The 255,000-nt window shown below is 44.3% G+C and overlaps 2 protein-coding genes and 1 long non-coding RNA gene across 5 annotated transcripts in view; all 3 read left to right on the top strand.

Moving 5' to 3' along the window:
• LOC137435215 (uncharacterized) overlaps positions 1 to 58,741 on the top strand; it is a 146,057-nt gene extending 87,316 nt beyond the window's left edge. For both annotated transcript variants that reach the window (XM_068128796.2, XM_068128795.2), the window contains 11 exons: positions 8,617 to 8,734; positions 10,582 to 10,624; positions 27,694 to 27,830; positions 28,019 to 28,177; positions 28,306 to 28,564; positions 28,683 to 28,825; positions 33,698 to 33,805; positions 38,112 to 38,219; positions 54,836 to 55,283; positions 55,484 to 55,584; positions 57,480 to 58,741. In XM_068128796.2, coding sequence (XP_067984897.2) covers positions 8,617 to 8,734; positions 10,582 to 10,624; positions 27,694 to 27,830; positions 28,019 to 28,177; positions 28,306 to 28,564; positions 28,683 to 28,825; positions 33,698 to 33,805; positions 38,112 to 38,219; positions 54,836 to 55,283; positions 55,484 to 55,584; positions 57,480 to 57,812 — 1,957 coding nt within the window. In that variant the 3' untranslated portion in view covers positions 57,813 to 58,741. The remainder of the gene's footprint in view (positions 1 to 8,616; positions 8,735 to 10,581; positions 10,625 to 27,693; positions 27,831 to 28,018; positions 28,178 to 28,305; positions 28,565 to 28,682; positions 28,826 to 33,697; positions 33,806 to 38,111; positions 38,220 to 54,835; positions 55,284 to 55,483; positions 55,585 to 57,479) is intronic.
• Positions 58,742 to 68,127: 9,386 nt separating this feature from the next.
• On the top strand, positions 68,128 to 177,707 carry LOC137435216 (FACT complex subunit SPT16). 2 transcript variants are annotated; one of them, XM_068128798.2, is made up of 26 exons: positions 68,128 to 68,502; positions 72,463 to 72,555; positions 93,158 to 93,328; positions 93,701 to 93,853; positions 102,258 to 102,404; positions 102,607 to 102,758; positions 102,881 to 103,053; positions 132,184 to 132,274; positions 134,611 to 134,684; positions 134,864 to 134,976; positions 135,221 to 135,286; positions 135,824 to 135,928; positions 136,046 to 136,161; positions 136,502 to 136,655; positions 138,286 to 138,413; positions 152,048 to 152,183; positions 153,839 to 153,965; positions 154,112 to 154,230; positions 155,373 to 155,498; positions 155,643 to 155,755; positions 159,843 to 159,918; positions 161,993 to 162,162; positions 163,097 to 163,226; positions 163,963 to 164,104; positions 172,278 to 172,352; positions 176,850 to 177,707. In XM_068128798.2, the coding sequence occupies exons 1-26, from the start codon at positions 68,320 to 68,322 to the stop codon at positions 176,963 to 176,965; spliced, it is 3,249 nt and encodes a 1,082-aa protein (XP_067984899.2). In that variant the 5' UTR covers positions 68,128 to 68,319; the 3' UTR covers positions 176,966 to 177,707. The 2 variants fall into 2 exon arrangements, with proteins under 2 accessions (XP_067984899.2, XP_067984898.2); XM_068128797.2 differs by lacking the exon at positions 176,850 to 177,707 and adding an exon at positions 176,070 to 176,244 and having other exon boundaries at positions 68,380 to 68,502; positions 172,278 to 172,415.
• A 45,023-nt stretch (positions 177,708 to 222,730) lies between these two features.
• LOC137434663 (uncharacterized) lies at positions 222,731 to 253,250 on the top strand. Its single transcript, XR_010985901.2, has 3 exons — positions 222,731 to 222,744; positions 247,711 to 247,770; positions 252,788 to 253,250. It is a non-coding gene; the product is annotated as an uncharacterized LOC137434663 (long non-coding RNA).
• The last annotated feature ends 1,750 nt before the right edge of the window (positions 253,251 to 255,000 follow it).

Genomic DNA, 255,000 nt, shown 5'->3' with positions numbered 1-255,000 from the left:
TATAGTGCCAAGAGTCCAAGCTGGAGGTGGTGGGGTGACCGTTTGGGCTGCTTTTCATGCAGGGGGCAAAACTGACCTGGTTGTTCTGAATGGAAACCTGAACCAGTTCAAGTACAGGGTCATTCTGGAAGAAACATTGCTTCCATTTGCTCGTGCAGCCTTTCGAGGAAACTTTGTCTTCCAAGATGACATTGCACGGCCTCATCGTGCTCGCATGATCCAACACTTTCTTGCTGACCGTGGTGTAGAGCATATGGAGTAGCCTGCCATGTCCCCGGATATGAATCCGATAGAGAACTTGTGGGCAGAATTAACGCGTCAAATCGACAACTTGGACCAGCAGCCTACCTCTGTGCGTGAATTGCAGCAGACAATTATTGTCACTGCATGGCAAGCGATAACCTGTCTAAACCTTGGCAAATCTCGTGAACAGCATGCCTCGACGTGTACGTGCTCTCTTGAATGCTCGTGGGGGTTACACGAAGTACTGAACTGTAATTTTACTGTCCGTAATCCCAGTCATAATTTAGCTTTTGTTTTTGTTGAAAAAAAATTTGGCTAATGTGCAAAATAAAGAGATACTTCTGGAAAACGTACAGAAGTTTAACAGTACTGTCCGTGAATTGAGTTCGATATCAGTTTACATCACTTTCAAGGATCAATTTATTTGGTTTGAAATGTCAAATGTGGTTTTTGTTTCTTTTAAAGGTCACATTAACAAAATCTAGAATAATTTCAACATACTTCCAATGAACTTTTGGTTCTAAGTCATCTTGAAAAGTAAGTTCACCCCCACAAAAAATATATTCCATATTAAATGCCAAGTCTGTATGTTCAAAACACACCTGGTCACAAGTGTGCCGCACTGACCGGGTCCTCAGTCGAGGTCCTCAGCATCGTCCCATTTCGGCCCTTCAACCTCGATACGGTCAGCTAAGGTGGGCCAGCAGGGGCACATACACATCCACATGCAGCAACTACACCTGGATGCATACATATCCCCACCCCCAGCCAGTGTGAACGCAGACTACAACAACAACACCTCCACATCCAGAATCCACAACACCAAACAAACATGGTGGAACACTCAAACACCCACCTTTATACCCTTCACCACCTGGTGTTGGCTTAGCGGTTAGGATGCCGGCTTGGGATCCGAGGATCCTGAGTTCGAATCCTAGTCGATCGTTGAATTAATGCCATGGGGGTTGACTCAGCGTGTCATCCTTCCGAGGTCGGCAAATTGAGTACCAGCTTGCTGGGATGAATGATCACGGTGTGAACCCAGATTTAGAATAGGTACACCGTATCCCTGCGCATCGTAAAAGGCGACCAAGGGTTGGCGTCAGGAAGGGCATCCGGCCATAAAAACATTGCCACAAACAGGGAACCATGAGCTCATGGGGCCCGCAAGGCTAACCCCCGCTCTAGCAGGGAAAATGGCCTTAAAACGATCATTCATTCATTTTTCATTCACTCACCAACAAAACACATCAGATCATTCATACACACACATACACACACACACATACACACACAACACCAACCAACCTCCTACCCTTACAACATACAACACTCGACATACAAAAACGCACACTCGTGCAAAAATTAATTCATGCAAAAACACACACCCCCACCCACTCACTCATTCACATACACAAAATAAGAAATAATAATAGTAACAAAAAAAACAAAAAAACAAACAACCAGCCTACACCGTTTGACATGCCTCCATAAACTTCCTCCATATCCAAAATGAGCCTTTCAAGGCAACCTGGGCCACCTTGTCACATCCTCCTTCTTTCTGTCCCACACACTCCAAGCCGAGCAAGAAATGCAGAAAAGGAATTGCCAATATACCCTCTACACCCCACCTCAAATGGCTGACACGAAACTCGCCAACCCTTCTCCCGGCACTCTGCCTCCAGCTCACTGGACTTTCCTCTCTTCCTCTCGTGCACCTCCTCCATGTTCTCTTCCCACGGTACAGACAATTCCCCTAAGATGACCTGTCTTGTTTCACCTGACAAAATGACAGTCAGGCCGCAACCTTGTCACACAGATCTCCTCTGGGAATACCAATTGTAGCTTTAGGTCTGCCACCACCTGCCAATCACAAGCATCTGACAGCCCTCTTGCTTTCCACCTCCTCCTCTTTCCACCTCTTACCACTTGGCCCTCTTTGACAAACCACACCTCTCCCCCATCAGTCTCCTTCTCCACTCTTCTCTCTCTCGACCTCAGCACCTCTTGTTGCACCATCTGCACTACCACCGCCAGCACCTGATCATGTCGCCACCTATATTGTCCTGCTCCAATGCTACTGAATATGCACTCAGTGCATGCTGCACCGTTCCCACACCTCCACACAAATAACATCTCTCCTCCTGCAACAACCCCCACAATCTCAAGTTTACTGGTGACGGAAGCACATCATACATTGCCCGCAACAGGAAATTCAACAATATTGGCTCCATCCTCCAAATCTCTGGCCACGTCAATATCCTCACCCACACACCTTCCCACCTCGTCCAAGCACCTTGCTGTGCCTGACCGACTGCTTTCACATATCTCCCCTCCTCTTCCTTTCTTCTCACCTCCCTCTCAACCATCTTCCTCCTCTCTTTCACACATGCCTTTCCCCATCGCTCATGCTTCATCCACCCCAAGCCATGCTTCCCGTGCTGTACCATCCCCATGACCTCCTCCTGTTGCAACCGCTCCGCCATCTCGTCCACCTCTGCTCTTGCATTCCACTTTCGACTTCTAGTACATGGTGTTATGTAGAATTATTATATGTAAGTGCAAAATTTGCTACACTAGTGGAACCAATGTTTTTTTGCATCTATATACCCTTGGCAACAAGACCTGAGTTGGTTCCATTTTTTTCAATGGCGTCTTCGTCCCTAACCCCAAGCCAAGTAGAAGTCCACGCTATGAAAACTTTCAACTTGGTCAGTATCAAGATAAAGTTGTTAATGCAACACAGCAAGACTTTGCATGGCTACTTTCACGGTATTCACAGAGGCACCATGAAGAGACATCAGACGGTATACCAGTTTGGTCAGCATACAATTCTCGTGTGTGCACTCCAGAGGAGAACAAGACACCCAACCTTGATCAAGATCACACAATGCCTATCATTAAGGCACCAACTCATGAGTGGACAACACTGGTGACAGTTCTTGAGAAGCTTTCGTACCTCAATAGTGTTGTGTGTCCAGAAAACACTGGAACGATCTTAGTTACATTTGACATGGATCTTTAAAAGAGGGCCCTAAAGTTAGAATATCTTCATGACCAATATGCTGGGAAATGGATGGTATGCCCTGGTGGTTTCCACACTGTCTTGTGTGCACTAAGGTGCCTTGGGAGGACTGTTGAGCACAGCGGGCTTGATGAAGCTTGGAGCAAGGATCTGTACAGCACTGTGACAGTAAATCAGATACTCAATGGGAATCACCACAATCGTGCTGTTCAAGCTCATGAGCTCACATTAGAGGTATTCTTTGATCTCTGGCTTTCAGAATTTCTGAAAGAGAAGCCTGCAGTTGTAGAAGCTCTATCTGCCTGTATGGATAACTTGATAGAAGCAAACAAGAAAGAGGTAGGCATTCAGGAAGCCCATCACCAACTTCTAATGGAGATTGAACATCTAAACTTGGAAAAGCAGCTGAGTGATTTTGACAGGAGCCACAGTAAATTCCCAATGTATCAATGGGCACGAAGGTACATGAGGCAAGTGTTGGCGCTGATTAACTTCACACGTTCACTGAAGCAGCCAGATTTCTTCCTGTACTTGGCGTCTCTAGAAAATTTGTGCATATACTTCTTCAGCTACAACCCACTAGATTATGCTCAAAACAAGTTGTTAGCCAAAGATATTTCTCAAAAAACGTCTGTTAACTGGATATAAGTGTTCTGGTGGAATTTCTGTACAAGGAATGACAAAAATGCCAGAAAAAATGGTTAATCAAAGTGTTTTATGTGAAAAGATACATACAAAATTGCAAAAAATGGCGGCCATTTTGGCCAAAGACGCCATTGAAAAAAATGGAACCAACTCAGGTCTTGTTGCCTGGGGTATAAGGATTCCAAAAAACATTGGTTCCACTAGTGTAGCAAATTTTGCACTACAATGACACAACACCATGTACTATTCCCTTCTTCTCTGGGAGAGCATTCTTTACCACTGCATCACTTGAATCACGCAATATCATGAACTCCCGCACCCTCACCACCTTAAACTCCTCGGTTAATGATGTCAAGGGAAACTGGAGTTTTCCACCCTGACCATAAAAGGCAATGTTCGTCAACCAGCGTGGCACTCCCAAACACCCCCTCACAAACCCGCTCACCACAACCTCCATCCTCTCTGCATGCCCAGTCGCAATATCATATGTCATCAATGGCCACAATACTCGTGGCATCAATCCAAACTTCAAACACCATACCTTCAACTTACCTGGCAAAGCACATCCATCAATCCTCTTCAAACCTCTCAAACACTTGTTTCTGACCTCCTCCACTCTTCCCACATCATTCAACTCCACTGTATACCATCTTCCCAAACTCTTCACAGGGGCCTCCACCAATGATGGAAACACCTCCCCTCCCAGGTCAAACCTGTGCATGTTATCCACCACTCCTCGTCTCACCACCACACTCCTCGACTTTCTTGCTTTAAATCCCATTTTTGCCCACCGCATCAACCTTTCCTGTCGTCCCCAGTACCCCTACTGCTGCATCAGCGGACTGTTGGACAACTGTCAGGTCATCCATGAATGCAAACATTGCTGGCAACCTCTGACCAGGGGCTAGCTCCACTTCTTTCCCATGTCCACTCACCGCACGTATCAACAACTCCATAACCAGCACAAACAAAATAGGGGAGATGGTACATCCCATCGGGATCCCCACTTCCAACTTCTGCCACTCTGTTACATAGGACTGTGTCGCAAACCGCATCCAAAACTGATATGCCATATGATATGTCACTGATATAATATGCCATCAAAAAAACCCTAAATAGTCAGGCAGATAGGTGTATCCATCATAAGAATTGTGGGTTTAGACGTACAAGCATGAAATTTGGCACAGTCATAGATAATAATCTAATGAATAATTCCAGATATGGACCCACCACGAAAACGTCCTATGGTAGCCATGGCGGCCATTTTACAAAATGGCCGTTTTGACCGCGATTATTTTTTACCGGACGACACAAATGCTTCTTTATGTTCTAATGAAATGACTCTAGATACACATATATGCCATAATTGTATTCTTCAAATGACCACAATTTGCATTTGTGTTGCCAGCAATGTCAATTAACCCACCAAGCACTGTAACGGTAACTTATATTACTAGATAGTTCCAGTTTGATCTTGTTTATACGTCACAATTTTGTCCACCACACTGGCACAAAGCGGTACATTTCAAACTAGCTTGTTTGCACTTGCATCGTCCCTTGCAACCCTTTTTGCATTTACAACAAATCAGCTCCCTTGATGAAATGCTGGCTTCAGCAAGCATGGACCACAGGGGTTTCCAGTTGTGGGGATCGATCCATCCCCAATCCCCAGGTGAGGGCAGATCCATAACAACCTTGAGCATGTTTCCCCAGCAGTGGCCACCCGTGTACACAGCCCTCTTGATTTGTTGTACCAGGGCTCCTCTGGTAGGGGGAATAGCTTGCATGGCTCGTCCTTTCTTCGTGAAGAGTGCCTGTCGAGCTTCGTCTATGTTGACGAGATTGCTGGTGCGATCGTAGAGAAGAATGGTGAACCGCTCGAGCACTGCCACAACGTCATCAGAGATGTCTGCTGTCCCCGTGGAGAGATGAACTAACGCTGGCGTCAATTCGTCGAATACTTTCCAGGTATCCCAGGCTGTATTCTTGCCCCGTGTATTAAATGACGAGACTGTGTCACACCCTGTGTATGCATGGAACATCGGGAGGGCCTGTGACTTATCTGGTCCGAGGAATGCTGCAATTTCATGTGCTGGAATATACCTGAAGTGCTGGCCTGTCCCAAAGGCCACCCAAAGCTCCTGGATTTTGAGTTTGGTTGTTGCTGCCACAGCCAATACCACTATATCTGTATCCACCGTACGCAGAAGAATTTTCTGAAATCCATCACGGACTGCATCCGCGACATTTTTTCCTATCTATAGACACCAATGAGAAGTATATTTCGGGGGGGGGGGGGGGGTGCACGAGACCCCTATCTAGCCACTTGACTAAAAGCGGCCATTTTGTAAAATGCCCCCCACGGCTACCATAGGACGTTTTCGCGGTGGTTCCATATCTGGAATTATTCATTAGACTATTATCTATGACTGTGCCAAATTTCATGCTTGTACGTATAAACCCACAATTGTTACACCTATCTGCCTGACTAAAATCTTTGTGGCACCCAAAAGAAATCCATGGCATACCTGATCAAGGCATGCGGCACTGACCCATATGCATTCTCCAAATCCAGCCATACCACCACCACATCCTTCCTTTGCCTCTTTGCCTCCTGTAACAGTTGCCAGACCATTGCCGAGTGTGTATATATATATATATATATATATATATATATATATATATATATATATATATATATATATATATATATATATATATATATATATATATGACGCCACCGAGATTCAAACTCAAGACTTGAATATCCGCAGGCGTGCGAGTTAACCACTGAGCGTGAAGACAAAGTATATTCACCAAATGTGTATTGTGTAATCTTGTCTGCATGAATACTGCCCGTAAGGGGCAGAATAGAATGTGTTTTTATTTTTCTGCTTGAAAAAAAACATCCCCTAAACGTAGACTTTCAAAGTCAGACTAATACCTACTGCAAATGACTAACACGCAAGGGTGCGTCGCCGGTAGGAGAAGCAGCATGGACAAAGCTGTCCCGTAGCCTATTCATATATTATTAATTATAATAATAACAAGTACAGATACATTCAAAGTATACCGCCCCCATGCCAAAAAATTAATATCCTCCAGCGCGGTATTGCCGGGGCGCCGTGCAGCACATTGAGATGGTATTGGGAGGGAGAGGTGTACAATAATTTATTGATTGATAGCGTAATTAAAATCAATAAATAATAGTCGGAAAATAATTTCTTAATCAATTGGCTCATAGTGTTTCATGAACCACCAGCGTTTCATCCGAAGCTGTAACTTTTTGAAAATTAATTAAATTAATTAATCAAAAAATAATTAATTAATTGATTAATCAATAAATCAAAAATATCCTTTATAGCTACATCACTTGGTCATTGTCGTGTCTGATTATCAGCTTCCCAGCTCAAAAGGTGCCTGAGATATTGCCCAGATGAGAAAGAAAATAAATAAATGATTAATAATGAAATTAAATAAATGATAATCGTAAAATAATTAAATTAATTATTAATCAATTGGCTAATAGAATACCGAAACCACCACCATTTCATCTGAATCTGTATTTAATTTTTTTTTTAAACTAATCAAGTCGTTAATCAAATAATTAATCGATTAATTGATTAAACAATAAATCAAAATATTCTTTATAGCCAAATCACATGGTCATTGTCCTGTCCAAATATCAGCTTCCCAACTCAAAAGGTCCTGAGATAATGGCCAGATGAGAAAGGAAATAAATCAGTACTTAATTAATCGATAATAATTAAGTAACTCATTAATTAATTGATTAATCAAAAAGCCAAAAAATACTGTTTTTGCCAAGGCACTTGCTCACTATTGCGCCAAAATTTCAGCTTCCTAGCTCAAAGGATGGCTGAGATATCGCCCGGACAAACAAAAAACCAAACAAACAACCGGAGTGAAAACTGAATACTCCCATCCCTTTCAGTGCCCGGCAATGACGGCATGTAGCGACTGGAGATGGCATAAGGAAAGGAGCGGTGTACAATAATAAAAAACTGACATGAGACCTCTCTTGTGGTTCATTCCTGAGTTATCATCCTTCATGTAGAGGCCTGTTTACAGTACAGGAACCTCTGAATAGGCCCTCTTTGTAGTCCACAATGCACTGGGTCACACTGCTCTGATTTGATAACGATTAATACATCCAGTTGGTTTTCCTGCCTCCAAATACATCACTCTTGATTCAACTTGTGAATCAGTGTGTCTTTACACAAAATCAGCTCTGTATCAGTTGCTTTCTGGCATGGATGGCAAGGACCTCTGTTGTGAATTATTTCTGGAAACGTGGCATGGAAGAATCTCTGGCCTGAAGTGGTGAATGACCTCTGAGTTTCTCTGAATTTATCAGGTTTGACAGGATGTCTGACAAATTGTTTAATTGTGATGATCAACACAAGTTTGATTTCAAACCCCTCCCCCCACTCCCCTGGTTTGCTGCCTTGTAATTCTGTAGTTTGACAGAATAATTTTCAACCAATGTATTTCATACCCTATTTCATTGTCAAAGTATCATATCGAGTGCCGCACACCCCAAACCCTCCTCGAAAAAGCATCTTCAAATTGATTGATCAGGCATCCATGTGGTATTGTTTATAGCTAAACCTTTGCAGCCCTTGACAAACTGCATTACAGACTTGAGCCATATTCATCACCCACCCGCTCTTCATTTTTCCCAGCGAGGACAAGGGAGAAGTAGTTGTAGACATGGAGCGGCGAGCAGAGCGAGAGGATAGTGAGGGTGGAGAGACGCTGGAAGAGCCGATACCTGGAGCCGATGAGGAAAAGAAGAATGAGGTGGGGCGGCTGTGTCGTGTGCGTTTACTGCAGTGGCCTTTTTGTGTTTGAAGATAGGTCAAACTAATGTGAGCGAGTGCTGATAATTGCTGTAGATCCTCATTTTTTTTTTGGTCTTCCTACACAAGATGTATAACGCTGTCATGGAGTCTATCCTTTCACACTTTTTAGGTTTCTGTGAAAACTTTAAACCAAAAATTAAAGGAGCTTTGCAAAAAAAAGAAAAACTTTATTTTGGTTGTTAAATATTTTGCTCTGTAAATGTTGAAAGCATTTAATTTTTTTTTTCTTCTCTGCTGAACAGTCAGGAGTTTCCCGTATGAAATAATGAGCATCTCATTTTACAAAATTGGTTGCGTTCAAGGACATCTGATTGACTTTTCATAATCCATATTTGACGCTGGCTCCTGTGCTGTTTATGCTTTTGATGTGTCAGCCCGACCTAAATACCACCACCATCGTCGATGCAGCCCCAGGTGTCCAGGACCGGGGCAGGGTGTGCACTAGACACCTGCTGGGGGGGTCCTTCATTGCTGTTTGCTGATTGGCTGAAATCTTCATTGGCTCCAGGAAGGTGCTGCATCAACCTTCTCGAGATGTCCACATGTAAAAACAACTTGCTGCTTGTCCAAAAGGCTACCACAGAACCCGACTGAGAAAGCACCCCCTACCCAACCATTCTCCTGGAAGATGCCAAATTATGTTGGCAATGATGACCATATACTTGTGAGGTTCTCTGGCTCTGAAGTTGTTGCGCCCAATGGGACTTGCTGCAAATAAAAGGCCCGTGTGGCACCTTTGCTACATTTGGCCACAATGCAACCTTTCTTGTGAAGACTGCGTGTGGACAAAGCAAAACATGACAAAAAGTGAAGCAGATGACCAAACCTTGGTTCTTGTTGGTTACCTTTGTCTGACCTGTTCAAGCTGAAAAACCAGGACTCACCTTCATCATAACCAAGAAGAGGGAGGCTCTGAAGTTTTGTGGGTTATGCTGTAAAACCTGGGATAAGATGACCCAAACTCCAAGGACTTTGGTCCCGCTAATGCACGAGCTTTCATTCAATAGTGCAGCTTTTGTTCCGCTGCATATGCAGATCTTTATGGTTCAAGACTGATGAGCGGAAATTGAGGCGAAACAATTTTCCCATAGTATGAAGAGACGAGCAGTGGGGGTGCTTCTGAAGACGAGTGGAAGATGTTTATTTTGTTTTTTTTTCGATCACCTTCTGTGGTTACGTCAAAGCCGGACAGCAAGCAAGCCCAAGTCAATGAAGAATCGCCTACCTGCCGTGCTTCAAAAGGACATTTGTTTTCTCAGAATTGCTGCTGTGTTCATCCATCTCAGTCCAGCCCCGAACCGAAGGCCCTTCGGTTCAGACTCTGCTAGTGTCCTAGAGTGAGCGTCCCCGAGCGTGTGCTGTGCCAGTCCCGCGCTTCCCAACGACGTGTTGTGTGCGGGTACTTGGAAAGTTTGATATTTCGTTTTGATTGTGTCTGTACAGGCAGTTGAAGAATTGTTGACATTTTCGATTTTATGATTCCTTTTTGTATGCTGTTTTCCATTTCAATTAACATAATTATTGATATGCTTTCTTTTTTTTTAAACCTGTAAATGCGAAGTGTATGCTTTTTAATTGGCTGCACATTTTGAATTGTATACATTTTCTAATCGACAGCGTTCATTCTTTAAAATGTCAAAACCCAAGGACTTGAATGTGTTAAGGCTGTAATAATGCTGATAGTTTGCTTGCGACAGTTCGATTATTTGAATTATATATATTAATATTTTGGATGTTGTTGTTTGATGCCGGTGTTTATTGTGTGGAAAATCCCTGTGTTTGCAGAATACACCACCTAAGACTTTCAAGAGGAAGTTGGCGATTGTCTGTAAGCATTCGTTTAATCATACTGAGATACTGCACACAATTTGGTGTCTGTATTTTTGACCATGATACCTTTGGTCATTACCTGTTCAATCTCAAACAAATTTGACAGGTTGACTAAGGGTGTTGCCACCTTGGGCAAAATCAGTTGACATAGCTAGCTAGTCATGGTGTTTTTGCAAGGCAGCTTCTAATACTAAAAGTAATAACAACACAAATAATAGCATACTATTAATGTTATTACAAAGCAATATTGATACTAATGATATCCCCCATCCAATGATATCCCCATTGGGACATGGAATGTAGGGACAATGACAGGGATATCAGGAGAAGTGGTGGAAGTATTGGTCAGAAGAAGAGTGGACATATGTTGTGTGCAGGAGATGAGATGGAAGGGAAGTGGTGCGAGAATGGTGAAGGGTAGGCAGGGACAGAAATACAAGTTGGTGTGGCAAGGGTGCCTGGAGGGCGTGAATGGTGTTGGTGTCCTGTTTTCTGAGGAGTTTGTAGACAGTGTGGTGAGTGTAACGACAGTGAGTGAAAGGTTGATGATGGTGAAAATCATGATTGGAAAGCTCTTGGTGAACGTCATCTCGGGATATGCTCCGCAGGTTGGTCGGAGCGATGAAGAGAAGGACAAGTTCTGGTGTGCGATAGAGAAGCTGATGGAAAACGTGAAAGATGAGGAAGTTGTTGTGGTAGGAGGAGACATAAATGGACATGTGGGAAGGAGTATGGACGGTTTTGAGGGAGTTCATGGGGGTTGTGGATATGGTGTGAGAAATGGAGAAGGTGAAAGGATTTTGGAGTTTGCTGATGTAGCTGGTTTATTGACTTGTAATACTCAGTTCCAGAAAGAGGATAATAAGCTTGTTACATACACGTCAGGTGGGTCGCCGACAACCGTTGACTACCTGATGGTGCGTAGGCGAGATAGGGGGCACCTCCGGGACACAAAGGTGATCCCGGGGGAGGAGGCTGTTTCACAGCACCACTTGGTTGTCTACGACATAAGGGTGAAAGGTGCAAGGAGAGCTCGGCGGGTGAAGTACCAACCGAGAATGAAGGCGTGGAGGTTGAAACAGGTGACAGTGAGGGAGGCATTAAAAGAGAGGCTGAGTATGGTAGAGGATGATGTGGTTGAGCTTGAAAGTGGTTGGATGTCAATGAAAGTAGTTGGATGTCTGTTGGGAGCCGTTGGTGAGGTATATGGATGGACACAAGGACCACCGAGGCCCTTGGAAACATGGTGGTGCGATGATGAAGTTGGAAAGAGGATTGACGAGAAGAGGAAGAAGTTCAAGGAGTGGCAGAAGGCAAAGGGTACGGGGGCAGAAGAGGCAGGGCATGAAAGTTATAAGGCAGACAAGAAGGATGCAAAGAAAGAGGTAGGAAAGGCGCAGGAGGCATGCAGGAAAATGTTCGGAGAAGGCTTGGATTCGGAAGAGGGTCAGAGAGCGGTATTCAGGATTGCAAAGCAGATAGCGAAAGAGAGGTGCAATGTGATGGGGGTGAGTTGCTTGAAGGATGAAGTGGTACCAATCGTTGTGGACCCACATGGAATTAAAGGAAGATGGAAGAGATATATGGAAATGCTGTTGCATGCAGAGAATGAATGGGATGGCAACACAGAGAGTAACCCAGTCTTCGGACCAGCAGAGAAGATAACTGAGAAGGAAGTTGAGGAAGCGATAAAAGCAATGAAGAGTAGAAAAGCAGGAGGGCCGACGGGAGTTGTGGGAGATATGTTGAAGGCAGCAGGAAGTTGGGGTGTGAAGAGAATGACAGATCTGTAATCTGGTGGTGAAAGAAGGCCGCATTCCAGTGGATTGGGAACTGAGTACCCTCGTCCCTCTATACAAGGGGAAAGGTGACCCTCTGGAGTGTGGCTCGTACCGAGCGATAAAGTTATTGGAGCATGGAATGAAGATATTGGAAAGGGTGTTGGAGAGGAGGATGAGGAAGAAGGTGAAGATCGACGAAATGCAGTTTGGATTTATGCCAGGAAGAGGAACGACAGACGCGCTTTTTATTGTAAGGCAGTTGCGGGAGCAGTACATGGAGAAGAGGAAGAAGTTGTTTCTTGGGTTTGTTGATCTGGAGAAAGCATTTGATAGGGTTCCACGTGAAGTGACATGGGCATTGAGGAAGTTAGGAGTGGAGGAATGGTTGAACAGAGCAGTGATGGCAATGTACGAGAGAGCGCGCACAGCTGTAAGGACGAAGGAGGGGAACAGTGGTGTGTTTGAGGTGAAGGTGGGAGTGCATCAGGGGTCGGTACTAAGTCCACTACTATTTGTAGCTGTGACGGAGGTGCCGTGGGAGTTGTTGAGGGTTTAGGAAAGGAGGGTTTACCGTGGGAGTTGTTGTATGCAGATGATCTGGTGTTGATTGCAGAAAGTATGGATGGACTGAAGGAGAAGATGAACAAGTGGAAGGAATGTATGGAGACAAAAGGTCTGAAGGTGAATATCAGAAAGACGAAGGTGATGGCAGGTGGTAAAGCATGTGGTGAGGTGGAAAGAACTGGGAAGTGGCCATGTGCTGTGTGCAGGAAGGATGTCAGAGTGAACTCCATTCAATGTACAATGTGTGCAGAGTGGGTTCATCAAAAATGTGGTGATCTGAGAGGGTCATTAACCAGTGTGGCAGCTACATTCAAGTGTAAGGTATGCACAGAGGGAGCTGCTGATGGAGGAAATGTTGAGTTGAATCTTGGAGACGACGTGAAGGTGGAAGGTGTGAAAACATTTTGTTACCTAGGAGACATGCTGAATGAAGAAGGTGGATCAGACTCAGCAATGGTTGCTGGAGTGAGATGTGCATGGAAGAAGTTTCGGGAACTGAGTGGTGTGCTGCCGAGGAGGGGAGTGTCGTTGAAACTGAAGGGAAAAGTGTATGCTGCATGTGTGAGAAGTGTTATGATTTATGGGAGCGAGACATGGGTAATGAACGTAGAGCAGCAACGAAGGGTGGAAATGCGAATGGTTCGGTGGATGTGTGGAGTATCGTTGAGAGAGAGGAAGACAAACGATGAATTGAGAAAGATGATGGGAATGGAGCCTGTGATGGATGCTGTGAAGAGAAACAGGTTGAGATAGTTTGGTCATGTGTTGAGGAAGGATGAAAGTGACTGGTTGAGAAGAGTGATGGAAATGAATGTAGAAGGAAGTGGAGGACGGGGAAGACCGAGAAAGACTTGGCTAAAGATTGTGGAAGAAGAAATGCGGGCAAGGGGGTTAACAAGGGGAGATGCAGAAAATGGTGAAGATTGTCATGGGGACTGCAAGGCTAACCCCCTCTCACAGGGAAAATGGCCTTAAAATGCCTGTTGATATCCCCCATCCACAAGGGGTTTTTCCTCTTTCGACAAACACTGTGTTAACGTGTATAAATAGCTTGTTGTGGTATTTTGTTGGGCAACCTTACTGGAAGTAATTTTTATATAAACCACAAACACGTATGGTTTCCTTTGTAAACAGTCGCCACTGCTGTTTAAAAAAAAACTAAACCGAAAGGGTGGAAATATGACATTCTTGACGCATGAACCTAGATCTACTGTAATCTATATACTCCAAAAAGGATAACATGGCCCTTCCTGCTGCTCCCATTGGGATTGGGTGTACTGGTTATTTAATAGTTTCATCTTCATTTCATATGCACTCGGTGGATCTTGTAAATAATTTTCACGTGTTTGTATGTTACTCTTTTATGGCCGAACCGTAGCACATAGGGGCCTCAATTTCTGGTTGTCGGTACTTTCGCATCTTGATAAAAGTTTTTAAGCTACCACACGTTAGCTTTGAAGGCTATTTTGAGGCCACCAAAGACCGCTATAAAGTGTACATTGAGATCTGGGGTCAGGCAGTGCTGCCACTGTCAACAGGCAAAGGTAACCACAAGAGGCCAATAACTCCATAGCTTTTCAATTTCCAACACCGGTGTGGCGTTTGTAATTCACAAATGTGTTGTCGGAAATGATTATGGATAAAAATGTAGTGCAAAAGGAAAGTATCTGGGGGACTCCTACCCTCTTTATAACGTGACAATCACCCGATCAGATTTGCATGTAGATAGCTTATGGTGCAATGATTCATTGTCATCTTCAACTAAAGTTTGCCTCACCAGTCTAAGGCTAACAAAAGTACAGGAGATGTAAATGTGCCTTGTATGCGATGGTAGTCATATCCAATGATGGCTGCAATACTGCATGGCAAGAGTGCATCAATCGGTTTTGGATTGTGTACGAATAGCTTGTTCAATCGAATCAAGAGTACTTGATGATTGGAAAAATAAAATTATGCCAAGATCGTGATTCATCAGAGCTGAATGCTTATTTGCAAAGGGTACAGGGAACTGACGCTTAATAATACCATTTTAGTATGAAGGTTGCAACACAGTATTACTGCGGATCTCCGTGATTGTTATTTATCATATATGATAATCAAGTACATGTCTTGCATACGGCTTTGCTGTGCAAGTAAAGTTCTGAATATATCACCTTGAAGGTGTCTCAGTGGATATGTCTGCTTTAAAATGACTGTTTAGATGAGGTAACCAAACCTGGAACTTGGAATAACTGTCGTCACAAACGGTGGTGGGGTCAAATGTGGTGGGGTCAAAATGTCAAATGGCAAAAAATACAATTACGGGCACATTTTAAAATATGTATTTAATGAAATTTTGTATATGCCATCAACATTGGTTGTGGGGGGATGGAAGGGGAATGAGGATTACTTTTTTGAAAAGACATAAGAAAAGTGAGATGTCGGAGAAGCACATGATATGTGACGTTTCGGGCCAAAGACTCGCGCATGTGAGCCCAGCTGAAGCGTAGACAAATGTAATCTGAAAATCGACACAAATGGTTCCATCTTCGTATGGATAAGAAGATGAGAATGGATTTGCAATGCAATTAACTACACTGGGACAACAACAGATCTGATCCGGTATTCTTTGAAGAAGTTTTCATGTAGCTGGGGCGACCATGTTTACTCGACGAAAATGCTGGCACCAGAAATCGACCCCAATCTCAAACACGAGTTCAGGATAATCTCTTTGGATGTATCTTCGGCATTCAATAGTCTGGTATCCTCTGCTTGCATGCAATGTCACATTCATAATTGGATTTTTGGCTTCTTCCTCTTTCCCACATAGCTATCAATTGAATCCTTTCCCCTCCAAAGCAATTTTTGGGCCCAGTCTTGTTCGTCATCTACACTGACGAAGTCTCTGGGGCTCTGGAATATAATCTGTTCCTTTTTTTCTGATGTCTACATTGTGTCGTTCAATATCCCCATCCCACTGATAGGAAGACAGCAGCTGTGTCTCACTCTGCTGATCAGGAATTGACTACACGCTGGTTTTCCAGTCGAGCTTTATTTTCAATCATCAAATCTTGTCTTCTGGAAGGATCGTCAAACAAACCCATCTATTTCCTTGGTCGGCGACTGAAATAAGTGGTCTCTTGAATTTTCCAACCTCACCGTCGATCACAAACGTCGTGGGCTGACCATATGGCATAGCTGACCTCCAATGCCAGCCACAAATTGGGCATCCTCCATAATTTGGTAATCTCTTGAAATATTGGAACTACTCAGTCGACAAGGCCTTTGTTCATAGTTCAATGGAGTACTGCTCTCCCTGATTGGATGACACCCCAGCATCAAGTCTGCCTCTCGTGGCTTCTGTGGAATCACTCTCAACCTTATTTGTTATATGCCACGAGGCTTCTCGGTTCTGTCAGCTGTCACAAGAAGGGGGTTATTGTCCCCCGTCGCACCGCGGAGCGAAAGGGGGACTATGGTTTTCCCCTCCGTCCATGTGTCCGTCCGTCCGTGCGTGCGTAAGTGAAGGACCACATTTGAATTTGGTGTGTGGGTACAACCCACGTCAAAATCTAAGATGGCCGCCGCCATGTATGTCTGATGCCATGTATGTCTGAACCTTGTGAGCGGAATATCTTGAAAAATAAGCGAAATACCAACTTCTAATCTGGTGTGTGGGTGTATCTAGGCATAAGGAAGAGCCGTATGGAAAATTGGGTCGCCACGTCAAAATCCAAGATGGCCGCCGCCATGTTTGTCTGATGCCATGTATGTCTGAACCTTATGAGCGGAATATCTTGAAAAATAAGCGAAGTACCAACTTCTAATCTGGTGTGTGGGTGTATCTAGGCATAAGGAAGAACGCTATTGAAAAGTGGGTCGCCACGTCAAAATCTAAGATGGCCGCCACCATATATATGTCAACCTTGTGAGCGAAATATCTTTCTTTTCTTTTTTCTTTTTTTTTTGTATACTGAATCGAGGCTCGTGAAAGAGCTGACAACCGCGAGGGAAAGACAGTACAGGGGGACCACGAGGGAAAGACAGTACAGGGGGACCACGAGGGAAAGACAGTACGGGGGACCACGAGGGAAAGACAGCACAGGGGGACCACGAGGGAAAGACAGCACAGGGTGACCACGAGGGAAAGACAGCACAGGGGGACCACGAGGGAAAGACAGTACAGGGGGACCACGAGGGAAAGACAGCACAGGGGGACCACGAGGGAAAGACAGCACAGGGTGACCACGAGGGAAAGACAGCACGGGGGACCACGAGGGAAAGACAGTACAGGGGGACCACGAGGGAAAGACAGTACAGGGGGACCACGAGGGAAAGACAGCACAGGGGGACCACGAGGGAAAGACAGGTTCAGGAAAGACTTTCAAAATAAACGAACTACTAACTTCTAATCTGGTGTGTGGGTGTATCTACGCATACGGAAGAACGCTATTGAAAATTGGGTCGCCACGTCAAAATCCAAAATGGCCGCTGCCATATGTATGTCTGAACCTTGTGAGCGAAATATCTTGAAAAATAAGCGAAGTACCAACTTCTAATCTGGTGTGTTGGTGTATCTAGGCATAAGGAAGAACCCTATTGAAAATTGGGTCGCCACGTCAAAATCCAAGATGGCGGCCGCCATGTATGTCTGAACCTTGTGAGCAGAATATCTTGAAAAATAAGCGAAGTACCAACTTCTAATCTGGTGTGTGGGTGTATCTACGCATAAGGAAGAACGCTATTGAAAATTGGGTCGCCACGTCAAAATCCAAGATGGCCACCACCATGTATGTCTGAACCTTGTGAGCGAAATATCATATCATAGCATGTTTTCTGCGTCTTCCACTTTGTCAACTCACATCACTTCCCCGATGGGGGACCTAGGCGTAACACTTGTACATACTAGCAACGGTACCCGCCCTATGGGCGTGGCTTCATTGAATGAATGTAATGAATAATGCCATGCGTCGCGTTGGCAGCAGCGGCAATATAAAAATGTTTGCCAAGAACTTCAAAGAGAAAAAAGGAACTTTTATCAGCAATGTCGTCTATCCTGAAGTTCGAAGCTGAAGAAGAGGTACAAATTCATTCAATTGTTTTCCCCTAAAGAAAAGCGTCCAGTTGATATCACGATTTTGAAACACGATGGAATAATATTGTCGCGCGACCGCCTTTGATTAATATCAGGCGGTCACGGATGCCGATCGCGAAGGCTTTAGCCCCTGAGGCGAAAACCCAATGGCGGATTCCAAAACCAAAAGCTACACCAAGCGCGTGGGATGGAGGGGAGCGGCAAGAGCCCTGCAGCCTTACCTATCAAATCAATCACCCGGAAACTACGTTCAAGTATGTACAGAAAATAATAGAAGGGTTTATTAAAGGAAAAAGGCATGGACAGGAAAAAGCACGCGCCGGTAACAAATATCCTAATCGGGACGTCCCCACACAACAGATTTCGGATACGAGACGAGGGAGATGAATTGATAAAGAAACACATTCGTTGTGTAAAATGTAATCGCGGATGCGGCCTTATCTCGTCTTTGTTGTCCTGTTCTTGACTGCCGTCCAACACGGCTCCGTTCGGCCCCGATGTACCCACGAGGCCTCGCTCCAAGCTCCACAAGACCCGATCGCACACCACGAGGTCCCTCGCTCCAAGTGCCACGCTTCCAACGCAGGCCAGCGGCTCCCCACGAGGTCAATCTCCACACGAAGCACAAAAAGACAGGAATGGAGAGAACGGAGGTGCGACTGCATGCTACCAGCCAAGCAAAAGGACGTCCAAGCGACACAAAGGAACGTGTCAGAAGCAGCGAACTCCACTCGGGCTAGGCAAGACAAAGAAGACCGAGCGCCGCTAGAGACTGCCAGAGCCAGGAATCTAACTTGGCCAACTCACTCACTCTCGTCCTTCCAACTCGCTTCTCAAAACCCAACTGCTCAAACGAACTCTCCTGCACTCGAACCAAAGTGCGTCTCACGTCTGTCTCTCCAAGCAACTCAACTCAACTCGAACCAAGTCCTGCCGCGTCTCAACCCAACTGCAATCTGCACGCAGGGTTCCGCGTGCTCTTTTTATATCCTTGGGCCGTGACGTCAGCCTCGGCGCGGCACCCAACCAGAGACTCGTACTTCCCGCCCTTTGTTGACCCGCTTCGCGCCTTCTGCGTCCATTCGCGCCAAACGATCACAGCCCTCCTGGGCGTGGTACTCAAGGTGGATAGGCCTGTCGGAGGTGTAAATGGCGGCGGCCATTCGGCGGTGTCCTGGCCTGGTTTCTTCCGAAGTCATGTCAGGGGGGAAGGGCGTTATTTAGTGTTGCGCTAAGGATCCGTCGGAATGTCTATGTTGGTCTGCAGTGCCAAAAGGGACAAAGGTTTGGCTAACCAGGTGAGGACACACATGGGCGCTACTCCTTAATCCCTACACTACTTATCACTCGAACCTCCTGGTAGATTCACAAGTATACATCTTAACCCGACAAACGCCTACACATGAACTTATTACATGTAGTTTTCCTTACCGTGACACCTCGAAGCATGTTACTTACTCAGATCTATCTGCTCTACATATCACTACCCGCCAGACATAACAATATTTACAGATATGAACAGTGATTTTTTTTTTTTTTTTTTTTTTTTTTTTTTTTTTGTATACAAGATCGAGGCTCGTGAAAGAGCGAACATTAATCACACAGAAAGACAAACAGACACATAAAACAAATAACATCGGGAGCGGTAGACAAGATGGGGAGAGAGGGGGAAGGACACAAAACAACATTTGAGAGCAGGGACCGAGAGACATGGAGACATCGAGAGATCTGTGGGAGGGAGAGGGCTTTGGGGGGGAGGCATGTGAAGGGGGGGAGGCATGTGAAGGGGGGGAGGCATGTGAAGGGGGGGGGGGGGTGGGAGAGGTATAAACATATGGACACTGCCAGGATTTCCAGGAAATAAGTTGGAATTTCAAACAAGGTGGATCTGGGGTGAATTAGTGGGGGTAGAAAAGCTCAAGGTTATGGATGGGGGAAGATAAGAGATGGTGGTGAACAGCTGTTTTAAAGACCTGGAGGGAGGAGAGGGATTGAAGGGAGTGTGGGAGTTTGTTCCACAGGCGGGAGAAAAGAGGAATGAAAGAGTGAAGGTGAGCAGAGAGCCGAGATTTCGGCAGTTTAACCATCAGAGGGTTGCTGGCAGATCTTGTGCGACCTGTAGGAATATTTGGGGGACAGAGCACAGAGAGAGCTGGGGGAGCAAGGCCGGAGAGGAGTCGGTAGAAGACAGAAAGACCACCTACCTGCCTGCGGTGAGTGAGTGAAAGGCCCTCAGAGATAGCTTCATCGCGGGAGATTCCAATGATTTTGAAAGCTTTGGATTCAACAGCGTGAAGCCGAGCCAGGTGTGAGGCAGGAGCACCAGCCCATAGGGGAGAACAGTATTCCATTGAGCTGCGGATGAAAGCCTTGTATGTGGTGAGGAGCTCAGGTGTGCCGAGGAAGGACTTCGCACGACGGAGGATGCCCAGTCGGCGACTGGCTTTGGAGGCCAGCTTGGAAATGTGGTTTTTCCCAAGAAAGATCATGGCAGATAGTGAGACCCAAAAGCTTGAGTGACAGAACAGTGATGTGGCTTTTATTGAAATTCTAAAAATACTGTTTATATTTTGACGATTTGCGTGTGATATGATTAAACGGATGTTTATATAAATCGTTTAAATAATCATTTGCGCCTTGCAATTGAAGCCCCGCCCTTAGGGCGGGTACCGTTGCCAGTAATATATAATGGCGATACAATAGATTTTACCGCTTTGCTTTGAAGAACGGGAATGAAGGGGGAGGAGCGTGTTAATATGACTGTTTGAAGGCTTTGGGTGGTGAGGGGGCCTGAAGCCAGATTTTAATCTTACAGCCGCCATGTTGGTGCTCGCCGTCACTGCAATGCGAAAGACGCCTCAGAGCTGTCACATTCACAATCGCTATGTAGTATATGTGTATGTAAAACCGATACGTGTGTCCTTCATTGTAAAAACTACCAAGTCAACAGTTAAAAGGATTTTGAGCCGATAAGTGTTACGGCCTTGGCAAGATCGATGGAGACAGTGATCTGTTAGCTTATACACCGCCCAAATAGCTATGTGGAATTCTCTCATGTAGAAATTAAACCCATGTTGTTTGAACTTTGGCCAAGGTCATTATTTACTCTTAATGATGTTTATATACGAATCAAAAAGAAGATACAGTGAAACCTTGACTTACGAGTTTAATTCGTTCTGTGACCGAGCTCGTAACTCAATTTGCTCGTTTCTCAAATTAAATTTCCCCATTAAAATGCATTGAAATGCTATTAATCCGTTCCAGCCCCCAAAAAACCACACCAATTTTTTTTGTTACGTGTTTTTAAATAAGAAAAATGTACTTTATAAATAACAAATAATGTATAAACAAGCACGACCTCGTATATACTGTACATAATAAGCGGCGTTACGCGCGCTGCTTGTAAACAAGGAGGAAGCGGACAACGCGGTAATTTGTAAGAGTCTTTATTCAAGAGCTCACTGTAACACTGGCGCGCTCCAGGCTGCGCGCCCGGTGTATATCCTGAGGCCACGCCTACCCCTCGGCGTGACCGCCGCCCACTCGGTGCGCGGAATGATGTCACCACGCCAGTGAGCTTCCGTGTCCGCCACAATGTAAAGAAATAAACTGGTTTTATTAAGTGTATTTACCTTGAAGATCAGACGAAGATGCTGGCGGAGGTGGAGGAGATGACTTTTGCCTTTTTCGCCACACTTTCCTCGCTTTCACTTGCAGGGCGTTTCAATAAAAACCTGTCCAACGAGGTTTGTTTCTTCCTCCCTTTCAAAATGTTTCGATCGTACTGCTACGATCGTACTGCCTCGCCAAGTCGACAACACGCACACCTCGCTCATGTTTTTCGACGATTGCGTGTTTTATATCCAAGCACATCATCCTCTTCTTCTTCTCAGTACTGCCCTTGGCACTCAATTTCTTAGGACCCATGGTTAAAACTAAGAAATTTTCCAAAATAACCAACATGCGAAAACAAAGCAGCAGCGATATACGGCAGAGATGCTTGCACGGCAAGATAACCACGTGACCAGAACCCACTTGGTGGCGGGTGGCGTAAGCTCGTAACTCAGATCTCGGCTCGCATCTCAAAGCAATAAACCGCCCGAGCGACGGCTCGTATCTCGGAAAACTCGTAAGTTGGTGCACTCGTAAGTCAAGGTTTCACTGTAATTGGTTTTGGGTCGTCCTTTCCGAATATCTCGTGGGATTGTGAGTTGGAGAGATGACCGTGATGGCGGGGAGGGGTTTGGCATTCTCTCAAGCAGGGATTCCACCCATGTCCTTATAAAAGGTCTTTGTCCGAGGTCACCGAGTCCGATTGGTGCAGCGATCGGTGCAGCCGTTTGTGCGGTACCCGGGAAAATAACGTTATGCGGGAGTCCAAACCTGAAAATGCTGGAGGCCAAAGCTGAAATTGGAAAGACAATATACCCTATTTTTACTCCAGGAGATCCCAGGATTACCCACCCAAAATATCGTTGCGATCGGTTCAGCCGTTTTTGAGGTACCTTGGAACGGACGGATGGACGGACATTTGGTGAATTGTAGTAAGATTGGTTGGCACACAATTTGAAAATGTAATTATGTTTGAAATAATGTTAACATTCATAGTACACTACTTAAAGTGAGATTGTATAGATATTCGATGTACAAAGATGAAGATATTGCTATAAGGGCTGTTTCTGTGGTAACCTTTTCATGCCTCTGCCGCCGAAGGTGGCCCTTGCGATGTTTTGCTCTTCTCAGGTTCTTTAGGAGTCCATAAGGCATTGTTATGTCCAAAAGACAATATGCACAGATCATGCCGTGGTTGCAAGTACTGTATTCATTTGGCCTCTTGTCCGTAGAGATATAAATGGTCTCATACTTTCTGCAGACTCATTGTAATTGCCATATAAAGATGAATCCAGCTTCGTTAACAAGGAAATGCCTTCATTGGTTAACATGCCTGTCCACACGGAAACATCAAAACCAATAATTGAGATGCAGCTTTAAACTTTAAGACAAATATTGCACATCAACAATAATTACATTTTACTCCTTGACCCTGCCGTAACCTTAAGTTCTGCGACCCATTGCCGCAACTTACCTTCCTAATATAAGGCATTATGTTTTTTGGTTGTCTGTCCGTCCGTACAGGCTAAACCACATGTCCGATTGAGACTAAACTTTCAGGGAAGGAGTGACACCCATGCAGAATGTTTTTTTTAATCATAATTGTGATATCACAGGTCACGTGGTATGGCAGCTACCTTGGAATAAACGCAAATAACAAAAAAATTATTTATTGGAAACCACTGAATGGAAAAATTTGAAACTTGGCACATTGTCAAGTCCTCCCAATGAGGAACAAAAGCATGATAATAATGACATCATAGCTGAAGTGGTATACTAGCCCAAAATGTTGAAATCGAATTCCTTATCCTAAAAATCTGAAATCGCATGCACATGATCTGTGACCCATTTGTATTGAAATATTGAATTTATTACATCATAGATCACATGGTTTGGCAGTCATATTGATTGGATTTAACCTAAAACCTTTAAAAAAAAAACATCTTCTCCCAAACCACCAAATCGATTGTCAAAACTGTACATGTGTGATTGACTAAGCATGTTGATTAAAAGATGATCACGAAAACATCATTGGTCACATGGTGTGGCAACCATATTGTATTTAAGGAAACTATGAAATAATTGTATCTCTGAAACCGCTTACCGTATTGATGCGAAATTTTACAAATATCATTTAACACCATTGTTGCATATCGTTTGAAAATGATGACATCGTAGGTCATGTGGTTTGACAGCCATCTTGGATGGAAAAACTAACCTTATCCGATCAACATGAAACTTGACAAACGTGATCCCCTACCCATACATGTGCAGAGTGTACATTTTTAAGGTCATATGTCACGTGGTGTGGCAGCCATATTAGCTTGAAAGCTGATATTTTAAAAAAAATCCCTTCTGAAACCGCTTCACTGATCGATGTGAAACCCGTCATGGCTGGTAAAAATGTGATACTTGAAAACAGTTGAAGGGATTTAAATCAAACTTGTTTATTTTTAGGACTGTGAACGAGGGCATCTACCCGTTGTGGGACTATGCGGACTGCGGAGGCATATTGGCGACAATCGTATTGCTATAGTTCTACACGGGTTTAGGCCCATGGAGGGGCTGAACAACAAAAGGCAGCAGGTTTACAAACTATACCAAAGGGCATGGGAGGTGTGAGGTACAAAAGGATGAAGGGAAGATTAGAACAAAAAGGAGTAACCATGGCCTTTAGAGGAACAGAATGGAAAATAATCCATGTGTGGAAGAGATCATGGATGTGTTTGGGTGAGCTCTACAGTTAGTGCGGTGCAGCTCATTTGAAAGATTGAAGTGATGAAAATGAGAGCAGATGCAGGGAAGGGAGACTCTTGTACAATGTGGTGAATAAGGGGACATATGAATGTAGGTTGGCGACCAATCTGGACTTTGAGAGGATGAGTAGATGGTTGTTTCTAAAGGAATGCGTGTGACCTGGGTTGGCTTGGGAAGGACAGGAGGAGCAAAGCCAGATGTAAATTTGTATAAAATAGCTCATCAACCTGTTGGTGAACTGACAGTTATTTCCCCATGGTTTCTGAGAAGATTAAAAAAATAAATTACTGAAATTTGAGGCGAAACCCCCTCTTTCAGCCTCTGATAGGGGGCGGATCTGGATGTGGAGCACTACGCCATAAGATCTTGCTGTGCTGATGCATCATACAAAGTTTGGTCCATATTGGCCGGGTAGTTGAGATGTTGTCAAGAATATAAAGGATATGGGGAAGGAGCCCGTAGCCCCTTTCCAAGGAAGATACGGCCATGGGGAGCACAACTTAAGGTTAGGCCATGGTCTTGATGCCACATGACTAGTTTCTGAGAAGATTTTTGAACGATGAAATACCCAAATTAAGGGCAACACCCCACTTTTATCCACTTTATACGGGCGAATCTGAATGGGGAGCACAACCCCTCAAGACTTTACTTTCCTGATGCATTGTACCAAATTTGCTCTGCATGTGGCTGGGTAGTTGTGGGAAAGATTGTTTAGTAAAAATTAGGGATTCGGGAAGGGGGCCCGTGGCTGCTGTCCGGGGAGGTTGTGGCAATGGGTTGCAGAACTTAAGGTTACGGGATGGTCGAGGAGGAAAATGTAATTATTGTTGATGTGCAATATTTGTAGCTTTGGAGCTGTATCTCAACCATGTGTTTTGATGTTTCCACATGGACAGGCATGTTAACCAATGAAGGCATTTCCTTGTTAACGGAGCTGGATTCATCTTTATATGGCAATTACCCTGAGTCTGCAGAAATTATGAGAACATTTATATTGTTATGTCGGTGGGGTAGCAATATGTAGAGCCAGATAGATCTGTGTAGGTAGGTATTCGTCTGTCGCAGTAAGGAATCTGACTTGTAATAAGTTCTGTGTGTTTAGGCGTTTTGTCGGTTAAGAGTATACCTGTGAACATACCAGGATGTTCAAGTGATAAGTAGAGTAGGGATTAAAGAATAACGCCCCTGTGTGTCACACCTAACCCCCGCTCCACCCGCTCTTGCAGGGAAAATGGCCTTTAAAATGCCTGTTGTTGTTGTTGTTGTTGTTGTTGTTGTGTCACACTTGATTGCCAAACCTTTGTCCCGTATGGCAATGCACACCTGTAGACATGTAGTTAGGTCCCTAGCGCAACATTAAATGATTCCCTTCCCTGACATGACTTTGGAAGACAGACAGGCAAGGGGGTGGGGGGGGGGGGCTCGGGGCGCCGCCGCATGGACCGCGGCTAGCTGCACCTACGAGCTATGATCACGCTATGTGCTATACCACACCCAGGAAAACTGTGATCGGTTGGCGCGAATGGACGCGGAAGGCACGAAGCGGGTCGACAAAAGGCGGGAAGTTACGAGGCTCTGGTTGGGTGCCGCGCCGAGGCTGACGTCACCGCCAGAGGTTATAAAAGGAGCGCACAAAACTCTGCGCGCAGATTCCTGGCCCTGGCAGTCCCGGTGCGATCTCGAGTGGAGAGAGTCCTGTCCCTGGTTGCGTTGGCTCGCAGTCTTGGCCCTGGTTGAGTTGGCTTATTGATCGTGTGTGAAGATCGACCTCGTGGTGCTTGGAGCGGTGCTTGTGTGGGAGCGAGGCTCGGTACTGTGAACAGGTCTAGCGACGTGTGCGAGGCGGGCGGAGGATTCCTCCACGCCGGAGATTAAAGACGACAAGACAGATAAGACCGAGCTCCGTGTTCCCAATTACATAACGGAAGTGTTATTTTGGTTGTTCACTCCCCCGTCTGTATTTGACGTCAGTGTGTGGGATCCCAATCTGGGAACTTTATATAATATCGTGTTTTCCTGTCCCTACGTTTCTTTTTTTTTCTTTTTTTTCTTTTTTTTATATACAGAGTCGAGGCTTGTGAAAGAGCTAACATTTATCAAACAAACAAGCAAACAAAGTATATAAAAAGGGGAGCGGTCGACAAGATGGGGAGAGAAGGGGAGGAAGCACACAAACACAACATTTGAGAGCAGGGACATCGGGAGATGTTTTTGGAGGGAGAGGGCCTGGGGGGAGGCAGGATAGGTATAAAACGCAAGGACACCAAAGACTTCCAGGAAAGAAGTCAAAAGTCACCTCAAAAAAGTGGATTTGGGGTGAAATTAGCGGGGGTAGAAAAGATCAAGGTTTTGGATTGGGGAAGATAAGAGATGGTGGTGAACAGCCGTTTTAAAGACCTGGAGGGAGGAGTGGGATTGAAGAGAGTGAGGGAGTTTGTTCCAGAGGCGGGAGAAAAGAGGAATGAAGGAGTGAAGGTGAGCAGAGAGTCTTGATTTTGGCAGTTAAACCATAAGAGGGTTGCAGGCAGATCTTGTGCGACCTGCAGGAATATTTGGGGGACAGAGCACAGAAAGAGCTGGGGGAGCAAGGCCGGAGAGGAGTCTGTAGAAGACAGAAAGACCACCAACCTGCCTGTGGTGAGTGAGTGAAAGGCCCGGAGTTAGCTTCATCGCGGGAGATTCCAATGATTCTGAAAACTTTCATTTTCAACAGCGTGAAGCCGAGCTTTGGACATAACAATGCTGTATGGAATCATAAAGAACCCGAGAAGAAGAAAACCTCGCAATTGTGGAAAGTAATTACTAACTAATTTAAGCTGAGGTCCCCAGCATGAACTGAAAAACGTTTGCAGCACGGATCAAATGGCTTTGCGATCGTCTCGCCAGAGTTTATTGGGAAATGCTCTGAAAATTGTTCGTAAATGACACCGAAAACTGATAGCATTTAATGATGTTTTGCATCATCTTTCAGACGTGTGCAATAAGAGTGTAAGAATTGGACAATTTTTCAGGCGGAGGTAAATTATTGTGTGTTCTTTAAATTTGGTGAAAAGTAAATCACCTAATTTTGCACCTCCTTTTTCTGAAGTGGCAGGACACTAATGGCGACGTGTGTGTGTGTGTGTGTGTGTGTGTGTGTGTGTGTGTGTGTGTGTGTGTGTGTGTGTGTGTGTGTGTGTGTGTGTGTGTGTGTGTGTGTGTGTGTGTGTGTGTGTGTGTGTGTGTGTGTGTGTGTGTGTGTGCGCGCGCGCGCGTGTTTCTGCATGTGTGTGTGTGTAGCATCAGCCAAAGTGTCTGGCAGTGTCATCGAGCCTGAAAATGGGCAACCTATCCGCAAGCGCCGATGGGGAGCTCGTGCGAGCAGTACTGGGAGTAATAAGAAGCCTTCATTCAACATCAGTACGGAATCGCTCAAGGTTGACCCCTTTGACGTATTTCACTTGGCCAGAATCAAGTGGCACTCATGTTATCCAACTGTTGTACATTTTTAATTGCTTGCTTTTTAAATTTTGTATTTTTTTCCTCTGCAATTATTTGAAGTGTTTATCTCAATTTTCACCTTTCAAATCACACCACTGAAGGGTGTTTCAATTCTTTCCAACAGAGCCTCATTCCAGATATAAAACCCCTTCAAGAAGCGGTGGTAGACCTCCTTGCGGATGATACCCACATTTCTGAGGATGAGAAGGAAGACAGAGATGAAGAAAAAGTGGAAGACGATGAGGGTGATAAGGAGTTGAGGATAATGCGCACAGTTACTCAGGTACGGAGGGTACGGCCTCTTCCACGTCACTTTGTTGCCAAGATCTGTGGTATTGGAGTGTACATTTAATGTGCTTCGATCGATCTTTTGTGTTGAACTTGAATGGCACTCATTCTGTCTTGCCACAGATGGTCCCCTTTGAAGGGCAAGAAAATGGAGAGAATGCAGATATGTCACAAAAACAAGAACAGAGACCTCCTCCTGTCTATGAAGAAGAGGAAAACATGAATGAAACTGACGGTGAGGAAGAGGACCAGGGAAAGGAGGAAGAGAAGAAGAATAAAACTGAGTGTGGAACAGTTATGAAAGGCAAGGATGAGGATTCAACCAGCATGGAAGTTGAATCCCCAGTGATGACCAAGTCAAATGATGATGACAAAGCCAAAGGTTGGTATTTGAGATGAGGCTTATAACTTCTCAGGTTTATTATTGTTTTGGAGAGAACACATGAAGACGCCCGATGGATAAGCTTTTGACCGGTTATTGTTTATTTTTTCTTTTGCAGCACATGGTGAAACTTTGGTGCGTCGAGCTATCAACCCACAGAAGACCGGCGTCGCAGTCGCCTTGGAAGATCCAATACGGGCGATACAACGCATCTCTCCACCCCGACATAAACCTACTTGCATACTTCATGTCTATAATCTGGTGGGTCCTGCTTTTAGACGAACCATTATTTTGACTCTACTCAATAAGTTGACAAAGTGAATTGTTGAAAAGGTTGGTGTGTGTGTGTGTGCGTGCGTGCGATTTTGAGATTATTACCCTCGCCAGAGGAGAGGGGATTGCATTTGAGTCCGATTGTTTGTTTGTCTGTCTGTCTGTCTGTCTGTTTGTCCGCACAGAATAAATGATTTTCTTTGCAACCGTTGGTCCGATTGACAGGAAAATTTCACCACAGGTGCAACTCCACCTGTATAATTTTTTTATGATAATTATGACGTCATAGGTCACGTGGTTTGGCCGCCATCTTGGAAAAACCGAAAAACTTTGCACCTCAATATCAGCAAAAGCGCTGAATAGAAAACATTGAGACATGGCTCATTGTAAAGAACTCTCGATGGGGAATAAAATATGTTAATGATGACGTCATCAATCACGTGGTTCTGCCGCCATCTTGGAAAAACCGAAAAAATTTGCACCTCAATATCTCCGAAAGCGCTGAATACAAAACATTGAGACATGGCTCTTTGTAAAGAACTCTCGATGGGGAATAAAATATGTTAATGATGACGTCATCAATGACGTGGTTCGGCCGTCATCTTGGAAAAACCGAAAAAGTTTGCACCTCCATATCTCTGAAAGTGCTGAATAGAAAAAATTGAGACATAGTGGGGCAGCTTAGCACCGAATTTCAAAGGGATGGGGACATGCCGGATACAACAACAACAACAACATGCATTTTAAAGGCCATTTTCCCTGCTAGAGCGGGGGTTAACCTTGCGGTCCCCATGACAATCTTCTCCATTTTGCCCTATTTTCTGCATCTCTCCTTGTTAACCCCCTTGCCCGCATTTCTTCTTCCACCATCTTTAGCCAAGTCTTTCTCGGTCTTCCCCGTCTTCTACTTCCTTCTACATTCATTTCCATCACTCTTCTCAACCAGTCACTTTCATCCTTCCTCAACACATGACCAAACCATCTCAACCTGTTCCTCTTCACAGCATCAATCACAGGCTCTATTCCCATCATCTTTCGCAATTCATCATTTGTCTTCCTCTCTCAACGATACTCCGCACATCCGTCGAACCATTCGCATTTCCACCCTTTCCAACCTTCGTTGCTGCTCTCAGCAACGAAGGCAACATGCCAGATAAAAGCACCAAAATTTTATCAGGCAATCTTCAGGGTCCCAGCTATGATTCTATAACCGGCGCCAAGCGATACGACCACTCTTATTTGAAATTTTTTATGATTTGTGAATTTTTTTTTTGAAAATTTTGGGAAATTTTTTTTTGGGGGTTTTTGGAAAAGAAATGTTTTTATTGCAGAAATGAGAATCTTTTCCGAACATTTTGGTGTAATTGTTTTTAAAATTGAACATCTAGAAGTATTTTAAAACAATAGTTGAAAATTAGGTGTCTCAGGTGCATTTCCTCAATTTGGAAAATTTCTTGGAAAATTCTTGGAAATTTCTTTTAAATTTTCTTTTTTTGGTTTTTGGAAAAAATGTTTTTATTGCAGAAATGAGAATCTTTTCCGAACATTTTGGTGTAATTGTTTTTAAAATCTAACATCTAGAAGTATTTTAAAACAATATTTGAAAATTAGGTGTCTCAGGTGCCTTTCCCTCAGCATCTAAGCTTCAATTCTAGAACCGGCGCCAAACGATCCGAACAGCAAGATGCATGCACAATAGACATATTTTTATTTTTATTTAATTACATGCATATTATATTAAATCTGCTATATGTTAAAATTATATCTGCTATATGTTGCTACATGTTGCATGGCAAAAGAAGAGGTGGTCAAGGGAGATTGTATAGCCTGGTCCGCCGACCATGCCTCGTTTCAAAACAGTCCTGCTCAAGAAGTAGAAACTGCCATCACTCAACTTCTGCCTCTCTTCAATGAGAAGGCAGCCACACCTGCAATGATCAAGCATGGAATGGATGTCATCCGTGAATCTACACAGTTCCTGAACCCTGGACAGATTCCAATAATAGCAATGGATGCTCCGCTGTATGCGCTTGCCAAGTTCATTCAGTGGCACTGGCCTACCACACATGGTGAAGACCAGTATGTTGTCATGTTCGGCGGACTCCACCTGGAGATGGCGGTGTCGAAGACACTTGGAGACTACCTAGATGGATCTGGATGGGCGACAGCAATAAACCAGGCAGGCATAGCCTCTGCTGGCACAGCTGAATCCTTCCTGAAGGCATCACACCTGACGAGAACCAGGCATGCCCACCAAGTCAGCGCTCTGGCACTCTCCAAGCTGCAAAATGATGCCTACCTGAAGGGAGCTGCTGGTGCAGCAACTGAAGATAGGACAGAAGAGGACTGGAAACAAAGCATGATCACGAAAAGTCCAACCTTTCAGTACTGGGACACCATCCTGAGGATTGAGCTCCTGGGACTCACCTTCAATCGCGCTCACAGAGAAAGAGACTTTCCCCTGTATGTCGAGTCTCTGAAAGCCCTGGCACCATGGTTCTTCGCACTTGACCACCATAATTATGCCAGATGGGTCCCGATCCACATCCGTGACATGGAGAGCCTCCCTCCAACAATCGAAGAGGAATTCATTGTCAGAGGCAACTGGGTTGTTCAGAAAACAGCCAGAAGGTTCTCCAGCATTCCGATCGACCAAGCCCATGAACAAAATAATGAGCTTGTGAAGGGCCCTGGAGGAGCAGTCGGCCTGACTGAAAACCCACCAGCCTTCAAGAAGTGGATGATCGCCGGACCTGAGCAGGCACGCATTCTCACTGAGTTTGAGCGGGAGTACACTGCCATCTCAGAAGATGAATGCCAGCACCACGAAGAAGGTCTGTCTGCGCAGAAGACATTTCACGAGCAAACACTGGGCCTTATTCAAGTTATCAACGAGATGAGCAACCCGTTCCTAGATGAAGGAAGCGAGCTGATTGCACTCGACACGCGGCATGTGATTGAAGAATCTGTGGCCAACACTGTGCATACCATAGAAGAAGTGGGAAAGGCTCAGTACGACAGCTACAACAAGGCTATCATCACTGAACGAAGGCAGTCCATCCATGAACCTGTGAAGAGGAACTCATTGCCTCTCTTCAGGTCACCATCCAAGGGGAAGAGGAAGCAGTCAGAGGATGTTTCCCTGTTGAAAGATGATGTGTCCCTCTTCTCTCGTCTGCACATAGTTGCTCAGAACAGGGATACAGATATGGGAACCTTCTTCCAGCATGAAAATCATCCGCACCCCCCTTCTCTATCTGAAAGAGGAAAACTGCGCCAAGGAAAGAAGTCAGACCTCATTGGTATCCTTGTGCAAGAACGACAAAACTCTGCAAGAACCATTTCCAAATTGAGGAAATGCACCCGAGACACCTAATTTTCAAATATTGTTTTAAAATACTTCTAGATGTTCGATTTTAAAAACAATTACACCAAAATGTTCGGAAAAGATTCTCATTTCTGCAATCAAAACATTTATTTTCCAAAAACCAAAAAAAAAAAAATTTCCAAGAAATTTTCCAAATTGAGGAAATGCGCCCGAGACACCTAATTTTCAAATATTGTTTTAAAATACTTCTAGATGTTCGATTTTAAAAACAATTACACCAAAATGTTCGGAAAAGATTCTCATTTCTGCAATAAAAACATTTCTTTTCCAAAAAACCCCAAAAAAAATTTTCCCCCAAAATTAAAAAAAATAAATTTCACAAATAAAAAAATATTTCAAATAAGAGTAGTCGTATCGCTTGGCGCCGGTTATAGAATCATAGCTGGGACCCTGAAGATTGCCTGATAAAATTTTGGTGCTTTTATCCGGCATGTCCCCATCCACTACCTAAGCTGCCCCACTAACATGGCTCATTGCAAAGAACTCTCCATGGGGAATAAAATACGTTAATCATGACGTCATCAGTCACGTGGTTCGGCCGCCATCTTGGAAAAACCGAAAAACTATGCACCTCCATATCTCCGAAAGTGCTGAATAGAAAAAAATTGAGACATGGCTCATTGTAAAGAACTCTCCATGGGGAATAAAATATGTTAATGATGGTGTCATCAGTCACGTGGTTCGGCCGCCATCTTGGAAAAACCAAAAAACGTTGCACCTCCATATCTCCGAAAGTGCTGAATAGAAAAAATTGAGACATGGCTCATTGTAAAGAACTCTCCATGGGGAATAAAATATGTTAATGATGACGTCATCGGTCACGTGGTTCGGACGCCATATTTGTCCTAAATGGCCGATAAAAAAGTACATTCCGGCAAGTCCTTGGTTTCCGACCGATTTTTCATCTGTTTGTTTGTTTGTCTGTTTGTTCGCACAGAATAAATATGATTTTCTCTGCAACCGTTGGTCCGATTGACAGGTAATTTTCACCATAGGTGCAACTCCACCCGTAGAAATTTATTTCATGATAATTATGATGTCATAGGTCACGTGGTTTTGCCGCCATCTTGGAAAAATCGAAAAACTTTGCACCTCTATAGCTCGGAAAGCGCTGAATAGAAAAAAATGAGACCTGGCTCATTGTAAAGAACCCTCTCTGGGGAATAAAATATGTTAATGATGATGTCATAGGTGCCTCCATTATGACGTCATAATTCGACAAGTACAAAACTTCATCCTATCAAGATGAAATTTCTTTAGCGTCATGTAGGCATAAATTAGTGGAGAAAAAATGATGACGTCATCGATCACGTGGTTCGGCCGCCATATTTGTTTTCACACAAAAGCCTTCAAAACCACTGAAAATACATCCTGGTGAGGTGAATTCTCTGTTTCTTGTTTATATTTGCTTTTTTCCAACAGCCAAAAGCCTTTGAGGCCTCAGAGTTTAATTGGTGCTCTTGTCCTCCCAGGTACGTCCATTCACTCTCTTTCAGTTGAAGGAATTGTTGAACCAAACAGGGATCCTAAATGAAGAGGTGTTCTGGATTGACAAGATCAAGTCTCATTGTTATGCCACGGTAAAAAAAAATTTTTTGTTACGTTTCGCTTGAGGTATTGTTTGTACATATGTTTTGGCTCTGCAGATTGTCATGTTGTGACTTTGCTGTGCTTGTACATGTTGTTTTGCCATTTTGAACTGCGATTTGTCGCAGGTCTTCAAGGGCTCCGCGTGGTTGTTGTTGGTGGTGTTGTGGTTCTTGTTGGACGTCTATTTTTGAAATGTGCAGCCATTTGTCGGACAGCTGTTATGTGGCCAGGACAGCATTGGGAGTCCACCCACATTTGTCGCTTCACTCCACCTACCATGGCCATGGCACCCAGACAAAATAATATGGCCAACATCTTGGTTTTATTTCGGGCCTAAGACATCAGGACTCTGCTGATTATACACTGCCCGGGTTTGTTGCCTCAGATTTCCATTGGCTTTGTTTGGGTCGAGTGTTACTCACGATGAGGGACCCTGAAAAATCTAATAGATGTCGAATAAAAATTATGAGCAAGGTTTAATAAACCCATCAGCACGCGTACGGTACATGGCTCCCTAAAAAAATAGCATTATGTAATTTTTGAACAGCGAATATTGGGGTTAAACAATCTGTGACCATGTGACAAATGAGTTCGTTCTGATATAACTGTGGCAGATATGGAAAAGAGTTGTCGAGTTAATTTTTTTAATATTGCATGAAATGTGCGTTTCCCAATCGGCCCGTTACCAGATTTTGTCGTAGGTTGTGACCACAGTGTGGTCATTATTGTTGTAATATGTTGATATGTCTCCTTATGTGATTCACTTTGTTTTGAAAATATAAATGGGCTTCGAGGGAAGAAGCTGCTTGCTAACTCTTCGGTCAATTTGACCACCAAGGCCTGTTAAACAGGAGCATATGACAATTTTCTTTTGGATATTTTGAAACGTTAGAGAAACGATTCCTGGCTGGCTCAGTTACCATATTTGTGGTATACGTTTGATTTGTTTATTCGATGTGGTGAAACTGCTTTATTTGCAGCACTCTGGCATTTTCTTTCATGATGTTCTTTGATTGTTGCATACATAACATGGAATTAGTGTACAAATGTACCGTTTTGGGCCATTCCACATTAACCTACACATCATACTCGATTTTTCACATACATATTGTCACGTCCATAGCCGATGAACACCACCCTTGGACAGATAGCCAGCCGGTCTTTAATTTCTGAGGCGCATAGCCGAAATTGGCGGTTGGTCCGTCGGGCGCGGGTGAAGGAAACAAAGTGCTTACCTAATCGGAAACCACACAGGTTGAATCCGAAACCCTGAATCTGAATCCAACGTTGGTAGAGTTCACACAACAGCTCCTAAAAGTTCTCACAAACGCACAAGAGCCAGAAGCTGCCTAGACAGAGACAAAAGCGACCCAGAGAGCGACTTTTCTTCCTCCTCTCTGCTCGAACCTTCTCGCTTTCTGAAGTCACGCCGACCAATGGCCGAGAGCTCTCAAAATACCCCATGTCCTCTCGACCAACAACGAAACTCGGGGCGTGGCCTACCGGCTCTGCTCTTCTGGAGACGGCATTTAGTTTGGGAGCCTGTTTGCTTGGTGTGAGCGTCATTAAGTCGTGGCTTACTCGCTGATCGGCAATGTCCGGGCATGGTCGGCGGTTCCGGTGTTTTAATAAAAGTTTTGCATGGCCAGCCTTATTGTAATTGTAAAAACACAGGGAAAACCCACCAAGGGCAATCGCACACTGGGGGGAAACTAATCTTAACCCCTATCTAATTACCCCATAGCTTCACCCCTCACATGTAAGCAACTTAAGCTCGGGTTTCCCTACTTAATACATCGAGATGTCTCCTACTCGTCCACGGTCCATGCTATACCTATACGATCCTATCTGTACTATGGTATTTCATCATCTACCCCCACAAATGTAATAGTATTCACACCACTTGAGTTTTTCACATTTTGTTGTTTCAGGCTGAATTTAAAATGGATTAAATTGAGGCTTTTTGTCACTGATCTACACATGAATGAATGATCGTTTTAAGGCCGTTTTCCCCGCTAGAGCGGGGGTTAGCCTTGCGGGCCCCATGACAATCATGGTTCCCTGTTTGAGGCAATGTTTTTTTTTATCACTGATCTGCACATAATACCCCATAATGTCAAAGTATAATTTTTTTTTGGAAAGTTTTATAAATAAATTAAAAATAAAAAGCTGAAACATCTTGAGTCGATACGTATTCAACCCCTTTGCTCTGACACTCCAAATTGATATCAGGTGCATCCAATTTCCTTTGATCATCCTTGAGATGTCTCCAGCCTGGTGTTGGCTTAGCGGTTAGGGTGCAGGCTTGGGATCTTAGGATACTGGGTTCGAAATCCTGGTCGATCGCTGAATTAATGCCAGGGGGGTTGACTCAGCCTGTCACCCTTCCAAGGTCAGCAAGTTGAGTTCCAGTTCAATGGTAATTCCCTGTGTGTTGCAAAAGGCTAACCCCCGCTCTAGCAGGGAACATGGCCTTAAAATGCATGTTGTTGTTGTTGTTGTTGCAAAAGGCGACTAACAGGGTTGGCGGCAGGAAGGGCATCCGGCTGTAAAACATTGCTTCAAAAAGGGGACCAAGGTTCCCGAAAAAGGGCCTCGAAAGGTGGTCATCCTTGAGATGTTTCTACAACTTGATTGGAGTCCACCTGTGGCCAATTCAATTTATTGGACATGATTTATAAAGAAACACACCTTTCCATACAAGGTCCCCCAGTTGACAGTGCATGTCAGAGCAGAAATTCTACCATGAAGTCCAAGTAACTGTCCGTAGAACTCCGACATAGAATTGTGAGGAGGCATAGATCTGCGGAAGGGTATAATACAATTTCTGGAGTGTTGAAAGTTCCGAAGAGCACAGTGAGCTTTATCTTTAGGAAATGGAAAGAATATAGAATGACCCATACTCTTACCAGAGCTGGCTGTCTGGCCAAACTGAACAACCAGTCAAGAAGGACCTTCACTGACAGAACTACAAAGTTCCTTGACAGAGATGGGAGAACCTGCCAGAAGGACAATAGTCTCTGCAGCACTTCACAAATCTAGGCTTCATGGGAGAGCAGCCAGCTCGAAGTCACTCCTGAGAAAAAGGCACATGAAAGCATGACTGTAGTTTGCAAGAAGGCATGTGAAAGACTGAGAGCATGAGGCAAAATATTCTGTGGTCTGATGAGATGAAAATCAAACTCTTTTGTGTGAATGCAAAGCGCTACATCTGACGGAACCCGAGCACAGCTCATCACCCATCTAACACCATCTCTACCCTGAAGCATGGCGGTGGCAGCATCATGCTGTAGGTGTGCTTTTCAGCAGCAGTGTTTCGGAGACTTGTAAGGATAGTGGGAATAATGAATGGAGCCAAATACAGGCAACTCCTTGAGGAAAACCTGCTTCAGAGTGCAAAAGACCTGAGACTACAGCGAAGATTTACGTTCCAACAGGACAATGACCCCAACCATACAGCCAAAGCAACACTGGAATGGCTTCAGACCAATAACGTGAAAGTCCTCGAGTGGCCCAACCAAAACCCAGACTTGAATCCCATTGAGAATCTGTGGAAGACTTAAAGATTGCTGTTCACCGATGCTCAACATTCCAATTTGACAGCTTGAGCAAATATGCAAGGAAGAATGGGAGAAACACCTCAAATCCAGTTGTGCAAAGCCAAGAAGACTCGAAGCTGCAATCACTGCCAAAGGTGCTTCAACGGAGTATTGATTCTGCGGGCTGAATACTCATGTAAATTAGATATTTCTGTATTTCATTTTCAGCAAATTTGTCAAAATTTCTTCTGAATTTAATCTATTTTAAATTCAGGCTGTAACACAACAGAATGTTTGGAAAAAAAATCAGGGGTGTGAATACTTTCTGAAGGCACTGTAGCTCTTCCCTTTTTCTTTGCCATAAAAATGAGGTGTGGTTGCTCATTTACATAATACAGTACATATATGTGTGCTGATGTATGTACATACATGTGTAATGCTGGATAAGTACATTGAGTTTTGATAACTTTTGCATGATCCAATGTTTATTTACAACCCAAGCTTTTTTTTCTTTTTTTCTTGTTTTTTTCTTTTTCAACTGTTTTATCCTGAAATCCGCACGTGAATTTTGTGCTCGAATGTTTAATGTGAAACAGGTGAACAGAACAGTGCATTCATACATACCAAAGATCGGTCACATTTTTGGAGTATCCATTTACTCATTAGGAGTGACATAAAGCAAAGTTTCCCATTGGATCGTTACTCGATAATATAAATCTGTTGTGTTACAAACATTGGCTGTATTCTGTTTGTGCAGTATACCTCTGTTGAAGAGGCTGTAGCCACAAGGAATGCTCTTCATGGTGTCAAGTGGCCATTGTCAAACCCAAAGGTGTTGGGGGCTGAGTTTGCTGACCAAGAAGAGGTGAGCAGGCTGTTATTTATATATGCTGCATTTTTCAAGATATTGAAATATTGTAATGGGCTCTGTGTCAGTGTCTCTCTATCTCTATCTCTATCTCTATCTCTATCTCTATCTCTCTCTCGCTATCTCTCTCTCGCTATCTCTCTCTCGCTATCTCTCTCTCGCTATCTCTCTCTCGCTATCTCTCTCTCGCTGTCTCTCTCTCGCTGTCTCTCTCTCTCGCTGTCTCTCTCTCGCTGTCTCTCTCTCGCTGTCTCTCTCTCTCGCTGTCTCTCTCTCGCTGTCTCTCTCGCTGTCTCTCTCTCGCTGTCTCTCTCTCGCTGTCTCTCTCTCGCTGTCTCTCTCTCGCTATCTCTCTCTCTCGCTATCTCTCTCTCGCTATCTCTCTCTCGCTATCTCTCTCTCGCTATCTCTCTCTCGCTATCTCTCTCTCGCTATCTCTCTCTCGCTATCTCTCTCTCGCTATCTCTCTCTCGCTATCTCTCTCTCGCTATCTCTCTCTCGCTATCTCTCTCTCGCTATCTCTCTCTCGCTATCTCTCTCTCGCTATCTCTCTCTCGCTATCTCTCTCTCGCTATCTCTCTCTCGCTATCTCTCTCTCGCTATCTCTCTCTCGCTATCTCTCTCTCGCTATCTCTCTCTCGCTATCTCTCTCTCGCTATCTCTCTCTCGCTATCTCTCTCTCGCTATCTCTCTCTCGCTATCTCTCTCTCGCTATCTCTCTCTCTCTCTCTCTCTCTTGCTATCTCTCTCTCTCGCTATCTCTCTCTCTCGCTATCTCTCTCTCGCTATCTCTCTCTCTCGCTATCTCTCTCTCTCGCTATCTCTCTCTCTCTCTCTCTCTCTCGCTATCTCTCTCTCTCTCGCTATCTCTCTCTCTCTCTCTCGCTATCTCTCTGTCTCTCTCGCTATCTCTCTCTATCTCGCTCTCTCTCGCTATCTCTCTCTCTCTCTCGCTATCTCTCTCTCTCTCTCTCTCTCGCTATCTCTCTCTCTCTCTCTCGCTATCTCTCTCTCTCTCTCTCTCGCTATCTCTCTCTCTCACGCTATCTCTCTCTCTCTCTCGCTATCTCTCTCTCTCTCTCTCTCTCTCTCTCGCTATCTCTCTCTCTCTCTCTCTCGCTATCCCTCTCTCTCTCTCTCTCTCGCTATCTCTCTCTCTCTATCTCTCTCTCTCGCTATCTCTCTCTCTCTCGCTATCTCTCTCTCTCTCTCTCTCGCTATGTCTCTCTCTCTCTCTCGCTATGTCTCTCTCTCTCTCTCGCTATGTCTCTCTCTCTCTCTCGCTATCTCTCTCTCTCTCTCTCGCTATCTCTCTCTCTCTCGCTATCTCTCTCTATCTCTCGCTATCTCTCTCTCTCTCTCTCTCTCTCTCTCGCTATCTATCTCTCTCTCTCTCTCTCTCTCTCTCTCTCTCTCTCTCTCTCGCCCCCTTCTGGATGGTTGTGAGTCGTGCGTGGGTGTGGTAATCATGGCGGCTGTGGGTGTTGAGCTGTGAGTACGGTGCTGTGTTGGTGGTTTTTCCTATCCTCCTTTCACTCCATTTGTGTCCTTTGTACGAGTTTGTGAAGTTTTCTCCGTGTTTCCCTTCTGCTCTTGAGACAAGAGAGGGAGAGAGAGACAGCACGGTAACGGTTAGCCACCTGTATTAATTTATAACGTGGGTTGGTTATATCGTGCCGATTATTTATTTATTTACTTATTTAACGAATTTTGATTTGTTTGGTTAGTTTATTGCATTGTTACTGTTTAGTTTGTTTAGTTTGTTTAGTTTATTGCCGATAAATGGCTAATAGGAATAGTCAAAGGACTGCTGATCGTGTTAGTGATGAGTGCACATCGGATTTTTATGTGAAAAAATAAAAAATATTTTTTCACCTAAAACGGCTTTTTTGCGCGCAAAAAAATTATTTTGCTGTTTTCGGAGAAAAAAGAATTTCGCCCTTTTTCGGGAAAAATAAAATAAAATGCCCTTTTTGGTCGAAAATGTCTGTCAGCGCTAAAAAAAATTAGGGAATCTTTCGAAATTTTAAACTGCAATCGAAATTTTTAACTGCGATCGAAATTTTTAACTGCGATCGATCTCAAAAACAAAACGTTGCGTCCACTTGCGTGCGTTGCGTCCCCAGCGTGTACAGCAGTGAGGCGGTGTACTACAGTGAGAGAGTGTACACAAAGTGTGAACAAGTCTCCTATCAAGATGAGTGCTGCTCTTCGTGACAAGTGGCTGAAGGAATTCAACGCTGGCGGCGATGGGGCCACCTTCAAGTACGTGTCGAGTGACACGGCTTTCTGTCGAGCTTGTGAAAAGACTTTCCGGGCAAAGCAGAAGTCTGAGCTGGCCCAACATGTCCGAGGAGACCGCCACAAGAGCAACTTGGCCTTGAAGAATAAGAGGACGGTCACGCAAGCCACCATGGAGGACTTTGGTGGCGGAAAGAGGCACAAGTGCGACGTCGTGGCTCAGGAGCTGTGCCAGGCCATGCTGGCCGCTGGCATCCCATGGTCGAAATTGGAAAACCCTGCCCTCCGGTCGTTCCTGGAGAAGCACATCACTCTCCAGATCCCCGATGAAAGCTGGATTCGAAAGCACTACCTCGACAAGTGCTACGACGAGGCCTTGGCGGGGATCTGTGCCGACCTCGGACAGCAGCCCATCTGGCTGTCCGTCGACGAGACGACCGATTCGGCAGGTCGATATGTGGCCAACATCATCGCGGGACGCTTGTCCAAGGAGGGGTACTTTCGTCCCCACCTCGTCCAGTGCATGTTTCTGGAGAAGACCAACTCCGGGGAGATCGTGCGTGCAGTCAATGACACGCTGCGCTATCTTTGGCCTGATTTCAAGCCGGAGTGCCTCAAGGTCCTCGTCAGCGACGCCGCGGCCTATATGATCAAGGCCGGCCATGCCCTGAAGGAACTCTTCCCGGACTTGCTGCATGTGACTGGCGTTGCCCACGCGCTCCACCGTGTCTGCGAGACAGTCCGAGAAATGTTCAAGGACGTCAACGACCTGATTGCCATGACGAAGAAGGTGTTCGTCAAAGCCCCGTCGCGTGTTGTCTTTTGGAAGGAGCAGCAGCCCAATCTTTCTCTCCCCCCGGAGCCCATTCTGACTCGGTGGGGGACGTGGATCGACGCCGCGGTGTTTTACGCCGAGCACTTCGAGGCCGTCAAGGACATTGTGGACCAGCTGAACGATGACGACGCGATGGCAATCCGGAGTGCCAAGGACCTGTTCGGAAAGGCGGACATCAAGCTCAGTTTGGTCTTCTTAAATGCCCACGTGTCGTTCATCCCGAAGATCCTTAAGTAGCTGGAGGAGGCCGGCATGGAGCTGGCCAAGGCCTTCCAGCTTCTTGATCAGGCCAAGGAGGAGCTCGAAAAGATCCGAGGCTGCCGTAAGGAGATCCTGCTCACCAAGTTCAAGGCGGTGCTGCAGCGCAATCCCGACATTGGTGTGCTGAGGACAGTGGCTTTGATCCTGGATGGAGATCAGCACGGATCTGAGGTTGGTGTGCCGGCTGGAGTCAAGCTTGCCGACATCCCCCTCTTGAGGTACTGCCCCATCGTCAGCGTCGACGTGGAAAGGTCCTTCTCCGTCTACAGAAACGTCCTCACCGACCGCCGACACCGCCTCACCAAGGAGAACATTACCAAGATAATGATTTCAAACACCTACTTTAACCGTTCCTAAAAGGGTCTTGTCAATTTCTTCTAGTCCTCTACTTATCAAACAATGCGGTTGCAATAAAGGTACCTGAACGTCATTTTTTACCTGTTTACTAGCCCAGAATGCTTAATGTTGTGCAGGAAAAAGCTTACCATTTTTTGTTCTTTTTTTGACTGATTTCTGAAAAACTTGGTAATAATAAAAAATGAATAAAACGGGGGAAAAAAATATTTCTAGATTTTTTCACATTAAAAAAAAAAATTTCCACTTTTCAAAACATAAAAGGCCTATTTTCTTAACATAAAAATCCGTAGTCTACTGATGGGGTATCGCGTAAGCACGGGCTGTGCCTTGTTCCGCCGGAAGACGTGCAAATGGACGATGTTCTACTTGCAATCGGGGATTTGATCGGGGTAAATAACATTCGTGCTGCGTCTCGAATGAACCACAAAGTGGTGGTTTTCGTGTCACAAGTTAGCTTTGCAGACATCGTGGTGCAGAACGGGTTAACGTTGGGGAACGACCAATTTGTTCCGGTATCATCCATGGACACGCCGGCGGTTAAAGTTATTTTAAGTAACGTTCCGCCCTTTCTGAGGAATGAAGAAATCCTACGTAAATTAGGGGAGCATGGGACTGTCGTCTCACGAATTATCACGGTCCCCCTGCGAACCAGGAATGGAAGGCTGAAGCATGTAGAGTCGTTTAGACGTTTTTGTTTCGTCGTACTAAAGGATGAGGCAAAACAGCTGAACATATCTATAAATTTTAAAATAGGAGATCATGATTACCGGATCTTTGCAGCTACTGAGACCTTGATTTGCTATACATGTGGGGCATACGGACACACTCGGCAGTATTGTCCTGATGTGAGGAAGAGTTATGCCACAGCAGCTGGGGCAGCCCCCCCTCCCCCTGTAAATGACTTGAACGACCCTGTAGATGAGCCAGGTGTCGAAAAAAGGTCAACACCGGAATACGAGGGTGCGGGTGACAGTGGTGCTGGTGGAGAAGCCCATACGGTAGTGGAGCAACCATATGTGGAGGAGAGGCTGCAACCTCAAGAACAAAGGGACTTCGAGGAGGTGAAGCTGATGGAGACCGAGTCGAGGAGAAACTTGAAACGCTCTCTTGCGAGCGATGAGAATGGAGGAAAAGGAAACAAAATGGTTCTCGTGCAGGCAGATGGTAATACAGACCAACCTGATGACCATGAGCAAAATGGTAATGCAATAGGTAGAGATGGGAATCTGCCCATTTCACAGGATGAAGAGAATCGAAGCATTACCGAGCGTGTCACCGTGTGTGATGGTGGACACCCTGCACCATGCGACGAGCAGTTAAGGACCCTCATCTGAACGGAAGATGATGAGAAAGAGATTGATAAGTCGGTGGCAGACAACAACGATGGGGTAGTTGGTGCCATGCAGACGCAACAAAAATACCATGGTGACAATGACACAGATGAGGTGCCAGTGCCTGACACACCACTGGGTGAGAGTGGGGTCGAGGCTGATGAGGAAGGATGCAGTCTTGCTGCCCTGAGTGAGTCTCAGAAGGAGCAGGTGAGGCAAGCAGAGGTGACAAAAGGGAAGGTCATTGATTTCTTAAACGAAACGTTTAGACAACGTCATGTTGTAATTAGAGATCATTTCCCTGATGTTCAAGCTTTCATTAAGGTTTCGAAACCTCTTTTACAGAAAAATGACCCCATGCTCTTGGAGCCTCAATTTCAACGTCTTCGTAAAGCAGTAACAAAGGCGAATAAGGAATTGCAGGCGGACGGTGAGCTACCACCTTAGAATGACACCGCGAGAAATACATATTGCCTCCCTGAACATCAATGGGGGATGTGCCCCCTTACGAAAAATTCAAGCAATCCAGGCAATGGAGAGGGTAAAAGCAGATGTCATTCTATTGCAAGAGACCCATGCCACAAACAATTTGGCAGCTGAATGGTGTAAACTCTTTAAAGGGCAATGGTGGCTGAGTGGGGTTTCCACACCCAAGGCGGGTGTTGCCATCGCCTTAAGTCCCAGGCTTCCCACTCAGAGTGTTAATTATAGGGAGGTCCATAAGGCACATTTGATAGCGGTGGAGTTCTACTGCAATACACAAAAGCTTATTATAGTAAATGTGTATGCACCAAGTGAACCTATAGAAAGAAGAACATTCTTTTCCACATTGCGGGACTTTGTAGAGGGGCTGGATCCAGCTGCTCTCACCTGTATCGCAGGGGACTTTAACTGTACAATTGATCCTTCAGTTGACAGGAATGGACATGAACCCCACGGCGCTTCTGCAAAGGTGTTAGCGAGCCTCATCAAGAACTATTGTTTTGAGGATGTGTGGAGGTTGCAGCATCCAACTTCACGGGCCTACAGATGGTGCAGATGTCATGATGGCGTCATATCAAGGGCAAGGCTGGACAGGATCTATATCAATAAGCCAATGCTGAATGTGGTGTCCACTACCCAAATACTCCCAACAGGGTTTTCAGATCATAATTTAGTGGCAATGTCCTTTAAATTACCCCTGACATCAGGAGGTAGCGCGTACTGGTCACTCAATACTCGGTTGTTAAGTGATAAGAAATTTGAAGATGCCTTCCAAACAGTGTGGGGGAAAATCCGGTCCTCTAAGCTTGAGCATGCCAACCTTCGCATATGGTGGGACCTTGCAAAGTGTCAAGTTAAAACGTTTTGTCAACAGTATAGTCTGTTTACTACTAAAATGCAAAGTCTCTCAGTTGACTCATTAAAGGCTGAAATTGCAGAATTGGAACAGAATCGTAATGGGGCTGGGAAAGATTTGGGATATGATCAGTTACTATGGACAAAAAGGTCGTTACTGACCGAAATGGTGAGGCAGCGGGCAATGGGTACCTTGGTGCGTATGAGGATGAGTTACTTGACTTTGGATATGCCAAATAAGGACTTCTTTAGTTTGGAGAACTCTGTCAAAAAAGCACAACAGATTCACGGGCTACGTGCTGCAAATGGGTCAATAGTGACCTCCCAACAGGAGATTAAGTCTGTTTTGAAGGGTTTTTATACAAACTTGTACTCCCCCCAGAGCATAAGTAATGAGATCTTGCAGGAGCTGACTACTGGGCTTCCAAGACTTGAGGAGGACCAGCAACGCACATTGAACATGTCAGTTTCGGCTGCTGAACTTGAAACTGCTATGCGGAGCTTGAAGGATGGTAAAGCCTCTGGGATTGATGGTTTGCCTGGAGAGTTCTATAAGACTTTTTGGAAACTTGTGGGACCTGACCTGCTTGAGGTATTTGATGAATGCCTTCATGTTGGAGAGCTTCCCCTGTCCTGCAGAAGAGCAGTCATGTGCCTGTTGCCAAAGGCTGGGGACACTCAACTAGTCGAGAACTGGCGGCCTGTCTCATTGCTGTGTGTGGATTACAAGCTTTTGTCCAAAGGCTGGGGACACTCAACTAGTCGAGAACTGGCGGCCTGTCTCATTGCTGTGTGTGGATTACAAGCTTTTGTCAAAGGCTTTAGCAAACCGTTTGGGAACTGTGATCAGCTCTATTGTGCACCCTGACCAGACCTACTGTGTACCAGGAAGGTCAATTTATGACAATATTTTTTTGATAAGGGATATTATTTCTTGTAATAAGTACTTGCGTGCCAGTTTTGGGTTGTTGTTTCTTGACCAAACAAAGGCTTTTGATCGTGTTGATCATACATATTTGTTTTCTGTTCTGGAGCGGATGGGTTTTGGTGAAACTTTCATTTCCTATGTTAAGCTGTTATACACTAACACCTTCTGCATGATGAAAGTAAACAATAGTTTATGTCCCCCTTTTCCTTTCCGACGGGGTATCCGTCAAGGTTGTCCCCTTTCTGGACTTCTGTATATAATTGCCCTTGAACCACTCTTAGCATCCATCAGGCAGCGAATAACTCAGGATGTGGGAGCCGTTTTTAGTTCAAGATTTGTGGTCACAGCTTATGCTGATGATGTATGTGTTCTGATTAAAGGCCCAAGTAGTGTTGCTGCGGTGCAGCATTGCCTTAAAGACTACTCTGCGGCCTCCTCTGCCAAAGTAAATTGGGGCAAGAGTGTAGCCTTATGGTGCGGTTCAGATAACCTTTCTTTAACACTGCCACCGTCACTCCCACATAATTTAGAGTGGAAAACAGATGGGGTCAAATATCTTGGTGTCTATCTCGGCAACCAGGAAATAGAAATGAAGAACTGGGAAGGAATGATTGAACAAATTACACACCGGTTGAAACGATGGGAAGGACTGCTGCAATCTCTTTCTTACAAAGGCCGCACTCTTGTTATAAATAACTTGATAGCAGCAAGATTATGGCATAAACTAATTGCCTTGCAGCCACCCAAGGAGTTGATACCAGCCATCCAGCGGGTCTTGGTCAATTTCTTTTGGAATGGATACCACTGGCTTCGGCCGCAAATACTGTACCATCCTCGGAAGGAGGGTGGACATGGAATTGTGGATGTGTCCACCCGGCTTATGGCTTTTCGCCTACAGTCTGTGCAACGTCTGTTGTATGCTGAAGAGCTGCCCTGGCGCTCATTTACGTTTTGCTTGTTGCAACAAGCGGGAGGCCTGTGTTATGATAGGCACTTGTTCCTGGTGAACCTTGACCGTGTCAGCTTAGTTTCAATCCCAATTTTTTATCAGGGTTTGCTGAGAGTTTGGAAAGGTTTTGGGGTTCATCGTTGCCTTGAGGCTTATAATTGCCGGATGTTTATCCAAGAGCCTATTTTCTATAACGGTTTTTTTCCATGCATTCCTCATAGTCCGACTTTGATTAGGAAATTTACTCAAGGAGGAATTGGCAAAGTTTGTGACCTGAGGGATACATCTGGGACAAAATGGATGTCTGCTGGCAGGGTGGTGGCCATTCTTGGTTTAAGATCCGTGCGTATTGTCAGCCAAATTATACGCATCGTCAAGAGGAAGTTTAAGGAGTTAAATATTGGCTGGGAAGGTATAAACAATGTCGAGGATTTTCGGCTGTCTTTCCCTGAAATTAAGGTGCTCCCAGCTCTCCAGTCAAATGGTGAACTTGTATCTCCTTTTCATTTGGTAAAAAAGGCGGGTATTCACAAGCTCCTTCGAGAAAACCAAGCATCACCCTTCTCCGGAGTGGCGCGAGTGGCCTTGTGGTCAGAAAGGTTAGGGCCAGGGTCTCCTGCCACGCCACTGTGGCCTAATATGTACAAACTACCTATTTACGGGTTCCTCACAGATATCCAGTGGAGACTAGCACATTGGGCTCTCCCTACGAACACCTTTGTTCATCACCTTGACAGCTCAGTGCCAGTAGCATGCCCCTTCTGTGTCCAGAAGGAGGATCTCTTTCATGCCTATGTGAAATGCGAAAGACTAATACCTCTTTTCTTGATTCTCACACACCTTTTTGAGCAGTTGTCTTTTCCTTTTACTTCACACTTATTTTTGGTGTATCTTTCAGACCCTTCTGCAAGGACTCTGGTGTTCTCCTAAACTTCTTAGTTGCTGTAGAAAATATTCAATATATAAATCAAGGAAAATTAAAATTGATAATGGGCATGGGTTTGATGTTGTTCCTATGTTTAAAGGGCTGGTGTCTGCAAGAATAAGGTTAGAGTTTGATTATTATGTGGTGAATGAAAATGTCAAACTCTTTGAGTGCAAATTGTGTATTAATGAAGCATTATGTGTTGGAAATGAATCGAATTTGTACTTTTCTTTTTAACATTAAGAACTGTTGTTTTTATTTTTATTTTTCTCTCCTGTAAAAATGTAACTTGACCTGGTGTATTTTTTGTGAAATAAATGGTGTTGCAAATTCAATTCTCTCTCTCTCTCTCGCTATCTCTCTCTCGCTATCTCTCTCTCTCTCTCGCTATCTCTCTCTCGCTATCTCTCTCTCGCTATCTCTCTCTCTCTCTCTCTCTCTCTCTCTCTCTCTCTCTCGCTATCTCTCTCTCTCTCTCTCTCTCGCAATCTCTCTCTCTCTCTCGCTATCTCTCTCTCTCTCTCTCTCTCTCGCTCTCTCTCTCTCTCGCTATCTCTCTCTCTCTCTCGCTATCTCTCTCTCTCTCGCTATCTCTCTCTCTCTCGCTATCTCTCTCTCTCTCTCTCTCGCTATCTCTCTCTCTCGCTATCTCTCTCTCTCTCTCTCTCTCGCTATCTCTCTCTCTCGCTATCTCTCTCTCTCGCTATCTCTCTCTCTCGCTATCTCTCTCTCTCGCTATCTCTCTCTCTCGCTATCTCTCTCTCTCGCTATCTCTCTCTCTCGCTATCTCTCTCTCTCGCTATCTCTCTCTCTCGCTATCTCTCTCTCTCGCTATCTCTCTCTCGCTATCTCTCTCTCGCTATCTCTCTCTCGCTATCGCTCTCTCGCTATCTCTCTCTCGCTATCTCTCTCTCGCTATCTCTCTCTCGCTATCGCTCTCTCGCTATCTCTCTCTCGCTATCTCTCTCTCGCTATCTCTCTCTCGCTATCTCTCTCTCTCTCTCGCTATCTCTCTCTCTCTCGCTATCTCTCTCTCTCTCGCTATCTCTCTCTCTATCTCTCTCTCTCTCTCTCTCTCGCTATCTCTCTCTCTCTCGCTATCTCTCTCTCTCTCTCTCTCGCTATCTCTCTCTCTCGCTATCTCTCTCTCTCGCTATCTCTCTCTCTCTCTCGCTATCTCTCTCTCTCGCTATCTCTCTCTCTCTCTCGCTATCTCTCTCTCTCTCGCTATCTCTCTCTCTCTCTCTCTCGCTATCTCTCTCTCTCGCTATCTCTCTCTCTCGCTATCTCTCTCTCTCTCTCGCTATCTCTCTCTCTCTCGCTATCTCTCTCTCTCTCGCTATCTCTCTCTCTCTCGCTATCTCTCTCTCTCGCTATCTCTCTCTCTCGCTATCTCTCTCTCTCTCTCTTGCTATCTCTCTCTCTCTCGCTATCTCTCTCTCTCTCTCTCGCTATCTCTCTCTCTCTCTCTCGCTATCTCTCTCTCTCTCTCTCGCTATCTCTCTCTCTCTCGCTATCTCTCTCTCTCTCTCTCGCTATCTCTCTCTCTCTCTCGCTATCTCTCTCTCTCTCTCGCTATCTCTCTCTCTCTCGCTATCTCTCTCTCTCTCGCTATCTCTCTCTCTCTCACGCTATCTCTCTCTCTCTCTCGCTATCTCTCTCTCTCTCTCGCTATCTCTCTCTCTCTCTCAATCTCTCTCGCTATCTCTCTCTCTCTCTCTCTCTCTCGCTATCTCTCTCTCTCTCTCTCTCGCTATCTCTCTCTCTCTCTCGCTATCTCTCTCTCTCGCTATCTCTCTCTCTCGCTATCTCTCTCTCTCTCGCTATCTCTCTCTCTCTCGCTATCTCTCTCTCTCTCTCTCTCGCTATCTCTCTCTCTCTCTCTCTCGCTATCTCTCTCTCTCTCTCTCTCGCTATGTCTCTCTCTCTCTCTCGCTATCTCTCTCTCTCTCTCGCTATCTCTCTCTCTCTCGCTATCGCTCTCTCTCTCGCTATCTCTCTCTCTCTCTCGCTGTCTCTCTCTCTCTCGCTGTCTCTCTCTCTCTCGCTATCTCTCTCTATCTCTCGCTATCTCTCTCTCTCTCTCTCGCTCGCTATCTATCTCTCTCTCTCTATCTCTCTCTCGCTATCTCTCTCTCTCTCTCTCTCTCTCTCTCTCTCTCTCGCTATCTCTCTCTCTCTCTCTCGCTATCTCTCTCTCTCTCGCTATCTCTCTCTCTCGCTATCTCTCTCTCTCGCTATCTCTCTCTCTCTCTCGCTATCTCTCTCTCTCTCGCTATCTCTCTCTCTCTCGCTATCTCTCTCTCTCTCGCTATCTCTCTCTCTCGCTATCTCTCTCTCTCGCTATCTCTCTCTCTCTCTCTTGCTATCTCTCTCTCTCTCGCTATCTCTCTCTCTCTCTCTCTCGCTATCTCTCTCTCTCTCTCTCTCTCTCTCTCGCTATCTCTCTCTCTCTCTCGCTATCTCTCTCTCTCGCTATCTCTCTCTCGCTATCTCTCTCTCGCTATCTCTCTCTCGCTATCTCTCTCTCGCTATCTCTCTCTCGCTATCTCTCTCTCGCTATCGCTCTCTCGCTATCTCTCTCTCTCTCGCTATCTCTCTCTCTCTCGCTATCTCTCTCTCTCGCTATCTCTCTCTCTCTCGCTATCTCTCTCTCTCTCGCTATCTCTCTCTCTCTCTCGCTATCTCTCTCTCTCTCGCTATCTCTCTCTCTCTCTCGCTATCTCTCTCTCTCTCTCGCTATCTCTCTCTCTCTCGCTATCTCTCTCTCTCTCTCTCGCTATCTCTCGCTATCTCTCGCTATCTCTCGCTATCTCTCGCTATCTCTCTCTATCTCTCTCTCTCTCTCTCGCTATCTCTCTCTCTCGCTATCTCTCTCTCTCTCTCTCGCTATCTCTCTCTCTCTCTCGCTATCTCTCTCTCTCGCTATCTCTCTCTCTCGCTATCTCTCTCTCTCGCTATCTCTCTCTCTCGCTATCTCTCTCTCTCTCGCTATCTCTCTCTCTCTCTCTCTCGCTATCTCTCTCTCTCTCTCTCTCGCTATGTCTCTCTCTCTCTCGCTATCTCTCTCTCTCTCGCTATCTCTCTCTCTCTCGCTATCGCTCTCTCTCTCGCTATCTCTCTCTCTCTCTCGCTGTCTCTCTCTCTCTCGCTATCTCTCTCTATCTCTCGCTATCTCTCTCTCTCTCTCTCGCTCGCTATCTATCTCTCTCTCTCTATCTCTCTCTCGCTCTCGCTATCTCTCTCTCTCTCTCTCGCTATCTCTCTCTCTCTCTCGCTATCTCTCTCTCTCTCTCGCTCTCTCTCTCTCTCTCGCTCTCTCTCTCTCTCTCTCGCTATCTCTCTCTCTCTCGCTATCTCTCTCTCTCGCTATCTCTCTCTCGCTATCTCTCTCTCTCTCGCTATCTCTCTCTCTCTCTCGCTATCTCTCTCTCTCTCGCTATCTCTCTCTCTCTCGCTATCTCTCTCTCTCTCTCTCTCTCTCTCTCGCTATCTCTCTCTCTCTCTCGCTATCTCTCTCTCTCTCTCTCTCTCGCTATCTCTCTCTCTCGCTATCTCTCTCTCGCTATCTCTCTCTCGCTATCTCTCTCTCGCTATCTCTCTCTCGCTATCTCTCTCTCGCTATCTCTCTCTCGCTATCTCTCTCTCTCGCTATCTCTCTCTCGCTATCGCTCTCTCGCTATCTCTCTCTCTCTCGCTATCTCTCTCTCTCTCGCTATCTCTCTCTCTCTCGCTATCTCTCTCTCTCTCTCGCTATCTCTCTCTCTCTCTCGCTATCTCTCTCTCTCTCGCTATCTCTCTCTCTCTCTCTCGCTATCTCTCGCTATCTCTCGCTATCTCTCGCTATCTCTCTCTATCTCTCTCTCTCTCTCTCGCTATCTCTCTCTCTCGCTACCTCTCTCTCTCTCTCTCTCTCGCTATCTCTCTCTCTCTCTCTCTCTCTCGCTATCTCTCTCTCTCGCTATCTCTCTCTCTCGCTATCTCTCTCTCGCTATCTCTCTCTCGCTATCTCTCTCTCGCTATCTCTCTCTCGCTATCTCTCTCTCGCTATCTCTCTCTCGCTATCTCTCTCTCGCTATCTCTCTCTCGCTATCTCTCTCTCGCTATCGCTCTCTCGCTATCTCTCTCTCGCTATCGCTCTCTCGCTATCTCTCTCTCGCTATCTCTCTCTCTCTCGCTATCTCTCTCTCTCTCTCTCGCTATCTCTCTCTCTCTCTCGCTATCTCTCTCTCTCTCGCTATCTCTCTCTCTCTCGCTATCTCTCTCTCTCGCTATCTCTCTCTCTCGCTATCTCTCTCTCTCTCTCGCTATCTCTCTCTCTCGCTATCTCTCTCTCTCTCTCTCTCTCGCTATCTCTCTCTCTCTCTCGCTATCTCTCTCTCTCTCGCTATCTCTCTCTCTCTCTCGCTATCTCTCTCTCTCTCTCTCGCTATCTCTCGCTATCTCTCGCTATCTCTCTCTCGCTATAATTTTGTTGCGACTTGGTGTGTTGGAGGGATTTGTGAGGTCCAGGAAAACAATTTGTTAATCTCCGTATAATACAGTGCGGGTGTTTCTTATCGTGTGCTGTTTTTTTCTGGCATTTGCACCTTTCTGTTGCTGGGTTTGCAGTGCACCGTTTGTTTTTTTCCTTTCGGGATTGCTATGATTTTACTGATTGCCCTGATTGATTGCTTTTGGTGGTATTCTTGTTTTATACTTTTATAATAAAAAGAGCTTAAAAGTCAAGTCTCTCTCTCTCTCGCTATCTCTCTCTCTCTCTCGCTATCTCTCTCTCTCTCTCGCTATCTCTCTCTCTCTCGCTATCTCTCTCTCTCTCTCGCTATCTCTCGCTATCTCTCTCTCTCTCTCTCATGCTATCTCTCTCTCTCTCTCATGCTATCTCTCTCTCTCTCATGCTATCTCGCTATCTCTCTCTCTCTCGCTATCTCTCTCTCTCTCGCTATCTCTCGCTATCTCTCGCTATCTCTCTCTCTCTCTCTCTCTCTCTCATGCTATCTCTCTCTCTCTCTCATGCTATCTCTCTCTCTCTCATGCTATCTCGCTATCTCTCTCTCTCTCGCTATCTCTCTCTCTCTCTCTCGCTATCTCTCTCTCTCTCTCGCTATCTCTCTCTCTCTCGCTATCTCTCTCTCTCTCGCTATCTCTCTCTCTCGCTATCTCTCTCTCTCGCTATCTCTCTCTCTCTCTCGCTATCTCTCTCTCTCTCTCTCCCTCTCTCTCTCTCTCTCATGCTATCTCTCTCTCTCTCTCTCTCTCTCTCATGCTATCGCTATCTCTCTGTCATGCTATATCTCTCTCTCTCTCTCTCTCTCTCTCTCTGTCATGCTATCTATCTCTCTCTCTCTCTGTCTGTCATGCTATCTCTCTCTCTCTCTCTCTCTGATCTCATTCTACTAAAGTCTAAACGGTTGTGCAGAAATTCACCATACGTAGTAGTTATTATCACCAAATGGCAAGAAGATAGATGTGAGCGGTCATTTTTTTTTTTGCCTTGGACAATGGGACAGGGTGAAAAGGTCAAATACTAAAAAATTAAATCACAGGCACATTTTAATGAAACTTTGTATTTGCAATGAAGATTGTGGGGCACACACAACATGCAACGATTTTTTTGGGATATGACTCCAGGTTCATGCCCCTGGGGTAGGGTCTTGGGATCACGGGTCAAAACATAATTTTTTTTTTAACTCGAAATTTGATATTGGGTCATTCCTGGTGGAACTTTTTACCATCTTTCAACAATTATTATTTTAAATGATGTTTTGGCTAGGAAGTACATTTTTAATGAAGGAAAAAACTTCTTTTTTTTTTAAATGTTTTTTATTTGGTCCCATTTTGATATATACACAAAGAATTAAGTTAAGCACCCCCCCCCCCCCGTTTTATTACAACCTCGCACATTACAAGTTTGTTGTCGTCAAAACAGTGTAATATACCCATGATATTGCTATATTTTCTGGAGAAGTGATATTATGGTCACATAAAAACATAACAATCATGCTGTTTTCAATATTTTATTCTGAATAATTTAAGGTGAAATTTTTTGGGAATTTTAGGCATATTTTCACCTCAATTTAAGTATGGAGCTATAGGTCCATCACGGACAGTGTGGATGACGTTTATGTTTTCTAACGTACAGTCATTGTTCTGAGAAGACCTCTAGCGATCTTTGCGTCAATAACGTGTGTAGGACCCACGTGATCGGATCACTGACTCAACCAATCACTTTTTTTCACTTTGATCACTCAATTTCATCAATGGATAATTGCTAATGTCATACCAATCATTATTTGATCTCACATACCTTAGAATATATGCCAATGTATACATATACACAAAGAATATATATTAGGGGGTGCTTACCTTAATTCGTTGTGTAGGGGTGCTTAACTTAATTCTTTGTGTATAGATAGCGATTTGGTCCCAATGTCCCATTTTGTAAGTGCTTGCACTGCAGAAATGCATGTTTCTATTCAAAATACTTTGCAAAGAAAGCATACTCAAAAATCAGTTGCTTTCCCACCTGCTCCCTGGGTCCACGAAGAGTTCACCAGTCCCTGGGCGGCTTCTTCTCGGAGCCTGAAGGGGTCCATGGACGACGTCCCATCTATTTTCCGGGTCACCTTTTAAAGTTTAAACCAATCTGGTGGTTACCTGTCATTCAGTTTATCAATCGATGCAAGACGTCAAACAGATTTGGCCCCTTTGCTAACTTTAGGCCTTAATGCACCATGCATGCTGAGAATGTATTGATTTTTTTGGGTGGTGATTTATTATCGGTAACCAGTTGGTATCGGCATGTCCTTTGAACACTATTAATAGCAGTGTGAAATTAATGAAGATAGTGACAACGTGTTTTTCTTTATAGCTTGTTGTGGTTAAAAATTTTTAAAGAAAAACAATCACAATGTGCTGTGGTGTCAGCACAAAAATCAATTTGAAAGTTTGAAAAAGCTCTTAGATATCTATAGGTTGGAAAAGCCTTCAAATAACAGGTGTCTGCAGCTCATGACCTGGTTTGGAATGTTCTTATTCTGTCTTGAGTGAAAGTTATGCTTGGTCGTTAATTTTATTAGTCCCCTCCCGGTTTCATCGGAGGAGACTATAGGTTTGTTCTCCCTCTGTCTATCCATCCCACCTGTGGTTTTCCCACACCCTTTAACATATTGAACTGAAACTTGGTACATGGCTTTATTTTGATAAGTTACTGAAATTGCAACTTCTTCTGTAGCTTTGCATACCCAAAACAACCTGTCCTCCTGTACACGGCTCACAATTGATGATTGGAACAAGAACATTCATTTGGACCAGCGGAGTACATTTTTGCCAAGCAATTGTCCCTCTTGTTTGAAATATTATTTTGATTCTTTGTTCTTCTTGTAGCTGTTGACATTGCCATTATAACTCTCTTCCTTCCCCACCTACCACCCACATCCTCTCTCCAGCGCGATTTTCACCGAGGGCTACTCACACATTGCCCTGTGTCAGCAGTGCCGGTTGAACCAGTCAATCAAGAAGTCCCGCAACCACAAAAGCAAGAATGTGTCAGTGAGAATGAGCCTAACCAAGAGCATAACAGAGATGTATCCCGCAAGGTGGAGGCCCAGCGTGTTGTTCATGACCTGCGAGCGGAACGTGAGCGTGAGATGGCACGGCGAGAGCGAGCGCGAGGGGAACGCGAATGGGATCGTGGGAAAGTGCATGACTTTGACCAGGTGCAACCAGCGCGGTCACGTTCAAGGTCCCAACACAGGGAGAGAGAGAGAGAGCGAGAGAGAGATCGTGATCGGGATCGGGACCGAGAGCGAGAGCGTGAAAAGGACAGAGACCATGATCGGCATCGACGAGACCGAGAAAGACCTCGCTCTCGAGAGAAAAACGCTGAAAAGAAAGGTACATCCGTTTGAGTGATGTTTGTTTGGTTTTTATTTTTGCAACCAACAATTTGCTCGATATTTGAAGGTTTTTGGTTTGTTAAGCAATTAATTTATACATTTCAACGTTTTGGCGTGGTTGCTGCTCAATAACATTGAAATCGTACTTTGAACAATTTTATCTGCTGCTTAATGTAATGCTCTTTAATTTTCTTTCAGAAAAGGTAAAGGAAGAACCACCAGCCAAACTGTTGGATGACCTCTTCAAAAAGACCAAGGCTACACCTTGCATTTATTGGCTTCCACTGACAGAAGAACAGGTTTGTGTCTGAATAAATAATCATAAACTAGGTTTGTCATAAGGGAACATAGTTGCTTTCAAAAGATTATGACAGCTTTAATCAGCCTGAGAATGAATTCACCCGATGCCCTGTCAGGATATGATCATTCATTTTTTTTCTTAAAAATTGCCATTGATGGTATTTTATATTAATGTGCCCTTTCTTCACCCAATTGCAGTCTAACTGGAGTATTTTCCTGTAAAACAAGTGTTTTGCTTTCTTCTTTGCTTTTTCGGACATTGGACCTTTGAATAACGTGGAATTAATTATGTTTGATATTTCAAATACTTGTTTTACAGGAAAGCAACTTGTATGCTGTTGTTTGTGGATTGTTGGCATCAGTACATCCTAAGGGCATCCGGCCATAAAAACATTGCCTCAAAACAGGGAACCATGATTGTCATGGGGCCCGCAAGGCTAACCCCCGCTCTAGCAGGGAAAATTGCCTTAAAACAATCATTCAGTACATCCTCCGATTGCTGAAGAATTGTTTGCAAAAAAAACGAATTGGTTCCGTTATCTCCGAAAACGTGTTATTGTTTGGTACGAGTACTATTCGCGGGTGATAAAATGCAACCTGTTTTGATATTCGTGGAAAAGTGTCCCACGAATTCGCGGTTTTTTTTCTATTCGCGGCCGTGTTCCACAAATTTGCGGTTTTTCAGGGGCCCCAATTTTTTTTTTTCACAAGCCGATAGCTTCACATATGGTATTTATAAAACCTTCGCAGATTATCGTCGACATTCGCGGGATTTGCCTCACTATTCGTAGATTTAGCCTCTCCATTCGTGGTTTGTTCCTCTCTATTTGTGGATTTTCGTGACTCGGGAACCTATCCCCCCCTTTTCCATTGAAACAATGCCTCGCTATTCGTGGATTTTCCAGGAACGAATCCCCCGTGAATAGCAGGGTCCGAGGGTATTTGCAACTTTTTCCTGCATTTTCTGCCTTTCAGTGTTATTGCACATACTGGACTCGTTTTGGCAACATAATATCGAATAACTCCAGATATAGTTAAGATAGATTTAACAAATGAAAGACCGTTTTAAATCAGGTTTCGTGCTGTAAATGGTGAAACGATGCAATAATTTTGCAACCAATATTGCAATGCGAGCAATTCAAAAATTGCAAATAACTTGTCATCAAAAATCTTCAGGCATTTTTATGTTTCAGCCAATGAACCCTGTAAGGCATTATATTTTTGGATTGTTCGTCCGTCCGCCCGTGAAAGGTTTTCATTTCCGTGATAACTTGAGAACAGCTAAAGGGATCCAAGTCATACTTGGTACAGGTATGTATTATTATGTGAAGATTAACTGATTCGATGTTGGGGTCATGAAGTCAAAGGTCATTTGAGATAAAAATCCTGTTATTGCAATAACTTGTGAACCAGTAATGGGATTTTGACCAAATTTGGTACAAGTATGTATTATGATGTGAAGATTAGCTGATTTGATTTTGTGGGTGAGCGGTCAAAGGTCGGAGTCTGTAATTTGTTTTTACTACAGCAATAACTTACGATGCCTGAAGGGAACTGTCAAACTTGGTACAAGTTTGTACAATGATGTAAAGGTAAAAGGATTAGATTATGGGGTCAAGAGGTCAGAGGTCCCGTTGGGTAAAATTATGTTACTGTGCTAAGTTGTGAACCAGTGATAAGGTGTTGACCAAAATTGGTCAAAGTATATATTGTAATGAACTGATGAGGTTTCAGCATTGAAGGTCAGAGGTCATGTCAGGTAAAAATGGGATACTTGAGAATGGCTGAAGGCATTTACGTCAAACTTGGTACAAGTATGTATAATGATGTAATAATGTGGGTGGAGGCATATAATCTCAAAGAGTGCCAGTCTAGTTTTTTGTTGTTGTTACAGGCTGTGCAGCATGCAGAAAAGGCAGCAGAGCGTGAAGCTGAGCGCGAGAAGCGTCGCAAAGAGCTCAAGGAGGTGGACCAAAAGAAGCAGGAAGAGAGGAGAGCGCTGCGGGAAAAGGAGCAAGCGGAGCGGGAGAAAGAGCGGGAGAAGGAAAAGGAAGAGCGTGGCAGGGCAAGAGAGGAGCGAGAGCGAGAAAGAGAGGAACGTGGAAGAGCGAGAGAAGAGCGAGAGGGTGACCGACGGCGTGAGCAGGGAGGTAGCCGCAACAGCGATCGAGATCGGGAACGCAAGGAACGAGACCGAGATAAGGACCGGGAAAGACGCAGGCATTGATAAAGCAAACTCTTAGTTCTTGTGTGGAAGTACTACATACAAACGCATTTCGAAACCTTTCTCGCATTGGTTTCTGTTCATATATCTGTGATGTATTTGCTCATGCTGACTACCATTGAGCTTAGTCTGCAGGCCGATCGGTGTTTGTTTGGTTATACAGCATACGTTTTCTGCTTCTTTTCCTTCCAAAGACCCAAGTGACATGAACCAATTCGCCGTTGAAAAGGTAATATAATGATGAAGTCCCATCGATTTGGTTTGCTCACTTGCCGAAGGCCTCTTGCATGTGCATTAAGGTTTTCATTTTTCATGTATCCTTTGGACATAAATACCAGCAATGCTTGTCAGTGAAGTTTTAACTTTATTTTCTTTTTTCCTTTTTTGTACCAGTGTTTGTTTCATTTTGGTAGAGTGCAATTAAAGTTTTAGAACTTTTTATAAAATCAACTTTTTGTCGCTTGCACCCCCATTTTTGTTGAAAAAATATTAATTTTTTTTTTTTTGGCTTTGTGTAAACATTGTGGCAAGTTGCTGTACTCAACATGTAATGTATGTATGACAGACTATTCGACAAAAGGGGCTCGTTTCATTTTGTGGTTGTGATTGTTCCACACAACACTTTTGGCCATTGTCATGTCCTCTGCAGTTTAGTAAATGTAGTGGGGATGGAGGGTTGGGAGAAGGGGAGAGGGAGGGGTGTTACTTGTCCAAACCTTGTGCTTGGCACTGTTTTCTTTTTTATCTTTTTTTTTTTTTCTTCCCCCCACCCCATTGACAAGACGCTGCTTCCTGACCAACTAAACTTCTACTGTTGTCTTTAATTTTTTTGTATAGCATTGTTTTAAAATCCCTTTAACTTGGATCATTTTTGATACCAACTTCTTAATTGTCCAACAAGAATGTCGGTGTAATAAAGAAATCAAAGGTTACGAGTAGTTTGTGGTTTTGCCTGATATAGTGTTTTCTCCCTTGAGATCCAGCACTAATACAGCATCCTCACAGCACAGTAGAAACCCACTTTGGTTTGGTAGTTTTTGGTTGGGAAGAGTGGGGGTCAGGAGGTGCACAATCCAGTGTCCAGAGGGGAAATCTCACATGAAAAATCTGCCTAAATTAATAATAATATTGTTACGGATCCGGGGGACGGCACTCCCGTTAGCAAGGGGGGGTTAATCCCCTTGTCCTGTTAAGCTGGCCTTCCAACTGGTCCTGGAACTATCTCGCCACTTCCGGTCAGCGCTGAATAGGGTAGTAGGCCAATTCTTCCTATGACCTAAGTACCAGCGCCTTCCGGTAAGCGAGGAAATGAGCCCCGCCCGAGCCGCGACTGTAATGGACACGCCGAGCGAAGCGAGCCGCGACTCAGGCCGTTAACAAAAGACTTAACCCGATTATAAAGCAGTTTGGCCAAAATCGCGCCAGAGGTACTCAATCGGAAGAAGGGACTAAAGCGATCGGATGAGAATGAAACCAAAGGTAAAAAAAACAAAAAAAAAAACACCTTTAGAGGCCATTTTTCCCTGCAAAGCAGGGGTTGGCCTTTTTCGGGAACCGTGGTTGTTGTTGTTTTTCGGTCCCCTTTTTGAAGCAATGTTTTACGGCCGGATGCCCTTCCTGACGCCAACCCTTTTTGCCGCCTTTAACGACAAACAGGGAATTACCAGTGAACTGGTACTCAATTAGCTGACCTCGGAAGGATGACAGGCTGAGTCAACCCCCCTGGCGTTAATTCAGCAATCGACCGGGATTCGAACCCAGGATCCTTGGATCCTAAGCCGGCACCCTAGCCGCTAGCCCAACACCAGGGTCTCCAATGAAACCAAAGGTAAGGAGGAACAAATATGATTTATTATACACCATTAATTAAAGAGGAAAGGAAAGGAAGAGAATATACAGGTAGAGGAAATAAAAGGACATAGGGCAGCCTTAAAACAGTCTTATATTATTGAGCCCCAGACAACACACAGGACAGACCATGGACTTACACGACAAAGGGAAATTGCAGGCAGGAAATGGCTGGAAGAGGGACACGGTCCAAGGAGCCGGCAGGCAGGAAGGTCCGGGGCCGGCGGCACGATGTCGAGGTCCCGCTCGAGCGTCCACGCTCCGGCTCAGCAGCGAAAAGCGGCTGGCAGCTTTGCGTCTTGTTCACACGGAGGGGATCATGCAATCACTCGTCTGCTTCTCGTGCCTTCTCACCGACTCTCCTTCCAACTCCAACTCCAACTGGTAAAAAGGCTTCGCTTTGCGCCTATATTGGTGTCGGCCGTGTCAAGCCGCGGGCTGCGAGGGCACGCCTACCGGTTCGCTCACCGCGGTGCTGGTTGGTGGTTAGGGCTGGCTGACTCCACCTTGGATGATGACGACGTGCCATGCCCGCGATCTGGCGGCTCCTCCCCCCTTCTCCGAGATAGAGCACATGGGCAATGGCGTCTTGTGGGATAGAAAACCATTCGCACCGCTTTTGAAGGGAGCTTTGGAGAGCGGAGATGATTGGGGAAATTGAAAGGGGACCTATCTTATTTGATTAATGCAACGTAGAGTCAAACTATTGAAAACACAGCCTTACCTAAAACACAGAATAACGAAATAACTACGAAGAGGGCCTATGGTTCGCTACGTGTTGCGATGTGGACTAACTAGGGGACGAACTTTGACCTTTACAATGAATGGAGGTATTTACAAAAAGAATTATTTACAAAGGGGTATATTTACAACAATTTACAAAGTGCAGGGTTCTCAAAACCCCAACAATATATATGCATGTGAGAGCTCCCCAAGTTATCTACTTATCAAACATTTTCATTACACACAACACATTTCTATATACTGGACGACTGTTTACAGGGGTGTGATGGAACTAAACTTTTCAAGCTCGGTGAACTTGCTGGCATCTACTGATGCAAATCATGGCAGCCATGCAAGTAGCAATGGGAAGATGCCTTGCTTGTCCTCTTGATGGTGATAGGCTACCAGATGGTCTGAGGTGAGGTTGCTTTGGCATTGGAGTGTGGACCCTTCTGGGACAACAATCCTAATAATCGTATCAGGTTTGTTGCGTGCCAATGAGGCAATGCTGCAGGAGTTAACTACTCTGCCACCATTGAACCCCTCCATCCCTCTTTTTCTCACTCAACACGTACTATTCACGTTGTGGCCTTCCCACTCATCTTTATTGGATTTCCCAAACTGGCGGTTACTAGTTAATTGATCTGGTGGTTACTATTTAATCTAGTACTTCTACTGTCTCTGACTGCTACCTCCTCTCCTTCACAGTTGTCTACCCTTACCTCGACCTACTCTTGTCCTTCACAATACAAGGACATTGAACAAAGATGTCGGTCATTTGGCCCATCGTGCCTGTGCTTCATTCATACTCAATTCATTCAGTCTGTGTGGTCATCACTTTAAAAAAATACTCTTATCTGGATCTTCACCACAATCGAATCAATTTTTCCTTGTCACACACCCAAACTGTTCACCAAGTTTTGTTCAAATTAGTCCATAACTTTTTGACATATCCTGCAAAGCTAAACAAACGGGTGAAATCATAGCATCCATCCACCTTTGGTGATGGAGGTAACTTGTCTTCAGAAATAAAGGAGGATCCTTCAAACACAGCAATTTTTGGTTGGTTCCTTCAAACGACCTTATTAACCATCCACTGATACATTGTACACCCTCCCTTCATATTTCCTCCAAACAAGAACACTGCTTTGTAGCTATTTAATTTGATACAGAACATTTAAGAACAAGTGTTTAATCACTATGGTTTAACATTCCACTCAATAACAATACAATGAAAAAGAAGAAGAGCAATCAGAGATTGCAAACCCTTGCCAGGATGTATTTTCAGTGGTTTTTTAAGGCTTCTGTGTTAAAACAAATATGGCGGCCGAACCACGTGACCGATGAAGTCATAATTATTATTTTTTTCTCCATCAATTGATCCTGAGATGACTCTCAATAAATTTCATCTTGATCGAATGAGGTTTTGTACTTGTCTAATTATGACGTCATGATGGAGGCACCTATGACATCATATTTTATTCCCCATGGAGAGTTCTTTACAATGAGCCATGTCTCAATTTTGTCTATTCAGCCTGTTTGGAGATATAGAGGTGCAATGTTTTTCGTGTTTTCCAAGATGGCGGCCGAACCACGTGACCGATGAAGTCATAATTATTATTTTTTTCTCCATCAATTGATCCTGAGATGACTCAATAAATTTCATCTTGATCGAATGAGGTTTTGTACTTGTCTAATTATGACGTCATGATGGAGGCACCTATGACATCATATTTTATTCCCCATGGAGAGTTCTTTACAATGAGCCATGTCTCAATTTTGTCTATTCAGCCTGTTTGGAGATATAGAGGTGCAATGTTTTTCGTGTTTTCCAAGATGGCGGCCGAACCACGTGACCGATGACGTCACCATTATTTTTTTCCCGCACCAGTTTATGCCGACATGGCGCTCAAGAAATTTCATCTTGATTGGATGAAGTTTTGTACTTGTCGAATTATGACGTCATAATGGAGGCACCTATGACATCATCATTAACATATGTTATTCCCCATTGAGAGTTCTTTACAATGAGCCATGTCTCAATTTTTTCTATTCAGTGCTTTTGGAGATATGGAGGTGCAAATTTTTTCGGGTTTTCCAAGGTGGCGGCCGAATCACGTGAACTATAACGTCATTATCATTAAAAAATTATTCAGGTGGAGTTACACCTATGGTGAAAATTTCCTGCCAATTGGACCAACGGTTGCAGAGAAAATCCTTTTTATTCTGTGCGGACAAATAGACAGACAAACAAACGGACTCAAATGCAATACCCTCTCATCTGGCAAGGGTAACTAGAAAGCATATGAAAATGCAAAGCCCGTCCACATCCGCTTTGTGGTCAGACGTCTTCTCCTGCATGGTAAACATGACAAACAGCCATAAAAAAATGGAAATTGACCATTTAATGCAACCTTGACCTTTGACCTAAAAAAAATCGGCATTTCGCTTTTGATTGGTGCACCATCAGTGAGCCAATATGCAAATTCTTAAAATTTCAGGCCAATTGGATGAAAATTGACGATTTTACATGATTTTGACCTTTTGACCAAATTATTAGTTTGTCTTCATATTGTCATAATAAAGCTTTGTTGAAAATTTGATGACAAAACTCAAATGGTGAATTTAAATTTCAGGTCAATTGGATGAGAAATTGATGATTTCATGTGACGCTGACCTTTGACCTTTTGACAAAATGATCAATTTGTCTTTTTTATATTGTCATAATACTTCGTTGAAAGCTCAAATGGTTTAAAAAAAAAGTTACGATCTCGGGCACACGTGTAGAGGTCAATCCCCCAACGGGAATGATCACCTGAACAACTCGGACAATTCACAGGAAGATTTATTAAGGATATTTACGTGTACATGGGAGACAGCAGCAGCGTGTAGGCTCAAGGCGATGCAAACAAATCCGCCCTGATGTCTGCACACAATTTGTAGGCACCCTGCTCCACATCTGCACTGCTATCTGGCCTAATATAATCTCTAGTGTAAGCATGGTAACACGTTTTGTGGGAGAAGTGAGCTTTAGTGGCTACAAACTCGCCAGATGCAATGGCCAATACTTTCTCATCCTTCTTCAGTGTAGCCACTTGTCGGATATTATAATCTAAACAAAGTTCTTGGGACTGGGTAAGAGGCTCCTGGGTATGTGACTTTCTGATGTACTTGCTACTCTTATCACAAAAAATACAGACATCCTCATACACCTGAGAACTACTCGCAACTGGATCATTTGAAGACTTTCTTTGCTCCTGACTGATCAAATCATGTGGGTCTAATACAGTTGAGTACTTTTTTGTGCGTAAATGAGTTCCAACAGTCCCTGCGATAGGATATCTTAGGAAGAGTATCATCAGATGATGACAATTTCAAGATAGTTTCAAAGGCATGTATCCGGGCAGCTTCACGCAATGTGTCCCATGACAACAGGTCTCTTGGACTTACTAGTTCTGCAATGGGAGCTTCAGATGAACATATTATGCATGCCTTCCATTCAGCAGAGGGAGTACGAGGTCTCTTGCATGGAACTTCTTCTTCAGAATCCATGCCTGACATCTATTGAAACAGAGATGGGGTGGGTTGTTCGACATCCATTCATCGACACATTCATGACTGGTCAAGTGCATATCGAGCTGATTCTGTTTCAAACTTGAAAGAACAAGGTCACCTGACATTGTGGGTCTTTCTCTCGTTTAGCTGAGTAATCCGACAAATTTTATGTTGATCAGTTAAAACGTAAACCAACAATCTGCTTGGAGGCTTTCTATGATAGTTTCGATACGGTCTGGCACCCCGCCCTGCCCACCAAACTCTCCTCGTATGGTATCCATGGAAACCTCCACGCATGGCTTGCAGACTTCCTTTCTGGTCACAGTCAACGTGTGGCCATGAATGGAATTCTTTCTTCTCCCCTTCCTGTTCAGGCTGGAGTTCCTCAAGGCAGTGTTCCAGGCCCTGTGCTTTTTCTGGTCTTCATTAATGATCTCTCCGACTCTCTGGAAAATCCTCTCCATGTCTTTGCTGATGACGCCACTCTCTGCCGCTACATATCCCAACCCTCAGTTCGGCAGGCAGCAGCCTCTTCACTCTCTGCAGACCTGGACAATATCACAAACTGGTCAAACAAGTGGAACATGTCTTTCAATCCTGACAAATCTCACACTCTCACTTTGTCTCTCTGAAAAGACCATCTGGACAACCCTCCCATCTACTTTCTGAACAATCCTCTTGAAGAAGTTCTGTCGTTCAAGCTTTTGGGTCTCACTATCTGCCATGATCTTTCCTGGGAAAACCACATTGCCAAGCTGGCCTCCAAAGCCAGTCGCTAATTGGGCATCGTCCGTCGTGCGAAGTCCTTCCTTGGCACACCTGAGCTCCTCACCAAATACAAGGCTTTCATCCGCAGCTCAATGGAATACTGCTCTCCCCTCTGGGCTGGTGCTCCTGCCTCACACCTAGCTCGGCTTCACGCGGTTGAAACCAAAGCATTCAGAATCATTGGAATCTCCCGTGATGAAGCTGATTCTGAGGGCCTTTCTCTCTCTCTCACCGTCGGCAGGTAGGTGGTCTTTCTGTCTTCTACCGACTTCTCTCCGGCCAACCCCCCCACCCCCACCCCCCCCCCCCCTGCTCTGTCTGTGCTCTGTCCCACCAAATATTCCTGCAGGACACACAAGATCTGCCAGCAAGTGTCTTCTGGTGAAACTGCCAAAATCAAAACTCTCTGCTCACATTCACTCCTTCATTCATCTTTTCTCCCGCCTCTGGAACAAACTCCCACACTCTCTTCAATCCCTCTCCTCCCTCCAGGTCTTTAAAACAGCTGTTCACCACCATCTCTTATCTTCCCCCATCCAAAACCTTGATCTTTTCTACCCCCAGTAAAGCGCCCCAAATCCGCCTCTTTGAATCCCCAGCTTCTTTCCTGAAATTCCTAGAAGTGTTCATTTGCTTTGTACCGTGTACCCCTCCCTCCCCCAGCCCTCCCCCTTCCACAGTTCTACCAGCATCCCTGTTCTCTTCTGTTGTTGTGCTTGTGTGCCTCCCTCTAGTTTGTCACTTGCTGGTTTGAGATGCTGGTTTGTCACTTGTGCAGGCATAAACATAACGAAGTTGGTCGAGTGTGTGACTTGACTTTGAACCATACAATGACAGAGCATATTTTGTGGCAGTGCTGACGACATTGGTTGTATCTCTGGTTTGGCCTAACCGTGACAGTGGTGCCAAGTGTGCAATGTTTTGCTTGAGTTTCGAATATGCAGTGCGTTTCCCGACTTTGAACAGCGAGGAGGTTGTGTCACAGCCACTTATAGCATGTGATGCTGGCAAGCAACTTGACGTATCCTGACCGATGTCGTCCGTTATTCTGTTGACAGGAATGAATCTCTGACGATTCGTTGTTTTTGTACAGTGACCTGCATTCATGTACACTTTGGTGTCCCCAAAGACATGCCTTTCCCACAGTAATAGATGAGTAGGACCAACACGTCAGTGTCATCACATCGTACAATGACCCTTGAGTGTGCTCTGGCGAGATGGATAGCATGTAGCAGGAGCCGTGTGTCAGCCTCCTCATGTGTGCTGAACAATTCAGGTAGTTCCCGGATGCCTCTATGATCCACAACTTTAACTAGCAGGCCATCGTTAAAGCCTCCTGCCAGTGTGACAGATTGGTTTTCCTCAAGCTGCAATTGGGCGGCTACTGTCAAGTAACTGCAGAGGAAATTGGCAAGCGCTGATTTGTTTGTGGTGTTCTTCAGGAACTTCCTGTAGTTTGGAACTGTGCGTTGTCCATCGATGACATATCTGGGTGTTGACTCTCCACCAGTGCGACGTTCTCTTTCCAGCTGCTTGATAGAGAGTGGTACATCATACCTGTCAAAAACCAATGTAACTGATGTCACACCTTGGTTACTAGCAAGCAGTGACTGAATCTTCTGCATTATGGTACGTCCGAGATCGTCAAATGTGTCAAACTGGGCTTCATCAAGTGCCTGAAGTAGTGCCATCCCATCAATGACATAAGCAGTATCATGTTGGTCAGAGGGTTCGAGCACCTGGACTTCCTCGCAATTAGCTTCTAACTTCTTTGCCAGATCCGCCTTGTTGGTTTTTCGCATTGTCCCATCATTGTTGAAGAGGGACGGTGGCACAGGAGCCAGTTCATGTGTCAGGACTTGTTCCAGACTGACATCGCGTTTCTTTGAGACAGCAAGCAGCCGCCGGAAAAGTACTTCTGAATCCACCATCAATTTATCTCGTTTGTTGGTTTTCATGGGTTTTGACATGTCCGCAAACGTTGGTGTCTTTGTTCGTGAGTCTGTTTCCCAGAAACTCTTGGTCTGGTCAGCAAGAAGTCGCTTTTCGATAAAACTTTTGTTGCATTTCTGGGCGTCTGTTAAGAAATGTCCAAGTCCGTTTGATACTTCTTGTGAAGCAACCTGGCCTGTGGCGATGTTGACCAATTCGTCAGGTACAGTACGTAGGTCAAACGGATTTTGTGCGTTTGATACAAATTCCGTGATCTTGGTAACATCTTGTTCATCCCTTACCATCCTTGTCTTTCCATGCTCAGCGTGGTTTGTGGAAGCTACTTCAGTGTCCCCATCACAGAGTTCTTTAAAAGCCTCTGTATATTGTGCTGTGACATGTCGAGTGACCATCCATCTGGTAAGGGCACCTTTCCTCAAGGTAAACCCGATGACACCTCCCTGGCTCTTCCCCTCACGGTTAATTGTTTGTTCAAGTGCTTGGTCACTAGCAACAGCATTGAACCGGCGCAAAGACCTACGGACCACAAATCCACCTTCCTGCAGATATTGATAGGATTTTGGGTGCAATTCCCGAAGTGATAGCATATCATTCAAATATCCTGGCAAATATTTGGCATAATTTCCTCTGTCTGCAGCTCGGCACCAGGGTATAGTCTCACAGACGGCGTTGAGATGGAGTTCGAACAGTCCCTCGCGCTCTGCTCTCAGAAGTCGCCGCAAGATGTTTACTCCCTGCATAAATGTATCCCAGTTGGCAAATGTTGCAGACTGCGTCCTACCTGCATTTGTGAACTCTTGTTGTAGTGCTTGCAAAGGTGCTATGTGCTCTGATTCAAGTTGTTTCGTCAGTGTTATTGCGGATTCCCTGTCTCCTGCATTGAAAGCATTCTGGATCTCTCTCACAAGCCTGTACATGTCGTCTTTGGGCAACATGGTGTGTTCCTGTTGTTGCAACCATGTCCAAAATGCTTCCTGATAGAGGCGGTATAAAGCCTCCAACACCAGCTTCATTGCTCTGTTTCCTCTGGATACTTGCTTTCCTTGGAGCACCAGCTTTGCAGTTGCGGGTGCATAGACGTCTGAGTCCACCAGCATTGAAAGGAGACCACCATCGCCATACAGTTTTCCAATACTTGCTACAAATGACATTGTTAAATGCATGCCACCCAGTCGCATTGTAAGCTTTCCATCTAGAGCTGCAGGCTTATTCCACATGATCTGCTGAGCCTTGCTGTAGATCGCACAGTCAGCTGTTACTAGGATATGTGGTTGTCCGAGTTTAGCAGCGATCTGGACCAACCTCAGGAGGATGGTGTATATGGTGTTGTTCGTACCGTACGTGTTCGTACGGCGTGGCGTCAACCGGAAACCCTTGTACTACAAGTTTTATCAACTTTATGACGGGCCTTCCAAATCCAAAGTTCTCCAACGCTCCGATAAGACCGTCTCCGTCTATTTCATCCCTCTTTACTGTTCCTTTTTTATATTATATTGTGTTCTCATCCGTTATGTGTTCTTGTTCTTGGACTTTGTATACAAAAGAAGCTCATAGTTTGTGGTGTATAGATCACATATTTTAGCCAGGCTGGTTTCCGTTTATAATTGCAATAACTTATAATGTAAATCGTTTATAATGTAGCGACGAGAATATTTTGACCGAGATGATATCTAAATATTCGCATATCTTGATAACCAAACAACGAAAAACAAAGCTAGTTGTTGAGGTGTCCGGTTTGTCGCGCTACGCGCTATCACTCTCCGCAGTCGAATTAGCTGCCATGGCGCTTTCTTTGGACAAAGAAGCTTTCTACCGGCGCGTGAGGCGTTTGTACAACAATTGGCAGGTGAGTTTCAGTCAGATAAATGCATTTTGTAATGACTTTGAAGGGCTTTTATGCTTGATATCCGACTTCTTCACTTTGGCTTTCTTAAATTAATTGCTTGAAGAATTAAATTTAACTTTTCTCAATGTCGCCCGAAACACTTTTATTCGATGCAATATTTATGCAGAGATGTGTGAAAGCATAAACATTTCTTCACGAATTGGGGGTGATTTATTTATTGTTTCGTCTTTGTGTGTTGCTTTAAAACACTCCGGGAGACCGGGACCGAGTGACTCGTGTTCGATTTCCCGCCAAATGGCGTATCGAACAATTATTTAATTAATCCTTACGTTTTCTACTCTTTGACTTATTATTTCCATCAAAATGAGTACTTCTGGGTTGGTTGACTATAATCTTGAGTTTCTTAAAAAAAAAATGCTCATTCGAAATGTTCTTTGTAGGCTATAGAAATGATGAAAGAGGCTGTGTACATACTCGCGAAGCAAAGGTGGAAGTAGTTGTACTTGTAGTGAACGAGTTTTTGAATAATCAAACAAATCAAATCGACATTTCGTTTGAATGATTCAGGTTTTTGAGTGCGTGTGATCATCTTTCTCCCTTGAATGTTCTGTGTTGATTATTTGTTCTTCCTCGTTTGCCCAAATACACTGATATGTACATGTGCCGGTGGTAGCTCAATAAAGTAGAAACGATGAGTGTGTACGGGGGAGAGATACACGTGCTTTTCAAGTTGTGGGGAACCCTGTCTCACTCGTTCAAAGGTGTGGGGAACCCTGTCTCACTCGTTCCAAGTTGTGGGGAACCCTGTCTCACTCGTTCAAAGATGTGGGGAACCCTGTCTCACTCGTTCAAAGGTGTGGGGAACCCTGTCTCACTCGTTCAAAGGTGTGGGGAACCCTGTCTCACTCGTTCCAAGTTGTGGGGAACCCTGTCTCACTCGTTCAAAGGTGTGGGGAACCCTGTCTCACTCGTTCCAAGGTGTGGGGAACCCTGTCTCACTCGTTCCAAGGTGTGGGGAACCCTGTCTCACTCGTTCCAAGGTGTGGGGAACCCTGTCTCACTCGTTCAAAGGTGTGGGGAACCCTGTCTCACTCGTTCCAAGTTGTGGGGAACCCTGTCTCACTCGTTCCAAGGTGTGGGGAACCCTGTCTCACTCGTTCCACGTTGTGGGGAACCCTGTCTCACTCGTTCCAAGGTGTGGGGAACCCTGTCTCACTCGTTCAAAGGTGTGGGGAACCCTGTCTCACTCGTTCCAAGGTGTGGGGAACCCTGTCTCACTCGTTCCAAGTTATGGGGAACCCTGTCTCACTCGTTCCAAGGTGTGGGGAACCCTGTCTCACTCGTTCCAAGGTGTGGGGAACCCTGTCTCACTCGTTCCAAGGTGTGGGGAACCCTGTCTCACTCGTTCCAAGTTGTGGGAAACCCTGTCTCACTCGTTCCAAGGTGTGGGGAACCCTGTCTCACTCGTTCCAAGGTGTGGGGAACCCTGTCTCACTCGTTCCAAGTTGTGGGGAACCCTGTCTCACTCGTTCCAAGGTGTGGGGAACCCTGTCTCACTCGTTCCAAAGTGTGGGGAACCCTGTCTCACTCGTTCCAAGGTGTGGGGAACCCTGTCTCACTCGTTCAAAGGTGTGGGGAACCCTGTCTCACTCGTTCCAAAGTGTGGGGAACCCTGTCTCACTCGTTCCAAGGTGTGGGGAACCCTGTCTCACTCGTTCAAAGGTGTGGGGAACCCTGTCTCACTCGTTCAAAGGTGTGGGGAACCCTGTCTCACTCGTTCAAAGGTGTAGGGAACCCTGTCTCACTCGTTCCAAGGTGTGGGGAACCCTGTCTCACTCGTTCCAAGGTGTGGGGAACCCTGTCTCGTGTTTCACTCGTTCCTAGGTGTGGGGAACCCTGTCTCACTCGTTCCAAGGTGTGGGGAACTCTGTCTCACTCGTTCTAAGGTGTGGGGAACCCTGTCTCACTCGTTCCAAGGTGTGGGGAACCCTGTCTCACTCGTTCCAAGTTGTGGGGAACCCTGTCTCACTCGTTCCAAGGTATGGGGAACCCTGTCTCACTCGTTCCAAGGTGTGGGGAACCCTGTCTCACTCGTTCCAAGGTGTGGGGAACCCTGTCTCACTCGTTCCAAGTTGTGGGGAACCCTGTCTCACTCGTTCCAAGGTGTGGGGAACCCTGTCTCGTGTCTCACTCGTTCCTAGGTGTGGGGAACCCTGTCTCACTCGTTATAAGGTATGGGGAACCCTGTCTCACTCGTTCCAAGTTGTGGGGAACCCTGTCTCACTCGTTCAAAGGTGTGGGGAACCCTGTCTCACTCGTTCCAAGGTGTGGGGAACCCTGTCTCACTCGTTCCAAGGTGTGGGGAACCCTGTCTCACTCGTTACAAGGTGTGGGGAACCCTGTCTCACTCGTTCCAAGGTGTGGGGAACCCTGTCTCACTCGTTCCAAGGTGTGGGGAACCCTGTCTCACTCGTTCCAAGGTGTGGGGAACCCTGTCTCACTCGTTCCAAGGTGTGGGGAACCCTGTCTCACTCGTTCCAAGGTGTGGGGAACCCTGTCTCGTGTTTCACTCGTTCCTAGGTGTGGGGAACCCTGTCTCACTCGTTCTAAGGTGTGGGGAACCCTGTCTCACTCGTTCCAAGGTGTGGGGAACCCTGTCTCACTCGTTCCAAGGTGTGGGGAACCCTGTCTCACTCGTTCCAAGTTGTGGGGAACCCTGTCTCACTCGTTCCAAGGTATGGGGAACCCTGTCTCACTCGTTCCAAGGTGTGGGGAACCCTGTCTCGTGTCTCACTCGTTCCTAGGTGTGGGGAACCCTGTCTCACTCGTTCTAAGGTATGGGGAACCCTGTCTCACTCGTTCCAAGTTGTGGGGAACCCTGTCTCACTCGTTCAAAGGTGTGGGGAACCCTGTCTCACTCGTTCCAAGGTGTGGGGAACCCTGTCTCACTCGTTACAAGGTGTGGGGAACCCTGTCTCACTCGTTCCAAGGTGTGGGGAACCCTGTCTCACTCGTTCCAAGGTGTGGGGAACCCTGTCTCACTTGTTACAAGGTGTGGGGAACCCTGTCTCACTCGTTCCAAGGTGTGGGGAACCCTGTCTCACCCGTTACAAGGTGTGGGGAACCCTGTCTCACTCGTTCCAAGGTGTGGGGAACCCTGTCTCACTCGTTCCAAGGTGTGGGGAACCCTGTCTCACTCGTTCCAAGGTGTGGGGAACTCTGTCTCACTCGTTCCAAGGTGTGGGGAACCCTGTCTCACTCGTTGTGACCTTGCTCAACATGAGGGTGTTTACTTTAAAACTGAACTTTGCTTTGTATAAATTTTTATTTTAAAATCATTTAAATATATTTGATTGTTGTGGTTTTTATTATTCGTCCTCTCCTTAGTTTTAATGCCATTTATTCAAATCAAAGTACAGTTTATAAATTTGTGGCTGAATGGATGGCCTAGCTCGTGGCATGCACACTCGCCTCTAAGCTGTCTAGCCTGGATTTGAATCCGACCCAGCTCTTAACGGTCGACCCGGTGTTTCACAGGCAGGGAATTCATCAACGTGCTTTACCTTGATGGACGTTAAACGGGTGTCCCATCTGTCAGCATGCGTTGGTTGGCGTTAGAGATCCCTACGGTGTCCACGAAGAGCGGGCGAGCTGTGCAAGGGAATGTTTTCCAAGTTTTAAGAAAATAATGGTCACAGGGTTTCAGCATGGGGAGAGCACCCAATTCTCTCTTTCTAAATATGTATGTTATAGCTCCCAGTGGGTTTGGGGGGGGAGCAGGTTAGGGGCTGGGTAGGGGGGTTGGAGGGGGTGGGGAGTAAGGATTACAAGCCACACTAAAATACACTGGTCGGTCTGATGGAATTAACCCATCTGGAAGGATGGGTTCTTCACGTGTAAAATAGAATGAGAGAAGTCTGATGACATTTGTTATTTTGTGCATTTCTGATTGGCCCACAGAAGGGAGATTATGAACTGAAGACGGTCGACGCGTTTGTAGTTTCGGTCGGAGAGAATGAAGGAACAGTGTACTCAAAATCTACGGCTTTGCAGGTCAGTGTGCTCACAACCAGCGATATTGATCATTTTGTTTTGTTGCTATTGTTCCTTTTTAACAACGACCAATTTACTCCACCAAAGACTGTGATGGGATGGCCATATAACAACAATTCGTTGTTGTGACCTCCATTTATTCCGTTCACCAACAATCATGTGATGGTTGGGTTTTCAGTGCCACCCACCAGAATGCCGTGACGTCGATAGCTTTGACAAAAGTCTGTTCTTTTTTTAAAAATTATTATTATTATTATTTTTTTTGTATACCAAGTTGAGGCTCGTGTAAGAGCTAACACATAGAACATATAATAAAAGGAGCGGGAGACAGACAAGAGGGGGAGAGAGGAAAGCACAACTGTCAGGGATTTCATATAACCTGAGAAAAGTAATAAAACCGGGCAGCAGTGGTCCGTCCATTGCTAGGGAACTGATGGGACATCTGGGAAAAGTGATAAAACAAAGGGCAGCTGTGATACCTGTCCTTTGCCTGACCTCGGTAAACAACTCCTGTTATTGCATTATCTCTTGGCCTTCCAGAAGGGTGCATGGGTAAGGGACATAGTTTTCTCCTGACCGAAAAGCCAGGTGCCTTATCTGGTTTCTTTCACAGCCTTTGAGCATACTATATAAGATGCTGGCAAGCTTAGTTTGAGAGAGCTGTGTTGGATAAGCTGAGTGTTACTTGCTTACATGCCAGCTCATCTTCCATGTACATGTCTTATTTTAATAAATTTTCCTGTGAATGTTCTGACGCTGCTGAGTGTTACCTGACAAGTTTGTCAGGTGATCATTCCTGTTTGGGGGGTGACCCTTGACACAACAACAGCAGATAACAGGGGCATTGGGAGATCTGTGGAAGGGAGAGGGCTGGGGTGGGGTGCATGGGATAAACAAGATGAACACTATAGGGGATTTCAGGAAAGAAAACAGATTTTGAAGGAGGTGGATTTAGGGTGGATCAACGGGGGTAGAAAGGATCAAGGTTTTGGATGGGGGAAGACAAGAGATGGTGGTGAACAGCTATTTTGAAGACCTGGAGGGAGGAGTGGGAGTTTGTTCCAGAGGTGGGAGAAAAGAGGAATGAAAGCTGTATAACTAGAGTTAGAAGCATCTGATGTCTCTCTTATACTTTTGTCTTTTCTCTCTGTCTCTAAGTCTCTCTGTCTCTGTCTCTGTCTCTGTCTCTATCTCTCTTTCTATGTCTCTCTCTCTCTCTCTCTCTCTCTCTCTCTCTGTCTCTGTCTCTGTCTCTGTCTCTGTCTCTGTCTCTCTGTCTCCTCTCTCTCTGTCTCCTCTCTCTCTCCTCTCTCTCTCTCTCTCTCTCTTCTCTCTCTCTCTCTCTCTCTTCTCTCTCTCTCTCTCTCTCTCTCTCTCTCTCTCTCTCTCTCTGCCTCTCTGTCTCTCTGTCTCTCTGTCTGTCTCTCTGTCTCTCTCTCTGTCTCTCTGTCTCTCTCTCTCTCTCTCTCTCTCTCTCTCTCTCTCTCGCCATCTCGCCATCTCGCCATCTCACCATCTGCTGGCTGGTGCGTTGGGTGTGGTGTCATGGCGGCTTCTCGCTTCGTGTCGTGAGTGCTCTGTTTTGGCTGTTTGTCCTCCCGCCCCCCCACCCCCCCAATTCCCCCCTTCGTGTCCTTGTTTCTATTTGTAAAGCTTCCCTGTGTTTCCCCTTCTATGTTGAGACGAGAGAGAGAGCCATAGAGCACACTTATCGTGCAGGTTAAGTTAATCGTCGTTTTTGGGTGGTTCCCTGTTGTTTTTTTCCCCGACTTATTTTCTTCACTTCAAACCTTTTTTTCTCGCTTATATTTCCTTAGTTTGTTTTTTTAACGCTCGCTTTCCCTAAGCTGGGAAAGTCGGCGTGCATTACTAACCTCCTCTTCCCGAGCTGGGAGGACGAGGTCGAGCCTCGTGTGTTCAAACATGGTGGCGGCTCATTCGCAGCGATATGCAGCGTTTGAGCAATTATCACGTGAGCATGGCATTGCGTGTTCTCCACCCGAGGGTGTTTCAGCAGAAGCCATTGTTCTCGCGATCGGGAACATGATCGGGTTTGATAAGGTACGTGCCGCATCGCGTATGAACAAGCGGGTTATCGTGTTTGTGTCCGATGTGGAGCACGTTGCTCTCATCGTACAACAAGGATTGTCCCTCGACTCCGGACACTTTGTTATGGTTTATCCCTTGGATACTCCTGCTCAGAAAGTGGTTATTTCAAACGTACCACCATTCCTCAATACCGATACAATCCTTGCAGCACTGCAGCGATATGGTCAATGTGTGTCCCCATTAATAATGCTCCCTTTGGGCTGCAAGGATGAACGTGTCAGTCACGTGATGAGTTTCCGTCGACAGGTTTTTATGGTTCTCAAAAAGGAATATCCCTCCTTGAATGTTGCCTTAAAATGCACTACAAATGGTCGCGATTACCAAGTATATATCACCACCGACACTCTAAAGTGCTTTGGTTGTGGTGCAGTGGGACACATGAAACGGTTTTGCCGCCATCAGAAGGAACAGCCAAACATGGTTGAAACGGGAAACAATGACTCACAGATTAATGTTGACGTTTCCTGCTCGACAAATGTGCAGGATAAACCAGGTAAACAAGTGGACACGCCCCCTCCCGTTGAACCAATGGACAGCGCAAATGAGGGGTTTGTTACCGTTTCCAAAGTTAAAAAACCTAAATTGGCTGTAAGAAGTGCGTCACCTTCTGGGAAAAGGCAAATCAGTGGAAACTCCATCGCTGGAATTCAATGTGATAACAGGTTTGCCTTATTAAAGGAAAAGGATACCTCCACTAGTACAAACATTATCAAGGAAAAAGTGGATTCTAATTTTCCAATCCCGTGAGTGTTCCTGATCCCTCAGACAGTGTCATCTCACACGAGGATGTTCATTGGGCAGCTTCCTCCTGTCAATCGCAAGAGGAGGAAAAGCACTTAAAATCTCTCCCTAAAAAAGGAATAAATGAGGAAAATAAGGGCACAGAGAGAATAAAACCACCGCTTAGAGGCCATTTTCCCCCGCAAAGCGGGGGTTGGCCTTTTCGGGGACCGTGGTTGTTGTTGTTTTCTGGTCCCCTTTTTTTGAAGCAATGTTTTACGGCCGGATGCCCTTCCTGCCGCCAACCCTGTTTGTCGCCTTTTTACGATAAACAGGGAATTACCAGTGTACTGGTACTCAATTTGCCAACCTCGGAAGGATGACAGGCTGAGTCAACCCCCCTGGCGTTAATTCAGCGATCGACCGGGATTCAAACCCAGGATCCTTGGATCCTAAGCTGGCACCCTAGCCGCTAGCCCAACACCAGGGACTCTGGACCCAACACCAGGGACAGAGAGAATAAAAGAGGATAATTTAAATCCACTGAAGGAGAGTGACATCCATGAACCGAGCATCGTGGTCATGTCACAAACATGCTTGGAGTCCCCCACCTCACATCCCGAAGAAGATTCAAATGTGATTCCGGCACAAAACGTTCCTGAAGAAGTTTCTTTTATTGAAACTGAGCAATCATGTGATGTGCGCCAGGAAGCTGAAACACCAATTGATTCCCCAAATGAGGAATCTGATGGTGAGGGTCAAGAGGAGTCGTCCCAGATTCTAAAGGCTGTAAATAGCCCTTCGGATGACGAGCTTCGGGACTTTTTGAGAGATTCCTATCGGAAAAGGAACATTGAACTGAAAGATCATTTCCCCGATCTTCAGGTGTTGATTTTTAAATTGAAGGAAATTGTGCGTAGCCCTGACACTCCAAATTTCACTGATGCTCAGAAGCATCGGCTAAGAAAAATGATCCAGAAAGCTCGGCAGGAGCTTCGGAAATGAGGTCCCTATGGGTTTTTTGATCGATCCATTTAGTTATTTATCTTCTTTCTTTTTCTGAAAGAATGAGTGTTAGTTTTGGCAGTCTAAACATTAACGGTGGTGTTAGTTTAGAACGCAAAGTTTAGGTAAAAGATCTGACCCGGCGTTTGCACCTGGATGTCTTGTTACTGCAAGAAAGGCATGGAGATCTGAATGGCCAAGCCCAGTGGAGAAGGCTAATGAAGGGCCAGTGGTTCTTCAGTGATATCAATTGTCTCCTCCTCATTAACAATCTCACAAGTTAAATATAATGAAATAATTCCCGGGCATCTGGCTTGTCTTCAATTCACTGCCAATAATCAAATCTTTGTTTTTGTAAACATATATGCTCCCTGTAAGAATGCTGAAAGGCACAACTTCTTTCTAAAGCTAGAGGATTTTCCGAGTACAATTGACTTAAATTGCTCTTTTATAATGAGTGGCGACTTCAACTGCACTCGTGACCCTGCATTAGATAGAAACAGTGCGGCGCCACATCCTAGATCTGCCAAACCCTTGGAGAAAATCATCAAGACGACGGGATTAATAGATGTCTGGCGTATTCAACACCCTATGCAGCGGCAGTTTACTTGGTCTAGATGTACGTCTCAGATACACACTCTAGCCAGGTTAGACAGAATTTATGTCAATACTGTAATGCTTGACAAGATATTGAAATCTGATATCGTGCCTTCTCTTTTCTCTGATCACCTGGCTGTAACTTTGTCCTTTAAGCTTGCTCTGCAGCAACATGGCAGTCCATATTGGAAGTTCAATGTCATGTTGCTGGAAAATGCTGCTTTTTGTGAAGCTTTCAAAGTGTTTTTGTTTAGCCTCAAAGAAAGAAGGAATAATTTTTATAACCCGATATTATGGTGGGACGACGCGAAGGCACAGATCGCTGTCTTTTGCCAACAGTTTAACTATTTCTCTTCTTTTAGTGTAAAAAGGGAGAGGTTCACACTAGAAAAGGAAATAATGAAGTTGCAAACTGATGTGGCAAATAGCCCCAATATAACAAATTAATCATTTGCTTATAGAAAAGAAGACTCTACTAAACAACCTAGTCGAATACCAAGCAAAAGGTACAATGGTCCGTCTACGGATGGATCAGCTATATAATTTAGATGCACCGACCAAATTTTTTTTCCATTTTGATAAAAAGACTACCAATCAAAGGCAAATTGAAACCTTAAAGCTCTCAACTGGTAACACTGTGACGTCACATATAAAGAGGGAGGTTTATAATTTCTTTTCAGGCTTGTTTATGGCAAATGATGTTGACGATGGCTCAATAAGTTATTCCACATCTGACCTACCTATGCTAAGTGCTGCTCAAAGGGATCAGCTTGGCTCCTTACTTTCCTTGGAAGAGCTCTTCCTTGGAAGAGCTTACACTTTCCCTTGCTTCTTTACCTACGGGTAAATCTCCTGGATTGGACGGCCTCCCAAAAGAGTTTTATAAATCCTTTTGGCCCTTATTAGGCCCAGAACTATTGGAGGTCTTTAATAGTTCATTACGTTGTGGTGACTTGCCGATGAGCTGCCGAAGAGCAGTAATTAGTTTATTACCTAAGAAAGTAGACCCTCAGCTCATTGATAATTGGCGTCCAATCTCTCTTCTAACTTCAGATTATAAAATATTTTCTAAAGTTCTAGCTCGACGCATCGCCCCACTTCTAGAGTCGTTGATTCAAAGTGATCAGTCTTTTTGTATCCCTAACCGACAAATACGCGATAACATTTTTTTATTAAGAGATCTTTGGGATGTGTGTGAAATAAAAAAAATGACAATCTTGGTTTGATTGTGCTTGACCAAGAGAAAGCTTTTGACCGTGTAAGTCATGTATATCTTTTCAAGGTCCTAGAGTGTTTTGGACTTGGTCCTCCTTTCCTCTCCATGGTAAAACTGCTCTATAATGGCATCTACTAAATACTCAGAGTAAACTCTGAACTGACTTCACCTGTAAAGGTTGGGAGGGGTATCCGTCAGGGATGTCCTTTATCTGGTATTCTGTACTGTTTTAACCATTGAGCCTCTTTTAATCAAAGTCCGCAGCATCTTAACCGGATGCAGAAATTTGCTCACAAGACCTGTGAAAGTCTCTGCATATGCTGACGATATTTGTGTCATCGTACATAATAGCGATGAGATCAAGAAACTGGTGGACTGCTTGGACTGTTATGGTTTAGCTTCTTCAGCTTTGGTAAACTGGAACAAGTGCCAGGCAATGTGGATGGGCCCATGCCAGCTGCCTATGCCTGTCCTTCCGAAACACCTCACCTGCTCTCTCAACGGAATGAAGTACCTTGGTGTTTTCATCGGTGATGCAGCAACACAAGCGAAAAATTGGGAGGGTCTCGCTGACTCTCTCGAACAAAAGCTGCGGAAATGGAAAGGGTTGCTGGCTTTGCTTTCATACCGGGGACGAGTCCTGGTCATCAACAATCTAGCAGCATCTATACTGTGGCACAGAATCAAAGCCATTCCACCTGAACACTTTCTGCTGAATATACAGAAGACAATAATAAACTTCTTCTGGAGTGGAAAACATTGGCTTCGTCCAGAGATCTTGAATCTTCCCTTAGAGGAAGGTGGGCATGGTCTTGTGGACATCGTATGCAAGGCAATGGCCTTTGGCATCGCCTCAATCTGGCGGCTTCTCTATGGTCCATCAGACCTAGCCTGGAGGTCCACTGCTCTCCTCCTCCTCTGTCAAGCCGGCATGCTGGACTATTCATCTGGTCTATTCCTAATGAACATGAAATGTATTGATCTGTCCTTGCTTCCACCATTTTACAATATAATTTTAAATGCTTGGCGTGTTTTCATGGTCGACCGTGATTATGTTTCCTACACCAAAGAGATGTTTATGTTTTTCAATGAGCCTCTTTTCTACAACTCTCTTTTCAAAAGAATAAGAACGGAACGCTCCTTTGTTGATTATTTTGTTCAGAATGGTGTCCACAGCGTTGCTGATCTAATGATTGACAGCAAGAGATGGTTAAGTGCTGCAGCACTTGCGAATAAAGTTGGCATGTGGTCTAACCGCATAATATCTGCTGTACTATGTGAAATACTTAACGTATACCGCAGAGTTAAGGTGCACTGGGAGCAATCTGCTCGCACTGGTGATGGCCCAATTGTTTGTGAACCAAGCCTCTGTTTCCCAAATTTAGAACTCACCCCCACTGTAATGAATTCTGGTACAATAATAAAATATTTACCAAAAATACGTTTTGGATCTGCAGGGCTAGAAAATCCTGTTATATACCAGGCCTGCGTCAAAGCAATCCGGCCCTCCTTCGGAACGTGGCAGTTGAGGAAGTGGCACAATTGCTTGCCGACAGAATACCCATTCCAACCTAACTGGAAAGCCTATTATCATGTACTTATTCCCAAAAAAATCTGCCGACCTGTCGTGGAGGTTGGCACATTGGATATTACCCATTAATAAGCTCTTACATGTTTTTTCTCCTGAAATATTATCTGACCATTGTCCCTTCTGTGGTGCTCTTGAGACCGTGTCACATGCTTATATTGAATGTGCAAGCTTGATTCCTTTATTTGTTTTGCTTCATGAAATGTGCACAAAGCTTTCTTTAAACTTTACCTTGAATTCTTTTATTTTTGGCTTTGTCTCTAACACACACCCAATAGAAGTGGTTCTAGCGAACTTTCTCGTTGCCATGGCAAAGAAATCAATATATCGCACGAGAAAAATGCAAATTGAAAATCCTTTAAGATGTGCAGATAACCTCCCGGCCCGTTTTAAAGGACTTGTATTTGCCCGTATTAAAATGGAATTTTGTTTCTATACATCTATGGATAAAGTACTGATCTTTAAAAGCATATGGGCATTGAATAATGCGCTTTGCTCTGTGCAAAATGGTGTGTTGATCACAGATTGATCACTCCTCGAACATAATATGAATTTTTGTGAGGAACAAAACACTATTATTTTCTTTTCTTTTCTTGATGTATTAATGGTCTTCATGTAAATGTTCCCTTTAAAATGGTTTTGCTTGTTTTTTACATTTGATTTGTGAAATGGTTTTATTTATACTTTTACAAAATATACTTTTTGATATTTTTGTAATAAAAGGATGTAAAAGTCAAGTCTCTCCCTCTCTCTCTCTCTCTCTCTCTCTCTCTCTCTCGCTCTCTCTCTCGCTCTCTCTCTCTCTCTCTCTCTCTCTCTCTCTCCGTCTCTGTCTCCGTCTCCGTGTCTCTCTCCGTCTCCGTCTCCGTGTCTCTCTCCGTCTCCGTCTCCGTGTCTCTCTCCGTCTCCGTCTCCGTGTCTCTCTCTGTCTCTGTGTCTCTCTCTGTCTCTGTCTCTGTGTCTCTCTCTGTCTCTGTGTCTCTCTCTGTCTCTGTCTCTGTGTCTCTCTCTGTCTCTGTCTCTGTGTCTCTCTCTGTCTCTGTCTCTGTGTCTCTCTCTCTGTCTCTGTCTCTGTGTCTCTCTCTGTCTCTGTCTCTGTGTCTCTCTCTGTCTCTGTCTCTGTGTCTCTCTGTCTCTGTGTCTCTCTCTGTCTCTGTCTCTGTGTCTCTCTCTGTCTCTGTCTCTGTGTCTCTCTCTGTCTCTGTCTCTGTGTCTCTCTGTCTCTGTCTCTGTGTCTCTCTCTGTCTCTCTCTCTCTGTCTCTGTCTCTGTCTCTGTCTCTCTCTGTCTCTCTCTGTCTCTGTCTCTGTGTCTCTCTCTGTCTCTGTCTCTGTCTCTCTCTGTCTCTGTCTCTGTCTCTCTCTGTCTCTGTCTCTGTCTCTCTCTGTCTCTGTCTCTCTCTGTCTCTGTCTCTCTCTGTCTCTCTCTGTCTCTGTCTCTCTCTGTCTCTGTCTCTCTCTGTCTCTGTCTGTCTCTGTCTCTCTCTGTCTCTGTCTCTCTCTGTCTCTCTCTGTCTCTGTCTCTGTCTCTCTCTGTCTCTGTCTCTCTCTGTCTCTGTCTCTCTCTGTCTCTGTCTCTGTCTCTCTCTGTCTCTGTCTCTCTCTGTCTCTGTCTCTCTCTGTCTCTGTCTCTCTCTGTCTCTGTCTCTGTCTCTCTCTGTCTCTCTCTGTCTCTGTCTCTGTCTCTGTCTCTCTCTGTCTCTGTCTCTGTCTCTCTCTGTCTCTGTCTCGGTCTCTCTCTCTCTCTGTCTGTCTCTCTCTCTCTGTCTGTCTCTCTCTCTCTCTCTGTCTGTCTCTCTCTCTGTCTGTCTCTCTCTCTGTCTGTCTCTCTCTCTGTCTGTCTCTCTCTCTGTCTCTCTCTGTCTCTTTCTCTCTCTCGTTTGTGTGTGTTGGGCGTGGCAAGATGGCGTGTACTCGTGTTCGGGTGTTGTAGCTCCGTGCTCGTTTTGGTCTTTTCCTCTCCCTCCCCCCCCCCCCTCCTTTTTCCATTGTGCCTTTGTCGTGTCTGTTTAGCCTCCTTTTCGTTGCCGCCTGTCCCTCATTTCCCTCCCTTGAGACAGAAAGAGTGTGAGAGAGAAGAGCCCAAAGGTAAGAGCATGCCCGTTTGGTGCAGTTTACCTGCTCCGTTTTAAACCTTACTCGCTTGTAAAGCACTTTATTATTTACTATTTTATTTAGGTCTTTTTACCCTCGCCAGAGAAGAGGGTATTGCATTTGAGTCCGTTTGTTTGTCTGTTTGTTTGTCTGTCTGTCTGTTTGTCCGTACAGAATAAATTGATTTTCTCTGTAACCGTTGGTCCGATTGACTGGAAATTTTCACCATAGGTGTGCAACTTCACCTGCAGAATTTTTTTATGATAATTATGATGTCATAGGTCACGTGTTTAGGCCGCCATCCTGGAAAAACCGTAAAACTTTGCACCTCTATATCTCCGAAAGCGCTGACTTGAAAAAATTGAGACATGGCTCATTGTAAAAGAACTCTCCATGGGGAATAAAATATGTTAATGATGATGTGATAGGTGCCTCCATTATAACGTCATAATTCGACAAGTACCAAACTTCATCCAATCAAGATGAAATTTCTTGAGCGTCATGTCAGCATGAACTGGTGGAGAAAAAAAATTAATGATGACGTCATCGGTCACGTGTTTCGGCCTGCCATCTTGGAAAAACCGAAAAACGTTGCACCTCTATATCTCTGAAAGCGCTGAATAGAAAAGATTGAGACATGGCTCATTGTAAAGAACTCTCCATGAGGAATAAAATATGTTAATGATGATGTCATAGGTGCCTCCATTATGACGTCTTAATTCGACAAGTACAAAACTTCATCCGATGAAGATGAAATTTATTGAGCATAATCTAGCAATAAATTAGTTTAGAAAAAAAATAATGACGTCATCGATCACGTGGTTCGGCCGCCATATTTGTTTTTACACAGCCTTAAAAACAACTGAAAATGCATCCTGGTGAGGGTTTGCAATCTCTGATTGCTCTTTTTCTTGCCTAATTTGTGTCCTTTCCACCTGGTTAAGGTGGAAAGGTGCGACATCGCCGTTATGGCGAATGTTCGCGTGCGGCAGGAAGTTTTTGAAACTCGAACAAGAAAACACGCCTTTGTGTGTATTCCGCCTGAAGGTGTTCCTACCAAGGACATTATCCTCACTGCAGGAGACATTATCCGCGATCAAAATGTCCGTGCTGCGTCGCGGATGAACCAGAAGTTTGTTGTGTTTGTGTCGGACTAAAGTTTCGTACACGATGTTGTTTGTGCTGGTCTATCATTGAAAGGTGGGCATTTCATCACGGTATCCCCGATGGACACACCGGCGATGAAAATAATTATTTCGAATGTCGCTCCATTTATTGTCCCCCATCGCACAGCGAAGCAAAAGGGGGACTATGGTTTTCCCCTCCGTCTGTGTGTCCGTCCGTCCGTCCGTGTGTGCGTGCGGGCGTGCGCGTTTGTGTGCGGGCGTGCGTGCGGGCATAAGCGAAGGACCGCATTCGAATTTGGTGTGTGGGTGCAACCCACGTCAAAATCCAAGATGGCCGCCGCCATGTATGTCTGATGCCATGTATGTCTGAACCTTGTGAGATGAATATCTTGGAAAATAAGTGAAGTACCAACTTCTAATATGGTGTGTGGGTGTATCTAGGCATCAGGAAGAACGCTATTGAAAATTGTGTCGCCACGTCGAAATCCAAGATGGCCACCGCCATGTATGTCTGAACCTTGTGAGATGGATATCTTGAAAAATAAGCGAAGTACCAAGTTCTAATTTGGTGTGTGGGTGTATCTCGGCATACGGAAGAACGCTATTGAAAATTGGGTCGCCACGTCAAAATCCAAGATGGCCGCCACCATATATATATGTCTGAAACTTGTGAGCGAAATATCTCGAAAGATAAGCCAAGTACCAACTTCTAATCTGGTGTGTGGGTGTATCTAGGCACAAGGAAGAAAGTTGTTTAAAATTGGGTCGCCACGTCAAAATCTAAGATGGCCGCCGCCATGTATGTCTGAACCTTGTGAGATGAATATCTTGAAAAATAAGCGAAGTACCAACTTCTAATCTGGTGTGTGGGTGTATCTCGGCATAAGGAAGAACGCTATTGAAAATTAGGGTGCCGCGTCAAAATCCAAGATGGCCGCCACCATATATATGTCTCAACCTTGTGAGTGGAATATCTTGAAAAATAAGCGAAGTACCAACTTCTAATCTGGTGTGTGGGTGTATCTAGGCATAAGGAAGAACGCTATTGAAAATTGGGTCATCACGTCAAAATCCAAGATGGCCACCTCCATGTATGTCTGAACCTTGTGAGCGAAATATCATATCATAGCATGTTTTCTGCGTCTTCCACATTGTCAACTCACATCACTTCACCGACGGGGGACCTAGGCGTAACGCTTGTTTCTCATGATAAGCTAATGGTTGTTCTGTCCCGGTACGGAACGGTTGTTTCAAGAATCTTGATGATTCCTCTCGGGTGCCGTGGTGATCGTGTGTAGCACGTGATGAGTTGTCGCAGACAGGTACACATGGTGCTTCCGGATCGCGGCAACGAAACAGGTTTAAACATAACCTTTAAAATATCGGTAGACAACCACGAGTACCAAATGTACGCTTCGTCAGGTACCTTAACGTGCTTCCTTTGTGGAGCCTTCGGACACGTCAAAATGTTTTGTTCCAAAGCCTCTTGCACGAAGTGCGGCAAATTTGTACACACTGATGCAGGCTTTGAAAAAAGAAAAGAAAACGCCCCGACCGTGCTTCCGCACGGCCCGACCATGCTTCCTCACGCCCCGACCGTGCTACCCCACGACCCGACCGTGCTTCCGCACTCCCCGACCGGGCTTCCTCACGTCCCGACCTTGCTTCCCCGGCGCACCGACCGTGCTTCCCCGGCGCCCCGACCGTGCTTCCACGGCGCCCCGACCGTGCTTCCCCGGCGCCCCGACCGTGCTCCCCCGATGACCCGACCGTGCTCCCCCGACGACCCGACCGTGCTTCCCCGGCGCCCCGACCGTGCTTCCCGATGCCTCCTCCGTGCTTCCTGATGCCCCAGCTGTGCCTTCTATCACTTCGGTGTTTTTGGAACCCGGTGAGATGGCACTTCTTGACGTCAACCGTGCTGAAGAACCTATGAATGAAGAACTTGTTGTACAAAAAAACAAAAAGGAAGAGCACCATTAACAATTAACCTTGCCAGTTCGGTGACGAAGGTTGTCTTGGACAGAGACACTGTCTTTGAAAAAGAGAACAAAACGGTAGCAACAAATGACGAGTCAGGAGACGACGATGGTTCACGAGCGAGCGGTATTCAATGACATAGGACGGACTATAACCGAAACAGGCCCGGACAGGCCAGGCCCAGAAATGTCAAAACGAAGGTTACTGACCTTGAAATGAGATAGAAAATAATGTATAATCAGTTATGACGTTAGTTAGCTACACAATACCGAAAATTCGGTGAAAAATGAAAATAAAAAAATGGATTTTTTTTTTAAATTGAGCTCCGTGGGGCTAGACACATGACATTGGCCTAACCAAATATCGAAACCCCTGTCAGATTCCACCAAACCCTTCGGAGAAGATGTAACTTGAACTTGATTACCCCCTAAAAAGACATCTTTTTCGGGCGTGGCTCCGCCCACAATTGGCGCAATACGCCCACTCTAGGCAGGACACAACTAGATCATGATATCAACCTCCCACCCAAGTTTCATCAAGATCGGATGATATCATCGGGTAGTTATGCTGCGGACAGACAGACACACACACAGACAGACGCACACACATGACGAATATAGTGGTCACTTGATAACTCGTGAACCAATAATGAACCCCAAAGGGGAAAACAAACCATTACCGATCCTTCAGGTTCTGAAAATGAAAGCTGCAACAGTTCAAAGACTGCGCCCATTTTTGATCCTGACAACGAGGCTCTGCTGGTCCCTCCTTCAGTAACTGAGCCAACTGGAGACCAAACCAATCGCTCGAACTCACAAATTGAGATCATAAGCCCAGCCGTATAGCGATCTAGAACCATTTCTCAAAACGCAAACATAGAGAATATACACCAGTGTGCTGGTGAGTGTGGATCACAGCACCCAATAAAATCCCTGAAGGTGCCTCCAGATAAGTTTGCGACAGCCTCGAGTAATGCCCAATACCCTGGTGGGGCATTATCTGACCTATCAGAGTTTGAAGACAAGGTAGAAGTGACTGAGCTGTCGCAATCATCAACACCTCGGTCTCAAATATCCCCTCAACTCATTGTGTCATTTCTAAATGAAACATACAGACAGCAGAACAGTCATTAAAGGACCAATTCTCTGATTTGGTGTCATTCATACACACCACAAAAGCCATAATTAAAACACCTGATGATTTTGACATGACTAAATCACAATATCACAGGCTTCGGAAATTCATCACACGTGCATATACGGAGTTTTCCCTTGCACAGGCTAACTTCACCATCAAAGAATGAAAACGATAACGCTCACAACTTTAAATATGAACTGTGGTGGTGCTATAGCCACCTCCGCGCCAGGTTCAAGTAAAGAATTTATTTCAATGTAAAAAGGTAGTTGTGATCTTACTACAAGAAACTCACATCACACTTAACGTAGAACATGATTGGTATCAACTTCTTAAAGGCCAATGCTATTTCAGCAATTTGACAGCTTCATCTGCTGGAGTTGGTTTCTTACTGAAATCAGGCCTGGTATGCCAGTCATGCCATTTTCAGGGAATAATAAAAGGCCGGGTTAGTTCTCTTGAACTAGTCAGTCGTAACTTTCATTGCACCATTTTCAATGTGTATGCACCGTGGGATAGCGTAGAACGCAAGTCCTTTTTCACCTCTATGATCAATCACTTGAGATTGGTCGATTTTGATCATTGTGTGTGTGTGTCGGGGGTGATTTTAATTGCACCTTCGAGCCATCGATAGATAGAAATTCTAATGAACCCCACCCCGAGTCCCATGTAGACTTATCCCATTTATTTGGCACTGTATGTCTACTCGATGTTTGGCGGTCGCACCACCCTAATGTATCCCAATACACATGGTGTCGATGCGCCAATAATCGGGTATCCTTGGCAAGGCTCGACCGATGCTACATTAACACCCCCTTTAAGAATACTGTTGTTTCTTCAAACCTTTTCCCTTCCTTGTTTTCGGACCATCATGTGGTAGCCTTTCCTTTCCTTTCCTCAACCCACCAATCGGAGCACTTATTGGAAGTTTAACGTTAGACTTCTAGAAGACAGTGTATTTAAAGAAGCCTTTTGTGTTTTCTGGGCAAGTCTAGTATCAAAACAATCCTCCTTTTCTTCATCCAACATATGGTGGGATAACATGAAATCTCAAATTCTGTTTTTTGTCAGTGTTTCCAATCGCACAGCATAAACGACAAGCACATTCCAATGGTCCGGTTGGAATCAGATATTCTACAGTCGGAGAGCAAACTGGCTAATGAAAATAACGACACCAATTACCGGTTATTGCTTGAAAAAGCTATTTTATGGACTTTAGTTCAAGAGAAAGCAGCCGGTACGTTAATTAGACTTAGAATACAGAATGTAACATTATCAGACACCCCAAACAAGTCTTTCTTTCATTTCGATTATTTAAGCAAGCCATCACGGCTAATCTCTTCCGTTTTGGACTCGAGGCAACGTTGTTGTCAATGAGGATGATGTTAGAATAAAATTATTGAATTTTATACAAAACCTTTTGAAGAGCAGACTGTTGGTAATGATACAATGAATGGATTTAACCTCTCACTTCCCTTCCCTATTCAGGCCCAGAAAAAGATATTTCCGGGTTCTGGTCAGCGCGCGCATCGATTTTGACCCTGCGCGTCAACAATGGTTTTTTTCAAATTTGGTATCGACGTTCGCGCGCGGTTCTCCCCTACAAAACAGCGTTTAGTTTGTCCAAATCCAACCAGCCGTTCCAGAGATATGAGTAGTTTTGTGTGCCGTGACGTCATGAATCCAATAAGGAAGTTGCATGTGACGTCATCGTCTTATTCACGTGACCGCTTAGGTGGCAAAACATTTCTTCTGCCACCATACGTAATGGCGGCAATTTGAAACTCGTCTCACATATAAATTGCCCCTTACACGATGGTAAAGAGTTGTTGTGCTGTCGGATGTACAGCCCGATTTCATAAGGGATCGGGCTTGTCATTCTACCGTTTTCCGGAGGACACAACGCGCTAAAACGGATTCATGGCTGCCTTGACTGCAGCTCTCAGGTGAGAATATGGCTCATGAGGTTGTTACCTTCGCTCGCGAAGCGAAAAGCAGGTTTAGGCATTTGGTTACGTACATGTGGAGTGTGTTTGGCGTACGTGTGGCGTACTTGTGGAGTGTGTGTGGCGTACATGTGGAGTGTGTGTGGCATACGTGTGGCGTACTTGTGGAGTGTGTGTGGCATACGTGTGGAGTGTGTGTGGCATACATGTGGCGTACGTGTGGAGTGTGCGTGGCATACTTGTGTAGTGTGTGTGGCGTATGTGTGAGTGTGTGTGGCGTACTTGTGGAGTGTGTGGCGTACTTGTGGAGTGTGTGGCGTACTTGTGGAGTGTGTGGCGTACGTGTGGAGTGTGTGTGGCGTACGTGTGGAGTGTGTGTGGCGTGCGTGTGGAGTGTGTGGCGTACGTGTGGAGTGTGTGTGGCGTACGTGTGGAGTGTGCGTGGCATACTTGTGTAGTGTGTGTGGCGTATGTGTGAGTGTGTGTGGCGTACTTGTGGAGTGTGTGTGGCGTACTTGTGGAGTGTGTGTGGCGTACTTGTGGAGTGTGTGTGGCGTACTTGTGGAGTGTGTGTGGCGTACTTGTGGAGTGTGTGTGGCGTACTTGTGGAGTGTGTGTGGCGTACTTGTGGAGTGTGTGTGGTGTACTTGTGGAGTGTGTGTGGCGTACTTGTGGAGTGTGTGGCGTACTTGTGGAGTGTGTGTGGCGTACGTGTGGAGTGTGTGGCGTACTTGTGGAGTGGGTGTGGCGTACGTGTGGCGTACTTATGGCGTATGTGTGGGGTGTGTGGCGTACATGTGGAGTGTGTGTGGACTGTGGAGTGTGTGTGGCATACTTGTGGGTCCACACGGGTCCACAGGCAGATGACACAGCCTCAGTTTCTCGCAATACCGCGAAAACGCCTCAACGGGCAAGCTACGGGCGTAAACTGACAGGTCCATCTGATCAAACGACAGCTTTCCCGCCGTGTTGTTTGTGCCACCCAAGATGGCGGCCGGAATCGGTTGCCATGGACGACGCTCACGTGATGCAAGGCCTCTATCGGCTGGATATTGTCATTTATTGAAACGAAGACGTTCTTTGTCGGGTTCGTGTGAAGCAACCAGAAGGCCTAGAGAGCTGCGGGTGGTCTCGTTAGTTAGGCCTGGATCCTATCTCGTTTGTCATGAAGTTGTAAGTGTCTGTGATAATCTGGTGGACTGGGAGAAGAGATCGTGGGAGACCATCGGCCTGTTGGACCACTTGCACATGCACATTGCGCAGTGTTGACGCGATGGACGCATTGGAATGTTTAACGGTACGGCGAGGCGATCTCGAGATCGAAATGGCAGTCTATCATATGCTTGAAGAACTTAATGATTTTCAGAATAAATAAATTTTAAAGTAACTTAAGCTTGTGTTCATTATTTACAGTCCCAAAAGGCCCACAAGTCCCATTGGCTGTCTTTAATTTCTCTCTGGACGGCGCCACAGCAGATGAGGATGACCGCAAGGCATGAGGACACAAAAAACCTCTATATGTGCAATCCATGCTTTTCAAAAAAACAAAAAGAAAAAAAAAACCGCATCGCCGCATCAATTCTGGAAATTTGGTCTGACCAGAGACCAGCAATATTTTTTTTTTGGCCTAACTGAGGCTCAACGGTTGGAGCTGGACTTACCAATCACCCTCCCAGAGCTAACCTGTGCTCTTGCTGCCATGAATTCTGGGAAAGCTCCGGGTATCGATGGTCTACCTCCCGAATTCTTCCTGACGTTTTGGGACCTTTTAGGCCCCGAGTTGCTGAATGTTTTGGATGCTTCCTTACAGACTGGTAAAATTTCGCTGAGTCTTAGAAGAGCTGTAGTATGCTTGCTCCCGAAAACTGGAGATCCCCGACTTGTGGCGGACTGGCGACCGATTTCCCTGCTGTGCACGGACTACAAGCCTTTTTTCAAAAGTACTGGCTAATCAGTTAAAAAAAGGTTGTTGGTGTTCTGGTATTACCAGAACAGAGTTACTTTGTTCCTGGAAGATCCATCCACGATAACATTTCTTTAATCGGAGATCTCATTGATGGTAACCATGTGCAAAAAGATTTTGGAATGATGTCGCTTGATCTTGAAAAGGCATTTGACAGTATTGACCATAAGTTTATGCATCACGTATTGCAGGCATGCGGCCTCGGAGCAAACTTTCGATCCTACATTTCCTTGCTACACACAGACATATTTAGTTTAATTAAGATTAATAATGTGTTGGCTTCCCCCATCAAGGTTCGGAGAGGGGTACGGCAAGGTTGTCCAGTCTCTGGTTTATTGGTTGCTCTTTCTTTAGAGCCCCTTCTCAATCTACTGAGAAAGAAGATTTCTGGAATAGCACTTTCTCCCATGAGTCCGCCGCTAACCCTATCTGCTCATGCAGATGACGTCTGCATCTTTGTAAAAGATAAAGATATTGATATTCTTGTTGAGTGCCTAACAAAGTTTCACTCTGCTTTCTCTTTAAAAAATAATTGGAACAAAAGCAAGACGTTATGGATACCCTCTCTTTATCGCACCCTTCCTCAGCCTATACCACTGCCGCAGATCCCGCGGCCCCATCCCTCCCCGCAGAGTTACTGTGGGGAAGTGAGGGAATTAAGTACTTGGGCGTATTCCTTGGTTCCCCACAATATGTTCAAAAAAATTTGGACAGGGTAATTGAGCAAGTTTGAGAAAGATTGAAACAATGGAAAAGGGTTTTACCTCATTTGTCTTTCAAGGGCCGTGTGCTAGTTATCAACAACTTAGTTGCCACACTGTTGTGGCATAGGTTCATCTGCCTGCAGCCCCTGGAGGCCCTGCTCAAAGCACTCCAGGGCAAACTGGTGGACTTTTTCTGGGAAGGCTACCACCGGCTACAACCTGACGTGATATGTCGCCCCTCGGCTGAGGGTGGCCACAACCTCGTCGACATCAAAGCCCGCCTAATGGCCTTCCGGCTGCGGTCCATTCAGCGTCTCCTCGACATGGAACATCTGCCAGGCTGGCTCCTAGCATGCCTTATACTACAGCGAGCGGGTAGGCTCAGGTACTACTTTGACCTTTTTCAAATTAACCTCCAACATGTCGACATATTGCTCCTCTCTGCTCTTTACCAAAGCCTCTTGAATGCCTGGCAGAGCCTTTCTGTGAGTCGTCAGGCGGATACATATGTCACAAAAATGCTAGCACACGAACCTTTGTTTTATATCCCTCTCTTTCCCGACATTCCAAAAAGTCGAGATGTTTGCCAAAACTTTATAGCAGCTGGTATCTTGAAGGTGCGCCTTTCCGACATGACTTGGGGTATGGTTGGAAATCCATAAGTGAAATCGCAGACCTAACAGGGATTTCGTCCCATAGGGTGATCACAAAAATTTTTGAGGAAAATCATTCAGGTGAGACGGCAACTTGGCCTAACTTGGACTCAAGATACAGAAGATGAATCGAATGAGCCAACAGTACCGAAATTAATTGTTGATCCCTTTCAAAATGATTTGCCCCCTGTTAGCGATGGGTCAAAGCTTTTCCAGACTATGGACAGCAAAGGCATCTTTAAGATGTCTTAAATTGTTACATGGGAATCCTTCATTAAACGGGGTTACCCGATGGAAAGGATTGTTACCCGGAGGATCCCCTCCGAACCTATCTGGGCAGCCATGTATAGTGAGCCCATATCATAAAGAACAGGTGATCTACAGTGGCGTTTGGCCCACTGGATTGTTTCCTCCAACACGTTCGACATTTTTCCCTGTATCAGTTAGTTGTCCCTTTTGTACAGTCAATGAAGACTTCTTTCATGCATTCATATACTTTGTATGATTATTTCCTTTGTTTCATTGGTTGAATTATATTGCACACAAAATGAATATTACTTTTCCTTTGAGAAATTTCATCTTTTGTTTTGCTCCCAAACAAGATCCTGTATCTAAACTGTTTAGCTTCCTAATAGCAACTACAAAATTTGCTGTTTATTTAACAAGAAAAGATAGACGAGCTGGCAAACCGACAGAGCACTGTAATATCATGTTGTCAATCTTCAAAACTTTATTGATACTTAGTGTGTCGTGGTTTTTTGTGAGATTGAAGAAAACGAATTGAAAATACTGTTATGAGATGCTGATTATGTTTCTTTTATTTGATGATCATTGGTTATTCTTTTTGACATTATTGATTTGATTTGTTTGTAAAACGTATTGTTACGTTTGTGGGGGTAGGCATACTTTAGTCCAGGTAGATTTGTATAGGTAAGTGCTTCAGCATCCTCATCCTCCCCCCTTCTTTCCCTCGCGTGCATTGACTCCACCATTGAACTGAACGCTTTGGAGTAAAAGCTCGCTCGGCAATCCGTTTCCTGGGGAAGATTTAAATCGCCAGGAACGTGACAATATATATTATTATTTTTTGTGTTTTTGAAATAAAAGGACTCAAAAGTCAAAGTCTCTATCTCTCCATCTCTATATATCTATATATACTCTATCTCTATCTCCCTCCCTATCTCTCTCTGTCTCTCCCCCTTTCTCTTGCACTTCCTCTCAAGAGACCTTAATGTCTTCATGTGACGTTTATCGTTTACCACTGAATAGGATATTAGGAGACCTCATTAGACTTTTAGATGAATCATGATAGTGGACAATACACAAGTCAACATAATAGGACATTTCAACCTGGGATCCCAAAATCATGAACCAATTGCACAAATGGGAATGCCAAAAAGGCTAACCCCAAAAGTTCTCAGGTGGGATTGTCATTCAAATGCTTGCATCGTTTTGGGCTAATGAGAAATATGTAAATTATTCACATTAATTACTTAGAATGGCAATGAGAATATTGGTTGAAAAGGTAGTTGTGTTAATTTCTAAATGAAGAATATTCTTATTTTCTAGACATTAGCTGGTTAGAGAATGTTCGAATGATTTAAAATGTCACAATTATTATTTTTCCAATGTTCCAATGCATCGTAGTGCTAAAGGTGTTTTGCTGGATCCGTTTTGGACTAATTAATGGCTGTTTTGGTTGATGGTGGTTATTTTTAAAAAAAAAATTTTTTTTTTTTTTTTTTACATCATCACATTTTGTACACAGACGTGGCTTTTTGGATACGAACTCACGGACACACTTCTCGTCATCTGCGAGACCAACTTCTTCCTTTTGTCAAGCAAGAAGAAGGTCGATTTCCTTCGACCACTGGCCACAAGCAAGGGCAATGAGAATGTGGACAGCGTCCCCCCATTTATGCTGCTCGTCCGAGAGAAGGTTGACACGTTTCCATTGACATTCATATAGAGTGGTAGCCATGGTTACTGGTTTGTTCATTTATTTATTTGGAGAAAGCAAAGGGCAGATGAAAGCAGTGTACTTATGATGATCACTTCTGGGTTGCTTGTTTGTGTAGAAAGTTGTCCTTTTGTTTGATTGTTGAAAGTATTTTTTGGCTAATGGAGTATTTGACAACAGTAGTTCCTTATCATAACTTTAAGAAGGGATTTTATGTTCTATGAAGTAATGCATATATTTATTTATGAAATTGTGGGGAAATACTTTGTTTCACTGTCAGCTTGGCAACCTATGAGATGCAAGTGGTCATATCCTGTGTCCTGAGGTGCCATGTGTCTGTTGTTTGCAAAGGGGAGCGATAACCAAACCAACTTTGAGAAGCTACTTGATGGCATCAAAGCCAGCAAAGGTGGTGTGAGCATTGGTGTGTTTGCCAAGGACAGTTATGCTGGCAGCTTCTGCAGTAGCTGGAAACAGGCGCTGGATAAGCATAATTTTAAAAAGGTAGGGCTGTAATTGTGAATTTGGATAAATGAACAATGACATATTGACTTGGTGATAATCACCTCCTGCTTATATATAAAAACTTCTGATTGTGATAAAGTCTTTAATGCTTTGTACAAGTACCGTGTTACTTTTTATTTTTATTTTGTTGTATACCAGGGCGAAGCTCGTATAAAAGCTAACACATAGAACATATAATAACGTTTGTGGGAGACAAGAGGGGGAGAGAGAGAGAGACGGAAGCGCAACAACAGTAGGGAACGGGGACATCGGATCTGTGGAAGAGAGAGAGCTGGGGCGGGGTACACAGGATAAACAAGATAGACACTACACGGGCTTTCAGGAAAGAAAACAGGGAATTTTGAATGAGGTGGTTTTGGGGTGGATTACCAGGGGTAGAAAAGATCAAGGTTTTGGATGGTGGAAGATATGAGATGGTGATGAACAGCTGTTTTGTAGACTTGGAGAGAGGAGTGGGATTGAAGAGTTTGGGAGTTTGTTAAAAGAGGAATGAAAGTTGGAAAATTAAAACTTGATCTTTGAAGAAGAAAGGAGGTGTGTGTGTGTGTGTGTGTGTGTGTGTGTGTGTGTGTGTGTGTGTGTGTGTGTGTGTGTGTGTGTGTGTGTGTGCGTGTGTGTGTGTGTGTGTATGTGTGTGTTACCGTTGGTGTGTGTTACCTTTCGTAATTAGGAGCGTTAAAGTGGTGCCCGGAACCATCTTGCACTCTCCGTGTCAGGATTGCTGGTCTTACTTTGTCTCACTCAAACGATAGCTACTGGACTAGCTTCAATCTCTTTATCGCAAACAAACATCATACACTTTTTAATCATACAATTTTCTTACTCATTTTCACTCCTCACTTTTACATTCTCTCTCTTTTACCTCTCCTAATATCTGGCCTCTCTGATTCTCTCTTTCTTCACTTTTCTATCAATGCAGCTCTTTTATTTGAGGCCTGGCCTCGATGAGGACAATATAGTCCGTGACTGGAGCCTTCAACATTAAAAAAAAAAGAAAAAAGTCGTGGCCAAAAATATTGGCACCCTTACACTTTTTTCAAATAATGCACCATTTCTTCCAGAAGATTGTTGAAATAAAAAAATCATTTAGTATCCACATTTGTATTTCTTTGGTTTGCAGTGGAACAAAACCAAAAAAAACCTGATAAAATTATGAAATCTTAGGTTATTCCACACAGAAATCCTAAAATGGCCCGGACAATATTATTGGCACCTTTTAGAAGTTGTTAGAAATAATTAGATTTCAAGCAGGTTATTTTCCTTTCCATAGGAATTGAACTCACATGTGGTGAGTTGCAGGTGCCTGCAATATAAAAATCACTCATTCAACCAGTTTGAAGAGAGAAAAGGACTCATTCTGCTGTTTTGTGTCACCGCAATGAGCATGGAGAAAAGAAAGAACACCAGAGAATTGTCTGAGGAGGTCAGACACAAGAATGTAGCCAAGCATGGACAATCTCAAGGCTACAAGTCCATCTCCAGACATTGATGTTCCTGTGTCCACCGTACGCAATGTTATCAGGAAATTTAAGGCCCATGGCACTGTAGCCAACCTCCCTGGACTTCCCTTGAACAAAGGATTGTTTGAATGGTGGAGTAAGCACCTCGATCAACTGCCAAACAGATTCAAGCTGATCTTCAGACACAAGGTACGATGGTTTCAACTCGCACCATCCGTCGTTAACTCGATGAAAGGGGGTTCTATGGTAGGAGACCCAGGAGGATCCCACTTCTGAGAGAGACCTAAAACACACCTGAACAAGCCAAAATTTGCAGATTTGCACAAGCTCAAACAAAGTTGGTTGGAGGAGCGTTACTGAACAGCAATCTTCAATTCTTTCCACAGATTCTCAATGGGATTCAAGTCTGGGTTTGGTTGGGCCACTCGAGGACTTTCACGTTCTTGTTCTGAAGCCATTCCAGTGTTGCTTTGGCTCTATGCTTGGGGTCATTTTTCTGTTGGAATGTAAATATTTGCTGCAGTCTAAGGTCTTTTGCACTCTGAAGCAAGTTCTCCTCAAGGAGTTACCTGTATTTGGCTCCATTCATTGTTTCCTCTATCCTTACAAGTCTCCCAGTCCCTGCCACTGAAAAGCATCCCCATAGCATGATGCTGCCACTACCACCAACATGCTTCACAGTAGGGATGGTGTTAGATGGGTGATGAGCTGTGCTCTGTTTCTGCCATATGTAGTGCTTTGCATTCAGGTCAAAGAGTCGACTTTTCGTCTCATCAGACCACATAATCTTTTGCCTCGTGCTCTGAGTCTTTCACGTTCCTTTTTGCAAACTCCAGGCGTGCTGTCATGTGCCTTTTTCTCAGGAATGGCTTAGGTCTGGCCACTGTTACGTGGTCCCCTCGGTGAATACCTGGTCTCGGTGACCCCCGGACCGTGAGAGGAACTCCGCCAGCAAGCTGTATTATATATGCGCTTTCGCCACGCAATCCATATGAATTTCACCCAGGAGACAACTGATGTTCAAGGATATATTTCCAATGGTAATGATACCATACAATTTCAAAGACACAACCACGGAGATTTTCCCCGAGCAATCAACAATACACAACCATCAACAATATTTCAATGACACAACCACGGAGATTTTCCCCGAGCAATCAACAATACACTACCATCAACAATTCCCCAGCCACAATCAATTCCCTATGAGTAAGATGGCCATCTTATATATGTGTGTCCCGGTGAGTACTCACGACACCCTTTTGGTCTCGGTCCCGCACAATGTCTCTGGGCCCCTCCTGACCAAGATGATGGTCGCCGTCGCCGCACTCGGGCGGTTGAACGAACCCCGGGTGGACGTGTTTCCACCGGGCAGGTATCGTACCAGGCACCGTGGCTGCAGCCCCTCGTGGCCACGCGAAGCGGATACGGTAGAGCAAGCCAAACCCCACGCCGCTTGCAAGGCGCGTTAGGCCCCAACGTGCGACCCGCACGCGTCTGTTTAGACGGTGCCGCGAACGATACCAGACGCGGGGTCGATGCACGGCCCCACGTCAACTTGACGTCTCCACCGGGCCGGTACACGTCCCGGTGATTCCTCTCGCCAGACAGGCTTCGGAACGCCGCTTTTCCACGCAGCGCAAGGTCGATCCCACCTTTTGGTCGGAGCGGGGCGAGGAAGAATAATACTCGTCCTTTTTTCCTCGTGTCTTTTCCTCTTCCGTTTCCGGTCACTTCCGTTTCCGGCCACTCCCTCAGAAGGGCTCCTGACCCTCCAACCACAACAACTACACAACAACTTAATATACTACACACGGATAAGCAAAGACCTGAATGGTAATTCACATACATTCACATAAATATGTAACACTCCCCCCCTTCAAGAAAGAAAGTTTGAACCCAGCGAAAACTTTCTTTGCCGGCCAATTTGGAGAAACAAACCAGATAACTCAACCCCCCCCCCCCCCACATTATCCGTTCCCCCCGGGCACAGTTATCACTTAAAAATAAAGCAACCAAAATTTCACCACAACCCCTCCAGATTACTCCCTCTGGACTAAGTACCAACAACGACATTGTCCCTGCCAAATCAAACTCCATCTCATGACCCTCTGACTTTGACCGTCAGTTTCTTGGGAATGAAGGTTAAGGGGTTGATCAAAGATCCAAAGTTAAGCAACTCGATAGCACTTTTTCCGGGAGGCCAAGCCGAGTATTCACTACATGGATGCCTTTAGGAACGCGGAGTTCACGGTTAGTCCGTGCAGGAAAGTTCTCTACATGGGCGCCTTGAGGAACGTGGAGTTCACGGTTAGTCCGTGCATGAAAGTTCACTACATGGACGCCTTTAGGAACGGCGTTCACGGTTAATTCGTGTAGGAATCTTGGCTCGGCGGCTCCGCCGCCTTCAGTGCTTCAACTTCTCAGAACTTCCCTAATAATTAGGGTGGGACCACTGGTCCCTGTAGTCCCATGAATAGCGGTCTCCTTCTCGGCCACTACCAAAACTACCGCCCAGTTGTCCTCTCCTGTCGACCTCTCGACGCCTACGAAATGCCTTCCCTACTGTTATGGTCCGACCCTCCAAATCCTTGCCATTCCAATTCTTCTCTGCCTCTCTGGCGTCTTTTGTGCTGGCAAACGTGACAAAGCCGAACCCTCTTGACTGTTGCGTTTCCCAGTCTCTTACCAACCGCACTTCCACCAGCGGCCCATATCTGTTGAAGACAGAGGTCAGAACTTCTTCCTCTGTTTTGAAGTTCAGTCCCCCTACAAATAACTTGGCACTTTGGTCGCCATCCCGAGCTGGTGTGATGTTATTTTCCCTGCTGGGCTCTTTACCAACCCTCAGGTTACCATAAACTTGACCCCCGGCCAAATCATTCCCGATAACCACAGATACACCCTCTACAGGAAGCGTGGCTTGTAAACCGACGGTGACCGGTCCTGACACCAAATCGGACTCCAACTGGATGACCTGAAGGGGAGCACTAACACCGCCCCCGATCCCCTGTAAACGAACACTATCCCCCGCTGCCGTCTCCTCGGACCATGGCAAAATGCCTTCAAGCATTAAAGATTGATGGGCCCCTGTGTCCCTCAATATCCTAACCGGTCTCCGGTTAGTCGAGGCTCCATCCAGTGACACAAACCCCTCTGAAATAAATGGTTGGTAACCCTTTTGATGGCGATTTCTTACGCTAGCCATCGCATTCGGAGTTGTAATAGTCGGACTCCGCTCTGGGTTGTCCCTTTTCATGAGGTAACAACTGGACATCAAGTGTCCAGGTTTCTTGCAAAACGCGCAAGTAGGCCCGGAGGAAAAACTCGGGGTCTGCCTCGGGCCCCCCGAACTATAAGTTTGTCTTGGGCCCGCATCCCTCTGATTTCGAACCGGTGGGGTATCATAGTTGTCCCCATAATCATCTCGAGGCCGCCGCCATGTATGGTCGTTCTCCGCACCTGCTGTTCCCCACCTCCCCTGCGGAGATCTAGGCGAGGAGTTAGGTTCGTGGACCCCTATTCGGTGGGTTAAGGCATAATCATCTGCCATGGTGGCTGCGTCCCACAACTTTGGTACCTTCTTTTCGTGCAGGTACACTTTGATGTCCTCGTGGACACACTGCTGGAATTCCTCCACCAGGATCAAGTCCCGCAATGTCTCGAAGTCTTTCCCGACTCCTTTTGACTCACACCACCGATCAAACATGTTTTCTTTCACTCTGGCAAACTCCACATGGGTCTCACTCTCCCTCTTCCTGGCATTCCTGAATTTTTGCCTGTAAGCTTCCGGAACCAACTCATAGGCCTTGAGGATGTGCTTCTTCAGTACCTCATAATCTGCACATTGGTCCATTGGTAGCGCCGAATAAATTTCCTGAGCTTTCCCCACCAGCACACTTTGCACGAGTATGGTCCAGGCCTCCTCCGGCCAGTTTAATTGTCGAGCCACTTTCTCAAAGTGTGGGAAAAATTTCGCCACTTCTTTTTCACTGAACGGTGGAACCAGCCTCACATGTCTGCCCACATCCCAGGTTTTCTGGTTAGGTGTCGACCCCGTCAGCAAGGGTGGTGCCTCTCCCCGTTCTCTCATTAACTCCAGCTCCTTGAATTTGATTTCTTGCTGAAGCTCCATGTCACGTTCCTTTAATTCCCTTTCCGCTTTCCTCTCCTCTGCTTCGAGGTCCCTTGCAGCTCTCCTCTCCTCTGCTTTTCTCCCTTCTAACCTTTCCTGGAGTTCTCGTTCCACTCTCCTTTCCTCTGCTTCTGCTTTCCTTTCTTCTTCTTTTAACCTTTCCTGGAGTTCTCGTTCCACTCTCCTTTCCTCCGCTTGTTTCTCTTCCCTCCTCTCTTCTGCTTTCCTTTCTTCTTCTGCTCTTTCCTTTTCTGCTTTCCTTTCTTCTTCTGCTCTTTCCTTTTCTGCTTTCCTTTCTTCTTCTGCTCTTTCCTTTTCTGCTTTCCTTTCTTCTTCTTTAATCCGTTCCTGGCTCCGTAACTGCAACTCCAGTTTCCGGAGCTCAACGTCTTCTGGTTCTTCGGGTAGCCACTCCCAGGCTAACTCGTCCCATGTTCCTAATCCCACCATAGATTGTATCACCGTGGCCTGCAACTCTGCCTTCCTCAAATTAGTTCGGACCTCCAAGTTAAAATGTTTGGCCAATTTCAAGAGGTCCGACTTTAGCAACGCTCGGAACTGTGCCTCACTCGGGGTTACCCCAAAGTTCTGTGCCACAAACGCCATGGTGCCTATCGTTAACACCTGTTAACCTTCACCCAAGACTTTACCCCAATTTCTCAAAAAAAAAAAATTACCAATTAATAATTAATTAATAAATTTTAATTAATAAAAAAATTATTATTTTATTATTTTATACAATTTTACATCCCGGACGTAGACCCAATTGCGAAACCGCAAATCGTAATTTGGACGAGCCCCCAATTCTGTTACGTGGTCCCCTCGGTGAATACCTGGTCTCGGTGACCCCCGGACCGTGAGAGGAACTCCGCCAGCAAGCTGTATTATATATGCGCTTTCGCCACGCAATCCATATGAATTTCACCCAGGAGACAACTGATGTTCAAGGATATATTTCCAATGGTAATGATACCATACAATTTCAAAGACACAACCACGGAGATTTTCCCCGAGCAATCAACAATACACAACCATCAACAATATTTCAATGACACAACCACGGAGATTTTCCCCGAGCAATCAACAATACACTACCATCAACAATTCCCCAGCCACAATCAATTCCCTATGAGTAAGATGGCCATCTTATATATGTGTGTCCCGGTGAGTACTCACGACACCCTTTTGGTCTCGGTCCCGCACAATGTCTCTGGGCCCCTCCTGACCAAGATGATGGTCGCCGTCGCCGCACTCGGGCGGTTGAACGAACCCCGGGTGGACGTGTTTCCACCGGGCAGGTATCGTACCAGGCACCGTGGCTGCAGCCCCTCGTGGCCACGCGAAGCGGATACGGTAGAGCAAGCCAAACCCCACGCCGCTTGCAAGGCGCGTTAGGCCCCAACGTGCGACCCGCACGCGTCTGTTTAGACGGTGCCGCGAACGATACCAGACGCGGGGTCGATGCACGGCCCCACGTCAACTTGACGTCTCCACCGGGCCGGTACACGTCCCGGTGATTCCTCTCGCCAGACAGGCTTCGGAACGCCGCTTTTCCACGCAGCGCAAGGTCGATCCCACCTTTTGGTCGGAGCGGGGCGAGGAAGAATAATACTCGTCCTTTTTTCCTCGTGTCTTTTCCTCTTCCGTTTCCGGTCACTTCCGTTTCCGGCCACTCCCTCAGAAGGGCTCCTGACCCTCCAACCACAACAACTACACAACAACTTAATATACTACACACGGATAAGCAAAGACCTGAATGGTAATTCACATACATTCACATAAATATGTAACACCACTCTCCTATAAAGTCTGGGAGAGACTGTTGTCCTTCCAGCAGGTTCTCCCATCTCAGCCAAGGAACTGTGTAGTTCTGTCAGAGTGGTCATTCGGTTCTCGGTCTTCTTTCCCAAAGGACTAAAGCACTCAAAAGACCCTCAATGACCCCACGGACCAAGAGGACCCAAAGACTCTTCATGACCCCGGAGACGCAAAAGACCCCTAAGAGCCATATTGTACCGAAGACCTGAAAGTCCCTTTAGACCCCAAGATCCGTAAGACCCCCAAGATTCCTTTTTCCTTTAAGACCCTTTCAATACTTTAGACACCTTTAGATCCCATCACCTTTTAGACCTTTTATAACCGTTAGACCCCTAGAACCTTTAGACCTATACACCCCTTAAATCCCTTTCTACCCCTTACACCTTAACACCATTTAGACACCTTAGACCCTTCAGCCAGAGTAGACAGCTTGGACCCATGACCATTTTGAGCTTTAGACAACTTGGACCTTTTTAGATTACAAATAAATAACATCACCAATATTACAAATAAATTTTTTCAGAATAAATGTTTGTATTATGATTGGTGTAAATCATGACAACACAATAACTTTCATACAGTCATTATTCTCAGTTAAAACAAGCCTGTACCTCTGTAGTGGCATGTGGTGAGGAGAGTGCAGCGAGTTGTCTGTCCGTCCGTGATAGGTTTTCGTTGCTGTGATAACTTAAGAACAGCTGAAGGGATTTAAATCAAACTTAGATCGAGTATATGTAAAGATGAACTGATTCAAATTTTGCATCAAAGGTCAGAGGTCATGTCAGGTAAAATGTGATGGTTGAGAACAGCTAAAGGGATTTAAATCAAACTTGATAGAAGTATGTTTAATGATTTAATAATGTGGGCGGATGAATATCTGTCTACGTCGCAACGATCAAGAGTGCTGTTCTTGTTATACTTGAGAATGCCTGGCGATATTATTGGGTTAAGTGTGTGTGATATGTTCCAGGTGGATGTGAGTAATGCTTTGGCATTGACTATGGTGGTAAAGGAGGAAGATGAATTGGCACAGGTAAAAAAAGCTGCTGCCATCACATCAGCGGTGTTCACCAAGTATGTCAAAGAGCAGGTCCTGTCACTTGTTGATGACAATAAGGTAAGAGCCCAAAGTGTTTGATTTTTTTTGGGGGGGGGGTGGGGTGGTGGGGGGAGCATTGTATGTTTTTTGGTTACTGTCGTTTTGGTTACGTTTTTTGGTCAAATCTTTTTCTGTTTTTTGTTTTTTCCTTATTTGTCTCTTACCACTGCTATATGGTGTGATGTTTGTATATCTCAATTTTATCCATGTGTGCAAGCAGAAAATTAGCCATGATAGCTTGGCAGATGGAATCGAAAAGGCGATAGAGGATGGAAAGTACTTGGCTGGTGCTGACCCCAGCATGGCAGAGATGTGCTACCCACCAATTGTGCAGAGTGGCCCAAACTGTGTTTTCAAATACAGTGCTGTGAGGTTTGTTCATTTTAAATCTCTTCCCGATTGACTTCAGTTTGGTCAAACCCATCATGCAGTCTCCTGATACTTGTATGTTGTGTTACTTTGGTGAAGTGCTGTGGGGCTGTTATACATTGCAGTGACAAAAACCTCTTGCATTTTGGGACCATAATCTGTGCGTTTGGCATACGGTTCAACTCGTACTGCTCCAACTTGGTGCGCACATTCATGGTGGATCCAACACCCAAAATGCAGGAAAACTACACTTTTCTGCTGTCTGTGCATGAGGAGCTACTCCAAATGCTAACGCCTGGTATTTGACGTATTTTTTTTCATTTTCCAACTTTGTTGTACAAGTAAATGTGTAAATTAATATTATATGTATGTATAATTCATATACAGAGTGATTATATACAGTGCCCTCTAAATATTGGAACAGTGAAGTCAATGTTTTTTTTGGGGGTTTTTTTGTATACAAGATCGAGGCTCGTGTAAGAGTGAACATTAATGGCAAAAAATAATAATAACGGACACATAAGACATAATAAAGGGAGCGGGAGACAAAATGGGGAAGCACAATGTACAACAGCAGAGAACAGGTACAATGGAAGATCTGTGGGAGGGAGAGGGCTTGGGGAGAGGAGGCATGGGAAGGTGGGGGTGGGAAAGTATAAAACACATGGACACTGCTAGAACTTTCAGGAAAGAAAGAAGTCGGTATTTCAAAAAAAAAGTGGATTTGGGGTGAATTAATGGGGGTAGAAGAGATCAAGGTTTTGGATGGGGGAAGATAAGAGATGGTGGTGAACAGCTGTTTTAAAGACCTGGAGGGAGGAGTGGGATTGAAGAGAGTGAGGGAGTTTGTTCCAGAGGCGGGAGTAAAGAGGAGTGAAGGTGAGCAGAGAGTCTTGATTTTGGCAGTTTAACCATAAGAGGGTTGCAGGCAGATCTTGTGCGGACCTGTAGGAATATTTGCGGGACAGAGCCCAGAGAGAGCTGGGGGGGCAAGGCCAGAGAGGAGTCGGTAGAAGACAGAAAGACCACCAAACCTGCCTGTGGTGAGTGAGTAAAAAGGCCCTCTGAGTTAGCTTCATCGTGGGAGATTCCAATGATTCTGAAATAGGGTTAGGGTTGGGGTTGTTACCGTTTGGTTATTGTTATTGCCTCTTGCCCAACTTATTATTGCCTAACTTGTTATTGTTATTGCCCAAACCCTATTTTGTTATTGCTATATACACAATAAATTTGGATATGAGGCGAGAGTACAGGTCAGCTTTTATTTCCTGGTATTTCTTTGCATATATGTTTTACCACTGTAGAACAATAGCACTTATTATGTTCAGTTCCCCCCCCATTTTAGGTAAGCATAGGTATTTAAACAAATGACTGGTAGGTGTTTCTTATTGCTCAGGTTTCTTGTTGCATTGATTATGAATGAATATATTGTTGCGGATATGAGGACTGTATATTTTTTTTGATTGTGTTGTATTGTGGTAAATTGGTGTGAATTATTATTATTGTTGTTATTGTTATTCTGTGCCTCCTGCCTCCGGAGCTGTGTAAAGATCAAAAGGGCGTTCCATAATTAGTCCACAAGCATACACGTCAGCCAATCATAGAATATCCATGTTCGATAGTTATATCTTATTCTGTGTTTTAGGATAAGGCTGTGTCTCCCATTAATAGAAATACTCCATTGCACCAGTGAAAGAGATAGATTCCCTTCATTCCCACTCCCAAAACTTCCATTCCCATTCCCAAAACCTCCCTTCCAATTGCCTTCCGCATTTTGGGCGGTTTTCTTCAACCACCATTGGCCACGAGGTAGGGTTGGGGAAGAAAGGCGTGTCTCCACCTCGTCATAGAGGGGAGGAGTGAGCCAGCCCCACTCGACCAACCATGAGCCAGGGGTTTGGCTAGAGAGGGCGGAGGAAGAGCGATCGGGGAGGTTCGCAAAGGTTGAGGGGCGGGGGCCTATATAACCCAAGGCAGGGCGTGTCCAGGAGGAGATGCGTTTTTACAGAGGAGAGCAGAAGACAGAAAGGCCTGGAGTTGGTCGCAAGGAGTTGGTCACAGTGAGTTGGTCTGAGTCGGTTGCCAGAGGAGGGTCAGTGGTTGCGTTGGTTGCGGTGGTAAGGAGTCGGTGGTCAGTTGGTTGCGGTGAGGAGTCGGTGGTGAGGAGTGAGAGAAACAAGAAAGAGTTGAGGGTTTGGACCAGACGAGTGGGACAAGGCCTGGCAAAGCACGCGACGTAAACAGCAGCCAAAATAGCAGCGTGGGGCCTGGCCTGAACGGCGGCTGCTAAACGCGCCGGTTGTGCTGCGGGACCCCCTTGGACCTCCCTCTCCCTCCAGCCATCCACATCCTGCCATTCCTGCAATTCCCCGCGTGAGTCAGTGTCTTTTGTTTGTTCTGTCCTGGGTTAATTAAGCTGTATAAGTTAATAATTGCACTGTGTCTCTAATCCTTCTGTATATTATTTTATTATCTTTCCTTCTCCTTGGTTACTTTGAGCATGTAAATAGTAGGAATAAATTTAGTGGTATTTCCAACCTTTTTGTCTTCTGCTTCTTCTTCTTCACATCCGTGTCGCCTTTGTCTTTTCCCTATTGACTAGCTGTGGTGCGATCCGGCCAAAGTCCTGGGTGAATCGGGTGAGTCAGGGATCCTGTTAGGTCGCGGCAATACCAAACCGCTCGGTAACTAACATCTTAATCCGCGATCTGTAACAATTGGTGTCAGGAGTGGGATTCGGACCTGGGACTAAATTTATTTAGCCCAAATTTTGGACACCAATTGTGTTAGTACTGCAACAATTGGTGTCTGGGAGTGGGATTCGAGGCCCGAACCAAATTTTTAAAACGAATAGAGGGAAAAAAAAAATTTGGTCAAAATTACGAGCTGCCGAAATTTGTTTTGTGTAAAGCAAAACCCGAATTTTGAAATCGCGCCATGGCTGGTCAAGGCGACGGGATGCCGGTGGGAGAGATAGACGGGGTAGAATCGACCCAGGACCTCGGGGAAATGTATGTGGAGGAAAGGGTGGAGGAGAGTAAAGAAGGTGTGGTTGAGGGGGTATCAGGTGCACAAAATGGCGCTCTCGTGCACGTGGTTACAGCGGCACCAAATTTAGCCACGCCCATGGTCGCGGCAGCCGAGCCAGAGATGCCAGAGTACGTGCGAGTCTTTATGATTGAAATGATGGCAAAAATGAGGGCTCAGAGTGAGCAAATTAAGGCTCAGACTGAGCAAATTGAAGCAACAACGAAAGAAATGAGGGCCGATATGGAGAAAAGGGAGCAGAGGGACAGAGACCGCAAGTTGGGCGAAAGGGTCCCACGGGTGCACGACGAGGTAAAGCGGGTCGAAAAGCGCTGGTTGAGCGAAGCGGAGGAAAGCACGGGTACAATGACGGGGGTAGAAATCGCGACACGGGGTTTGGAAAAGCCGGCGACCGCTGAGGTAGAGGAGGGTGTTTTATTAAAGCCAACGGTCGTCGAGGTGAGTAAAGAAAAAGCGGAAGTGGGCATTAAAATTGAAGAGATGACGGAGGTAGCCCGGGAATTGCAGGGAGAAATGGATTATGTACAAAGTCCCTGCTCAAATCATGATGATGTACTCGTTAATCCAAATGGAAGTTTGCAGGTTTTGGTGCAGGGAGGAAGAAGAACCCCGAAGGTGAGACGTGCTGTGTATTGTGCGGGGAGATTTTGTAAGAGGATGTTTAGCGACAAAAGAATTTTCACGCGCTTGGGATCGAGGAAGCATCCGGGCGTTGGTGAAGGGTCCCGTGTGAGTGGAAATGGCACGCGTGGGAGGAAAAAGTGTGCGTCGGCGAATGGGTGTGGTTTTGTGAGGGTGAAAGGGGTAGCGTATGCTTGTAAGCATGCAAGTAAAGCATCGACGGTAACCAGGTTAGCGGTTAGGGCGACGGATAGCCGATGCGAGCGCTCGGTGCGAGGGGTGCTTTGTTGGGTGCGAGGCCCGGCGCGGGTCGATGCTGCGTCGCTTCTCTTTGAAGCGTCGTTGCCGATTCGGGCTTGGCCCCGCCCTGCACGGTCGAGTCCGGGCCTTGGCGGGCGAGGCGACCGGTCCGGTTCAAGGGCGAGTGGGAGGAAGCGGAACGGTGCCCCCTCGTGGGGACGGGGTTCCGACCGGGGGAGATTGAGCCATCGGGCCCGGGACCGCAAGGTGCCGCGCCGAGATGGTGCGTGGAGCCTCGGTCCAACCAAACCACCTCCCTTGAACCGAAAGCCGGACGGATTCAACCTGCAGGCGACCAAACCACCCGAATTCATTGCTCGGCTTTACGAACCGAGTTTAATGATGTCACGGCGCACCGAGAGGATCTAATAAGTAGACTGTGTGATGAGGTTAGTGTTTTGGACCCAAAATTAGAAAAAAACAAAATTTGATGATGGGCAAAGGATTGGCAGTAATGATTGGCAGATGATGGGTAGTGATTGGCAAAATTTTTGATTTGTTGAAATTTGATGTGCAAAATTGGTAGTGGGAGATGCCCGATGTGGTGGGATGGCAAACTCTGTCATCCCTCACGGGTGGGGCAAAGGAGCAATAGATTATGGGGTGTATGGCAGTGAAAACTAGCCCGGGTGGGTTAGGATAATGATAGGGCCCTAGAAGATGACATTAGGTAACGTTAAGATTAGTTAGTGACTGATACCTGTAGTGGGGACGCAGGTAGATTAGTATGGATGATAATGACGAGGGAGCGCAATAGTTTAAAGGGACGACTGGGAAGCGCAATAGTTTAAAGGGACGACTGGGAAGCGCAAGTTTCAGAAGGGAGTAGTTAGCTGAGATGATGCCGTGTGTGTGAAGATTGAACAGGTGAGAATTGAACAGGTGTGATTGCACAGGTGTGCAACTGAACAGGTGTGTGGAGCAGTGTATGAGGGAGTAGTGGTGATTGCGTGTTGTGTTGACCAAATGGTCCAGGAAGAGGAGGAGGGTGCAGGTGGCACCAGGTAGGATTGCACAGGTGTGCAACGACAGGTGAATGAAAGACAGGTGTATGGAATAAATGGTATGGAGTATTGGAATGGATGGTCGTGGAGTGAGTACGGTAGAAATTGTGGAGTGGAGTGGATGGTGCGAAGGTGTGAATGGGGGAAGAGTGGACCCCCATCACGGATACCCGGGGCGGGTAGTGTAAGTGTTAGGTAGAGGGTACAGGTAAATTGTGGTTGGATATTGGCATCTGTGGTGCGGGTGAAAGAATGGTCTTTGGATGGGTGCATTAGTGTTGTGGAAATGGCTGGGCGTGTAGCCTGTTAGTGTGTGTAGTTGGTTGGGCACTCCACCACTGTGAGGATGTCGGCCAGGTGAGGCCGCAGGTGGGCTCTGGGAGCCGGTAGTAGTTGTGGATGGGGCCCGAGGATCCGGAGGACGGACCCGGGTAGCCCAGTGCCAGAGGGCACCGAGTGGGGTGACAGAGCCAGGAGGGGCCTGCCCCAGTTAGATAGGTTAGGGTGAGGAGCTAGGTAAGCTCGGGTGGCAACTACAGTGGTGGAGGTGTGCAGCTGGGTAGACCTGCTGGGAGAGTTACACGTCGCAGCCCAGAAATTGTGCGAGGCACCGGGAGATGAATCGGGGGAGTGAGACCCCAAATTGAGAAGCACCACAGTTTGGTCAATGGGAATTGGTTTTTTAGAACCCATAGTGTAAGTTGGCCAATGGATTGGCAGGGAGAGACCCCGGGTAGTGTAAAGTGTGTTAAAGTCATTTAGAAAATAGTTAGGATGAAAGATCTCCTCGCACCATCTGCATCCACTCACCTGAGGTGACAGGTACTCCACACCATGCCATGTTTTGTTATTTTTACTGTGCAAATGTTTGGATGGTGAGACGCATCATGACGTGGGTGTGACATTGTGCTTTGATGTTCCATCTCTGCCTCCTTATGAGGATTGATGATGAATTTGGTGATGGCAAATTTTGAAGTAGAGGGATTGTGGAGACGAATTTGGTATAGGGGAAATATGGGGAAGACGTGACAGTAGTGACGAATTTGTAAATGTGTAGATTTTTGTACATATGGGGTAAGGGTAGGGTAGGTGACAGGGGGGTGACGTACGGTAGGGACGAGCTTTCTCACTTCGCCCTCCGTACGCATTTCGCCTTGCATTGCCTTATTGATGTGTACCCTTGTGACCTTACCCCTCGCTCAATTGTCTTTCCCCTTTTGTCTCCCACATGACCTGTGCGCCATTGGGTGCCGAGGGGAGCGTGCGTGGGTCGGCCATTGTGCGCCCGAAATTCCCAGAACCAGCTGTCTGCATCGATGCACCACATTATGGACCACATGCCTGTGGCCGAGCACCACTTATGGACCCCATGGGTTGGGGCAGGGCCCCTCTGCTGGAACCGGCCATGAGGGCCCGACATCTTGCTGGCGGACCTTGGCCACAGGGCACCGATGCCCCACAGGTGAACCACACTAGTCGGCCCTGTGGGCTATAAATAAAAGCAAATAAAAAGGACACATTGGGCACACTTTATTGAAAATAGGCCGCCAGTAAGCAAAGCAAAATGAAAATGACAACATCTGGAAGAACAAATAATAATCACCAGCAGAGGGAGCCGAAGAGCAAGAGACACCTGCAGGGTTAGGGGTTGTTGAATTTATTTTTGTTGAACACTCTGGAACAATGGTGACTGCACCGATTGGTGCTTGGGTGCTTGTATTGGTGCGTTTTTGGGTGCGTTCATGGTGCGTCGATGCAGAGCAGACTGTCTCCCCCCCAGAAAGAACAATCACAGGTCCTGGGTTAGTTTTGTAAATAAAAATAGCGTCATTGTAAATAATGCTTCCCACCGTCAGTGTATAGTTTGAAGACCATTCCGCAATTCGGTTAACTGTGGGCGTAAGTCTGTTAGGCAGGGTGCAATGGAGCAGCGGGACACATTTATTTATGTTTTAAAACTGGCGCACTCAGGGTCAGGTTAAAAGTAGAGGGAACTTACACCAACGTGTCACACTAAAAGTAAAAGTTGTAGGCCCGGGCCGTGCCTAAGAGGAGGAGGGTGCAGTGTTGCGGATATGAGGACTGTATATTTTTTTTGATTGTGTTGTATTGTGGTAAATTGGTGTGAATTATTTTTATTGTTGTTATTGTTATTCTGTGCCTCCTGCCTCCGGAGCTGTGTAAAGATCAAAAGGGCGTTCCATAATTAGTCCACAAGCATACACGTCAGCCAATCATAGAATATCCATGTTCGATAGTTATATCTTATTCTGTGTTTTAGGATAAGGCTGTGTCTCCCATTAATAGAAATACTCCATTGCACCAGTGAAAGAGATAGATTCCCTTCATTCCCACTCCCAAAACTTCCATTCCCATTCCCAAAACCTCCCTTCCAATTGCCTTCCGCATTTTGGGCGGTTTTCTTCAACCACCATTGGCCACGAGGTAGGGTTGGGGAAGAAAGGCGTGTCTCCACCTCGTCATAGAGGGGAGGATTGAGCCAGCCCCACTCGACCAACCATGAGCCAGGGGTTTGGCTAGAGAGGGCGGAGGAAGAGCGATCGGGGAGGTTCGCAAAGGTTGAGGGGCGGGGGCCTATATAACCCAAGGCAGGGCGTGTCCAGGAGGAGATGCGTTTTTACAGAGGAGAGCAGAAGACAGAAAGGCCTGGAGTTGGTCGCAAGGAGTTGGTCACAGTGAGTTGGTCTGAGTCGGTTGCCAGAGGAGGGTCAGTGGTTGCGTTGGTTGCGGTGGTAAGGAGTCGGTGGTCAGTTGGTTGCGGTGAGGAGTCGGTGGTGAGGAGTGAGAGAAACAAGAAAGAGTTGAGGGTTTGGACCAGACGAGTGGGACAAGGCCTGGCAAAGCACGCGACGTAAACAGCAGCCAAAACAGCAGCGTGGGGCCTGGCCTGAACGGCGGCTGCTAAACGCGCCGGTTGTGCTGCGGGACCCCCTTGGACCTCCCTCTCCCTCCAGCCATCCACATCCTGCCATTCCTGCAATTCCCCGCGTGAGTCAGTGTCTTTTGTTTGTTCTGTCCTGGGTTAATTAAGCTGTATAAGTTAATAATTGCACTGTGTCTCTAATCCTTCTGTATATTATTTTATTATCTTTCCTTCTCCTTGGTTACTTTGAGCATGTAAATAGTAGGAATAAATTTAGTGGTATTTCCAACCTTTTTGTCTTCTGCTTCTTCTTCTTCACATCCGTGTCGCCTTTGTCTTTTCCCTATTGACTAGCTGTGGTGCGATCCGGCCAAAGTCCTGGGTGAATCGGGTGAGTCAGGGATCCTGTTAGGTCGCGGCAATACCAAACCGCTCGGTAACTAACATCTTAATCCGCGATCTGTAACAATATGAATGATCGTTTTAAGGCCATTTTCCCTGCTAGAACGGGCGTTAGCCTTGCGGGCCCCATGACAATCATGGTTCCCTGTTTGAGGCAATGTTTTTATGGCCGGATGCCCTTCCTGACGCCAACCCTTGGTCGCGCTCTTACGATGCGCAGGGATACGGTGTACCTATTCTAAACCGGGGTACACACCGTGATCATTCATCCCAGCAAGCTGGTACTCAATTTGCCGACCTCGGAAGGATGACAGGCTGGGTCAACCCCCCTGGCGTTAATTCAGCGATCGACCGGGATTCGAACCCAGGATCCTAGGATCCCAAGCCGGCACCCTAACCGCTAAGCCAACATCAGGCTGTAAAAGATTGATTGTTCACCGTAAAAGAGCTGTGTATAGTCTTGGTTTTAGCCTTTGTAGTCCATGACCCACCAATCAATATTTTGGAGTTGACTACCAGAAAGGGGGACTAAAAGCCACTGTATTTTACAGTTAGGTTTAAGCCTGTATTAAATAAAAAGAATGTGATGGATATCCAAAAAGAGTAGCTAAAAACCTTTTTGCCAGCCATCTTGGAAAATGGCTGCCTCATTTTATCATATTAATGAAAATTCACAATAACTTTGTCATGGCTGATCTGAGGCATATACAACCCTTCACAAGATATGTTCAGTATAAAATTTGGCACATGCCAATATAACCTTTGTAAATATTGGTTCATTGGATTCCGAAATAATGGAGAAAATAGGTCAGAATTTGAATTTTTCTCTCACAAAATTGTTTTCACCTGCGGTCATGCTTACTGAAATATTTATGATATTTAACTTATTTAACATGCAGATATAAGGCAAGTATGAGCTTGAATGCTATTCTTCACGTTTCAGATAATTACTCGCATACTGATGTAGGTGTCCTTACATTTGTCATCACTGTCTGATGAGTCCTGCTGGTCATGCTCTGGCTCCTCATCATCACTGGCCATGTTGAAGGAAGTGTGCAACATGTACACTGCTGTACAGTTCAGGCCGTTAATGATGCATGAGCAGCCAGTTGGCTGACGACAGCGAGCACACTTGCGTGACATCAAACGGAGAACAACTTCGGGACCGGGGAATACTGACATCCCCTGGATAACAAGGCTGCCATCTTCACTTGTTGTCCATCTGTGCCCTTGACTGGGATTAGGAATATCTGGCAAATTCACTAAACTCCGTCGCCATATGGCCGGCCGCTTGGTCGTTAGATTGACTTGTGTGCTGTCGGAGCGTGCCTTCACATGGTGGAATTTGTGCCGATTCGAGCTCTCTTCATGTGGTGCAGAACATTTGGCATCCGAGTTCATTACTTAAGTCACTTTGGTGTTGAGACTGTAAAGTTGACAAACGAATGATGATGTTATTTGTGAATGATGTTCTGAATGATGCAGAACATGTCATTTGTCATGTTCCAGCTCGTTCCAAGTGATGCGAAGATGTCTATGAACTTCTGATCATGCAGGAGGATTTTCAAAGCTTTCATCTTTCCTTGCCCGGCAAATGCAGGGTGTCCCAACCAGTCCACGGATGAAGTCCTATCAGTGCCGCACACACATCACTACCCAGTGCAGCAGCACGTTTTATGATGTCAACAAGCCTAACAGATGATTTGGATCCACATCTGATTAATATTTTGCTGTGCACGTCTATGCTTATGCCGAGACAAATGAAGACATGTATGTCCTCTGGGATGCAAACAAGTGGCCGGAAGTTTCCTGCAGCATTTTTGGCATGCAACTGGATGTGTGTATCTGCCTCTTCTTGGCTGGAGTGGAGGTCATCAATTTTTTGCCAACCTTCAGTTAACTTGATGCACCTGTTACCAGGCCACGAAAAATGTGTTTAGCTACTCTTTTGTGATATCCATCACATTCTTTTATTCACTCCAGATATCAACCTAACTGGAAAATATAGTGGCTTTTAGTTCCCCTTTTTGGTAGGCAACTCTTGTCTGGCTCATGGACTATTACTTTTGCCTTTGGAGTCAGTAGGCATAAGCCAACATGAAGACCAGAGAACTGTCTATGAAAGAAAAAATAAGCTATTTGGAAGCTGAAAGAACAGAATCATTAAATTAGAACCATAGCACAACAATTGGGCAGAGCAAATACAACAATTTGGAATATTTTTTTAAATGAGGCAACCACTAGTGTACTTAGCAATAGACAGCAGCCATGTCGGCCAAGGAAAACTGCAGTTAATGGCAGATAAATCATCACAGTTGTGAAGTAAAAACCCTAAAACAACTGTCAGTAACATCACCAACAACTTCAAGAGTGCAGGGGTGAAAGTATCACAGTCTACCATTCACAAAAGACTTAGACAGCAGAATTACAAAGGCTTCACTGTAAGATGCAAACCTCTCGGCACCAACAATAGACAGGCTGGAGGGCAATTCCACCGTTACCGACAGTTTTTTTTTCATATATTTTCTCAAAATTCTAGCAACCTGTGTTTTCATTAGAGTGCTGATGCTGATCTTTTAACTTCATTCATACTCATTTGATGCATGAACACTTGACAGATCCTGGAGATCCCAGCTCTGCTGAATTCCCATCCAAGTTGTTGTAACTGATGTAAGATCCAATGTTACCCCATCGAAGACACCTCAGGTTATGTTGGAGAATTCTCTGAATTTAACATGACTGATCAACATGTTACTGATCAACATGTTGACAATGACAAGGACAATGCTTTAGCATATAGGTTTACAGTCGTCCCTCGCTATATCGCGGTTCACTTTTCGCGGCTTCGGTACATCGCGGGTTTTTCTCGCTAGTATATGTAAAATTATATCGCGGATTTTTCGCTATATCGTGGGATTTTGCGGTATAAATGTATTTTTATATACTATTATTTTAAATATTTTTGTGGTAAAATAAGCATTTTCTAGCCTAAAAAATTAAAAAACGTAAAAAAATAAGAAAAATACAGTAATTAAAACATATTACAAGAAATAAAATACTGTACATAGTGTACAGTAGAAGAGTAGACAAAGAGACAAAGAGTCGTGCGTATGGAAAACGCAGATGCGGCAGCTTCCACTTGCGCTAGTTACCCACGTAATGGGTAACTGTAATGCTCTTTCTGGCTGTGCAGTACATTCATCATCGTCATCACCTTCATCGTCATCAGTACTGCACAGCTAATTCATCATCATCTTCATCACGCATGTTGTAGTATTGAAGAGCCGGGGCTCTTGCTTGATACGGACGAAATGACGGGCAAGACACAAACTCGTCCGAGAAGATATTTATTCTCAAAACCAACTCGGGAACACTGAAAAGCCCATTTATCGGGCTGCATTATAAAGCACAACCAGAAACCGAAACCGAAAGCCACGCCTCTCAAGCGTGGCGTGCTTCGGCGGTCACGTCATCAACAGGTGTAACTGATTATACCCGCACGCGCGGCACGCTTTGGCGGTCACGTGACCAGCCACTCTGACGCCGGGGATCCCCGCCGGTGACGTCACCGGCTGGAGCAAGGAGATTCTGATGCTGGTCTTGCTTGGGGGATCCATGGGTCGCTACAGTATCTTCAATGGTGAGTACCCATTAGAATTTTATATGTTGTTAAAATTACGTATGTTTAAGAGTGTAAAAAGTGTTTAAGAGTATAGGAAGTGTTTATAAGAGTATGGGAAAGGTTAATAAGAGTGTGAGAAAGGTTAATACGAGTGTGGGAAAGGTTAATAAGAGTGTGGGGAGGGTCATAAAGCTTTAAAATATATATAAATAATAAAATAAAAATATGGTCGCTACTTCGCGGATTTTCGTCTATCGCGGGGGGTTCTGGAACGTAACCCCCGCGATAAACGAGGGATCACTGTATTCATACCTACTTATGATGTGGAATCGATTAATAACCCCAGTAGAGTATTATAGCACAAAACCATGTAATCGGCATAACATTGAAAGGTAACTGACCTAACTCTTGCAAATCTATAATAACATTTGAATGAACTTTGACCAATAAGTATTTTTTAATGTACTTCAAATTGAATAAACTCCGGCAGATAAGAACAACAAGAAGATGTCATGCAGAGTATTTGCAAAATTCACCCCCCCCCCCCCCCCCAAAAAGGTTGCCATTGATCCATCAAATTGTCCATTTCATAAAGATTAAAATTGACGCTCTTGATCGAAGCTCGGGTCAATTGGATGAAAAGTGACGATTTTTCAGATGGAAATTGATGATTTTAGAAGTTTGACCTTGAGTTGACCGTTTGACCTTAAAATAGTTTCCCCAATTTCGTGACTCAATATACAAATGCTGTTAAATTTTCAAGTCAATCGGATGAAAAATGGCGATTTTAGAAATTTGACCTCCAGATGACCTTTGACCATTGACCTCAAAATCAATAATAGGCTTCTCAATTGTGCCGACCTCTGCAGCTTGGTAAAGTTTCATGACGATCGGTTTAGAATTGTGACCTGTAGGCAAGTGACAAACAGACAGACAAAATAACAAACGAAACCGACCAATATACTTGAAAAATCTTTGATTTTGCAGGTAATAAAACAGCACCTTAACTATGCCAATCCCTAACAATTTCTCTGTTATGCCACAACCAACCCAGCAAACTAGAAAATAAGATTGCCTTTACAACTGATTTCCACGAGCTCAAGATAAGCAAAACAGTTAGACAAATCAAATGGTCTACGACAGTGTTGACAGAGATTACACCACCCACTGCCGCTTCATTTGGTGGAAGTAGCTAATAGCATCACAGATTAGAGCTCTGCAAAAGCCCTCTTTATTTTGTCCAAGCAGGGAATTTAGAATGATACTAGTTCTTGTAGACCCACTAGACCATAGAATATTGTTTTTTCATGCACAATGTCTATATCATTTGTTGCTGGCCACTTAAAGGATGCTACACCACCCATTGTGGTCTGATGCAAGAATTTCATCTCCCAAAATTCATCGCGGACACTTGGCTTAAGGGTTCGGCCAATGTAGAAACGATCGATGTAATCAACAACCTAGTATGGCTCGGTTTCAATATTGACTTTGTGTGGGTTGTCTGCCATTAGTGGACTTAGGAGTACTGAATTGCAGTCCTCTGTTATTATAACCTGTTGAGGCTGAACGGACGACACTGATTCAAGGAATGGACTTTCAAGGGTGACGCAGCGAGCCTGTAGCACCACCAGGAGGAAATAGATTATTGACCCTCAACTGCATGATGGGCTCTGGTTTATGCTCAGTCCACAATTGCTCAAGTTCTCTTTGCATTTGCATTTTGCATCTTTGCATTTCAAATATCATTTTAGTCAAGTTTGGTCATAATCCCATCAGCAGACTGCCATTTCATTTGCAGACACATAGGTGACATTTACATTGGAACACGCCTCTTTAGCGACCTGTGCAAACTCCACAGCATTGCCTACAATAGCTTGGCCTTGGAGGATTCGCCTCCAGACTGCCCTTTTTACTATCCCGCCCACTTTGTCAACTGGACCTTTGCAATGCTCAGTGCCAAAGAATGACCCATCCACAATGTCCAAATCTTCAAGCATTTCATTGGCCAGTTCAGAAGACTCAGGTTTTATCAATTATTGAATTGGCATCCTGCACCATCAGAAAAAATAAGGGCAATACCTCTGGGTGCTCACCTCGTAGAATATTGTTGCGGATATGGGATTTGGCCTCCATCCATATCCGCTTGTAAATATTCCCCTATTTCCCCAATACTTCCCAACTATCCCCAATCCCCCATTCCCTAGTCCCATTTTCTGTAAACAACACTCTGTAGAACCGACCTTCCCCTTTTTCCCCCATTAAATGTCGTGCCCAGGTTCACCGCATCTCACGTAGACAACTATAGGACATCTTGCTAGTTATTCTTAGTCTATGTCAGTTAAGGACTCGTTTCCATTAATTCTGACTCTTCGTTGCACCAGAATGTGATTGTATGGCACCATTAGTAAGTTTAGGACCTCCCAATACCTCCCCGCATCTCTTCCTCATGGAACAACAACACCAACAACAACAACAGCGGCGCGGCGGCGGCGCGGGGAGTGCGCGTCCTCACTCCGGCTTGGTTAGCCGCCATTGAACATGTGCTCCGACGGGGTTACCACGCAGGGGCTCGCTGTCAGCTCCTCGTCAAGGGCGGAGCCCGGTAACCCCCCCGCACCCAATGGAGGCGGCGGACCGATTCCATCTGGGGCGGAGCTAACGAGCCGAGGGCGTGTCACTCCCCGCTGGACATGCGCAGGAAGACGGAGGTGACGTCAGATGCGCCTCAGCTTGGAGAAGAAAGGACGCCACCTCCTAGCGCTGAGAAATACCTCCCCGCCTCTCTGGACCGGACCGGGTCGATTCTGCCCCTGAGCCAAGGTGCACCTTGAGCTATCGACTGCCTGCCCTCCCCTGCCATCAATCCCCGTGTAAGTCAGTCTTGTCCCGTTTGTCTGTGGTCTGTCGGGAATAAGATAAGACTGTGTCTAAGTGCCCATCTTGCTGTGCTTTACCTCTTGCCGTGTAATCTAACCGTTCTGCATAACCAATATTATATCCTCCTCCGGAGGTCTTGAGAACTGTACCCCTTGTGTCGTTGCCTTAATCCCAGCCGTTGTGTCCTTTCCTTCATTGATTTAGCATAGCGCGATTCGGCCAACGTTCGAGTGTAATTGGGTAAACTGTGCGAACACGGCGGCCATTCCGCTCGGTCAAGCAACATCTAAGTCGTGTCCGTAACAACGTGTTACGTGTCCGTAACAACAGAAGACTCAGGTTTTATCAATTATTGAATTGGCATCCTGCACCATCAGAAAAAATAAGGGCAATACCTCTGGGTGCTCACCTCGTAGAATATATTGGTATACTACATGACTAAAGGTATTTTAAATGGCATCACGGTATTTTAAACCAATTTCATTGGTTGCTAGGAAGACAGTACAGCACGTGGAATCATACTAACGTAATCATGACACTTTAAACAAACCAAAAAAACAAAACTATTTTGAGGGGCAACCTCCCCCGTAGACCTCCTCGACCCCGATTTTTCTAATGCCGTGAACAAAATGTGGTGCATCATGGGTGATGAAGGTTGTGGTTAACTTTTATTGAAATTGTGCATGTAATTTCAGAGAAGAAAGTAAATACCTATTTTGAGGGGGGTTGGGGGGGGGGGGAGCAAACCTGGACCCACTTTGGTGCCCCCCCCTACCACCCCTTCCCATAGACACCTGTAGATCCTGATTTTCTTAATGCCATGAAAAAAAACTTTGGTATATCAGGGGTGATGAAGGTTGTGATCAAGTTTCATCAAAACCGTGTGTTCTATTATTGGGGGGGTCAAATGTGGACCCACTTTGACCCCCGGTTGACCCCCGTAAACCACAATTTTGTTTTTAATGCTGTGAGCAAACTTGAGTTCCAACATACCAAATATCATTTTAGTCAAGTTTGGTCATAATCCCATCAGCATTTTCGGAGAAAAATTGCAAGTGTTTACCGACGGACTGACTGATGGACAGACGACACACCATCCCATAAGCTCCCGGGAACTATGTTCCAGGTGAGCTAAAAATGTGCAAGGTCTTGATATTTCCCTCTCCATTAGTATTTTCCATGATTTTTCAGTTGAACATTGCCACAACATATTTATCATGACACAGTTCATCACTAATCGTCATGAAAGATCTACTGCTTTCTGCCATATTAAGGACAGCTGTGAAGAGTGTCACCCCATTTGACACCCAGTGTGCTGACGATCTCAATATGCTGCTTGATTTTAAAGTTCTCCGAAAAGTCCTCCTGCAGTATCGACTCATCTTCGGCCAGCTGTCCCTACAGAGCCTTCATTCCCCTCAGCTGGGTCTTAGCTACGTACACGTCCCTTCGCATGAATCCCATCTGCTTTATGACCTCCACTTTCGCTTCACTCATGGATAAAGTCACGGTCTTCTTTCGGAAGTCAATGCCTCCTTTCGGTATTGGTCATTCCATTTTAAGTATTCAATTGGGACTTCAGCATCACCTCCTGTGTTAAACAGATCATCATCAACAATAGCACAAAAATCTTTGCAGTCGCCACACTCCCCTGTATAAGAATTAATGTTCCAGCCACACACACTCGGTTCAATCAGTGGGCCGTTGACCTAAACAATGCTGATTAGATGCATCTCATTAACCAATGTAATAATAGAAAATGAGAATTACACAAAATTGTTAAACTTAAATTCACAAATTTAACACTATATTATTCACTCAAATAGAAAAGTTTTTGTGCACTTGTAAACCAGTATTTCTTTCCAGTTAGTCTGCTACTCTTCATCTTTTTAAAGTAGAAAATGTATAAAACCAAAGCAGAAAAGTTGGGAAAAACTTTGGAGAATATTTAAAAATAAAAAGTTTTGGGACACTTGTGTGAACAGCAGCATTTTGTTCATTCGGTATGCACTCTACATCTTATCATATGAAAATACACAATTTGGTGTCTATCTATCTGTCTGTCCACGATACATTCTGTTGTTATCCAATCTCAACCAAACTTGACTGGAGGATTAAGGGTCACACGGTGGAGGGAGTAGCGACTTCATTTCCCCCCTCCCCAAGGGGGATTTCCGTCTTGTATTGTTAAGGTGTATAAATTAAGGTGTATGTTACTCCATGTTAAGGTGTATAAATAACTTATTGTGCCATTTTTGCAAGGCTGCTATCCCCTCTTCCCAAGGGATTTTTCTTCCTTGGAAAAACGCCATGTTAAGTAAGGCTTATCGTGACATTTTTCCAAGGCCACTTCTAATAAAAAAAAGTAATAACAACAATAAGGATAATAGCATGTGTGACATGAAATATTGCCCCCGACACCCTTAAAGACGTATATTTAGTTATAGGGAATTTTAAAATATTATAAACCACAAACAAGTGCAATTACCTTTTTAAACAGTCACTACTGCTGTTTAACACAAAACTGAAAGAAACTTGGAAGAATGCCAACATCTTTGGGGGATTCTATTCATATGACGTCCACTGCAGACGAATAGACCCGAACCTAGATCTACTGTAATCTATATATGTAATGGCACAATACTCACTAACTTTTGTGTCTGCAGTATATTCATTCTTCTGGCTTGCAAAATAGTCGTGCCACAAAAGTATGCTTGTTATATGATATGTGAATATGTATAAAGATATAAAAGAAATATAAAAAAAAACTTTGATGTGTGTGTTGTGTGTTTTATTCACTATTTTATTGCGAAAATTAGCCAAAAATGGCATCCAAAAATGGGACATCAAGTGACAAGTATTTTTGAAAATTAAAAATAACAAATTGTTACGGACACGACTTATTAAGATGTTATGCTGGGCCGAGCGGAATGGCCGCCGTGTTCGCACAAGTTACCCGATTACACTCGAACGTTGGCCGAATCGCGCTATGCTAAATCAATGAAGGAAAAGGACACAACGGCTGGGATTAAGGCAACGACACAAGGGGTACGGTTCTCAAGACCTCCGGAGGAGGTTATAATATTGCGGAAGGTTAGATTACAACGACAAGAGAGACAGCATAGGAAGGTGGGCACTTAAACACGGTCTTATCTTAGCCCCCAAAGATGACAGATAAACGGGACAAGACTGACTCACACGGGGATTGATGGCAAGGAAGGCGGGTAGTCGATGGCTCAAGGTGCACTCTTGGCTCAGGGACAGAATCGACCCGGTCCGGTCCAGAGATGCGGGAGGTCTCTCTCAGCGCTGGAAGGTGACGTTCTTTCTCCAAGCTGGGGGCGCATCTGACGTCACGTCCGGTAGGCTGCGTATATCCGGCGGGGAGTGACACGCCCTCGGCTAGTTAGCTCCGCCCCAGATGGAATCAGTCCGCCCTTCTTATTGGGTGCGGGGGGGTTACCGGGCTCCGCCCTTGACGAGGAGCTGACAGTGAGCCCCTTCGTGGTAACCCCGTCGGAGCGCATGGTCAATGGCGGCTAACCAAGCCATGAGGACGCACACTCCCCGCACGCCGTTGTTGTAGTTGTTGTTGTTGTTGTTGTTTCATGAGGAAGATGGGAGGAGGTATGGGGAGGTCCTAAACTCACTACTGGTGCCATACAATCACATTCTGGTGCAACGAAGAGTCAGAATTAATGGAAACGAGTCCTTAACTGACATAGACTAAGAATAACTAGCAAGATGTCCGAAAGTTGTCTACGTGAGATGCGGTGGACCTGGGCACGACATTTAATGGGGGAAAAAGGGGAAGGTCGGTTCTACAGAGTGTTATTTACAGGCAATGGGACTAGGGAATGGGGGATTGGGGATAGTTGGGGAGTATTGGGGAAATAGGGGAATATTTACAAGCGGATATGGAGGCCAAATGCCATATCCGCAACATTGCACCCTTCTCTACCCTCGGGGCGTCCCGACCCGATAAATTTTTACCTATTTTAGTGTGGCACTCAGATGTAGTTCCCTCTACTATTAACTCTACCCTGAGTGCGACAGTTTTACAGATGTTCACAAATGAGTAAATATGTCCCCCTGCGACGTTGCACCCTTCTCCTCACAGAAACACACCCACAGGATAACCGAATCGCGGAAAGAATTCGCAAACTAAACATACAGCCGGTAGGGAGCATTAGTTACACAAGACTACGCTGATATTTACACTACGATCCAGGACCTGTTTTTGGAGGAACACATGCAGATGTTATGCATAGAGAGAGCACGCATGCCAGCATCGATACACCAACCCACGAGTGCTCTGTGGCCTTATGGTCTTTAATAATGTGCAGAGCACCCCATCCAAGCACCAAAAGCACCACCCCATCACACAGTCAGCACCATCCGGTGCAGTCACCATTGTTCATTAAAATAAAAACAACAACCCCTAACCCTGCAGGTGTCTCTTGCTCTTCGTGTGGTGCACTTGGCCTTCTTACTTCTTTCAAAATAAAGAAAGGCGCCAACCGCGTCCATTTCTGTATTGTGGCCTTCAGGGGGCCAACTAAAAGTGGTTCACCTGTATGGCATAGGTGCCACGTTGACCCATAGGTCCATCCACGGGTGGTGCTTGGCCGCAAAAGAACTGCGGTCCATTGTGGGTGGCCACCAAAATTGCGGTCCATATGGTGTATCGATCCAGGCAGCAAGCAGCGAAAGTGCAGGCCCACAACTGCGGAGCCAGCACCTCTCTCTCCTCTCTCTCTGCCCCAAAGCCAGATCCTCGGAGGTGGAAGACAAAAGAAGCAGACAAGTGAGCAAGGTGGTAAGGGCGCAAAAGTGCACGCAATGTAAGGTAATGCACACTGGGGGCACATGGGAACCAGGTGAGACAGGTACGTTCCTACCGTACGCCCCCCCCCCCCCACCAGGTAACCTACATGGCCCCTCCCTTACCCCTTACTGTATCCACAAAACACAACACTACCCATAAACATCTACTTTACAAATCAACAAACGTCCCTACTGTCTTCCCCGTTCCTCCCATAAACCAAATTCGTCTTCTCTCCCTCCTAACCAATCAAATTTGCCATTTTCAACTCTCATCAAAATTTGCCATCTCCAACTCAACATCATAATTTGCTATCACCAATTCATCATCAGTCCCTCCTAGGGAGGGAGAGATGGAATCACCCCAATGTCTCATCCACGTCGTGATGCGTCTCACAAATCCAACAGCAATCCTTACTTCCTGCAACACAAAACAAAGAAAACACAGGTGTGGAGTCATCATCATCACCACAGGTAAGTGGCTGCGTATGGTGCGACAGGTTCATCAATCCTAACTATTTCCTAAGTGACTTTAACAACTTTACACTACCCGGGGTCTTTCCCTGCCAATCCATTGGCCAACTTACACTATGGGTTCTAAAAACCAATTCCCATTGACCAACTGTGGTGCTTTTCAATTTGGGGTCTCACTCCCCCGATTCATCTCCCGGTGCCCTCGCACAATTTCTGGGCTGTGGCGTGTACCTCTCCCAGCGGGTCTATCCACCTGCACACCTCCACCACTGCAGTTGCCTCCGAGCTTACCTGCTCCTTACCCTAACCTAACTACCTGGGGAAGGCCCTCTGGCGCTCTCCCAACTCGGTGCCCTCTCTGGCACTGGGCTACCCGGGTCCGTCCTCCGGATCCTCGGGCCCCATCCACAACTCTACCGGCTCCCAGAGCCCACCTGCGGCCTCACCTGGCCGACATCCTCACAGTGGTGGAGTGCCCAACCAACTACACACACTAACAGGCTACACGCCCAGCCATTTCCACAACACTAATGCACCCATCCACAATACCATTCTGCAACCGCACCACAAATGCCAATATCCAACCACAATTTACCTATACCCTCTACCTAACACTTACACTACCCGCCCCGGGTACTCGTGAAAGGGGTCCACTCTTCCCCCATCCACACCTTCGCACCATGCACACCACTCCATACCACTTACTCCAACTCTCTCCACACACCTGTACCTGCACACCTGTGCTCTCACACCTGGTGCCACCTGCACCCTTCTCTCCCCAAGCGCATTCGCGCTGTTCCACAACACTCACTACTCCACACACTGCTCCACACACCTGTTCAGTTGCACACCTGTGCAATCACACCTGTTCCATCCTCACACAGCATCATCTCATCTAACTACTCCCTTCTGAAACTTGCGCTTCCCAGTCGTCCCTTTAAACTATTGCGCTCCCACGTCATTATCATCCACACGAATCTACCTGCGTCCCCACTACAGGTATCAGTCACTAACTAAACCTTAACGTTACCTACTGTCATCTTCTAGGGCCCTATCAATATAACCTAACCCACCCGGGCTAGTTTTCACTGCCATACACCCCATAAACTATAGCTCCTTTGCCCCACCTTTTGTGAGGGATGACAGAGTTGCCATCCTACCACATCGGGCATCTCCCACTACCAATTTTGCACATCAAATTTCAACAAATCAAAATTTTGCCAATCACTGCCCATCATCTGCCAATCATTACTGCCAATCCTTTGCCAATCATCAAATTTTGTTTTTCTCTAATTTTGGGTCCAAAACACTAACCTCATCACCCAGTCTACTCACTAGTGCCTCTCGGTGCGCCAATTCCTGTCCAAAGCCCGGCTTCGTAAAGCCAAGCCATGAATGCGGGTTGTTCTGTGCCAGCGGCTGGATGCGTCCGGCACTCGGTGCAGGGACGGGGGCTTACCCGGGCCGAGATCCCACGCACCATCTCGGCGTGGAGCCATCCAATGTCCCGATCTCGACCTGCCGGACTGCCTCAACAAAAAGTGGTCGCCATGACGACCCTTTCTATCGGGCTGCCCGCTCCGCCTAGTGGAGCACGGACGCGGCCGTTCAAAGCGAGGCCCAGCACGCACCGAGGGCCCGATTCGGCTAAAAGTCGCTCTAACCTCTAACCCGTGTAACGTCGATGCTTCACCTGGACGCTTACACCCCGCAGCCCGTTCCTTGCTCACACATCCAGCCGTTTCCATGCTCCTCGTACCTTTCCTTACACACCCAGGTACCCTCATTCCACTCACAGCCTTGGTCACACACCTGACCACCGAACACTTTGGCACACATTCGTTGGTCGCACACCTCACCAACACACCTCTTCGCGCCCCCTCCTCGGTCACCTCCTCTGTGACAATCACAGGTGTGCTCTCATTCGCACACCCAACCACGTGCCTCACTACCAATTCCAGCGTGCATTCCCACTCACGCTCTACCATTCCAGGTGTGCATCCTTTCTCACCTGTCACAACCAACTCACGCTCCTTGTCACTCTCACTACTCTCACCTCCATTCTTGACAGCGCACTCACCCTTACTCTCGACAGCGCACTCTTTCCCCATGCACCTGTCCGTCACACACCTTTCTCGCGCACACTCTCCCGTTACACCCTCTGTAACACTCACCACAGGTGTGCATTCTTCCTTGCCTTTGACAGCGCACTCTTTCCTCATGCACCCGTCCGTCACACACCTTTCTCGCGCACACTCTTGTGCACACTCTCCCGTCACACCCTCTGTAACACTTACCACACCGCGCTTCCATGTGCTCCCTCGCACACGCGCTACGACCAACTCACTCCTGCCAGCACCCTCACTCCTTGGCACGCACTTTTTCCTCACACACCCCAGAGTCGGACTTTCTCGCACACCTCCTCTTTCGCACACCAGACCTGTCGCACACTTCACCAACGGCCTCTCACGAACACCCGGGTCTATCTCGACCCCCAAGCTTATTAAATCCCCTGGCGCATCATACGCACGACCATATTGGTCACCACTTACACCAGGTCCTCTTCCTCTTCGCTTCTCCTCCATCACCTGCGAATCCCTCATCCGGTTAATGAGCACATCATCACGATCCAAACACAGACTTTGGACCAATTCTTTTATCTCCTCTTTTATCTCTTTCTTATCCCCTCTCCGTCGCTTCTTAATTTCGCTCATCCCTTCTTCCACTTCTTCTAGTTTCTGCTTCACCTCTTTTATTCCCCGGTACGTCTCCTCAAGCTCGTCCTCCAAGGCTACCTTGACCGTTTCCATGTGCGTCTTCATCTGCCGGTCCTTCGTCTCCATTACCTCTATCACCTCGTCCAACCTCGTTGTCAATCCCTCACATACCATCTGACATTCCCTCTTCGTCGCTACCAAGTCATTTTTTAGGTCATTTTGTGTCGCTTTTAACCCTCCTATTACCGCAGTGTTCCTTTGTACCTGCTCCACTAACTCCGTCTGTCCCACCGTCAGCTGCTCCACCTCCTGCGTCAGGTCCTCTATGCCCCCTTGTAACTTTACAGTCCCCTTTCTCACCTCCTTCTCCATGTGCTCCTTACAGTGCCTCACCTCCTCGCGCACTCCTCCGACATCCTCACTCACACCTCTTCTGATCTCCTCTCCCATCACTTGCATCTCCTGCCCAGATGCCACCCTCATCTGCTCCATTTCCTCCCTGTGAGCATCCAGTTTGGTTTCTACCCCCATTCTGACCCCCTCTATCTGCTGCCCCATTTGTTTAACTTCCCTTTCCGCTTGGTCCCTCATGTCCCTCAATTTGCCTTCCATCCTGTTTTCTAACCCCTCCAACCCCTTTTGCATCCCTTCCATTTGATTCTCTTGAGCGGCCATTCTGTTTTCTACCCCCTTTAACCCACTTCTCACCTCTTTTATCCCGTTGTCTAACCCCTCAAAATTATTGTCTAACTTCCCAAATTTCTTGTCTAACTCCTCAAAATTATTGTCTAACTTCCCAAATTTCTTGTCTAATCCCTTAAAATTATTGTCTAACCCCTCACCGGTACCCCTCGCTTCGTCCCTCATTACCCCCATTTGGTTTCCCATTACCCCCATTTGGTTTCCCATTACCCCCATTTGCTCACTCTGAGCCCTCGCTTCGTCCCTTATTACCCCTATTTGGCCCTCCAATCGCTCACCCAATCGCTTACTATCAGCCCTCATTTGCTCACTATTCTGGGCCATAAGGGCCTTCATTTGTATTAAAAACAAGTTCAAATCCACCGGTGGCGCCACTACGGTCGCGGGCGTGGACGCCGTGGCCACCTCGTGCACGACAATGCTATTTTGCGACCCTGCCGCCCTCACTGCTTCGCTCTCCTCCTGTCCCTCATGTCCCTCAATTTGGTCCTGGATCGACCCTGCCTCACTCTCCTCTACCGGAACCCAGCCGACTTGGTCTGCCATAGCGCGACTTTCAAAATTCGGGTTTTTATTTTCGTAAAACAAAATCAAATTTCGCCGTTATAATTTCGAGCGCGGGAAACGCGCTCCGGATCGAATTCTACCTCCCAACACCAATTGTTACCCTAGTGGTACAATTGGTGTTCCAAAATTTGGGCCTAACAAATTTAGTCCCAGGTCCGAATTCCACTCCTCGACACCAATTGTTACGGACACGACTTATTAAGATGTTATGCTGGGCCGAGCGGAATGGCCGCCGTGTTCGCACAAGTTACCCGATTACACTCGAACGTTGGCCGAATCGCGCTATGCTAAATCAATGAAGGAAAAGGACACAACGGCTGGGATTAAGGCAACGACACAAGGGGTACGGTTCTCAAGACCTCCGGAGGAGGTTATAATATTGCGGAAGGTTAGATTACAACGACAAGAGAGACAGCATAGGAAGGTGGGCACTTAAACACGGTCTTATCTTAGCCCCGACAGACGACAGATAAACGGGACAAGACTGACTCACACGGGGATTGATGGCAAGGAAGGCGGGTAGTCGATGGCTCAAGGTGCACTCTTGGCTCAGGGACAGAATCGACCCGGTCCGGTCCAGAGATGCGGGAGGTCTCTCTCAGCGCTGGAAGGTGACGTTCTTTCTCCAAGCTGGGGGCGCATCTGACGTCACGTCCGGTAGGCTGCGTATATCCGGCGGGGAGTGACACGCCCTCGGCTAGTTAGCTCCGCCCCAGATGGAATCAGTCCGCCCTTCTTATTGGGTGCGGGGGGGTTACCGGGCTCCGCCCTTGACGAGGAGCTGACAGTGAGCCCCTTCGTGGTAACCCCGTCGGAGCGCATGGTCAATGGCGGCTAACCAAGCCGGTGTGAGGACGCACACTCCCCGCACGCCGTTGTTGTAGTTGTTGTTGTTGTTGTTGTTTCATGAGGAAGATGGGAGGAGGTATGGGGAGGTCCTAAACTCACTACTGGTGCCATACAATCACATTCTGGTGCAACGAAGAGTCAGAATTAATGGAAACGAGTCCTTAACTGACATAGACTAAGAATAACTAGCAAGATGTCCGAAAGTTGTCTACGTGAGATGCGGTGGACCTGGGCACGACATTTAATGGGGGAAAAAGGGGAAGGTCGGTTCTACAGAGTGTTATTTACAGGCAATGGGACTAGGGAATGGGCGATTGGGGATAGTTGGGGAGTATTGGGGAAATAGGGGAATATTTACAAGCGGATATGGAGGCCAAATGCCATATCCGCAACAATATTTACAGGACATTTTCTTTGTTTACATTTTGACACCAGTTTGGTTGTGGATGAAAGAAATATATCCACAAACAATCACTTCCGGAAAGGTGGTTACCTAATCAATAAATCGATCCGACTGTTACCGGGAACGTAATTTACCTTCGTGTCCACTGGACTTTCACATTTTGGTTGATCAATTATAACAATTCCTAACTATCTGTAGAATACCGACTACGTGAGAAACACTTCTTCCATTGAATACTTTTCCTCAGTATTCACACAGGTTCTGAAACCCTGACCTTGGGGATGCAAATTAAAAACTTTCGCCGAGGATAATTTCCGGATCCACTTTGTAACGTACGTAGAACCCCCGTAGGCTTTTAAACCGTGAAAGCAAAAGACGGGTTTCCAAGACTGGTGAGTGGGGGAATGCCTATCACTCATCATCCAATCAGACATATGCCTGAAGCAGCCGCCAATTCCGAATGAACGCTGAAATATGAAACACAGTGTCCAATTTAGCATATTTACGTTTATTTTTTTATTTTTTTTAAAGTTTAGCATTTTTAGACGTCGTTTTTCTACGTACGTGACATAGGTCATGAACAGCGACGTTCACTGCAAATAATGTTCCCAGTCCGTTGTTACGTGCGTAGATTCTGGTAACTATTTGTGCGTAGATGAGCAATTATAGATAACAGTTTCACTATTTGTAATAATAATATGCTTATAAGGATCAGCGTCTCGTTTTAGAAATACATACAACGTAATGAATAAATCGATCAAATAGCATGAGCCTTTTTTCTGCTACCGTGTCAACATAAGTTACACGGACACGCACATCTGACGAGTATTTGTAACGTACGTAGTATTATTCGATGTCTGCATAGTACTTCCGTAAATTGGAGTCCTTATTCTAACAAATTATCACTAAGATATTTACAGTTCTTATGTTCTGAATTTACGATAGTGAATATGATTTGTAGGCGGCGTAACAGTTCAAACTATGATTTAATGCTACGTAAGTAACTTTGGACATCGTCCGTCGGCTTGATCTTGCTTTCGTTGTTACATAGTAGCCTCGTCGTGGGTTGTTCAGATCGTTGTTTGGTGTGGGCTTACGTTGTTATTTATTACTTGAAATATAAATTTACGTACAGAAATCCAATTCAGACATTGTTAGTTGATTTGGACGTCGGAAAAAAAATGATTTTTAACTCTCGTGTATTACGTAAGTTAAGACAGGACAACACATTAGTTTGAACACTTCCGGGAGTGAATTTATTTTATTTTCATATTCATTTGCGACAATGCATTTTGGTCTCAATTAGCTCAAAATTAGCTCAAATTAGCAAAACAAATGAGAGGTGAATGTTAATGCCAGTCATGTACTTTTGTAGGATGAAGTTCACATTTACATGCACAGCAAATGAAGAGCTTAGAAAGGAAAACAGAAAGGGGAAAATGTTACAGTGGAAACGAGCATTGTTGACATTTTTGTTAGATGATTAATTTCAACTGTTACTGCTAGAGAAGTGAATGTGCTGCAAACTTGTTCTCTTTATTATTGAGACCATGCATTGTCTCCAAGTAAACTCAACACTGGTAGAAGTGTTTTTGTGCAGCTGAAAAATGAGAAGAAATCAGTTTGTCACCACTGCATTGTGCATACATGAGATGTTTTTCTGGGGCAGGGGGATGTGAGTGAGGGAAGAGGGTTAACTAGCAAAACATGCAATTCTCAATTTATCCCATACCATCTTTTAGATTTTATGCAAGGAATACATTGTGATTTTTATAACAGGAGCAATTGCTGTGTATGTTTTATGGTTGGTGCAGTATTCTGCAGTAAAGAGCAGGAATTAAAATACCTACACAATAAAAGAAAACTTAAATTTATACATTATATTCCAGCTTAAGAAAATTTCCTGGGTTCTTTGTATACCATGTTCACTTTGATTAATCATAACCATAAGTTATCATGCGACACAACCCCCTCTGGAACCCCCCCCCCCCCACCCCCCCCCCCCCCCAAAAACAAAACAAAACAACACCGAAACTGTACCTCAGTTTGAAAAAAAAAGACGATGTACAGCACATCTCGTGCTTGAAACTTTCATGTAAAAAGGTTGACATGTTCAATAAACTGTTGTTTGCTTGAACTGATGACTTTTGGTGTCCACTGTCATTATTGTAACTTACGAAAACTAAGTGTTAAAATGTCTAGATGGTTTGCAAAATAAAATTGGTGTTAATGAGCTCAGTTACATTTGTCTGTGTGTGTGTGTGGTTGACATATTTGTAAATAACAACGGGTGCTTTGAAAGTGCAGCAATGTAGTTTAACAGAAACATTTGATACACCATACTACGTAAGTTACGTAATGACTTCCTATCAGGTGTCCACTTTGTATATTTGTGATAAAATTAAGCAGTCCTGAAACCTGAAATCCTGAATCCGGAAAACCAGCAACCTTTTGGTCATCAAGCTGCCCAATAGGAAAGTTTAAGTAACAGGAATATCGGCGTCATCATTGGAAGATGCAAATTTGAGATTTTTGTCTGATCTACATGTAATACCCCATAATGTGAAAGTCAAATGTCCAAGGTAATTTCACAATAATTAAAAATGAAATACAAAAATATCTAATTTACACAAGTATTCAACCCCCTGTGTCAGTACTTCCTGGAAACGCCTTAGGCAGTGATTACAGTTTCGAGCCTTCTTGAGTATATTTGTATCAGCTTTGCACATCTGGATTTGGGGAGTTTCTCCCATTCTTTCTTTTGCAAATTTGCCCGAGCTCTGTCAAGTTGGATCGGGAGTGTCGGTGAACAGCAATCTTCAAGTCTTTCCATCGATTCTCAATGGGATTAAAGTCTGGGCTTTTTCTGGGCCACTCAAGGGCTTTTATGTTCTTGTTCTGAAGCCATTCCAGTGTTGCTTTGGCTGTATGCTTGGGGTCATTGTCCTGTTGGAACGTAAATCTTCACCGTAGTCTAAGGTCTTTTGCACTCTGAAGCAGGTTCTTCTCAAGGATTTGCCTGTATTTGGCCCCATTCATTATTCCCTCGATCCTTCCAAGTTTCCCAGTTCCTGCCACTGAAAAGCATGATGCTGCCACCAACATGCTTCACAGTCGGGATAGTGTTAGATGTGTGATGAGCTGTGTTCGGTTTCCGTCCAGATGTAGCGCTTTGCATTCAGGCGAGAGTTCAATTTTCATCTCGTCAGACGACATAATCATTTGCCTCATACTTCGAGTCTTTCATGTGCCTTTTTTTCAGGAGTGGCTTCCTTCTGGCCACTCTCACATAAAGCCTAGATTTGTGAATGGCTGCATTGACTGTTGTCCTTCCAGCCGGTTCTCCCATCTCGACCAAGGAACTCTGTAGTTCTGTCAGAGTGGTCATTGGGTTCTTGGCCACCTCCCTGACCAAAGTCCGTATTGCCCGGTTGTTTACTTTGGTCGGACTGCCAGCTCTCGGAAGACAGGGTAGTTCCATATTCTTTCCATTTCCTAATGATGGAGCTTACTGTGCTTTCTTTCTGATGGAGAAACTTTCAACACTCTAGAAATTGTTTTATACCCTTTCCCAGGTCTATGCCTCCTCACAATTCTATTTTGGAGTTCTACAGACAGTGCCATGGACTTCATGGTAAAGTTTCTGCTCTGACATGCACTGATAACTGTAGGACCTTATATAGGAAGGTGTGTTTCTTTCTAAATCATGTCCAATCAATTGAATTGGCCACAGGTGGACTCCAATAAAGTTGCAGAGACATCTCACAGATGATCAAAGGAAATTTAATGCACCTGAGCTCAATTTGGAGTGTCATACTAATTGCCTCGTCAATTCAGCCTTTCATTTTTAATTGATTTGTAAAACTTTAAAAAAAAAATCCCACTTTGATACTATGTGGTGTTATGTGTAGATCAATGACAAAAATCTAAATTTAATCTATTTTAAATTCAGGGTGTAACAACAAAATGTGAAAAACTTGAGGGTTGTGAATACTTTCTGAAGGCACTGTGTATAGGGTTTGCACTCTGAATTAGTGAAAAATCGTGTTTTTTTCTGATTTAAATGTCTTTTTTTGTATTTGCATGAAGAGTTTAAACCTAATTTGTTATTCCTTTTTTTTACTTTAATTTTAGGGAAAAAACTTTGTGACATTCACCAAGCTACAATGTCATTTGTCACAAAGACTCGAGGCGATCTTATGGATTTATTTTCAAAAAACCTTGGGTAAGTCCATATTGTTTTTCTATCTTCAGAATGCTTACAAAAAATTCTCATGAGATTTTTACAAGGAAAATGTGAATTTATGTACTCTGAAACACCAGTTTATTTTCTTGAGTTCCTGAATTTTATTTTATTCCCTCATGTCCTGCTAATTGAAAAGATAAAATGCAATGCCTGTGGTTGATGTCCTTCTGGCAAAACTTGGCTTATTGGTGAAAAGGGTTGTTTTTTTTTTGTTGTTTTTTTTATGTGGAATGTTAATAAAGTCAGTTTGTCACATTACCAAATAGCCACTGAGCCAATAATTTGAAAAGTATGAATGCAAGTTGTGTCTAATTACTCCATCCTTGCAGATGTACAAGTTGTCAATATAAATATTTTCGTAATTTAAAATGGAAAATAAATCAGATGCAGGTTTAAAATAAATCAGATGTCGGTTTAACTTTAAAATAAATCAGATGTAGGTTTGTCGTGCTCTGTTGATCGTGTTATGGATGAATTAACTCTTTTATGAACTGGCTGGCCAGGCCTGACATTTGAAGGAGGCAGGAATTTGGAATTTGGTCAGGGTGCTGGCGATAACTGGGATTCAATTACGAATTTGACCAGCTGGTTGCATCATCACTGAGGTGCAGCTGAAACGTTGATAGTGCATTTGCACATGTGAGAAGAAATTTGTAATTTGTTCAGGATGTTGGAGATGACTCACATCCTCCTTTGTGAAAGACGCCGTGTATTTTTTTTTTTTTACATTCAACTACGAATGCTCACAGAGGGGATGCTCAGTTTAACGTCTATCGAAGAAACGTTGCACACGTCGATGCCTCTCGCTGCCTGCGAAACGCCAAGATGACATTTTAAATAGGTTGGTTGAAATTCAAATCCAGGCTTAATGGCTTGTAGGCGAGTGCACATACCTCTGAGCTATCCTGCCAGTCCTCACCCATAGTTATCAACGACTATCCATTGGAATTATTCTTATTCACAACTTTGCTTTGAAGTTGTTTTTTTTTCTTCTTGGCCAGATAATTTGGAAAAGCGCCTCAGTTTATTTAATTGTACCCTAACTGGCTGCTAACATTCTTAGAAACAAAAAATTATTGACCATGTTTCTATTGATAAAAATGTATTTCTGCCCACCACATAAGAACACCCAAGATTAATAATCTCTACTTGTCACAAAATAGTGGAACATATTTGGTCCAACTTTTGCTTGCTTTGATATTTTTTGCAAAAATACATGACTATTGACTATCCATATCTATGAATATAAAATACAGTTTAAACAAGTGTATCCAAATGGTCACATTTCTAGCATTGTTTCTTTCCCCAAATGTTAAGAATGCAAAATAGCAACCAGTTAAGGGACAATTAAATCAACTGTGTTGCCTTCACTTTCCCACCCCAAAATAAGATGCGTCTATTTTGGTTTTCAATTTTGTTATTCTGTCCAAAACCGTGATACAACAGGAACCGAGATAAAATTATTTGCATGCTTTTAAATAATTTATCTTGTAAATGAAGTCTAGAAATGATTTTTTCCCCCATATTTCCCATGTGGAAATCTTGGCTCACGGAGGATTGAAATGATGAGGGAAGCAGGTTCACAGACATTAAACATAGGAACATTAAATAGGAACATTGAATAGGAACATTAGGAACATCCTTAAATAGGAACATTGAAGAAAGACATTACTTTAACTATCACCATGCTTTATGAGAAAAGGGGGGGGGGGGGCATTGGAATTGGTTCCATCTGTGTCTGTCTGTGCATCACACTATCTCCTCCTGTCTGTGCATCACGCTATCTCCTCCTAGGCGGTTGGGCAAAAATTCACCAAACTTGGTAGTTCTGATCACCACACGCCATGAAGGTGCAAGAACAGTAACATTTTCCACCTGCCTCCTGGGGTCCATTCAAAGGGTCAAATACCAAAAAATGCATCTACAGGCAAAATTAAAAACATTTTAATGCAGCTTTTTATATGCAATCAACATTTGGGGACGCATGAAATATGTAACGATCTTTTTTATTTGACTCCCAGTTCATGTCCAAAGGGGTGACGACTTAGTTTTACAGGGGTCAAAACGGGGAATTTTAAAACTCTTAATTTCATATTGGTTCATTTCTGGTGGAACCTTTTGCGATCTTTCAACCTTGCTTTAGGTGGGAAGAGTGGGGATTTGCAATGGCATTTTAGCTTAGTATGGAAAATATGGGAAAATTAATTTGTTTGACTAATCTATCTGCTTTCCCTGTTATATTTTTGTTCTGAAGTCTGTAAATGCTTTATTGACTTGTTCCCTAACTGCATGTGAAAATTCCATTTCTTTTTCAGATTTGCAATGGGAATCGAGTTTCGGGAGAGCTCCTTGATCATCAACAGCAAAAATCAAAATGTAGTGAAGAAGAGTAAGTCCTGAATAAGCTGCAGATCAAAGTTAAACTTTTAAACTGCATCCAAGTCTTTACTCCTTTTTGTTGAATTCTAATGAATTAGTCTTTCTGATACTGGGACCTACATAAATAAGCTGATTTTGATGGTATTTCGGTTATTTTATTGTTTTACTTTTGTTTTGTTCATTCTGCAGATATGGTATTCAACTTGAACATTGGCCTCAGTAATGTTCCCAATAAAGCATCCCAGTCAAATCAAGACAAGGCTTACTCGATATTTATTGGTGATACAGTTCAAGTGAACGAGGTACAAAGCAGTTACTAATCATCTCTTGCAACGATTGCCAATATATTTGATGAAGTAATTGCTGGGACAAGAATATTCTTATCAACTGCATTGGGCTCTTTAGGCACATCCATTTTTCAATCTATAAAGAACAATGTTAAAATGTAGTGATTAGTGTGATATGTACTTGTTATCCTTTGAAGGAAATTAACAAAGTTTTGAATTTTGCATTGCATAACCTTGTTTTAACGTACTTTTTGTATAGGACGGCCCTGCCACTGTATTGATTGATGCCAAGAAGAAGGTGAAAAATGTCGGAATATTTCTGAAGGTAAGTGCTTGTTATGTAATTGTTGGAATATTTATGTTAAGACAAAGTGTCACTTGGTAGAGCACATACCTCCACCATGCTGAACAATTTACATTTTGCATCCACTGATAGGCCGGATCTGCATTCGGACCTGAACCAAAATCTAATTGGCTTGTTCTTGTCACATATCCACCTAGTTTTGGCATAATCTGTGCACAACCTTTTAAGATATCATGCTGTATAACGTTTTTGGCCATTTCTCTCAAAAGGCGAACAATCACTTTAAAATTATAGTATCCGGATCTTCACCAAAATCAAATCATTCGTCTTTGTCACACACCCAACCTGTCCACCAAGTTACGTCTGAGTCTGTCCATTACGTTATGAGATATCTTGCTCACACAGATGAACAGAGGTGAAAACATAACCTCCATCCACCTTCAGGGGTGGAGGTAACAAAAGTGCATGACATTAATCCATATGGGCTGTACTAAACAATTATATATACCCTAGGGCCTTATTGGGTGCTATTGTTTGGCCATTGTGCTTTCTCTGCAGAGTGAAGAAGAGATGGACGATGAAGATGAGGAAGATGAAAATGATGCAGAGCACCTTCTTGGGCGTGCGGGCAAGACTGCGAACCTTCTATCTGAGAGAACCCGGGTAGGCACGACAAACAGATCTCTGGATCTTGTGATTATCTGTGACATGGCATGCGTATATGATCTGTAACACTGTAACACAGCATGCTTACATGATGCTGTATGTGCGCCCAAGCAGAATGAGATGACTGCGGTAGAGAAACGGAAAGATCACCAGAAGGAGCTGTCTCACCAGCTGAATGAGGAAGCACGGATCAGGCTTACAAAGCAGGCGGGGAATGCGCAGCCTACTCAGTATGTCCTCGTGATATTTAAATTCACCTTGTAATACTATCTGTTATTTTGATGTCGAGGAGGCTTGTTACAGGCCGACATTTGGGAATTATTGGGGGTACATACAGTACATTAAAAATGAGAAATTGTTATAAAGCTGTTCACCAGAAAGCTAACTATGCAAATGGTATTGCATACCAGGAATTATTTATTTGGCTCCCATCACTGAGCGTTGCATAATGGAAGGTTGCTTTTTTCACATCTTTTAACCAACATACATGTGGTCCTTTATAAACATGTCTGGTCAGCCATCTTGAATACCTGAATATTTGTGAATATTTGTGTCTTGTACCTCCCTCAGACTGTGCAAGTCAAATGTTTCATATAAGGATCTGGATCAAATGCCAAAGGATCCTGAGATCCATGCTCAAAAAATCTTCATTGACAAGAAGTACGAGACTGTGATTCTGCCGATCTTTGGAATAGCAACCCCTTTTCACATCTCCACTATCAAGGTGAACTCAAAACATTAACTGCCATTTTGGAACATTTTGCTTGCTCCAAACTGCAATGAAGCACTTGGAAAAGTTTTATTGATTCATTAGTTATTAAACTCAGTTTTAAAAATTTGGTAAGCACAACTTGTGTTTTATATGTCATGCTTTTGAAAACTAACCACAATTTAGTATTTTTGGGCTGACCCTTAATTATGCCTGTCTCTGGAGGCACTATGTTTTCAGGTTGTCCGTTTGTGCATTCGTCCGTCCGTCCGTCCGTGATAGGTTTTCGGTACCACAATAACTTTAGAATGTCTGAAGGAATCTAAGTCAAACTTGGTGCAGGTATGCATAATGAGGTAAATATGTAGTTTTTCGATTTTGGTGTCACGGGGTCAAAGGTCAAAGGCTGCAATATGTCTATAACTTGAGAATGGCTGAAGGGATCTTAGTCAAATTTGGTACAGGTATGTATAATGATGTAAAGATGAACCGATTAGATTTTAGGGTCATGAGCTCAAAGGTCAGATGTCACATTGGTAAAAATCCTGTTGCCGCGATAACTTAAGAACTAGTGGTGGTATTTTGACCGAACTTGGTATAAGTATATACAGTCGGACCGTGACATTCGCGGGGGATACATTCCTGGAGAATGCTGCAAATGTCGAATCCACGAATGTGGGGGTATTGTTTGAATGGGGGGGTAATTTATTATTATTTTTATTTAACTACATGGTCTTGGCTCATGGAAGAGCTATGACACAACAAATCATGACATAACATAAAGGGAACAACAGGAGAAACGGGAAACGCCAACAGCAGGGTGGAGGGAGAAAATAGACAGAGATGGACAAATAAGGGATGCGGGTTTGGGAGAACACAAAGGATGGACAAGATGGATGCATAAGCAAAATGTTTAGGAGGGGTGGGGTGGTTTAACAGGTGTAGAAAATATCAGGATTTTGAATGGGGCTGGCTTGAGTTGGTGGTGAACAGCTGTCTTGAAGACATGGAGGGAAGAATGAGATTGAAGAGAGTGTGGAAGGTGGTTCCGCAGGTGGGAAAAAGGAATAAATGAGTGATGAGCAGTGGTTCTGGATTTAGGCAGTTTCACTAGGAGGGGGTTGCTGGTGGACCGCCTGCCTCCTATACATGAGGGTGACAAAGCACGGTGAGGGCAAAGGGTGCAAGTCTTGACAAGGCACCACCAGGTTTTAGTGGAAGGAGACAAGTTTGAAAGCTCATTCTTGCGATTGGATAGGTGCCGTTTTCTTAAACTTAGTGCATGTTTCTTAAGCTTAAATCAAACTTAGTACATGTATGATGATGTAATAATGTGGGCAGTCGCAACGTCAAAGAGTGCCCTTCTGCTCTGGTTTAATCTGATTACGCTGCACATTTTTAACACCAAGAATGGTTGATATATTCATATCGACAATGGCTGACCTTTTGAGTGAAGGGAAATCAGGATCTAATTTACAATCTCCAAAATCGGAATCTTATATGGACAAATGTTTAAAGACGTGCTCATCTGTATGAAGTTTTGAAAACCATTGTCTTGAATATGAAGCTAATTAGCATCGTGCTTTAAATGTAAATACTAAGAATTGACTGTGATGTTATGATAACTCTCTTTTCTGGTACTCAGAACATCAGCATGTCAGTGGAAGGTGACTACACCTATTTGAGGCTGAACTTCTTCTGCCCGGGAAATGCAATGGGTCGACAGGAGGGGCAGGTGTTCATGAATCCTGATGCCACCTTTGTCAAGGAAATGTAGGTTGTGAGACGATGGAGTATTTGTTATGACTAAGCATTTATTGCTTTCTGACAATATTATTTTCCAAAAAACTTTGCATTTTTAGAGTGTGTCGGCGAACGTACTGTTGTGGAAATTACTCCTCGGGGTTAACATTGCCTAATATTGTTTAGTTAGCTTCTTGATGAATGTATTATAATCAATGTAAAGTAATGAATTGTAATATTAGATATGCTTTGTTATATGTAATACATAGATGGTGTCCACCCCTCATAATGTATGTGTCCAAAAATAACCATTCCTGCGATCCTTCGTTTTATGTTCTCCCCTTTGTAAATCCGTTTTTATTACCTCCACCACCTAAGGTGGTTGAAGGTTATGTTTTCACCCCTGTCTGTCTAGGAACAGGATATCTCAAAAAGTTGTGGATGGATTCGGACAAAATTTGGTGGAGAGGTTGGGCGTGTGACAAAGTAGAAATGATTAGATTTTGGTGATGATCTGGATCCGGATTTGGATCTGAAAATTTTAAAAGTGCTTTTTCACCATTGAGAGATTGTGCAAAAAACGATATATATAGCATTATTTCAAAAAGTTGTGGACGATTTATGACAAAACTTGGTGGATGATTTGTGTAAGTGACGAGAACAAGCCGGTTAGCTTTTCGTTCATGTCCAAATCCAATTCCGACCTATCGGTGGGATACGAAACATAAACGGTTCAGCCTGGCGGAGGTATGCTCTCTACTGAGTGCCGTTCTAGTGTTCTTTTTAGTGTTTTACTTGGTCATTGGCACTAGTTTAGGCTTGGAAATTGCTTCGTTCCTGTTCAAGAGTGAAGGGAAAAATCATCATTCCTGCAAGCCTTCGTTTTATGTTATGCCCTTTGTAAATATATCCTTATGTTATTTTTGTGTATTACTAGGCTGTCGGCACCAGTTTAGGCATGTAAATGGCTTTGTTCCTGCTTGAGAGGGAAGGGGGAGGTCCTTGTCTGAGTGACAAGTCACGAGGGATAGTCCTCCACCCATGAAACGGGACCCACGATCAATGGTGAAGGAGAGAGAAGCAAGGGGCGCGGCGCATCATGAGTGACGCATGGGCCTGAGACTTTAAAAGCACGTATGGTGAGCCAGAACCCAGGAGAAGCTCCAGAATCGGCCTCCATTGTTCTTACCACAGCACCAAGGCCATGCCCGCCTCGTCTTAGCCACATCCTCTTCTTTCCGAGCTCAAAGCGACAAGTTGCTTTCCCTGGCCAAGCAGTCGAGACTTTTTCCTGCGGTGTTCTGTCGGGAGTACCCAGTATTTCTATCTTTTCATTCCTTCGTCTTTTTATTGTGGAATGAATGTGGGCACTGGTGAGGCTTTAGATAATTAAAGATTCCTGTTTGTTCATTGGTCCGTGGGCATGCATGATCGGCAGTGGGTTAAGGGTTTTTTATTGTTCGTTATTGTTGTGGCTTATTTTCTTTCCTGCTGTGTTCAGTATTAAGATTATATATTCCTGGTCTCAGGTTGAATTGGAACCTTTGTGATCGTTCTTGCAATTAGGGGAAGTCCGTTGAGGACTAATTTGCAATTTACACTATATACAGACCGTGCCAGGTACCTCATCGGCTGGCTAGGCCGCTAATTAGAGACTAGGTGTGCGGCACCAATTAGCATAATGCACCGGCTGATTCATCATCTGTATACGAGTGGAAAGACCTGTAATCCCTTCCCTCCCCTTCCCCTCTAGTCCAATATGCAAGCCCTGCTCAATTTTCAAGTTGATCGGATGAGAATTGACAATTTTGTGACCTTTGTCCTTCTTAACAGATCCCAGGTTACACTCTGAATTGGGTCACTGACATATTGATATGACTGACATTGGTATTTTATGTAACTTTGACCTCTGACCTTTTGATCTGCCAAAAAAGAATCGGCTTCTAGCTTTTGATTAAACCAACTCAGTGACTCAATATGCAAATTCTTAAAATTTGAAGTCATTTGGAAGAAAATTGACGATTTTATGTGGTGACCTTTTAACCAAATTATTTATTTGTCTTCTCCATATTCTCATAATAAAGCTTTGTTGAAAATTTGATGGCAAAAGCTCAAATGGTAAAAAGGTTATGGCCCAGGCATAGAGAGACACAAACAGACACGAACGGAGGTGGATACTTTTAGACCTGTTGCATCTCCGTTCCACCTCCTGAAACACGCATATGGAGATAAGGCCGAAAAAAATATATTGCTGGTCTCTGGTCAGACCAAAGCTCCAGAATTGATGTGGCGATGTGGTTTTTTTTTTTTTTTTTTTTTCTTCTTCTTGAAAAGCATGGATTGCACATATAAAGGTGTTGTTTTTTGTGTCCTCATGCCTTGCGGTCCTCCTCATCTGCCATGGCGCCGTCCAGAGAGAAATTAAAGACGGACAATGGGATAGGTCGACCTTTTTGTAAATAATGAACACAAGCTTAATAAGTTATTTTAAAATTTATTTATTCTGAAAATCATTGAGTTCACTTTGTAAATCAGTTCACTTCACTTTGTAAATTTTAGTAAATGTTCCCTTATAAATGATCCCCTGTAAATATCCCCATTATTTGGCTTTATTAAAGATCGCACCCTAGTTAGTCCATGTACAACACGTAGAGCACCAGAGGACCTCTCTGTAGTTATCTCATTATTAAGTGTTTTAGTTAAGGATCTGTTCCCAATAGTAGAATCTGCATTGCATTAATCAAATAAGATAGGCCCCTTCAATTTCCCCGATCATCTCCCGCTCTTCAAAGTGCAGTAGCAGTAGGGCAGCGTTCGCTGCCCCTTGTCTTGGTTCGATTGATGGCCCCAAGCCGCCATTGAACATGCGGTCTCAGGCCGAGGAAAAAGGGGGCGGGACACAAGAACAAGGTGTGGCACGTCAACTCACCATCAGAGGTGGAGCCAGCGAGCCCTTGCCGGCCAACCAGGGCCGAGGTGAGCCGACCGGTAGGCGTGTCGTAGGAGCCGGCGGCTGGATACAACAACACACAATAAAAGCGGCTGCGAGGGACTGCTTCAGCAGATGAGTGAGAGGGAGATAAGTGCAAAGGTCCAGATGAGTGCGAAGGTCTGAAGTGCAAGGTACCCAAGGAGAACACGCTGAATCATAAGGAAGGAGAGCGGGTCCGTTGACAACGACAATACCGCCATATATTCACATTGTCCGACCGCGTGAAACCATACGTGCAGCTGCCGCCGGGTTTCGCCTCAAGCCCGGAGCGTGGACTGGAGCGGACCTCGACGCTGCGCATTTGCCCGGACCTTCCTGCCCTGCCATCGGCTTGGACCTTCTCCTCCTTCCAGCCATTCCTTCCTGCCATTCCCTATTCGTGTGAGTCGTTTTGTTTTGTTTGGGGCGTATGATAATATAAGACTGTTTTAAGGCTGCCCTGTGTACCAGCTTCTTCCTCTCCTTGTAAATGCCCTTCTTTCGTTTCCTCTTCATTTCATGTGCATAATTAATAAATATCTGTTCTTCCTTTACCTTGGTTTCTTCTTCCCCCGATCGCTTTAGTCCCTTCCCAATTGAGTACCTGTGGCGCGATTTGGCCAACCGCTATAGCCGGGTTTAGTCTCTTGTTAACGGCTCGAGTCGCATCTCGCTTCGCTCGGCGCATCCAATCACGCTGCGGCCCGGGTGGGAGTATCTCCTCGCTTACGGGTGGTGGTGGTAATTAGGTAGTGGGACGGATTGGGCTTACAACCCTACTCACCACCGACCGGAAGTGACGTCATACCCCCAGGACCGGTCGGACGGCCAGCTTAACAGGACAAGGGGATTAACCCCCCCCCCCCACCCCCTTGCTACCAGGAGTGCTGTCCCCCCGGATCCATAACAATTGGTGTCATGAGTGTGGGATTGGACCCGAACCAAATTTTTAAACCATCTGAAAAATTTGGTCAAATTTTGAGCGGCCGAAATTTTATTTAATATCCCAAATTAAAATCGTGCCATGGATAGTCAAGGCGATCGGGTGCCGGTAGGGGAGAATGAGGAGGTCGAGGCGACCCAGGACCCCAAGGAGGAGATGGGAGAGATAGAGGAGGAGGTTGAAGAAGGTGCGGTAGCGGGGGTTGCAGGCGCACAAGATGGCGGCACCTCGCACGTGGTCGCGGCAGCACAAGATGGCGGCGCCGCGCATGTGGCCGCGGTAGCCGAGCCTGCAGCGGCAGGAGACTGGGGCCTATTTGTGAAGCACATGATGGCCTTTGTGGTCAAAACAGGGGATAGCTTCACAGGATTAAGAAATGATATGGGAAGCCAAATTGAGGACCTAGAAGTCAAATTGGGGGGCTTAGACAGTAAATTTGGGGGGCTAGAAGGTAAATTGGGAGGATTAGGGGCCCAATTGGAGGACGTGAGTCGCCAAATGAACGAAGGGTTAACGGGGTTGGAAAATAGAATGGCCGCCCAGGAGAACCAGATGGAAGGGGTGAAGAATGGGTTAACGGGGCTAGAAGACAAGATGGGAGGGAAATTGAGGGAGATGTGGGAGCAAACAGCCCGGGAAATTAAACAGATGGGGAATCAGATAGAGGAGGTAAAAAACGGGTTGGAAAGTAAATTGGATGCCCAAAGGAACGATTTGGAGCAGATGAGGGCAGCATCTACCAAAGAGATGGGAGATATGGGGGAGGATATAAGGCGCGGAGTGGGCGAAGAGGTCGCGGGAGTACGCGACGAGGTAAAGTGGGGTGAGGAGCGCATGGAGAAAGAGGTGAGGAACAGCACGGCTAGGTTACAGGGGGGCATAGAAGACCTGACGCGAGGAGTAGAGCAGCTGACAGTGGGACAAAAGGAGTTAGGGGAACAGGTAGAAAAGAACACGGCGGTAATAGGGGGGTTGAAAGCGACGCAAAAAGAGATAAAGAAAGAACTAATAGCGACAAAGAAGGAATGTCAGACGGTACATGAGGGACTGATGAAGAGGTTAGAGAAGGTGGTAGAGACAATGGAGACGAAAGAACGGGAAGTCAGGACGCACATATAAACGACCAAGGTGGCCTTAGAGGAAGAAATTGAAGGGGCGCACCGGGAAATAAAGGAGGTGAAACAGAGGTTAGAGGAGGTGGAAGAGGGGGTAAGTGAAATTAAGAAGAGACGGAGGGAGACTAAGAAAGAGATAAAGGAGGAGGTGATGGAATTGGTGCAAGGTCTGTGCTCACAGCGTGATGATGTGCTTACTGACCAAATAAAGAGTTTGCAGGTGGTGGAGGAGGAGCGAAGGAGAAGAGGCGCCGAGGTGAGTGGCGATATGCTCGGAAATGTATATGGTGTGAGGGGGGATTCAGCGAGCTTGGGTGTTGGTCTAGACCCGGGCGTTCGTGAGAGGCCGCTGGTGACGTGTGCGACTAGTGCAGAGTGCGTGGAAAGAGGATGCGTGCAAGGATGTCCGACTATGGGGAGTGCGAAAGGTTTTGGTGAGCCAGGGTGTGCGGTGGTGATTGGGTGTGTGCAAGAATGCACCCCCATGAGTGGTACGGAGTATGTACCAGGAGAGGTTGCGCAGGAAGGTGTGCGAGAAAGGTGTGGAACGGAGGGGTGTGTGAGGAAAAAGTGTGCGCCGAGGAGTGAGTGTGCTGTCGAGAGTGAGAGTGAATGCATAACAGAGTGTGGTGGTGAGAGTGACACGGAGTGCAAGTTGGTTGTGGTGAGTGAGAAAGAATGCACACCTGGAATAGTTGAGCGTGTGCAGGAATGCACACTTGAGTTGGTGGTGAAGCGCGTGATTGGGTGTGCAAAAGAGTGCACACCCATGGTTGTCACAGAGGATGTGACCGAGGAGTGGCCGCGAGGAGGTGTGTTGATGAAGTGTGCGAACGATGAGTGTGCGAGGAGGTGTGCGGTGGTCAGGTGTGTAACGAAGTCTGTGAGCGGAATGAGTGTACCTGTGTGGTGTGTAAGAGAAAGTGCAATAACAAAGTGCGTGGGATGTACGAGCGGTGTTGGAGCGCCGGGTTTGCTGAGTGTGAAAGGGGTCGCGTATGCGTGTGAGCATGCGAGTAAGGCATCGACGTTAAACGGGACAGCGGTTAGACCGACGTTTAGCCGACGCGAGCTCTTGGTCCGTGCCGGGCTTTGTGTACTGCGGGAACCGGCGGGGATCGGTGTCGCGTCGCTCCTATTCGGAGCGTCGTGCACGATTCGCGCCGGGCCCCGCCCCGCAAGGTCGAGTCCGCGCTTTGCCGGGCAAGGCGACCGGCCCGGTTCGAGGGAAGGTAGGAGGGGTCGGAACGGCGCTCCCTTGTGGTGGCGGCGTTCCAGCCGGGCAAGATTGGGCCATCAGGCAGGAGACCGAAAGGCTCTGCGCCGAGGTGGACCTCGGAATCTCGGCCCAATAAAACCTCCTCCCCTGAATCGGATGCCGGACGGACCCAACCACAGGCGACAAACCACCCGTATTCATTGCTCGGCTTTGCGAAGCCGAGCTTTGAAAATGTAATGACGTACCAAGAGGCTCAGAATAATGGACGAATAGGGGTAGGAAATTGATGATTGGCATATTGGATGGGCAAATTTGATTGGCAAAATTGAAATTTGATTGGAAAAAAACATTGGATGGGCAAAATTGATAATGGGAGATGCCCGATGTGGAGGGATGGCAACTCTGCCATCCCTCCCATTCACCAGGACACATGAGCATTAGTTTATGGGGTGGCTGTGCAAACTAGCCCGGGAGGGTTTGGATAAAATGTTAGGATTTAGAAAGATGACCATAGGTATCTGTAGAGTTAAGTAGCGACATGTACCTGTAGAGGGGACGTAGCAGATTAGTGGATTATAATGACGTGGGAGCGCTTAGTATAAGGGAAGACTGGGGAGCACGAGTTTCAGAAGGGAGTAGGCAGCTTAGATGATGCAGTGTGTGTGCAGGAATTTCTTTGTGGTGAGCATGATGATTGGCATGATTGTGCATTGAGCAGAGTATGGTGAAAGGTGTGATTGTGCGTTGTATTGAGTGAATGGTCCTGGAGGGAAGGAGGGTGCAAATGCCACCAGGTGTGTGCAGGTGACACCAGGTGTGTGGGCACAGGTGTGCACGCGAAGCACAGGTGTATAGAGAATGGTTGAATGAAATAGATGGTATGGAGTATGGAATGGATGGTGTGGAGTGAGTAGTGTGGAATACGTGGAGTGGAGTGGTTGGTGCGAAAGGAGTGGATGGGGAAGATGGACCCCTTCACGAGTACCCGGGGAGGGTAGTTTAAAAGTAGGTAGAGGGAGTAGGTAAATTGTGGTTGGATATTGGCATCTGTGGTGCGGGTAGTTGCACGGAAGTGTTGTGTTGGGTGCATTAGTGGAGTCAATTGGCTGGGCTTGTGGCCGGTTAGTACGAATGATTAAATGGGCACTCCGCCACTGTTAGTATGTCGGCTGGGTGAGGCCGCGGGTAGGCTCTGGGAGCCAGTAGAATTGTTCAATGGGGCCCGAGGATCCGGAGGACGGACCCGGGTAGCCCGACGCCAGAGAGGGCGGTAGGGGGTGAGAGCGCCAGAGGGCCTTCCCCAGGTAGGTTAGGGTAAAGAGCAGGTAAGCTCGGAGACAACTGCAGTGGCGGAGGTGTGCAGGTGAGCGGACCTGCTGGGAGCGCCACACGACCCAGCCCGGAAATTGTGCGAAGGCACAGGGTGAAGAATCGGGGGAGTGAGACCCCAAATTGGTGAGCACCACAGTTTGGTCAATGGGAGTTCGGTTCTTAGAACCACATAGTGTAAGATGGCCAATGGTTTGGCAGGGAAAGACCCCGGGTAGAGTAAAAGTGTTAAAGTCATTTAGAAGTATAGTTAGGATTGAAATCTCTTCGCACCATCTGCATCCACTCACCTGAGGTGAGATAGAATCCACACCATGATGTTGTATTCGTAAATGTTTGGTTGGATTGGAAGACGCATCATGACGTGGGGGTGACATTGTGCTGTAATTCCATCTCTTCCTCCTTAGGAGGGATTGATGGGGAATTGGAATTGGGGGCAAATTTGGATTAGAGGGATTGGTAACCAATTTGGATTAGGGGATATATGGGGAAGACGAGACAGTTGTGACGAATTTGTAAATGTGTCGAATTTTGTAAATACGGGGTAAGGGCAAGGGTAGGGTAGGTGACAGGGGGGGTGACGTACAGTAGGGACGAGCTTTCTCCGCTCGCTCCCATGCGCACCTCACCTTGCATTACCTTTTTTGATGTGTACCCTTGCGACCTTGCCCCGATGCTTGCTGTGTCCTTCCTTCCCCACTCACGGCTTGTTCTTTTGGGTCCGGGGGGAGTGCGCAGGTAGCCGCAGTTGTGTGCCCGAACCGCCGCTGCACAGCCTGCCTGGACCGGTACACCGCCTTATGGACCGCACGACTTGCGGCCTAGCACCACCATATGGACCACGGTTCTGTGTATAAGCACCACACTTATGGACCCCACGTGTTGGGGCCTGGCCCCTCTGCTGGGACCGGCCATGATGGCCAGCAAAAAGCTCGCTTGCGGACCACTGTGAGGTGGCCCCTATGACATACAGGTGGACCACCCTTAGTTGGCCCCTGTTGGCCATAAATATACAAAAATGGACGCGTTGTGTGCCTTTTTTTATTATTACAAATAGGCAGCAAGCCACAAGAACGAAACATCAAGAAACATCGGGCCAGCAGAGCGGGAGAAACAAGAAAGGTCATCAGTTTGTTTATTATTGAAATGTGATGACATGTGTGAAATGAGCACTGGATGGTGCTTTTCGTGCTTTTCGTGCTTTATGGTGCTTTGTAATGCTCTTGTGCTCGGGGGTGCACTGCAATTTCAATTGTGCATCCCCGGGCATGTGGGTATGGTGTATCGGTACAGTGCAGTGCATGCTCCTTCCTCTTTCAAAAGATATTTTTGTCTCCCAAAATGACAGGTCCTGGGTTCGCATTGTAAATACCAATTAGTGTCTTGTAAATAATGCTCCCCACCGGCTAAATGTATAGTTTGAAGATCATTCCGCAATTCGGTTAGTCTGTGAGCATGAGTCTGTTAGGTAGGATGTAACGCAGCAGGGGGACATACTTAATTGTTTTAAAACTGTCGCACTCAGGGTAAGGTTAATAGTAGAGGGTTACTTCACCTGAGTGTCACATTAAGTCAAAGTTATTTCGGGCCGGGACGGCCCTGGAGGAGAGACGGGTGCTGTGTTACGGTTTTTAGAACCTTCACTTTGTAAATTTTAGTAAATGTTCCCTTATAAATGATCCCCTGTAAATATCCCCATTATTTGGCTTTATTAATTTAGCCATTAGGCTAACCCCCGCTCTAGCGGGGAAAATGGCCTTAAAACGATCATTCATTCATTCATTCATTCATTCATTTGGCTTTATTAAAGATCGCACCCTAGTTAGTCCATGTACAACAGGTAGAGCACCATAGGACCTCTCTGTAGTTATCTCATTATTATGTGTTTTAGTTAAGGATCTGTCCCAATAGTTGAATCTACGTTGCATTAATCAAATAAGATAGGCCCCTTCAATTTCCCCGATCATCTCCCGCTCTTCAAAGTGCAGTAGCAGTGGGGCGGCGTTCGCTGCCCCTTGTCTTGGTTCGATTGATGGCCCCAAGCCGCCATTGAACATGCGGTCTCAGGCCGAGGAAAAAGGGGGCGGGACACAAGAACAAGGTGTGGCACGTCAACTCACCATCAGAGGTGGAGCCAGCGAGCCCTTGCCGGCCAAGCAGGGCCGAGGTGAGCCGACCGGTAGGCGTGTCATAGGAGCCAGCGGCTGGATACAACAACGCACAACAAAAGCAGCTGCGAGGGACTGCTTCAGCAGATGAGTGAGAGGGAGATAAGTGCGAAGGTCCAGATGAGTGCGAAGGTCCGAAGTGCAAGGTACCCAAGGAGAACACGCTGAATCGTAAGGCAGGAGAGCGGGTCCGTTGACAACGACAATACCGCCATATATTCACATTGTCCGACCGCGTGAAACCATATGTGCAGCTGCCGCCGGGTTTCGCCTCAAGCCCGGAGCGTGGACTGGAGCGGACCTCGACGCTGCGCATTTGCCCGGACCTTCCTGCCCTGCCATCGGCTTGGACCTTCTCCTCCTTCCAGCCATTCCTTCCTGCCATTCCCTATTCGTGTGAGTCTGTTTGTTTTGTTTGGGGCGTATGATAATATAAGACTGTTTTAAGGCTGCCCTGTGTACCTGCTTCTTCCTCTCCTTGTAAATGCCCTTCTTTCGTTTCCTCTTCATTTCGTGTACATAATTAATAAATATCTGTTCTTCCTTTACCTTGATTTCTTCTTCCCCCAATCGCTTTAGTCCCTTCCCAATTGAGTACCTGTGGCGCGATTTGGCCAACTGCTATAGTCGGGTTTAGTCTCTTGTTAACCGCCCGAGTCACAGCTCGCTTCGCTCGGCGCATCCAATCACGCTATCACGCTGCGGCCCGGGTGGGAGTATCTCCTCGCTTACGGGCGGTGGTGGTAATTAGGTAGTGGGACGGATTGGGCTTACAACCCTACTCACCACCGATCGGAAGTGACGTCATACCCCCAGGACCGGTCGGACGGCCAGCTTAACAGGACAAGGGGATTAACCCCCCCATGCTAACGGGAGTGCCGTCCCCCCGGATCCGTAACAATATTATAGATTGCCATTTCGTTCTCGAGATCGCCTCGAAGCAGGTCTGTGTCATGGGAGGGCATTCGCGGGCGATGCACCCCCAAATGAATTATTGTGCCCCCCCCTCCCCCCCGCCCCCATCCCCAGGCCAAGCCTTTGGTGCCAAACTTTGCCAACCTTGGTTTTCATGATTATTACGCAAAATGTTGAATGATTTTTGGGTCTGTCTGCTTTTTAAGAGTGGAGTATACAGTCTATTTCAAATGATGTTCTAATGACGTGCACAGTGCAGTGTGTGTGAGAGAGGGAGAGAGCAACAGAGAGAAAGAGAAAGACATGGTTTGCACGCAGGCTATATTGTGTGTGTGTGTGTGTGTGTGTGTGTGTGTGTGTGTGTGTGTGTGTGTGTGTGTGTGTGTGTGTGTGTGTTGGTGTGTTGGTGTGTTGATGTGTTGATGTGTTGATGTGTTGATGTGTTGTTGGTGTTTTGCAGCATGTTTGTAAATGTGTTGGTTGTTGACGGCAAACTCTTATTACCAAGCATTTACATCATAGATTGAGTTCTCGAACGGCAGTTGGTGCCCCCCCCCCCCACCCCCACGGTTACCCTAATGCCCCCCGATTAGATTTGTTCTGACGCCGAGTCTGCCTCGAAGTACCATCAAACATTCCAATGCGTCGATCGCGTCAACACTGCGCATGCGCAAGTGGTCTAACAGGCCGATGGTCTCCCACGATCTCTTCTCCCAGTCCTCCAGATTATCACAGACACCGACCAATTCATGACAAACGAGGTAGGATCCAGGCCTAACTAACGAGACCACCCGCAGCTCTCTTGGCCCTCTGGTTGCTTCACACGAACCCGACAAAGAACGTCTTCGTTTTAATAAATTACAATATCCAGCCGATTGGATTCATCACGGAACGGCACACAAACGGTGCGCGAACATCGATACCAATGGCGACCCTCACAGACCCGTATTTCCCGAGATAGCGCGCCGGCCCGGCAACAACAGGCGCGCGATGTTGTAGGTACTGTTGGAAATTTGAAAAAAAAAAAAAAAAAATTGTTGACGCACAGGGTCAAAATCGATGCACGCGCTGACCAGAGACCGGAAATATATTTTTCTCGGCCTAACAACTAACGACAAACACACACACACACAATGGCAAAACCCTGTCTTCACACTATGCATGGACGGGCTAACTAGGGTGGAGTTGATGGTGCACCATTGCAAATTCCCATGCTTCCAACAGTTTCACTCGGAATGGCCCAATATCAAATTTCGAGTTAACAGTTGTTTTCCTGTTTTGACCTATGTGACCCTAAGTCCCCATCCCCTGGGGGCATGAATCCGAGGTCAAATTTAAAAAAGACACATTTCGTGCATCCCTCATGCCTAAGTCACACATAGGCGGATATTTTGGCGACTGCCGGCGATCAAGATTTTTCGGCGACTACTGGCGATTTCGGGCGGTCAAATATGGTCAGGCGGCAGTATGGCGACTGCAGGCGGCCACATTGCGACGACGCCCCGAGTGGGATGGCGACTGTTGAAGATCGACGACGACTGCATTGCGGATGCACGGCGGCAGCGTGGCGACAGTCTGGCGGCTAGATTACGACCGATGGCAGATCGCGGCGACTGCATTGGGGCCGGGTGGCGGTTTACTCCGACGTCCGCAAGACTGCAATAAGACCGCCGGCGATTGGAGACGATTCACACAACTTTTTAAATCTTTATTTCTCTATTTTACATTTCACTTTATTCATTTCAATGATGTATGACATGAAGCATAAAGATGTTTGATGTACAATAAGAAAGTTAATAAAGATGTATCATTGTAATGTAATAATCAAACTTTTCTGCAGGGAGAGAGAATGGAAATAAAGTCCAACAAATTATTTCCACTGGTCCCAAGTCCCATAAATAAAGTTTCCAAAGGATCAAAGTCCCAAAAATAAAGTTCCCAAAAGTCCCAAGTCCAAACAATAAAGCCATATCCTTGTCGGCACCACAGGACCTCACTCCACGGAGACCCTCACACCATCCTGTCTTGCCATGGAATCGTGGTATGTCGTAATGCAGTCGCCAGGCAGTCGTATCTCTGTCGCCAGTGGCCGTAACTCGGCCGCCACTAGTCCTACTGCTGTCGTCGTCAGTCTCCCATAGCCGCAGGGGAGACGTGGCAGTTCTTCTGTCGTCGATATGCAGCCGCAACAGTGTCGGCCCGTAGTCGGGAAGATGCCGCAGGAAGGCCGTATGGCATTCGCATCTCTGCCGTGCTAGCTGGTGGGGCGATTGCGGAAGACTATGAGCGACTGGGTTGCGGCCGCTTTACGCTCTTATTTCGGATACCGACGACAGCATGGCGGTTCCATCACGACAGCATGGCGGATTTTTTTCGAGTGCGACTGAGCGCGCCGTTTTTAAACATTTAAAAAAATATTTGGCCCCTTTGCGGCTCTTGCCGACTGCAGCCGACCTGGGGAGGATAACCACGACTACAGGCGACTGTCCATTACGGTTTCATTACGATTGTCGGCCGGTGGTGGCGATTTTTCCAGTCGCCAGTAGTCGCCGACAAATCCGCCTATGTGTGACTTAGGCGTTGATTGCATTACAAAGTTTCATTTAAAAATGTTAACATGTGCCCATAATTTCATCTTTTGGTATTTGACCTTATGACCCTGCTAGAGGGTGCTGGGCCAAAAATGGGACAGACAGACGGACGTAGCTACTTTTAATATCCTCCCGTTTTTTTTTTTGGTTTTTTTTTTTTCAAAAAGGGTGGGGATAATAAGAATGTAAAATGTGTTTTCAATTATCTCGTCTGACAATTTGACTTAACACGAGTCTCCAGATTGTATCTATTATGTATGTATTATTGTATCTATATCTATTATGTAATAAATTTGGTGAAATGTCACAGGTAAATTGCTATGTAGCTACCAATGATTGATGTTTAATTTGTCACATTGCTTTCTATTGGTGAAGATTTGCTTCATTATCAGCTCTTGTTACTTGTATGACAGGACATACCGAGCTTCCACTCTAAAAAATCCTGAGGACATTGGGATTCCAGCAATCAACTTGCAGAATTCCTTTCGCATAATCAAGGAAGTGCAGAAACGTTACAAGACTCGCGAAGCTGAGGAGAAGGAAAAAGAGGTGGGAATTTCTGTCGAGATGTGGGGAGGTAGTGTGGCCTTTTTCACCTTTACTCCCCCGAAAGTAAAATTTAGTCCAAAATTCCATGTATTTTTATTTTTGGCCCCTGTCAGCTCAAATCTCTTTTTTATAATATTAGTAATACCCACTCATTTAGGGAGCGAAATATGGCATCAATACCCTCTTCTCACCACCCTTGCGCGGAGGGTAGGACTGAATTTATTCCATACCCATGACCTGACCCTGCATACCCTGAGCACGTATCCAACATTTTGTGGATCATCAACCAAGCCATTTTTGATTATACAATGTTCATCCATTCATCCATGCAAAGAATTGGCATATTTTGGTATGAATTTTTATTCTTTATCTTTTTCCTATCAGGGATAGCAGGATAAGCTTAGGTACTGGAGGCATGTGTACTCGCCTCTGAACTGTCTAGCCAGAGTTTTATTCTTGACCCAGCTATAAATTGGTACCCTGGTGTTTTCCTTTGGTTTGGGAGCTGTGATTTTTTGAAGCATAAACCTTCAAATCCTATCTCCTCCCAGAGGGTTGGACAGATTGAATGGAAACTTCACAAACATGTTCCTCATGTATTGAGGAAAAATGATATTTGGGAATAAGCGATAAGTTACATGGTTTGGCAGCAATAAATAATTGAATGAAAATCTTAAAAACCTTCTATCTCTTGAACCGCTTCATTGATCGACATGAAACTTTAAAGTAATGTAGCTGCAATCAAGTGGAATGGGTGCTTAAAATTTCAACATGATTGGTTGTACAGTCTGAAAGCGAGAAATTGTTATTGTTTGAAGAAGAAGAAACTCTACATTATCTTTTCCAGCCATTTTACTTTTCAGTATATCTATGAATGATGTGCTGTTTGAAGTCAGTGGCATCCTCTCTATTAATTACGTACGTCTATTAATTATGTACTATCGGAATGTACCTTTCAACACTTTGGACTGCTGAAACCCATTGGACCTTTAAGACTCCCAAGACCCTTAAGACCACCAATAATCCAAAATACCACGAAGAACCAGATGATCCCGAGGACCCAAAAGACCCCGAGGACCCAAAAATACCCACAAGACCCCGAGAACTCTTCATTTTAAAAAAAAATTTGAAATACAATACTGAATTCAGTGTTGTAAAGAGGATGTCATGTGCCAAGCGTGTCGGCTTAAAGCGGGGTTGTAGCAAAGTGGGAAGGCAGAGGAAACCGGTCATCACTGCCAGCAGTTACAAAGTGGCAGCTCTAGTTTATTTTAATTTTTATGCAAGATATCGACTCTTTGAAGATTGGGGTGACGGAGGTTGAAAAGACGATGAATCAGTGTGGCCACATTTGGACACAATAAGCAGGGGAATGAACAAATCGGAAAATATAAAGAGATGGGGAGGAAGCACAGCACCCTGCAAATAAGAGGATTCTTTCAGTCTGCTCTGTTTAATTCAACCATATGTATGCTGATTTGAAGTGGCAGCATCTACCTTGTGAATTCCCTTCAATAGAGCAACTTTACGTGGTATTATTTTTCTCGAATGCAAACAGTCCTGTCTATCATATTCAGTTTATATTTGGGTAATTTGATGTCATGGAGGCTTTGTTGTATTTGGTTACATCTTGCCAAGGTTGTATGTTTGTGCAGGGCATAGTGAAGCAGGCCACACTGTTGCTCAATACCAATCGCACAAGCCCCAAGATTAAAGACCTGTACATTCGGCCTAACATCTCGCAGAAGAGGCTGCAGGGTTCGTTGGAAGCGCACATCAATGGTACTTGCTTCTCACTTAAGCTGCATGGTGGAACCTAATTGATGATGTCATTTCAGTATCACCTGCTCGTAAAAACACTCCTGTTAAAATCATGATTATTTTCTCTTGGTGTTATTGTTTTCCATCCCACCTGTCACAAATGACAGGATTTAGGTTCACATCATCACGAGGAGACAAGGTCGACCTCCTTTACAACAATATAAAGCTTGCTATTTTCCAGCCATGCGATGGAGAAATGATCATTGTGCTGCACTTTCATCTCAAGGTTTGACGGGATCATGAAAAGCTTCAAATATAATTGGACATTAAAGAACAGAATTTCAGGCCTGTACTAATGAACTTGTTTGAGGAAGCACATTAAAATGGACTGCACCTCTGGTCAGTCATGTTGAGCGAATGCATTTCAACCTGATCTAATGAACAATTAAATGTGAAATCATTTTATTTGGAGGAAAAAAACTTACAAATCTGAGCTGTTGGGAAGAAATTATTTTGAAACTCTGTCCCTATGGCAATACAAGGTAAATGCAAAGTTGAGAAACAGGTGAGACCATATAAGGTAAGACATGGAGTTTTTATTAAACTTGTGAAGTGTTTTGGGGGTGTTCAAGAAACAAAAAAGGTTTAGGAAATAAAACCTTTTTAAAAATCCCTTTTAAATTTTTCTTGAGTGGGTTCTTCGTCCTGTAGTGAACTGAAGTTGGCTGGGTTGAGTTATGATAATGCAATGGTGGTATGCCACGTTCAAACATTCTGAATGACAAGGGACCCTTTGTTTTTTGTTTTTTTGTTTTTTTTGCAGTTTAAGGAAGCTTCGAGATAGTGGATCATTCGTAAAATGTTTAACCTTAAGTCGACAGCACATGGAACATATCTGTTCATTATCCTGATCTCTGCATTTCAAATTTTTGAAACCGCGCTTTCCTTTTTCCTTCCTCATTTTTTTTCATTCTTTCCCAGCTTGTAGATGTTTCATACACTCATATATTTTTTCAATAGTATTATTTTGCTAAAATTCCCCCAAGGATCCCCCTTTATATACGTGATTATATATACTAACAAAGAACCCATCCTTGCGGACGTTTTATCTCGCCCAGATTTACCGATGTGCTAATTCACCCAGAAACTATAATTTGCAGAGAATCCCTGGTACTATGAAATGTTTAACCCCCTTAAAAACCCACGTGTATACTGTGATTACAACCACCAGTTTTCGACTCGTTCTGTTTTGCGGATTATGAGTGCATACAAGTAAATCAACCGCAAAAAAAAACACTTTTTATTGGTGGGAAATCGTTATTTTGCATCTTGTTACAAGAATGGTTGAAAAGGTCTAGTTATTTCAGCCTCTTATGTGCAGCCTTCTCCTCTCCCCTTGAAATGGAATTTAACTTCTGTGCATTGCAGAATGCCATTATGTTCGATAAGAAACGGCACATAGATGTGCAGTTTTACACGGAAGTGGGAGAGATGACCACTGACCTCGCGAAACGACAGCACCTGCATGATCGGGATGACCTGTATGCTGAGCAGGTAAATGCTTGCACCATTTTAAGAACTGCATGACTTTTGAAGAGGAGAAAGTGAGTATTCAGCCTTGCAGGTCAGTAAAGTGAAGTTCAGTTTATTGAGCTTATTGTTCCCTTACATTCTGGGGATTTTTCATTTCTTTTGCAGGTAGAAAGAGAGCTGCGGCACAAACTTAAGATGGCATTCAAACACTTCACTGAGAAGGTGGAGAATTTGTCCAGAGAAGCATTAGAGTTTGAGACCCCATTCCGAGATCTTGGGTATGGCGTTATCAAAATAGCGTTATCAAAATGAGAAGATGGTCAAACAGCTTATTTACGTTGACATTTAACCATAGGATTAATATAAGGATTTGTCCACTGTTATGTGTAAACACATAATTACAGACATACAATTAGTTTTTGTTTAACATCACATTGTTCTTAGTTTTGGTTTCAAGTCATTTTATTTATTTAATTTTTTCCCCTTTGGGCTTTACACTGGAGAATATACTGGATTTTTTTTTTTTTTAAATTAAGATTTTCAGTAAACAGGGGGAAGGGAAGGTGAGGTGGAGGGAGTAGTGGGGGAGAAGCGAGTGGAGTGCGCATTGTGTGTGCGTGCTGGAAAAGGCCTACAACACTGTCCTGAGAGTGATTGTGATGGCAACAATGAGATGGATGGGAGTGCCGGAAACAGAAGTTAAGTTGGTGGAAGGGATGTACAAGGGAATGAAGGGAAGAGTTTTGTTGACCATGGGATGTCGGAGAAAGAAGTTCAGCGTGAAGGAACAAAGAAGTTCATCGGTTTGAAGCAAGGAAGCGCTCAGCCCACTCATGTTTATCATGGTGATGACACTGGTAAGCAGGAAGGTCTTATGAGTGGTTGTATCGGGAGGACGTTGCATGTGGACGATCTGGCTGTTGTAGTGGAGAGTGGGCGGGAGATGCAGGAAGTACTGGTGGTGTGGAAGGAAGCATTTGGGAAGCATGGGCTGAAGATGAGTGTGGAGAAGACTGAGGTGATGTGGGTCGGGCAGCAGAGAAAATAAATGAACATCAAGTTAGAGGTGAAGGAGATCAGACAGGGAAATAGGTTTGAGTATCTGAGGGGTACAGTGGCTGGGGGATTTTAAGTCCAAGGCAAAGGTGCAGAGGATTCAGGTGGGTGTGAATGCGTGGAGGGAGTAATGGCAGACAGAAAGATGTCAAGTAAATTTAAAGGGAAGGTTCTGATGCCATTTGTAACGCTGGTCTACCTTTATGGTGTGAAGGTGGTGGGACTGGCACAGAGACAACAACAGATCAGGTTTGTGAGAACAACTGGATTGCAGAACAACAAGGATTGTGGGAGTGAAGAGGGTGGATAGAAGTTTAATATGTGAACTGAGGGTGGAGATTGGTGTGTCGATGAGCTTTACGAGGAGAATGGTGAAATGCCGGCTGAGATGGGTTGGGCACTTGGTGCAGATTGGGGAAGAGAGAATGGCAAAGAGAGCGGATAGGTTGAGAGCAAAGTAGGAGGAAAAGAAGTAGACCGGTTGAGATGGGAGGATTGTGTGAGGAGGGATATCAGTAAGGTGGGGGTGATTGGAGAGGAGAGAGTTGGCTGAGGACATCGGGAAGGGGAGGAAAATCGTGGTCAAGGCAGGGTGTACGCTTGGTGCCATTGGACCTCACCCCTTCTAAAGGGAAGAGGATGAGAAGAAGAAGATTAATTTTAAATTTATTACTTTTAATATAATTATGTTGCATATTGTCGCGCAACTCCGATTAACATCTGAGTCGCGGATAGCCTAAAAGGTCTTATTCGGAGGCAACTACCCAAACACGGATTCGGCTATGGCCGTGCGGGAGGAAGAAGGAAAATGGAGGCTGCGGCGAAAGCACTTAACTGCAGCACGGTCTACGCACTGCAGCGTAGCTCTGGTCCTGTGAGAGGAAATTAACTCAAGCGGCACCGGTTTGAATGGGGATGCAAAATAATACAACGGTTTATTCAAATGGAAAAAGCAAAGACAGTAAAAGCATGCGCCGGTAATGAAATAATCCTAAATCGGGATCCCGCTCACCAGATATCAAAGACAAGACGAGGGATATGAATTAATAAAAAGAACACGTTCTGGTAAATCGTGAAATGTGGTGTGAGCTTATCTGTCCGTCGTCCTGTATTGTTTGCCGTCCACCACGGCTCCGTTCGGCCCCTATGTACCCACGAGGCCTCGCTCCAAGCTCCGATCCTCTCGCCGCCCACGAGGTCCGTGCACCAAGCTCCAAAGCACCCAACACAGGCCAGTGGCTCCACACGAGGTCGATCCCCACACGAAGCACGAAAAGACAGGACCGGAGAGAACACAGGTGTGACTGCTCATCTCGTCCTTCCAACTCGCTTCTCAAAACCCAACTCGTGTACTCAGGCCGTGAACTGCCAACCAACTGCTGCTGCGCGACTCGCTCTCGTGCACTCGGGATCCAACTCACAACTCATCTCTCAATGGCGTTCGGCGCTCGTCACACAACTCTGTCAGGATCGCACCGGGACTGTACTCGTATCAACTCTCAACTCAACTCCTGTGCAAACTAACTCTTCACTGCCAGGAATGTCACTCAACTGCCAGTCCTACTCCATCTGAACTCCCCAAAAATGGCGTCCGGCAACTCGTTCATCAACTCTCGAACTCACTCGTGCGCACCTCGTCTCTCAACTCTCCTCGTGCTCAACTGCCGAAAAGGCGTCCGGCCTCCGTTAATATCCCCGGCCGATGACGTCAGCTTTGGTGCACTGTCCTGCCAATCAGAGCCTCCACCGACTCGCCAGCTCACCCCGGTGCACGCCCACTGCGTCACTCTCACTCCCGCTCCTGCTCCTGTGTTATAGCACGTGCTATGCGAGGTGGATAGGCCTCTTGGAGGTGTAAATGGTGGCGGCCATTTGTGGCGGTGTTCTGGCCTGCTTTCTTCCGAGGTCATGTCGGGGGGGGAAGGGCGTCATTAATGTTGTACTAAGGGATCCTAACCAAGTGTCTATGTGGTCTGCAGTGCCATAAGGGGACAAAGGTTTGATTACCAGGTGAGACATACAAGGGCTCTACTCATTATTCCCTACACTACTTAACACACAAATCTCCTGGTAGATGCACTACGCCTTAACCGACAAAACGCCTACACATGACTTATTACAGGAAGTGTTCCTTACCGCGACATCCCGAAGCATGGTACCTACTCAGATCTACTCTGCTCTACATATATCACTCCCCAAATGCATAACAATATTTTACTAGTACAACTATTACTGCTTCCTTGATTGCCCCAATTGGTTCCAATTGTGGGATTGGCTTTGGAATGTGTTTGGCCCAAGTCTTTCACCAAGTGACTGACGTTTGACTGAAGGTGGTAGAAAATTTTAATTTGTTCATGGTGCCAGCAATAGGTTGGTTCAGCAATAGGTTCAGCAATAGCCTGGTGTTGGTTTAGCGGCTAGGGTGCCAGCTTAGGATCCTAGGATCCTGGGTTTGAATCCCGGTCGATCGCTGAATTAATGCCAGGGGGGTTGACTCAGCCTGTCATCCTTCCGAGGTCGGCTAATTGAGTACCAGTTCACTGGTAATTCCCCGCTTGTCGTAAAAGGCGACAAACAGGGTTGGCGGCAGGAAGGGCATCCTGCCGTAAAACATTGCTTCAAAAAGGGGACCAAAAAAAAACAAACAAAAAAAACAACAACCACGGTGCCCGAAAAAGGCCAACCCCCACTTTGCGGGGAAAAATGGCCTCTAAAGGTGGATTTGCCAGCATTAGGTTACCTACTATTCGCAAAGGACACTGGGATTTTTGCCTTCCACTAATTGATGCTGCCAGAATGCCCAGTCTCAAACGTCCATTTGAGGGGAAGGACCACACATTGATTTATGTATAGCCTTGCCTGTGAAACACCAGGATGACAGTTTATCATATATTGGCCTGAAATTTGAACAAAGGCGAGACAGCCGAGACAAGTTTGCTTACCTCTAAGCTATCCTAGCACATACTACCAACTTTGATTGTCTTGAGAATAAGTATTTATCAACTCCATTTGGGTTCTTTCATTGTAAATTTTGCATGTGCTCTGCATTTAACCTTTCAACTTCCATATTTTCTGAAGCATAATTGAAGTTTTCTTGCTTTCATATTTTCTTCCGTGTGCATCACCTCTTATTGGTTCCGTCATTTTTTTCATTTTGTTAATAATATTTCTAGTGATTATAATTCCAGTCTTGAGGGTCACCTTGCAAGGTGCAATGTACTTCCTTCTTGTTCACATTCGGATTTTCATTTGTGTACATGACGATTCTGGTCTAACCTTTGAATTTTCACAACCTGCGCTGTGTTTTAGATTCCAGGGAGCTCCATTTCGGAGCACTGCTTTCTTGCAGCCAACGAGCAGTGCCCTTGTCAATGTGACTGAATGGGTAAGACAGTTGTTTGCACCACTTATTGACTGTGAAAGATGCAATCTGCTATATTTCACCTTTCCCTCAACCCTTCCTCCTGACTCCGGCCATTTGCTTTGCAGTAATAAAGTATTTACTTTTTAATAAGGAGATGTGGGTCTGGGTCAAGAGGAGTACATATAGGAAGGGAAGTATGCATAGGTTTGTATTAATGCTTGTTTTGGAAATGCTGAATTTGAAGATCTCACATGGCTGGCTGCTTCTTTCAAACTTAAATGTTACCACTTGGAATCCTTGATAGTTGCCAGCAACTGTTGTTGTAGTTATTGTCAGTGTTTAATTTTTTTTTTTATCATTCTTATCAAATATAGATATCGACCTGGTTGAGGGAAATTAATTTTAACCTTTAAATTTTTAACCTGCTTATTGCAAGTACTGTTTGTGTAAGAGTAACATGATGGTGCCTGTTAGCCATGGGTTAGGTGTAATCAAGGGTCATGTGATTACACCTGTTCATGTTCATCTATCTATAATTCCAGTAATCTCTGTACGTTTGTTTGTCTGTGACCGCTGTTTCTCGACAACCACGGGTCCGATATACTTTTAACTTGCCAGGTATATTGCTGGGGACCCGAGGATGTGCCTTTTCAAGGTTTCATATTAATCGGACAATTACTTACCGAGCTATGTCCAAAAAACGATTCAACCAATCAGAGAGCAGCGAACTATCGCGTGTGCCGAACGTGGCGGACACACTCTGCCTCGGATGGCACATTTGAGAGCGTATTCATTTATTTCACGTTTGCAAACTATGTTGGCGTTAAACTATGTTTTAAAACTAATAAAAACGAATTTGCGATTCATTCGCTTTCCTGCGCGTTTGTGCACGCGATGGCGATTTCTTTACCAAACTCCGGAAGCCGTTCGCTTTGGACCAAACCATTTCATGTAAATAGAGGGGGGGGATTGTCACCGGACTCGCAAGCCGTTCGCTTTGGACCAAACCATTTCATGTAAATAGAGGGGGGGGATATAATTTTAGATATAGATATAGTACGGGCAATGCCCTAGTCTATCTATAATTCCAGTAATCTCTGTGTGTTTGTTTGTACGTTTGTACGTTTGTACGTTTGTTTGTTTGTCTGTGACCGCTGTTTCTCGACAACCACGGGTCCGATATACTTGCAACTTGCCAGGTATATTGCTGGGGACCCGAGGATGTGCCTTTTCAAGGTTTGAAATTAATCGGACAAGTACTTACCGAGCTATGGCGATTTAGCCGTTCGCCGTTCGCTTTGGCGTTGCGAATGGACCAAACCATTGCATGTAAATAGAGGGGGGGGTTCTGTGGTCGTTGCGAATGGACCAAACCATTCATGTAAATAGAGGGGGGGGGGGTTCTGTGGTCGTTACTGCCACGTGGTTTCAAAGTTTTTTTTTGTTGTTGTTGTTTGCACGCATGTTTTTTTGCACCCACGTACGGGCACGCCCTAGGATGTTTACACACACACACCCCTACACAAATTTTTTTTTTTTTTTTTATGGCAAGGAACGGGCACCCACGTACGGGCACGTCCTAGCTTATATATAGTACGGGCATGCCCTAGTTGATGATAATGAGGATTACGAGTCCAAGTTCTTTCAAGATTGTGGGTGTTTCTGAAGCAGTCATGCCAAGGGAGACATTGGGTTGTTTGCTTTTGCATTTCCCAGCAGTAGCCAGGGCAGGACTTTGTAATTTGGCCAGAATGCCAGCACACAATGGCCTCCTCTTGCGAAATACACTGTGGGATTTTTTTTTTTGTCTACCAATGAATGTGGGGAAATTGGGCATGTGGTTTAACAATCCTCTGAAGGACTGCGTGCTCGTTGGTGAAAAGTCCTACCTGGAGGGCACCAGGTAACAGTTTTTAGTTGCGGCGTGAATCAAACCCAGAAACCACAGCTCAAATGCAAGTACACTTGCTCCAAGCTATCCATTCAGGCCAGCCCCATGTTCCATGATATAAGTATTCAATTCTAAAATTGACTCTATGCTAATATCTTACTCTCCATCTCTCACGTTGCATGCATGTTTTCCTGTCCACGCCAGCCTCCTTTCATGATCACGCTAGACGATGTGGAGTTTATTCATTTTGAGCGAGTCCAGTTTCATCTCAAGAACTTTGACATGGTGATCGTGCACAAGGATTACCATCAGAAAGTCGTCATGGTCAATGCCATCCCATCGACATCACTCGATGCCATCAAGGAGTGGCTCAAGTAAAACTTGCTGCACAATTCAACAAAGTGCACAACAACATGTTAACACTGTGGCTTGTTTGCTCGCCTTTTTTATGTCGGTTTATTGTAAATGTCGGTCATGCAAATTGATTTATTTTATTTCTTTAGTAAACACTTGCTAGGAATGTTTTCTTATATTTACTGCTTTAAATTTGGGGATCGTTTTAGAGAAAATTCTTCAATTCAAGAAAGAAATGGAACCAAAGGATTGGTTGACATTTTTACCAGAATATTACTTAGTTTCCTTTTGATTAGTATTTAATTGGCACATGTGGGAAAATTACACACCCAGACCAGGAATCAAACCAAGGTACTCTGCCATGTGAGCTATCTGGGCGACCATAACTGAGCATGCAATATTCCCACACATATGGTTGCCACTCTTTCCGTCACTGCTTCCAGGGCACTCGGTGTCAGCCATAGGAGCATCAACGGCCTGAACACGATTCCTGCTCTGGGCGTGTAATTTTCCCACATATGCCAATTAATTAGTGAAAATCCCCTTCATTTATTTATTTAATTTGATTAGTATTGTTGCCTGAGTTATTTAGAAGATGAACTTTTGAATGCCTTTCTTTGCTTGTGAAATATTAAATTCCCTTTGTAGATGAAAGGTTATTTGCAACAAATCTTTAAAGTTTTTGTGAAGGTGTGTTAAAATGTGTTTTTTTTATTTTTATGTCCTGCCAAAATATTTGGCATGATGAGCTACACTATACTATTTATTTCCCTATTTATTCTGCACCTCGTACTCATACAATCTGGATAATTTATCCTCGATTTTGATTGCTTGGCATTTGCCTTGAAGGGAGATAAACCTTTTTTAATGAATTGTAGCGGTAGCCATAGTATTTATTTGTGTAGGCGGTGGCGACCATTGTACTCTCATTCCCTGCTCGCTGTCCCTGAACAGCTCCTGTGACATCAAGTACACAGAAGGAATACAGTCTCTGAACTGGACAAAGATCATGAAGACCATCACGAGCGACCCGGAGAATTTTTTTGAGCAGGGTGGCTGGTCTTTCTTGGATCCTGAGAGTGACGTAAGGCGAAACAGCTTTTTCGCTTACTTTGTTGTTGTTTTTTTATGCCTCCACTGACGAAGTGGGGGTTTTACTCCGTAAGGAATACAATAACTTGAGAACGGCTGAAGGTATTTAAATCAAACTTAAATCAAGTATGTATTATGATGTAAAGATAAACAGATTAGATTATGGAGTCAAAGGGTCATCGGTCAGTGGTCCTGTTCGGTAAAAATTCTGTTACTGCGCTTACTTGTGAACCAGTGATGGGATTTTTACCACACTCGGTATAGGTACATATTGTAATGTAAATACGATCTGATTAGATTTTGACATCACAGGTCAAAGGCCATGTCAGGTAAAAATGGTATATTTTATAACAGCTGAAGGGATTTAAATCAAAACTGGTGCAAGTATCTATAATGATGTAATAATGTGGGCATAGGCATATCGGTCGATGTTGCGACGGACGTTGAAGAGTCGTTCTAGTTTTATCGTGAATCTTGTTTTATTTTTGTACAAAAAATTTATTTCAACAAAAGATATACAGAGATTGAGGCTCACGGAAGAGCTTATTTGTAATTTTATCGTGTAAGCAGTTAAAGTGATTGTTGTGATTAGCAGAGCAGAAAGAAGTAGAAGGTTATAAAGGGAAATTGAATTAAAATGTGCAAGATGAGTGTGAAGAGAACTTGTGGTTCCATGTGAAGAGAGTTTGCATGCAAGCCCAAAGTTAGATCATTGCATGCTTTTCCAGGGAAGCGACCATGAGGATGGTATGGATTCGGATGAAATGGATGAAGATGAAACTTACCAACCATCGGAATCGGCTTCTCAGGACTCTGAAGACAGTGATGAAGAGTACAGCTCAGGGAAAGAAGAGTCTGAGTCTGAATCTGGTTAGTGCAGCACGTTTTTACTGGCCAGGATTATTTGTAATGTTTGAACATCTATCTATAATTCCAGTAATCTCTGTACGTTTGTACGTTTGTACGTCTGTACGTCTGTACGTTTGTCTGTGACCGCTGTTTCTCGACAACTACCGGTCCGATATACTTGAAACTTGCCAGGTATATTGCTGGGGACCCGAGGATGTGCCTTTTCAAGGTTTGAAATTAATCGGACAAGTACTTACCGAGCTATGGCGATTTAGCCGTTCGCCGTTCGCTTTGCCGTTGCGAATGGACCAAACCATTCATGTAAATAGAGGGGGGGGGGTTCTGTGGTCGTTCGCTTTGGCTTTGCGAATGGACCAAACCATTCATGTAAATAGAGGGGGGGGTTCTGTGGTCGATGCAACTGGCGGCCGCCACGCCGTGCCGACCGCTTCCGACACAACGGCCGGGGCCTCCACCTGACCAGGCATGGTGTTATTACCACGCCAGGTTCGGACACAAGGCTCGGACGTGCCGACCCCCGTGCACTTTCGGCAAGTCGGGAAACGGCCGGGCCGGCGTTCATTCCCAGCCATGAGCGCCGGCCCACGTCTAGCATGCCCTAGTATTGTTACAGCCACCAGTCTGCACCGGTCTTCTGGTTCAAATCCGGTGAGTCGTGTCAAAATGAGCACAACTGTCACCCGCCTCAGACTCCATAGCGGACCTGTATCTGACGACTGTGTTGCGGTACAAATCGGAGTCCCCAAAGTGCTTGAGGGCCACACCGATAGGCGATCAAGTGACTGCTCTTAATTAATCTTCAGCTGAGCAACCAAAGTCACATGACTCAATCGTCTTGCAGAATGGGTACCGTGACCGATTCACCTTTAACAGGATTTATAAAGCTACCAAGCCAACCAAAATTCACCCAGAGACCAAATCAAGTTTATAATGTGTATTGCAAATAGCATGTGGAGGAAATAAAAGGAAGCAAACCATGATAAATGAGTTAGCCCACAATAATTCTCCTTGCCAAACTACCTGGTACACGCCCATGACTCCACAAATAAACGGTAAATCCTTAAATAGTATTAGCCTTATCTGCCACTCCCCTCTCAATATTGGTGGAGCAGTCCCTGGTTGGCCCTTCACCAGATGTTCTGAGGGTTCCGCAAGGCCCACCTCAACGAGGGAAAATGGCGTCATGTGTTCAGAAAAAGACAAATAAAGAAAGGATAACAAAGGTAAACACATGAAATAGAGGTCAAATCGGGTGTAGATTTGTAGATACACCAATGGGGTGGTTGCACGACTCCAACTATACAAATGAACCACGTGAATCTGAAATCACATTTAATTACTTTACGTTTATTCAGAACACTCATTAAGGAAATGTCTGCTCTATTTTTTTTCCATTATTAACCCATGGGAGCTATTTCCACAATATGTTGAAGAAAGAAAGGCATTTCACATAGAAGAGGTTTGAATGATATGGTAACTGAAGCCAAGCCTTTTTGTCCCCCATCGCACAGCGGAGCGAAAGGGGGACTATGGTTTTCCCGTCCGTCCGTGCGGGCGTGCGTGTTTGCGGGCGTGCGTGCATAAGCGAAGGACCGCATTCGAATTTGGTGTGCGGGTGCAACCCACGTCAAAATCCAAGATGGCCGCCGCCATGTATGTCTGAACCTTGTTCACCACGTTTTTCCGTGTAGCCGTAGTAGACCAAATTCAAATGCTGGGACTTGTTTGAAAGGGTGGTGCTGGAAATGTATCCCATTTAATTACATTATGTCAGGTATCAGAGGCGTCACCGGTACATGCGTCACAGTACCATATATACTAGTTGGAAAACTTTGTACAAGCACAGAGTAAGAACCACGGGGTACAAAATTCATGCAAACAGAAAAAAGTCCTGTTTCCCTCGTTTGTAGTTTTTCACATTTCATCATTATCCTAAAACCCCTGCTCAAAGGGAGGTGGGGTTTTGCAATCGTTACTTTGCAATTTTGGTGGGGTTAGACAATTTGTCCTCAAATTTTCAACAAACTTTATGATGAGAATACAGTAAACCCTTAAATATTGTGGGTTTTGAATATCATTAGTTTTAACCAATCACGGCAATCTCGTTATTTAAGTTTACCGATTTAGTTATTGCGGGGTTTAATTTCAACCTATCGGTTTTTGAGCTGAGCTGCGATGGTTATCTTGCACCATGAGGCTTTCGTGCAACGGTAGCAATCGAACTGAACGGGTGCCAACGTGTAAAACGTCAAAAGTGATTTCTTTTAATTTTATTTATTCGCTGGTTTATGGAACTGCAGAACGATTTATTTTAAAAACGTCAAAAAAATATAAAGGAAAACGATTTAAGAGATTAATAGGAGAGGAATGCTGGGGGCTAGAGGACAAGTTTAATCTGCTTCTCAATGTTTAATCTGCTTCAACACAGCAAGAGTCTTCATTGCAAAGCCAATTTATATTTAATTTACACATTATTAGCCCATACCACGCACAATCGTCAATATTTTAGCTGTTTTTGTCATGCATAGCATACGTTAGAAGAAAAAGTTTGAATACAAAGTGAATGAGGATGGCCTTTGCATTTTTAAATGCTTTCTTGTTTTCTAGTTTCAATTGTGACGTGCTTATGTCTGCCTGCCGCCCACCTACCTGTATATTTTCTCATAGCCCAGGAAACTAACCCCCTTATTAGTCCCCTACCGGTGTACACCGGAGGGGACTATAGGTTTGCACGCCGTCCCTCCGTCTGTCAGTCCGTCAGTCTGTCAGTCCGTCACGCAAAGAACAGTTTTCCGGACTTTTTTTCTAAACTCCTAATGCTAATGATTTCAAACTTGGTACATGGTTTCCTCATGATAAGTTACAGATCAAGTTCGAACGTCACGACGTTTCGATCATTTTTGACAAAGTTATGGCACTTTGAACTTTGGTAATTCTGATGATCCTTAACTCAGTGCCATTTTAAGTTTTAATTTCCTTTAAAAACCATTTTCTCTGCAATAATTGGACCGATTGAGATCAAATTTTCACCGTAGGGGGGACTCGGTCTGTAGAATAGTTTAATGCTAATTATGACGTCAGGTCACGTGGTTTGGCCGCCATATTGTTTTTCATGAAAACATGAAAACCCCTTTTTCTCTGCAACGGCTGAACAGATCGAGGCCAAACTTTGCAGCCGGAATCGCATACCCATGACGAACAAAAAAGTCAGCGAGCTTTTCAGAGTTATGACGTTTTTAATCATGGTCTTTAAAACCGAACTCCTCCCTCATTTTTGATCCAATCGAGGGGAAACTTCACAGATCTGTTCAGCATGTCGGTCTACTAAAATGTACTTTTGGAATTTGCGATAGGGCATGTGGTTTGGCAGATATCGTTAATTAAACGAAAATATTAAAAACTAGAACGCCACTCAGTAGAGCGCATACTCCCGCCGTGGGTCAAGTTGGAATAGTACGATTTCACAAAAGTTTGAGGGAGTAGTTCAGTGACAACACAAGACAAGACAACACAAGACAGACACTGCACAGATGTATATTTAGAATATATAGAAGATAATGTTTAAAAAAAACAAGGCAATTTCACTTACGTTTTCGGATTCAGCATTCAATTCTATATAAGTGAGTGTATTTTGAGGCATGTGTGACTTCAAATAAAATTGTAAGCCAGGAAAAACGTTCGTTTCATTCCTTAGGGATACAACATGTAAAACTGGCCCAAACGTGAAAACAAAACTTGCTCATTTTAAGTCGTACAAGCTAATGCGACCACTCATTCTTCTGGGAAGAATCCCGTGCACATGCTTGTCACACTTATAACTCACCTAAGTCTTTATAAGTTCATCAAATACTGACACCGCGATTGACATTCGCTGAGGTAAATGTTGATATCTCTTCTGAGGTTAAAAACAAACAAACAAAAAAAACAGTTTTAAAGCATTATACGTATCAAACGATACATTTTATGAAACGGGGAAACCTAATACACACTTTAGTGGTTTAAAAATGACAGAATATGTCTTTATTAGGGAAAAAAAAAGAAAAGAACCTTGAAGACGACGCTGCTAACAAAATACACTGCTGTAACGCATAACCACGAGTTTAAACTACATTTACAACAAATATGAAAACTATTTTCATATCACGATGTTAAATATAGAAGATAATGTTAAAAAAAAAATGAGCCCTGTCTTCCAATGGTAAACAATCCTTCAAAAAATTTCTGGATCTGGAATAATATCCTGAGCTTCACCAAAAACTAATCAATTCTTCCTTATCCCAAGGGAAATCATCCCACCAACTTTCATCCAAATCTGTTCAGAACTTTTCCAGATATGTTGTTCACAAACACACGAACACACACGCACGTACACACACACACACACGGACACGGACACGATTGAATGCATTACTCCCTGGGGCAGGAGTAAAAATGGATATCTCATGAATCGCGAGTACCTCAGACCGTGAGTTGGTAATTATATAATTCACACAGTGCAATATGTGCAGGCCGCTCCACGGAGCGACCTTGCGGGCTTATCAACGAGACGAGGCATGACACACATGTGTCTCAGCATACCTCAGATCAAGTTTGAAAACCAGCATCAACAGTGCATAAATTTGCATATTCGATCATTTTTGACAAAGTTATGGCACTTTGAACTTTGGTAGGGGACATGTATTGCAGCGCAATACTCAGAATGCTTGTTCACATTGGAAATTGGTTTTAACTATCGCTGTTTTGAATATCGTGGCATTTTCCAAGAGTGTACCTCCCCCCTCCCCCCCCCCCACCCCCCACTATTACTACAGTACACGCTTGTCTATCCAGTGTATGACATCAATCAGTACAGGGAAAAGGGAGGAAAACCCCTTTCTCGCTCTTGCCCCTTGAATACTCACTCTCGTATGGAGCAACGTTAAAATAGCCTATTTCCACGGTAAGAAGATTTGGTGGAACACCAATTTCAGTCAAATTTTTTGGAGGATATTTTTACACCATGCACATTGTGCATCGCTTGTTGGATAACTTGGTTAATCTTTCGAACCATTAAATTTGTGGAGTTTATATTCGCATGTTTCTTGCGCCGTTGATAACCATAAAAACTTAATATCATGGAAAAAGAATTCTCTCTTACAGTACATTTTCCTCTTAATTATTTATCTTTGTCAAAGGGAAGCACTCTCATGCCTATTGGGGAATATACAGTCACTGGCAAAATTTTTTTACAGAATCCACCTGATTGTGCCTTGGATGACACCTTTCATCAAATTATCTTGGGAATATGTTGATTTTTTTTTTTTTTTGGTTTACAATGGATAATATTGATTACTCATTCACCTCTCTCTCTCTCTCTCTTGTCTGCAAAGTCTCAAGATGCGTACATTGTGTTTTCTGATGATCCTTGTGAGTTGGGATCCTTTTTACCTAGAGTTTTTGCTTGTTACCCTCGCCAGAGGAGAGGTTATTGCATTCGAGTCCGTTTGTTTGTTTGTTTGTCCGCACAGAATAAATATGATTTTCTCTGCAACCGTTGGTCAATTGACAGGACATTTTCACCCCAGGTGCAACTCCACCTGTATAATTTTTTAATGATAACTATGACGCCATAGGTCAAGTGGTACGGGCACCATCTTGGAAAAACCGTATAATTTTGCACCTCTATATCTCCGAAAGCACTGCATAGAAAAAATTGAGACATGGCTTATTGTAAAGAACTCTCCATGGGGAATAAAATATGTTGATGTCATAGGTGCCTCCATCATGACGTCATAATTAGACAAGTACAAAACTTCATTCGATCAAGATGAAATTTATTGAGAGTCATCTCAGGATCAATTGATGGAGAAAAAAAATAAATTATGACTTCATCGGTCACGTGGTTCGGCCGCCATCTTGGAAAAACCGAAACATTTTGCACCTCTTTATCTCCGAAAGCGCTGCATAGAAAAGATTGAGACATGGATCATTGTAAAGAACTCTCCATGTGGAATAACATATGTTAATGATGATGTCATAGGTGCCTCCATTATGATGTCATAATTCGACATGTACAAAAATTCATTTGATCAAGATGAAATTTCTTGAGCATAATCTCGGGATAAATTGGTGGAGGGAAAAAAAATGATGATGTCATCTGTGACGTGGTTCGGCCGCCATATTTGTTTTACTACAAAAGCCTTCAAAACCACTGAAAACACGTCCTGGCGAGGGTCTGCAATCGCTGATTGCTCTTTCTTGTTCGTTGTTGTTCGCAGTTTTTCCATTGCAGGTAGACTTGAAGTAATGTGTTGATGAAAGCTTCATTGAAGAGAAGACCATCTGTATGGACTACTAACTGAATGAATGAATGAATGAATGATCGTTTTAAGGCCATTTTTCCCTGCTAGAGCGGGGGTTAGCCTTGCGGGCCCCATGACAATCATGGTTCCCTGTTTGAGGCAATGTTTTTATGGCCGAATGCCCTTCCTGACGCCAACCCTTGGTCACGCTCTTACGATGCGCAGGGATACAGTGTGCCTATTCTGAATCGGGGTACACACCCGGGTATGGACTACTAACTATGATGCTTTAAAAGTTGGAGTGTGAATTTAAATCACAATCACTGCTGAAATTCTTCTCAACAATTTTTTTTGGCCCAGTGGCTGTATGTTGTTCTCAACTAATTATGAGCTGATAGGATGGCCTAGACTCTAGGGCTGGGCCATACCTCTGGGCCCTAGAGGTACGCACACTCGCCTCTAAGCTGTCTAGCCTGGGTTTGAATATTGACCCAGGTATAAACTGTCATCCTGTATTTCACAGGCACGGTGATTCACCAATTTGTGCGCCGTCTCTCAGTTGGATGTTAAGCGGATGTCACGTGTACCAGCATTCTTTGGTGGACGTTAAAGGTCCTATGATGTCCTTTGTGAAGAGTAGGCGAGCTATCACCGGTACCCTCAACAAATTACAATTTCCTTCCCTAATCAGCAGAGGGCAATGCATCAGTGGCACTGCCATGCACTCACCAATGATGCTACCCGGCAACCTTTGCTGCTTACGAATGAAGATAACTCATTATGAAAGAGAGAATTTGTTTTTACGGCGTAGCCAGTAGGGCAATGTTGTCTGGCACAGCGTTTGTCTGTCTGTCCAGTGTATGTATGTCCCTCACAAACGTCCACCAATCAGAGCTGAGGATATGATCACATGACAGGGGGACATGTTTAGTAACTTACAGTTGCATATTTTACAAAAAGGAAATATATTGACCTTCTGTGAAACGTTTTGGGTTCCCAGTGGGTGCTGTATGGTAGGTACGAGGTTTCAGAAATTCCTCAATACAATTATGATTTTGAAATGCGATCGACACCTTCCTTGCTCCTGCATTCGGAAGTGAACAGATGATGACGGTTTGCTGGTTTGATAATATCAATGCAATCGTGATTTAACATTATATGTTGATACATTAATACTGTGGTATTAATTTGTGATTGGAATGATGAATGATGTTGTTTGAAATTAAGATATAGAGATATTGAGTTCAAAGCAGAATGAGGAAATGACATAAGGGTTTTCATCTACGATATTTGTGGATTTCCCATTCGCAGTTTTGCCATTGTCTGGATATATCAACATTCAGACTGGGTACGTTTTTTTTTTTTGGTCCAAGTCCTTCACGAACCTGCTGTGAATGCCTGACGTTCGACTGGAGGTGGCACAGTAATGTTGAATTTATTGAAAAAAATTTAATACTTACATTATTTGCTAACTGGTATCCCCACCAAGGTCATACTATCCTCTTCGACTAAAGTATGAAACAAGCCCGGCTACGCCATTGTTAGACTATGGGTCTTGTTTATTGATAATTCATAGCTACATCAAACTACTGTTATTTAGGTTGACAGTGTCTTGTTTCAAGGTTTGTTCTGTAAAATGTGTCAGCTGACTGATCAATTGATCAACTGCGCACATTTCAATCAATACAAGGCAATATAGATCAAAGAAGATGAGAAATATCAATTTGCAAGTTACATATTCAAATGTATGTTGGATTAAGGGGTAAATAACATCGTGTATCATGCATTTCTGAATCGCTAAGCACTTAAATTACATTGGTAATGTGCAGTTGTTAAAATATGGTTTACCTTGAACTTACTCACATAGTCGATGCTTTGTGTTTGCTGCTTAGGGACAGATGTCTCGCTGGGCAGTCAGGAGGAGAGCGGAAAAGACTGGGATGAACTCGAGGAAGAAGCCTTAACAGGTCAGAATTATTTTGCAAAACCAGTGCACCGTACCAGCATTTCCATCGATGCAGAACACAGACGTATCCTCACCAGATCATGCCTTTGCTTGTCGTTTTCCCCAAACACGCTATTACTACAGTACACGCTTGCTTTGTTGTACCTGATAACATTTTTGCTTGTTTGGTGTTCCACCTTGAGCACATAGCTCATGCTGCTGAGATGACACGTTTAAATTTCATACAAACAGTACTGTGTTGTTTCGTCCATTGTCCTCTATTTAATGTAAAAGTACATTGGGTCTTATATATATATTGAGATATAGTGTTTTGAGATAAAATTATATTTGGTATGTTGCAACTCAAGTTTGATCACGGCATTAAAATAATCAGGGTCTATGGGGGTCTACCGAGTGTCAAAAATAAATATATATATATATATATATATATATATATATAGAACAAGTCTTATATATAAACACAGCATCTTATATAGGTCCTCGTGTGTTGTGTTTGATCGCAGTGGTGATTTTCGGTGGCAGTGTTTCAAAGCTTGTAAAAATAAACCCATTCTGATTTGAAGAAGCAGCAGCGGAACTGTTACAGTGTACAGTAGAAATGGCCACATCCTGTAGAGTAGGGGATTCTTGAAGGCTGTTGTAACTATGGTGCACTTTATCTTCAAGGACCATCCTTTTCATTGGATTCCTCATATGCATAGATGATGTGTTTGGACAAAGGTAAATAAACATCCAGCGCGTTCGAAGCAAGTTGAATGTAAAACCTAATGCATGTTTTTGAATAAATAGCCAAATTCTGGTTGAAGTAAAGCCGAATGGATACCAGGCCTAAACTTTGCCTTCTAATCTATGCAAAATGCTGTACCATACTTGGTAGCTTAGTCTTGGCAATGTCCTTTATTAATCCCCTACCCAGAGGGGACTTTAGGTTTGCTGTCCGTCTATCCGTCCCACCTGTGGTTTTCTGCATCCCCCCCACCCCCTCCCATACCCTTTAACATATTCAACTGAAATTTGGTACATGGCATTATTATGCTGAGTTTCAGGACGTTTCACCCATTTTGATGGAGTTATGCCCTTTTTGCTTGGAACAAGAACATTCATTGGTACCAGTAGGGACATGTATTGCAAAGCTATTCTTCCTCTTGTTTTCACCCCACATACGTGAAGCGAAAAGCGGGGTTATGCATTTGGTTCACTTCTGTCGGTTTATGATCGAGGAACAACTTGATATCAATTGAATGTATTTTGAACACGAATCGGAAAACAAATCTGTAATTTATCAGCACTTTGACTCTGAATTTGTCCCGATCACACATGTGCAGAGAGGAGCGAGATAATGCTTTTACTCAGTCAACCAAAATTGAAAATCATTCCAAACAGGAAACTTACTGTTCTTAAGGATGTCCTAATGGAACCAAACAACAGGCACAAAGAACTGATGCAATGTTTTAGATAACAGGCACTTCCCCTTCTCTCACCATCTTGTCTTCCACTCCCTCTTTTTATATATTTTGTTTGTCTGGTTGATTTGTTTGTGAAATAAATGTTAGCTCTTTCACGAGCCTCGATTAAGTATACAAAAAAAAAAGGTGGTGTAGTAGACAATGTGTCAACAGTGTTAAACTTCCAGAATGTTTTTTTTTTCCAACCTTGGTCGTAGCCAGTCCGTCCGTCAGTCTGTAAACAATTGCAACTTCTCCGAAACTGCTGATGGGATTGTGACCAAACTTGGCTAAAATTATATTTGGTATGTTGCAACTCAAGTTTGATCACGGCATTAAAATAATCAGGGTCTATGGGGGTCTACCGAGTGTCAAAGTGGGTCCAGATTTGACCCCACCCATCAAATAAATATTTGTTTTCTTCTCTGAAACTACACACGCAATTTTGATGAAACTTGACCACAACCTTCGTCGCTTGTGATGTGCCGAAGTTTGTTCACGGCATTAAGTAAAATTGGGCCTTGTGGGGATTTACGAGGGGGGGGGCTTTACCCACCCCTCCCTTTCCTTCGCCCCCCTCCCTCTGCCTTCCAAAAAATAGGTAAATGCTTTCTTCTCAGAAATTACACATACAATTCCATGAAACTTGACCACAATGTTCCATTTATTGCCCGTGATGTACCAACATTTGTTCATGGCATGAAAAAAATTGGGGTCTAAGGTGGTCTACGGGGTAGGTTGCCCCCCAAGATAGGTATATGCTTTCTTTTCAGAAACTACACACATAATTTTGATGAAACTTGTCCACAACCTTCATCACCCGTGATGCACCAAAGTTTATTCACGGCATTAAAAAAATCAGGGTTTAAGGTAAGGGGGAGTGCGGGGGCTTGACCCCCTAAAATAGGTAAATGCTCGCTTCTCCGAAACTTCACACATTTTTTTTGATGAAACTTAATCGCAACCTTCATCGCCTGTGGTGTACGAATGTTTGTTCACAGCATTCTAAAAATCCGGGTCAAAGGTGGTCTATGGCAGGAGGGGTGGGTGTGGGTGGTTGCCCCCCAAAATAGGTATTTTTGTTTGTTTGTTTAAGCTTTTATGTTTATATTAGTATGATTCGACATGCTGCCCTGTCTCCGAGCAACCACTTAAATTGGTTTAAAGTACCTTGATACTGTTTAAAATACCTTTTGTCGGTGTAGTATAATGCTCTATTCTACCAGGTGAGCGCCCAGGGGTATTACCCCTATTTTATATCTATACATTCCAGTGAAAAGCCAGAGCATTAAATAAAAGTTTTTAATTGGGGAAAATCCGCAATGTATTTGCAAAGTTGCAAGAATCGCGAAGCGGAAAACGCACAAGCATAACTAACTTTTTCGTAAAGAACTAGAAATTGTAGTTGATTACACTTTACCGTGGCTCTCACACCATTTGTAAGTAAAGTTCATTCTGTAATACCTAAAACTAGAGTGGTGCTCATTAGAGCACATACCCCACACTATTGTTGAGCGATTTATTTGTTTATTTAGGCACTATTTTGCTGAAACTCTGAAAAGACATTGGGATCAGCAAGAGTTAATAATAAAGCCAGGATATAAATGCTCTGTCTTTAAATATTTGAGTGTCAGAAAAACCCAAAACTTTGGACTGCCTACCCCATGAATCAAATCCAAGACCTTCCGCAACCAACCACCACTGCTCACCTTAGCAATTGTAACACCCACATGTATGAAATACTGTACGGGGATTTCATAATGAACAATATTGTTGTGTTTTTGTAGGGTAGGTGTGGTAGAGATTACCATTACGTTCGTGCAATTAGAAATGTATAGAATAGTATGGTCCATGTTCGAGGAGTTAGCCAATCTCGATGTAATAAGCAGGGATATGTAGCTTAAGGATTGTCTTGTTTGAATGTACACAATACAGAGGGTGGTGCATTGTAATAAATAGTTTGGTTTTTAAAGTTAAGGCAATCGTACGTCTAGCTTCTTGTAATCCCCTGGGTGAGGCACTGGGTGGGGCTTTAAAGGGGGCATCATGAAAGCAAAGGAGAGAGGAGCGGAGTTATGATCGTCTGCCGAGGGGCGGGGTTATGATCGCCTCCTTGAGGGGAGGGAGTAGGGGGAAGTCCAAGTTTTTCGTCGCCCCTCAGGGGAGGAGTTTGGGATAGCCTTGGGAGAGAGATTGACCGAGGTTCTGAGGTTAGCAAAATGGGAGTTGGTGAATTGCCTGATCGGAAGTGCTGGCCTTGACCCGTGATCCAGCCAGCATGTTCATGCTCCTGCCTTCACCCTGGTTCATATTTGGCATTCCTGTCTGCCTCATCGTCCTGCCCATCTGCCTGCTTCTTCCCTCCTCCTGATTGTCCCTGCCTGCTTCGTTGTGGTCTGTGGCTACTTTGGCGCCACCTTCAATGTCTCCACAAAGAGATAAGCCAAGGCCTAACCTAGTTGCTTCGATATTTTCGTTTCTCCCCCCACTCCTACCCCCCTTCCCCCTCTCTGTGATTGAGTTTGGTGTGTGGTGCCTTTAGTTATTTTTAGCTCATTGTATATAATTATCCAGTTATTAGGTACATTCCCCATTTTCTTCCCTCCAATCCCTTCGTCGAATTGCTCGCAGTCGGATTCACCCTTTACTCGTTATTTGTGTTTTGTTATTTGGGAAATAAACCCTATTTTAAAAGAAGTAAGGAGCCCCCTATTTCCAGTAAGCTGGTACTCATTTCGCTAACCTCAGAAGAATGACAGGCTGGGTTAACCCACCTGGTGTTATTTCAACGGCACGACAGGGTCTCAAACACAAGCCCCTAAGATCTCAATCCAGCCACCTTAACCGTTCAACCAACACCAGGCTTTTGTGGTTATATTGTTGTCATTAGTTATTTCTAGTTCTCAGTGTTGCTTAATTCTCAAGTCATTTTTGCAGGTTAAAGATGTGCCTTGTATAATCGTAAACGTTTTGATTTTCTTATTACATTATAAACTTGTAGATGTTTGACTTGTTTGAAGAAAAAGAAAAAAAAAAACGAACGTCTTTTACAGCTGACAAGGAGAAGAATGCTGAGGATGAGATCTCATCTCGGTCACATGATTTGGCGTTAAGAAAGCGGAAGCACGCCGGAGGCGGAAGCCAGAATAAAAGGCCAAGAAGAAGATGAAAGCCTGAGGCCACGCCAGGTACAAGATGATCGTTAATCGCACAAATTGCTGGGTTTGATTTTCAGGTTTTTTTTTCATTGCTTAATTGAATCACTCCCATACCTCTTAATGGGGCTTGGATTTTGGCTTTATTAATGGAGATTAGCATCATCTTGAGCTGAAACAATTCACCTGTGTACAAATGTTGAAGACCTTTATGAAGAATGTGATCGTTTTCAGGGCATCACATTCTCCGCGTGATTTTTCTATGGACTTCTTTGGAGTATATTTGATTTTATAGGCCATGTACATATTATATTTGAAAGTGTTAATACTTGCCGCACCCGTCACTGCCTGTATGTCCTATTAATTCCTTATTTTTCCTTCTTACTACCCCATCTTTCTACTCTTCATTCCATTCTGTCTTTTTGTCCCTAGCTTTTCCTACGTCTTCCTTTCCTTTTCTCAATTTACTTGCATACATAAAATCTCTATGGCCAAATATAAAAAGTCGCTGTGTGTGTGTGTGTGTGTGTGTGTGTGTGTGTGTGTGTGTGTGTGTGTGTGTGTGTGTGTGTGTGTGTGTGTGTGTGTGTTTTGTGTCAGTTAATGGGGGTGGTGGGAGTTTTGGGAGGCTCCAACATCAAATGCCTTTTAAGATCGTCGTTTTAGTTTTTTTTCGTGTGCACATTTTTCACTGTTCGAGTTGTACGTTTTGAATCCTATTTTTATTCTCTCTGATTAAAGCAGTTGTTTATACCACATTGTTTTTCATGTCTTTGGTCACTTGGCAGCTCAAAGAGGAGAACGTCACTGGTCACCTTCATCCCCTGACCTCCCTACCACACCTTTTATGAGTGAACAAGCTCCATGCTTGGGGTGTGGAGGTCAGGTTCAATTATGCATGCCTGAAAGGAAATTAAGATAATGATTGGTACGCCCTCAGCAGTACCTAGATTCATTGACCCATAGACCTATATTTCCTTTCAATTTGAATAACCTGCAGTGTATACCATTCTTTTACAAAACAAGAAAAAGCAATCGGAGAATGCAGACCCTCGCCAGGACGTGCTTTTCGTGGTTTTTAAGGCATGTGTTAAAACAAAGATGGCGGCCGAACCACGTGACCGATGACGTCATCTTTTTTTTTTCCCCTCCAATTTATCCCCAGATGACACTCAAGAAATTACATCTTGATCGGATGAAGTTTTGTACTTGTCGAATTATGACGTCATAATGGAGGCATCTATGACATCATCATTAACATATGTCATTCCCCATGAAGAGTTCTTTACAATGAGCCATGTCAATTTTTTCTATGCAGCACTTTGAGATATAGAGGTGAAAAGTTTTTCGGTTTTTCCAAGATTGCGCCTGTACCACGTGAACCATGACGTCATATTTATCATTAAAAAATCATTAGTGAATTGAGGTGCTATTCCAATATGCTGATTCGTTTCTTAACCCATGTCATCAGGATGGGGTGCAATGCCAATGCATCATGACAACCATTATGTGAATTACTCCCATGGTCATTTTCATCAGGTATTTTTGTAGAAATTAGCCAGGTACAAAAGCTTGCAAGCACATTACCGTGATCAGATGTCCACCAGACAGAGAAACTCTGTCAACACCACTATTGGTTGTTGGTGTTTTACGGTTTAGGACGTGATTTCATCTGACGCCGTCCCGCACATTCTCGATTGTGCCCTGGTCGCTCACATGTTCTTCCTCTTCGCTCCCCGATTTAAATGGAGTCGTGCTTTGCGTGATGAAGTGCCGTCTTTACATTGCATGAAGCGATCCTGTTGCACACAAATACAAAACCTGATAGTCTGCTGGTCGTGGTGAAGTTTTTGACCACATAGATATGAATGAATGAATGATCATTTTAAGGCCATTTTCCCCGCTAGAGCGGGGGTTAGCCTTGCGGGCTCCATGACAATCTTGGTTCCGTTTGAGGCAATGTTTTTATGGCCGGATGCCCTTCCTGACGCCAACCCTTGGTCACGCTCTTACGATGTGCAGGGATACAGTGTGCCTATTCTAAATCGGGGTACACACCGTGATCATTCATCCCAGCAAGCTGGTACTCAAGTTGCCGACCTCGGAAGGATGACAGGCTGAGTCAACCCCCCAGGTGTTAATTCAGCGATCTACCGGGATTCGAACCCAGGATCCTAGGATCCCAAGACGGCACACTAACTGCTAAGCCAACACCAGGTGCTGACCACATAGATACGAGACCATTAAATCCTAACAAGGAACTTTGATGCAGGAGGAGGCCATTTTGGCCATCATGCCTATGCTGCACCACAACCACATTAAATAAATCAAATCCGTCGGGCTCTCGACTCCGATTCTGGAAACTCCTCCAGTATATGACACCTGATTTTAACGGGTAATGAATGTTCAGGTTTTGCACCACAAGTAGAGTGATGATTCCCATAAACCGCTCCAGTATGTGGAGCATGACACCCCAGAGAGAGTGTGAGTCATTATTTTTGTGTCTATTAATTACGTACGTCCATTAGTTAATTACGCACTACTGAAATGTACCTTTTAACTCTTTAGACTACTGAGACCCCTTCGACCTTTGAAGAAAGACCCTTTAAAACTTTTGGGATCCTTAAGACCCCAGAGGACCAAAATGAACCAAAAGTCCATGAGGAACCAAAAGACCCAGATGACCCAAAAGTTCCTGAGCACCTAAAAGACTCTGAGGACCCAAAAGACCCTCGAGTCTGGCAGGCAGGTATGCCACAAGGCGGTGAAGACTAATGAAAATTTGGTACAACAAGCCCACTTGTGTTTTAAACACACACCATGTTAAGGTGTATGGAGTAGTTTTATAGGTCCCCCACGACATTGCATTATAATTACAAAATAAATAACAAAACAATTATAACATTGTAACAAAGCATATATGAATTAATACTAATAATATGAACAACAATAATAAGATTGGTATCATTTGGCAATAATAATAACGAACATATAAACCCCTACCCTGGACCAAGCATATCTGGGCTTGGTGAAAGGCAAGTTAATGCTCAAGCAGGCAGGTATATTACAAGGTCGTGAAGATCGAGGCAAAGAAAATTTGGACCAATGGGCCCACTAGTGTATCAAAAGTCCTGGAATGGTATGTGGTATTCACTATTCATATGTGAAAATAAAATGCTGTACTAACTGAAAAGAATCTTCACAGCAATGGATGTTCAGGTCAAATAAATAAAAATTCCCCAAATATCACTTTTTTTATCTGCATCGTTTTTTTGAAGCGGTAAAGCCGTTTCAATATTCGGCTGTGTCTGTCCATTTTGTCAAAAATGAAGAAGAACCTTTTTTAAACCCTCCGTATTTAATTCTAAAAGATTCTAATGTGATCTAAAGGGTTTTGTTCATTTATTGGCCTATTTTAAATTGACAATGCCAAACTGAACCGCTTCCTTCGGACACAGGTGCGATTTGTTTTGTCACAATTTGGACAGGAATTACAGGGGGGGGGGGGGGGGGGGGAGGAAGGGTGGCATCAATGGGGAGGAGGAAATGCCCCACTGTGAGAAAAGGGGAGCCATTGTTATGACGTCATTAGTACCCAGAGTGCCCCGTAAAGGCTCTGCACCGATCAATAAAGCCTCCATCTCCTAAATTGCGACTCAACGTCTTATTAGTGTATAAGGGTGCTTGGTGTACAAGACCAGCGCTAAACTTCCGGATTTTCTTAAACGATCTTTAAAATTATGATCTTATTAAAATTGAAGTACAGGAGGGCCTTGCCGTTTGTGGGTTTCCCCTTCGTGGATTTGCTGGATCACGATGAATTTTTTGAGGCCGAGGTTTGTGGATTGTGGTCAATGCGCTGGAATAAATCGTGGGTTTGCTAACTATATTCCACAGTTATTCGCCTAATTATCATGGGCCGTCAACACGACCCCTCAATCACATCTAATATCATCTCCGTCAACTCGTCTTAATCGTCACCATCATCAACATCGTCATCGCATTGTTGGGCCAAGTTTATCAGCATTACTATTAAAGGTAAGTTTCATGATCTTAATAACTCAAGATAATGAATTTTATTTTATGTTCTTAATTCTTTTGTTTATGAAAATAAATATCAAAAACAATGCACAAACTTGCTTTACTTGTTTGGATAAACTTTAACGTTTATGTCCCTAACCATATTTTCCCCCATTACCCCGAAGTTTGCAGATTTGCAGTTCACGGCCATTTTCAAGAAGATAATTCCTGCGAACGGCAATGCCCTCCTGTACATACCTGAACATTGCTTGGGGTGTTGTGTTCTACACCAGGTTCATAAACTTTAGTTTATTGTAAAACTCTGCCCCTCCCTCCCCCCCCCTCCCCTTCCTTCCCGTGCCTCCTCCCCCAAAGCCCTCTCCCTCCCACAGATCTCCCGATGTCCCTGCTCAAATGTTGTACTTGTGTGCTTCCCTCTCTCTCCCCGTCTTGCTCCTGCTCCCTTTATCTTATGCTCCTGCTCCCTTATAACAAGATACATGACTGTAGATGCATATTCTTACTTTAACCATATAGTACATCCTGTTAACTAATCAAATGGATGGGCTAGATAACAAGATACATGACTGTAGATGCATCTTCTTACTTTAACCATATATTACATCCTGTTAACTAATCAAATGGATGGGCTAGATAACAAGATACATGACTGCAGATGCATATTCTTACATTGACCATATATCACATCCTGTTAACTAATCAAATGGATGGGCGAGATAACAAGATACATGACTGTAGATGCATATTCTTACTTTAACCATATATTACATCCTGTTAACTAATCAAATGGATGGGCTAGATAACAAGATACATGACTGTAGATGCATATTCTTACTTTAACCATATATTACATCCTGTTAACTAATCAAGTGGATGGGCTAGATAACAAGATACATGACTGTAGATGCATATTCTTACTTTAACCATATATTACATCCTGGTAACTAATCAAATGGGTGGGATAGATAACAAGATACATGACTGCAGATGCATATTCTTACATTGACCATATATCACATCCTGTTAACTAATCAAATGGATGGGCTAGATAACAAGATACATGACTGTAGATGCATATTCTTACATTAACCACATATTACATCCTGTTAACTAATCAAATGGATGGGATAGATAACAAGATACATGACTGTAGATGCATATTCTTACATTGACCATATATCACATCCTGTTAACTAATCAAATGGATGGGCTAGATAACAAGATACATGACTGTAGATGCATATTCTTACTTTAACCATATATTACATCCTGTTAACTAATCAAGTGGATGGGCTAGATAACAAGATACATGACTGTAGATGCATATTCTTACATTAACCACATATTACATCCTGGTAACTAATCAAATGGGTGGGATAGATAACAAGATACATAACTGAAGATGCATATTCTTACTTTAACCATATACATCCTGTTAACTAATCAAGTGGATGGGCTAGATAAGATACATGACTGTAGATGCATATTCTTACTTTAACCATATATTACATCCTGTTAACTAATCAAATGGATGGGATAGATAACAAGATACATGACTGTAGATGCATATTCTTACTTTAACCATATATTACATCCTGTTAACTAATCAAATGGATGGGATAGATAACAAGATACATGACTGTAGATGCATATTCTTACATTAACCACATATTACATCCTGTTCACTAATCAAGTGGATGGCATAGATAACAAGATACATGACTGTAGATGCATATTCTTACTTTTACCATATATTACATCCTGTTAACTAATCAAGTGGATGGGATAGATAACAAGATACATGACTGTCGATGCATAGATAACAAGATACATGACTGTCGATGCATATTCTTACATTAACCATATATTACATCCTGTTAACTATTCAAATGGATGGGATAGATAACAAGATACATGACTGTCGATGCATAGATAACAAGATACATGACTGTCGATGCATATTCTTACTTTAACCATATATTACATCCTGTTAACTAATCAAATGGGTGGGATAGATAACAAGATACATGACTGTAGATGCCTATTCTTACATTAACCACATATTACATCCTGGTAACTAATCAAGTGGATGGAGTAGGGTAACATGCGTGCCCTCAAAATGGCAGGTTTTAGTGTAGCAATATTTTGAGTCTATAACTGCATTGTTCCTGTCTCAAGCCATAATGTTGGGAATAAAGCAGAGGAGGCGAGTGGCGGCAGGGGTCCAGCCAGAGATGGCGGATCAGCCAGAGATCAATGGATAAAGAGCTTTTTCTTCACTCTTCCTTCATCCGAACCTCCTGCCGTTGGTTTCGACCAGCTGCCCTGCATTAAAAATTCAATAAAGGAAGGGGCTTATATTCACACGTGTGAATAATGCATCTCGCACACGGATCCCAAAACCGCCATCTTATTTGCTCCTTTCGGGAATGGCTCTCAGAACTCCTGCTCAGTGTTCCATCTGCTTTTGTTAGAAGAACGAGTGCTTGTGGTGTCTGATGAAAGGAAGAGTGCGGCTCAATCCTTCAAACGTTGTGTAGCAAGGAGCATGGAGGGAATAATGGTGTTGTGTTTGTATCACGAAGACCACTCGTTTTTTCATCTTCAGGTGCACATGGCTGCCGAAGCAGGTTCTTGGCGATTTGGCACAATCCTGCTTTGGTCGCCACTCCTATGCAGGATACTCCAATGCCTCAATCTTCCCAGTAAGCTGGTACTCATTTTGCTGACCTTGGAAGGATGACAGGCTGAGTCCACCCACCTGGTGTTCATTCAACGGAATGACAGGGGCTCAAATTCAGGATCCGAGGATCATAAGCCAGCCACCTTTACCGTTGAGCCAACACCAGCATTAGATGAACTAAGTACATTATCTGATAAAACAGACACAAGGGTCTCAGCTTGTACTACTAACCACGTCCATTTATCGGTACTTCATTATTTTAGGGATAGTCGGGGGAACGTTTTTGTCCAAAGTGTTTCATGTTTTAGGAAATGAATTTTACTGAATCGAAAGTACTTTTTAGAATATAGATGTGGCTGACAAGATGGCCAAGAGCATGGATTCTCAATATGGGGTCGTGACCCCTAGGGGGTTGTTTCGCAGTTTGCAGAGGGGTCGGCGTATTATTTTTTTATGCCCCCTTCGACAAAGTCGCCGCAGGCATTATGTTTTTGGGTTGTCCATCGGTCGGTGGTCCGTCCGTCCGTCCGGGCTAAACCTCGGTTTTCTCAGCAACCACATGTCCAATTGACACTAAACTTTCAGGGTAGGAGTGACACCCATGCAAAATGTTTTTATGACAATTGTGACGTCATTGGTCACGTGGTATGGCAGCCATATTGGATTAAAAGCAGATCATTAAAAAAATATTTCTCTGAAACCGCTGAATGTAAATTTTTTTAACTTGTCACATTGTGAAGTACTCCCAATGTCCTTGCAGTCCTTGCAGTGTTCATATGTTTTATTCCTCTCCCACCTCCCCCCAAGTCCTCCCGATGTCCCTGCTCTCAAATGTTGTGTTTGTGTCTTTCCCCCTCTCTCCCCATCTTGTCTGCCGCTCCCCTTGTTTTTTGTGTCGGTTTGTCTTTTTGTGTGATTAATGTTAGCTCTTTCACGAGCCTCGATCTTGTATACAAAAAAAAAAAAATGATAATGATGACATCATAGGTGAAGTGGTTGGTATACCAGCCAAAAATGTTTTAATCGAATTCCTTATCCTAAAAATCTGAAATAGCATGCACATGATCTGTGACCCATTTGTATTGAAATATTAAATTTATGACATCATAGGTCACATGGTTTGGCAGCCATGTTGGATTGAAGGAAAATATTAAATAATTATATCTCTGAAACCGCTCACCCTATCAATGTGAAGTTTTACAAATATAATCGAACAGCACTGTTGCATATACTTTTTAAATGATGATGTCATAGGTCATGTGGTTTGCAAGCCATTTTGGATAGAAAAACGAACCTTATCCGATCAACACGAAACTTCACAAACGTGATCCACTGCCCTTACATACGCAGAGTGATTGTGGGACTATGCGGAGGCATATTGGTGACACAGTCGCATTGTTTTAGTTTTTCTTTGTGTACTGGTGTTCTACGTCGGTGACTGGGTGAAAAACGACCCTCACAAAATATCATTGTACTTATTAAATACTGTAATCATTTGTGTATAATCCGCTATCGTATATGATACCTCAAATCAAAGCATTCTGAACTTGCTGGAAAGGTTCATTACCCTCGCCAAAGGAGACTGTATTGATTTTGGGTCTGTTTGTTACTTGGAAAAAGTATTTTGCCAAGTATGTTGGTCTGTAGCGTCTGTTTGTCTGACACTGTCTGTCAGACAATTTTTGTCCACAGTTTTGAAGCAATCGTTCTGACTTGTTTTGTGTGTGTCGGTGACCAGCCAAGGACAGCAACTCGCATTTTTGGTGAGGATCTGAATGTGGATCCGGATCCTGGAATTTTTTTTTAATGAAGCTTTAACATTGCAAGATAGGGATGAATTAAAATCTATTAAGTTCTACCCAGCATACAAATTTCTAATTTGTTTGTTTATTTAATTAATTTCGATTATTAACCGCTCCTCCATCGCTCCACCTCCCCAACATAAAATTGTTTTGAAGATATGAAATGAAAATACCCTTCTTTGCAAAACAGGATGAAATCATCTTCATTTCAGGGCCTTTTGGTTCCAGATTTGGATCCTGGAATTGTTTAATGATCCTTTAACAGTGGGAGGTGGGACACAAATTCATACTTTTGTTGACAATTTCTCAGAACAGACAATCACCATAATAAACATATGAACAGATTTTTTTTTAAACAAATTGAACTCCAATACACCTCCAAAATTTATTACAGTAGGCTTGCCAACAAAACTGCAGTACCGTGAAACCCGACATTGGCGGATTCGACATTCGTAGAGCCCGTGTATTTGTGGTACACAAAATGTGACCTGCTTCTACATTCGCGGCCCTCTGATTCTTGTATTCGTGTTTTTTGCAGGAGCAAAAATCATCTCCCACCAGCCACACACATGCACAACACAGTTCTAAAACCATTTTCCACCATCCGCGCATAAAGCACCACCATCTGCACATAAAGCACCACCATCCGCACATAAAGCACCACCATCCGCACATAAAGCACCACCATCCACACACAAAGCACCACCACACACACACAAAGCACCACCACACACACACAAAGCACCACCATCCGTGCACAAAGCACCACCATCTGCACATAAAGCACCACCATCCACACATGAAGCACCACCCGCACATGAAGCACCTCCATCCGCACATGAAGCACCTCCATCTGCACATGAAGCACCTCCATCCGCACAAAGTATCACCATCCGCATGCAAAGCACCACCAACCGCACGCAAAGCACCACCATCCGCACATGAAGCACCCACATCCGCACATGAAGCACCCCTAACCACACATAAAGCACCACCATCCGCACACAAAGCACCACCAAATGCACACAAAGCACCACCATCCACACATAAAGCACCACCATCCGCACATAAAGCACCACCATCCACACATAAAGCACCACCATCCACACACAAAACAACACTATCCGCACATAAAGCACCACCATCCACACAAAGCACCACCAAATGCACACAAAGCACCACCATCCGCACATAAAGCACCACCATCCGCACACAAAGCACCACCATCCACACATAAAGCACCACCATCCACACATAAAGCACCACCATCCGCACATAAAGCACCACCATCTGCACATAAAGCATCACCATCCGCACAAAGCACCACCATCCGCACAAAGCACCACCATCCGCACATAAAGCACCACCATCCACACATAAAGCACCACCATCCACACATAAAGCACCACCATCCACAAAGCACCACCAAATGCACACAAAGCACCACCATCCGCACATAAAGCACCACCAACCGCACACAAAGCACCACCATCCACATAAAGCATCACCATTCGCACACAAAGAACCACCATCTGCACATGAAGCACCTCGAGCCACGCATAAACCATCTCCCAAAATCCACATGCACAACAGTTGTCAAACCATTTCCCACCAACCACGCATAAAGTAGCTGTACTACGGCACATAAACCATCCTCCACAAAATTGTCACACAACCTACCCCTCCTCCATCTACCCACAATTCCCTGCACGGCTACTTATGCTCAGCGTGTCCTGGGTCGCATTCTTTATACTCGTCCAGCTGCCTTGACTCATCTTATGCACATTGGTCGATCCTGGGTCCTAAGTGTACGAGTAGTGCAGGAGAGATGTGGCTGCTCCGAAGAGGCAGAAAATGTCACAAGCTTGAGCCAGAAAGTGGAGCTCCTTGACCGAATATCAAGAGGTGAAAGTGCGGCCTCTTTGGGCAGGCACTATGGTGTGAACGACTCTGCACCGAAGCGGTTACCCAGGTCAGGGGCATTCACATCGAAGCAATGGAGAAGGCATTGAATGTGAGTGGAGGACAATGCCCAGAAAACGTGCCTTTAAACGGACCTCTGATTCATGGCCCCAGTCCCTTCCAAGCTAACAGGGAGAGGAGGAGGACAGTGAAGAGGAAGAAGAGGTGTAAAGGCCCAACTTGACGATCAAGTTCCTGGCTGAGGTGCTGCAGGATATGACGTTGGTCGCTGACAGGTTGCAAGATGCCGACCCAGTGAGGAGCGGTACCTCCAGTTCAAGAGGGGGTTGGATGACGTTTGTTGCCTTACATAGCTGCACAGAAACCTGCAGCACTCAGCGAAACAGCTCTAGATCACCCTCTTTTTTTTTCGCCCAACCCCTCCACCTCAACACCTTCAGCGCCCTCACCTGCATCCCCTTTGGTGCATGACTCATCAACACCCACACCTGCATCATCTTCAGAGGAGTTCATCGAGTTCACTGGATTATAACTCATCATGACATCACATCAAAAGTTTCGTCGTATCTTAAATAAAATTGGATACAGTACCTGCTGTTTTTACAGCCCGTGGGGCAATTCCACCTCGAACAGTGTGTCTGTCCGGATGTCCCCATAAACACACAATAATCATAGCTGAGGATCTGGTCACATGACAGGGGGACATTTATAACCATTAAGGTTGCATATTTTACTAAAAGGAAATGCAATAACCTTCTGTTTTGGGGTATCAGTGGGTATCATAAGATTGGTAGGAGGTTTCAGAAATTCCTCAATACAATTATGATTTTGAAATGTGATCGACATTGACCTTGCTCCTGCATCTGGAAGTGAACAGATGATGACAGTTCGCTGGTTTGATAATGTCTCAATACAATTTTCTCAATAATCGTGATTTAACATTTTTGATATATCAACATTTTTGATATATTAATTAACATTTTTGATATATTAATTTTTGATATATAATATATTTTGATATATTAACACGATTGTATTAATTTGTGATTGGAATGGTGAATGTTGTTTGGAATAAAAAATATAGATATATTGAGTTTAAAGCAGAATGAGGAAATGACATAAGGGCTTCCATCCGTGACATTCGCAGATTCCCCATTTGCAGTTTCGCCATTGAACGATATATGTAGAAACATTCAGAGTGGGTACGGTTTTTGTGCAAGTCTTTCACGAACCTACTGTCAATGCCTCACGTTTAACTGAAGGTGGCACAGGAATGTGGAATTTATTGGTTCATTGTTTCCCATTCGCTGCTTTTTTCGTTAAGTCATTCACGAACCGGCTGTCCATGCCTGAAGTTAAAAAAAATTAATACAATACTTACACCATTTGCTAACTGGTATCCCCACCCATGTCATACTATCCTCTTCAACTAAAGTATCAAACAAGCCCGGCTACGTCGTTGTTAGACTATCGGTCTTGTTTTTTTTTTGTAAGCATTTTTTATTAAACTTTAACTAGGTGCATTCGCATTTGTAAAAAATTTATTTTTTCCCTTTATGAATCACGAACCACTGGGAACCTATCCCCCTTTTTCCCATTGAACCAATTCCCCAACATCTACATTTGCAGCATTTTCCAGGAACATATCCCCCACGAATGTCGGGGTCTTTCTGTATATCATCATCATCATTTTTATTTCCACATTTCAAACAACTTGAGTCCAACAAAAAAGTAGGATGCAAACAAATAGTACACAGATCCAGGTACAGTAGTGAAAATATTATTTTGTACATTATTAAATCAAGTTCAAATTTTAATGCATTTGGTTATTTTCAACAACAACATGCATTTTAAGGCCATTTTCCCTACTAGAGCGGGGGTTAGCCTTGCGGTCCCCATGACAATCTTCTCCATTTTGCCCTATTTTCTGCATCTCTCCTTGTTAACCCCCTTGCCCGCATTTCTTCTTCCACCATCTTTAGCGAAGTCTTTCTCGGTCTTCCCCGTCCTCTACTTCCTTCTACATTCATTTCCATCACTCTTCTCAACCAGTCACTTTCATCCTTCCTCAACACATGACCAAACCATCTCAACCTGTTCCTCTTCACAGCATCAATCACAGGCTCTATTCCCATCATCTTTCGCAATTCATCATTTGTCTTCCTCTCTCTCAACGATACTCCGCACATCCATCGAACCATTCGCATTTCCAGCCTTTCCAGCCTTCGTTGCTGCTCTACGTTCATTACCCATGTCTCGCTCCCATAAATCATAACACTTCTCACACATGCAGCATACACCTTTCCCTTCAGCTTCAACGACACTCCCCTCCTCATCAGCACGCCACTCAGTTCCGGAAACTTCTTCCATGCACATCTCACTCTAGCAACCGTTGCCGAGTCTGATCTGATCAATGGTTATATAAATTACATAAATTACAAAAACATTGATATGAAGTAAACAATAGATCTTCCGTGTGTAGGACATTTTAATCTGGGTTCCCTACATGTTGATGCACGTAAGGTTGTGGAGGAGTCTATTAATAAGCTAACCTTGAAGAGTATAGACTCCCATGTAAAATGACAAAAATGAAGGAAATAAATACGGTGAAAAAAAGATATATAGAAAGAAGGAGAGAATAAGAAAGAAAAAGAAAACAAATGCAGTGAAAACTTAGTACGCCATTTTGGCGCACGTCATCGCCGGACCCCCAAGGCACCCGGCGATGGCGTCATGCAGCGCCAGGAGATGGGATAGGGAGAGTCGGTGTATGTTGGATATGTGACAAGGATGAAATGGTCAGAATTTGGTGAAGATCTACATACTATAATTTTAAAGTGATTCTTCACCATTGAGTGCTGGGGTTAAAACAATATACAGCAGGACATCTCAAAAAGTTGTGAATGGATTTGGATGAAACTTGGTGGTCAGGTTGGGTGAGTGACCAGGAATAATTTTTCAATTTTTTGGAAGACCCGGATCCATATCAGAGATTTTTTTTTTTTAAGTGACTCTTCACCATTGAATGATGAGGCTAAAAACTATGTATATCACATCTCAAAAAGTTATGGAGGAATACGGACGAAACTTGGTGGACAGGTAGTGCACGTGACCAGGAATAATTGCTTCAATTTTGGTGAATATCCGGATTCGGACCAGAGAATTTTAAAAATATTTCTTCGTCATTGAGTGATTGGGCTAAAAACGATATATAGCAGAATATTTCACAAAATTATGGATGAGTTATGACAAAACTGGGTGGATCAGTATGTTGGGCAACAAGAACAAGCAGTTTTTTACTTTTTAAAATGGGGATGACTTTAGCAATGTTCATCTCCTCTGGTATACGACTCCAGAATAAAGTGATAAATTTAAGATGTGTGTTCGTGGAACAGATGTCAGGAAGAATATTTTTAACAAGGAATTTTTTTTATTTTACATCAAAAATTTCAGTTGGATGGATACGTATATATTTGGATGGACGTCTATAAAGTATGTACAATTAGAATGTGAGTACGTCTATAAAGTATGTACAATTAGAATGTGAGCATCTATAAAGTATGTACAATTAGAATGTGAGTACGTCTATAAAGTATGTACAATTAGAATGTGAGCATCTATAAAGTATGTACAATTAGAATGTGAGTACGTCTATAAAGTATGGACAATTAGAATGTGAGTACGTCTATGAAGTATGTACAATTATAATGTGAGTACGTCCATAAAGTATTTCCGCGTGACCCCTTGGTTAATACCAGGGAAATCATGGACAGCCAAAGCCAACTTTAACTCCAAAGGCGTTCAGTTCAAATAGCAGATTTTACTATATATGCGCGGAGAAAGAAAGAGGAGAGGAGTAGGCTGAAGAGCTCACCTTCACGGATCCCACCGCAGTCCTCAAACCTGCGGAAAATAAACTCAAACGGGAACACGGTTTTAAAATGTACAGAAAATAATGAAAGGATTTATTAAATAAAATGCCGGTAACAAGAAAACGCGACAGTAAAACTAAGTTCCTAAAGAGTCCTTCACACCAGATTTATAACACAGACAAGGGATAAAATAACGTTGCAAAATAATGGTGCGATTTATCGTGCACTTAGCTCTGATCAGCTTGTGAGGGTCTCGCCAGGGTCTGCGAATGGGTCCGGCCGGCATGCGCACGAAACGCGTATGTTGGTAGGAACTAGGCCTCGCTGCGCCCATTCGCGCTGCAGCGCTCGCACCAGGCCTCGTCACGCCGCAGCGGCAAGTCGCGTGTCGTTTCCGCCTGCAAAACTCTGCTGGTCTCCCAGAGGCGTCTCTGATCGCTTCGTCTCTCCACCAAAGTCCGATCCCAACAAGAAGAGGAAGATGTCGGTGCGAAGGGCAATAAGCAAGAGTCCAGGGTCAGCGAGCAAGGGCGGAGGGCAAGAAGAGAACAGACAAAATGTCGGTCCTTGAGTTCTTTTAACATGGGGTCCTGACGTCATCATCACTTCTCCACTCAGCGCAGTCCAACACTACCTTGGCCAGTTCCCCACCTATCAGCGCGCAGTCCGCCTCTGATGTCAGCAGTGGTCTTTGCCAATCGGCGCGCTGCTTATGGCTCCTTTCCCCAATTGGTGAGTCCTTCTTGCTCCGCTCTGGCCAATCAGCGAGTCCCTTCTTACCCGGCCTTCCTGTTGGTCAACTCCCGCCCAATCACTCCCTCCTGTGCGTGGCTCTCGGCCCGCCTGAGCTATGTGTGCTTGCCAGGCGGGATTGTTAGCCCTCGTGCTTGATGCCTGGATTCCGGTTGGGTTTTATTGTTATTTATGTTGTAATGGCCATTCTCACTCGTGTCTGCGGTGCGGTGCCAAACGAGACAAAGGATAAATCACATAGGGTAAGACTTACAAGGGATAATTTACCCTTATGCCATAATCTAGTTAACATGCCCCGCCCCCTCGTGAAGGGGACGAATATACAACTTAATCCGACATTCGGGCTAAACAGGGCCTCCACTTATTGCATGGGGTGCTTCTTCTTCTTTACAACAGTCGGAGCATGATACCTACACAACATGACTCTACCTGACTCGACATATCCCTACCTCCCCAAACATAACAGTATGTACAATTAGAATGTGAGTACTTATATAAAGTATGGACAATTAGAATGTGAGTACATCTATGAAGTATGTACAATTAGAATGTGAGTACGTCTATAAAGTATGTACAATTAGAATGTGAGTATGTCTATAAAGTATGTACAATTAGAATGTGAGTACCTCTATAAAGTATGTACAATTAGAATGTGAGTACGTCTACAAATTATGTACAATTAGAATGTGAGTACGTCTATAAAGTATGTACAATTAGAATGTGAGTCCTTCTATGTTAAAAGTATGTACAATTAGAATGTGAGTACATCAATAAAGTAAAATATATACAATTATAATGTGTGTACATCTATAAAGTATGTACAATTAGAATGTGAGTACGTCTATAAATTATGTACAATTAGAATGTGAGTACGTTTATAAAGTATGTACAATTAGAATGTGTGTACGTCTATAAAGTATGTACAATTAGAATGTAAGTACGTCGATAAAGTATGTTCAATTAGAATGTGAGTACATCTCTAAAGCATGTACAATTAGAATGTGAGTACATCTCTAAAGCATGTACAATTAGAATGTGAGTACGTCTATAAAGTATGTGCAATTAGAAAGTGAGTACATCTCTAAAGCATGTACAATTAGAATGTGAGTACGTCTATAAAGTATGTACAATTAGAATGTGAGTACGTCTATAAAGTATGTACAATTATAATGTGAGTCCTATATTAAAAGTATGTACAATTAGAATGTGAGTACGTCTATAAAGTATGTACAATTAGAATGTGAGTACGTCTATAAAGTATGTACAATTATAATGTTCGTACTTCTATAAAGTATTTACAATTAAAATCGATTGACATGTGGGAAAATTACAAGACAAGCAGGCAGGGATGAAAACAACCTTCGTTCGCCTTCGGTGGTGGAGGTGAAGTATACGTACAAACAGGATTTTCAGCAGTACTGTGGTGTTCTAAGTCTCGCCTTGAGGGGGATGTGAGGCTATTGCAATACCCATGTGCGTGCGTGTGTGTGTATGTGTGTGAGCGCACACCGGGAATCTAACCCAGGTCCTCTGGAAAACCGTACCAGTTCTCTGCCATCTGAGCTCTCTGGACGACCCCGACCAAGCACGCAATTTTCCCACATCTATTTCTATCTCCATTTCCGTCATTGCTTGCGGGGCACTCACTGCCAACCATAGGAGCACCATGTCCTGTTCACGAGAGGGTCTTCCCCCAATGGGGGAGAACAAGTCAATGTCCGCTATTATAGACACCACTGGGGGCATAGTAGAAACACAATGATATAAACGATAACGGCACTCAGTAGAGAGCATACCTCTGCCTGGTTGGCCATATCACTCAATGGTGAAGAATCACTTGAAAAATTAAATAATTCTCATATCCGAATCCATATTCAGATCTTCACCAAAATCGAATGGATTCTTCCTTGTCACACACAATTTGTCCAACAGGTTTCGTGCAAATCCATCCATAACTTTTTGAGATATCCCGCATTGTATAGTTTTTGGCCCTATCTCCCAATGGTGAAGACTCACTTAAAAGATTAAATAATTCTCATATCCGAATCCATATTGAGATCTTCACCAAAATCGAATCTCTTTGTCCTTGTCAGACACCCAACCAGTCCACCAAGTTTCGTCCAAATCCGTCCATAAGTTTGAGATATCCTGCTATGTATCGTTTTTGGCCCTATCTCCCAATGGTGAAGAATCACTTTAAAAATTCTAGTAGCCGGATCCGAATCCTGATATTCACGAAAATCTAATCATGTCGTCCTTGTCACATACGCTACATATTTGTTAAATTTCGTCCGAATCCGTCCACAACTTTTTGAGATATTTTGTTCACAAACAGACAAAGGTGAAAACATGACCTCCATCCACCTTTGGTGGCGAAGGTAATGAAGAGGATTGTAAATAATCATTCGACATACTGGATGTGGATTTGTGGTTATGTGGTGGCATAAAAACACACACACACACACACACACACACACACAAGTTAAGGGAGTCTGCCATGCTGCAGAGTGCACTGCAATACCTGGGACGGTTTGACAGCAACCTGAGCACATGTCCAGTGGGGCCAATAAACTGAAGTAGATGGTCGTACATAACTTTTGAATATTGTAATATAGCGCGTACAGTACATAGACGAACCTGTTTAACGCAAGTCAGCCGGAGTGATTGCAAAAGGAAGGTTTGCTCACTCCAGGCTGCGTTAGGTTATGGCGTCTTGTAATGGGGGCTCGAGTGCTTTTATCTCGGCACGTTCTAATTCCATCGCCATGACGGCGAGAGGAGGAGGAGAGGGAAGGAGCGAATGCGCTCACATGCTAATTTTTCCACCTGCACAGTGTTCCCGCTACCGCAGAAGGAGGCACACGGCTGCGTCTAATCACGCCCGGAATGATTGCCGAGTCGGGGCCACTTGCGGCACGCGAGGTGCGCGAACAAACCTGGTGCGCATTAGCGAGAACGCAACGCTCGGAGCTTCAAAGTGAGCGTGATACGAGTTGGAAAATTGATGCTGCGATGAAAGCATTTTTTCATGATTCAAAACCCAAGGCGCATTGCTGAAGGGGGGGGGGGAAATATATAATAAAAAAAGAGAAGAATCCAATGTCATGTTGTAACACTTAACCAAAGTTCTTCGGTTAAAGAAACTGCAGGTTGTTAACCGAGTCTGTAATTTTATCAATTTCATGTAATGGCGGTTGTTTCTCTTTTTCATTTAAAGTTATCAAAGGTGGAGATGTCAGCGTGCTGTGAGAGTCCAGGCTCTTACCGGTGTATTGGTGTACGTACAAAGGGGACACCGGACGGACATTCTGGAAAGTGGATGCTGAAACTACGAGCAAAATAAAGTGGGAAGAAGAGATGCTTCATCATGATAAGAGAAGGTATGGGAGAAATGAATTGTCTAAATGCGATGATAAATGATTGGACACATATAACATTATGGAGGCAGAAGTCTCTGATAGGCGATCCCGTCTAAGTGGTAAATGCGCGAAAAAGGAGGCTGTGCTGTTTAATATGTACAATTTAACATTTATTCAAACAAATTATTGTATGACACAGACACACACACATACGGACAGACGCACACACACATACCAGACAGACACACACACATACCAGACAGACAGACACACACACACACACACACACACACACACACACACACACACACACAGAGAGACAGACAGACAGACAGAGACACAAACAAACAGACACACACAGACAAATCGACATACTCACATACACAATCAAACACACACAGACACAGACAGACAGACACACAAACAGAAAGACAGAGACACACACACACACACACACACACACACACACACACACATAAAGAGACATACACACACACACACACAGAGACACACACACATACATACACACACACATACACACACACACACACACAAATAAAGAGACAGACAGACACACACACACACACACACACACACACACACACAGACAGACACACATACATACACACACACACATATACACACACACACACACAGACACACACAGAGACACACAAACACAGACACACAAACACTCAAACACACCGACACACATACACAGACACACACACACACACAGACATACACATACACAAACAAGCATACACATGCAGACACACACAGACAAATCGACATACTCACATACACAAACAAACACACACAGACAGACAGACACACAAACAGAAAGACACACACACACACACACACACACACACACAGACACACACACACACACACACACACACACACACACACAGAGACACACACACACATACATACACACACACACACACACAGACAAACAAACACACACACACACACACACAGACACACACCCGAAGAAACACACACCATGTAGTTGTACCATACTCTTCACAAAGCGTAGGTTCTGCAAAAGCATTCTATAGGCAAAGGCTGTAGTACAATCCTGGATTTGCCTCCACTCGACTGACAGTGCTGGAATTTGTCATTTGTTTAGGGTGCCGGTGATAATATGCCTACGCTTCATGAAAGAAAGACATTGTGGGATGTCTAACGACCATTGCTGTCAAACGGGTACCCCGGCCCGTACCAACCTTCTGATGAATGGCACACACATTGACGTATCGCCCACATCCGACACACCAGGATGACGGTTTACAGCTGGGCCCAGATTCGAACTCAGGCGAGACCGCTCACAGTTGAGTCTACATTCCGCTCGAGTATCTTCCTGGTCCTACAGACACAACTTACACAATGTTTAACTAAAACAAGAGAACCTCATTGTTGCCATCTCACTTTGTCACTTTCACTCTGCTAGCTTGTCTGCATGTCTGTCTGTTTGTCTGTCTGTCTTTGCTCCCTCCCCACCTTTTCCTTTATGCTCTCCCCCTGTAGCACTCTCCTTGTCTGTATCCCTTCTTTTGAAGTTCTAATGGAAACCACAGGCCTGGCGTCTTCGGTGTAGCTCTGACAAATGACGGGTCTGTTTGTGAGTTCCATTCCTTCCAGATGGGAAGCTTTAAGCCACCACTCACTCCCTGTCTCTCTCTCTCTCTTTGAGTAAAAGAGGTGAAGAGATGACGAGGAAGAGAATATGGGAGATTTGGTTGGAAGAATGAGTTGAGTGATAGTTTGCAAATGCTTGTGAGATTGTTGGGGTAGTTGGAGTCGACTGTTTCCTTCCTGGTTTTCAGCATTGATGGCCATTTATTTTCCCGTCTTTCCTTTTTTTCACTTTGACATTTGGCTCTTCATTTCCTCGTCCATCGATGCTTCCTTCATATTTTAATTGCAATCTTGCAACTAGAACAGTGGAGCACATCGTCTCACCTCGCGTGTTCATTCTGAACGAAAATACCATCGTTAACTGAACACACTAAACTATTATGTACTCGTATAACATTCGTAACCCAGGCCAAGACATTCTGTAACATAGTTTCTTCGCATGGGTTCTGAATGCCATAAATTTAATTATTCACTCACATCGGGTCATAAATCAGATATATGAAGTTTCAGACTTTTCAGATAAAGATTTCAATTCCACCAATTATGCCTGGAATACCACTTCACTGATGACATCATCGTTATCACGCTATGTACCCCATGGGGAATTTATGACACTAGTACACCCGCTCACTACGATAGCGGCAGGAAGGGTCCTTCCTCTTTGGGATATATATATATTACAGTCGATCGATGATCGGATCTCAAGAACATTGGGTGTGTGTTCATTTACCAAGTTTCTTGTGGAGAGATCGCCAAGTGGTTTAAGCATTCAAGCAAGCACTCCATTCAAAACCGTTAAGGAACGGCTGGCTTGGCAAGCGCTAGCTTGGCAAGCGCTAGCTTGCTGCTTGGTAAAGGAGCACAACCCGAGCTTCTCCCTTTCAGTTTCGTATCAAACAGCAGGAGCGAGTTTCAGAAGTTCGCTACGAAAAATGCCACGGTAGCGGCAGAAAGGGCCATGTTATTAAACCGAAATTTGTGGGTTATAGAGAGTACTGTAGATCTTCGCTCAGTTCGGTAGGTAAATCTTACTTCACGGATGTCGGGATTCCTCCAAATTTTGTCATTTAGTGTTATAATCAGCATTCGCGACTGTTTAAAAAGCTAAGCATACGTGTTTGTGGTTTCTAATATTTTTACTTCCTGTAGAAGATGTTGCTCCCATGGAAACGCCATTATAACTATAAGCTATTTATACACTTTATCACTGCAGGAAAAACGCCTTGGGGGAAGTGGGACATTATTAGTATTAATATTGTTTTGTAATAACATTAACAATATGCGATTATCATTAATTTTGTTATTAAAAGCGTCTTTGGAAAAACGCCACGATAAATCTTCTTCGGAAAAATGCCATGATAAAGCTAATTTAACATTGATATACACCTCAACACGCAACTCCATTGACTGCAATGGCAGGGAAAACCCGCTCGGGGGAGAAAACCCCCTTGGGGATGGGGGGCAAATGAATGCGCTACAACCTTCATTATGTAACCCTTGGTCATCCTGTCAAGTTTGGTTGAGATTGGATTTGGATAAGTAAGGATGGAATGTATTGGCGTCAAAGATTCATCAGACAGACAGACAGACAGACAGACAGATACGAAATGGCGTATTTTAGTATGATATGCCAAGTTTCAATTTTTTCCGTTGAGTGGTTTTGGAGAAAACGATGTCCAATTCTTTTCCTTTCATCCAATATGGCTGCCATACCATGTGACCTATAACGTCAGAGTTGGCAATAAAATATTCTCCATGGGGAATCCCTTCTGTGCTCTGAGCTGCTAATCAGTCACGCTGCTCAGCAAACTGATGGAGCTGGAATCTCAGGCCTTTGTAGGTAGCAGTGTTTCATGTACACCTGTAAATTCGGTCTTAAATATCACAGATTCCACAACAGGCTGAATGGAATAAAGTTCGAAAGAGTAGCATCTGAAAGCAAAGGTTGCTGAGACATCGCTGCAGGTAGAGCACACTTACCTGGCTGTCCAACAGAGCCGAGCTTGACTTCAGTTTCATTCAGTCTTCCCACCTGGACACGTGGAATTGGTAATTGGGCAAAATCTTTTGGCAGGTCGGACAGTGAACTCGAGCAACTTTACAAAGACAAACGACGAACTTTACCTGTTGTTTTTGTTTTCGTATTTTTAAGACTACGAGCTACATTCATTCCTCACTGTAACATTTATTTATTTACCGTGGTGTCTAATAAAACAAGAGGGAGTATTGCTTTGTAATGCATGTCCTCTGGCAAATATCAGTTACGTCTTTTAAAGGGTAAGGGGGAAATTTCTGGAAAACTTACCTGTTCAAAAAATGTATAATATTTGTGATATTTTCTAATTCAAAACGGTACAACTCCGTGAAAAATTGATAAAATGACCAGAAATTCAAACTTTTTCTCTAACTTATCATAATAAAGCCATGTACCAAGTTTCAGTTGAATATGTTAAAGGTTATGGGAAAAGAAAGTGCAGAAAAACGACAGGTGAGACGGACAGACGGACGGACGGAGAGCAAACCGATAGTCCCCCTGCAGGTAGGAGACTATAATAACAAGGGAAAGCGAAATACAATCGGTGAGCACTCGTAATTGTAGCAGCTATTTCATTTCATTTTGGATGCAGCACATGGCTGGGAGCGTCGCTGTGCTGCTGATGCAGTGCCCCCTGTAGATTAGAGAAGGAATGTCTAATTTGTTCAGGCTGCCGGCGATGGCTCGCCGACTCTTTCCGAAGGCCACCGTTAACAGTCGGGTCACCAATTTTAACGTCTATCCAAGGGATGGTACACACACACACACACACACACACACACACACACACACACACACACACACACACACACACACACTAGATCCAGCTTGAAGGCAGGTGTGTGTACATCTTCGCTTACCTGCCAGCTTTGTAGCAGCTATCAGTAGGTATTGTTGAGTTGTCACCGTATCATCTGCAACCTGCAGCACACTTTCATTTCTCAACGATAAAAACAGCAAAGACATAGGTAAGGATGAAGAGGATGCAACCTCAAACTATGGAAGGGTCTGATGAATGGATGTGCCCAAAGTCCTCATTCTGAGGACCAAAAGCCTCATTCCGCAGGCCTTCTGCACAACGTCTCCATCTGGAACTTTACAGAAACCCCCAACTGCATGTTTGCATCAACAAACCTGCTCCTTTACACCTGTGACGGAAGGTTCTCCACAGAGGGCGACCGAGGAATGTTCCTTTCTGCGATTCCAACAAAGGTAACAACCATTGCTATTGTCTCAAGTATATTTGACTCAAAATATATTATTATTTGTGAGGTTATACCTGGTATGCCAGAAATTATATTTTCTTTTCTTTTTTTAACAACAAAGTCGTTGGTTTTTTCCATGCTGATTGAAATAGTTTGTGTTATTAGCAGGTAACAAATGTGTAGAGGATCCAATACTGTAAATGTATTGTGATTTTGACAGGGAGGAGCAGAGTTCAGAGGTTAAGTGCCAAGCGGAATGGGACTGGAGAAAAGTGAAAATATTAAGGAAACAAAGGAGAAACAAAAGAAGGATGTTAAATAAATAAACTAAAGCAACTTTAACAAGAAAGAGCAATCAGAGATTGCAAACTCTCGCCAGGATGTGTTTTCAGTGGTTTTTAAGGCTTTTGTGGTAAAACAAATATGGCGGCCGAACCACGTGACCGATGACGTTATAATAATTTTTTCACCACCAATTTATCCCCAGATTGTGCTCAAGAAATTTCATCTTGATCGGATGACGTTTTGTACTTGTCGAATTATGACCATAATGGAGGCACCTATGACATCACCATTTACATATTTTATTCCCCATGGAGAGTTCTTTACAATGAGCCATGTCTCAATTTTTTTCTATTCAGCACTTTCCGAGATATCGAGGTGCAACGTTTTTCGATTTTTCCAAGATGGCGGCCGAACCACGTGACCTATGACGTCATAATTATCATAAAAAATATACAGGTGGAGTTGCACCTATGGTGAAAATTTCCTGTCAATCGGACTAACGGTTGCAGAGAAAATCATATTTATCCTGTGCGGACAAACAGACAGACAGACAAACGGACTCAAATGCAATACCCTCTCCTCTGGCGAAGGTAACTAGAACAGCAATAGGTAGCGAGCATACCTCCACCATGTTCGACAGTTTATGTTTTGTATCCCACTGATAGGTCAGATCTGGATTTGACCTGAACCAAAATCTAACCAACTCATCCACCTCGTTCTGTCATAACTCGTCCACACCTTTTTGAGATACCATGCTGTGCATCGTTTTTGGCTCCATCTCTCTATGGTGAAGAATCACTTTAAAAGTTGTGGTATCTGGATCCGGATCTTCACCAAAATCTAATGATTTTGTCCTTGTCACACACCCAATCTGTCCACCAAATTTCGTCAGAATCTGTCTACAACTTTTTGAGATATCTTGTTCACAGACAGACAGATAGACAGGGGTGAAAACATAACCTCCGCCACAACAAGAGAGTTCTTAAAACACCTTATGCCTCGCAGTCCAGAGAAGCAAGGACAGGGACGGGGTCGATGAGCGGCAAATTTGATTGGTCATGATGACGTAAGAATGCTGTAATATGTTGTCTAAGTACTGCTGAATGAAAGGGTTTTTAAAGTGCCAAAAAGGCGATTTGTGTTCTAGTGTCCAAGTATATAATTCAATTGAAACAAAATAAAGATTTTAAAGGATGTAGAAAAAATTGTTTTTGGAAGTTCACCGCCTTTTACACGGTGTCTTTTACACCAACTTATCCAACAGGTTACATTAGTTCTTAGTGCCTGTTGTTTATGTCTTTTATGACATCCTTAAAAACAGTGAGTTTCCTGTTTGAAATGACCTTCAATTCTGTTTTACTGCCAGACCGACAGACAGAGTAAAAATATCATCTCACCCCTCTCTGCACATGTTGAATATGATCTCCACCTGCACAGGATGAATTCAGACAAAATACTGCTGAACTACAGAAATGAACCAATTGCTTAACCTCGCTTTTCACTTCACGTGCGTGGGGTAATAAGTGAATGAATGAATGATCGTTTTAAGGCCATTTCCCCCGCTAGAGCGGGGGTTAGCCTTGCGGGCCCCATGACAATCATGGTTCCCTGTTTTGAGGCAATGTTTTTATGGCCGGATGCCCTTCCTAAAGCCAACCCTTGGTCGCCTCTTACAATGCACAGGGATACGGTGTACCTATTCTAAACCGGGGTACACACCGGGATCATTCATCCCGGCAAGCTGGTACTCAATTTGCCGACCTCCGGAAGGATGACAGGCTGAGTCAACCCCCCTGGCGTTAATTCAGCGATGACCGGGATTACGAACCCAGGATCCTAGGATCCCAAGCCGGCACCCTAACCGCTAAGCCAACACCAGGCTTGCGTGGGGTAATAAGTGAAACAAATAAACAACAATTAATACTAATAATGGAATTTTCAAAAGAGAGAAAAGGGGAAGAGGAGATATAACAGGAAAAGGGGAAGAGGAAAAGTGAAGGTGAATGAGGAGAGAAAAAGGAGAGGTGAGAGAGATCAAATGAAACAAAAGAGGAAAAACAGGGAAAGGGTGAAATCGAAGCGAATGAAAAGTGCTCCTTGGTCCCATGGGGGGTCAATGCGCCAATCCTGTAGACGAGACTTTTAAAATTTCCAATATCAATGATGAATGTATTTTGCACGAATACATTGATCATCGTTATTGAAGTATTAGGATATTGGATCAGAGAGGGGTGGGAGGGAGATGCGCATGCATCTTTGACATTTTTCGCAGAGTTCTACTGAATAGGGCAGGTATTTGGAATGTCGTCGTGGTTCCGACACACAATGGCCTGTCTTTTTCGGAAGGTGCACTGGGATCTTTAACGACTGCTGGCAAATGCCAACAGATTGGAAAGCCGGCTTGACACACCTTCCGGAGGACGGCACACTCATTTGATGCAACACCGTACCTGTAAAGCAACACGATGAGAGCTTTTCTATTTATTTATTTACTTTTTCATCGTGATCCGAGTCTCATGGTGGACATTGTACGGAAATCACCTGCTAAACGGGCAGGCAATACCAGTGTACTTCTACATGACTCGCACAAAGATTTATTAGACAAGGGACAAACGTATTCTATTTCACCCCAATTCCACTTTTTTGAAATACCAACTTCTGTCCTGGAAGTCCTTGGTGTCCTTGTGTTTTATACTTCTCCCCCCCCCCCCCCCCTCTTCCCACGCCTCCTCCCCCCAAGCCCTCTCCCTCCCACACATCTCCCTGCTCTCAAATGTTGTGTGCTCTCAAGTGTTTGTGTGCTTCCCCTTCTCTCCCCATCTTGTCTTCCGCTCCCTCTTTTTATATGTTTTGTTTGTCTGGTTGATTTGTTTGTGAAGTAAATGTTAGCTCTTTCACGAGCCTCGATTCAGTATACAAAAAAAAAAAAAAAAAAAAAATGGGATTTGAACCTGGGGCAAACTCAGAGTGAGCTTTATCATCAGATTTGGAATCAAATCCATACCTTTTTTTTTTTTTTTCTATACAAGCTCGAGGCTCGTGTAAGAGCTAACATTGATCACAAAAAGACAAACTCACACATAAAACAAAAAACATATGATAAAGGGAGCGGGCGAACAAGATGGAGAGCAGGGACATCGGGAGATCTGTGGGAGGGAGAGGGATTGGGGGGCGGAGGCACGGGAATGGGGGGGGGGGGCGGGGAGTTGGGAGAGGTAAAAACACATGGACACTGCAAGGACTTCCAGGAAAGAAGTCGGCATTTCAAAAAAGTGGATCTGGGGTGAATTAACGGGGGTAGAAAAGATCAAGGTTTTCGATGGGGGAAGATAAGAGATGGTGGTGAACAGCCGTTTTAAAGACCTGGAGGGAGGAGAGGGATTGAAGAGAGTGAGGGAGTTTGTTCCGGAGGCGGGAGAAAAGAGAAATGAAGGAGTGAAGGTGAATAGAGAGTCTTGATTTTGGCAGTTTAACCATAAGATGGTTGCTGGCAGATCTTGTGCGACCTGTAGGAATATTTGGGGGACAGAGCACAGATAGAGCTGGGGGAGCTAGGCCGGAGAGGAGTCGGTAGAAGACAGTCGGTAACATACCTTGTCACAATCTCCAAGTTTCAGGTTAATGTTCACCTCCATCCTTTCACTCCTCCTCACCTCTTCTCCAGACATTGAAACGGCCTTTCCGATTCTGTTGTCTCGAACTCTCCAACCCGTAAAATAAAGTCCGCTGCCGTCGGTCACCTCATGCTCTCTCCGACGTCTCACCCCTTGAACTTCACTACAGCTTCTGGGGCGCTGGTCCCCTTTTTAGCCATAACTCCTCTCCTCGTCACATGACCTGCGGTAACCTGCATTAAGTGCATCAGCGCCTGGCCGTTTGACCTTCTGTTCTGTTCTTCCATGAGCCTCGACTGCAGTGTTAAAACGGTTCCAAAATCGAAGGCTGAAAGCCGCCATTGCAGAGATAGTCAGGGTCACTATGTTAACAAATATAATTTCGTTCAAAACTTTGGGAGATTAGCAAACCTGTACATTTTTGGAATCATCAGAGCATGGAGAATCCGAAAATCAATGTTGGCATTTGCACAGACACCTGCATGGCCGCCATTTTGGATTTTCAAAATGGCCGCCATAAAATACATATTTTACGCTTTCTCGGCTTCTAGTCAACCTAGGGACTTAATTAAATATGCTAATCCTATGTTTTCTGGGTCAAGGAATCCAATAAAGGCCTCAAAATAGTGCTCAGGATTATAGAAAAGCAACAAACAAAGGTGGTTGAAAACCATTGTCTTTATATTTGTGATATAACTGTATTACATAATACATGATATTGCAAGTCCTTTGAAGTTATAGGTATGGGTTTATAAAGCAAGGAAGCAGCCTTGTTAGTATCAGATTGAACTATAAGTCCTATACACAGGATCTACGAGGTCTATACCATTCAGGAATATGCTTTTACAGATCTTCATCACTGTCCTGAGTATCATTTTCGCAAAGGTGTCGACGCAAATGCCAACATTATGTTTGGGATTCCTCATGCTCTGAATATTCCAAAAATGTTTAGTTTTGCTATAAATCTCCAAAAAATTTGAACGAAAAAACATAGTGAACCTGACTAAGAGTAAAACTTTGATGTGACCTTTCACTGGAATGTTTTCAACTCATTCATTTCACTTCTTAGTCATTTGCTGAACGATTTCGTATGCCTTTTTTTTTTTTTACCTTTCCAAAGGTGATTTGCGGATGCGGATGGTATTCTTCGTGGTAATCTTAGCGGAAATGTGTGGCATGCGAGAGACATACCTAGTCGGTTGACTATACTGACTATGGGATAACATTGGATGAGTAATCTGACTAACCAATTGATCAGTCCCAAGGCATTGCTCCAAGGCACTCATGGAATTAGAGCTGCAATTACCTGTCCGTGCACTTAACCGCCAGCAGAGGGGGTGGATGAGTAAGTAGTTGGATTATCTGTACTTGCGGTAAGGATGTGGAGATGGGATAGGTGGGGATAGGTGGGGATAGGTGGGGTTGGTGGGGTTGGTGGGTAGATGAGGGAGGGAACTGGATGGGATGGTGGGTAATATGGAGGAGGGGATATCGACATGGGGGTTTTGTGCAGATGGAAATGGTCTGGGGGCAGGGGATTGAAGATGGGGTTGGTGAAGCTCACCCTCTTTTGACTTAAGTGGGGGCAGACGCTGGACGCAGTCACAAGACCCGATGGAGGTCACGTTCGCTGGATCCAAGGCACGTGTTTCCCATCGCGCCGCACTTCATAAAAGGAAATGTACCTCTTTGATTCGGCCTGTTTGCTTCAGCTACCTCCTAATTCCTACCACTTGTCTCGCACGTTCTTGTGCGCAGCCGGTGCCGCCTTTGGCGGTTGTGCGTTTCAGGGAGGATGGGGTGGATGACGGGTGGTTGCTTAACAGTTACTTTAACAAGCCCTTACCTGCCAGTGTACATACCGGCTGGTCGTGAGTGTTAACTGCATGGACGACTTAATGGTGTTTTTGCGGAATGAGATGTTTTTCCAAGTTGGAAAATCTGTTGCTCGACAGCTCCGCGTTTAGACGAATAAGGATCCATCCATTTTCTCCCTCCTTTGCCTTCATCATCCTCCTTGTCTTCCTTGTTTCAATAACAATTTTGTCTCTGCCTCCCTTACCCATCACTGTTTACATGTAAAAATAAATATCCCAACCTAACTGTCCATGACACTCACCTTCAATAGCACAAACTCTTGTATACATCCCATTTTATATATCGATCTCCTGACTTTCTGATCATCACTTTAAGAGTTAAATAAAATACAAATGTCAACATGCTGGATATTTTGTACTCCGTTAACCCTACCAGCACAGGATTCCTCGTCTTCCTCCTCTCTCCTCCTTCCCTTGCCAGTTGCAGCCTCTACCTGTTGTGCCACCGTCAGCACGTTGCCTTTGTTCCTTCTTTCATATCTCTTCCATGAAGTGTGTGTGTGTGTGTGTGTGTGTGTGTGTGTGTGTGTGTGTGTGTGTGTGTGTGTGTGTGTGTGTGTGTGTGTGTGTGTGTGTGTGTGTGTGTGTGTGTGTGTGTGTGTGTAACCCATAAAATGTCGCCCAGTGGGAACAGGTCAGGAGAACGAGGTGGTCAAGCAATTGTCGAGGACTTTCACATTCTTGTTCTGAAGCCATTCCAGTGTTGCTTTGGCTGTATGCTTGGGGTCATTTTCCTGTTGGAACGTAAATCTTCGCCGCAGTCTATGGTCTTTTGCAGTCTGAGGCAGGTTCTCCTCGAGTATTTGCCTGTATTTGGCTCCATTAATTGTTCCCTCTATCCTTACAAGTCTCCCAGTCCCTACTGCTGAAAAGCATCACCATAGCATGATGCTTCCACCACCATGCTTCACGGTAGGGATGGTGTTAGATGGGTGATGAGCTGTGCTCAATTTCTGCCAGACGTAGTGCTTTGTATTCAGGCCAAAGAGTTCAACATTCATCTCATCAGACCAAAGAATATTTTGCCTCATGCTCTCAGAGTCTTTCATGTGCCGTTTTCCAAACTCCAAGCGTGCTGTCATGTGCCTTTTTCTCAGAAGTGGCTTCCGTCTGGCCACTCTTCCATAAAGCCTAGATTGGTAATGTGCTGCAGAGGCTGTTGTCCTTCTGGCAGGTTTTCCCATCTCAGCCAAGGAACTCTGTAGTTCTGTCAGGGTGTTCATTGGGTTATTTGTCGCCTCTCTGACCAAGGTCCTTCCTTCTTGCCTGGGTGCTCAGTTTGGATGGATGGCCAGCTGTAGGAAGAGTCTGGATCGTTCCATATTCTTTCCATTTCCTAATGATCGAGCTCAATGTCTTCTTGGGAACATTCAACACTCTAGCGATTGGGTTATACCCTTCCCCAGATCTATCCCTCCTCACAATTACATATTGGAGTTTTACGGACAGTTCCTTGGATTTCATGGTAGAGTTTTTGCTCTGACGCGCACTGTCAACTGTGACACCTTACATAGAAAGTTGTGTTTCTTTCTAAATCATGTCCAATCAATTTAATTGGCCACAGGTGGACTCCAATCAAGTTGTAGAGACATATCAAGGATGATAAAAGGAAATTGGATGAATCTGAGATCAATTTGGAGTGTCTTAGCAAAGGGGTTGAATACTTATTTATTCGCGACCTTTCAGCTTTTCATTTTAAATTATTTTGCAAATTTTTATTTAAAATGTTTTTTATTCCACTTCGACATTATGGGGTGTTTTGTGTATATCGGTGATAAAAACGATCTCAATTTAATCCATTTTAGATTGAGGCTGTAACACAACGAAATGTTAAAATAGTCAAAGGGTGTGACACGTGCATACTTTCTGAAGGTGCTGTGTATATATACACATACAAACATACAACGTCATGATGTAGCACCTCAGGGCTCAGGGTGAAGGATGGAGCTGAAGCAAATGATGTTGTGACTGATCCGATGATTAGGAACGAGACGTTTTCGTAAGTGACACACTAACCCAGGGTGAGCAGCAGAGGGTGACATTGTGCTGCATGTGAGAGCGACGACAAGCAGAGTGCAATTACGAGCTGTTGGAATTTGTATGGGAAAATCAGCAAGTGATGCAGCAACTGTGGTAGTAACTGCGACAGCAACCATGGTAGTAATCTCGACAGCAACCAAGGCAGCAACTGAAGCAGCATTCGCGGCAGCAACTGCCACAGCAATGCACGCAGCGTCTGCGGTAGAAATGTGGCAGCAACCAAGACGGCATCCGCAGCAGATACCACAACAGCAATCATGGCAACAACTAAGGCAGCAACCGGGACAGCAACCTTGGCATCAACCACAACAGAAGAGTACGAACGGCATGTCCGCCCCATAAATTATCCAAGTACGAAGCACCATGAAAATGGCAATGTGTTGCACGGAGTTGGCAACATTATTGGTGTCTTGGTGCACATCGCTGTTGAACCACAAACATATCGGCTGTCCTCTTTGAATTACAGCTCCTCTCATCATAATTCTGCTTTTGACCATCATATAATCCTTGAGTGACCATCATAATTCATCTGTGACTTTCATCACCATTTTGTGCAGAATCATCGCAGCTTCCACATCTCCTCTAAATTCGTGGGACCATCCACACCCCACCCCCAATGCTGGAAGTAAAAGGACGAGGAAATAAAAAGGATCCACCTGGGAATGGCCCATTAGAGGTCCGGCCATTCTGCTCCAGAGGTCCAGTCGATGAGCGGCTAATTGAAAGCACTGAGCGGTCGGTGACCCGTCCGTGTGCACAAACCGAGCCGCCCTCGAGGCTCTCTGCTTGCTCGGCCTGCAAAACGCTCCAAGCGCAAAGAATGGGCTTTCTCACTGTTCCCATAACGTCAGGATTATCAGAATCTCATGCCATGAATATGTATTTATCCTCTTATTGTATTACCATGCCTTGGGTGGGTCGGCTATTGCACAGATCGATCGATCCTTATGTCCTCACCACCAAAACCTTATAGCATTGCATGCACGCATCGTCAATATGTCATGCAACTTGGAATCATTTTTGATCATAATAATAATACATTTTCAAAAACAATAATGTTAGTGATCTGAAATTTGGCATTGAAAGAATGATTTGCTGATCATAATAATGAACTAATTACTAACACAACGTAGATCCCGGTTTTTATTTATTTATTATTCTCTGCAATTGCCGACATTATTTTCAAAGGGTATTCGAAAATGATGATCTAAGTGAAGTCGCTGTGTAGTTTGCTGTGTAGTCGCTGTGTAGTTTGTGTATCTAAGTGAAGTCGTAAATGATCTAAGTGAAGTCGCTGTGTAGTTTGCTGTGAAGTCGCTGTGTAGTTTGCTGTGTAGTCGCTGTGTAGTTTGTGTATCTAAGTGAAGTCGTAAATTATGATCTAAGTGAAGTCGCTGTGTAGTTTGCTGTATAGTCGCTGTGTAGTTTGTGTATCTAAGTGAAGTCGTAAATGATCTAAGTGAAGTCGCTGTGTAGTTTGCTGTGTAGTCGCTGTGTAGTTTGTGTATCTAAGTGAAGTCGTAAATGATGATTTAAGTGAAGTCGCTGTGTAGTTTGCTGTGTAGTCGCTGTGTCGTTTGTGTATCTAAGTGAAGTCGTAAATGATGATCTAAGTGAAATCACCGTGTAGTCGCTGTGTAGTTTGTGTATCTAAGTGAAGTCGTAAATGATGATCTAAGTGAAGTCGCTGTGTAGTTTGCTGTGTAGTCGCTGTGTAGTTTGTGTATCTAAGTGAAGTCGTAAATGATGATCTAAGTGAAGTCGCTGTGTAGTTTGCTGTGTAGTCGCTGTGTAGTTTGTGTATCTAAGTGAAGTCGTAAATGATCTAAGTGAAGTCGCTGTGTAGTTTGCTGTGTAGTCGCTGTGTAGTTTGTGTATCTAAGTGAAGTCGTAAATGATGATCTAAGTGAAGTCGCTGTGTAGTTTGCTGTGTAGTCGCTGTGTAGTTTGTGTATCTAAGTGAAGTCGTAAATGATGATCTAAGTGAAGTCGCTGTGTAGTCGCTGTGTAGTTTGTGTATCTAAGTGAAGTCGTAAATTATGATCTAAGTGAAGTCGCTGTGTAGTTTGCTGTGTAGTCGCTGTGTAGTTTGTGTATCTAAGTGAAGTCGTAAATGATGATCTAAGTGAAGTCGCTGTGTAGTCGCTGTGTAGTTTGTGTATCTAAGTGAAGTCGTAAATGATGATCTAAGTGAAGTCGCTGTGTAGTTTGCTGTGTAGTCGCTGTGTAGTTTGTGTATCTAAGTGAAGTCGTAAATGATGATCTAAGTGAAGTCGCTGTGTAGTTTGCTGTGTAGTCGCTGTGTAGTTTGTGTATCTAAGTGAAGTCGTAAATGATGATCTAAGTGAAGTCGCTGTGTAGTTTGCTGTTTAGTTTGTGTATCTAAGTGAAGTCGTAAATGATGATCTAAGTGAAGTCGCTGTGTAGATTGCTGTGTAGTCGCTGTGTAGTTTGTGTGTCTAAGTGAAGTCGTAAATGATGATCTAAGTGAAGTCGCTGTGTAGTCGCTGTGTAGTTTGTGTATCTAAGTGAAGTCGTAAATGATGATCTAAGTGAAGTCTCTGTGTAGTTTGCTGTGTAGTCGCTGTGTAGTTTGTGTATCTAAGTGAAGTCCTTAAATGATGATCTAAGTGAAGTCGCTGTGTAGTGTGCTGTGTAGTCGTAAATGATGATCTAAGTGAAGTCGCTGTGTAGTCGCTGTGTAGTTTGTGTATCTAAGTGAAGTCGTAAATGATGATCTAAGTGAAGTCGCTGTGTAATTTGCTGTGTAGTCGCTGTGTAGTTTGTGTATCTAAGTGAAGTCGTAAATGATGATCTAAGTGAAATCGCCGTGTAGTCGCTGTGTAGTTTGTGTATCTAAGTGAAGTCCTTAAATGATGATCTAAGTGAAGTCGCTGTGTAGTGTGCTGTGTAGTCGTAAATGATGATCTAAGTGAAGTCGCTGTGTAGTTTGCTGTGTAGTCGCTGTGTAGTTTGTGTATCTAAGTGAAGTCGTAAATGATGATCTAAGTGAAGTCGCTGTGTAGTCGCTGTGTAGTTTGTGTATCTAAGTGAAGTCGTAAATTATGATCTAAGTGAAGTCGCTGTGTAGTTTGCTGTGTAGTCGCTGTGTAGTTTGTGTATCTAAGTGAAGTCGTAAATGATGATCTAAGTGAAGTCGCTGTGTAGTCGCTGTGTAGTTTGTGTATCTAAGTGAAGTCGTAAATGATGATCTAAGTGAAGTCGCTGTGTAGTTTGCTGTGTAGTCGCTGTGTAGTTTGTGTATCTAAGTGAAGTCGTAAATGATGATCTAAGTGAAGTCGCTGTGTAGTTTGCTGTGTAGTCGCTGTGTAGTTTGTGTATCTAAGTGAAGTCGTAAATGATGATCTAAGTGAAGTCGCTGTGTAGTTTGCTGTTTAGTTTGTGTATCTAAGTGAAGTCGTAAATGATGATCTAAGTGAAGTCGCTGTGTAGATTGCTGTGTAGTCGCTGTGTAGTTTGTGTGTCTAAGTGAAGTCGTAAATGATGATCTAAGTGAAGTCGCTGTGTAGTCGCTGTGTAGTTTGTGTATCTAAGTGAAGTCGTAAATGATGATCTAAGTGAAGTCTCTGTGTAGTTTGCTGTGTAGTCGCTGTGTAGTTTGTGTATCTAAGTGAAGTCCTTAAATGATGATCTAAGTGAAGTCGCTGTGTAGTGTGCTGTGTAGTCGTAAATGATGATCTAAGTGAAGTCGCTGTGTAGTCGCTGTGTAGTTTGTGTATCTAAGTGAAGTCGTAAATGATGATCTAAGTGAAGTCGCTGTGTAATTTGCTGTGTAGTCGCTGTGTAGTTTGTGTATCTAAGTGAAGTCGTAAATGATGATCTAAGTGAAATCGCCGTGTAGTCGCTGTGTAGTTTGTGTATCTAAGTGAAGTCCTTAAATGATGATCTAAGTGAAGTCGATGTGTAGTGTGCTGTGTAGTCGTAAATGATGATCTAAGTGAAGTCGCTGTGTAGTCGCTGTGTAGTTTGTGTATCTAAGTGAAGTCGTAAATGATGATCTAAGTGAAGTCGCTGTGTAATTTGCTGTGTAGTCGCTGTGTAGTTTGTGTATCTAAGTGAAGTCGTAAATGATGATCTAAGTGAAATCGCCGTGTAGTCGCTGTGTAGTTTGTGTATCTAAGTGAAGTCGTAAATGATGATCTAAGTGAAGTCGCTGTGTAGTGTGCTGTGTAGTCGTAAATGATGATATAAGTGAAGTCGCTGTGTAGTCGCTGTGTAGTTTGTGTATCTAAGTGAAGTCGTAAATGATGATCTAAGTGAAGTCGCTGTGTAATTTGCTGTGTAGTCGCTCTATCTAAGTGAAGTCGTAAATGATGATCTAAGTGAAGTCGCTGTGTAGTGTGCTGTGTAGTCGTAAATGATGATCTAAGTGAAGTCGCTGTGTAGTCGCTGTGTAGTTTGTGTATCTAAGTGAAGTCGTAAATGATGATCTAAGTGAAGTCGCTGTGTAGTTTTAGTGTGCGCGCATTTACCGATGTAACAGCTAACAATCTTCTCCCTGATAATAGGTGGATCCACGAGTTGTCTGGATTAGCCCACATTATAATCTGGGTATGTATTCCTGGAGGCTGACCCGATGGCCTAGAGGCCCTAGAGGTACGCACGCATACTCGCCTCGAAGCCGTCCAGCCTGGGCTAGAATCCCGACCCAGCTATAAACTACCATCCTGGTGTTGCACAGGTAGGGCAATTCATCAATGTGTGTGTGCGCCGTCCCTCGGATGCATATTAAGCTGGGCGTCCCATCTGCCGGTATTTGTTGGTGGGCGGTAAAGATCCCCGCAGAGTTCTTCGCAAAGAGGAGGCGACCTATCGCCGGCACCATGAGCAAATTAGAAATGAAATTCCTACTCTAACTACTGCTGGGGAGGGATGGCAATCCCCCCAGCATGACCCCAGGCCAAGAAAGTGCTTCGGCAGCACCACGCTCTTTATCACAGAGTATGGGACATCAGATCGCATATATTTCTGGGCGAGGACATAATACACCTGGGGCTATACTCTGGTCTAGCCAATATAATATACCTCCTTACTCAATCCAGGTTTGTGTTAGGGTTAGGTTTAGTATAAATGTTTAGTATAATGCAGAATATACCCACTCATTCCAGGTTAGTGTTAGTGTTAGGGTTCGGTTTAGTGTTGGGGTTAGTTTTAGTATAATGGAGAATATACCCACTCAATCCAGGTTAGGGTTAGTGTTAGGGTTAGTTTTAGTATAATTCAGAATATACTTGGGGTCGGGGTATAGGCCTTATGTGGGTTGGGCCCAACTACTGCATACCCAAAGACGAGTCAGGGAGAAGGATCTTTGTCTGTGTGCACCGGCATTCTGTAGATGTCATGTTGTGTGACCATCATAATGACCCATCGTACCCTCATGCCGTGTATGAGTCGGTGCAGGTATAACAGAAATCTCAAGACTTTATGGTATTTAAACACAGCTCCTTGCAATTGCCACCCGTCGCGCATGTTTTTCGCCCCCTATATGTGGCGGCTCCGCACCCTCGAGCCCCACGTCCCGTACTCGAACCTGGAACCCCCATTAAGAAGCGTCGCGCATCCTCCCCTCTCGCCCAAGGCAGTGAGGCTGGTCGTGCGACGTTACTGAGCTAATGACCTTCGATTAGGGCCGTGTCGGCCGGCAGCGGCGGACAGCGCTGAACGCCGCTATAAATCAGCGCCGCAGGTAGCTTGGGTTGGGTCCGTGATAATGAGTTTCGATCACGCCGGGGCCGTTGAGAAGTGATAGCCGTGCCTGTTCGAACCTCGGTGTGGGGCTGCGACTCATGGGGAGTGCACCCCCCCTTATTGACGGCTCACTCCAGGGGCTAAAAGGACTCCTTTGGAGCAGCAGCTTCATTAAAGGCTCTGCATGTGGAAGGAAAAAACGAGCAGCGATTGGAAAGGTGTCTGCTCGAGGATGAACCTGTCTCTATTATCCGCCACATCTGACCCACGCGTTTGCTTACTCTGCGGAGTTAAAGTCGCGTCGGGAGAGCGCACCTTCCTCGGCACAAGTGCACCTCTCAGCTAGTCTTGAGCTCCATTGAGTCACCATGTCTGGTATACTCTGCCAACCTTGTTAGGGGTAGGGTTAGGGTTAGGGTCCCCTGTAGGTGAGAGCAGGAATTTGTGATTTGTTTAGGGTTGTTCGGGTTAGGGTTGTTAGGGTTAGGGTTGTTAGGGTTAGGGTTGTTAGGGTTAGGGTTGTTAGGGTTAGGGTTGTTGTTGTTAGGGTTGTTGTTGTTAGTGTTGTTAGGGTTAGGGTTGTTGTTCGGGTTGTTGTTGTTTGGGTTGTTGTTAGGGTTGTTGTTAGGGTTAGGGTTAGGGTTGTTTAGGGTTAGGGTTGTTTAGGGTTAGGGTTAGGGTTGTTGTTGTTAGGGTTGTTGTTGTTCGGGTTGTTGTTGTTTGGGTTGTTGTTGTTAGGGTTGTTGTTAGGGTTGTTGTTAGGGTTAGGGTTAGGGTTTTTTAGGGTTAGGGTTTGGGTTAGGGTTAGGGTCCCCTATAGGTGAGAGCAAGAATTTGTAATTTGTTTAGGGTTGTTAGGGTTAGGGTTGTTGTTGTTAGGGTTGTTAGGGTTAGGGTTGTTTAGGGTTAGGGTTAGGGTTGGGGCCCCCTGTTGGTGAGAGCAGGAATTTGTAATTTATTTAGGGTTGTTAGGGTTAGGGTTGTTGTTGTTAGGGTTGTTATTAGGGTTAGGGTTAGAGTTGTTTAGGGTTTGGGTTAGGGTTAGGGTCCCCTGTTGGTGACAGCAGGAATTTGTGATTTGTTTAGGGTGCTGCTGGTAGCTCGCCTACTCTTCGCGAAGGATACTGTGGGGTCTTTAATGTCCACCAACTAATTCTGGTAGACGGGACGCTCAGTTTAACGTACATCGTAGGGACAGCGCACACATTGATGGATGTCTTACTCTGCCTGAAAACACCAGGACGACAGGTTATAGCTCGGTCAAGACTCAACCCCAGTCCAGATGGCTGAGAGTGGTGCGTGCGACCCTCTATGGTCTTGGCCAAGGTGCCCCGTTTAATCCGCAGCCATCGTGGATGCAGAGCGAGACAGCCACCGGTAGAACAGGGCCGTGAGACCTGGGAGTCTCGTGCGAGGGTTGACGCGAGCGAGTTGTGGCCGCGCGGACTCACCGAGTCGGACCCCGTCGGCACCGCCGGAATGACGCGTCGCGCGTCATTCAATTAGCGCGCGCGGCCCTGCAGCTGGAGCTGGAGGCTAATTAGTGAGCAGAACGCAAGGCAAATCAATTAGCCTCCGGTTTCAGCACAGGAACTCTGCAGATGGCGGCTCCTTAATTAAACACAACAACGACCACTCTATTAAACAGCAGGAGCGAACATTAATGTGATGAACGTCGGGGCTAATGGCTGGTAATGAGGATTCTTCATAATGAGCAGTGTTGGGGAAAATTTACATGTTTATTGCTAAGGCGACCCCGTCAGTGTAAGAATTTCATGCTTGAACACCACTTTATTAAGACCCCATTCTTCCTGACTTATACAGCATTTATGTTTGTGCATATCCATATAAAAGGTCTTGTGCGACAGGGCACATCCCCGGAAAGTAATGACCATATATATTAAGGTCTTTATGATGTTTACCTTAATGTAAAAAAAGTGGTTTGCTTTGCACTGATCACATTACACATCCTCCATCTTGAACCGAAATGAAAGGGAATTTGCACCCGGTTAAACTCGTATAGAACTATATATATATATATAGTGACTGTTGTCACTGAACTGCTCCCTCAAATTTTTGTGAAATCATACCAAACTTCCGGTATGCACCTACCTCTCCAGTGTGTATGTCCTAAGGGTTTTTTTTTTCTCCTTCTCATTCTCTCATTTCTCATTTCTCATTCTTTTTTTCTCATCATTATTCGATGGTTCTTCTTCTTCTGCTGCCTGTTTTTTTTCTCTCTTCCAGATGCAGCACACAGCTGTGGATTTGCATTGTTTACTGGGGGGGCGCTGCTGTACCGCTGATGCAATGTCCCCTGTACGTTAGAGCAGGAATTTTTCATTTGTTTGTGGTATCGGCAGTAACTCCCATACCATTTTAGCAAAGGACACCATGTAATCTCTAAATTCCACCAACGTCTTCGTTCTTATGTAGCGCAAGGCTGCAGGGTAGCATCATTGGGTCAGTGTGCGTCTGGGCCGCTGATGCAATGCCCTCTGCTAGTCACGGAAGGAATTTGTAATTTGTTCCAAGGTACCGGCGATAGCTTACATACTCTTCACAAAGGACACCATATAGTATCTTCTACATCCACCAATGAATGTTGGCAGACTGAATGCACACTTGAACTCCATTTGAGGGACGACAGTCTGCGAGAGAGTATGTGAGAAACCGGAAGTGGACACACACTGATGAAACACACTGCTTGTGGAACATCTGGATACAGTTTATAGATGATTCGAGATTTGTAAGTGCATTATACATGCACTATATTATCAGATTATCTATCTATCTATAAATTCCAGTAATCTCTGTACGTTTGTACGTTTGTCTGTGACCGCTGTTTCTCGACAACCACGGGTCCGATATACTTTTAACTTGCCAGGTATATTGCTGGGGACCCGAGGATGTGCCTTTTCAAGGTTTCATATTAATCGGACAATTACTTACCGAGCTATGTCCAAAAAACGATTCAACCAATCAGAGAGCAGCGAACTATCGCGTGTGCCGAACGTGGCGGACACACTCTGCCTCGGATGGCACATTTGAGAGCGTATTCATTTATTTCACGTTTGCAAACTATGTTGGCGTTAAACTATGTTTTAAAACTAATAAAAACGAATTTGCGATTCATTCGCTTTCCTGCGCGTTTGTGCACGCGATGGCGATTTCTTTACCAAACTCCGGAAGCCGTTCGCTTTGGACCAAACCATTTCATGTAAATAGAGGGGGGGGATTGTCACTGTACTCGCAAGCCGTTCGCTTTGGACCAAACCATTTCATGTAAATAGAGGGGGGGGATATAATTTTAGATATAGATATAGTACGGGCAATGCCCTAGTATATATAAAACACAGTGTGTGTGTGTGTGTGTGTGTGTGTGTGTGTAATGTTACTGATAGACTCCTAAACGGAGAGGCTCACGTACTTGATATTTGGCATAGACATGGCCATTGAGCCTGGGAAGAACATGGCCGACCTAAAAAAAAAAAATTCATAATATTTTTTTACCATATTTTTACCTCAGCGCATTTCAGCGAGGAATATTATGCACGGAATCTGACCGGAGGCAGAGCAGCGCGCTGATTCGCTCAGAGCGATCACGTGATGTTCCTTGCCGCCATTAACTCAGTTACGCGTTCGCACGTATTTCAGAGCGAAAAGCGATTGCGTTTTTTCACATTTCAGCGAGGAACATTGCCATTCACACCACATAGGTTTTTTTTTCTTTCATCTTTAGATCCATATTTTTTTTCAGCGAGGAATATTATACACGGAATCTGAATCGGTGGCAGAGCAGCGCGCTGATTTGCTCATTCGCGCTCATTGATGACGATCACGATCACGTGATGACGTGATCACGAATGATGTTCGTGACGCGATCACGTGATGTTCCTTGCCGCCATAAACTCACAGCAAGTAGCATAGATTTTAGCATGATTAGCATTTAGCATGATTTAGCATGATTTAGCATGATTTGGCATAGATAGTAGCATGTTTCACATAGATTTTTTTTCAGCGAGGAATATTATACACGGATTCTGACCGGTGGCAGAGCAGCGCACTGATTCGCTCAGAGCGATCACGTGATGTTCCATCCCCGCCGCCAGTTGGCTTCACTTTTCACGGAGTATGAGCGTTCTATATATTTTCAATTCAGTGTGCCCGACTCGCTCACATACTTGATTTGTGGCATAGACATGGCCATTGGGCCTTCACGGTGTAATTTGTGCGAGGCTTTTGTCCGAGTGAGCTTGAGTCGACAGGGCGAATGTACGGGTTGGGAATGTACGGGTCTCCCTTCCCCCACCCGGCAACGCCGGTACTGGAGGGCGTCACAGGATCGGTGAGTCTCCAAAATCCGCTTCGTGCTGTTGCGAAGATTCAGGACGATGTCGCGATTGTTGTGCTGCTCTCTGACCATGAGAACTGCAACGTCATTGTTGACTGGCCCTCCCCTTCCCTCCCCCTTCCCCCTCCCCCCTCCGTATGCCCCTCCCCCTCCCTTCCCCCTCCACCCTACCTCCTCCCCTTCTCCCCTCCCCCTCCCCCTCCCTTTTCCCCCTCCCCCTCCCTTTTTCCCCTCCCCCTCCCTTTTCCCCCTCCCCCTCCCTTTTCCCCCTCCCCCTCCCTTTTCCCCCTCCCCCTCCCTTTTTTCCCCTCCCTTTTCCCCCTCCCTTTTCCCCCTCCCCTTCCCCTCCCCCTACCCCTTCCCCTTCCCCTCCCCCTCCCCCTGCCCCTCCCCTCCACTCCCCCCTCCTCCTCCCCCCTCCCCCTCCCCCTCCCGTCCCCCCCACCCCTTCCCCTCCCCCCTCCCCCTCACTCATTAGATTGTATGGCTGGCCTTTCTGTAAACATTTTTTGCATCACCTGGCTATAATAGACATTGCACATGATGAATAAACTAAGCACAAACAATTATTCCACGCAGAGCAGAGTATTTGTAAACGGTTTTTGCTCCCGAGATAAAACGTTAATAACATTAACTTCGTGTTTCAGTTTGGATTTAGTATTTGACTTTTCGACCTATTCAAAAAATTGCTTTAAACCTATGTTTTGCACAAGAAAAATGCATTGAAGCACAAGATATGATCAGTAGATAAGCAGATATATCTTTGGTAAGAGTTTTGTTCACATCGTACGTTCATTTTGCACATTAAACACATGTTGGGTGTACCCAAACTTTTGACTGGTAGTGTATGTACAGTATATATATATATATATTGCTGATATGTTACAATGAGCTCGGTTGGACTCCTCCATCTACCCCCGTAAACCTTTTAATCGTTTCGCCCCCTTATTATCGACTCAGCTTTGAATGCTCTGTTTATCCTTTTCAAGGTGCCTCGCTTCCCAAAGGTATAGCGAGCTCTTTCCCCTGAAAGCTTTTAGAGCTCCGATGCTCTCGCCCCCACAGAAGCTCGTTTTTATTACATCAGTGGGGTCAATACCGCACCATTTATTACGTGGCTGCGGCTTTCCCGGGCATTGCAAGAGGGTTTCCTTGCGCTTGGTCAATGGTGCAGACTCGTGCTGATGTATGCGTGTGAGTCGAGCCAGAGTTTGACAGAACGATTCATTTTGTTTCCTAACAGAGCGGAAAAGCCCCCGTAGCTATATGCAAGAAGAACAAGCAATTTAACCATTATTCTCTGAGCTGTGCCAATTTGCATGCCATGGGTTTAACTCCCTTCCGAAATTTCATTTGATGGCTAATTGCCTCATCATTGGTATCCCCGTCCATCGTTGTGTCGGGCCTGGCAGTGTGTTTGCTGCACTGACACAATAAAAGAGGTTCTCACTCTACGAGAGAATACAAGACTGGCTGACTAAGACATCCCAAGTTCATTGCATTTGTGGTCGATGCATGGGAACCATACTCACAAGAGGTATTGCTTCTGCATCGTTAATTGAACATACAGTGCTCTCTATATCCCCCTCAATGTTTATCCATTAGAGGAGTGTGAGCATGCTTGTCGAAAATACTTAAGATGCTTTTCCATTTATCTGACTGTACCTTGGGTCTCGTGCAACTATCCACTATTCTGAAAGGGTATATTAAACTCAAGCACACATTGTCCTTCGTAGCCCCTAATGAAGGTTATGATAAGGTTGAAATGCTAGACAGATCCCTTACATTAAGCACTAGATGCTAGTTGAGGATAGGTTAGGAAGGTTACGTGCTGGACAGATCCTTTACACTATATGCGTGGTGCTAGACTTTGTTAGGAAGGCTTGCCACGAGACAGATCCTTCACACTAGACACTAGATGCTAGATTAGGCTGTGCAAGGTAGGTTACACACTAGACAGATCCTTTACACTAGATGCTAGACTAGGCTATGCAATGTAGGCTACTCACTAGACAGATCCTTCACACTAGATGCTGGACAAGGCTATGCTATGTAGGCTACTCACTAGACAGATCCTTCACACTAGATGCTAGATTAGGCTGTGCAAGGTAGTTACACACGAGACAGATCCTTCACACGAGACACTAGATGCTAGATTAGGCTGTGCAAGGTAGGTTACACACGAGACAGATCCTTTATACTAGATGCTAGACTAGGCTATACATGAGACAGATCCTTTATACTAGATGCTAGACTAGGCGATGCTATGTAGGCTACTCACTAGACAGATCCTTTACACTAAATGCTAGATTAGGCTGTGCAAGGTAGGTTACACACGAGACAGATCCTTCACACGAGACACTAGATGCTAGATTAGGCTGTGCAAGGTAGGTTACACACGAGACAGATCCTTTATACTAGATGCTAGACTAGGCTGTGCAAGGTAGGTTACACACTAGACAGATCCTTCACACTACACACTAGATGCTAGACTAGGGTATGCTATGTAGGCTACACACCAGACAGATCCTTTACACAAGACTAGACTGGCCTATACGATGTAGGCTACACACTAGACAGATCCTTTACACTAGACTAGACTAGACTAGACTAGACTAGACTAGGCTATGCGAGGTAGGCTACACACTCGACAGATCCTGTGCATTGGACACTAGACTAGGGTATGCTATGTAGGCTACACACCAGACAGATCCTTTACACAAGACTAGACTGGCCTATACGATGTAGGCTACACACTAGACAGATCCTTTACACTAGACTAGACTAGACTAGACTAGGCTATGCGAGGTAGGCTACACACTCGACAGATCCTGTGCATTGGACACTAGACTAGGCTATGCTATGTAGGCTACACACCAGACAGATCCTTTACACGAGACTAGACTAGCCTATACTATGTAGGCTACACACTAGACAGATCCTTTACACGAGACTAGGCTATGCTGGGTAGGCTATGTGCTAGACAGACCCAAGACGGATCTTCAATTGGATTTTAGTTGTTGATCTCGTTCTACTTTTGGTAATAAAAAAATATTGCCATAGAATCCATTTAATAAAATGCATCGAGATGGTGTGATTTCTGTTGACCATAATTTGCGTGCATTAAATCAAATGAAAGACCAAATGCTGAATTGGAGTCATCAGAAGGAACTAGACAGATCCTTTACAATAAGCAAAGAGCAAAGATCATCAGGAAGAACCTGGATAGGATTCGGTTTTCAACTGCTACTCCTCTACCCTCAAACCCAGTGAAAGGCCAAGGGAGCCTTACATAAAGCATGGTTAGAATTCACTCTCTCTTGACAGATGGATAAAGAAAGAGAGAAATAAAGAGTAAAAGAGAGGTAAATGAACAAAAAAAGGAAAAGGCAAGAATTACAATGAATAAAGAGAAATGTGAAAAAGTAGAAATAAATGTGAAAGGAACAAAAATCAAAGATGTTGGGAAGAACCCAGATAGATCGATTTCAGCAGTTACTCCCAGGGCTGAAATACAGCAACAGCTACAAGCTACCACTTATACATCACATGACATATTTGAGGGGTTGGTTGGTGCATCCCTCGCTCACACATCGCAGGTGATAATTATAAGGAGGGAAGATAGACGGAAAGCATCCAGGGACGGACATCCGTTCGAAGCGAAGTGCGGCCCTCGATCTTCAAAGTTTCCCTTGGCGCTCGTCCCATCTCGTTAACCTCGCTGGCTCGTCCCCTGCCGGGATCCGCCTGCCATAATGTGCATCTCCGTTTAGTGAGCACCACGGGAAGGAAGGGTTTGTGGCTGGCCAAATAACCATTCTTAAATATTCCTCTCATGGGTCCGTGGAACGCTCCACCAGCTTGGTTAATCAACGCAGTGTAACAATGGATTAAATAGACGGTTTCTATCTATTTTTGCAGAGGCATAGAATACCCAATACCTTTGTTTTGAACCTCAAACGTTTCCATGGCAACCTTGGACTTGTTCATCTGATGTTCAAAGTGTCGTGACTTTATTTTCTGCCCACAGCGCCTGCGATCTGACAATTATTTTGAATTTGAATTGGTCAAAATGGCAGTGGTGGTGTTGCGGTGAGAAAAGATGTACCATACCCTTTACGGAGTATCTGTGTTGCCAAAGCAGTTTATTGGCAAGGGTTCTGCTGAGTGACTCGCCTTTGCCTTCACATCCATAATCAGGGCAGAAACTTGTTCAGGGTCCGGCTATAGCTCGCCTACTCTTTGCGAAGGACACCGCAGGATCTTTAATGTCCACCGATTGATGCTAAAAGATGGGATGGCACACACATTGTTGCCTCACTTAGTCTGTGAAACGATGGCATGATCTAGATTCGAACACAGACGAGACAGCTCAGAGGTGAGTGTGCGTACCTATCGGCCATCCTGCCGGTCCAGTGTTTATATGAACCTGTGCAAATTTCTGTAACACTGTCTCTATTTGGGTCATGATCCATGGTCATGCCTTATGAAGGTCTCACTCCTCATCCACCTCTTCCCCTTCAGTGTTGGCTTAACAGTCAAGGTGGCTGGTTTGAGATCTTAGGATCCTGAGTTCAAGCCCCTATCGTGCCAGGTGGGTTGACTCAGCCTTTGCACAAGCCTCGACCTAGTGTCAGATGTGCTTGTATCTTCTTTATTTATTAGACATCCTATGGCCGTAAATGAACACTTGTTTTACTCTGTGCGTGTTGCACATCACCTTCAGCAAATTCCATCTCCCTGCGTCTTTTATTTATTTATATTAAAAAAAACACTTCTGTACACCGCCCTTGAGGCTCGGTTTGCAAATCCTTCCGACGTCGGCAAAATGAGTACCGGATGACCGGTAACAGTGGCACTACATCAGCAGCATGGCCACACTTCCAGAAAATGATGCAGCCAAGCAGCCACTGGCTGCATACGAAGCACCACCATCCTCCCCTTCCCACCAAAGTATTGGATAGGGAAAGGGTATTGCCATTATTTAATAACAGTAGGTGGCGTCTCGGTTGCGTTATGGTTCGAGTCTCCGCTCTGACAGTGTCATGACATACCAGACTCATCGGTGTAACGCTTGGAGCATCCGCCCCGAGTCTTGGAGGTCGGCTGTTCAAAACCCGGTCGAGTCGTACAAAAGACTTTAGAAATGACAGGTGCTGCTTCCTCGCTTGATCCTCAGCATTTAAAAAGGATGAAGCACGGACAAACATCCATAGCTTCACAATTATTACGCAGACCTGATGGGCCAAATGGCGTCCTCCTGCGTTGAAGATCCTCGCAAGAGAACTGATATTTATTTACTTAGGTGTGCTATAACATAGCTAGAACATAAAAAACTGCGCACTCACACAATTTCTGCCATATATTACAATCAATATGTACCCCTTTATCTTTGTTAGGAGACAAACAATTGGCAAATGAAGCAAGTTTGACATTGTAATAAGGAAAGTCAGGTGCAGTAGAAAAGGAAATCAGTCAAGCACGCACCACGCGCGTACCCAAGCCCGCAATGCACATAGTTTCCAACATCAACACTTCAGGGACAACAGTCGCAATTACCATCTATCTATAGGAATCATTGATAAAACAAGGCAATGCAGTGTTCCAGCAAATTAGGGCAAGATTTTAGAATTTGCCCTCGGTACGAAGACGCAATAGGCTGCTTTTTTCCAAAGCTACAATGGGGAGCTTGTTCTTTCAGGGTGTGGTTGGTTTATAGAGCAGAGTGCTTGATTGAACTAGTGAAACAGAAGACCTACTCCAACATTATCTACTCTTCGTGAACTAGCTCGTCTACTCTTCGTAAAAGGCACCTTACCTTGGGATGTTTAATGTCCACCAACTAATGCTGGGATAGGGGATGCTCAGTTTAACGTCCATCGTAGGGCCAGCGCACACATTGATGGATGCCTCACCCTGCTTGCAAAACACCAGGATGACAGTGTATAGCTAGGTCAAGACTCAAACCCAGGCTGGATGGCTCAGAGGAGAATGTGCATACCTCTCAGCTATCCTACCAACCAAGCTTGGTTGCTTTAAGGTAGAGACAATTGGTCAATGCGCTCTTGCGCTGCATGACCATAAGGCATTAAGGCAACATTATAGCCTCGAATCCCATGCGTGCATGTCTTGTCCCACTCTGGAAGAAAACAAACAAACTTCATCTTGCCAAGAAGGCCTGCCCACTCCCAATCAATATCCATCCACCAGAATATCATGATACTTGCTTGCCTGCGTGTCTTGCCGACAATAACATCTGAGAACAGGAATAATGAACCAAAATATTAAAGGTCTCCTGACAGGTCCTGAAGATGCATGGAACACAAAATGTCTGCAAAGAAACTGATAAGTGCTTTCATTAAATACCAGATCAGAACAGTTGTGAACCTACAATGACCAACAAGGATGGTTTACTTAAAGCATGACATCTTTTCTCTATGCTTATGATGGGATTGTTAGATGGGCCTACACGGTTAAGTGTATGCTTCAGGAGGTTTTGGGACACAGGAAACTTGGCTGAAGGATAAAGTTTGCTCATCCGTTTTTTCGAAAGTGTGGGGGTTATGTTACGAGCGAGGGGGTCTCTCTTACTAACCTCTGTCCCTGTTATAAAGTCATTCATTTTTCAAGAGGATGAATGAGCTTGGCCTTTATGAGGGACCATCTATTTATGAGTTTGCTTTACAGCTGTGAATTTACTTTATAGATTTACAATCAGGTCTGCTCATGTTATGTTTACAACATGTTCTGGTTAGTTTCTACACCACGACATGCCCCATGTGCTGTAAGGCGAAGTACTCTTTCTGTTGTCACTGACGATGTTTTGGATTATGGAAATGAGGAATTTGATTCAAGTATCCCTGATGTAATGTAGTGTCAACAGGTGTGCAGTCCTCGCCAAAGCATTGCATTTTATAATTTATTTTTGTCTTGCCGGAGATGTCATTAAGACAGAGTGTATCTTTTTATGACTACCCACATTAGACTCGGGGCCAACTCGAACATGTTTTCTTTTGATACGTTTTTCAAGGCTTTGTATGATTTGTGTAGTTTGGTCTTTTGGCAAAAGTACAAGTATTTAGCTTTTCATCATGTTTTGAGTTTTTTTTAGAAAGAAAGAGGCAATTCTTCTGAGAAAAACAACAGGTAGGCCTACAACTATACCTGCTGCCATCTACCATATAAAACACAATGTCAGTTTGTGTGTTTGTACAGATGTGTGTCCTCCTTCGTAAGGGTAAGTTTTAAAGGCCAATCTTTTAACACGAATGTGTGCTCGCTTTGGTTTATTTTTGAGGATAAAACAAACTCGAAAAACATTTTCCATAAAAGACTAATTATGTATCCGCTATTGGAAATGTAGATGGTGGCTTGCAAACCGAGCCTCAAGGGCGGTGTACAGAAACGTTTAAAAAAAAAAAAAAAAAAAACAAGGCGCAGGTATCTGAAATTCGCTGCACATGATGAGCAGCACGCATAGAGTAAAACAAGTGTCCAATTACATCTGTAGGATGTCTAATAAATCAAGAAGATATAAGCACACTTAACACTAGGCCAAGGCTTCAGACTTTGGCATGCTCACGAGGCTGCACCATCAAATAAACTGTTCCAACCGTTCATGTTTGACGGGCTTTTTGCTAGTTGGCACATAAATCCTCAGAAACCGTGCTTCTGCCATACGTATCCTTTCCTCTTTTCTTACTCTTGTTCGGGTCTTTTTCAGATTGTCACCTCCCTTCATCTCAAAAGGCTGTCAATGTCACCCCCTACCTACGAGAATGGGTCCATGTCTGATTCACTCAGGTACAGACTGGTTATCCTTCTCCCCATCATTAAACCTCACCATTATCTCTTCTGCAACTCTCTAATCTCTGATCACCAGTTTAGTTTTGACTCAATCATTCTACCATGGAAAAGTTTTATGTCTTTTAACTCAACAATGGATGGATGCTCTGAATCTTAAATGAGAGATCATGGCCATCTCTCAAATGTTAGTACAGTCTAGAACCCAGCCATACATTTCAAGCTGTCTGTTGATGGTAGGTATTTGTCCGTCCACTCCCCTGTTTAATTATCTTGCAAATCTCTGCGAAAGGTGCAATCCCTGGAAGCTTGAGGTCTCAAAATACTGCAACCAGTCTTTGGTGGGCCGTATCTCCAAACTGGACTATAAGGTTGACTGATGGGTTGTAATACAATTATCATTACTGCAGACCTCATGCATATTGTTATGTCGGTGGGGTATTGACACCATTAGACCAGGTAGATTTGTATAGGTAGCATGCTCCGATTGTCGTGTATAGACCTTGATGTAATAAGTACTTGTGTAGTCCGAATGTCGGATAAAGTTGTATATTTGTCCCCATCACAATTGGGCGGGGCATGTTAACTAGCTCAGGAATTATGTTAATTCCCTGTATGTCTTACCCTTTGTGATTTATCCTTTGTCTCTTATAGCACTGCATTGGACACAGAGCGCAGCAAATGTCCATTAACTACACTAAATAACAATAAAACCAACCGGAAGCCAGTTCTGAGCACTACCGATGGGACGTCAACCAGCTACATCACCACAAAAGTCGACCAGGCCAAAGGCACACACCAAGGAGCCATGATTGGCCAGGACGAGCAAGAAACAACACGTTGATTGGCAAGGCATGACCGACGGCGTCAGAAGGCGGACTGCACGCTGATTGGTGGGGAGCTGAACCTGTGCTGTTGGCCTCAAGGGATTGGAGGAAAAGCGCCAATGACGTCAGAGGTGGGACGTAAAAACCACGTCTGGCCAGGACTCTTGCGCTCTTCTCCCTTCTTGCTCTTGGCCCTTCTTGTTCTCGTGCCTTCTTGTTCTCCTGATCCTTTTGGCCTGCTCGTGTTCTGGGTGACGGTGGATGGCTGTGTGCTGACGATTCTACTCTCCTGTCTTGACGTCCTGGACCTCAACGTCCTGGCAAGCGGTTGTGTGCCGGCATCATCTTGTCATTCCCCTGTTCGTCTGGTGTCCGGGATTGAGAGCTGCAGTTGATTAGAGAGGCGGCGCGTGGACGAGTGTACGAGCGCTGCAGCGTGAAAGGGCGCAATGAGGCCTGGTTCCTGCCAACGAGCATGCTTCGCTCACAACGTCACCAGCGCCCCGGATTACTTTTGACGACCCTGACGAGATCCCACCAGTGATCGGAGCTAAATGCACACACACTCCATTATTTTCCAGGTTATTCTTCCCTTTGTCTGTGTTCAAGTCTGGTGAGGGGGACGTCCTGTTTAGAAACTTAGTTTACTGTCCCGTTTTCTTGGTATCGGCATCCATTTTAATAAACCTGTTTCTTTTTGTACATTTAAACCCGTTTTGTTTGAGTTTATTTTTCACAGGTTCAGAAACTGCCGGTGATCGCAACAGGTAAGACCCTTCGGTTTTCCCTTCCCTTTCTCCCCCCGTGTATAAAAATCCACATTTGAACTGAACGCTCCGGAGTTAAAAACTTGTTCGGCTGTTTGTTCCTGGGATAGATTGTAATTGCCGGAAATGCGACAATATTCTCTTCGTCCCATCTTCTGGCATTAGATAGTGGATGTTAAAGATCCCACAGTGACCTTCGTGAAGAGTAGATGCGCCATCGCCGGCACCCTGGCCAAATTCCAAATTGCTGCTCTAACCTACAAACAGGGCTGGATTAACAGTTTGTGGGGCCGAGGCCATTTAAAATGTTTTGAGAGAGAGAGAGAAAGAGAGACAGACAGACAGACAGACGCCATGAGTAGGCATGAGAAAAAGCCCAGATTTATGTAAGAAACATGTTTTTATTATACTAACAGTAAAAATACCCATCAAATATAACTGGTTGGAACAATTTATTCTACTGTGCAGCCTCGTGAGCATGCCAAAGTCCGAAGCTTCGACCTAAGGCGCATGCGATTTGCACTTCTGGAAGCAGAAGAGCTCTCTTCCGATCTCTTCCGGTCGTTCGATTTGGACTCTTCTCTTCTCGGAAGCTCTTGTGCCTCTTCCCGTTATCCAGCAGAAGAGGCGGTTAGAAGAGGAATAGGAAGAAGAGGCGGAAGAGAAGAGGTTATACTTATACTTACGCAGCAAAACTTGCAAGTGAAAACACAATCTGGATATTTGCATCAACTTGTGATGTAGTGTCATCTTTGTCTAATTCTTCCATCATGAGCGCGAGTAATACATGTTTGGCCACCATCTTGCTTCTCTTCTGCCTGTTCGGCACAAAGCAATCTTCCGGAAGAGGCTTCTGTCTTCAGAAGAGACCAAATCGCACGCGCCTCTAGTGTCAGATGTGCTTGTATCTTCTTTATTTATGAGACATCCTACGGCCGTAAATGAACACTTGTTTTACTCTGTGCATGTTGCACATCACCTTCAGCAAATTCCATCTCCCTGCGTCTTTTATTTATTTATATTTAAAAAAACACTTCTGTACACCGCCCTTGAGGCTCGGTTTGCAAGCCACCATCTACATTTCTAATAGAAGAGACATAATTACTCTTTTATGGAAACTGTTTTTCGAGTTTGTTTTATCCTCAAAAATAGACGGTAGTGAACACACATTCGTGTTGAAAGATTGGCCTTTAAAACCTACCCTTACGAAGTGGAACAGACATCTGTACAAACACACAAACTGACATTGTGTTTTATATGGTAGATAAAAGAAAGCACATTACTCCTAACTCTAGAAGTGAACATAGCCATGCAAAAAATGCTGCTTGGGAACTGGTGTACTGTGTACAAATGTTGGAACTAGTTGTGGTGTTTTGTGTGCAGCCCGTGGCTGCTGGTTGAATCATTTTCTGGGGGTGGTGCTGTGCCGCTGATGCAATGCCTTCTCTTACCAGTCATCTTTAACTCATTTTGTCGACCGCAGAAGGATGACAGGCTGAGTCAATCCACCTGGTGTCAATTCAACGGATGACAGGGGCTAAAACTCAAGAGCCTAGTATCTCAAGCCAGCCACCTTAACCGTTAAGCCAAAACCAGGCTTGTTGGAATTGTGCACCAACATGACATGTATCCCAATTTCCCTCCATGAATTCAAAAGTTCACATTTACATTTGTACCTAAATATTTATTGAAAACATAAATCATACCACACATGAGATCATTAGACGGCCCTTTTACAAGCTTTACTCCGAGCAATATGGTCTATAATGTCATCAAAATTCAATGTTTGAGTAATGGCGGAGTTGATGGCAAAAATAGAATGGTCGCACAATCGTTCTTCGGCAACCGTGGAGCATAACCTGTTTTTCACACACTTGAGAACTGAAAATGAGCGTTCTTCTTATGTGTTTGCCACTGGCAATGTTAGGTAAATCCGCAGTGATATTTTAACATTCGCTATACACTCCGCCAATTTTGGATTCATGAATATGCTGTAACAACTTCTGAGTTGATGGAAGATCTTGGTTAATCTTGGACAGGTAACTAGAGAAATGAAAGAAGTCATCAGGACAACTTTCTTCCAAAGCCGAATTGTGCAACCTCTGCAGGTTTGCAGCAAGATGTCGAATGCTAGCAGTACAAAGTGTTTGCAATTCAAAGAGCAGCCGAAGCTGTTCAAGAAGTACGGCATAGACTTGTTTTATATGGTTAAGTTCAACCATCATGGAATCCAAAATCACTCCAAAGGTCATTGCGCGAAAGTTTTCTCCAGCAGATAAGCTCACTTCACAGTCAGTGTCCTGCTTTTCATCAAAAAAAGAGTTTCCGTTTCACTGTTCGCATTTCCGTCCACCATTTTCTTAGCCTCTTCCTCAAAGGCATCGTATTTGATTCACAAAGATTCCACGAATGTCACCAAGCCTTCATATCGTTGAACGATTGTGGACAGTTCCGCTGTCTCCTTTTTCAGAGTTTTGCTTTTGATGTTGAACGGATGCAGAATTGCCACGCACAACGCACAAGATGGCGAACTCATATATTTCCATCTTGTTAGCCAAATCTGAAGCTTCCCTGCATGTCGGAGGTGTCTCGTCATTGTTTGTGGAAATAGCTTGCAGAACAAAGTAAATGCCTTTATAGATTTTCTTAAATGACCGTGTTGCATCACATCTGGCTGACCATATTGTACTTGACAAAGGCTTGTCGCTTGAATAAATCCCCAAAAATGAAACAGATTTGACACAGCCTTCTGCAGCACATGAAACAACGAGATTTAATGAATTCCCTGACCAAACAACAAAATTGTGCAAGTGGATTTATGTTTTTATCCTTTGATTAACTCCTGAATATTTTCTGGCCATGTTTCTGGCATTGTCGTTTATTTGACCAGGACAGTCAAAAATAGGAATTTCCAGGTCATCAACATACTGAGAAGCACATTTGTCAAGAGATTCCTTGTCATGCCCCTCAATCACAATTAACTTTAGAAACCTTTCAATTGGTGTCCCACCTGCACTTATGTGGTGTAATATTGTTGCGTCCCTGGGGTTAAGACCCCTGTGTGATGGATGGCCGACCGAGCTTTATCTCCGAGGTGTATGAGCCGAAAATATGGCGGTGTTATCTCTTCCTGGCGCACAAGGGAAGTGGCGGTACCTGGTCTTATTTGAACAGACGGCCGCGGTGAGGTTTTTCCGAAACCACTAACAAATAAACGTACAAGACAATAAATTGATAATGCAACAAATAAAGGTTTAATGAAAATAATGCAGGCAATACAAATGAAAAATGAGATAAGATCTATAATTCCTCGAGTATGAGGATCCTCTCACGGACTCGTATACAGACAAGGAAATGATAAAATCAAATAAAATCCCCCCTTTTTGCCGGCACTCAGTTCTGGGCTCGACGAGGGTTTGGTTCTGTCACAGGGCCCTGCATCCCTGCGTGGGAAAACATGCGTTGGTGCAAAGTCGGGTCCACCACCAGCCGCCGGCACTAGGCAACCAGGCAAGAGCTCCTCCCTTGGTCCTTCTTGTTTGGCTGCACTGAGCTCCGACCGTCCCGAAATTCCAGGAGTGCACACAAACCAGATGCAGCCAAGAGCCACAAGTACAAGCGTCCAACCCACACAAACTCCGGAACAGAGAGAGAGCGAAGGAAATGCAACCACCTGCCGCGTAGCCCAGGACAGACAGACAGAGAGGGAGAGAGAGAGAGAGAGAGAGAGAGAGAGGAGAGAGAGAGAATGAGAGAATGAGAGAGAGAGAGAGACACACACAGAATGAGAGAGAAAATGAGAGAGAAAATGGCAGTTGCGTTGCCTTTTTTCTTCCTCCGTTCTCGAATGTTCCACAATGACTTCACACTCTAACCAATACCTGCGCCCCACCACTTCAGTCCATGGCCATGACCAATCGTTCCTTTTGGGGCATGGATGGACACTGCACAGGCATACAAACAAAGAAGAAGCAGAACTTCAGCTCTGAATTCATCCTGATCGTGTATGTGCAGGGAGGAGTGTGATAATTTATTCTACTCCGTCTGGCAGTCAAACCGAATTGAAAATCATTCCAAAGAGCAAACCAACTGTTTTTAATGATGTCATAAATAACACAAACACCAGGCAGAAATAACCAATGTAACGTGTTCATTGTTAAATAATGTGGTGTAAAAGACGCTGCAGCAACAGTGGTGTACTTCTGATTTTTTTTCCAACAACCTTCAAAATCTTAATTGAACTAGATGGTATTCATAGAATACATACCCTGCGCAGTCAACTTGGTGTGAGCCAACTCTTCTGTTTTTGAAGGATTTTTTTCTTTGATCCAATATGGCTGCCAGACCATGTGAGCGATGACATCATAAATTTATATTCTCTAATATAATTGTTGCATAGATCACGCTCAATAAATTTCAAACTGATCAGACTAAGCGATGTCCCTGTTGAATTATGACAACATAATTAAGGCGCCAATGACGTCATGGTTAACAAAACATATTCCCCGTGTGGAGTTCTTTAAAATGAGGCACGTTTCAATTTTTCCATGGAGCGGTTTTGGAGAAATAGAGGTGCAACTTTTTTCTCTTTTTTCCCAAGATGGCGCCCATACCACGTGACAGATGACGTCATAATTATTAAAATATTATACAGGAGGAGGCGCTCCGATGGTAAAATTTTGTGTCAATCGGACCAATGGTTGCCGAGAAAATGAATTTAAAAAATGCAGACACGTACGCCACACGTACGCAACCGATTGCCTAATCCTGCTTTTCGCTTCGCGAGTGCAGGGTAATGATATACTTGAACAGTATAGAACAAAAATCGCCTTCTTTGCACTTTCAATGGCCTTTTTTGCCCTCTTCTATTCTTGCCACTCACCTACATATTCGCAATGTGTCCATGTGTTATGTCTGCTTGTTGCCCTTTTTACCCTCTGTCAGCCTGTAAACCTATTGCCCTCTGTCATTTCGCTCATCCATGAGCGTAGACCTCTGTATAAAAAGGTGTTTCTTGTATCACCATGTATGTATCACCTTAAGGCCAAGGCATGTACTGTATTGTTTTGACAAACCTTTGAAGGCTTTGTATGACCAAGTATTTTGGTGTTTGGAATAAAATATATGTTTCATGAGGCTTTGAATAAAAAACAACAACAACATTTTGTATAGAAAGGCATTTAACCCCCACCCCACTACTTCCGATCCCCAAGTCACATTGTGTAAGCAATAACAAACTGTGCTTCGTAGTACGGTACATAAGTGCATAATAAACAGAAGCATTATGACTATAGCTGACTGCTGCTATATATCAATTTAGTTTTTTTTTTGTTTATTTCTTTGCCGGACATGGTTAGGGTTTTTTCGTAAATTTTCATTGAGATTTTTATTCCACAGTTTACACTTGTATAAATTAAAATTTTCAAATGCTAGATATTGATTTTAAGTTTTCTTATTTCTTTAACGGACATGTTTACGGTTTTTAATGTAAATTTTCATTGAGATTTCTATTTCACAGTTTACAGTTATAAAACTTACAATTTTCAAATGCTAGATATCGATTGAGGTTTTTTTTACGGACGCTTTTACAGTTCTTTGATGTAATTTTCATTTATGGACAATTTTTCTTTTTTATTTACGGACATTATTGTCATGTTTATTTCACAGTTTACAGTTATAGAAATTACAATTTTCAAATGCTAGATATCGATTGAGGTTTTTTTTTACGGACGCGTTTACGGTTCTTTTATGTAAATTTTCATTTATGGACTATTTTTCTTTTTTATTTGTGGACATTATTGTCATGTTTATTTCACAGTTTACAGTTATAAAAATTACAATTTTCAAATGCTAGATATCGATTGACGTTTTTTTTTTTTTTACGGACGTGTTTACGGTTCTTTAATGTAAATTTTCATTTATGGACGATTTTTCTTTTTTATTTACAGACATTATTGTCATGTTTATTTCACAGTTTACAGTTATAGAAATTAGAATTTTCAAATGCAAGATATTGAGGGTTTTTTTACGGATGCGATTACGGTTTTTTAATGTAAATTTTCATTTATGGACGATTTTTCTTTTTTATTTACGGACATTATATGTTTATTTCACATTTTACAGTTATAGAAACTAGCAACGGTACCCGCCTTATGGGCGGGGCTTCAATTGGGATGCCCAAATGAAAAGGTAAAATATCAGAAATTGAAGGCTTTTTTATTTTAAACGATTCATATAAACATCCGTTGAATCATATCACACGCAAATCATCAAAATCCAAACAGTACATGGCTAAACAGTACATGGACGATCACGTACCACGTACGTCTCGCGTCTCGCTCGCTCTCATGTTGTCCCGATAATGATCTTTCCGCAGGTTCACCGACGGAAACCTTGTTACGACTTTTACTTCCTCCAGACAGTCAAGTTCGCTCATCTTTTCGGTGCACCGGCACGAGCCGAGAACGGCCCGTGTAGGGGCTGATCCGAGGATCTCATCAAACCGTCCGATCGGTAGTAGCGACGGGCGGTGTGTACAAAGGGCAGGGACTTAATCAACGCGAGCTGATGACTCGCGCTTACTGGGAATTCCTCGTTCGTGGGACACTGTCTCAAGCCCCAGTCCCCATCACGGATGGGGCTCAGCGGTTTACCCGAGCCTGACGGCGAAGGGCAAGGTACACGCTGGCCCGTCCAGTGTAGCGCGCGTGCGGCCCCGACATCGCAGGGCATTAACCATTCATTAAACATTAAACGTTCATTAAACATTAAACGTTCATTAAACATTAAACGTTCATTAAGCATTAAACGTTCATTAAAGGATTACGAAACGAAAAACATTACGAAATTACGTTCACACTGTCACGTCAAACACTACCATGAACACATACATCGTCACAACATCGTCACAATGAAAACATCGTCACAATGAACGTTATGCGAACGCGAATGTTATGCGGGAGTCCAAACCTGAGAATGCTTGAGACCAAAGCTGAAATTGGGAAAACTAAATTGCCTATTTTACTCCTGGAGATCCCAGGATTACCCACCCAAAATATCTTTGCGATCGGTTCAGCAGTTTTTACCGTACCTTCGAACAGACAGAAAGACGGACATTTGGTGAATTATAGTAAGATCGTCACAATGAGAACATCGTCACAATGAACGTTATGCGAATGCGAATGTTATGCGGGAGTCCAAACCTGAGAATGCTGGAGACCAAAGCTGAAATTGGGAAAACTAAATAGCCTATTTTACTCCCAGGGGTCCCAGGATTACCCACCCGAAATATATTTGCGATCGTTTCAGCAGTTTTTACGGTAGATTCGAACAGACAGACGGACATTTGGTGAATTATAGTAAGATTACAATTTTCAAATGCTAGATATCGATGAAGTTTTTTTTTAATGTATGCATCTACGGTTTTTTTAAACGTAAATTTTCATTACAGATGCTTTTTCTTTTTTTATTTACGGACATTATTGTCATGTTTATTTAACAGTTACAGTTTACAGGTATAGAAATTAGAGTTTTCAAATGCTAGATATCGATTGAGGTTTTTTATGGACAAGTTTACGGGTTTTTTTGACGTAGGTTTTCATTTACAGACGCTTTCTGATGGTTCTGTGGTTTTTCCCAGTGTAGCGGCTTTGATGTCCGTCGGCACGCCAAATTTCAGCTTTCTACAACACTCGGAAGGTACCGAACATTAATATCAGTCAGTGTATCAGTCAGTGGTTAGAATGAGCTTTATATATTAGATGAACATGCATTTGGGCCTTTGGATCAGGGCACAAGGGTTTATTGTATGAACATGCATTTGGGCCTTTGGATCAGGGTACAGGGGTTTATTGTATGAACATGCATTTGGGCCTTTGGATCAGGGTACAAGGGTTTATTGTATGAACATGCATTTGGGCCTTTGGATCAGGGTAAAAGCGTTTATTGTATGAACATGCATTTGGGCCTTTGGATCAGGGTAAAAGCGTTTATTGTATGAACATGCATTTGGGCCTTTGGATCAGGGTAAAGGGTTTATTGTATGAACATGCATTTGGGCCTTTGGATCAGGGTACAAGGGTTTATTGTATGAACATGCATTTGGGCCTTTGGATCAGGGTAAAAGCGTTTATTGTATGAACATGCATTTGGGCCTTTGGATCAGGGTAAAAGCGTTTATTGTATGAACATGCATTTGGGCCTTTGGATCAGGGTAAAGGGTTTATTGTATGAACATGCATTTGGGCCTTTGGATCAGGGTACAAGGGTTTATTGTATGAACATGCATTTGGGCCTTTGGATCAGGGTAAAAGCGTTTATTGTATGAACATGCATTTGGGCCTTTGGATCAGGGTAAAAGCGTTTATTGTATGAACATGCATTTTGGCCTTTGGATCAGGGTAAAAGCGTTTATTGTATGAACATGCATTTGGGCCTTTGGATCAGGGTAAAGGGTTTATTGTATGAACATGCATTTGGGCCTTTGCCCTCTTTATTGCTCCGTGGACTGAAGATGAGCTATCAAGAGACCCATCCTGCCAAGATTGACAGTCACCATTAAACAAACAGCACGCTGGATGAATACATTTATTTCCACAGTTCCACAGAATGATCCAAACAGTTTTCCACCAAAAATGGTTTAATGCATCCGGGACATAATACAGTCTAACGAGCAAGGTGGACACATCGCTGTGGAGTGTGGAGACAATGTCCACTGCAAATGGTGAGGCGTAATTGCGTAAGACGTGCCATTTCTCAGAAGCGGCCGCATGTACCTCGATGTATTCATTATTCGTGTGCGCTTACGCACAGACAGCTCGTGTGGGATCGGCTCTCGGTGTTGGGAGACACCTTACTCTCCCTCGGTAAATTTGCATCCCGACTTGACCCGGGGCTGCGGGCACCCCGACGCTCGCTTTAATTGCTGCTCTCCCGGTGCCACCACCTGTACGTTTTAGCCACGTGCTCGCCGCTCGCCGGAGGTAGCGAAGGGACGCAAAGCTCCAGACGTGGGGTTAACGGGCCTCGCCTGTCCGTCGCGCCCTGCCAGGCCCGCCGGGCCTCGGACAGCCCATTACGCGGCCTGTCATGGCCGCTCTCCTCGGCGATAGCACGACGGCTTCATTAGGGTGGCCCTTTAAGCAGCTCAACGCCTCTTCCACGGCCCGTGCAGAATATTAACGGTGTCTTTTGCATAAAGATGAGGCACCCACTCGGAAATCTGAGGATTTTTTTACTCTCTTCCTTTCTTATATGAATGACCTGTCATCGCCCGTTTCCTCTTCACACTTCTCCTTCCCTACCTGTGCCGCGCACTTTGGTCTGACCTTCTTTTATTTTCTTCGTCTTTTCTCCATAAGTGTTTTTTTCATGTCCACTCAGGTATTGTTTTGTATTTAGTGTTATTGTCATAACCTACATCATAAACAGTATCTATCCACTACTTGTTTCATGGCTGTAATTTTTCCCACCTTCGTTGGGGTCCCACATATATCAAAAATGGTTTGATGTCCATTGTTATGACCTATTTATGATGTGATTTTGCGTATCTAGTAATCTACGACGACTACTACTACTACTACTACTACTACTACTACTACCACCACCACCACTACTACTACTACTACTACTACTACTACTACTATCACAACTACCACTGCTACTACCCTGAAGACCCAAAACACCCCAACCCTTAAAGGCCCCGAGGATCCAAAAGACCCTGAAGACCCAAAATACCCGGAAGACCCAAAACACCCCAAAGACTCAAAAGACTCTGAAGATCCAAAAGACCCCGAAGACCCAAAACATCCTTAAATATTCAGATAACCAAAAGCCCCTTAAGACCCAAAAGCTCCTGAAGACCCCAAAAACCCTGAAGACCCCAAAGACCCAAAAACAACCCAAAGGCCCAAAATACACTTAAAGGCACAGAAGACCCCGAAGACCCCGAAGACCCAAAAGACCCAAAAGACTCTGAAGATCCAAAAGACCCCGAAGACCCAAAACATCCTTAAATATTCAGATGAACCAAAAATCTTTCTGTCTTCTACCGACTCCTCTCCGGCCTTGCACCCCCAGCTCTCTCTGTGCTCTGTCCCCCAAATATTCCTACAGGTCGCACAAGATCTGCCAGCAACCCTCTGATGGTTAAACTGCCGAAATCTCGGCTCTCCGCTCACCTTCACTCTTTCATTCCTCTTTTCTCCCGCCTCTGGAACAAACTCCCTCACTCCCTTCAATCCCACTCCTCCCTCCAGGTCTTTAAAACAGCTGTTCACCACCATCTCTTATCTTCCCCCATCCAAAACCTTGATCTTTTCTACCCCCGCTAATTCACCCCAGATCCACCTTGTTTGAAATTCCAACTTCTTTCCTGGAAGTCCTGGCAGTGTCCATATGTTTTATACCTCTCCCACTGCCCCCTTCCCACGCTCCCCCCCCCCCCAAAGCCCTCGCCCTCTCTCAGATCTCTCGATGTCTCCATGTCTCTCGGTCCCTGCTCTCAAATGTTGTGTTTGTGTCCTTCCCCCTCTCTCCCCATCTTGTCTACCGCTCCCTATGTTATATGTTTTATGTGTCGGTTTGTCTTTCTGTGTGATTAATGTTCGCTCTTTCACGAGCCTCGATATTGTATACAAAAAAAAAAAAAAAAAAAAAAAAAAAAAAAAAAAAAAAAAAAAAAAAAAAAAAAAAAATACCCTTAAGGCCCAAAAGCCCCTGAAGACCTAAAAGCTCCTGAAGACCCCAAAAACCCTGAAGACCCCAAAGACCCAAAACACCCCAAAGACCCCAAAGACCCAAAAACAACCCAAAAGGCCCAAAATACCCTTAAAGGCACAGAGGACCCAAAAGACCCAAAAGACCCCAAAGACCCAAAACATCCTTAAATATTCAGATGAACCAAAATACCCTTAAGGCCCAAAAGCCCCTGAAGACCCAAAAGCTCCTGAAGACCCCAAAAACCCTGAAGACCCCAAAAACCCTGAAGACCCAAAACACCCTGAAAACCCAAGACACCCTGAAGACCCAACACACCCTGAAGACACCAAATACCCTTAAAGACCATGAAGACCCAAAAGGCCCTTAAATACTCCGAAGAACCAAAATACACCAAAGACCCTTAAAGACCCAGAGGAATGAAAATACCCTTAAGACCCAAAAGCCCCCGAAGACCCAAAATACCATGAAGACCCAAAACACCCCAAAGACCCAAAATACCCTTAAAGGCCCAGAGGATACAAAAGACCCTGAAGACCCAAAACACCATGAAGACCCAAAACACCATGAAGACCCAAAACACCATGAAGACCCAAAAGACCCTGAAGACCCAAAACTCCATGAAGACCCAAAAGACCCTGAAGACCCAAAACACCATGAAGACCCAAAAGGCACTGAAATGGTTAAAGATGTCTATCCCTCTGAAACGACATGTGGTGAGGTGCACGGAGCGCACCGAGTCCATAATGTCAAAGTGGCATTTTTTCTTTATAAATTTTTACAAAATAATGAAAAATGAAATCCAGAATTATCTAATTTACATAAATAGTCAACCCCTTGAGTCAATACTTTGTAGAAGCGCCTTTGGCAGTGATTGCAGCTTTGAGTCTTCCTGGGTATGTCTGCATCAGCTTTGCACATCTGGTTTTGGAGAGTTTCTCCCATTCTTCCTTGCAGATTTGCTCAAGCTCTGTGAAGTTGGAAGGGGAACGTCGGTGAACAGCAATCTTCAAGTCTTTCCACAGATTAGCAATGGGATTCAAGCCTGGGATTTGGTTGGGTCACTCGAGGATGTTCACGTTCTTGTTCTAAAGCCATTCCAGTGTTGCTTTGGCTGTATGCTTGGGGACATTGTCCTGTTGGAACGTAAATCTTCGCCGCAGTCTATGGTCTTTTGTACTCTGTAACTGGATCTCCTCAAGGATTTGCCTGTATTTGGCTCCATTCATTGTCCTGCTAGTAAGGGAAACATATGAAAATCTGTTAACTAAATTGTTACCAAAAAATTTCTTCACCAATATGTTTGTAAAGGTGTGTAATAACATGTGTTAAAATGTTGAAGGTCAACTCCCGTGGGAAACCCAGAAAAAAAGCTGTTGAATTCGGGTACCGAAAAATAATTTTCGAGAATTTTTATTTTTTAAAATCGGCCCTTAAGTAACTTATGAGGGGTCAAATAAGGGTTTTTCATGATTCTGAGTTGATTGTTAACATTTATATTTCACCACAGACACTCCTTTGTGGAAAAATAATTTCTAAATATATCTCATTTTCTACTTTGCAGGACATGGAGTCTAGCAATATGGATGAAGACGTTACTCCACCTGTGCTCAATTGCTTCATCTGTGCACGCTCGGATACACCAGCTGAAAGGCTCATACAGGCAACTCCAAAGGGATACTCAACTTTATTGAAACAAGCAGAAACTGTCGAAAATGTTACTGTTGTGGAACGTATGAAGGAGGCTCAAAAGGAAGGAAAACTGAGGTACCACCAGAAGTGTAAAAATGATCTGTACAACAACTTTGTTGCAACCACCAAGAAGTCAGCTCAAGCATCAAAGGCAGAGAAAGAGTCATCAAAGTTGAAGAGAAGACGCACTACTTGTGAGTTCAGTTCATCAACTGGCTGCAGTTCTAGAAGATCACAGTCAGTTGACCTCCTGTATAAGGATGTATGCATTCTTTGCAACCAACCAGCCCAGCTCTACAAAAATAATCCAGCACAAGCTAGAAAGAAATACAGAGTGCCAGATAATTTGACTGCAGATACACTGAAGGCAAGCTTGCTGAAGACAGCACGGAGTCGCGGGGACGTCTGTCTTGACAATCGGTCTCAAGAACATCTGAAGGCTTGCAGGAACAAGTGTCAGCTGACTATCGATGTCAGTCATACTGTGTGTGGTGGGGTATGACTTTGGACCTAAATCAATCAAGGCAATATCATTGGATATGAACTCGAGTGCCGTCTTTATGATCTGAGTCTTCTCATCTCCATGGTCAAGATTAGCATGATGCTCTCGCAGAATATTGTCGGTGCCATCTTTGAGACAGAGTACATCTGCCCTTCTTTCCTGTGTTGTGAAATACAAGGTGTCTTCGTATTTCTCTAGAAGTTTTATCTTTAGCCAATGCTTTGAATAAGAAAGGCTCTTCTCTGGTGACTGATCAAACTCCTGCAGCTTTTCATGGACTTGGTCCATGTTCATTACCCCATGCTCTAATTCTGAGTCTAACCATTCGCAGAATTCAATAAAAACTGCCTCTTGCTCCTCATCAATACTCCTCTGTCCTCTCTTCCTTTTTCCTTCCTCATCAGTCTTGGACAAACTGTCACCTCTCGCAAACATAAGTTTGCATCGCAAATGGTACAGTGTTTCTTCTGCTACCAAGTCGTTGATCCCTTCCAGGCGTCCAGTGACTTCAGTGCCCCAGTCATCCCCGCGACTCCGTGCTGTCTTCAGCAAGCTTGCCTTCAGTGTATCTGCAGTCAAATTATCTGGCACTCTGTATTTCTTTCTAGCTTGTGCTGGATTATTTTTGTAGAGCTGGGCTGGTTGGTTGCAAAGAATGCATACATCCTTATACAGGAGGTCAACTGACTGTGATCTTCTAGAACTGCAGCCAGTTGATGAACTGAACTCACAAGTAGTGCGTCTTCTCTTCAACTTTGATGACTCTTTCTCTGCCTTTGATGCTTGAGCTGACTTCTTGGTGGTTGCAACAAAGTTGTTGTACAGATCATTTTTACACTTCTGGTGGTACCTCAGTTTTCCTTCCTTTTGAGCCTCCTTCATACGTTCCACAACAGTAACATTTTCGACAGTTTCTGCTTGTTTCAATAAAGTTGAGTATCCCTTTGGAGTTGCCTGTATGAGCCTTTCAGCTGGTGTATCCGAGCGTGCACAGATGAAGCAATTGAGCACAGGTGGAGTAACGTCTTCATCCATATTGCTAGACTCCATGTCCTGCAAAGTAGAAAATGAGATATATTTAGAAATTATTTTTCCACAAAGGAGTGTCTGTGGTGAAATATAAATGTTAACAATCAACTCAGAATCATGAAAAACCCTTATTTGACCCCTCATAAGTTACTTAAGGGCCGATTTTAAAAAATAAAAATTCTCGAAAATAATTTTTCGGTACCCGAATTCAACAGCTTTTTTTCTGGGTTTCCCACGGGAGTTGACCTTCAACATTTTAACACATGTTATTACACACCTTTACAAACATATTGGTGAAGAAATTTTTTGGTAACAATTTAGTTAACAGATTTGTGAAATATCTCATAAAATGCCCTTACTATGCCTATCCTTACAAGTCTCACAGTCCCTGCCAGTGAAAATCATCCCCATAGCATGATGCTGCCACCACCATGTTTCACAGTAGGGATGGTGTAAGATGGGTGATGAGCTGTGCTCGGTTTCAGCCTGACGTAGCGGTTTGCATTCAGGCCAAAGAGTTCAATTTTCATCTCATTGGACTACAGAATATTTTGCCACATGCTCTCTCAGTCTTTTAAGTGCCTTTTTGCAAACTCCAGGCCTGCTATCATGTGCCTTTTTATCAGGAGCAGCTTCCATCTGGCCACTCTCCCATACAGCCTAGCTTTGTGAAGTGCTGCAGAGACTGTCGTCCTTCTGGCAGGTTCTCCCATCTCAGCCAAGGAACTCTGTAGTTCTATCAGAGACGTCATTGGGTTCTTGTTCACTTCCCTGACCAACATCCTTCTTGCCCGGTTACTCAATTTGGTCTGACAGCCAGCCCTAAGAAGAGCCTGGGTAGTTCCATATACTTTCCATTCCCTAATGATGGAGCTCACTGTCTTTCGGGAACTTTCCACAGTATAAATTATTTATATCCTTACCCAGATCTATGCGTCCTTACAATTCTATCTCGGAGTTCTACTCACAGTTCCTTTGACTTCATGGTAGAGTTTCTGTTCTGACGTGCACTGTCAAATGTGGGACCTTGTTTAGAAAGGTGTGTTTCTTTCTACATTATGTCCAATCAATTTAGTTGGCCATAGGTGGACTCCAGTCAAGCTGTAGAGACATCTCAAGGATGATCAAAGGAAATTGGATGCACCTGAGCTCAATTTGGAGTGTCATAGCAAAGGGGTTGAATACTTCTTGACACAAGATATTTCAGCTTTAAATTTTTAATTGATTTGTAAAATTTTCTGAAAATAAATTCCACTTTGACAATATTGAGTATCATGTATAGATCACTGACAAAACTTTCAAATTTAATCTGTTTGAAATTCAGGCTGTAACACAACAAAATGTGAAAAAGGTCAAGAGGTGTGAATACTTTCTGAAGGCACTGTATACGTACCCTGTACACTGCACAATTACTCCTTGAAAGTTGCCCCTTTCTTTGTTGCGGATTGCCCTCCTGTTAGCTTTTCCTATCTGGAGAACCTCTCTCCTCAAACTTCTCATGGGTTTATAAAGCAATCCTGTACTTGATCTAGGAATTCCGCATTATCTCCGCCACCAAAGGTGGACTGAGGTTATGTTTTCACCCCTGTCTGCCTGTGAGCAGGATATCTCAAAAATTATGGACGGATTCAGACTAAATGTAGTGGACAGGTTGAGTGGCTGTGGACAGGTTGGTAAGATATCTCATGTTCACCCCTGTCAGCAGTCGCTCCATCGAGAATGTTTTCTTGCAGCTCATAAACAATAATTTTTTAAATGGAAGATTGAAATAATAACGTCTCAAAATATGACATTTGGTAATAATTAAACTACAAATGTAATTTTGATTTCATAATTTAAGTCATTAAATACCGCAGGCTTGTATAGGTAAATGTTGCTTATGAACTTTCATTCGGCATTCTCCCTCTTCAACCAGCTCATGATGTCATCATACCGGAAGGGTCCTCACTAGGGCGAGATATTTCTCAGAGGGCCACCTCACTATTTTCATTCACTATGCCCTCTGTAGATATTGTGTCTTCTGTACATATTGCCTAATTTATTTTTTCGTGGCAAATCTCGAAAAATATGAACCCCTTTCAGGTTTCCAACTCACATAAAAGAGTGGCAGTTGTCTTGTTGATTTGCCACCAAAAGAGTGAAGACACGGATTCAACCTAAGCAAGTTTTCTAGTTCATGCCTTTTGAGAATGGGGCCTACTAGTATGATCCTTACGTACAGTATACTCAGGCTTAAACAATAACCATTTTAGACCTGGGACATGTAGGACAACCGAACCACAACAGAAATGCAATCCTGATGGCATCGGAAAGGTAAGAAGTGCATGTTTCAGAAGCTGAAAGATTCAGGTAAGTGTTATTTTTCGCTCATCTGAAACATAGTTAAGGTGAGCTTAATGGATGGTAAGAAGTGCATGTTTCAGAAGCTGAAAGATTCAGGTAAGTGTTATTTTTCGCTCATCTGAAACATAGTTAAGGTGAGCTTAAAGGATAATTAAGATAATAGGATAATTAAGTCTGTCTGTCCATCCGTCCATAAACACTTGCAACGTCTTATCTGAAACTGCTGATTGGATTGCAATCAAACTTGGTTAAAATGATCTTTGGTGTGGGAGAACACAAGTTTATTCATGGCATCCTCCCCTTTAGTAGGTCATCGTCAGGTTTAAATGTCCCTAAAGTACTGTACTTTAATTCCAATATATAATGGTTTGGCTGCCATTTTTGATTACAGGAAAACCTGTAACAATCTTCTTCTTTCAAACTGCGTAACCAACCAATGTGAAACTTTAAATTTGTGATCAACTATACTCAAGGGAAATATAGTGTAAACAATTGCGTCATCAGTCATATTATAATACACGGAAATATAGTCATACGCGCGGTGTGGTAGCCATATTAGATCAAAAGAAAACTTTAAAAAATCCGCCTCTCTGAAACCGATTAACTGATTGAAGCAAAACTTTAAATTTTTGATCGACTTCCCATGGGAAGCATTATCTATCTATAATTCCAGTAATCTCTGTGTGTCTGTGTGTCTGTGTGTCTGTGTGTCTGTGTGTCTGTGTGTCTGTGTGTCTGTGTGTCTGTGTGTCTGTGTGTCTGTGTGTTTGTCTGTGACCGCTGTTTCTCGACAACCACGGGTCCGATATACTTGAAACTTGCCAGGTATATTGCTGGGGACCCGAGGATGTGCCTTTTCAAGGTTTGAAATTAATCGGACAAGTACCTACCGAGCTATGTCCAAAAAACGCTTCAACCAATCAGAGAGCAGCGAGCTATCACGTGTGCCGAACCGTTAATGCAATGCAAGCGTTAATGCGTTAATGCAAGGCTTTTCTTTTTTTCCCTCTTCTCTTTCTACTTTTCCTTGCGATTAAATTGCAAACAGCCAAAATACGTTGGCGCTAATTGAATAATTGGCCATTAACACTAAAATAATCGTAACTGCGATATGCCAACTTCCGGACAGTGCAGCCTTCCCTGTTGTTGTTGTTTGCAGCAGCTGTTTGCAGCAAGGCAAGGCTTTTCTTTTTTTCCCTCTTCTCTTTCTACTTTGCCTTGCGATTAAATTGCAAACAGCCAAAATACGTTGGCGCTAATTGAATAATTGGGCATTATGTTTTACAACTAATAAAAACGAATTTGCGATTCATTCGCTTTCCTGCGCGTTTGTGTACGCGATGGCGATTTCTTTACCAAACTCCGGAAGCCGTTCGCTTTGGACCGAACCATTGCATGTAAATAGAGGGGGGGGATTGTCACCACTCGCAAGCCGTTCGCTTTGGACCAAACCATTTCATGTAAATAGGGGGGGGGATATAATTTTAGATATATATATAGTACGGGCATGCCCTAGTTTGTTAACAATGACAACATTGGTCGCGTGGTCTGGCAGCCATATTGGATCAAAGAAAAACCTTTAAAATTCATTTTCTCTGAAACTGCTTAACCGACCCACTTATTAAGTTTTAATATTACAAAAAAAAAAATGCAACACGCGGAAATTTTACCATGTCCCAACTAACGAGTCCTGCATGAGCTTCTTAAAATTTTTACTTCCTGCTTGTTCTGAGAGTATTGTCAAATCAAAGCTCTAACTCCTCAGAATCTTTTAATATAAAGCAAAGTGGACCTTCAGGATCGACCAAGTGCTGAATTAGTCCAAGTTAGTATTCCTTTGGTGGTGCTTTTCCATACTACAGCCAGTATGTCACCTCTGAACTGGCTGGACCTGAGTTCATGCATCAATGAGTGCACTGTGTCAAACAGGACGTTATGGCCCAAGGACCCTTCCACCAGAATTGGTTGTTGTTTAAATTATCCCATGCATCATTTGACGAAGTGTAGCTGTGTTGTCAACAAATCCATGGCGAAATTACAAATTCCTCATGCCCTAACCAGGCCTAGGGTTCTGGTGGTGGCCCTGAAGGCATTCTCAGTTCTCGAAAGGGCATCGAACATCCAGGTATATGGTAATATTGCATATACGATGGGTCTGCCATTGTCCTTCAATGGAATTACCCATTCTGACCAATCTCAAAATGACACACACACACACACACACACACACACACACACACACACACACACACACACACCACTGGGCCGCAGATGTTAAGACACCATGGTACCTTTGCTAAATTTCAAACCTTTTCTGTATTTATGTCAGTTGCATTAAGGTGAGCAGAGGTAGTATTACCCAACCGTCCTTTAAAAGTTTCTCATTATTAGCAACGATAAAGGACCACAAAGACTTGAAATATGTAGTTAAAAAACCGATTGCTTTGGTATTGCATACCTGGTCCTTGGTAGTCATGTTATAGGCTGGACCAAGCTGGAAAATTGCTCAACAGAACCAAAAACATCCTGAACAAACTAGGTCAAAATACATCGAGGTTGAAAAATTGATCTTGGAAAGGTTTTGGCCAGGGTCAGCCTGAACTGTCTGGTGGATTCACATCAAGAAAGATCCTATTAGGAAGCAAGAGACCAAAGACTGGACATTGCACAGAAAATGTAGGATCTAGTAATCCATTTTGACCCACCCAGACCCCAGTGACACCTTTGACTTTAACTGGCAAGTGTTGATGGTGTCTATTCTTCTCACACACCTCGAGATTTTCTTCATTGTATTTTTTCATACATACGCAACTTTACTGGCTCCTTTACAAACGGCTTTGTCGATCCGACTGCCTCCGGCGTAAATTTCCTCTACACATTTGTCTTTCCCACTTTTCCATCAACCATCAACTTGGAGCCTCGGGCCTTTCTTCCATCTACTACTCATGCCACAAGCCCGCTAAAGTGCCGTTAAGAAAAGACCTGGAAAAGCTCGTCCGTTCGGGGAATCGAGCATGAATGCGTCCCGGGGCGGCCCATGGTAAAAAAGGGTATCCATGGTAAAAAAAAATAAAAAAAATAACGAATTGGCGTGACTTTACAGATTAATTTGTCATGAACGGAGTGCAGGGAGCTACTCTCGAAGCTGGCGGGTAATTTGAAGGAAAATGGCTGGAGAGCAGGCAGTTGAATTATGTTTGAAATGTGCAAATCGGAACTCTCCTTGTGACAGCTTTCTCAAAGGACTCTTACCGACACGATTATGTAGATATTCATGCGTTTGATGCATCAGTCTTAGCTCTCGGAGCAAGCGATGCGGTCAACATAATAAAGGTGCGCAAATTAGACGAGCTAAAGCAATTCGAAAGTGGCTGTTTCTTTGAACCAGAAGAGTATATTTTGAACCAGATCTATAGTGAATCCATGAACAATAAAACTGATGTCGGATTTTCAATGTTACGAAAGGAACTTTTTGGCAAATTGAATACGTAAACCATCAATGGCAATGCTTTTTGCTTTTACTCCTGTACCCTTTGGGGTCATCACTAATGGGGCAGATGTGTGATAAAATGTGGATTTTGTGGTTAAAAACACCAAAATTGGCATAGATCAAGTTTGATTTGTACTAAATGATTTCTGATATAGTGCAGACCTGAATGTTTCCCCTGACGCTCATAAATGGGGAAATCCAAGATGGCCACCTCGCAAATTGCAAAAATCTATGAAGTCGCATTTATTCGGCAAATTTTGACAAAAACATGAAGGATGTGTCATTTTATAAATTTTCAGACATAATGAATCTAATGCCACCATTATTTATTCTAATAAAATGCATAGCATTCAATTTTAGCATTCATATAATTTTTTTGGTTTCGTTGCAGATGGCTGAGCAGATGTATCCCACATCATGTCAGCAAAGAAGAGGTGAAAGCTTCTTCACAGTAAGAGACTGCAGTCAATTACATCCACACCTGATATTATTGATTGGACCCTGTGTGCCTTGCGTCAAGAACATTGTTCCGCACCACTTCAGTGCCCAGCAAATTCTAAACGGACAGATGTTGGAGCTGCCTATGACAATTTGGGTGACAATTTGACAAATTTGCATGAATTTGGCGAGCAACCAGTACCAGTAGGCATATGCCCGCTTGATGAAGGAGATGACATTGTGACCACCCTGTCCAGAAATAGTGCTCGATGGCATACATCCTGTCACCTGAAGTGTTTTGCCAGTTGACTGGCAAGTGTACTAGGAACTGCTGCATCTACAAGTGAGGTCGGAGATCTCCCATGTTTGCGTCGACAGGCGACATGTAAAAACAGACCTCCCCAATGTCACAAATGTTTCTTTTGTGACAAATCTGGAACAGAATCCAGACTTCTTCATGAAGATTTGATGCCGTCAAACAATGTGCACTGAAACTACAAGTTCAAAAACTGATAGCATAACTTATCTCTGGTGACCTAGTGGCACAGGATGCCAAATATCATTCCCAGTGCCAAGTAAAGTTGTACTTGTTGATTTGAAACTTGTTGTGAACTTGTTGATTTGAAAGAGCATATATTTGCCAGTGTGCCTTGTCTCCGTGTCTACAAGCAAGGCCGTGAAATCGTCATGACTTTTGACAATGGTTTCGGACCTCTTCTGAGAGAAGCAAGCTTGGCCGACTGTGATGATGAAGCTATTTGCCGAGCAAAAGTTGCACATATCATACGCCGAGGTATGCTGGTAAAGCATGCAACATTTGAGGGGTCATTTCAAAAAGGCTGCCAGGAATATGATGTTGCCACGTTGCTGGTTGCAATAGTTGACATGACATGGGTTGAACAAATATAAAGAACAATGACAGAGAGACAGCAAGGCAAGCAGCACTTAGTCTTGCCCAATTGTTGCAGTGTAACAGTCAGGTGAGAAGAGGCCACAGGCCCACTAGTGCGTACCACAGTAAGGACGGAGAGACTCCACTACCGATATACCTTGGCCTTATGATTCACGGACATACATGCAAATGTGAACTTGTGGACACCTCATTCCATCTCGGCTTATCAATTTCGTATAATAGGGTTCTTGATATATTCACAGCATGGCTGTTTCAGCGTCTGAGCAGCAAACTCAACAATATGAAACTGATGGGGTTGTTTGGCCCTCATCCTGTAAAAAGAATATGTTCATCACATTTGTTGTCGACAGCAATGACCACAACCCAAGCTCAACGACCACTCATGAGGCATTTCATGGTATATCCCTGTTTCAGCATCGTATAACAGAGTCCGATGGTGTTGAACGTGGGAGGAACAAGGTCCCTCTAGCCCCTTCCACTGATGGTACTCTCAAAGGTGATGGCCATCTCGTAATGAAGGCAGTTCAGAAGTGCACAGCAATTTGTGTGGTGGCCATCTTGGATTTTCCCATTTATCGGCGTCAGGGGAACCACCACAAGGTGCCCAGAACCATGCACGGCAGGTCGTAACCCACCACAGAGTGCAACACTTCATCTGGCTAGAGATTTATGAATTTGGTCTGGATGGCGGCACGGAATGGCCTACTCTTTTTGAAAGGCCCTGCGAGATAGATCTTTAACATCCACCAGCTGCATACATGTTTTTTCCTTCCCCATTTATCTGTCCTCTCTTGTATGTCAACTTCCTCCACTCCATCACTGTATCGACATGACCTCGCTGTCATTCGACTCTTCCATGAGCCTCGATCTTGGTGGGGGGAAAAAGCAGCTAACGCTGTCAGAACAGCCAGGTTAATTTACCTATGAAGGGACAGCACACTCATTGATGTAACAAATTGCCTGCAAAGCATCAGGGTTACCATTAGCCAGGTTGCGATTCGACCCACCTGACTGGGCAGGAAATGTTCGTGTTTAGGGTTAGGGATAGGGTTTTTGTTCTTTCATCAGGTGTTCTGCCTGAAGGTAGGCAGCTTCACAGCGAGGATTACACTGGGTGGTTTTACCTTTGCCTCCCCAGTGGTAACATCCATCAACTAATCCCGGCAGCCAGGATGCCATTTTAAGGTCCATCCGAGGGACGGCAGACACATTGATGAATCAGCCTGACTGTGAAACACCAGGATGATAGTTCATCGCTGGGTCAGGATTCTAACCCAGGCTAGACACCTTATACAGGTGTGTGCATGCAGGCATGTCCCGGCCCAGTCAGTATCGGCCGGTAATTCGTAAAACTTAAACAGCTCTAAAGTGATTACACTACCACTGAGCTAACGTGCAGTTACTATACATCAGGGTGAGACTACCGGAAGTAAGCTGTAACACGTGCCCTTTTGTGGTTTGTTTTCAACGTATCCAATCACGTGACTGTTGTCGCAAAGGGTGCACTAACCGGAAGTACGTAGTTCCGCGGGCGGCTATACAAACATTTCGTATTATTTTTCATAAAACTTTATATTGTTAGAAAGAGAATTACTTCTAGCTTGTCGGAAAGTTAAAATTTTAAAGATCAGACAAGAATTAAGCGAGTTATGATCAAATAACCTACACCGTTTCCATAATTTCCGGCTGTAACACGTGCCCTTTTGTGGTTTGTTTTCAACGTATCCAATCACGTGACTGTTGTCGCGCGCAGGGTGCACTAACCGGAAGTTACGTAGTTCCGCGGGTGCCGATAGATACATTTACTCTCCAACCACTAAGGTCCTGAGTTCTGTGTTTAATTAACATGTATGTTATTTTGCTTGCATTCTGCAGAGATGTGGTCTTGCTCAACATCACATACTAAAATACACAATTTGGTGTCTGTCTGTCTGTCTGACTGATTTTTTGACTGCGGTCGTTACTTATCCAATTGCAACTAAACTTTCCTGGAGACTAAGGGTCACTCGACGGAGATTATATCGATGTAACTCCCCCCTCCCCTTACCCATGGGTTTTTTTGCCGCCAAAGCGATTGCGTGTTGAGGTGTATATCCGTTTTAAAATAGCTCATCATGGCGTTTTTCCAATGTGGCTTTTAATAACAAAAGTAATAACAACATTCATGATAATAGGGTAATATTAATGTTATCACAAAGCATTATTAATACCAATAATATCCCCCTCCCCAAGGGGTTCTTCCTTAGTCAAATGCCACGTTAACGTTTATAAATTGCTTATACCTCGGTCACAAATGGCCTGCGGCGTGTTGGCGGCGGCCGCAAGTCCCCAAAATTGCCATAACCGTGCGGTGGCCGCACGGTAGATACGGTAGCCGTGAGGCGATCTCGAGGTTTTTTGCTCGTCGCAGGGGCTTATGATTTTTAAAATTTGACATTAAACTTTTTTTCGGAAATCGCTAGGCCGTAGGCCGCAACCCCACCGCATGTAGTATCGCAAGGTCTTGCGGCCTCTGTGAGATGGCCGTACGATGTTCTAAATATCGTACGGCGGCCGTGCAGTGACTTTAGTGCTGCCGTACGATGGCCTAACGGCAACCGTGACAACCGCAACAACCGTGAGGGCGCCTTGCGATTGCCTTGCGATCGCCGTGAGGGCGCCTCGCGGTTCGCCTTGCGGTCTCCTCACACATTTTGATTTCATGACTTTTACGATTGCCGTGCGGAACCCGTAACATTTGTGAACACTGCTGCCGCAGCCCGCAAAGCCGTACGATTTGTAAAAATCCCATCTACAAACCGCAGACCGCAGAACCGTGCGGCGGCAGCATCATATGTGACGAAGGCATTATCATGCCGTTTGGTGGAAAACCTTTACCAGAAGTAAAAAATATAAAACACCACAAACAAGTATGATTACCTTTTTACAGTTACTACTACTGTTTAACACTAAACTGAAATAAATTTGAAGGAATCCTGACATCTGTGAGGAAATCTATGCTTATCACGTCGACGAACGGACATGAGCGTAGATCTACTATAATCTATACACTCCACGAGAGTAAAACCATCACGACCATTCCTGCAACCTCCGTGGCGTTTTTCCAAGGCCACTTCTAATAGCAAAAGGAATAACAACACTATTGATAATAGCACAATATTAATGTTATTACAAAAAAAGATGCCTCCCACCCCAAGGGGTTTTGTGACTTGCGATATATCCCCCGCTCCCACGGCACCCTTCCGGAAGTTAATTTTATTATAGGTAACGTAGAATGGTGAGGCACGGTCTGATCCTTTCAATGACCTGATTAACATATTATGATGTCATGCACGGTTTGACCCGAAGTTAAAGCAACCCCATTGGAGGCGTGCGGAGAAGTGATGTGCGGATTGTGCGGTGATGTAAGCATAGTTTCGTAAAAGGCATTCTCATCAATGTACAGCAGCAGGGAAGGTTCGACTGTACTATATAAATGGCCAGACACATCTCATATACAGCAAAAGAGGGCGCGGGTTCGTTTCTGGTTCCTTTCCCCCCATATTTCATGGCAGACCACATGAGGACCCTCAGGAAATAAGTAAAGAGAAAAAAGCTCAAGGTGACTATAAAAATACCCGTTTTGCTTTCAATGTGCGTCGAGTGTTATATATTGTAGTAAAAACTTGAAGCAGACTTCTATTTCATAACCTGCTGACCGTCGTTCCAAAGCTGTCAGTGCAAATGCTTGAACTGCAAGAGCAACAGTTGCTTGTTTCAGATCAATCACATTGCTTTCACTGAACGCAGCTTGGCCTGCACTGCATGTCTCAGCATTGCAGTCGTCAACGGCATGAGCCTCTCCCTTTCCCTGCCATGCTCCAGCCTCATGATGTAAACATGAAATATCACCTTACTGGGATTACCTACATTATATAGCAGCTGGCACATTATCTTCTTTTTCTTTTTTTAAGGCAGTGCAACTTTTATGAAATTCATTTTTTACTATTTATTTTTTTGAAAACAAATAAATATTATACTTTAGCTCTGTTTTAAAAGTTTACCTTTATTTCTATTTTTCACACTGTATGTTACATTTATGATGGTAATGCCATAATGTATTGCACTGTGTTTGAAGGTGGGGTGCTTATTCCCAGAAAAAAACATCTACTCCTGCTGCTACTCTACTACTACTCTTCTTTAATGACCCCAAATATTCCCATCTTCTTGAGGGTCGACCCAGGAGCAGTTCTGGCCCAAGTCTTTCACGATCCAGCTGGCATGACATGACGTTTGACTGAGTGAAGGTAATTTTGGGAGGAATTTCTAATTTGTTCAGCGTGCTAGCGATGACCCGAAGGACCACATGGGATCTCTAACGTCCATCGACTAATGCTGGCAGATGGGACACCCAGTGTAACGTCCATCCGAGGGACTGCACACACCATGACGAATCGCCTTGCCTGTGAAACACCTGGATGGCAGTTTATAGCTGGTTCGGGTTCAAACCCAGGCTAGACAGCTTAAAGGCGAGTGTGGATACATCTGGGCTATCCTTCCAAGCACTGGTGCTTATTTCCATGAAATAAAACAAAATTAAATGCGACTCATATAATGTATCTCAAGTTTAGGATTTTGCTGGAAGTGAATGGTTTTTTTTGGGGGTTTTTTTTACAACAGATTATGGGGTCTATTGGTGTGCGTTCTTCGATGGAATGCTGCCTTTTCTGCTGTGAAGCTTTTATTTCCTGCAAAAAGTCACCACGCTGCTACATCTCGGTGAGATGAATGACCTTTCATGCCACGTAAATAAACTCACCCTTCCACACTGGATATATGTGCAGGCATTACACATGGCTGGAAACACTAGTATATATATATACGTACGTACTCCATATGCACGCTTGCACCCATTTTCACTCGTTGTGCACCTGCAAACACCTGAATGAACTACAATATGCTATGTGTTATATTTGAAACGGCAGAGGGAATTTGAACACAAAATGCAGAGTCCACTTTTCTTACGGCACATCTTGTGAAGAATTGTCGCACACAGTATGGACGGTCTTTGTTGTGAAACTACATCCATCATTAGCTACATGAGTCGTCTACTCTTTTTACATTTCAACGTCATACTGTGTTCTCCACACCTGTGAGGAGGTGTTTATTTAGCACTACCAGGGGTACTCGGCGTTGTCCGGTGATTTACTAATCTTGTTGGCATTTTGAAGAAATCAAATTTTTTTTGGACCGAAAACACTTCCTTGCACCCACTAAGGAATAGGGTCAGGGATCATTTAATATTACCTTTCACAAAGCTGCAACGGCTTGGGCATCATAGAGCGATTAAAAAAATAATCCAACTTTTTTTTCAAAATTAAAAAAACGCTTTTTTTTCCTAAAAGACTCTCCGGCACTTATTGATGAACCTCTGAAAGTTTGATGAAGATCTGTTTGGCCATTTCTAAGAAAATGGCGACACAGACAGACAGACATCTAATATTAAATGAGTTGAGTATATTCTACGTGTACCTGCACCACAGTTTAAAATTCCCCATAATAGAGCGATAAAAAAATCCAGCTTTTTTTTTTCAAAATTTTGAAAAAACGTTTCCCCCCCCCCCCCCCCCCCCCTAAAAGACTCCCCGGCACTTACTGATGAACCTCTGAATGTTTGACCCCCAGGTAGCCGCTTGGTAACTGAACACACCCCCAGGTACCACACACTCCCCGGCACTTACTGATGAACCTCTGAATGTTTGACCCCCAGGTAGCCGCTTGGTAACTGAACACACCCCCAGGTACCACACACTCCCCGGCACTTGCTGATAAACCTCTGAATGTTTGACCCCCAGGTAGCCGCTTGGTAACTGAACACACCCCCAGGTACCACACACTCCCTGGCACTTACTGATGAAGCTCTGAATGTTTGACCCCCAGGTAGCCGCTTGGTAACTGAACACACCCCCAGGTACCACACACTCCCCGGCACGTACTGATGAAGCTCTGAATGTTTGACCCCCAGGTAGCCGCTTGGTAACTGAACACACCCCCATGTACCACACATTAAACAGAGAACACATGAGCCTGATCGACAAAGGTCAATTATTTGTACTTAATCTAGAAGGTTACTTGCATTCTGCAAGCTGTAAATTGTCGAGCTGCAGATATTGTAGTTGTAAACCAAGGCAACGAAGAAACCGTCACATGAGAATTGTCTCTTCATTTTGATGGACCTTACACTTCACAGAGCATCGGTAATACCGAAACAGTTTCTTGGCAAATGTTATACTGGGTGGTTTGCCATTGCCATCTCAGCGTTGTGTGTCCGTGGTCTGTCCTTTTAAATGC

Source organism: Myxine glutinosa, chromosome 9 (genome assembly GCF_964187855.1).
Source record: "Myxine glutinosa chromosome 9, kmMyxGlut1.1, whole genome shotgun sequence".
In the NCBI taxonomy this organism is placed as follows: domain Eukaryota; kingdom Metazoa; phylum Chordata; class Myxini; order Myxiniformes; family Myxinidae; genus Myxine; species Myxine glutinosa.
This window is presented reverse-complemented; position numbering and strand designations above follow the sequence as displayed.

What these genes read in the sequence shown, in the direction of transcription:
- LOC137435216 (XM_068128798.2), top strand. Translation starts at nt 68,320, where the DNA reads ATGATATCTAAATATTCGCATATCTTGATAACCAAACAACGAAAAACA. An exon ending in CACTTGTTGATGACAATAAG is followed by an intron (nt 102,405 to 102,606) that starts GTAAGAGCCCAA and finishes GTGTGCAAGCAG; the next exon opens with AAAATTAGCCATGATAGCTT. An exon ending in CGAGGAAGAAGCCTTAACAG is followed by an intron (nt 172,353 to 176,849) that starts GTCAGAATTATT and finishes CGTCTTTTACAG; the next exon opens with CTGACAAGGAGAAGAATGCT.